This window comes from Squalius cephalus (genome assembly GCF_949319135.1).
Source record: "Squalius cephalus genome assembly, chromosome: 20".
NCBI classification, from domain to species: Eukaryota; Metazoa; Chordata; class Actinopteri; order Cypriniformes; family Leuciscidae; genus Squalius; species Squalius cephalus.
In genome coordinates this window covers 22,936,953-23,180,745 of record NC_137141.1, presented here as the reverse complement: position 1 = coordinate 23,180,745, position 243,793 = coordinate 22,936,953, and the positions used below count along the sequence as shown (strand labels likewise).

The 243,793-nt window shown below is 37.0% G+C and overlaps 2 protein-coding genes across 3 annotated transcripts; one reads left to right on the top strand and one right to left on the bottom strand.

Annotated features, from left to right (window-relative positions):
• Positions 1–461: 461 nt before the first annotated feature.
• mdga2a (MAM domain containing glycosylphosphatidylinositol anchor 2a) lies at positions 462–135,603 on the bottom strand. Of its 2 annotated transcripts, XM_079853313.1 has the most exons (17): positions 134,792–135,489; positions 99,723–99,862; positions 84,917–85,091; positions 78,258–78,454; positions 76,686–76,818; positions 74,337–74,606; positions 61,913–62,242; positions 56,528–56,821; positions 39,624–39,893; positions 32,926–33,074; positions 14,688–14,865; positions 9,023–9,043; positions 7,572–7,727; positions 5,131–5,295; positions 2,764–2,894; positions 2,457–2,559; positions 462–1,039 (listed from the first exon to the last, which is right to left on the bottom strand). In XM_079853313.1, the coding sequence occupies exons 1-17, from the start codon at positions 134,862–134,864 to the stop codon at positions 951–953; spliced, it is 2,874 nt and encodes a 957-aa protein (XP_079709439.1). In that variant the 5' UTR covers positions 134,865–135,489; the 3' UTR covers positions 462–950. The 2 variants fall into 2 exon arrangements, with proteins under 2 accessions (XP_079709439.1, XP_079709438.1); XM_079853312.1 differs by lacking the exon at positions 9,023–9,043 and having other exon boundaries at positions 7,572–7,778; positions 134,792–135,603.
• A 42,006-nt stretch (positions 135,604–177,609) lies between these two features.
• On the top strand, positions 177,610–181,895 carry LOC307148087 (uncharacterized protein). Its single transcript, XM_079853317.1, has 2 exons — positions 177,610–178,661; positions 181,817–181,895. The coding sequence occupies exon 1, from the start codon at positions 177,741–177,743 to the stop codon at positions 178,656–178,658; it is 918 nt and encodes a 305-aa protein (XP_079709443.1). The 5' UTR covers positions 177,610–177,740; the 3' UTR covers positions 178,659–178,661; positions 181,817–181,895.
• The last annotated feature ends 61,898 nt before the right edge of the window (positions 181,896–243,793 follow it).

Sequence of the window (243,793 nt, the reverse complement as noted above, 5' to 3'; positions counted from 1 at the left end):
CAGTTCTCTACTGCTGTTGTTTAGCAGAGTTGCACTGAAATGAAAGGTCAACTCAATGATTCTCAGTGAGAGACGGTGTTTGTTGTGTCAGCTGCGTGATTAGCTGTTAATATCGATTCAGATGAGTTTGGTAACATACCTAATATAACGAAACACATAGAGTAAGAATGAAACATATACAGCCCGGAATGGGCGTATCAGGACGCCAACTGTTCAGCTTGCTCTGTTAAAGCACAAAGGACAAGTACATGAACACCCCATCTGTCTGAAAACATACTTTACATAGAGATTGTACTCCCCTTTACGAAAACACACATTTGTGGAGCCCTGATGTTCACATCAAAACGATAACATCAGAGCACAGGGAGATACAAAAAGCGCGACTGTATTTGACATACCTCTATTTTCAGACATAAGAAACGAAAACATTTTAACTTTTTTTTTTTTTTTTTTTTTTTTTTAAACAATCATTCATTTTTGTTACCAACTCTGGTATCCTTGTTTTTTTCCTTCTCGGAAGCTTTCTTCTTGTGGTTCAGTATTACGTATTGTGACATAATGAGGTCTTTGATGACAGAATCAGACGTTCAACAAAGCAAAATGCATGTAGTGATAGAAATACATGTTACGTCTTTGTGCTTTGAAAGATTCCCCTATTAAGTCTCTCAAGCCGTCCTGCTGTAACCATCCACCTGTTCTTTTCTTTCTAACACTGACAACGGTAATGGGCTTTTTCCTCAAGATCTTGAGTGGACTCCAGTATAATACTCATGCCAATGTGTTAGCGAGCTTCAGATTCCCTCCCCGGCTTCCTTTTCATTCGCACTGATCTAAAACCTACGTTCCTTTTGTGTAGACGGGATGAATCTTTGGTTGTTGTCTTCAGGCAGTCCGAGTCAGCCGAAATCTCTATGAATGCCAAAGCTGGGTTCCACCTCCATGTGATGAGGTCACCTTCGGAGGCCAACCAAGACCAAAAGTAAAGTGAGACAGAGCTGCCATATATGCACTGCAGCGGAAGAAGCCAGGGATCTTATATCTGTGGGAATAAAGACAAGAACAAATGCAGTTATGGATGTGAACAAATATTCATTTCTCAGTGTTGTGTAAATAATTCAGAGATTAACAATTCTTCGGTCCTTTAGAACTTTAATGAGGTTTGTCTACGCTCTGTATATATTGAACATCTCTCTTTCAACCGTGCAATGCTTTAATGCAAAAGAGAATGGGAAAAAATATATTGTAAATGTTTGCTGAGTCATGAAAGAGACCTTCAAGCTGGTGGATTGTCTTGTCACAAGAAAAATGAAAGATAATACACTTCTTGTTAGCCTTGATCCTACAGAAAAGTTTCCTCCACAATTGTTTGTTCTTGTGACTTGTACTAATACTAAATAGGTATTTAGCAAAGGTTTAATTAAGCTGATCAAAAGTGACAGTAAATACATTTCTAATGTTGAAAAAATTATATTTCTTTAAACTTTTCTAAAAGTTTTCTTAAAAAAATGTTCTGAATTTCTGAATGCGATTTCTGAATTTCTGAAGGATCATGTGACACTGAAGACTGGAGTAATAGCTGCTGAAAAATCAGGAATAAATTACTTTTTAAAACACATCAAAATGTAAAAGGTATTTTAAATTGTAATAATATTCCACAATATCACTGTTTTGATCAAATAAATGCAGCCTTGGTGAGAATAAGAGAGTTCTTTCAAAAAAAATCTCCCTCCCTCAAAATATCTAGCCTGGCTAACGTCAGACCTCTTCTCATTGAGACGTGGTCTGGGAACCACATGTTAATTTTCTCGTATTTGAGGCGTGGTTTACGAATGCCCAGAGCCGTTTATTGGGCGATACGAATGTCTATCAAATGCGCCTGCACGTAGCTCATAGCCAATCGTTTCAATTATACCAGATGACGTATGTAGAGCGATAGAAATTCGACGAGGAAGAAGACGAAATAAACTTGCGTTCTAAACTACTCAGAACACTATCTAAGGCTGCATCGAAAGGTAACTTCGCGTCTGATGCCATGTTGGATTCATAGATATAAACAAACTACTTCGGTGTGTCGCATAGACGTCGTCATCGTCTTGCTGCTCCCTCCCCGTTCTGTGATTGGTTCCCTTTTTGAGGGGGAAATCTGGTCCATGGTATCCAGGCTGTCTAGCAGCGTGAATAAAATCGCGCTGCATGCAAGGCAGCATGGGGAAACCCAGGCTATAAAATATCCAAACTTTTGGATAAAATCCAAATTTGTAATTGCTAGTATACCAATATATAAACTAAAAATATAGCAATTAAATATGAATGAATTACATGCATTATTTCAATTAATTTGGGCTTCATTACAATAGCATGACATTAATTACAATTATTATTTTTCTTATTTCTTTTTATTTCATTGCAATAAACTCAAAAGCCATTTCTTAAAAACTATTTTCCACTATACTTACTACTACTGGGTGGGGGGTCTCGACACTCTCCTTCCTCTATGGCCACATCGTCTATAGCAATATCCCCCTCAATGCCAGAGCCACGTATACCCTCCAAAACCATCTAAATGAATGGGCAGAAAAAATATATATATTTTCACTCCGTACTGGCATTTCATTTCATTTTGAATGCAAAGTATATTAAATTATATAAATTATATAATTAGAAATTAGAAAAATATTATTCATGTAGTTTTTATCATATTATATGACATTATTTATTATTATATTTCTTGCGTGTTATTATGCAAGCAAAAAGAAGAGGCACCTGGAAAGAGGACGTTGGATTGATTTTAACTCTGGCTTGCCTCCAACGGTCTCCTTGGTTCCCACTCAGGGTCCACACAGATGTATCCTGACCTGTCTGGCTCTTCTGCCTCAAATACACGTTTAACGTTCCTTGAAAAAAAGGCATATGCACTTAGTGTCAATAGAAGTCATTCGATGCAATATGCCAGTTAACTACATAATGCCCTTGGAACCGTTCTTATGTATTACACAGCAACTGCAAGGTTCAGTGACCTTGAAGAGACATCGACTCATCTCCATCTCCAGAAGAAATCAATCATTAATCTGTTCAGAACACAATCACTGCTGTTGTTGTCTGTGTATACTGCACATATATATATATATATATATATATTTGGCACTATATATATAATTTCTACTACTCTAATTCTATGCTAATGAAAGGAAACGCTGGAAGAAAATCTGTATTGCTCTCTCAGATGTCTGGGATTTGGCCAAATGACAAGTTTCATTTCCTTGCAAATGAGGAGACAATGAGATTAGTGCCACAGAGATGTGATGCTATTAATGCTAAGATACACTTTCTGGAGAAAAACGGCATAGAAAAAGAGTGGAACATTAAAACAACACAAAAAAACTCTTGTTGCTATTTCGTTCTTCTTTAACAATGTAGTTTTTTTCCATCATTACAAAATTTTTTGAAAATGAGATGAGGACTCTAGTCATATTACTTCTCTAATAATATTTATTTTACGTGGAGCGGTCAGTGGCTGGCATTTTGAGATCACGTAACAAGCCGAATATTACTATAATTTATCTTTTACAATAGCATTATTAACTGAAAACATTTGGATTTGCATTATAGTCCATCCAAACCACTAGCTGTCAGTATAAGTCAAAGTGGAATATAGGCTAGTGCAACATACACAAAATGGATTGTACTTGCACCTTAAGACTTGGGTAGGTTTTTATATCAAAACAGCCATCTAACCATGTTGTCTGGGTTGCTTGCTGTGCAGCCAGACAGAAGATCTTGTTGGTCACATGGATTTTTAACCCCAGACGCCCGATGAGACCATGTGTCAAAAGCCAGGAAGAGAACACCCTGGTGAGTTGGAATTAGCTTCACACTTACTATTCGAAAAGCACACAGCTTTGTGAAGCAGAAAATTGCAGTTACAAGCTTGTCTGTGAGGCCATGGAGGTCATTGCTACCCCAGAAGTGCAACAGCATGTCCAGCTCAACTGCAGCAGCATAAAGTGAGCATGAAAAAAGGAACTATAGAAATGTATGTGTACCAAAGAGCACAAATTGAGTTATTGGTCTAAGTCATTTACAGCACTTACAGTCCACTAGAAACCTTTAATAGCAAGTTTTTCCATCCCAGAAAAGGCCAAAGAGTACACTGCAGAAAAGGCCAAAGAGTACACTGCAAATTTCTGACTAGCATGTTAACTTATATGGAAGCCCATTTCTGTCTGAGAGTAAAAAATAAAATATATAAAAATAAATCCGTTATTTACACTGTAAAAAGTGAATAGTAGGATCAACTTAAAAAAATTACTTCAATTGGTAACACCTAAAGAAATGAAGTTTTCTCAACTTAAATTGTCATGTTTTATCATGAAAAACGTGATAATTTAAGTTGAGAAAACTTAATTTCTTTAGGTATTACCAATTGAAGTAATTTTTTAAGTTGATCCAACTGTTCACTTTTTACAGTGTAGGAGACAAAGTGTAAAATAAGAAACAAGTTACGTGATGTATAAAATTCACAATAGGATATGAGAAATAAATGGGCAATTTTGACATATAAAGGCTATGAGATTTAAAGAATTATGAGAAATATATTTTTCTCAGGCCTGTTTCCACCTAAAGTAAAATAGTAATATAAATTCATATGTAAAAATCACATTTCTGAGAAATAAAATCTACTCCAATTCCATAAATTGAATATTCAATAAAGCTCATTGGATTTGAAAGCATCTTGTATATTCATTTATACATTAAACCTGTTCATACATAAAACATTTTAGAACCTGTCCATATTTTGACATTTTATACATATTTAACTGGAAAGTGGTCTTGAGACACTGAAAGTAAGAATGTTCCAGCCCATATCTGCCTGTCACTGACTGACCAGGGCTGTGTTTCCAAAAAAGCATTGTAAGCCTAAGAAGATCGTAAGAAGAAGAAACGCAGCCCTGATCATCAAGCACCCATTTGAACAGTAGATTTGTGATGTCAAACACACTGTAGTTGAAGAGGTTACAGCTCATCAACACTAATTAGAAGAAACAATTAAAATAAGTAATCTGCATACAAATCCCCTTTAGTTGATCACATCAGGAGTCCTTGCAATGTACTGTGCTAACAGTAACCCACCTATATGCTTTCCATACATGTGGTAGTAGAAGCTGAAGCAGTACGTTGGGTTGGGGGCCACATTCCCGTAGGGATTTTTAGGGGCAACATTGAAGGACGGGGTCAACAGTCGGGCCTTGTCTCCCTCCAGACGTGGTCGTGAGGTCTCAATGTACATGTAGAAACCTGTGCAAAGTCCACAAGTACATACAAATTAACTGATCATAGTAGCTCCCACACTACTGTTCAAAAGTTTGGGGTTGGTACGATTTTTTAGTTTTTTTGAAAGGAGTCTCTTATGTCTGTCTATCAAGGCTACTCAAAAATACAGTAAAAAACAGGGATGTTGTGAAATATTATTACAATTTAAAAGAACTGTTTTCTAATTGAATATATTATACAATGTGATTTATTCTGTGAATTTACAGCAGCCATTAATATAGTGTTCAGTGTCACATGATCCTTCAGAAATAAGTCTAATATGATTATTTGGTGCACAAGAAACATTTTTCATCACTATAAATGTTGATAACAGCTGTTTTGTTAAATTTTTTCTAGAAGCCGTGAAACATTTTTTCAGGATTCTTTGAAGAATAGAAAGTTCAAAAGAACAGCATTCGTTTGAAATAGAAAAAACATACTGATCCCAAACATTTAAATGGTAGTGTATACATATACATCAAATCAAGAAAATGATTTGAATTTGGCACAATAATTAAAATAGTTTAGCATCAAAATCACACAACAGTTCAAATCTGATATTGCACATGCTAAATTATCAGGATATAATTTGTCCAAGCGTTAATACACCTCCATTGAACTTAGCGCTGCCTCAGAATAATCAATAGGACCTCAGTGACTCCACAGAGCAGGACAAATGATTTTTCAATTCACATTTCTCATAGCCTTTTAAAAGAAAGATTTTTTTCCTTTCACATCAGGTCAGAGGGACTTAAAAAGCTATTGACCTGCGTTTTTCTCCCACTCAAGTCAAGCCCTTGAATATCCATTAATATATATATTAACAGAGCGCTGCAAGAATGAGTCCTAAAACCCAGAAACAACTTAGCATTTTAGCACTTCCGGTTCCATCGTCCTCAAGTCAATAGGTTTTCTGAAAGGGTTTTTGGTTAAATGCCTGGTCTGTGGTTAACACAATTTTTTCCCCTTTTTTATTACATAAAGTACATCAGTTTTTTTTAAAAGCTTTTATGTGTCTTGCAAAAGTCAGTTGCTATCAAGTGGCTAAATGGGACCAGATGTTGTCAGGGCCATTAAACATAATCACATTGAACAAGTAAACTACTCTCTAGTTTTATTTTACAGTCTTTTTGTGGTTATACTTGTGCTTCTGCAAACTATTATAACTCAAAATTTCTAACTTGCTCATTTTTTAGAGGTTGAAAGATTTGTCGGAAGCTTAACGGGATACTTCACCCTACGCTGTCAGAAAAAAAGGTACAAAAGTTGTCACTGGGACAGTACCCTTCAAAAGGGTTCTAATATGTACCATTTAGGTACTAATATGTACACTTTTGGTACCAATATGTACATTTGAGGGACTAATATGCACTCTTTAGGTACAAAGGTGTACCTTTTGAAAACAGCTTTCGTACTTTTTTTTCTGAGAGTGTAAAATGAAAATTCTGTCATCATATAATCACCCTCATGTCATTCCAAACCGGTAAGACTTTCATTCATATTCGTAACACAAATAAAGATATTTTTTAATAGAATCGGAGCCAGTTATGTACTCTCCATTGACAGCTACACATCTACCACTTCAAAAGCTTCATAAAGAGATCGTAAAACTAATGTTACAATGTAAAAGTAACCTAATTCCGTGGGAAAACCGAGGATTTGGCAACACTGAGGGTGATGCTAACTTCTAGGTTGTCCTACAAAAATTACGTCATCCCTGCAGCACTTAAAAACCCACTTCAGTATATAGATTAAATAAGCACCCTACCGTTATTTCTGAACTTATAACTTGCTATCTTCAGATTCCACTACTTTACCAAAGTAGACAAGCTGATTGCATTAGTGATGTGTTGACCCATGGAAATTATCCAATTGCACACCGGATCTGTCATGATCCGATGTCAAGTTTAATGACTGACACCATTTTTCTGAAAGTGCAGTTAATGGAACCCACTGAGCATCTTCCTCTAAACATCGCCCGACCAAAAGACGGCCTGTGCACTCCTTTAGCAACATGAGAAACTGAAAGTGCCTTTGGACGCTAATGCTATTAGCCTCTCTCTAAAAGTCACAAGCTTCATTTTGCTGATGATATAACCTTTTACTCAACATCCACTATGCCACTGATGAACAACAATTCATTTACTTATTTGTAAATATGAATCTTGAATTGTTTGACTTTGGTGAAGCTATAAATCCACATCTATCTATATTTAACTTACAGATTTGATTTACTGCTAAGTGGCACATGTGCGGTATACCTTGTTTAGAGCCACTGCGGTCACTGCTGGGTCCAGTGTTGGGTGTATATTTAGTGTCCCTGGTGGCAGCGCTATGTCTTGTCCAATCAAACTCTTCGGTTTTATCTTGGGTGAACATACAGATGGTGTCCTCTTCGAAGCCGCACTGAAACTTACCTATGATTGTTTGAAAAAAACAGTACAATGAAGAGTGTGCAGAAAGAGCATCTAAAAAGCTATCTCAGACAATTCAGTCATTCCAGAGTGATCACATATTTGTACATAAATACATTTATGGATCATTATTAGACAGTTGAAATGTACAATATCAATGTATAGAGAACATCTAAAACAAGCTCTTTTTAAGATCTGTACACATTTGTACAAATTTTCTTAAGACTGCTTTCATCATCATCATCATCATCATCATCATCATCATCATCAGAGTTCAAAATTTATGAACTAGTCAAAAACTGTTGATGTCACATTTAAATGTTTCACCCATTTACTGTCACAATATGTATGACCATTAGAAATTACACAGATAAAATTAAACCTTTAAAGGACAAATTTGATAAATACATTAACTGTGTTAAAAAATGTAATGGCATTAAACATTTTTAATTTTCACATGTTATAACAATAAAATCCATGAATTTAATATACAATAAACCATATAGGATCTGAAAACATTTGTATGTATATGCTTTCAAATTTGTATAATTTGCATATTACATACACTACCGTACAATAGTTTGAGGTCAGTAAGATTTGTTTTGAAAGAAATTAATAATTTTATTCATCAAGGATGCATTAAATTGATCAAAAGTGAGAGTAAAGTTATTTATAATGTTGCAAAAGATTTCTATTTAAAATAAATGTGGTTCTTTTGAACTTTCTATTCATCAAAAAATCCTGAAAAAATGTGTCACGGTTTCCACAAAAATATTAAGCAGCTGTTTTCAACATTGATGATAATAATAATAAAAAAATCTCAGGTACCATATCATCATGTAAGAATGATTTCTTAATAATGGCTGCTAAAAATGACCAGATAAAATAAATGCAGCCTTGGTGAGCATAAGAGATTTTTTCAAAAACATAAATAAAATTACTGACCTCAAACTTTAACAGTAGTGTATATGATAAGCAGATGCATGACTGAACATAATTATGACAACACTGCTAGATTACATTTTAAAATATAATTATTGAAAGAGAAAAGTTATTTTCAAAAACATATAAAAGATCTTACCAACCCTAAACTTTTGCACATTAGTGTACATAAAAAAAGTTGTTAATGTTATGTACATAAAAATGTTAATATTTTGATACATAAATGTCTATACCTATACTAATGAGATCATGTTGATCATTTACTCATGCTAAACTTCAAAAAGCAAAAGCTATACATATTTTTAAAAAGCTCTTATTCCCCCCTTTTTACTAATTCGAAAAAAAACCAAACTTACTCCAATGAGGATTCACCGGTGCTGTAAAAGAGAAAAAAGAAGAGGTTACACATGTGAAACCCTAGGCTTATAGTAGATAGTTTATTAATAAATCATTATAAACAACAGCAGGGGATTCAGAGAGGGGAGAATGCAGTTTGCCCTTGGAGAAAAGTGTTTAGAAAGTGCTTTGGGCATCATTACCATGTATCACACAGTTAGAGAGGGGAAATGAAATAGCGTTTTAGTGCAGGAGGGGGTGTTTGTGTGGGGAGAGGTCGCTATGGGGCTGTGCAATGCTCAGGTGAACCATAAAGACCTGTATCTCTCTTCATTCCATTCACAAGCAGCCTATCTGAGTGTGGCAGAAAGCCGTGTGCTTCCAGGCAGCCTCATTGAGGGCTAAGGTGCATTGTGGAAGAAAGGTTTCAGAGGGCATGTGTGGAAAAGATAGTGAGACTGAAACGATCCCTTTTTCAACCAACTAAATTCAGTGCCTTAATAGAATACAGAAAAACCCTGCGCAATCCTGTCAGAAAATGTGTATGGATCCTCAACACTAAGCTTTGAATATCTATGTTGGGAAAACAAAAATCGAAGGTCATCCATTCAAAAAATGTTTGAAAAGATAATATTGTCGAGGGCTCTAACTTTAGCAGAAGAATTTAAAGAAATACGGCAATATAAGTGTCTCAAATTGACATTCCAGCAGTAAAATGAGTACAGTGTGTCAGTCGCCTTCTGGGACGGAAAAGTGGCATCGGTTCTGGCATTTGATCAGGCTCCTATAATGAGAGAGATTAGCACAACAGCGTTCAAACATAGCAGATGTTCACAAGGGGTTGTCAGTGTAAATGTCTGCTTTGTGAACTGCAGGGGGAACAGCTCCACACGAAATTGATGATGCAAATGAAAAAGTAAAAAGTTGACAGGAGGGGGAAAGAAGGGGAATCAATTATCAAACGTCTGTTTACATACACAGGATTTACAAATGAATGAATGAGTGAATGATGGGAAGTGTCATGGGATTTGCAACCTCAATGGGAAAAGAGGATTTTTGTCAAGGAAGACAAAATGCCAGTGAGTCATTCCTTGAAACAGATGCCTTTTCTTTTTTGGTGCTTATTTTTTAAGTAAATTTATGTTATGGTTTGGTGCATTCTATCAGATATAGAATGTCTTCAAGTGTTAACAAACTGCTTTTGGCATCTCAAGTTTCTAAAAATTCATATGTTTGGACATTAAGAGAAAAAGGGAGAAAACAGGGGTGGAACATTTCAAACCCAATTGCTGGTGCTCTCCATGTTATCAAGGTTATTTCCTCGAATCATTAACACTTAACAGTCAATAATATAATTAGCCTATTATTACAAAAAATTGGATGGGAATGGCAATAAATGCTTTATCATGTAAAAGTATCTGGTGTTAATACTTTTTTATATTAACTTTTAACATACATGATTTTTTTTTTTAATAGAATAAAAGAATTAATACAATTACAGATAATACAATACTTTATCAATGGAATTGGAATAGGAATGGGAACAATGGAACATATAAATACAATAAATTAGAACTGATTTTGAATTTAAACCTGCAAACCTGTAAAACAATTTGTTATCGCTAAACAACTACATTACTTATAAAAAAAGCACAATCAATATGTCTGTCACATGTGAACTGATCAAATTCCATGTTAACTATTCAAGACTAGCTATTTTTTCCTACTGCAAAATCGTAATTTAGAAACTAATTATTCCATGAAGGTTACAGTTCCCTTCCTATAAAACTACCCAGCTGTTTCTAAATGGGGTAAGGAGGGGAGAGGCCTGCTTTAGTTAAACTAAACAGATGTTGCATATTTGGAAACACGTGCCGCATTAACACACTCTCTAAATTGATGGACTTCATGTTCTTTCCCTTTCCCTGTCTCTCTTCCTCCATCCCTGTAAAAGTACAATTAGAGCTATTGGAGCAGGAGGCGAAAGCAAAACGTCAACATCATTAAACACACAAGCAATTAGACCCAGTATATCTCCCACTCAGAGAGGATTCACAGCCGCCCTACTCAGAGGCAAGCTTTAAGGTGAAATCCTACCATATTCAGGCCTTTCATTTGAACAAAGCCATATAACAACATTAATGTGCAGAGCCGAGTAATAAATTGCAGTAATGCATTTCAGGCTATAGAGACAAGCCATGTTGTCTTATCATACAAACTAGGTTTTGTGATACCCATACAAAACCCGAAGGCATTTCAGAAACAATATGTTATCACTGAGTCCAAGTAATGCATCCCACACATAATCAAAGGCCTGCAAAAATTAATGAGTAGAATCATACATGCATCCTCATTAGCATATTTCATGTTCATTCATTTTGCTACAATGCTTGCATTGACTTACATTAGCATTTAAATTACCTGTAGTAGATCATTATTATTAATATTATCAGCAGTAAACAACTAAACAAAGAAATAATGCCATTTATGACAACCTAACACCATAGTAAAGTCGTAGTGAGGTGTACTAACTGTTTGACAATACAATTATAATAGCTTGTTAGCACTGTCCTCTCAGCCTGTTTGTGTTCTCTGAAAGGCTCATAAATAGCTGCCAATTGGTGGCTTTCCAAAGCAATCTACAGGCAGCAGCAAGTTTATGTGTTGAATAACTGCTTTATAGAATGACACCAAATGACACAGTCCATCAATTCTTCTTGGTAGCTTGTTAATTTGTCTGGCACTGTCCACGCACGAATGTGAACCGCAGCCATTAAAAGTCTCAACAAACACTGTGAGACCTTTGCCACAAGTTGCAATGGCTTGCCTTTTCCAATACTTTTCAATAAAAACCACCAAGTATGTGAAAAAAAAAATCACTGAAATGGCGGATTCTGCCTCATTCTCATACATTCTCAACATTCAGTGAAACAAGTAAAAAAAGAAACACATATATGATCCAAAAATAAAAAATTCTGTCATAATTTACTCACCCTCATGTCATCCCAAACCTGTACGAATTTTTTGGATGTTCATTTATACATCCAATTATTGAGCAATTATTATGCTTCGCTCGCTCAAAAGCCATAATATCTCTCGTGGACAAACTAAAATCGCGCACTCGCGCTTTCCTACTTCCTAGCTCATTTTCTCATGGGCGGAAAATATTCTCTGGGCGGGCAAAGCAGAGAAAGGGGAGGTAACATTTCTCCTTATAACGTCATAAGGAGGAGATTCAAGATCAGCCCGGTTGAGCTTCCATTTTCTCAAAGGCAGAGAAAGATAGCAAAAGCTCGATTTACACCGATTAAAATTTCTAGAAACTTGGGGACCATATACAGGCTAGGGGAAGTCATATTAATGTTAAAAAAACCTCAGAAAATGAAAATTTCATGTCATGGGACCTTTAATCTAGTTTGACTTATTCAACTGTTTTTTTTTTCATGCAATGAAAGTCAACAACATTGGATTCCAATGATGTTCATTGTATTGACAAAAACACTGAGACATTCTTCAGCTATCCCCTTTAACATTAAAAATGAACTGGACATGAACCGAAATAAAAATGTATACCTTGAATGCAATGTCACCTTCGATTTAAGCATCTTAATGCATAAATGCATAAATGTAAACATAAAGGTGCAGTTTTAGCAAACCAATAGAAGGTGCTATCCTCACAGAGAGCTTATTCAACCGTATACATGGCTTAAATTCCAGTGTATTGTGAAAGCTGGGATATGGATTTTGACTGGTGTGATTGTGTTATCACCTTCTCCAGGCTATTTGAGCCAATTAAAATGCATAATGTCACAGTGGCAAAAGCTGGACTCTTTGATGGAATTGCTCCTGGTGTGAAAGTCATCCCATCAATACAGATGGTCTTTTCCTATGAGCCCTGTGGCAAAATGACTTCAGGGGGAATGGAATAGCAGTGAGGGAGATGTTATGGAATGAGATGTTTTCAATTTTTTAGCACTGGTATTTCCATTACCTGATACAAAGACCGTGTTGAGCCATAGGGCTTCATATCACATGGGTAAGCTGCTGAATAAACTATGAGCAGAATAAATGAAATAATGACCGAATGGAAGATTAAATGATTTTTGGGGGAATTTTTTCCTCTGCTTTTGTAATTGCACCTGGTCTGTACAGATCTACCGGGGTCTTTTCTTGCTAATCCCTATTTTTAGAAGACATACAGAGAGTGAGGGGGAATTAACTCGATAGCACAGTGATGTTTAAAATAGTTTTGAATGGAATCAAGCATGTCACACCTCAGGACACGTCAACTTTTCACAGTATTTCATGTCCATTACCCATAAGGAAAGGCTTAAAATTATGACAGAGCCTTTAAAGAGTCTCTAATATCACACAACCTCGATAACAGAACACTGTGCACAGTTAATGAATGTGCCTGTGTGCATCCAGCCATTGGTGAGGTCATAAAGCTGCCACATTACGATTGGTTTTCTAGTAAAGAAGGGAAGGGGTTCAGGCACCAAGGAAGTAGGGTTTAGGTGACTTGACATACGTTACCTGTGTCCCGACTGGCCTCTTTAAGAAGCACAAAGCAAAACCATAAGATCAATCTATAGCTCTGGTTAATTTTGGAAAATAGTAGATAACAAGAAACAGTTGCAAAAAAAAAAAAATCATGTCAACAGATGAGTAATATAAATGCATTTTTCATGTACACAGCCAGCAGAGGTCTCTATTACATAGAAAAATAATAATTAAAATGTCCTCTGTTGGCTATTTGTTGGATTAGCAGATTTCTAAACAAGTATTAAAAACAGTTGAATCAACAATTACATTACTAAAGACGTAGCATTTGCACAATATTTGGAGCTGTTAAATCATCTGAACTTAAATGAAGGAAAAATGTAAATGTCTTTAAAAAGTGACCTTGACTTAAAGACAAGCAGTACACAGACAGTATCTGCTCATCAGTACACCATGATTCTTGGTTTATAATCTATGTTGCAAGAGCAGTTATATATTAGCAAAATCTGAGATCACAGGTCAAAGTTTAGCATTTTTCTAACTGAATAATAATAATTATGAATAGCAAAACTAAACTGAATGCATAATAATTTGAGAGAAAAGTGTATTCACTGAAAAATCTGATTTTCAATATGGTCTCTGTGGACTTTTTACTAGTGATGAACTAATATTTAACATTTCATTTTATGGCTGATACTGTAACAGATAAATGGTTTATATTAAAATTCTATAAAAAAATTTCAAGTTAAAAATACTAAAATCAGCTGTACATTTACAAACAGCTATAACACATTACATGAGAGGTAAGAAAAATAGGGGCACTTTAAATATTACAAATGAATTTAGGCATCACAACATAAAGCACAGCATGAAAAATGGTTATCCATTTTGAGATTTGCTAAAGACTGCCTTTAACTGTGTTTTTTAAAAGATTAACATTAAGTTAGGGTTAGATGATGGTAAAGAAAAAAAAAAACTCAAACTTTTACTGATGAACAATATGCTACAGTATCGTGCATCCCTATTTTTGACCCCACTGTATTTGGAGACTCTACTATACTTTCTCTAAACATACAGTATTTTAGAGAGTCAAGTTCACCATCATGCTATGGTGCTTTCATGTATTAAAATAATGAGAACAATAAAAACAAACATGACCATAATCAAACAAGTTTTTCTTACCACTGTAGTGAATGATCCTTTCTGTTGAATCTCCTTCTCCAAACCGCGTTATCGGTGTGAGGCGGACCTGATAGGCCTCAGGTTTAATGAGTTCGGTTAGGTTGTAGGTGAGAAGTTCTCCTTTCTGGATATTGTCTTCTGTTGGGATTTCCTGCTCCCACCATCTCTGATGCCCCGTCTGAGGTAAAGAGCATAATTACAGGTTCGTTATTCCAACACCTAATGATTAAGCATCAAGCCAGCACACGCATAAGTAATGATCCTCCAAAAGGTCCTTTTAATAACACAGAGTCTCTAGGGAACAAAAACCATACATCTTGATATGATGTCTCTGCACTATTAATTAAAAACATAATTTCAACATACTAATATTATAATATAACACCCTATGCATAATATTGAAAAGGGCTGATCACCTCTCTTTCTGTGTCCATTTTAATGTCTCTGTGTATTTTTCTCTCTCTCTATTTTTTAAGTTAAGAACTGACGTTTTTTAAGTTAAGAATCTTATTTAAAACTTCAAATGTAACTTTTCTGATTACAATGGCACCAGCCTGTGGCATTAATCAAAATACTTCCCGAGACAGCCCCACTTGTCTGATGCAAATCAGTACAAATTCTCTAAACAAACACCTACACACAGCAGAGGTGGCTTTTTCAAACAATGATGCTTTTCACTGAAGAACGAAAGCGCATGAGGTGACTATCACAAAAAGTTCCTGAATGGGCAAAAAATAAACACTATTGAGTTTTCAGTGAGATATGTGAGCCGGCTAATTGATTTTGACAAGGCATTTTAGCTCCCTGACCCTCTCAATTAACTTTTTACTGCAAGCTGAATTAGTGCAATATTAGAAGTCAATTCATTCCTTTAGCTCGGGCTTGAAGGAAAGCATAAATGGATTTCGTCTGATGCCTTTTTATCGTTGTTGTACTAGATGAGAGGACATATCTAATTAAAATCCAGAACCTATGAAACCTTCCTGGATCTCCTGAAGTGAACTGCCGGGCAGTAAACAAACCAAACATGAGAGTTCTAATCACAAACAGAGAATCTGAAAGTTGTGAAAGTGTTTGAGAAACTCTGGGCTTTCATTTGCCTAGTCTCATGTCAACTCAGCAACTCAAAGACCTCATACATCTTTCATTACAAATATGGATTAAATAAGGATTAAAAGTTACAATTTCCAGTGAGGGTAAACACAAAAGTTTGTTTTGGGGGTAAAGTACACAAATTGTGAGTGTCAATTAATGAAAAAATGTTTGCCTTATCCTTCAGGAATTTATTTGATTGTGAAAAGTGGACATTACATACAAGAATGGAGACAGTTTGTTGGAGTGGTATCAGTGGTAACATTATGATAATATTGTATAGACATTTTATAATTTTTTTTAATAATATGCATCACTAACTCATGCACAGCATATTAAAAAAAGTACAAATTCAAAAAGTAAATAGGTCCATTTTTATATCATACTGGCTTAAGTCCAGCACCAAAGGGAACTGCTGGGTGGGTATTTACTAGCAAAATCATTACTATGGGTTAGTAATTAACCTTTTGGCCATAGTGTGCAGTAACTGTGAACATTTGCAGACTTGAACTTTTTCCAGGTGACAACTATTAGGCAAGCTGTAGATGCACAACGACGGGAGAACACTGTTGTGCGGTGGCCGTTGATCTTGGCCGCAAGTATACGGTCTCAGAGCTTTGCTGACTGACAGCCGTACACAGACTCCCTCGGCAGTCAGCCTCATCACCACGGGTCTCGCTGGATTCAAATACAAGATGATTGGTTAAATCAGTGGGGCGAGAGAAAGGAGGGGAGGGTGGCAGCAATAGCCCTGAGAAGTTGCCAGTGTTCCCATCAGGGTCTCTCTCTCTCCTGGTAACGAGATTTCCATCGCCAAATCCAATTACTGTTTATTGCTTCTGTGAGATTTCTAATTCCATGCCTGCAGATCTTGTAGAGGGGAAAAGCATCGGTGAAGGCATATATAAGGAAAGATAGACCGTTCTTCCCCCAAAGCACCTTCCTTCTGCAATGCATCACACAACAACAGCTTATTTCAAAGTCTCTCCTTTTTAAAAAGAGAAAAAAATCAATACATTCATAAGTGATATCATCACAGACAGCTTTCAGCAGCATTTGATCTTATCTATGCAAAGCCGCTAAACCCAAAACCCAATTAAACCCCACTGAAGAGAATCATAGAAGATCGTTTTCATATCCTAAAAAAATGACTCCTAACCTTCTCCAAAAAAACAACAACAAACAAACAAAGTCAAGATTTTTTTTTTTTTACACAAGCACAAAACACTTGACATGGAGCATCCTTCAACACCACATTTGGGTGGATTTCATTAAAGAAATGAAACGCATCTGCTTTTTCTATGTGGTTCGGTGTGCACAGCTCCAGGGACCTTCTGTTTCTTCCAACACAGCACTCAAATCTTAACACATCCTTGAGCAAGACACTCTAAACCTTGTTGTGGATGTGAGAGGCCAATATTGAAGCACACAGCCCTCACACTGAAGGAGAGTGTGAAGAGCACAGGGACAAAGAGCACACATATGCTGACAAAACAACCTTGCAGAACCAACCAGCTCTGACGAAATACTTACAATTTGGTGCCGCTGATATAATACCCAACTTAAGTCTGTGGAATGTGAAAATAATCTATTGTGATTCAAGAAAGTGACCTTGGCTGACTGTATACATGAGACAAATTATAGTTCTTGCCACTTGTGTCAATGTGCAAATAACTGAAAGTAAGTTCAGCTTTTCTTTTTTTTTTTTTTTTTTAAATGACAAAATAAACAACAACAACAACAACAGAAAGCTCAGACAACTCATAAACTACCATTCAAAAGTTTGGGGGCAGTTTAAAAGAAAATAAATGAATACGTTTCTTCTTGAAAAGTATTAGCACATTTACAATATTTTTACTGTATTTTTGATCTATTAAATGCAACCTTAGTGTGCATGAGACTTAAAAACATAAAAAACTTACAGAGCCCAAACTTTTGAACTGTATACTGTATAACAAAGTCCCTTTTAAGGAAAGCCTGTTCACTCGGCGGCCATATTTGCAACGCCTCCGGTAGCTATTTCGGGCATCTAAGAACAAGTCCTATCTATTTGAATGGGGTAATCCTGAAATCTCAAAAACTGCTTGCCAAACTCACAATTAAATAACATATTTCAAATCTGCAACAAAATTTGACATGAACTTATGCTCAAATAGAGTTAAAAATGCTTATTTTTCAGGCTAGACCAGCCAAACGCGCATGTGCAGTCCTATGCGCGAGTCTCAGGTTTCTATGGGAACCGGAGCTTCTATCGGCAGCTGCAGTGATGCAATGTCTTTACCAATCAGCGATTGCCTCTTTTACTTAGGCTGGACGCATTCCGCCATATTGTGCATTGCAGTTTCTCCCATTCATAAGTTATAGGAGTGAACCGTCTTTCTATATTTATAGTCTTTGGTATAAAATAGAGACTCAATATTTCACATCTTCTGAAGTTATATTAAAGCTTTATGTGATGAAAAGACCAACATTAAAATAATTAATTGCTGATAATCTTTTCTTCTGCAGCAGCTAACCTTATTTTTAAATGCACACCTACAGAACTGGCAAAACGGCACAGCATTTGATACTTCTCTTCAGGCTGGTAATCTATTTTGTGAGGATACACATCGCGACAGGGTTCATCGCAACACTACTCTGAGACTCGTGGCAAAGCTGCCAACAGCAGAAGGAAAACGCGAACTTTCACAATCAGCAGAGGCTTGACGCCAAAGGCTTTCTCTGGGGTCACTCGTGAGACAAGCATTATTATATTTTTATAATGTAATTTTCATCTGCTTCTCATTATCATAGCTTAAGAATTCCAAATTCAGTTTCCCTCCTGGTTTCTCAGTGAACCATCTGTGCCCTAAACCGTATATATTTTCCCATTTTCTGTAAATCTCGGGTTTGTTGCAGTTTGGTAAAGAATTTTGATTACTAATCAAACCAAGCACAGTTCCGACACTCGCATTTGAGCATACAGCACACTTTAAGGCATTTTTGGCTATTCTGCATTACATACAAACCTGACATTTCCCTTCCTCTGAACATGACCTTTATTCAAATACCATCATCAGAGAGATGAATACACAGGCCTCTTCTTTTGGTCAGAGAAACATCCTCAAAACGCGAGGTAAATTAAATAATAATAATAATAATAATAATAATACACACACACACATCAGTGTTAACCATTCAAGAGGAACTGCCCCAGTAATCCAGTGGTGAACATAGGGAAAAACTAACTCCACTTAGAATATCAGCACTGAAATTCATACTGTAGTCAGACTGAATGAAAATATACATGATCTTCTACAGCACTGCTACTTCAGCACTCACCATTCGCTTTTCTTATGAATAAAAGAAAAAAGGTCAAATAATCTCTCTGGTACTGGAACTGGCTGGTTACACAAGAAGGTGTGTGCTCGCTAAATAACAACTGTCTTTGCGATTCAAGTACGGTATAACACAGAGTAAAAGCATCCCCATTCACCTACTCTCACCGAAAGTACTTTTGCCTCATTTTGTTCCACCTTTTTTGTTCTGCATTGTAATATATGTTGCCGGTCGGAGGTAAAATGGCTTGTTGCTATGGCAACTGGGCTCACTTCTCATTCATGACATCGTTCAGCAAATCTTGTTGTATAAAGACGAGCAGAGAAGGAGTTGGGGATGAAGGGAGGATGGGGTGAATTGATATGAAAAGAACAAGACATTCTGCCCTTATGCAAATTCTAACCTAAACACCTTTTGTGCACTGAGATACATCAACTCCACATGGGAGAAAGGAAATTATATTTTGTGTAAATAAGAACCTCATTAGTATTTGATCGAAGATATCTAAGAAAAAAGAGCTGATTTGCAATTCAAAACAAGGCAATTAAAGCAAATTATGATGATTTCTTTTTTCACCGCATACTTGGGGGCAACCTAAGGAAAGTTAATAAAAGAACTCTTTGCAAGTGTTAATATACTAAGTTTATCAAATTAAATTATTTGGATAGCCAGCTTAATTATGAACAAGGTCAAAGGTGAAGATGTGCTGATCTCAATACAGAAGGTTTTGCGAATTAAACCAAAACTTTCCTCAAAGCAGATTCATCTGGATGTTCCAAAGGTGAAGCAGTGCTGATCTATGAACATCTCAAAACCTTAATGCATATTTAAGTACTTCCCCCCTGCAGCACTAAAACCTCTGCTTATAGCTACAGTATGCATAAGTTACATGTACGGCAAATGCTAAACATAGAAATGTCATTTATTTTATGTATCCATTGGGAAGCATGCTATGGCACGCTAAAGCATTGTCTACTATCTTTATTGTGAGTTATGAGCAGAATAGGATCACTAAACATAGACTAAGCCGTCTACAAATGCGGTCGAGACCTGACCCATCATTGATGCCATGTGTATTTAATGTCTGTTTGTGTCCGCTGCATTTCTAATGCAGTTTAGAACCAAAAATCCCCTTTTGATATTTGCTTCAGTTTCCTTCTTTTTTAACTGCAGAGACTAAAAAAAAAATGGACATTTACTAGAGCTCAAACTCAAAAAAAGTGTGAGATATTAGAATCTGGAATAACAATATGCACATACACGCTTACCTGTGCATGCAAAATATGAATCGCTTTCATTAGTGTAACCACTCCAGCGTGCCCCCGGTAATAAGACTTCACACAAGACTTATTTTGTCATAATACACACTAATGGCAACGAGCTTCACTTGTAAATAAGGTTTTATGCTAGCATTAGCCCACACGTAGGCCCAAGGACATTGTACCTTTAGATGCTTCATCTGGTGTGAAGTAAATTGCATATTTCCAGAGAACGGCCATGTGTCGATGTCGTGCAAGTCTTTGAATTAGCCCACAGGCCAGTTTGTTGACTGCAGAGTGCTGTTTGCTACCATCACAAATCCTCTGCTGCAGTGGAGATTAATATATTCTTGTTGTGGTACTGTAAATGTGGAACTGTATCCTAGCACACTGTCCTTCTGCACAAACAATTCATAGACTGAAAAGGTGGCCTATATTCATTTACGTCACAGATTGAAAGAGAAACACATCAGCAATTGTGTGCTTCTCAGTGTGAAACAGTGTGCATGAAGAGTGCAGAAGAGTGTCCTTGAATCTTTACTGTGGGTGGAAGCCTTGATATTGTATTAGCATGCAAGGGGTGTACTGTATGTGTGTGTTTGTGTATCTATATCAGCGGTGTTCTCTCTAAGGAGGCCAAATATAACGAATATAACCAAAATATAACAAATATTACCAAATATGTGACTGAATAATGTATAAACCGCTCATTTTTCGGAAGTAACACAGTTTAAATGCGTCACCCGTGGGCAAGTTTTCAAAAGGCTGCAACATCCCTTTCGACTTCTTTGAGATCACATTGAGATACCAAAGCATTAATTTGAGGTGGGAATGGTGAGACACTTGATAGTCACTTGAGATCTGCGACTGGTTGATTACCCTGTCAGTGCGATAATTCCCACCATCATGTCCCAAATCAACCAAACTGGAGGAAATGGACAAACTAATAACTTAGTAAACAACTCGCCACTTGTATGTCACTGACTTTTACTATTTAAAACACCACTGTGTTTTAAGACAATACTAGTTAAAAGTTTTAGGTCAGTAAGATTTTTTAAATGTTTTGGTTACACTTTTTTAGGATAGTCCACTTTAAACATTCTATGTAACTTTGCATCTGCATGTCAACTACCTGTCTGCTTAATATCTGCTAACACTTTATTTTGATAGTCCACCAACATACATTCTACTGACTATAAGTAACTCTGCAAGTACTTTGTACAAAAACTTTGTCATTCAAAATAACCCTAACCCTAAACTGTTTAGGGTTAGGGTTATTTGAATACAATGCTAAACCTAACCTAATGAGAGTTAGTAGCAGCAAATTAATGAGAGTTAGTTGATATGTAGTTGCAAAGTTACTTATAGTTAGAAGAATGTCTAAAATGGGATATCAAAATAAAGTGTAACCATGTTTTAAAAAAAGGTATTTAATGCTCACCAAGGCTGCATATATTTGATTATGAAAATACAGTAAAAACAGTAGTAATGTGAAATATTATTACAATTTAAACCAACTAATGACCAAAATAACAGATTTTAAAATGTAATTTATCCCTGTGATGCTTTACTGTCACTTTTTATCAATTTAATGCATCTTTGCTGAAAAAAACGTAATAATCCAAAAACATGTTCATAACTCAAACTTTTAAAAAGTAGTAAATTCTACACTCACCTAAAGGATTATTAGGAACACCATACTAATACTGTGTTTGACCCCCTTTCACCTTCAGAACTGCCTTAATTCTACGTGGCATTGATTCAACAAGGTGCTGAAAGCATTCTTTAGAAATGTTGGCCCATATTGATAGGATAGCATCTTGCAGTTGATGGAGATTTGTGGGATGCACATCCAGGGCACGAAGCTCCCGTTCCACCACATCCCAAAGATGCTCTATTGGGTTGAGATCTGGTGACTGTGGGGGCCATTTTAGTACAGTAAACTCATTGTCATGTTCAAGAAACCAATTTGAAATGATTCGAGCTTTGTGACATGGTGCATTATCCTGCTGGAAGTAGCCATCAGAGGATGGGTACATGGTGGTCATAAAGGGATGGACATGGTCAGAAACAATGCTCAGGTAGGCCGTGGCATTTAAACGATGCCCAATTGGCACTAAGGGGCCTAAAGTGTGCCAAGAAAACATCCCCCACACCATTACACCACCACCACCAGCCTGCACAGTGGTAACAAGGCATGATGGATCCATGTTCTCATTCTGTTTACGCCAAATTCTGACTCTACCATCTGAATGTCTCAACAGAAATCGAGACTCATCAGACCAGGCAACATTTTTCCAGTCTTCAACTGTCCAATTTTGGTGAGCTCATGCAAATTGTAGCCTCTTTTTCCTATTTGTAGTGGAGATGAGTGGTACTCGGTGGGGTCTTCTGCTGTTGTAGCCCATCCGCCTCAAGGTTGTGCGTGTTGTGGCTTCACAAATGCTTTGCTGCATACCTCGGTTGTAACGAGTGGTTATTTCAGTCAAAGTTGCTCTTCTATCAGCTTGAATCAGTCGGCCCATTCTCCTCTGACCTCTAGCATCAACAAGGCATTTTCGCCCACAGGACTGCCGCATACTGGATGTTTTTCCCTTTTCACACCATTCTTTGTAAACCCTAGAAATGGTTGTGCGTGAAAATCCCAGTAACTGAGCAGATTGTGAAATACTCAGACCGGCCCGTCTGGCACCAACAACCATGCCACGCTCAAAATAGCTTAAATCACCTTTCTTTCCCATTCTGACATTCAGTTTGGAGTTCAGGAGATTGTCTTGACCAGGACCACACCCCTAAATGCATTGAAGCAACTGCCATGTGATTGGTTGATTAGATAATTGCATTAATGAGAAATTGAACAGGTGTTCCTAATAATCCTTTAGGTGAATGTATAAAATAGCGTGTTCATATAAACATAAAAAAATAGTATAGTATTTATTGCTTGTTGGTAGCGCAACTTACTGTAAAAAGTGTTCCATTAACCTTTAACCAAAGCATGTAAACACTGGATGGCGCATGAAAAATAAAAAAAATAAAAAAATAAAATCAAGAAAAGAGACCTCCTGAAATTGAAGCCTCCTTATCAAGACAAGTGCATGCTACTGATCTATATGTGTATGAGAACAAATGAGACAAACGTTAAGTAATCAGAGGGGGAATTACGAGGGTGAACAGTATGGGATTTCAAACCAGAGGGGAAAAGAGGAAGTTATGAGGGGGAAGAGATCTGATAAGTGCGCCCTGCTGAGTTGACTACTGCGAAAGCACTATGTGAGTGTGCAGAAGGGATGAAAGGCGGAGGGCGGCCCCGACTCTGAGATTACATATAATTCCAGAGATTCCAGATAAAATGCTTTTCAGTTTTGTCAGCAAAATGCATCAGGCACTAGTTCACCGGATGATTTTATAAAAGTATGCACATAAAGCAGTCAATACCCCACTAAATATATATATTTTAAAGCATCACAGAGTGTTTACACTTGTTGTGAAGTTATCCTGTAAGACAGGGATTCCCATACTTTGTTGTCAGACAAAGCCCTTTCACCTAAAATATTTACTTTAAGTAACTTGAGTTTTTAAGTTATCATTGCAATAATTTAGCAAAAGATTAGACATGTTTACTTTTTCATCAACTCACAACTCCCTGTAGTTCCCTCACAAATTCCAGTTTGGGAAACCCTGCTTTAAGTAGTTGGTTGTCTCTGCACATTAAAATGGGAATAGGAGTACCCAGCAGACTTGACCTTTAAATTTGTATTTTGTACTTAGTTTACTTAAAAACTAAAGCAGCACAGGCATATTCACCATTTTAAAGTTAGAGTGAGCAAGTAATGTGGAACAAAATCCCATAAGCAGCCCGAGGTAAAAGGCTTCATCTCAGCACTACATGAAAAGTATGATCAATAGAGAGATTTTTACAATGCTGTTGAAACATTGCAGAAATATGATGACACACTTACAGAATGAATGCAATTCAAACACTCTACAAGAAGTTCTTGGGGGCAAAACGGAAGGCCGAGGGTCAATTCCCATCCCAAAGGTTCTTCATGGCTTCATTTGGCATCGATTTGATAATTATGATATTTATTTCCTTGTGATAAGCAAACAGGTACAGTTTCAAATGAGGAAACAAACTCTGTGAAACCTTGAATATGAAATGGAATATTTCCTGAAATGAAAGCTTTAGCATAAGTTCTGCCAGGAAGACTTAATTACTACGTCACTTATTACCTTCACATCTATCCAATCATGTCCTAATATTTGCTGTATAAAAGATTGGTACTTACACATGTTTGAGTTCGCAGATGCTGACGCAACAATAACCTGTCCTGTCCATACCTCCCGGGGGGGTCGGCTGCGCCCCTGCCTTCGTCTTCAGGCAGGAAATGCAGATCCGCTACCCTCGGATTATGCACTACGGACGGGGCCAACGCTAAAGAACTTTATAAATAATTGCTTGCTGGGCTCTCAATAAATTAATGCTTTGTTATATCTAATACATCTCCCGAGTCTTTCTGGTAGAACTGGATTTCTGGGCTGCAGGAACAAATAAACAATAACAGAGGCTTTGGAAATGAGAAACAATATGAGTATTTTCCACACCAAGCATCTTGTATACCTCACACTTTTAGGAGCCAATTTTGGTTTATGTCTTTGGAATTCGAAGGAATTATATTTCTATAATGTGGATTTGGAAGCTTTATGTGCAAATGCCTTTACCACGCCTGGAGAACTAAATGTTGGACTGCAGCAGTAAAATAGGCTTCCATTTCTCCTCTAGCCTGGGAGCAAAAGATAGTGCTAAAAACAATATCATTAAAGACACTTAATTCCCATTAAAGTAAACTCTGAAATCCCTTTAATTAAAGATGAATCGTTATACAACTTTTCTACAAAGTGCTATATAACTTCCTCTAAACATAAAGTTGAGGCAACTTGCAGCACTACAGAGATGGAACCTATATGTCATCTAAGTAAGGATGACTTTTACAACAGAGTGTTAAGTGCCATAAGCACAGAAAAAATGTTAAGAGGGCTCGTTAAACTTGAAGTACGTAGGCTGTATAGTGAAAAATGAGGTCATAGAACATTAGGGCTGTTCATAACTATGGCTGTATGCTGCCCTTTATTGCTGCTGTGAGACCAGTGCTCTAGTGGCTTTAATAATCCTTGAAGACCATGTTTAAGATGGGAAGCTTGCCGCATATTAGAACAATGGAGTTTTTATACAGGATATGCAAATCTCCATAGGGTTGTCCGTCACTTAGATCTAAAGATATTCCTCATGTAGTTTTAGCACACATAAAACCTCACGAACATGTAGCTAAGTACAAAAACAAAGGTAGATTTCACGTGGCATTTTCGCTCTTAACTTCATGAAACATGCATAGACCATGCAAAAAGGCCCATCATTATTTACAGCAGATTCTCACAAAAAAAAAAAAAAAAAAAGAGTAAAAACTCACCGTAATCTCTTAGATCTAGATCTATAATCTCATGTGTCTTAGATCTAAAGAAATTCCTCATAGAGTTATAACAATAAAACAACAAACTGGAAACACTTGTTTGAAGAGGTTTTAAATGCTTGACTAAACAAAAAAACTACCTTGGTTCTAAATGCTGTAACTTTTGATTACTTTATGCTATCACCACAACAATTTGGTTCCAGATACAGCTCACATGTAGGGAAATTCACCAAAATAGAATTGTCCTCCTACTGTACTTTATTTCCTTCCTGAGTTATTGCATGCAAAATAAGAAAGATATGTAAAATTTCCCTTAAGGGGAGACCCCCTAGGTGAATAGGAAAAAAAACTAATAGATATCAGCATGAAACTTCCCCAGTTGATTACTGACATTAAGACAAATATCTTTTGTATTACAAGTTTTTAGAATATTTATGTTTAGATATGCAAACTAGGTAGTATCTCATTAAAGGGTTAGTTCACCCAAAAATGAAAATTCTGTCAGTAATTACTCACCCTCATGTTGTTCCAACCATGTAAGTCTTTCGTTCATCTTCGGAACACAAATTAAGATATTTTTGATGAAATCTGACGGCTGCATCACTCCTCCATAGGCTTTCAGAGGGACCGAAACTCGCCGGCCCAGAATAGTTATTAAAAACATTGTTAAAATAGTCCAAGTGACTACAGTGGCTCTACATTACGTTTATCATGTGACGACAATACTTTTTGTGCGGAAAAACAACAAAAATAACGACTTTATCCAACTATTAGTGTTCTTCAATGTGGGCCTCTGACGAGAGTTCATGGGAGCGCCACGACGCATGCGCGAGAACTGAGATTACGGCCTTCTTCTTCTATTGTTGGCTGCTCAGTCCTTAGGAGTATTACCGCCATTTACTGTACAAGATCATAGATATCATATAATAATATGATATCTATGTACAAGTTGACGTCCCGACATTGCCGGAAGCGCAAAACGGTCTGTTTATAAGCAGAGGAAGACGCACGTTGTAGAACGAAGAAGAAGAAGAAGAAGAAGGCCGTAATCTCAGTTCTCGCGCATGCGTCGTGGCGCTCCCGTGAACTCTCGCCAGAGGCCCACATTGAAGAACACTAATAGTTGGATAAAGTCGTTATTTTTGTTGTTTTTCCGCACAAAACGTATTGTCGTCGCATGATAAACATAATGTAGAGCCACTGTAGTCACTTGGACTATTTTAACGATGTTTTTAATAACTTTTCTGGGCCGGCGAGTTTCGGTCCCTCTGAAAGCCTATGGAGGAGTGATGCAGCCGTCAGATTTCATCAAAAATATCTTAATTTGTGTTCCAAAGATGAACGAAAGACTTACATGGTTGGAACAACATGAGGGTGAGTAATTACTGACAGAATTTTCATTTTTGGGTGAACTAACCCTTTAAATATGTGCTAATTTGCAGAAGAGAAATCTGAACATTGGATAAAGCCAGATTCAAAATTCTTGTTTGTTTACATATTAGAGTCAAAGGTTTTTACAGAAGGGATTTTGGATATCTCTTTTTATCACTCCATTAATCAGAAAAAAACTGTCAACAGCCATAAAAAAATCAATTTTCGGCCTGTTTTAAGGTATAAAACGTTGTATAAATCAGAATCTGAATGATATATGAACAAACCCCTCTGTAAAAACCTTAAGAATATACTGTAGATACCGTTACGAAAAAGAAGTTTATTCAAGTGTTCTATTAGTATACTTCTTTTAAACTAAAAATAAGAAAGTATACTTTCAGTCTACATTTTATATACTACTCAAAAATATACTTTATTTACTTCTCAGAAATATACTTAAAATTACACTTAAGTGTACTTGACTTATACTGAGAGAAAAGTCCAAGTATATTTGGCCTATACTTCAAGTCAATCTTTGGATCGAGATATACTTAAAAGTATAGTATTCAAAGTATACTTGGCTTGTAGTTGTGTAAACTCTTTTGATCAAGTAGCCTATTAAATATACTTTTTTTTTTTTTTACATAGTTTTTCACATACAGTCTTATGAAACTTACATTGTTTGAATATATTGATTAGAATATTGATATAAAACAGGTCTAATAATGTAACAAATTCTTATGTTTCTAATGTGATTTTCTCAACTTTTTTGTTTAAAATGTACTGGTGTTCGTTTATTTATGCAACTTACCGACATTCAAGTGTTGATTAAAAAAGCATTCATGAAGCTAATAGAGTGTTTTTAAAATTAAAGTACAGTTAAAGGTATTTTCAAGTATGAAAAATAATATACATTTGAACATAGTAGTATACTGCAAGTGGAAAAATATAAATGTAAATATAATATTATGTTCACTTAAAGAAAACTTACAAGTATACTTGCAGTAAAACTACTAACCTAGTAGTTTACTGAGAGTACACTTCAGTGTGTACTTTCATAAACTAAAAAATGTACTACTTGTATTAAAATAGTAAACTAAGTAGTTTACTACTCTTTATAGTACACTTAAACGTATATACTAAAAGAGGGCCAATTTAGTCCCAAGCAGTATTGAAATAATACACTTACAAATTTACTACAAGTACACATTGATATTAGTATACTTACTACATAAAGTAGCCTATACTTAAAAATATACTTGAACATTACTTAAGTATACTTCATAAAATTAACTTGAATTATACTTCTTTTTCCTAAGGGTAGGAATACAACTGTTTGAGTTTGGTAAGTGCTGCTGAAGCGGAGATTTCTGGCTCAGAGTATGAGAAAAAAACAGTTTTGAGAAAACGGCCTTTAAAATTTACATCAGCCAATGAGATTTCGCTTTTAGAGTTAAATGCCACATTGTACTTTCACGATGCTGATAAAAAAGGAAATTACCATATTTGGAAGTCTGAAAGAAGACATGTTATTGAAGACAAATAGCCCAAAATCTCAAAATTGACCAGTGAAAAAAAAACAAAAAACGATGTTTTTGCATGCCGTGTCTCCCCTTAAGCACACTTTTTTTTTGTCTTTTATCAGCAGTTTCTCAGCACGAGAATATTCAAATGTAATGAATTTTTGTAATAAATGTAATGAATTTTTTTTCAAAAAATGTTCTCTAAAAGTTTTTTTTTAATCAAACTATACCTACCTTTTGACTCCTGTGCAATAGTTTTGGAGTTATGAGTCTTTACTTTTATATATATGTCACATTTTAAAAAATACCTTCAGGGCTTGAAGGGTTAAACAGAACCACTGATTTGATTCTTATTGAATCTCTTTCATTGGGTATACATGTTTCTCCACTATAATTTTAAACAGAATGAACAATATAACAAGCAATCAGTCTGAAAGCCTGTTATAGACCAGGCGTTGTGTTAAAAAAACATTGTTGGAGGTTCCACTATTCAACATTTTTTACTAGAAATTACATAAAAAAAGAGTTATTCAAAATCATCGTATTTATTGCTCTGTGCATGTTCACAGCCTCAAAGAGTGTTAATATAGTACATGAAGGCTATAAAAAGCAACGGTAAGCAATCTCATTCCTAAGGGATCTATAAACACGCCAGCCCCCTGCAGTGAAATTGCCAGTCCCAGGGTTAGGCACTGAAGCGGTGCCTAATATGCTTGGCTGGCAGTGTCTCCGTTAGCTAGCGCGCACTCCAAACCCTCTCGTTTAGGATTGTCAGGCTAAGACTTCCCATGCCCGTTGCGTCCTGGAAATGTCACCAGCCAAAGCGGGCGAAGAGCCCACAGAGCGTTGCGAGGCACTCGCGTCGACAGGTGACCAGGCGAGACAACATGATGGATGAGCACGTAGGGGAAAAGCGGCATGTTAAACAGAACAAATAAACTGCAGAACAACAGTTGGTGAACAAAAAAGCATGAGCAGAGGCCGTGTAGAGGGAGAATATAAGAAATTAACAGGGAGGCCAGACTCCTCCATCATGATCAGAACAGATGAGTCAATCATCACCCACTGCAGGCACAAAACACAGCTCCACACCCACACGTGCACACAGACACACACACTAAAGTACTGAACGGATGCCCCCGCAATCACTTCACACAGCTAACCTCTGTTCGCTGGGGTCCCATCCTTGATTTCTCCTGTAAAGCTTATCTTATTACAGCAGCTTCATCCCACCGGACACAGCTGTTAATTAGTTTTCTGCCCCTTCTCTTGTTTTCAGAGTCACTCTTTTTCTCTTTGCAATGCCAGGTGCGCTTTCAGTTGGGAAGTCATCAAAGATAGTACAAGGTGTCCTCTCTATAGTGGAAATGACATGCATGCTGTTATTTCTCTTTTAGAGTTAATGAAATAAATGCTTTCTGCTGATAAAGGTAAATATGAAATGCGACAGATGCTGGGAAATAAATCTAATCTGAATTCAAATGGATAGAGTCTTTCCTTTTCAAGCCTGTAATGTGCATCTTTTGAAAAGGTTTTTGCGACATGCTTTAAATTATTTATTAGAAAATCTAATGCTAACAGCTACATTACATGGGCCATTATGAGAGGCATGGATTTGATTATTTTCTGATTCTTCAGTCCATCCACTAGATCATTACACTCCAGAGGACACATGCAGATGGGGTGGCATGCTGCTTTTACAACCACTTTAAACACCATTTTGCAGATTATTTTATAATTATACATGTAGCCATTATGACCTCATATAAATTGAGAGATTTATACTTTTAAAAAGTAATTTGTCACACTGTAGGACCCTTATAGCTAGTGAAGACGACAAAAATGATTTAATAAAATTTTAAGAAATAGTGACCAGTTACAGGAACACAATACCATTCAAAAGTTAGGGGTCAGTTAGATTTTTTTTGACAGAAAGTAATATTTAGGAAGGATGCATTAAATTAATTAAAAGTGACAAAAAAGTTCACTTACATCTCTTTAACATTTATAAAATTAAAAAGGTTTATTTCTATTTATCAATTTTCTTTCTATTTATCAAAGAATCTTATAGATGCTACAAAAGTATTCTGAACGATGCTTCTGAACGATGCTGAAAATTCAGCTTTGCCATCACAGGAATAAATTACATTTTAAAACATATTAAAATAGAAAACAGTTATTTAAAAATATATAAAATATTTCACAATATTACTGTATTTACTGTATAAATGCAAATAAATGCAGTCTTGGTGAGCATAAGAGACTTCTTACAAAAATATTTAAAAAAAAATCTTACTAATCCCAAACTTTTGAAATTGTTCTACATTTAAATAAATACAATTTTAGAGAGTATAGTTCAACCAAAAAGTATGAACTGTATGAACGTAATAGTTCTTCAAACATTTCTATTTTTGTGTTCCTAGAACAAAAAAACAAGCAAAAATCAAACAAACAAAACAAAGGTATACTGGGATACGAGTAAATGATTACCAAACATTAATTTTTGGTTCACTATCCCTTTAACCCATGATGTTATTAAAAAGAGCATCTCATCTCTTCCATCAATTGCATGGAAACCAATATTGCTCATGAGCAAACACAAAATTCATCTCAAGCTCAACAGTCCCTTGAGCATAAAAGTAGAGCGCTAAGACTAGTAAACATTACTAATAATGCAATCCCAAAACACAAGCAATGCAGAGACCTTGATGGAAACTGCAAAAAGCCTGAGAGAATGAGAGGGAGAGAGAAACAAAATGAAAAGGAAGGAAAGGACACGGGCAAAAACAACAACAATATGGCATGGCAAGACGCGTTACGTGTACTTTGCATTGACTTTGAGCACCAGTAGGCAGCCACAAGCAAAGGCGAATCTGACAAGGAATAAATCACCCCACATGATGTCATTATAAATGGCCGTGGACGCTGCCATTCCAGCTGAGCAGAGGAAGTGTGAAGGAGAGGGTGACAGAACAGTGTGATGATGACTCGTAATTGACAACCGCACTGCTCTGCGTGACCACACGCGCAGAGGCAGAACAGTACAGCGCTAAAGCTCTTAGACAAATATTAGCCCTACTCAATAAACAGAACGCATCTGCTTCACTGAAGTGAACTTCGTCAACAGTAGCCATAAACGTCTCCCGTGAATCTTAATAATGTTCCTTGATTTATCCTATATGCGTAGGATGTTGACAACTAAACTTGGTCTAATTCAGTATTACTTTAGCTCTGCCTTCATACAGTAAGCAATCGTGCACACCATTCTGCACACAGGCCAAATGCACCATTAGCATGGATGCTACATAAAGACAGTAGAGTCTATAAACAATTATATATTGCCATGAGCACAGCCTTTCTCTCACAGTCTTTTTCATAGACCAGAAGTTGCATTTAATTTGCATTGACTGGATTTTAAAAATAGAACTAAGCATTCTGGGAAACAGAACATAAACTTTTATTTAAAAAATATCTTGTAATGACATGATGGTCTTTTTTTTTTGTTCTATCTAATAATGTATTCAAGAAATACAACTAAAGACCTTAAAAAAGCAATTAATACATATAATGAGTCAGATAAAATGAGCATGATTTTAATTTATTTACAAATTACTTTAATCATTAACTCATTTAACTTTTAACGTAATTAAAACAGTTTCGCTATACTTATTAGTACTGAAAAAATTCTGCAAAATAAAATTCCTGTGGTGTGACCAATATGCAGGAAATGATATCATAAAGAGGACCCCTGCAGATCTTAAATTAGCTTTATTCGCTTAAATTATCAGATAATTTGACCACACAACTTTATGAAAATGTTTATATATATATATATAAACTTTGTACCATTAAAAATATTTTTTTTCTGAAAACAATAATTAAAATGTGTACACTCAGATATTAAAGATGTAAGAAAAATACATTATAAATATATAATTTAATGAATATACAAGAATTACTTTTTACTTGATGGTTACACCACATGACATTTTTAGAGTCTTTTAAAAAAATGTTTTAAATGGCATACCAAATGAAATCAACATAAATACAAAGAGTACATTTCTAAGAACTTGGCACATGTTTTAAATTTAAAATTGTGGACTTTTTTCATTGTGGACATGTATTCACCCTTTCACATTTTCCACATATCTGAATACCAAAACATACCACTGATAAAATAATCTTTAAGTAAGTGTTCAGACACACTTACCTGCTTGATACCAAGTCGATAAGCCATAATGCGGTCGACCGCATTGGGATTCATTTGAGTCCACTGAAGTTTGAAGCCGTAGACACGAGGTTTGTTCTGCCACAGAGCGCTGTAGGTGTCATAGTAGAACTCGGGTGCAAAGGCTTTACCTGAAAATAGACATTGGCTTATTACTGTAAATTCACAGCCACATTTCAAGGCCAAAACCAAGACTGAACAATTATTTGTTTTGTCCTAATAGAAAATTCATAAATAAACTTTTAATATTGAAGAAAAAATTTAGACAGATGTGAAGATTTCCATGGATTGTGTTGGCTTTAAATTGCAGATACAAAAGTGGCAGATTCCACATTCCCTCTGATACATTATCACAAAAATTCTCGATTTAGGATGTGTCAGATAAATCATTTGAAGTAAACCACAGGGATTTGTTTTATAAGGTAGGTCTGTCTTAAAGAAGTAATGTTTTTACACCAGTGATGCTTTTTTTCTAAGCCATGTTTATAAAAGCTACTTAAATGCCCTAATTGAACTAAGGCCTAATCCTGGCTTAGTCTAAGTCTTGTCTGTGAAACTGGGCTATAGTCTGCTGTTTAGATCGGCAGGTCAAATGTCTGGCGCACTGAAGTGATGCTAGAGGATATTGTGAATGCATTTATAAACCATTGCTGGTGGAAAATTAGTAAAAAAAAAAAAAAAAAAAAGGAGGAACGTTCTCCATCAAAGGTTCAACGGAGACAGACACAAAGCAAAGTCATTAGGAGAGCTCACCTCTCTATCTGCTGAAAGCTGACAAGCAATGAAAAAATATGAAAATGCGAAAGAAAAAACAGTTTTGCATCAAGGACTGTCTGTTTCTTGCCTAACTAAAAAACACTTGCAGAATCAAAGTAAAAAAGAATAAATATATTATTTGCAGACAACAAATGCTTTAAGCTCATGAAATGAAAAGAAACTCTATGTTATGTCTAAAATAGCTGTTTTTACAGTACGTTGACTGCACAATTAGATAAACAAAACAAACAAAAACATTATTGTGGTTATGTGAATGAATCCAGGAAAATTATATTATTACGATAATTGGCTTTCATATTGTCACTTTACTAAAACCAAAAGAAATTACAAAAATTAATTAAAATAGTTTTAGAAAGCAGAATAAAACAGTAAAAATATGTTCCACAGTTCCACAGCTTCTTCTTTTTGTCAGACTGTCCGGAAGTTCACCTTTCTGCAGATACATTTTGAATGTCCAAGTCGGTAGAAACATCTTGGAGGGTTACATTGAGAAGAGCGAGAATGGAAAATTTGCTGATGTCTGCAGGTCAGGAATAACGGCTGTCACCAGCACTTATTTTATCCCCAGCTTATTAAGAGGGAAAAATCTAGAGCCAATGCTAATAGGTCCATCGAGTTTACTCTGCTTAAGGCTTAGGGATAAATTTGACTCCTCTGGGAATCAATGCTTGAGTGAAGGTGGAGTGAAAAAGCAGGAGCATCATACACACATGGCTCTTAAATCAGCCTAAGATGGAGAAAGATACATGTAGTACTGCATGGATCAGCTGTCACTTAGCAGAGAGGCAAAAGAAACACAGCGGCTCCTGCAGCCAAGGTTTCTAAGGGTGTATTCACACCAGGAAAGTCCGATAGTTCACTTGCTTTGGTCCGGACCAAATAGGATGTTGATTTTTTTTGTTTGGTACGGTTCGCTTTCACACTGCTCTTTTTGCAAGTGAACCAAAATGTGTAAACAAAACCACACGTGTGCTAAGGTCGTCCATTCATTGGACAGGAATTCTCAAGCAGGGAAAAGCAGGAAGTGCACAAACAGGCTCAGCATGGAGATATTTCGTAATGTAATATTTGTTATTTTACTGATTTGGTGTTATTCTCTACAAACGCAATATGAAGAAACTATATGGTATAGATAAAAGCCCCCCCGCACCGACAACTGATTGCTTGGGTCCTTACATGCGCTTCGTGAGGCACACTAGCTGGCACACACACGCAAGGTCTCTCGCTCCCTCTCTCTCTGCCGTGCGCGCACTCTGGCTCGCTCGCTCGCTCGCTTTAGACACCATTATGCCAAAATGTCCGTTTTGTTAAGTATCCTCATAAGAGCAGTCAAATAAAAAGACGCAGTTTTCTGCAGTTGGGTCGGTTCATGTTCACACCGTAAACGAACCGTACCAGAGTTCGTTTGGAACCGTACCGAGACCACCTCTTCAGCTGGGTCTCGGTTCGGTTGTTTGATCCGCACCCGAGTTCGATTGCTGTATTCACACCTGCCCAAAAGGTCCGCACCAAGGGGGGAAACGAACTAGAGTTCGATTCAATCGAACCAAACGAGGCAGGTGTGAATACACCCTAAGAGTGCGTCCACTGTGCTCTACAATGGAAATGTACAAATGCTTTAAAGTGCAAACCTTTGATCCATTAGTTTCAGGGTTGGATCAATACCACAATTCTCAATTAACCTTGTCTCAAGGTACATCAGTTTCTAAATGGATACTAAACCAATATCTTATGCAACAAATAAACAGCCACGGACAGCAGAAGAAATTAAATTCGTCTAGAAATTAGTTTGATAATTTGACATCAATAACTCAATAATTAAATCTGCTATTAAATGCTCATACTACTGCAAACCTCACATAAGCACATAAGTACTTTATATTTGACTCCCCAGTAGTGTGCAGCCATCAACCAGTGGGGAGTACTTACTAACCCATCAACCACAGGCACCCTGAAGCAAACCACCTAAGATTTTTGAGCCAAGTGAACTTTGAATGCAGTTTCCAAAAAAGAAGAAGCAAAAGAAAAAAACATTTTTTTATTATATATATATATATATATATATATATATATATATATATATATATATATATATATATATATATATATATATATATATATATAAAAATAATGTCACACAATTGACATATCATTTGTGTTAAACTAACAAGTTCAGTTGCATTTTAGCTTGGAAAAACGAAATTGTTAAAGAAATTCTGTATTTTTTTCTGTAATTTCTATATTTCTGTAATTCTTTAACACCAAAAGTGAAATGAATCATCTGCAAATCATGTATTTTATTCACACATAAAGAGCGAAACAAATACGCATCAGCCAATGCAAATTCACCCAGTGAGATTAAATCCATAAAGTGTATTCAATTTATTATATAGAATTTTTTTTATTATAAATTATTTTAACATAATTCATTCATTTCTGCATTAACACATATTTTGTCTTATCTTAAAAAGGAACTGTATGCGTTAATGCATTAACTACTATGAAAATGTTAAATAAATCAGAAATTAATACGATTATTTGAATCTCTTGACAGTCCTTGTTTTTATTTAATGTATGTGCAGTCTGTAGTACCAGATACAGAATTGATTAGGCCTAGTTCACGTTTCGAGTCTATCGACTTCGGGTTCGAGTCGTTCGTTCATCACGTGACAGCCACATAAGCTGAGCTATGCAATTGGTACCGGATACAGAATTGATTAGTTCATCTCTCGAGTCTTCGGGTTCGAGTCGTTTGGTTTTATGTTTTGGTTTGGTTTTATTTATGCATGTTGTTATTAGGCTATATATAGGTATCTTTATCAAAGTGATTTTCTATGGGGTTAGGATTGTATATATATATATATATATATATATATATATATATATATATATATATATATATATATATATATATACATAGACATCCAAATAAATAGATTGAGATTCACAAACAAATGCAAAGTGATTCACAAAAAATGATCAAATTCACAAATAAATAGATTAAGATCCACAAATTAATGTAAGAGTTTCACAAAAATGTATAAAACTCACAAATAAATAAAATGAGATTTGCAAATAAATAAAAAAATTAAACAAATGTGTTTTATGTCACAAACACAACTCCGCCTGGCATTTATTTGTGAACCGCTTTTTTGTACATTTGTAAATCGCTGCACACATTTGTGAATCTCTTCTTGTGCATTTGTAAATCCCCTCACGCATCTGTGGATTTTGAAACACTTCTAGCGTCGACGTGCAGACAAATCCACAAATAAGTGAACTCCACCCACTGTTAACTCAAGCCAATCAGATAACGGCTACATTGAGCTGACCAATCGTAGCACGTTCTCGCTACAACCGATCACGTTTGGTTTTACAATCAGGGTGGTCTTGCCCTGAAATAACTTTGCTTGTTCATCTGCATTGGCTCAATTAGAAAGTGTAAAGCTTAGGCCCATAAAATTGCTGCAGTAAAAGTTTCAATTTCAAGTCAAGACACATTTTCAAGTCAAAACAGAAAAAAAACCCCCAGAGTATTAGTCACAATGATGTTGTGAAGAAATGTTGGTAGTGCAAACATATGCAGAAATAAAGACAAAAGAATACTCGCAGCAATAAACTGTACCTACCTGTAGTTCAAATGGTTCATGTAATTGAAAAATTCCCATTCGGTGTGGAAAGGCCTTTAGGTTGGGATTTGAACCCAGGTCAACTCATGTGCTAAACAAAAACTGTACAACTGCACTAACACAATTCATACTTACATTACAACCTTCTTGTTAAAGCCTTTCTTTCCTTAGTCGTGTCTTATTTCGCCTTGGGCACAAGTGAGCCAGTACAACACTGGTGCCCTTTCAGAAAAAAGGTGCATGATGGTCCTGCAGGGCCTTCTCTCAACTTTCTGAACTTTCTGCTGTATTAATTGGTAACCCCTGTTGGGTTTGCATTTTGCACTGAAATTAATGCTGAGACTGAGAAAAGTCAAGCTTTCTTATCTTTGAACAGTTGTGCACATTGCTCTGACAAAGTGAAATGTCAACTTGATGCATTGGCCATTTGTTCAAGTGTCACACAAAACCCTGTGGCCATGTGACATTGGCTGTTGTTCTGTGCCTTCGCCTTCATTTGCTTGAATCCATCATGTTCGCTTCGTGATACAACATTACAAGGGTGTTTAGCCTCCAATAAAACAGACTCAACGTGGAATTGGGATTGGCTTGGGCTCTTTTAACGCTTAGACATACAGTATAAAAACCCATTTGATGACAACGATAAATGAGAGCTTCAAGCTCGTGCAGTATGTTCCAGCATCATAGAGAGCAGAGGCTCATCATAGATGCATGGTTTGTGCAAAATAATGGCCTTCAGCATGTCCTACAGAAGTGCACAGAGGAGAGAGAGAACGAGAGATGCGGATACAAGGAGAGTGGATATGAGTGATATAATCCTCTTTTATGCCTGCTGAACAGAGCAGGAAATTGTCAATGCAAATTAAATGATTAGGGGTGAACATCTCCAAGAATAACCTATGCATCAGAAAGCAGGTAGCTCATCTCTCTCCCTCTCTCTCTCTCTCTCTCTCTCTCCCACATCCTCCTCTGGTCCAGGATGCCTCATCAACCAGCTGGGATTTCAGCCATGAATATTCAACAGCAGGGAGGGCAAAAACACGAGCTAGCAGTTCCCATTTCTAAACACAAGCGTCTGGTGCAGTAGCAGGCATGAGATCAGGCTACTTATGTGGTGGCACGAAATCAAAGAGAAACTGCTCCACCATTTGCACCAAATGTTCCAGGTGACATGGTGGACTGGATTTATTGGTGCCAAAACAGATATACGGCCAGTCCAAGATATGGGGTTTTGAATCTCGAAGGAAAAGCAAGAGCGGGTTTTACATCGCTAGTGAAGCGCTATTGCTAGCAATATATCTGCACAGTTTAATTTATTCTGTTGTTAAGTGCTTGTAGTTGAGATTTGCATTTTATTAATGACTGCATATAAAGTGTTAAGTACTGTACTGTATATAAGAAAATATTTCCAGGACAAAACCAACATCTGCTTAATGGACAGTTAAAAAAATAACAGGGTACTTCAGTAGTTTCTTCATAATTAAATGTGATTGTACTGTAGCACAAAAATCTGCCAATCAGGAACAGTTTTGGATTAGGCACCAAAGTATCGTAAAATGGTGATTCTCGACAGGTTTTTCTTAAGGAGATAGATTTGAGATTGCATGGTGACATAACAAAGAAACAAAATGTAGCGTACAATTAAGAAACAAGGACATTAGCAAAAGTGCTGTTGCTTGCGCCCAATACCACAGCCATGCTAATATTCAGCCCAATATTGAGTGTGACATTTCATTTCTACAGCATTTCAATAAACAAAAGATGTGTCCCTATTTACACACTGTACTTGTGCACTCTTCCATTCTGTAGTATAAATAGTGCAAGCAGTGTGTTCACACTTCAAATTACAACACGCAACGGTATAGTACATAATGAATAGTATAAGTGCTTAGTGTCTTGAACATTATATGAGACACAAGAAAGAAGTTAATATTGAATAACTTACATTTCAAACATAATATTGCCAGTTACCAGATATAATATTACAAGTTATTTTGTCTTGTTTTGACCCACCAATAAAAAAGGTCACAAACAAAGCCAAAGAAGAACCGCTGCGAGTTTCTAAGCAACACATAGTACTGGAGATTTCCTTCCTGAATGAATAATTTAAGTTGTTCATAAAGGTAGTTGCTTGTTGCCAGCTACTGGCGTAACAATGTAACCAGTGGAAAGAGTCACTGATTAATCCTTACCCTATGTGCTATCTTCCTAACTATACATAATTATATTGCAAATGCATCCATTTAAATTGCACATGTATTTCAATTGTCTTACCTGTGACAAGGAAAGTACATCGGCCAGCACCTGCTTCGTTGGTGATGTCACAAGTGTACGCGCCGTAGCCCTCACGGTTGAGTGACTTTACGTGGTATTCCGTCTCGTCCCGAGTATCGAACTTGCCCGTTGTTAGCAGTCTGGTGCCCAGTTTCCATTCGTATGTCAGTACTCTTGAGGGGTGGGCACGCAAGACCCTGCAGCTCAGTGAGAACGGCCGGCCTAGACCCTGCCTGATCTCCGTATACACCGGCTCCACCGCAGGAGGATCTGGAAAAGGACGCACGTTCATATCAGACAAAAAGAACGTATTTGCACTGGTGCCTACTAAGTCAATAAAACCAATACAATTCCCTGCTGAAAAATCCAGCATAAGGTATGATTTGCATGCTGGTCACCAGCATAGGAAGCAGGAGAGCTGGTGCACAGCTCAGTTTTGCTCCAGCATGACTATGCTGGTCCACCAGCTAGACCAGCACTATACCAGGTCTAACCAGCATAAACCAGCCTGGACAAACATGGAATTCATGCTGGATTTTTCAGCAGGGTTGGAGAACTAAGTACAGAATAAACATACTGTGACTGATAAAATAAAGATTCATTCACAAAATCAAAATCGCCTGTGAGTGACAGGAAATGCGAAAGTTACTTGAGAATGTCACAACAGCAGCTATACAGACATCACAGATGGATCTGTAAGTTTTATAATCACTGCGAAGCAGCAAAACAGCAGAAAAAAGGGGGGGGGGGGGGGATGCTGACTCACCCACTCATAAGAGGGTGACCTGTCATGAATCAGTGATTCATGGTGTTGCGAGCCAATGCGCGCACATACACCATGATGCACACCATCAGAGAGCACAGCCCCGGGAGAGCATCATCAAACATAACATTATGTCCTTAGAAGGGCGCTGGCATCTGCACAGAGTTTGCACTTTTTATAGTCTGATTTGGAGAAGCTTCCTGTTACTGTAGTGCACAGCACTTCTATTAATGTCCGCTGAGAGTCATGCGTTCTTACAGAGAGGGCTTGATGCACAGAATTCACACACCACATTCCTCTCTTACTCTTTTATTTCATATACAGTACACCACCGCTATGTAAGCTACAATATGTATTCATAATTTGTACATTATCAGTGGCCCAAAGTCCCAAACAGGCATTAGGACACTATAAAAATGAATGAATTTCATTGCACTATATGCCAAAATATCAAACACTATATATCTATATATATAATTTCAAGTTATTGGCTTAAGGATGATTTGAAAAGAAATGTTGATACAGTAAAATATGGATATTGAATATTTTCACAAAAAGAGGATGACTGAAAATGTCCTTCATAATAGTTACTAAGACCCTGCAATAACATCTTCCCAAAGAAATAGGCTTTGCCTTTTTTTCTTGAAATTTTATCATCTGTTTGGTTATCTAGTAGGCCTTCAGTAGATAAATGGAACAGTATAGGCAATACAGGGATGCAGTCCAGTAATTCAGACTATTCATACTTTACAATGTACCCCTACATCTCAAATCCACAGTGGCAATCATTTGAGGCATGCTCATCTCAGTCCCATTTCCCAAACTCACATAGAACAGCACATATTTTCTCCTGTCAAAAAGTGCTGGAAATAAAAAAGGAAAGCAAACTTACTGTACCAGACATGCTGAATGGAATGAAGGCTGGATGCTTCTAAATTCTTAAAGATCTAAAAGGATAAGCTTAAATGACTGACATTAATTTAGTAGGCAAATACTGTTTGCCTATGCGTGTATTTCAGAAAACTAGTCTTAATTATTTTACTCTTTTTATTTTATTATTCTTTACTTTACTTATTAGTAAAATGCAAAAACTGTAATAATAAAGAATAACTGTGTCCAGGCTGGCCCTGTACATAAATGGAGACATGTATTGTAAATCGACTTTTATATACATGTAATATTCTACTATATGTTATACACTATGTTTACATTAATCAAACTACTCTATATCATAAACAAACAGTGGTTAAAATGTCAGGTTACGACTGTAACCATGGTTCCATAAAAAGGAGAACGAGACCCTGCGTCTTGGATCGACGCCATGGGGAATGCCATCAGCTTGACTGGTGTCTAAAGCACATATAAACACACTCCAATTTCGTTGGCTGGCAACTGTCACACTTATATGAAGACGAGGAGAAGAACGGCAGTTCAAATTACAGCAAAACTTTAATAACTCTAAAAACCAAAGAGATCCACGCAACAGTGTGCACTTAAACACAATCAACACTAGACAATGAACACAGAGAAATACACTTAAATACACAAGATAATGAACTCAAATGAAAACAGGTGTGCACTAATTAATAACGTAATGAATAACCATGACAACAAATGGCGAGCAGGAACACAGGACACAAAGAGAAGCAAACGAAACCAAGTCTTTGAAAACGAAACCAAAACAGACTAAACATGACATTACTCCCCCTTTCGGAAGGCGGCTACTGGCGCAATAAATGATAAATGTTCAAATTGAGTTCAGGAGAGTGGAGGAGCAGAAGACCTCAATGGTGGAGCAGAAGACTACCAAAGCAGGACTGACGACCCCCATAGAGGAGCGGAAGACCACCACAGCAGAGTAGACAAGACTGAAGGTCCCCACGGTGGAACCGATGGTGGGAGGAGCCAGGGTGGAGTTGGCGTTTCAATGGCCAACAGTGGAACCCAGAGAACTGAAGACCCAGGCACAGCTGAGGAGATGGAGAGATCAGACGTCACCATAGGTTCAGGAGCCCATGGCGGAACCGCAGTGAAGAACTACTTCAAGAACCAACAGTGGTTGGGGAGGGAGGTAAATGAAGTAGGGGAAAGTAATTGCCCTACATACTCCATTCACCCTGCATAAACCCTAAGGGGGTACCTCCTAAGCAACCATCCGCAGGGGAGCATACAATTTTACTTTAAACCCTAACATAGGGGAAATACAGCTCAACCATGGGAAACAAAATACTTCAGGGTATTAGAAGGGAGAAAGAGATATGTTAGACATAATCAACCTCAGCACACAGCCACTGACTTATGCCACCCTCACTTAGGGGGGCATGTGAAGGAGACAGGATGTCTTCAGACATGTGTCCATCCTCCTATTTAAACTGAAGTATCTTTGCCAAAAATGTGCCGGCGCACATACAATCGAGCACTGCTCAGCATGCATATGAAACAGGCGACTGAAACAGCGGTTTCAAATTCATGTTAAAATTCCATGTTAAAAGAGCCATGACGATAATGTAGGGTCCAGACATCAAGGAACTCTACAATCTATAAATCCAGCCCTGGACCTAAGGAGCATACTGAACCACAGCATTGCTCTGGACTAGAAAAGTTAGCGGAACACACTCATTTACATTTACATTTATTCATTTAGCAGACGTTTTTATCCAAAGCGACTTACAAATGAGAACAATAGAAGCAGTTAAACTAACAATAGGACAACAATATGCAAGTGCTATGACCCTTCCCAGTTTAATCTAATGCAGTATCTGTATTTATTTTTAATTTTTTAAAGATAATATAGAATAGAAAATAAAGTGTTAGTATTAATGAATCAAGTGTTGCCGAAAAAGATGCGTCTTCAGTCGTTTCTTGAAAATGGACACGGACTCAGTCACTCTGGTTGAGTTGGGCAGGTCATTTCACCTGCATGGAACAAACCAGGAAAAGGTCAGAGAAAGAGATTTAGTGCCTCTTTGAGATGGCACCACAAGACAGTGTTCACTTGCAGAGAGCAAGTTTCTGGATGGCACATAAGTCTGAAGTAATGAGTTTAGGTAAAAGGGAGCCAGTGGTTGTTCTGTAGGCAAAAGTCAGTGACTTGAATTTGATGCGAGCAGCAACTGGCAACCAGTGCAATTTTGTGAGGAGAGGAGTGACGTGTGCTCTCTTCGGCTCTTTAAAGACCACTCTAGCTGCAGAATTTTGGATCAGTTGCAGAGGTTTGATAGTGCAAGCTGGAAGACCTGCCAGGAGAGCATTACAATAGTTGAGTCTGGATAGAACAAGTGCTTGGACAAGGAGTTGTGTAGCATGCTCTGATAGGAAGGGCCTGATCCTCCTGATGTTGTATAAGGCAAATCTGCAGGACCGGGCAGTTCTAGCAATGTGGTCTGCAAAGTTCAATTGATCATCAATCACAACTCCAAGGTTCCTGGCTGACCTTGATGGAGTTATGGATGACGAACCTAGCTGAATGGAGAAATTGTGGTGTAGTGTTGGGTTGGCCGAGACTACAAGCAACTCTGTCTTCGCAAGGTTTAGTTGAAGGAGTTGGTCCTTCATCCAGCCAGAAATGTCTGTCAGGCAGGCTGAGATGCGAGCAGCTACCGTCGGATCATCAGGCTGGAATGAGAGGTAGAGTTGTGTGTCATCAGCGTAGCAGTGATAGGAAAAGTCATGTTTATGAATCACAGATCCTAGTGATGTCATGTAGATGGAGAAGAGAAGTGGTCCGAACGTACTCTGTTAAAATACTAGACCAGTCGTTCTCAACCTTTTTTGGGCCAGCGCCCCCTATCCATTATCCAAGTCCCTTACCGCCCCCTTTATTGAATGTATGCTGATTATAATTCTGTTTTAATAATAATAATAATAATGTGTATTATTCACATCATTATTTTCTTCTTATTATTATCATTACTATTATTATTATTAATAAATCCTTAACTTTTTGTATTTAAAATGTGCAACATTTATGTAATGAGCGAGTACAAACTAAACTAAAATTTTCTAAACTGTTTTTGTCTTATCCTGAATCACTAAGGTACACCTATAATAAGTGTTTATATTGGGACTATTTTAAGGGCCGCGCCGCTTTCTCCTTGTTTCCACAAGCGATTGCGCTCCCGTAGCGTCTGTCGTTGCTATGCAACCATGAACTGCGCTCTCCATGACATGATGACGAGGAAGCTTCAGCAAAGGATTAATTAATTTCTAGCCCTTGCTTTAGCTTTACTACTAGATATATTTATGGAGATGAGAAATAAAAACCCGCCCTATGATCAGCTGTTCGGCCAAGCTTTCGATGTTGTTGTTACGGAAAGGCCGAAGCTGATCAGTTGGTTTTTGTCACATGACCTGCTGTGTGCTTGCGGCATTCTGAAAAGTTGAGATGTTTTCAACCGACCGCGTCGCTTCTATTATGAGCGCGCTTGCCGAGCGCCTACATTTGAAATAACGAATTTGCACGCACATAAAACGCGATATCTAAACAGCCCCTGACTGGGTCAGTTTTGTTTTTATGATAGTGTATTTGCCCGTGCAAAAGTGGACAAATCTTTTTTTTAAATGCACTGTGATTTTGAACTGATAAGTGACTAAATGTCACAGAGGCTATTATGTATGGAAGACTAGGAATGCAGGATTTGTTGTAACACCTTATAAACCAAAAGAATACGGAATAATGTAAATTAATAAATCATTTTAAAATTGACCAATGAGTAGACATTTAAAATTGTTGTGCAAGTCTTGTTTTATGTTAAATGTTTGATTATTCATGTTAAATGTAAACATTTTAAATAAAATAGAACAATAAATTAATAAACCGTAGGCCTATATTAAAATAAATAGACTCATGAGACTGTTTATTCACATGTTTAAAACATAGTTTAATAAAGCCAATATTTAAAAGCATTTTGGCAGTTTTTTTTTCCTTTATCCATTTGAAAATCTTGTTAAAATATGTTATTATAAACTCGTAAGGGCAACAAATGAACTTCCGACTCTCTCCCATGCCACGCAAAGTAGGTGTAAGATGGGCTGTCATTGGACAGTAAAAACGACCATAGGCTATACGGTCATCAAAGCGGTAATGTTTGCACTTAGGTTTTATTAAGCATTTAGGAGAGTATTGCAAGAAGCTGCTTACATTAACCTTACTTTCTAAAAACAAAAAAATACAATCATGATTTTTCATGAAAAATGATGTTAGAATTGTAGGCCTAAAATACCTTGGTATCAGCTTGTTTTCATCAATGGTATAATTAATACAATTATAATTAATTTGGTTTGTCATGATTAATTTGTGTTCATAATCAGTAAAAAAAAAATATTATTGTATTATTAATTATTTTTAACTATCTTGAAACTATCCAAGCAGCGTTTTGCACTCAGATGTGACGGCAGAATTAATACATTACCAAAATGTAATTACAGAATATATTTAAATTATCCATCAAATTGTCATTTTCTCCTTACAGTCTTGCGAGTTAATAATAATGCCTGACCAGTAAATTACTTGGTGAACAAAGAAAACCATTTTGGCATTAGGCAATGGCATTAGTTAATGCCTAAAAATGTAAAAGTTTACCGTATAAATAGAATTTAGTTTAATTAATTTTAAAATTCATCGTCGGAGTGAATGGGAACATGATTTATTGAAAATATTTGAAAATATATAAGTGGTTCTTAAGTCAATACTTTTTTAATGGATTGTCAACTTTCCATTCTTCCGCTGCGTGATTCTAGTCAGCTCTGGATTGTTGTCAGCGCAAACACATTTTTGAGCATGTGAATGCTGATTCTTGTCAGCGCTGGAAAAAATAATAGAGTCGTTGCAATAAGAAACGATACATAGCTTACATGTCGCATTAAACTGGCAGATTTTAGAATGTTGTAGGCAATTATTTTGCAAGTAATTACATTTTTTAAATTACATTTAATCTTGTCTTGCCTGGATCTTTGGTGTAAACTCGTGAACGCCCCTCATGAACACCTGAACGCCCCCCTTTAAAAAATCTTGCTTCCAACGCCCCCCATTGTTCTCTGAACACCCCCGTTGAGAACCACTATACTAGACTCTCATCATTCTATCGAGAATCAGGCGAGAACAGAGTCTGCTGCCATGAATGTATCGCTATGAGTGTCCACTATCCCTCGAGTGATAATCAAGGAAGAACAAAGCTTCGTACCAGTCTCTTTCAGCTAGTCTCGTGAATGTATCATAATGAGCACATGCAGCTTCCTCGAGGAGTCGAACATGCTCCGCCAGCAGTGCTAGCCTTACACACGCATTCAAAGTCTCCTGAAGACAAAAAGGTTGATGACGATTCAGTTTTCTCTTTATCTATAGTGGTCACAGTAAAAAAAAAAAAAAAATTATATAAAATGAAACAACTAAAAAAGGTCCACGCATTGTGAGTTGAAATAAACTTTTAAAAAAAGTAATTTTTTCAGGTATGAGAGAAAGAAAGAAAAAGAAATCGGATGACTGGAGTTGTTTTATGAAATGACAAGAACAGGCTTTAGCAATCATGCCAGAGAAAAGCTTTCTAAAATCAGTGGTTTGTTCACTTTGTTTCCCCATTCCAAATGACAAACATGTGGAGGCCCCACACTGTGAGTGGATTACATTCTGTGCAATACAATATCTCTTACAGCTGAGGTCAACAGTTCAGCTTCCACAACGACTTTATTCAGGCAATGATGCGAGCCCAAGCCTACCACATTTTGTCATTCTGAATTTCACGGCTGAGTTTCCCAAACTGAACCAATTCCTGCTGACATGTTGCCAATGGATGAGGGTTTGATAGACTAGTCATGGCGGTTATCCCACACTCGCGCTGTCAGACAGGTGACGGCGAGCAACAGTGTGCATTTGCAAATCGATTTTCAGCAATACGGGAAGAACAGGAAAAGACGTTTGCTGAAATGGAATCAATTGTGTATGCAAGTGGAAAGAAAAAACAGATAAACGATTTACTGAAACATTGCAACAGGAGGTGAAGAACAGTCCCAAATTGCCAAATTGCAAATAAATGTACTGTACAGTACATTGCACAATATGGTATAGCACACTGCTGTGTACACATTTTAATAACAGCTGTGTATCATATTGACTCTCTGCTAGTAAGCTGTAATTGTGTAAATGATTTATGTGTTTCTCAACAATATACTGTATAGCTGCAACATGTCTGAAGTCTACATGAAATGAGTAAAACAGGATTTTGAATACATTTTTATGGAGTTTATTCATTATAAATGGATTAGATTAGAGGGGGTTATATTAATTTAATAATTAATATTAGTATAATTATAATAGCACTATCAGTAATCTAATAAAAAACATAGGGTAAAAAAAACAACAACAAAAAAAAAAAAATCCGCAGAAAGGGAAAGTAGTTTCAGAGTAAGTCATTCAATATATGATTATAAATTAATCAAAATACCTTTTCTTCAGAATACCATCCACTGATTAATCATTTACAATAAGACAAGAAATGTGCATTAAGAAAGCAAATAGGACCAATTTAGATTTCATGTTCAAACAAACATGATTTTAAGAATGGATTGCTTTATTTATATGATGCTGCCTCATTATATGAATTAAATGGGAATAGAACACGTGAATCAATGACAAAATTATACAATCATACAGTTTATGAGGTCATTTCTTAAACCATTCTCTGAACTTAAGACCAAATACAAAGCAGTTATAAAATTCCTGCCTAGCACAACAGCCTTATGAGACTTCATGTTAAAACTTTTGAATCAGTTGTGTTGACTTCTGCATCATTATTAAGGGTCTTAATTGCACACAGAAGACAACACTTTACAGTGAAGACGTTATGACTGTTTAGCTGCACGAAACATTTGTTTCTGACCTATGCAGGAAATTGTTATGCAACATGCAATTACATGACATTACATGACAACAGGCTTGTGTATAGATGAGAGTGTTAAAACCTATTAATTAACAAGTCCCCAGGGAACCCTCTTTACAAATTTGTGTCCAATATTAACTAAAGCAATAATGCAGTTTTTTGTTCTATTTTGGTGAATTTCTTAGGGGACTAAAAGCTGGGTTTGATGCATGAATGGTGATCGTACTTTCAATTGCACTCAGGACTTTTGCATGAGCATACCCTCTTTTTCATAAATTAATACTATTGGGAATAAATTAGTTCTCTGCTAATTAGGCTGGCAGCCAGTTTTGAATGCCATGCTAAGCGAACATCGAGCATGGAACGCTGGCACTGTGTCATCCGAGGAGAGAAATATTCCTCTATTCTCCAGCGCTTATCCCAGTTCCACACCACTAATCAGGATGCCAATTTTATCCCCTCATAACGAGGATCCACACTGCTCTTATATTCCACATCAGAATCCTTATTTGCATATGAGCCGTCCCAGTGTTTTGTCACTTTGAAAAAGTAACTGTCATCCAAAACACTCTCTTGTAGCAGCTTCTTAAAGCAGCTTCTTAAAGCATACATCAGTTCTACTTAGACCTCGTCCAAGTTGCAATTACTTATCGCTGGGCCCAGATGGAATCTGTGGGCTTTTATTGCATTTTCTGCACTTATTTTAGGAAAACTCATCTAAATGGATTTAAACGTGGTAAAATGTTGAGAGTACTACTTTTATTTGTAGCAGAAAATGTAATCAAATTAGCCAAACCGTTGAATAAATAAACATGCAGTGTTAGGCAAGCTACTCAAAATGCAGCACTACATGTTACACTACTAATGAATGAATGAATGAGGCATTTATATAGCGCTTTCATATGTACTTCTGTACATATGAAAGCATATGATTCTGTACACGCTTACGTTGCTGTGAAGAAGAATCCTCTAGAGAACTTTTTTCTACCCTGCTGCTTTGAGAATCAGAAGAGGACAAGTTGGGTTGTTACTGTCAGGGTTTAACTGCAATTATCCCTTCATTAAAATATATTAGATCATTAATAATCAGTCAGCCTTGCCACATTTAGATGCAATTAAAACTTACTTCACTCCAAGGTGTTGGGAGTCCAAGCTGCACGGCAGTCATATTCACCACGTCTGCTTAACTAACATGACGATATGTGAATCCATCATCAAAATCTGATCTCAAAGGCAGAAATAACAGTCACACCAAAATAAAATAAATAAAATTAATATCCCTCCCTTATTTTACAAATAGAAGCTTTAGCAACTGCAAGCCAGGCCTTTTACGAGACCGAGAAAACTTGTAGCTTTAAAGAAATGTCACGTCCTAATGAGAGAGGCTCAGCTGCCGGTGCAAAACACTCCTGAGAAAATGACAATATGAGCTCAATTGACACCCTCCCTATTTCTCCCTCCCTTTCTGTTATCGTTGCTCCCATCAAACGCATTGGGAGCAACGACAAAAGTGCCAATTGACCTTTACAATCCGTAGCTGTTTGCCTCCTGCAAAAATCGTAAGTGACGAGGTTCCGATTCTGGTCACAGTCATTGGTTTTGTGGCAATCATCGTCCGTCTTGCATGAATCGGTGTGTGCTTAATTATGGATGGGTAGTTTTTTTGCCGGTACATGCTCTGAAAATGAATTCAATTAACCCCTTGACTGGTGAACATTGGCGATGTTGTGTGGAATGTGGAGCTTCCGTGTCAACTCTTGACAAGTGACAGGAGATAATTGAGTTAAAGTGCATTAAAAATACTCCAGTTATACTGACATTTGGCCTGGACACTAGATATTTGCCTCACTATTTGAAATGTCACACCTCTGCTTCCAGTTATTTTCTGTGGCCATTATTTATTTCTGGACCGAACACTGAATTGCGCATAATTGCATCAGACACAAAGAGATTGTACAAAGGGACAGCCGTATTACAGCATACCTTGACACAATGGCAGTGGACAGAGAAAGTTCCCATAGTGGAACTGGAAATGTGGTCATTTTATTGAGAGAGACAATAAAAAAGAGGGAAGAGCGTTATTGGGGAAAGAGGGCAGGATTGAGAACATTACAGGCCAGTTACTATTTGGGCCAAAAAACAAACAAGCAAAAAAATTAAATAAAATGGGCTGCTCAAATAAACCGAAAAGTTCTGATAGTTCAAGATTAACTTAATAAAAAAAATTAAAAAAATAAACTATCATAATTGCAACTTTATATCCCACAATTGCAGCTTTATATCTCCCAATGTTACTTTATATCTCACAATATGATTTGTATCTGGCAATTGCGACTATTTAATGTGCTGACTTAATTTCTCATAATTCCAACTTCATATATCATATATATATATATATATATATATATATATATATATATATATAGTCATATATAGGCTACACACACACACACACACACACACATACATACATACACACACACACACACATATATATATATATATATATATATATATATATATATACACACACACACACACAATATTACAGATAAGCGGACATCTGTTGCTTTTCAGATGTCCTCAGGCGGTTCATTTTCAACCTAGTATTCCATCAGAGAAAAAGTTCAAGGTCAGTGGCAGTCAGCCCGAGCGCTGGAGCGAGTCGCGAGTTGTGGTTTTTTAGGAGCAATTAAACTGAATGCTAACAGAAGGCTGAGAACTATGTATGCGGAAAGGATGATGCTGGGGTCATCTTGGTTATCATTGGAGACACAAGCAGAGATTTCTATAGGGATCAAACTCATCCTTCATGATGAAAAGATAATGCAAAGTTATATTGCAGCTTTGTGAGTGGTTGAATGGTTGTCACTAAAATAAAGAAATGTAACCAGTCACATGACATAGATCTGTTAAGCTATTCACAAGCACTTCATTTCACAGTGAATAGTCCCATTTCAAAAGATAAATGTGTAAGTCCACGTAAAAGGGGCATGATTGACTTAATGGAAACCAGAATGACAGAATAAGTACAGATAGCTGAGATAAAAAAAGGTCTTTCCAAAGAAATTTAGCAGAGGGCACATTAAACTTGAAACATGGGTTATGAAAACTAGATTAAGACCTTTACACATCACATTCTGTACAACTGTACATTCTTTACTGTCCTTCAAATTCTTGTTTATACATGTATTTGTATGCCTATCTATCTAACTATATAACTGAAATCAATCAATAAATGAATAAATAATGGGAAAAATATATAAAATAAATAAATAAATGGCACTTGCACCATATTAAATGTAGTGTTCATCATCTAGAGATAAGCTTTGGGTGAAAATATGAAAATAAATAAATAAATAAATGAATTAGTGTGAAAAAAGTGTAAATATTAATATATAATCCGTTAATACTATACATACTATTCCTTTTGAACTACATATGTAATTTATCAAAGTATTTTCTTGTCTCCTCCACCATGATGACAAATGAAATAGGTCTATGCAAGTCAGATCTCAAACCAAAGTATGTCCAGATGGATGTATACTGTCCAGAAATGAGCTTCTACTGTTTAGCTTTTAATTTTGTCCAGAAATGATATTATCCTGATTAAATGCCAGGGAAAATAGGGGAAAATCCAAGGGGTAACTTAACAGATGGCACTCAGGCATTAACCTCTGCACTATTTGTTCTGTGACGAGAGGGCAGAGTTTCATTTTATTACCAATATAACAGAGTAATGCAGATTTGAAGCGCTTTGACAGAACGAAATCCAGGGCAATCTCTCTGATGGACAACCAACCCCCTTCTCGCTTACTCACACAAACATACTCGCTCTCTCTGTACTATCTCCATACTTTCTCTTGCCCTGTCATAATTCCGCCTCTTTCTTTTCCTCCCTCACTCTTTCAGCATCTGTCTTCATGCCTCTTTTATCCCACCTTTCCTCTCTCTCTCTCTCTCTCTCTCTCTCTCTCTCTCTCTCTGTCTGTCTCCACCCCCGCAGTTCTAGCACTTGCTGCAAGACCCGTTCAGCTGTCACAGATATAAGCAGACATTATCCACTGGCATACATTTGTGCCTTGGACTTCTGCAAGTAATGACTGCAGCATTAGGATTACCTCTGGACCCCCCCTCGACTATTCAACTGCAATCATTCTGTCTGTGATGGAGGGGGAGGAAGCAGCCTTTATCACACAGGGAGAGTTGACATAAGTTAGAGCGGTGGAGAATGAGTCATCAAATACAGTTACTCGTTCTGAGCGGCTAATGCTTATGCTAGCTGCGCTTCTGCTGAGCAGGAAATGATGGCTTCGTTAAAGAGCTTGTATCTGTCATTAGAATACTTCCACATGCAATACGTGCAGCTAACAGGGAGACATGTAACATATATGGCTGCTTCAAATGGAGATTTGAAGGGACAGTATACTCAAACTAAAATTCTGTTTGATTGCTCACTTTCATGTCGTTCCAAACGCGTTTGACTTTGTTTCCTCGTGGTACACAAAAGGAGAAATGCTAAAAAAAAAGTACTGGTCATTTTTTTCAACATAATGTCAATGTCAATCTCAATATAGCACCATTAATCCCAACCGAGGTTGTCCAATGTGCTGCACATACTGTAATACAATACAGTAGTCCAATCTAGAAGTAATAAAAGCATGAATTAATTGTTCAAAATTTTTTCTTGACAGAATAGGATAGAATAGAATAATTACAACAAATGGGGAGCTTTAAAGTCCCCGTGAAACCGGAAGTTGCAAACGACTTTTCTCCAGTGTTGTGATGTATTTCCAAGTGAAACGGAATATTGAACAGAGGGCAGGGTTTTACTTCAGCGCTCCTCCTCTCAATCTCTCCTCATAGTAGACTAACGGTTTGAGGGGAGTGGTTAAGCGTTTTCAACCCAAGCCGTCAAACTGACGTCATCAGAAAAGGAACGCCATTCCAGACCGGAAGAAACTTTTCAGATTTTGATAAAAGATTACCACGGCAAACAATTTTTTTCTGTGTATTAACTTGCACTGATTAATTGTTCACCACAAGACTAGTAATATGCTTTAACAAAGTAAATAGGGTCAATTTTGATTTCATGTCGACTTTAAAGGTTCAACAAGGATGCAAATGCACCATGAAAGTGGACCATACAACTTGTGTGCTATATTCCAAATCTTTTGATTCATACAATGGCTTTGTGTGAGAAAGACTGAAATATTCTCCTCCAGCGAGCTGTTGATGAAAACCGCTGTGATCAAATTTTTGAATCAATGAGCTGAAACCAGATCAGTCTGATTTGTAAATGAATCATTCAGACTGGTTTGTAAACAACTGCAATCTGACTCAAAAGAACATTTAATTCACGAATTAGACATTATTACATCTCTCACGAAGACATTGAGGGAAGCTAGGGGGACGTCAAGATATTTAATGAATAATGACTTAAATTTTGGGTATGTTCCTCACTTAAAACCATTGAATGACTTCAGAATACCCTGGAATACAGCGCACAAGACGTATAGACCACTTTTATGCAACATAGGGTATGTTTACAAAACAACAATTTGGCACCAAACGAGCCAAATCTTTTTCCTTTGCAATTTTTGCATACAGAACGCAACGTTGTCAAAATGATCGCGAAAATGACTAAAAACGCTGCATTGTGCATGCCAGGCCAGCAGTTGGAAAGTCACTTTGTAAAGAAACACTACACACCGAAAGACTGAACAAGTAATATGAATGCATGACGTCACCGTTTTCATAAATTCACGTTTTTGTAGTTTACTCTGAGATGATAATGGTAACATTTTCAAAAACGTACACTTTGAAACCATTATCAGGCTCCCAAAATGACGTTGTCGTGTAAATGAACGGCCAAAACGCATACATTTTTTTCCAGTTATAGTTGAAAACAGTGTTGTGTAAATGGCCCCATAGGCTCATTGGAAAAACGTGCCTCTACCAAAACATTCCTATACATACAATACATTGCATTTTTTTCTAGATGAAAGAGGATTACAAACAATTTCCCATGATAACAAATTATTGATTAATAATGACTTATTTCCACACAGTACCTTGCAAAATATTGTTATGACTTCAAAACACATTTACCACAGAGCAGGGGTGGGCAACTAAGATCCACTTTATTGCATTGTTAAGCTCCAACCCTATAAAATACACCTGAACAAGCTAATCGAGGTCTTCAGGTCCTACAAGAAAGCTACATGCAGGTGAGTCTGGTCAGGGTTCGAGCTAAACTCTGCAGGGATGTGGATCGCAAGGGCCAGAGTTTCCCAGCCCAGCCATTGTCATTATTTGTAAACTAATACAGTTTGACATTTGCATTACATAACCAGCTCCATACGCATTTCTTTTCTGATGTAGTAAACTTTGGTAGTTCACTTGGTACAGCATTCACGGTCCTGTGAAACACACAATAAAACTCAAAGCTCAAAGACTGGTGGAAGCACAATAAAATGGCATGGCTGTTTCAACAAATGCGTTTTTATTTGAAGTTTGTTTTGGGGTAGGTTATTTTTTTTGCTTTTGTGTCCTTTTTAAATCTTAAAAACTCAAATCCCCATTCATTTTAAATGCTTTCAGTAATTCCTCAAAATATCTCTGTTTATGTTCACAGAAAAATGAAATGCAAATGATGATAGGATGTATGGATGAACTGTAAGCAAATTTCTAAAGGACAAAATTCTGCTGTCTGCATTAAAACAGAAACATAAAAATTTAACCGGCAAGCAAAAGCTAAGATTATAAAAGGCATCCGTGACTGTACTTCACTGGAGAGTAGACCTAAAAAGCAGGTGACAAGTGACAAGCAGTTCCCTCACCAAGAAAATGAATCGATTTCAAACAAGCTCTCATTTTATGTAGAAAATAATAATAATAATCCTAGAGCAAAGTATGATGGATTTAAGCAAATTTCACAAGACACTACAACACTTACCAGATCTTGTGTTCATTAGTTTTCACTAAGCCAGTGCAATATGCAAAGGTCAGGATTATTTGATTCAACTAAATAGGGCATAATGATCACACATGCTGAATTGATAGTAGGGTGTAACAAAAGACAAAGCTCGGGCAGAGCGGGCAATTACAGAGAAACAAAATAAAAAGCAGTGAATCGTGACTAACAAACAAAATCACTGACTCAGATCACAACAGGAAACACACAAAGGCTATTTCAGACCAATCTGGCCCTCTAGACAAAAAGAGAGTCTGAAGACATTAAAGAAGTAAAACGCTGACACAAGATAGTATTGTGAAGTGTTATTTAAATTTTTTGTGGATCTATACAGTTTTAGCAATTATATCTTAGAGTGCTGAGCGCTTTTCAGCCGGCGCTACATTGTGTTCCTTCATGCGCACGTTTTAAATGAAATCTTCTAGCACAATGCATTGTTAATTAAGGTATACATAGAGGTCATTTAAACTTTTTTTTTCAATTCAAACACTATGAAACATGTTTAAATGCATGCATAGTCCTATAATTTTCCACAAAGCAGAACTGTCATACTGTACATGTACGAACGGTAGTTAAGTGTATGAGAACAATATACTGAGCAAGGCCAATTGGACCACATACAATCTGCCTTGGGAGGAGCTGAGATTGAATATGATTGTTGTTTCTAACACATGTCATTTAGGGTGCAAGTTATTATCAAGATGGATATATAATAGATCTTCCTGACATCGTTACAAATGCCAGATACTTAATTAAAATCTCTTCAGATACTTTAAGTGAAGTGTATATTTGTAATCCACCATACATCCTACTTGCATTATGGCTGTAATTAGATATTCCATGACATTGTGAGCTGTAGGGGAGAATAAGAGAACGTAGCCACAGCCAGAACATGTTTTTCACCTTCCCCATAGATGAAATGATGGTTAACACTTACATCTGACCCTCTCGTGTGCCTGTCTCCGAGTCAAACCGAGTCAAAGTCCTCTTCAGCAATTCATGCTATGCTATGCTGTGATAATATGGAATGCATTACATTGCATTAACCTCTGCACCTGCGCTAATTGAATCTGCGAGCCTTAATGAGACACAGAGAAAAGATCGGCAATGTGCATCGCTCACCAAGGTTGTCTGTAATTACAATTAATGATGCCCCTATACTTTTTCATTTATTTCTCCAGAAAACTAATGGTTTGCCAATCAACCACGACAAAAACGTATGTTCTAGCCTGAATGTAAGTTAATTAGGTCCAGCTAAAGTGCATGAGCAACAAGCAAGCCCAGTACTTACACAGCACTATGAGCTCCACGATGGCCTCTCTGGGTTTGACGTTGAAACCGTTGTACTGGCTGGTTTGGCAGCGGTACGTTCCGGTCATCTCACGGGAGACGTTGACGATGCGCAGAACTCCATCGTAACTTTCGGTTTGCATGTTGCCATCTGGCATGGGTGCCTCCTTATCAGCACGGGACCAAAGGATGATGGGTTTGGGTTTGCCGGAGACCAGGCACTGCAGCTCTACTGTGTCGCCCTCCTGAGTGGCCAAAGGTGACTTTCCTCGTGGGACGGTCAGGTTGGGTGGAACTAAAAGAGAGTAGATGATGATCAAAATGTACATATTACATATTTTACTCCACAGTCCTTGGAGGAATGTTCTGGGTACAAGTCGACAGCATTTATTGTATAATGATAATAACCAGAAAAAATACATCTACACCAGTAAAGTTTGTATACTATACTACTACAAAATTGTGACATAAGTATCATTTTTTCAATGATTTTGAAAGTGTTTTATACTCAAAAATGCTGTTTTCAATTTTAATCTACTTTACAATGTAATTTATTCCTGTGATGGCAAAGTTGTATTTTCAGCAGCCATTACTCTAGTATTCAGTGTGACCTGAATAATTTTTTTCTTTTTGTGCATTTAAAAAAAAATAAATCACCAATTTTGTAGTGGGACTACTGCTCTAGGTGAATAAACATCTTGTCACAGACATAATATCTGTATCGGTTTTGCCAGTACATCAATAGAGACATCTTGTCACCCACCAGGTGTCAGGTAACTACGTTTCTTGCTGGTTTTCGCCGTCAGACATCATAAACGTATGCAGACGACAGGAAGGAGACAAGTTTATGCACTTCTGCTGATTCCAGACAACAGTCTGGCAAACTACCCGCTCAGCTCCATGTAAACAAGGATGTTGTCACCTTCCTTCTTGGTATTCTAGCAGGACATTGTGTGAAGGTTACTAGGTTTACAGGCCTTATCGCTGTTGTGTTGTCATGACGACAAAAGACAGAATATCATTTTACACACTTTTCTATCACTATAGTCTCATGTTAACACATATAATATGCGTTTTGTGTGGCTATGCTATTTTTTTGCCTATAAACAGTACATATTTTAATGTTTATTGCCAAGTTTCATTTACTTAAATTGTAAGTGTTCTTTCTTTAACTAAGGGATAAAACAACCTTATTTGCTGTTGTAATGGACATAGAAATGTCACAAATGCTGTCGACTGACCCTACTTTGTATTCGACCCATACCATTCCTTCAAATGTTTCCAGTTATACTCAGGATGTCTAGGTGCAAGGGAATCTTAGTTTTCCACATCAAATCCTCAATGACTGAACAATTTGTCCAGAATACTTTCTGCCAACTTTTTTGATTGAGTCCAGACCTTAGAAACAGCAGGGTCAGGTTGTAATGACATGATCTGTGAAACAGGACAACTGAAGATGTCTACAGTTCAACAATGCCACAGACACACAGCTTCCTCTGATAAGAGCCACTCGGGTGCTGCATAGGCCCCTTCCATTAAACACACTGTAAATCTTGACTTTACTATGTTCAAAGTATCTGCGGCCGGTTTCACAAAGCTATTTTAGTCCGGTCTATAGAGTTAGACAAGTCTAAAATGTGCTCATAGACTAATCTAATGCATGTTAGACTGTTTCACAAAAATAAAGACTGACTTAATTTAGACCAAAAAAATTAGACACCTTAGGCCGGTGACACACTGGATGCGTGGCGTGAGCGTGGCGTTTCTGTTGCGTGGCGGCTGCGTCGCGTTTTCCATGTCTTTGCACACCAGAAACGTGTCTGACGCGGCGCTGCTGCTGCGAGGTGACATGATAAGCCTCATTGGTGATATATTTGACATACGGGGAGAGAGTTGTGGAAGGCCTATACTTCATGTTAAACATAAATATATAGCAGCAAAGACAACGTCGGCAGTGTTGACGGCAAAATAGGCTACAGAATATTTCGTTCTGTATTGACAGGTGCAGTATTTGAAAATCGATCATATTTTTTTTAATTACATTTATATTTGCATTTATGTCAAAACCTAGACACTTTCAAACATCAAAATTACATTTATTAATATGTATTCGTGTCAAAATGACATATAAACATCTTTTCCTATTCTATTTTGCCTGGAAACGCTTCCAACACACTTCACTGGATAAAAATGATGTTATTTAAGCCAGCGCAAATACCTGTGTTTACATCCTGTTTTCGGTTGAAGTCCAAAGTAGTCGATTGTCGAGTTCACGCGCATAGGTTTAGTTACCTATGATCACGCGCGTGAACTCGGCAATCGACTACTTTGGACTTCAACCGAAAACAGGATGTAAACACAGGTATTTGCACTGGCTTAAATAACATCATTTTTATACATATTTTTCACATCTACTGCAGTCAGATTCACTCGTGTTCACTCTGAAGGAATCACTCACATGACCTGTGCACTTGTAATGACACATCAAGGATGTAAAGAGGCTAAAAGCAGGTTTAAAACTTGCCCCATTGAAGTCAACAGGGTGCAAATTTTAAAAAGAGGATAACACGGTGTAGGCAACACCCTTTTTTTTGTCGTTGTTCTCTGTATTGACAGCACTCCAAATTGACAAAAAAATGAGCTCAATGTTAAAATTGACCAGAGTTCTCCTTTAAGTGCTTTGTGCAACGGTCTGATTTAGATGTCTATCTGAAGTCTGACTATCTACTATATCTAAGCCATAGTCAAAGTCTATCTTTGTGAAACCGGCCCCCTGGACATGAATTGTCCAAGTCTCGATAGCCCACTTCACAAGCACCATTAATAAAAGAGCTGCATGAAAACAAGGGTCCTTGTTGGGTAGTGAGCATATCACTTGATTGTGTTCTTCTGGGATTCTCTTAAAAAGTGGGAACAAACTTTTTTTTAAGTCCTATTTTAATATAATACAAAAAACGGGAGGTCATAATGAAAGCTATCATGCACGTATGAGATGTGCGGTATGAAAGAAGATGACAAAGACAGATAAATACTGTACAGTGGAAAATAAGAACTTTTTTCCTCTGGATAAAAAATAGAAATCTACTTTTCTCTCCTCCAGAAGGTGAGTGGGAAAGACTGATTTATATAAAGGGATGGTAATGAGTATAGCATGAAAAAAGAGGAGAACAATGCTGAATGTATTTCCGATTGCGACTGCAGGGGGCCTGGTGGGAGAGAGATCTTGCGTCTGCAGGTTGATTAAGCATGACTTCTTTTGCAGACCCAGGGCAAACAAACAAACAAACAAACAAACAAACATAGGATATTTTGCATAATGAAATGAGTCAGAAAATAAATCACATTATCCATTCTTTCAACATTAAAAGCCTAAAACAGCATTATCTATGTTTTGTGACAGAAAAAAAATCTTTTAGATCTACATTTGTATCATTAAAATGTCATCAGTGGGGGAGGCTGAGATTATTTTGTTTTATTGAAGCTATAAAGCCGTAATGTGCCGAAACAGTCGGTAAAACAATAATAAATGTAATCACCATAAAAATGTTTTAATAATAAATAATTTTAAAGTTTTTTTTTTAATTTCAAAGAGTGATGGAATCCTACCATTAACCCCATTTCCACTGCAATTGTTTCTCATTTACTCAGTAATGCATGCATGATTTCTAATTAATTCATTTTTATAATGAATAAATCCATGTTCCTGTAAGTGCCAAGCTGCTTAAAACATGTTACGGTTTCATCTGCTGAAATTTAAAGACTGAGGTTCTCAGCAAATCTCTTTGAATCCTCATGGCAGTGATATTTAACAGATTCAGATGTATGACCTTCATACATACAAACAAACAAATAAATATCGGCAAATATTGAAAACAAAAAGACATTAATGCATGAGGTCAGTGGTGTTTTGGATTCCATCCTGGGGTGGGCATTTGGATATGTGTGGCAGGCAATGTGTATATACATATTATGTATATATTTATATAAATCTAACATATATATAGACTTTCACGTTTCATGAGAAACTATTGAAAAGTTTCTCGTATGGAAACTTATTTCTTCGTTAGGGCAGTACGTCATATTTCAAGGCCTTACGGCCGCTTTAATGGATTTAACTCAGAGAGGTGTTTAATTCGGATTTAACTGGCGCAGTAGGAGGCTCAGTGTGCATTGTCCTATATGGTTCATAAAAAAACATTGGTACAGTAAAAATGAAAAAAAAAAAAGGGATTTCTTTAGGGCAGTATTTGGGTCAATGACATGACGTGCATATTTTGTGTCCAAGTGCATTATTTTCTTTTAAAATAATTTGATAAATTCATGACATATGTCACTTAATTCTATAAAATCTATTTATATTGAATTCATTTTTAGTACATTCTAATAATACATATTATTTTATGTTTTATTACCTTAAACCCCCAAAATGTCAGGTGGTGCAACTGTCCAAACAAGTTCTGTCTGAAAATGGTGTCTTAATAATATATATATATATATATATATATATATATATATATATATATATATATATATATATATATATGAAACTAAATAGTATGGCATCATTTTAGCTTTGAAACCTTTCATATAAACACTTTTTCCATGTCATGTGGTACAACTACAGTATGCTGTATATACATACAACTATTTGGTTGTACCACCTGACAATTCTTTTTTTCATTTAAACACTTTGAAATGTTATTTAACATCTGAAACTTGTTTAAACACATTGTTCATGACTCAAAAATATGCATCACATCAGTTTTGAAAAGATTTGTTAAAACACATTTTTTGAAGATTTAATTGTCAATGACCCATTTATATTGTGTCATATACAACTTAAATGATCAATTAAAAAATATTGGTACAGTAAAATGTACAAAAATGTTGGATTGTCGGATTTAACGCACCCTTACAGGTGGCGGAGAAATACAGATTTTCTTCATTCAATTCTAACAGCGCTTATTGTGAGCAGAGCCATAGACATAAAATACTTTAGATAGTGTTTTGTTATATTAAGGGGAGGCTCACGCTTCATTAAATGACAAATTAATAAGTAGCTGAATTCAGCCTTGTACTAGACAAACTGCTCTTACGAAATTTGAGCACTTTTTATCAGCCCAATGCACACAGCCGAACTGCGGCATAGTAAAATAGCAGCGACGCAAAGGAAATAGGTTATAGTAGGCTATACTGTATATAAACTGGAAATATTAATGTGTACGCACGCAAAAAAATCCAATGCATATGAAATTGTTTCTTGTGAGCACGCAAAAAGTTGCTTGTGTGAAAGTCTGTATATTTTACATTTTTTGCAAAGGTCCCTTTAGAGGCTCTGTAAAAACGAGCTACCCTCTCTTGTTTGTAAAGAATAAGAATAGCTCACCAGTGGTGGAAGAGATGTTGACGTCTATGCTGATCTCTGGTATCCCTCCGTTCTTTAGTGAGGCCACACAGGTGTAAGTGCCAAAGTCAGTAAACTTGAGGTCGATGATGTCCAGGTTTGTGGTTCCTGGGGCAACGTCTGGGTCAGTCTGGGTAATGACCATCCGCTCTGAGCTACGCAGTGGACGGCCGTTTTTAAGCCAACTGAACATCAGCTCCTCGGGCGGCGTAGCCTCCACCTGACAGGATATCTTCACCTCTCTGCCGATCTGGATGTTGTCATCATTATGATAGGGGTCTGGTGTGATCCAGAACCGGCCCTTCTTCAGAGCTGTGTGGACAGAATGAAATGCAACCGATTTAATAACAACAATAATGTTAATGTGGATATTTCTTCAACTTTGGCCAATTTTCGCCCTTTAATTGCTAGAAAATACAATCAAGACACACTCTAACTAGTTTATTCCACAGGAATTTTTTTTTTCACTAAGTTATTTAGGACTGTCATGATTCCTCGATTCAATTTCATTTACATTTTTATTGTATTTTATTTTGTTTAACTGAACAGAGGTCCAAAATGGAAACATTAGCACGGTATACCAAATACATAAAAGTGAAGCAACTCTAGTTACAGATAAGTATTCCTGATACATAGAATAGAGGAGTTCCAGACAGATCACAGTGGTAACATCAGATGAGTATATTAAGAGTTACAAATATGTAATGAAGTATAAGACCCAGTATATATTTATCACATTCCAAAGTAATCTAATACAGGCTTCCATATTTTCCTAAATATTTCTGGCTTGTCGTTATTGATAAATCGTAACTTCTCAATATGAATAATGTTCACCAGCTCACTTTGCAGCACATCGAATGTTGGAACAATATCCAGTTTCCACCTCTGAAGAATCAGTCTTTTTGCAAGAATCATAAATAAAGAAATACCCTGTTTTTCAAATTTACTGAAATAAGGTACTGAAATCACCCCAAAAATGGCAATCATCGGATCTGGAGCTATCTCTTTTTTATACACTTTTGAAAGTAGGTCGAAAATATCAATCCAGTACTTGTGAAGGTTGCAACATGTCCATAGTGAATGTAGAAGTGTACCTTCTGCAACCTTGCATTTATTACATACCGGTGATACTTCAGGGAAAATCTTATGCAATTTAGTTTTACACATGTATACTCTATGTAAAGATTTGAATTGGATTAAGTTGTGTCTAGTATTAATCGAGCAATCATGTATGTTTTGTAGGCATTCCTCCCATTTTGCATCCTCAATGGCGTAACCTAAATCCTCCTCCCATGCTTTCCTAATTGTAGTTGTGTCGCTATCCAGCAGATCAATTAATATATTATAGAAATATGACACCGCTTTGGAGTTTCCGGCTTTAAATCTGTTTATTTTCTCTAATTTGCCGTCCTTTTTAAATTGTTCAAAGTCGGGGAAATACTTTCTGACATAGTCTTTAATTTGCAGATATCTAAAAAAGTGAGAATTTGGTAGCTCATACTTTGATTGGAGCTCTTTAAATGACAGAAATTGCTCATTCATATAAAGTGAGCCAATGCAGCCTATTCCTTTCCGTTTCCAGAGTGAAAAAACCATATCATTAAGAGCGGGAATGAAGGAGTGATTCTTGCATATAGGGCTATCAGTGCTCAATTTTTGATCGCAATTTTACCTGTGCAAATTAACCAGCAAAATACCGGAAGTGGGGCATTCCACAGATTTGAATCCATGAAGTGCATTATTAGACCTTTATCACTGCACAATATATTAAAATCATACAAAAATCATAGTATAGTGCTACTGAAATCACAAAGGATGCGATTCAATGAATTAAATATATTGTGTATTTAACAGTGAAGGGCTGGGTTTCCCGAAACCTCCTTAACGCTACGTCGTTCTTAAGTTACACCTTAAGCTGTACCTTATCGTTAATACGTATTTCCCAAAACGTTCTTAGTTAAGTATATCTTCTGTAAGTCATACGTTCGGAAGGTTGGTCTGGACCACGCTTAGCTTTACCTTATCACTGTTGCAGCTGTTGCAAAAATCCCTGGCCAAATTAGTACCTACTGTTTTTTGACAAACAGGTCATGTGGTTATTTAATTGCCGTCTGAATCCACATCTCTGAGTTTACGAGAAGAGATTCAAAACCCACTGTTTAAATCCTTTTTGATCACTGCCGAGCATCGTACGTAAGATGTACACTTTTATTAATGAAATGAAAAGTATTTACAAGAACAATATTTCATCGCAGCTCCACCTCAGTGAACAAAAATGGGAAAGAGGTGATCTTCAAATCCAAAATTTGAAATGGTTATTATGGCAGCAATATATGACACAATTTAAAAATATGTAGGCTAGGCTATTATTGTTACGTCAACGGGTTGATGAAGAAGACGAAGGTAGGCAGAGATACAAAAATAGCAAAGGTTTTATTCCAACAAGTAAATATCCGAACATACGGAACAGTGTGTATGAACACAAACAATAACCGGCAAAGACATGGGTGAGAAGGGGAACTAAATACAGAGAAGATAATGACAAGACAACAGGTGAAGGAGATGATGCGTGAACACAGGTACTGATGATGATGACGATATGCAGGTGAAGGTGATGATGACGGAGGATTCTGGGAAGTGTAGTGCTGAGAAGACAGACGAAGACAGACGGTGAATGTGACAATTATAGGCTATTATAGTTTGGGTTATTTTTTATAATATCCCATAAGTCCTAATAAATGGAATTTCAGCTATTTCTAAAGTGCTTTTTTATAAAGAACACCGCTTTCTCACATTAACAGCCCCTGCACGAGAGAATAATTGATTCTCGAGCCATCGATATCAACCAATTCAGCACCATCACCACGGACAGCACCGGGTAACGTCGCACGTAAGAAGGTATATCTTAAGCAACTTCCTAAGGTATGGTTCGGGGAACACACCTAGAAATGGTATACCTTCAGTTAAGTTATACCTTAAGAGTCTTCGTAGCGCGCTAAGAGACAACGTTATCGGGAAACCCAGCCCTGTTCAATAAAACCATAATTGCTTCTAAAACTTTATTTGAATTATTATTGCCTCATTTTTATATAATATATATATATATATATATATTTGAAGTCATTTTTGAGGCTATTATTCACTTAGGTCTTTTTTATAACCAAAAAAAAAAAAAAAAAAAAAATCTGATTACTAGATTAATCGTCTAAATAATCGACCGATTAATCGATTGCCAAAATTTCCGTTAGTAACAGACCAAAAGTCATTTATCATTAAAATGTCCACCACAGTATAATTTCCATCATATTTCCAGAAATATATTTTGTTTTTTCGAGTTCATTGGTGGAAATGACATTGATGCAAATGACATTTGGAACATTTTGGACTCTTTTGCCTTGCTAAGGATAATTTAATTACTAACATTTTACATAAGCTAAACACAAACAATATTTTCACACTTTTGGCATAATTTACACAATGACAGCTTGATTGTAACTAAACTTTTATTATTATTTTAATTTATTATTATTATATTTCTAATTAAAATATATTTAAAACACCAAATACGTTTTAGTATTATGTAAAATAATACAATTTTAATATTATTGTGACATTATTATTGATATTTGTATCGCTTTAATCATATTTACCTCAATTTTCTTCACACTTTAAATGTCTCATATTTCATCTCAAGCATGCTCTGCATTGCCATTGTCATCTATAATAAGAATGAAGAATATGAATTTTTCTTAAAATAAAAGAAGCAAAAATCAATGAGTATAGTAAAATATTTAGTTTTTTTAATCATTTAAACATTTTTATATTAAATATTTAGTTCATATAGTTCTTATATGATAATATGATGATATTCTTTTATTTATTTTAATTCTTGGTATGTAAAAGTACCTGGGGTTGAAGAAACACCCATTAATAAAGGCACTTTCCTTTTTATAAAATATAGGTTTGCTCAAGAAGCAGTAACACACTGCACATTTTCTTATCATAAAGTCTCTTAATCTCTTCATACAAGATTTGTACTGCATGGTTAATGATGCATTAAATGCAGTGCGTCAGTTTACATAGCTAAAAGGTCTTTCCTTAATGTAATTTCAAAACAGTTTAATATACTTTTCCACAATTCATCCACACCACTGCTTTTGAAGTCATTATCACTGTGACAAGCCAGTGACATAAACATGACAAAACACAAAATGTTAATAAAATACCCATAAGCTATTTTTAAGGAATGGAGGTGAGAGACTACCATCTTAGCCAGTGAATACGGCACAAATAAAGCTGGATCTTAAAATACATCATCCCACTATCACCCCGAATAAGGTGAGAAATAAACAGAGGGCCCCTTAGTACACACACACACAAAAACGTGAAATTATAAGGGATCGTCAAGGAGTCGCGCACTTTCTCTGTTCGGAGGAGAACAGACGTTTCCTTCCACAGAACCTCAGTCCTTTGACACTGACATTGAGAAGAACTCTGACTCAACCACACTGACATCTACAGAGTTGGAAATGATGTAAGAACGGCGTGACATGACACACACTTTCCACACTACTCCACACATGCTAATGACTTAATCTTTGCAAGGCTGGATTGAGAGATCTTGCACACTGTGAACTCACATTCAGAAATAACTCCAACTCAAAGCCACACCAGACTGAACAGCAGCTATTTTAGGATCTTTATGAGTTAAAACCACACAGTAAATAAGCCGAAACCGCATCCCGCCATTCTCAAGAAAAATGATCTTTTGTAAAGTCGCAAAGTCAACATGAAATCAAATATATATATATATTTAGGCCTATATATAACATTTTGAAATAGTCTCTTATGCTCACCAAGGAAGGCTGCATTTATTTGATCAAAAACTCACCGACCCAAACTTATATATCAATAAACCTCTCTTCATCTGTCACAGAGACCAATGTTCACAATTTGATCAGTTCCCGATGGATAAAATCAAGTCCTGCCCTAAATATTTTCTTGTTCTTTTGGGAAATGTCACATTACACAAGTAAATGGGTTGTGAATGCAGTTTTTCTAAAGTCACGTTGACTTCAACAAAACACAACTGCATATTTATGAGATTTTGGAGGTTTCTTTTTTGTTTTACTTTTCATTAGCGCTCACTGCTCTCTTTTCAACAGGAGTAAAGGGGTCAGAGACACCCAAGCAAATGTCTCCCAATGGGATCCCAAGTCTCAAGCTAGCCATGAGCCAAAGCAAAACACCACAAACTCATTTCCCAGTCATTTTTGAGAATGCTGTGCATCTGGCCCTAATTATTAATCAGTGACTGAATTATTTAAAAACAGCTTTTAGGAAATCTTATTAACCAATTGCATTAATTCTGCACGTTTTACAATCTGTTACAATCTGGACTGCTAAGAGAGGATGTTTCAAGGTGGACTAAGGCAGAGACTCTGAATATTATGAGATAGATGACAAAGAAGAGCTGTAACTTTGCAGGGTTGCTTTATGCGAGGTTCGGCTCGGCTGGCCTTTCCTTACTGGTCAATTTGCGACTTAATCAATAGCTGAATATTGTGGTGAGATAGCTGTGCGCTGTTTGGTGAGCCCATAAAACGTGCAGGGTGTTAATGCTTTCGAGTCCAGTTCTGTCATTATCAAAAAGCACTGCAGGTAAGCAATTACCAAGAGACAAGCTGCTTAATCTTTCCAGGACATTTAAAGTCAGGTTGCAACACGTTGAGCGTTTGACGATGATTTCTTACAGTAATCCGCTGTAATAACATCTCTTGAAATTTCAAAAACGCTTAAAATGGAAATCCAACTTTTTGCTTCAACTTTTAATGAGCTTTCCAACAGAAGAATATATCAAGGAGCTCCTAAGAGACAACATAATGGTTTCTCTCCACCATTTGCACCTGTGTTTTGTAAATGTTTTATGAAACGTCTGGGAAAGAATTAAGACATCACCTCGAATTACTGCTAAGCTTTTTTTGCATTCCAAAAAACACAATAATGATGTTCAAATACGATTCCTTTCTGGCATCAAACATATGCAGAAGATATTGATGGATGCATTTCAAATGATTTTGTTCTAGATGAGTCTTTTCTTTGTGATATTATAATGAGCTAGTTATTTCCTCAGCTCAGCACCCACCACAGATCATTGTCAACACACTTGTTGCATTATATGAAAATCAATAATCCTTTTGACTAGCCCTGCATAGTCGTGCAATCAGAGTGAATACAGTGAATGGTTGAGAAAAGTCTTTTACTGATGAATATGTGGTGCCACACACAAGCACTTTTCTTTACTTATATCATCTTATGCAACCATGGGAATTTAAAACAGATCTTTAAAGTGTTTTTCTTCATGGCCACATTTGCACTAGTCAATTGCACCTTTTTAGACAGCAAAACTGGAGTTTCAGACTTACTCTGCAATGCTGAATATTGCAGGAAGGGTTTGTCATTTGTAAATGGAACATTGTTATTTGGCACATAATAATCAGTGAATTTAAATTAATGTCTTTCATAATCAAAAATAAACCGATTATCATTGCACCTGCAAAAAACTCAGAAACATGGATGGCTATGCCAGAATGTTCTATAAAAATATATTCATATTGTACTGTATAATAAGTATTACTCTCTCTCTCTCTCTCTCTCTCTCTCTCTCTCTCTCTCTCTCTATATATATATATATATATATAGGCTATAGTAACAAAAAAAAAACATTTTTTTAATTAAATTTTTTTTTTAATATATATATATATATATATATATATATATATATATATATATATTTTACAATTTACATTATATATATATTTTTTATATTTTTAATATATTATATTATATTATAAAAAATAAATATTTGGCTGTGTACACTTTTAACTGCAGACATGCACTTCTTGATAAAAAAAATCAGGAAAAATTATTTATTCATCAAAAGAGAATGAGGATCAGAACAAATGTATGTAGAATGCACCTGTTTAAAGGACATTTTGCATGAAAATCTTTTCTGTGCAAGCAAATAGTGTATAAAAAGTATACAAAAATATAGAAATAATAGTGAATGATAACCACCGTCTCACATTCCCTTATACAACAGGCAGTAGTACAATCAACATAAACCCCACCAACAAGATGTGAGCGCTCACATTAGAGGAGAAGAAATGGTTGAATACAAATCTGTTATTAGCTGTAGTAAATCACCACTGCAGCAGTCTGCTAATAGTCACCACCTCATCAAAAGCAACTGAATTCTCTATTATCCATTTTATTTAGCGGAAAAATAAGTCAAGTAGTGCAATGTACGAGGGGATCATCGTGAGCCCAGCTAATTTGAAAACAGCTTTACAGGCAAAAGCTGCATTCAGTCATTACATCCAGTGGAATCTCATCAATGTGCCCTCACATTCACAATACTGACACATTGCATTGCTAGAGACAACGCAAAAGTTCGCACAGCAATTCTGCTGAGAAAACAGTTGATGTGAATGACCATCAAAGTGATTCAGAACACAATTTCCATATCAGAAATATGACCAATTTCTGCAGCCAGGGAAAAGGGGATGGGAGGACCGATCTTTGCATGCCTGTTTTGATTGCTTGGTGGAAAGTGGCCCAAACAGGAGATGATATCTTCTCTGTAAATAAATAAAAAGATGAGTTTCTATGGCAGTGTGCAGGCTCAGCAATACCCTCCCTTCCATCCCCTTAGCTAATAAATATCTTATAAAGAACGTTGGGTTATTTTGCAGTTATCTGCAGAGCAGACCCTGCAACGTCTGGCATAATCTGCTGAAGAGTACTGACAAGGCTCAGTATTTGAGTGATAACTAGGATGGGTGGGGAGTGTTTTATTGATGATGCTGCCAGCGGGTGGTGGAACAGAGCTGTCAGAAAAGGCCTTACTCAGGGATGGCTATCTGGTCACTCCCACCTGGGTGCCACTGAATGACGGCCCATTACACCTCTCATCAGACCAATCTGCCCCCAAGTAATCCCTGCACTGTGTTTGCTAGGAGCCGAGCAAGATTACAGAAGACTTTGCGTTCTTTCTTTTTTTTGTGTTGAACTAAAAATGAAAATTCTGTCATCATTTACTCACCCTCATGTCGGTCCAAAACCATTTTTATTCTTACATGCAATTACAATTCAGCTTCAAAAGCATCATGTATAGAGACAGGAATTGTAAGGCATTTAACGATTCCAATTCCTTTTAAAAATGTTCTTGAATTTGAGGAAGATTCACACACACACACACACACGCACGCACGCACGCACGCACACACACACACACACACACACACACACACACACACACACACACACACACACACACACACACACACACACACACACACACACACACACACACACACACACACACACACACACACACACACACACACACACACTTAATTTGCTCAGGAAACAGTATTTGCATCATTTTGATTTTAATTAAATAATCATATTTTATTGAAATTCCAAAGAATCCACATAAATCTGTTAATTGTAAAAACAACTAAGTTTATTCAATTCATTTGGCTAGCAGTGGAACAAACAATTCGTTAACATGTACTAGATTGGCTTAGTTTAATTTATGTTAAATCTGTGTAAATGGATGGACATTTTATATCCAATTAAATCTTAAATATTATGACAAAATAATGGAGGGTATTTGCTTAATCCAATATACTGCTCTATATCTTCTCCTCACAAAACAAAGTAAAATAGAGCCACCTCTATTCTACCTTCATCCATCCTCAAGAGTTCAGCTTCCTCCCCAATAAAGTGATTGGAGAAACAGTTCACCTCATACACCACCCCATCTGGCTACACATGCTCTTTTTCCCATTGCAGGAGAAAAGGTCATATTTCAAATGGCCAGTACAGCTGCTATCATAGAGCTTTGTACAAGCAGCCAGCAGAGTGTGTTGGGATTACCCAACTTCCAAACCCTCCCATGTAATATCGTTTTCTCTCCAATCCCTTGCTTATTTTGCCCAACAAATGAGATTCCGCCATCTGTGCAGCAAAGAAGCTGCGCAGCTCAAGCTTGTAACGTCCCCTCTGACGATCTTATATTATAAAACCTTCCTCAATCTATGGAGCTAAAGAATGGGCCTATCATTGCTATTTTCTGCCCAATAATGTTGTTTCCATCCATAAGAAAAAGCATTTAAAACCTAAATGGCCAACACGTCTAGGACAAAAAAGAAGCATTGGCCACAAGTGAGCCATAAAGACGTGGCAATGATATTACAACATTCATGGTTTCATGTGATGTAGTGGAAAATGAGTAGCTCTCCACTGAAGGTGGTTAATACATGAAGAAAAACACAAAAGTAAGGTGAACGGAATTGTGGGAAGTTCATTTTGTTGTTGTGAGAGTCAATTAATACATTGAAAATACTTTTAAAGTGTTATAAAAGCTCTGGATCATTAGGTATGCAAACTGTTTCTGCAACATTGATTATAGGAAAGCAACCAGGACCAGAAACTGAGCCACCAGAGGAACAGTATGTCTAATGAAAAAACATAATGGGATAATAGGATCAAAATCTAATGAAAACGAATGTTAAAATAATAGCATTTTAATATTACATTGAATGAATAATGCAAAAAGTGTCTCAGAGGGTTATGTATGGCAATAAATAACTGGCTTCTAATGTGGAATTTATTTATGGGATAATGTACAGTCAGCTGGTCATTAACGCAAAATAAAAGACCTACTTCGACCTGGTGCCCTGATCACCAAGTCTGGGTTTTTAAGCAATATCACACGAGCAGCACAATTGCAATTGCTATATTACTTTTATACAATTATTTTATAAACAATAAGTTAATCTGAGTCATATTTTAGACTATTTTGCTATTTACTGCTATTTGCTTCAACAACACAGTGGCAGAATCGTTGCATACCTCTAATCATGTTTTTCGTTCTTGAGTGACAGTACATTATCTTGCTTATTCCAAATAAATAGAAAAAATAAATGGAGAATGATTATTGAACTGAGTTGAATCATTTTATTACCGTATTTGAGTCAAAAGAGTGCTAAGTAAAACATTAAAATCGATATCACAGCAATTACCCTCTACTAAACCACACTCATCTGACCAAGGACATTTAAAAAGGTTTCTGGATATCAGATCAGAAGAAAAAAAAATCCTCAAAAAAACGATACTCAGAATGATACTGATACTAGTCAGTAATGATACTAACCACAAACTAAACTGTTCTTTGTTGTGAGGAGAGCTTGGAGAATTACACATGGCAGATTTCTTTCTTTGGTATGATCCTCTTCCCCTTTGCTGTCTACCTCACCAAGATGATCCTCCTCACTGGCAAGACATCTGACTCCCATCATACTCTCCAGCCTCACACACAAACCCAGCTCGCTGGAAATGCGTAATCTCACTGTGCTCCCCAGACCCGGTGAGTTGACAGACAGTAAGGGATTCACATTTAAACCTGGACCTCCAGATGTGTAAACAGCTTTTTGTGCACACAGGGGATCAGCCTTGAGAAGGAGTAACTGTGAAGTAAGCTATAAAAGCTGCTCCAAACCGGGGATAGTAAAGCTTCTTCAGAGAGAGTCCCACACACACATGCCTGAAAAAGCAACTCCTTTTCTCCATTTCACTCTGCTCTTTTGGCTAGATGTAATACGTCAAAGTCATGGATATTCATTACACTAGGTAATGACGCTGGCTGGAAGAGCACCTATTTATAAGACATTTCAAGCAAGGCTGAGTCTTGAAAGTTTCAACAAATACTTTTCTAATAACGCTTACCGTAAGCAGAAGCAAAATCTTCGTCCTTTCGCATCAGCTTCGAACCACAACTTGATTGTTTTTCGATGCATACTGTTAGTCATTATTCATAATTGTACTGCATTCATAAGATATTTATTACCCCCATGTATTGTCATTCTGCCTTCATGATAATCATTAAGTAATTCATTATGCACTGATAAATGGTAATGGGTATAGTGGAAAATGCTGACAGCAAACTTGAGAGGCTTGTAAAACTTATTGGTGGAGGCAATTTACACTGAGTGTAAAGGAAATTAGATGTTATTTACACCCTAGTGTAAATACTAACAAATACTAACTTTTTGCATCTTGTCAGTATCTTATATATACATAGCCTGGGTTTCCCCATGCTGCCTTGCACACAGCGCGATTTTATTCACGCTGCTAGACAGCCTGGATACCATGGACCAGATTTTCCCCTCAAAAAGGGAACCAATCACAGAACGGGGAGGGAGCAGCAAGACGATGACGACGTCTATGCGACACACCGAAGCAGTTTGTTTATATCTATGGATCCAACAGGGCATCAGACACGAAGTTACCTTTCGATGCAGCCTTATATAGTGTTCTGAGTAGTTTAGAACGCAAGTTTATTTCGTCTTCTTCCTCGTCGAATTTCTGTCGCTCTACATACGTCATCTGGTATAATTGAAACGATTGGCTATGAGCTACGTGCAGGCACATTTGATAGACATTCGTAGCGCCCAATAAACGGCTCTGGGCATTCGTAAACCACGCCTCAAATACGAGAAAATGAACATATGGTTCCCAGACCACGTCTCAATGAGAAGAGGTCTGACGTTAGCCAGGCTAATACAGTACATACACGTTCAGAAGTCTCTTATGCTCACCAAGACTGCATTTTTGAATCAAACATACAGTAAAAATAGTAATTTTGTGAAATGTTATTTGAATTTAAAATAACTGCTTTCTATTTTAAAATATTTTACATTTAATTTATTGAATTTTCATCATCATTACTCCAGTCCAGTGTCACATGATCCTTCAGAAATCATTCTAATAATGCTGATTTGGGGTAAAATTCCTTATTATTATCAGAGTTGAAAACAGCTGCTTAATATTTTTTGTGGAAAAAAATATTTTAATTCACTAATAATTCATTCTAACTACCAGGTTGTTCTACATAAGGGAGCAATTCAAATTCTAATTTTATACATATAAATTAAGGCATATAAAACATTTGGCTTCACAAATATCATGTTTCTAAGGGTCAGACATGGTTTGATTTGGTTCTAAATATTCAAATAGAAATTAGATCTGAATTTTAACTTTAACTTTAAAATATACTGATAATTCCTGATGAGAGCAGAGGGATCTGAAAATGCCGCAAGCCTAATGCAAACTCAGGTCATCCACGCAAACATACTAATACACAATCTCGGCACTCCAGGCCACTTCTCCAACATCAAAGTCACATATTTGATAGTTTTGTCTAGTTCTACTAGACTCTTGGGGTGCACTGTGTGGCCAGTGCTATATACACCTGCTGCAAATAAACAATTTCCAGAAACTATGACACATCAAGCACAAACAAACTAAACCAGCTCGGCCTCAAGGCCTCTCTTCTCACCTCTGACGACAATGTTGGTGGATTTCTTTGCAGGATTACCCACGTTGTTACTGGCTACACAGCTGTAAACACCAGCTTCATCCGTGCTGATGGCAGGTATAGTGAGGGTTCCACCGTTGAGAACGCTCTTCTTTGGAAGCTCTTCGCCATTCCGGACCCACGCCAGGGTCGGGTTGGGCTCGCCTCCAGAGATGATGCATACCAGAGTCACTGTCTGCCCAGGGTTGGCCACAATGGGGTCTTCCACAAGCAGCTTAATAGAGGGAGAGGCTAAAACAAAAACAGAACTGGTTAATCTTATCAGCTTCACATGGAAGACCTATTTTCTTACTTAAGGGAATACTCGCACTTGCATCACGTTTCACAACATGCTGACGTTTACATAAGCGAATGCACGTATGACAGCTGTCCGGAAGCGATGGTTTATAGTTTTAAAATGTTAACAGTATTTTACTCACATATGCACATTATTTCGCTTCAGAAGACATTTTATGGATTACGTTCATGTTCGTTTTGCATGGTTTTTGCAGCATACATTTTGGGGCACTTGCATTATATGGACTCACAGAGATGGACAGTGTTGCCAACTATTTTCAAAGGAAAGTAGCTAAAGCCTGCCCAAAAAGTCGCTAAATGTCGCTAGATGACGTCATGCGTCAATTAGCATATTCACTTGTGTTCTAACTGCCTAGTGCGTTTTCTCTCCTAATCCGTGCTCACATACTATATTTTAATATAATATGATATAATATAATATAATATAATATATTGTAATATAATATTAGTCGAATGTCCAATAAAGCTGTTCTCATTTCCTATATATTTTTTTGTCAGACAATAGAACGAGTATGATATAGTGAATGACAATTTTTTTTTATATGTGTAAAATTATCTGAATTGAGAGAGTTTGGTGAAACTAAATTCTTAAAATATAAGTCCATTCACGCCTGTCGGCAGCCGTGTGCTCAACAGAATGTGCTACTGCTCCTCTCAGCCATTCACTGAACAGGGTAGACACAGAGAGAGGTGTGATGGCAGGGAGAAAGCAAGACCTCGCACTCGCTGGCAACATTTGGAAAGTTACTGAGGTTTGTCCAAAAAGACACTAGATTTTTCGCTAGGAGATTTTTTTAAATAAAAAAAAAGTGGCTAAAGGGGTCTGGCAACACTGGAGATGGATTATTTTTCAAAAAAATATTTGTTTGTGTTCATCTAAAGAAAAAAAGTCTAATAATATATATCAGGAATGGCATGAGGGTGAGTAAATGATAAGAGAATATTCATTTTTGGGTGGAGTATCCTTTTAAATCCAGGGGCGTTGGAGCTTCAAAAAAAAATGAGGAAGAAGAAACATAAAACTTACTAGCTTGACTCATGAATATTAATTAAGTGACGTTATAAGATTTTAAAGGAATCAAAAACAGTTTATATGCTTGTTTAGAAGCAATACCAGGTGCACAGCCAACTTCAAGTGAGTAATTACAGCAAATACACAAAGTTCACGTACTGTCACCTCTTGATGACAATTATGGTGGTTTACCTAATTACGCTAATGGGTTTATACTTAAAAAAAGTGGTATTTACAATTATCACCCAAAGAGATTGGTTTACTTGGGCCCATAATGCACCAGGTGACCACATCCAATCTATATAATCAAGGCCTTGTCCCAAAAGCACACTGGCAAGCTGTGATGTAAGGGCTTTCAAGTTGGCAAAGCTATCAGTCAATCCCCGGGATTGTGCCATGATCATCATCATCAGGCAATGTGTTGCCAGAAATGCGCTGAGAGATGGAAAAGAAGTGAGAAAGAAGGATAGTGCAAGAAAATGAGCAGGGTGGTGGGGTGGGAGAGGAAGATAGAGAAACAGAGATGGCCGGAGGAAAAGGTCCTTCGACTTTAATGGATTCCGTAAAGGTTAGGTCTTCGCCGCAGTAGCATGTGAAGCCCACCGAGACAGATAAGGAGCACAGGAACCCGCAGGGCCATTTCCTTAAGAATATAGTTTTGCCATAGACTGAATTAACTGCAAGGCCAGTGGTGAAAACATTAGCCTAGGGCGGGTTCTTCAGCCATCAACTGACGAAGGAGGAGAAAAGTAGCAGCAGACCTCTAAATGTAACAGGCGTAACATACTCAATAACACATGCAGCACTCACAGCTCGCTGATTATCAGACCACACAGCACTTGTGGTGACAAGAGCCTTAGGGCACTTCCTTTGGAGAGTTGCTTATGTGGTGCTGCTCGCATGTACTTTCTTACTCGTTGGACGGCTCAAATATAGCAGAAGGAGACTAAAATAACAGACAATGCTGTGCACAAGGAGGAGGTATCTTTGGCATCTCTCACCGGTTTTGTTGGTGAGCCGGAATAGCACACTCTTGTCGGGGATGCCACAGACATTGCGGACAGAGGCAGTGCATGTGTAGTTAGCGTAGTCCTGAGGACGCAGGTTCTTTAACTTCAGGATCTTGGTCTCACCCTGCAAGCCAAGAAGATGATCTTGTATAAATCAGGATCTCAACGGGTTTTGCTTCAGGACACAGATTTTACATTAGACATCAAGAGGTGATTCAACAAAGTACCAAAAAGTTGAATATTTAAATATTATACTAATATGAATAATTGGTGTTGTTTTTCTTTTGATAGCTAATATTTTTTATTCAGGATTTACATATATTTTAGCTCTATGGAGTATTTTTGCTTATATTTTGTTATGTTCAAGTCAGCATTAGAGTGATTGGTGCTCTCTTTGGTGAAGTTGCTTCCATTTCAGTGAGTATATACAACTTGTTTTGATGTATACAACTCTACACAACTCTATACAACCTTTTTAGTTTGCGTAAAACAATGCTAAATACAAATAATTAAATGCAACTAACCATATAATGGTGCTAATAAATAAACTGACCTTTTAGAAGGGAGGAGGAGATTTGTTGTTGATCACATAAAAAAAAATCATCTGTCATTTTGGTAGAAGCAGCCAAATAAGTTAACATGAACAAAACAGGGTTTTCATCACTTAATGTCCAATGTAAAATCTGTGTTCAGAAGCAAAACCAGTTTATTATGGCAACTGTGCACTTACAGCGGTTCATAAATAATGGCACTGTTTGATACCAAAACCTTCTGAAGATTCTTGGCTTTTGATCTGCTTTCTAACCTGAGATATTGACAGAAAACTGCAGTGCATCAGCTTCATAGTCATAGTTCTGAAGGGGTTGAAAGATAAAGAAGGCTCTATTGAAAATAACATGTAGTATCTCCTCTAAGTGCACAGACTAATGTTGCATGAATGATTCTCTGTGGGGAATAAGAAGAGCGAAACAGGTCCAGAAATACCCTGCATCTTATGACTAATTACCAAGACAGATCCACTCTGGGCCAATCACTGTGCCATATCGGATATGGCAAAGCTGTGTTTTGAAAGCACTTTTTTTTAACTGTCATTTCTGATGTGCATCCTTCTGGACCAGATAACACTCACAATGTCAAACTGATGCTCTCTCTTTGTCTCTCTTGATAGCTGCGACAACTTTGATGCAAGAGCAATGAAATTCATCACATGTTTTCAACCTTTCATAAAGTTATCTTATATTAAAGTGATCTAGTATTAAATGTCACCATTGATGCACACTATATAATCTATTTTTTATATTACAAACAAATAAATATGATTCCATTTAACTGAAGTGCAGTGCGAATATCATATATTTTGCATCGACCAAGTGGTTGGGAGGGAGCATGAAGAATCATTTTCACACATGAATTGGCACCTCTGAGTCCATTGGGATGTGCTGGAGTAGACTTTACAGAAAGCTTGACTCTTGCATGGACAATACAAGATTTTGACCAAAAATGGATGCACCTCTTGATTGACACCACAAGATTTATTTCCATCAATTTATCCCAATGTCTTACCTGTGTGAAGAAAGGCTCATAGATCTCCACACCCTTGTCCGAACCTTGGGACAGGAACTCCCTCCCTCGTCTCCAGCTGTACCGCACCGGAGGGTTTGAATTGGCAGCACACCGCAGGAACACTGTCCTCTCATAGTAGAACTGCTCCTTTGCCTCGCCTATACTCTGATGGACCGTCACGATGGGGTCATCTAAATCTGAAATGTAAACAGATGGGTTGGTCACGCTCATGCTGATCTAGCATTGCTCAAATCACCCTGAAAACCGCCAGGAGACTTCTGTAGAGATAGTGGAATACAGAAATAGCCATCTAGAACTCTAGCTAGGTATATTTCTGAAAAAGGCTTCAGTATGCAGACATGTAGGACAGAAGTATGGAAATGACAGAATGTAAATAAACAGAAAACTAGGTTACAGGTAAACAAAAACATCCATTTTAGCTTTATTTACACCCTACATTTTACATTAATATTCATGTCCCAATTCTAAAAAGGAAGCTCAATTCAAATGCATATGTCACAGTGGAACAGTTGTGTGCCACTACTAGCATTAAGTTGTTGCTAAATATACCTCAATAATGTAGAATAATTCAAACATTACACAGTGATATATGTGATTTTTCCCTGTTTCTTTCTTTGCTTCGAGATTGAAGGCACAATTTGCTGAATTGCTTAATGAGCCAAAAACGACCTAAATTAAGAAAGAAGCCCATAAAAGAATTGAAATTTACTGGAGCGCAAATCATACAGTAGCCTATTATGGTCCAATATAGACATAAATTGCTTTGCACATTTTTAATACTTAACTCATTAAACACCAGTTAAAATGATTGAGATCCAATGCAGTCAGGTAACACTTTACAATAAAGGTCAAGGAATATATGTTAACATTAGTTAATGCAATACCTAACATATAACAATGAACAGTACATTATCAACCAACATTAATAATGTGTGTTAAATTCTACATATAATAATACATTAACATTTCAAGTTATATAAATTAACAATACTTAATGTATACATTTAAATGATAAACATATTATTAATAAATTAATATCAATCTGCATTAATAAATGCTGTACAATTGTTGTTTATTGTTTGTTTATGCATTAACAATTGATACCAAATTGAATCAAAGTAAAGTGTTACCTGAAATCTCTGTATGGGTATATAAAGATCCAAACACTATTCACCTCTCCACAAACCATTCAAGCATTAACAACAAACATAATGTCTAAAATGATGGACCACTTCGGGGGCCTTTATTTTGGCATCTGAATTGTGAGTATTTTTACAACTGTAATTTTTTTCAAGAGCCACAATAATTACAGTGCTTGAGTGAGGAGCCATGTGCTTTTAGACTGCCCTCAAAGCAATGCAATTTTAGAGAACTCTCAGCAATCAGTAAGCTGTGCCTTTCAACATCTTTCTTTCTCCTGCTTTAAAACATTAATCAACCTGTCCGATAACAATTTGACAGACAGCATTGGTACGACTCATTTCCTGCGTGTCAGGTTATATTTTTAATACTGAACCACAAATTAATTCATTGAACGTCAATGGGGTCCAGGAAAACAAACAAACAAAAAAAAAAAAACACTATTATATGGACAAAAGCATATTTTAAGTTTCACAAAACAAAAAATGACATACAGGTTTGGAATAAAATGAGGGTGAGTAAATGATCACAGAGTTGTCATTTGTGGGTGAACTATCTCTGTCATTTGAGGAAAAAAAATGGATCACTGGATTCAAGGTTTCAGTAGACCACTCTGGAACAAATATAAACTTGAATGTAATCAATATCGCTATTGCCTATCTTGACCGCTTTAAACTAATGACTAGTGAGTGCTGCCACGCTTAGAGACAACACGGGCACTCCAAATCGAAGTACTCAGTTGTTTATCGGCAGTGTGTTGGCTGTTCTTTATCAATGACATGTATCTAGGCTTTGATCACTGCATCAGGAGTAGCATGTCTCTGATCGATAAAAGCAAGTGCCCACCAGCGAATAGTCCACCATGAAGCTGGAATAAAAATGACAAGCTGAGGCCTGTTCTCTAATTCAAGGGTAATGACTTGCTCCTCATTGTCTCCCCACGGCAATGCTGCCTGTCATCGTCCATCGCTCCTTCTATTCATCTCTCTGTGCTACCGTAAATCACTTTACAACATCTATGGCTCCTCCGTGTCTGTAGGGAACAGAGGCAACACACAACTCCTTTTTTGACAGGTTGTGATAGCTTTTGATGGTTCCGATAGCAGAGGAGTAAACCTTTGAAACTTGGAAAAATTCAGGAGCTAGCTTACTGACAATGATGTCTCTTTGAAGAATAATCCTCATTTTCATTTCACTCATTCATTAAAACTCTCATTTTATGCATTTCGTCACATATTCAAAGCCATGCATTTGATTTCAACAAAGTCTACGGTTGCCAAAACTTCAATGAGAAGTGCCTTTAAGTCGATAATGAGGCCATGTTGCATCTCTAAGAAAATAAAAGTGTTCACAGACTCAGAATGATGACGTGTATGAGTGCAAAACTCTTTGAAAGAGACATAGATGAGATATGCTCTTATGATGAGTCACATAAAAAAACTCCCTGTCTGGCTTTTGATGGCTAAGAAATGTGCTAGACACGAAATACAAGAAATAACACATGCTCCATTAGAGCCCTGATAATGTAAGTTCGACCATATCAGAAGTACTGTAATTCATTTCAAACATAAAGCCGTAATGAAACATCTGAAGAGGTAAAGGTTTCCATATATCATACGATACACATTAATATTGGCACCTGAACATATTTTTTGCTGTTTTCTAGTTTTGCATGCATGTTTTTCTTCAGTTGTTAATATAAAATATAAAATGTAGCTAGACTTAAAATGGTTCCTTATACTGTAACATACCACAATATATTATAAACAGTATATACTGTACTATCGCTTAAAAGTTTGGGGTCAGTAAGATTTTTTAAATGTTTTTGAATATATGCTCTTATGCAACAAAGGACACATGTATTTGTTTAGAAATACAGTTAAACAGTAATTTTATATAATATTATTACAATTTAAATGACTGAACAGTAGTGTATATTTATTAACTTTGGAACAGTAGTGTATCTTTATATAAATATATCATATAAATATTATATTATATATTATTTTACATACTATAATATATGTATTATACATATAATAGTATATTAATTATTATAATATTTCAAAAATATAAATATATCATATATAAAACAGTGGAAGATAAAAAGTGACAGCACCAAAAGTCAAAATATTAAAAATAAAATGTAAAAAAATCTGGTTAAATTTCACATATAAAGCAAAGCTATTGCAGATGACTAGCATAACTAACTACAGATAGTGATGGAAATAAACTTAGATTATAGCAATAAAGTAACATGTATTTATTAGTAGTACTGTATTGTTTCCTTAAGCACTTCCTTGTGTCACTGTCCAGTCATTATTTGTTATTGTGTCTGTATCATTAAATGAAACCATAAGTGGATAAGCTATTTAGCATTTACTTTTATTCAAAGTGACCTACTGTAAACTTATTTTAGGAACATTCATTGCTCAAGGGTACAAAGGTTGTGGCTAATGGCTAGCTCCTTAAGAGGCTGAGATTTAGTCACTATAACACCCTGTTTTGTTAGTGAATATTGTGCCAAAGAAAGCATGTAAAATATGCTTGGAATTTGTACAACCGTCTCACTTCGAGCTGCATAAAGCAACTAGTGAGAGACACATTAACGCTTAGAAAACGTTCTGGCCCATTATAAACAATGCTGGAAGGTCATTTGGCCATGATAAATTATTTAGATTACTGTGCCTAACGATTTTTTTTTTTTTTTTTCTTCAGAGAAATGGTTTTGAATAATGGGCACTCATAATAGCTAAACAAGCAAGGGATAAAAAAAAAAAAAAAAAACTTTTTTTTTCTGGTTTTTTTCATAATCATGAAAAAAGGAGACAGAAGTACAAATTTGAAAACAAGTGTTCTATTAACAATCTTAATGGTATATGATTAGAAATTAGAAGTCGACCGATAGTGGATTTTACCGATACCGATATTTAGGTTTGACCGTACATGCTGATAATCGATTATTCAACCGATATTATTTTTTAATGGATACTGGGATTAAAAACAAACAACAAACTCCAAGTAAAACAGTGCTGAACTGAAATGTGCTAAATGAAATAAATATATAAATATGAATATATTAAAATGAGAAGTTCTACAGAACGAACTCTACAGAAAATAATTTAAACATTAAAATGTTACAGGACAAATGTGTGTTTCTTTAGCTATAACCTAGAAACATAGCCTATGTAAATTTCATGGGTAACACTTTGCAAGTTCCATTTGTTAACAAGGATGTATTAGCTAGCTTTCATGAACTATATGCATTATGCAATATACGTTTTTACTGCATGTAATAATATTTGAGCAATACAATTGTACCTTGATCATTCATGTTAGTTCATAGTACATTAACTTAGGTAATAACAGATAAAACTCAATTTAAAATGTATTAGTAAATGTTAAAAATGAACAAACTAACAATACTTCTACAACATTTATTAACCTTAGTTAATGCTAAAATTGTAATCTTATTGTAAAGTGTTACCATTTCATATGAATCATGCTTAAAGATGGCCATATTTAAATATCTGCAAAGGCCAAAGCATTAAAATTACATAAATGTAGACCTATATTACATGTATAGTCTCTCACTTTATTTGCTTCTATTTTAGAACACTTGATGACTATCTAATCAAAATAACAATATGTATTGTAGTGATAAAAACAATAACTGAAATCGAATGCGTTTGTAATTTGTTCATGTTTCTGTCGGCTACATGATGTTGAGAAAGCAATCACGTCACTAGGTTTAAATATTAAACTTCGCCGGCTAATGAATGCATAAAAGTGACCAGCTGGATATAAGATAATGCAAATAGATGGTAACAATTGCGACATAAAACATTTGTGTCAGGTTTGCGTGTGTTTTTTTCACATTGTTTTAACCGCTTGAGGTAGCCACTACTAATGATCATCGTGCTGCGCGCAGCCTCACGCGTTAACTTAAACTATGGAGTTAATATTGTGCCATAATTAAACAAACAAATCCAGCATTTTGCAAACAAACTCGATCTGCTTTGCAAAGGAAAACTCGACTCGCAAACAAACAGAAAGCAATTTGCAAGTACAAAGGTCAATTTGAGCGAAAATGCATTGGAGTAACAAATATGTATTTTGTTTTACAAATATAAATAAATGAGCCTAGATAATATTTCACAAATAAATACAAACCATCCTAAAAATTACATGTAACCTTTGAACAAATACCAAATCTAGTGCATACAAATTCATATCTGTCTGTTATGATTGTGAGACACTTGGCTTTTTATGAGATCTCTCAGCTCGATTTTCTCACAAATGTGTCCAGGCAGATTTTCTCACAAATGCAGTTGAGCAACTTCCTCTTCTAAAACAGTAGATGGCGCTAAACTAGGGGATTAATTTAGCGCTAGTCTCCCGGGAGATTTGAAACTTGCCTTTGCCTACAGCTGAGGAAAATGACCGGTGAACAGCGCTAAATTAATCCCCTAGTTTAGCGCCATCTACTGTTTTAGAAGAGGAAGTTGCTCAACTGCATTTGTGAGAAAATCGAGCCGAGAGATCTCATAAAAAGCCAAGTGTAACAGACAGATATGCATTTGTATGCACTAGATTTGGAATTTGTTCAAAGGTTACATGCAATTTGTAGGATGGTTTGTATATTTATTTGTGAAATATTATCTAGGCTCATTTATTTATATTTGCAAAACAATGCATATGTGTTACTCCACTGCATTTTCGCTCAAATTGACCTTTGTACTTGCACACTGCTTTCTGTTTGTTTGCGAGTCGAGTTTTCCTTTGCAAAGCAGATCGAGTTTGTTTGCGAGTCGAGTTTTCCTTTGCAAAGCAGATCGAGTTTGTTTGCGAGTCGAGTTTTCCTTTGCAAAGCAGATCGAGTTTGTTTGCAAAATGCTGGATTTGTTTGTTTAATTATGGCACAATATTAACTCCATAGTAAACAACTCAGCCAGTGATAGTTTTTATTTGTCCTCTAGAGGCTGCTCTCGCTCTGTATAATGCCAGCAGTCACGCAACCCGGAAAAACTATCGGTGTGGATTTTTGCCGATAACGATAGTTCCACCAATCAACTATCGGTACCGATATATCGGCAAAACCAATGAATCGGTCGACCTCTATTAAAAATGCTCAATTAAAAATCCTTAATTGTAATATAAATAAATATATGATTTGATATAGCATATGTTTAAATGCTACAATCAGAAGGACAACACTTTTTCCTTTTCTATTAGTTTATAAAATTTGAGGTGACAATATACAGTCAACAGTGAACCCAGAGGTGCAGCAAACACTTTTGCTTATACAGTAAGTATCTTTCCAACTGCTTACATGTATGTGATTTGTAACTTAAGGATTTAAGTGAAGAGCTGAATCAAGGTATCCATCTGAAAATCTGAAGAGAGATGCAGACACAGTCAGCAAAGGCTAATACCAAGCTATGACTTGCAAGAGTGTGTGGTTTTCTGCCAACGGGCGGATGAGCTTGTTAACTCACAGTAAACATCCACTCGGATGGATTTGATGGCGGGAGTGCCGAGTCCGTTCTCAGCCTTACAGTAATAACGACCGCCCTGGTGCCTCTGGATGCGGGTTATGCGCAGTGTCTCGTTGAATACGCTGGAGTCCTGGAAGCGGTCAGTAGCACTGCCTGCTGTCTTCGTCCATCGTATCTGACGTGAAACAAAGAGAGAGAGAGAAACAAAAATAACATCAGCTTAAAAAGAGAATCATAAGCTAGAGGTTTAAACTAGTCAAAGTTCACATCTCCTTGTCTGTCTCTGATGAAGCACTTTGGTTCATATATATTTAAACATGGTAAATAATGATATAAAAAAAGGCAAAATTATTGTTGAGTTAAAAAGTTAACATTGAACAGTGTTCTTTTAGTATTTTTTTTATTCACATTCTATTATGGTATTTAATAATATTTTTATTTTTATTTCAATTTTAATTTTAATTTGATATATTTAACGTTATCTATTTAAATTTAACTTAAACTTAAACAATCCAGTTAGTTGTTTTATCTAACTAATTTACTATTTTCAACTAATTTAACTTATTTCCAATTTTCATTTAAGTTAAAGTTTTTCATCTTATATTTATATTTTATTTTATTACAGAGAATTTTATTCTAGATAAGTGCCTTTTTTGCAAGACTTTATTTTATTTTTTATTTAAATTTGGCCAATGGCATAAATTCTTCATAAAGTGTGTGCCTAAAAACTGCAGCACACAAATCGAGAAGGCTCTGTCTGCGTCCCTGCAGATTACACCTACTACAAGTTACGTCTCCCCCAAAGAAACAAGACTAAAACAATCTTTTGAAGTAAATTATTTTATATTTTATGATTGAAATGTTTGTAAGAGGAGCTTATATTGCTTTTAAATCTTATTAAGTATGAAATAACAGCTGGTAGTAAAACATAAAATAAATGATACTATCAAATTATAACAGACTCATGTTAATTATAGTTAAAAACCTACCCTCCACACCTAAACCTACCCCTTCCATAAGGATAAAAGTGACGAGAAAAGTGACTTTTTTTTTTTTTATTCAAGAAATATATGCAAATATATACAGTTATAACAGTTCAAAAACCACTTATATGTAAAGTCAGATATCTATCTAAAGTATTAATAAATAGTTATGAAGAGGACAAATAAAAGACAAGGGATAAAGAGAGAAAATGTTTTAAGTACCATACATTTTCTATAGGGAAACAATAGTAGCAAGAGATAGATAATCAGAAGAAGAAGAGGGAGGACAAAAACAATCAATATATGAGAGAAAGCTGGTTAAATCTGACCTTCAGTGCCATTACAAAGGAATTGTTCATATTGTTTTGGGAATCTATCAAAATTTTTTCATTGGTAGATAAACTAAAAATGTTTAAGCTGTGAGTCTATCAAAAAATGTGAGAGAGTATGCGAACCCATCGATTTCTGTTTATGGATGAAAAAATTGCCAAACAAAATAAAAAAAAGTTGAAAATATATTCTTTAGGTTTGTTGGAGTCAGTGTAATAACAAATAATATCTTTCAAATTAAAAGATTGTGCATATTTCAGCATTTTATTGAAATATTTTATTGAAATAAAGTATATGTTAGGCCAAAACTTCTGAACCAATTTGCAAGAATTGAATAAATGTCATTATCATAAATATATGATAAATTCATAAATAACAAAAATTAATAAATTCAGCTTCGTGACCACAAAACGTACAAGTACTAGGAATATCAACATATTTGGACACCGTTGAATTAACAGGGTATATCTTATGAAATATTTTAAAGTGAACTTCTTTGGTCTTGTTAGGAATAAAATAATTATGAGGCAATAACCATGCTCTTCTCCAGTTGATTTTGCGAATTAAGGCAGCCCAATGGGATCTACCACTAGGGCAAATTTGGTCTCTTTTCTGAATCATCTGGCGGATATAATGATAATACCGTCCAATAACAAAGCAGACTCCTTTGTATCTTTCTGGTTGTATAATATATGGCTCTTAACCAGTTGCACTAGACCTGTAGGCATAGCTTTAAGCATGGCATTATATTCTATAAAAGGAATATGGAAGTCATGGACAGTCATGAAGTGTTCATTAGACATGATGTTATCAGAATTGTCAAATAAAGAAAGGATATCAATTAAACCTATATTAAACCAATTGGAAAAAAAGAGAGATTTGTTCCTAACAGTTATATTCATATTATTCCACATAGGAGTTTTGTGTGGTGAGAAATTGTGAATGTAACACAATTTCCATGCAAGAAGACCCTGCTGATGAAAATTAGAAAGTTTAACCGGGAGTTTATTATACATATAATTACATTTTAAGATAAAAGGGAGGTCTCCGATGCTATTAAAGATATAAAAAGGAGTAAAAAAAAAAAAAAAAACATATAGAATTTGGAGTCATTAAACATCTTCTAATCTAATTTATTTTAAACACATTTATAGTGTTATGAAAATTTAGCACTTTCAGTCCCCCATCACTTCTACAGTTTGAAGCGAGGAAAGTGAAGTAGAAGAAGAGCAGTACTAGTGAGGACATCAGCGATTTCAGAGGGAGGGGCTCTGATAACATCCCGAATGGCATTGTAGGGGGCGTAACTTGAGGTAGGGGGCGTGGTTTGTAGTTCTGCGAGACACAGTCGGACATACTTGGGCAAATCAAGCGGAGCAGAATTCACGTCCCACTGCAGCATTCACTGGTAACAGCCAGGTAATGATAGTTTTTACCCTCTGCTTCGGCATTGTTTGTCACTGCTGTCAAATTAGACTACTATAAAATATCTACATAGAGACAGCATAACTAGGCAATAGCCCTACATTAAGCTTAACAACAAGCAAGTTTGGCGTTGGTGTAAAAAAATCTGTTGTGCCGGGTCAAAAATGCCACCAAAATGAATAAAAATGCCACCAAAATTCAAGATATGAATTTTCCCCACATGAGATTTGATCTTTTTTGTTTTTATATTATGATATATTTAAGCAATATCACACGAACTGCATGTTTTTCTCGAATATCAGCACGATTGCAAATGTAAGATTCCACTTAATACAATAGTTTAATAAACAATAAGTTGATATTAATTTAAAATCATTGTTTTGTCCATTTTGACTGTTTCTTGCTCTATTTCATGAATGAAAATAGTTCAGAACAAAGCAGAAGAGTTGCTTCCCCCTGCAACATACAGAGTGGTGGTCTGTTCCATCATTTCACTGTGTAATGAGTTTAATGAAAAATAGCAACTAAATGACTTAAATGACTTTAGAACATTTCTAACTGTGATGCTACTGTTTATGTTTAAGTTTTGACTTGGAAATGAGCAAATACTCTGCCACAGATCTGATCTCCAGATCAATACATGGCATAAGCTGTATTTGGACGGTAATTATTTCTCAGCAGGATGTCTGTAAGACAAAACCTGTATGTCATGAATTTGTATGCCAATTAATTCACAGAGGACAAAGAAAGGAGTTCTGTCATCTGACTGCCTGTAAGTTTATTTGATGTGGTCTGTCTTGGTATATACGAAAGGTTATAAATCAAACTTTATTTATATAAGTGGCCCATCTCTAACATGATTTTCTCTAATACAAGTCCCCATTTTTCAAAATAGCCTTTTTTGCTTTCCATATCACACAGTGTCAAATAGTATGGCTGTGAAACATAGATATTTTTTTTTCTATCGATTCATTCTTGTAAACTCGTCAATTCAAAATTGATTTAAAATATAACACGAAGCTGAAGCGTGTCTGCAAACAGCAGGAAATTCAGCCCAGTACACCAAGATTTTTGATTCGGAAAGCAGTTAAATCACTGTCTACCAAAGGTAAATGTTGAAATTATATCATGTTCGCTAATGGAATACATTTACAGCCTGAATAGGACTACAGACTATCAAAAAAGGAAATATATTAAATACATAAATGCCAATTTTTAAAACAACGTGACCCTAGTCTATTATTGTCTTACTTAATTGCCTCATTAAAATGTAATATGGCAAACATTTTTCATGGTAAACAAACAAACAAATATTTTGTACATCTCAAATTGCAATTAGCTTACATTTTTGACATCAACACCCACACACAAATATAGTATAACCCAGATGAAAGCATGGAGAGATGAGGGAAAGAACGCAGCACATGGAGCTCACCCGGGCATAGAGGAGAGAGAGAGATAGAGAGAGAGATTCTGTAGCTCCCTCTGTGTACACTCTATCTGCCAACCAGCCAGACAAGTGGAGCAAATTGGCCATTCAGGCCTGGCTTGGCCTTACCGAGTCCTGAGTGAGACTTACTGTGTAGATGACCTACATTACAACAGAACCCCCCTTTATCATCCCTGCTGCTCAAGAACCTCAGAGGCGGGAGCAACTCAGCTTGAGTCCAGCAACAAAGATCAAAGCTCCGCCTTCCTCTTGCAAGTAGCAACTTCTCCTTCACCCCAACTATTAGCCCCGCTCTTACTAATTGAAAGCATTTTCAGCTCTGCAATTTTAAAAGACTATGCACTGCTACGCCTACACTCTTAAAAATGAAGGTTCCAAAAGGGGGGTTTCACAGTGATGCCATAGGAGAATCATTTTGGGTTCACCAAACAGCTCTTAAAAAACGTTTTAATTATCTATAGAACCTGTTTCATACATAAAGAAACTTTTTTTGCTGTGGAAAGGTTCTACAAAGACCCTTGGGTGCCAATAAAGAATCTTCATTTTTAAGAGCGTGGTCCTCGGTTTTCCTTTCACGAAGGTCTATGAAGAAAAAAAAAACAGCGGTTTGAAGCCCAACAGAGTCGTAACCTTTGGAAGTGGCAGAATGAAATCCATTTCATGCTTTGCTGAGGATGGAGGGTGGGCAGATTTGTTTACACACGTATTGGATGTTGGTCGGGAATAACGGCGTATTGGAACTCGTGGGGCTTAGATACGCCGGCTTTCTTTGTGAGCTCAGACAGGAAATAAGGCAGCTAAAGAAAAGTGCTTAGCCCTGTACGTCTGCATGTATTGAGGTGGGCTATAGCTGACAGCGCACAAATAGGAATTTCTACTTTCAGAGGGGACAAAGTGAAACTGAATAATTCTTCATGCATTATGTGGCAGCAATTCAGTACAACACGTAAGAAAAGATGACCCAGGCAAATCCTTAAGACTTATTGTACTTTAACTTCCTTCATTTAATGTATAAATTCGCAACTTTGGGAATGAATGAAATAAAAAAGTAGGACATAAATCAAAAACCTCTGTTTTATTATTTGTTTCAGTGTTAGTAGAGAGCATGACTCAAGCGATATGTTGGGGTAGAGAGTGAAAACAATTTGACAGCAGCCCACTGTCTTCACAACCAAAGTGTCTCCATAAATAGTCATACAACAGTGGAAATGACAGTCCTCCAGAACCCATGCCATGTAATAGAAAGGAAAATATTGTTTCAGAGTAAAGGAAGGAAAGGACATTTTCAAATTACAGTTATTGTAACTCAGGATTTCACTTTAAAGGTCTAGTTCACCTCTGAAATATCTGTCCTCAATAACTAATGTCCCTCCTAATGTCGTTCCAAACCTGTATGACTCTCTGTATTCTGTTGTTTTGTCCATACAAGGAAAGTCAATGGGGTCCAATATATTTGTTTTGGATTCATTTTATCCAATATATGAAAAAAAAAATGTTTTAACACAAAAAATATATACAGTCGTGCTCAGAATTAATCATACCCCTGGTAAATATGATCAAAAATGGCTGTAAAAATAAATCTGCATCGTTTATCCTTTTGATCTTTCATTCAAAAAATTGCCAATATCCTAACCTTTCATTGAAGTAAAAGAATTGAAAGTGGGGGGGAAATCACATTATAAAATAAATGTTTTTCTCCAAAACACGTTGGCCACAATTATTCATACCCTTTTATTAAATGCCTTTTTGCAATCTCCTTTTGCTAAGATAACTGCTCTGAGTCTTCTCCTATAATGCGGTCTTTGGTGTTTTATGCCCCCAACGGCGCCTTCCAGGCAGCGAGGGGATGGGTAGGTTTAAGGTTGAGGGTAGGGTTAGCTGCCTCTAAGGAGCCATTGGGGGCTTAAAACACCATCGAGCCTATAATGCCTGATGAGTTTACACCTGACAAGAGATCAGAGACCATTCCTCCATACAGAATCTCTCCAGATCCTTCAGATTCCCAGATCCATGTTGGTGCTTCTTCTCTTCAGTTCAGCCCACTCATCAGGTCAGGGAACTGGGACGGTCATGGCAGAAGCTTCATTTTGTGCTCCCTAACACATTTTTGTGTTGATTTTGATGTTTGTTTTGGATCGTTGTCCTGATGGAAGATCCAACCACGGCCCATTATAAGATTTCTAGCAGAAGGCGTCAGGTTTTGATTTTTTATCTGTTGATATTTGATAGAATCCACGATGCCATGTATCTGAATAAGAAGTCCAGGACCTCCAGCAGAAAAATATGCCCACAACATTAAAGATCCAATGGTATATTAAATTGTACACATGGGGTACTTTTTATCCTTGTGTGCACCAAACCCATCTAGCGTGTTTGCTGGCAAAAAGCTCTTTTTTTAGTTTCATCTGACCACAGAACCCTGTGCCGTTTGAAGTTCCAGTCGTGTCTGACAACTGAATATGCTGGAGTTTGTTTTTGGAGGAGCGAGGAGCATTTTTCTTGAAAACCTCCCAAACAACATGTGGGGATGTAGGGGTTGTTTGATTTTTTTTAAATAGGCTTTCTGACCCCAAGACTCAACTAATCTCTGCAATTCTCCATCTGTGCTTATTGAAGAGTCTTTGGCCACTCAAACTTTCATCCTCACCGTCCATTAGGACGATATAGACACACGTCCTCTTCCAGGCAGATTCGTAACATCTTTAGTTAATTAGAACTTCTTAATTATTGTACTGATGGTGGAAATGGGGATTTTCAATTCTTTAGCTATTTTCTTACAGCCACTCTCTATTTTGTGATGCTCAACAATCTTTTGCTGCACATCAGAACTATATTCTTTGGTTTTACTCATTGTGAGGGATGATTCAGGGAATTTGGCCTTTGTGTTTCCTCATAGTGAAACACGAAGTCATAGCTGGACAATTTCATGTTCCTAGTCACCCTGGTGTGCTAAAAAAAGGTAAATATTAATGGGATTATACTTCAGAGATATTTTATTCATAAAAGATTCTAGGGGTATGAATAATTGTGGCCAACGTGTTTTGGAGAAAAACATTTATTTCATAATGTGATTAATTCTGAGCACGACTGTATATTTTGAAGAATATTTTTAATTTTATCCATAAACTGAAATTCAATGGGGTCCAAGTTTTCAAGTGTAAACTTAATCCATGCAACTCCAATCTTCTGAAGTGATCCAGTTACTTTATGATGAAAACTTATATTTAAGTGGATATTCACTAGCAAATCAAATCAAAGATCAACAATATCGTGAGACATCAATAACAAAAAAAACTCATGTATGGAGCTCTTTCATGCTGCCTTTATGGAGCTTGAAACTGATGGACAATGACTTTAACATTCATCAAATATCTTATTTTTAGTTCCGCAAAAGAAAGAAAAACGGCATAAGGGTGAGTAAATGATGACAGAATTTTCATTTATGGGTGAACTATCCCTATAAAGGATTTGGTAATGTCATAAAATAGGTGTATATGTGACCCTGGATCACAAAACCAGTCATAAGTCGCACGTCACGAGTATATTTGAGGCAATAGCCAACAATACATTGTATGGGTCAAAATTATCGGGGGGTTTTTTATGCCAAAAATCATTAGGATGTTAAGTAAAGATCATGTTCCATGAAGATACTACCGTAAATATATAAAACATTTATTTTTGTAAGTGAATGCACCCTCAGCATTCCAGATTTTCAAATAGTTGTATATCGGCCAAATATTTATATCATAGCAAACCATGCATCAATGGAAAGCTTATTTATTCAGCTTTCAGATGATGTATAAATCTCAATGTAAAAAAATTGACCCATGTGACTGGTTTTGTGGTCCAGGGTCACATATAAAAAACAAAATAGTAACTATGAAAAATGAAGGTACTCTTTTTTTTATTTTTTTTATTTTTTAAGCACAAACATTTTTCGTTCATCCTCATAAATTTGTCAAGTCTGAGATTTCTTCCCCTGCCAGCATTAAGTGGATCAGTGCCACGGAGCGCCTGAGCCAGAACGCTGATGGGAGTTCTGTGACGACGGGCCCAGTGTCAAATGCAGACAGAATGCGCCCATAAAAAGAGCTATATATAGCCTCCAGCCCCCTCGGTCTATCATAAAGCAGCCCTGGGTGTATCTTTCTCTGGCCCACTCACTGTCTGTGGGATCTATGGGAACTGGTTCAGTAATGGAAGAGCTGAAACAAAGAGTTGATGAAACCTTAGACAGGAATGTTTTGAGGGTTTACATTAATTACCGATCAATATGCTTTGCTGCATGGTAAGAAATACATCTAAGATGACCCTGTTGCTAATTTTGAAGAGAAAAATTCTGGAATAGAGCCATAAATAAAACTGTGGTAATTAGGACACAAAGCGAGTGTGTCTGGTCACAATTCGCAGTGCTAGACGACGGACAAGACCAGTATAAATATATTTTTTGTCATATATCTAGTTGTGTGTCATTTTGACTCATATTTGGTCAATTCACTGGTTGGTCCTGCTTCAAAGTTGAAATAAAATATAAAATAAAAAACTAAATACAATAATATAAAATAAAACAAAACAAAAAAGTACTGTCCATTATTTGTATTGCGAAATATCCATGTAACAATACACAAATGCAGCTTTAAATTTAAACAAGTTGACAAGACATGATATCTTGTGAAACGTCTTGGGAAACAATCAAATTTAAAAAATCTGCCAGAATATGCTGCTGGGAATAATTCTGAATGGACGTCAACAGAGAAAGACGTTTATGGCCAGATGGTGTAGTTACGGCATTAAACAGCAGGGGCTAAAGAGCTCCTGCTGAACTTGAACTATTGGTAGCATATGTACAGACCCTTTCCAAAAAAATTTTATATCATGGAAAAGTTTATTTATTTCCATAATTCCATTCAAAATGTTAAACTTCCATAGATTATAGATTCAGGGCCCACAACTTAAACGATTTCAAGTATTTAGTTGTTTATTTGTACATAATTTGGGCTTCCAGCTCATAAAACCCACGAAAACAGGATTTAAAAAAAAAATAGAATATTACATGAAATCACACAGTAATTACACAGTGATACCATGGTCATTGAACCAGGTTTTGGTTCTTTTGGCAGTGTGGGCAGGTGCAAATCCTGCTGGAAAATGAAGGAAGCATGAAGTGCTCTGAAAATATCCTGGTAGATGGACCAAAGTCCTCTTTTCTGATGAGAGCAAATTTTGCATCTCATTTGGAAACCAAGGTCCCAGAGTCTGGAGGAAGAATAGAGAGGCACACAATCCAAGAAGTCCAGTGTGAAGTTTCCACAGTCTGTGTTGGTTTGGGGAGCCATGTCATCGGCTGGTGTTGGTCCACTGTGCTGTCCACTCAACGCAGCCGTCTACCAGGACATTTTCAGAGCACTTCATGCTTCCTTCATTTTCCAGCAGGATTTGCACCTGCCCACACTGCCAAAAGAACCAAAACCTGGTTCAATGACCATGGTATCACTGTGTAATTACTGTGTGATTTCATGTAATATTCAAATTTTTTGAAATCCTGTTTTCGTGGGTTTTATGAGCTGGAAGCCCAAATTATGTACAAATAAACAACTAAATACTTGAAATCGTTTAAGTTGTGGGCCCTGATTCTATAATCTATGGAAGTTTAACGTTTTGAATGGAATTATGGAAATAAATAAACTTTTCCATGATATAAAAATTTTTTGGAAAGGGTTTGTACTGTATATATTGTTTGACTGGGCTTGACTGGGACAATTATAAAAAAGTAAAAATTAAAAATTTGTGATATTAAAATTTAGTTTCTAACAATTACACATGGTGGTCTTAGACACTTCTTCCATTTCATAACAAAACTGTATGATTTTTTGATTGTACTGTCTCACAGAACTGAGCTGTGCTAGTACCCAGTTTAAATTTTAGATAATAAATGTTCCTGTAGTACATTTATGACAGCCTAATGCATTACATGATAGGATGGTCCAGAAAGTCATATTTCATGTTTACTGTCATTAACGGCCCAAAAGCAGAGATGGCAAGACTGCTTTAAAGTGGAAAAAAGTATATAATTCATTAAAAATCTTTCCTTATTTACACTTGAAGGGTTGGGGTCGGAATCCCTTGCCTCTTCAAATTTACATTCACATTTTTAATCAATAATAATCAATAAACAAGTATATGCATGTTATCCTAATCATTTCTATATTCATTTAATGAATCATACATATATATTTCTGTGAGTGTTTAACCATTCTCTTGTAGGTGCATTCCAAAGTATGTCCTTGGGTTGTGTTCACAGCCAGGGGCCTTTGAGGTTAACTCTCTTGAGATTCAGAGAGTGATTTAAAGGACTCAGTACCCCGGTGTTGTGTATTCCCCTTTCTTAGTCGACCTGCATAAGTTAAAGGTCAACCTATACGTAGAATAACATGATGTTTGTTAAGTATATTTCCTCATGTGCATTTCTCCAGAGAGTAAAAAGGATGACGGTCTTTCCTGATTCCCTAAGGAGTGAAATGTGTTATCAGTTTGTTATGGTGAGCTGCTTTTTAGATAATGAACACAGGCCTTCCTTAGCCTTGACGAGGACTGTTGTTCGTTAGTGTTGTGTGTGTGCGTTTGGCATTCTTTGCAGGTGCTGGACTCTGTGATGTGCGATTTATGGATTCAAAGATACCACTCTCAGGACCGGGGAGGTCACTGTGGACGTACATCTCGGAGTTGGGAGACAACAGTCCTGATTAACGACGATATGCCCATTTATCTATCTGTTGCTGATTATTGTTAGACGTAATGATCTCTTGACCAATCAGAAGTGAATGTTTATGGAATGCATGTCCTTGGAAAATGTATAATTGGTGTACGATTTTGTGTAAGGTAGAGTTAGCTTGCGACCTCCTCGTGAGACTTTGACGCTGGCTCTACCAATTTAACTGCAAACTATTCTTCAGTAAATTTTACTTATTTGATTGAACTTCACGACTCCTGGTCTTCTTTCATCATATCTGGTCCTGGGTCTGAAAACTGTACCCCCCTTACACACTCAAGGTAAGGGAGTCAGCAAAAGTCGGAGATGAGATGAGAAGTGGCACAAGTTCATTTATTCAAAATGAGGCTGCCAGCAAAAATCTTCCTATCTTTCTACAATGAAGACTGGGAGGCAAATGCAGCATAGAACATTCAAAATGCATTAGGGTTTTCACAGCCAAAAAAAAAAAAACGTCCTCTGCATGAACCAACACAACTCAAAACGTACTTGCATAAACAATTAAAATAACAAACTGCCTGAATTTTAGTCATCAAACATGTAATTTATAAGCATAAATTGATCCATAAATTGTATTTTGGTTGAATTTGATAGTGTTTATGTTTTATGTAGGACACAAAACCTACAAACCAAACGCAACAGTCGGGTTCCGGAAGTATAAATACCATTCATTTTCTCCATAAGAGAATTGATTTTTAATAATAAATGATAAACCTTTAAAGACAAACCTACTGTGAGGTTGTTAATATATGGTATATTGAAGCCATCAACATGCATCATTTCTGCCTTATTTAAAAAAAAAAAGAAATAATCATGTGATAAATTCCTGGTGATAAACTACATTACCCATGATGCCCAATCAAGACAAGCAAAAAGAACCGCCCACTCCCATATTTATATTTCTCCATCATTTTCAATTAGATTAATTACAGCTGTTAAGTACACAGTCGTGTACCTTCGTCTTTTTGTCTGATTTTCAAATACTTTTTTGCTTCAAATCAGTTTACAATGTTGAGATTCACCTCATAGCTGGTTGGTGTGGTTCACAGCTTATGACTCTTTAACAAAGACTTCTACACCATAACTAGACCCAATAATGAGAATTTTACAAGCAGCATATATTTATCACTAATATCTCACTAAATGTTTTACCAGTGCCCAATTTTGTTTTACAGCTATTTACGACTAACTCGAGAGAGAAAAACTAAAAAACTAAAAACGTCTCCAGAAGTGAAATGGCCGATTTCAATTCACAATACTTCCAGGGAGTCCTACGGCATCGATCATCTGACATTAAGATGAATGGGAATGTTACCAGATAGATTTCTTCAGGTAATATAGACCTTCTTGCTCCCCTCCAGGTCTGGGGCACATGGGGTGGCAGCTTCCTCCAGTGGCTCTGCGTCCCAGGGCCGCATTGTGCATGCAAACCGCCGGAGGAGAGATGCACTTAGCACTTAACGGCAGCGGTGACGAGGCACCATTACCTTCAGGTGTACCTCATCCCGCACTGCCCACCCTATTCATCTCTTGTGCCTCTGCTCCGGTCAGGAACCTGGCTGCAGGGCAGCGAACAAAATGGACAGCGCGGCTCTGATGTGAGGAAAAGAACGTCACAGGACCACTAAAGAATGCAAACTCCTTACAGAAAGTGTGTAGAATGCAAAATGAAGGCTTACCTCAAAACTATGACACCACAGCGCCAGGAGGATTTTTTTAGCAAACATTTAGATTTTACGACTCTTCCTAGCTTTCTGAGGTCTGACAGTGCTCCTCAGGGAATCACTCAGCTCTTCTGCAGTCGTGCAGATTCAGTGATTTCCCTCGTGGCCGTCTCTTCCCCTGCACTAACTCAGTGAGACTGTTCTTCCTCTCCACTGAAAATGCAGCACTGAGACCAAGATGAGAGGCGTAGAGTGCTGCCTATCTAAAACAGCACACAGGCTATGGGACTGATAAGCCCTCTGCAAGATATGGCGAGGAGTGGGGCGTTGAGAGAATTAAGACCACTTGAGTGAGGGTGAAATGGAGAGTACTGCAGCAAGTCCAGGAGCGTAACAGATGAATGATACATACAGGGAGTGCATGAAGTAGAAACACAGAATGTTGTTATCATCCTGTGATAATCAAAATGTTATATTATTCAGGATTATATTGCGTCCTCTTGAGCTAAGAAGCATAACATTGATTTAGGATGCACAGTAGCAACGAATATAGCAGAATTCCTACCTATTTTGTCACTAGCTCATATCTGAGAAACATATAGGGTAGAGGAGAGTAGAGGAGAATGGTATTCCTACAATTAAACATTTCAGGATGAGAAGAAAGCGACTGTAACATAGGACGGTAGGAAATATGACTTAAAAATTCTGCCCCACATAAGTGGTAAGCTGCGTCATGACAAAGAGTAAGTTGAATCATTGCGGAATACTTGAATAATTTACATCTCAAATCAAAATATGAATATAAATGAGAAAAAGCAGTTTTCTAAAACACAATCCGATTTCCAAGTCCTATTTTCCTGCAAATTATTCACATTTTCAGAATATTTTGGTAATAGCATTTGTAATATTATTTCCTGCATATGGATACAAAGCTTCACACTTTACCCCTAAGATACCATTTTGGAATTTCTTCATATATAATTAAACTAAATTGAATTAATCTAAACTAATTTAAACAATTTTATACACATGCAATTCATTAACTTGTGTTAGAAAAATATATTTTGACAACATATATTATCTTTGTACTTTGCATCTTCGACATGCAAAAAAAATTCTTAAAATTTCTCATGTGCATCTCTGGCAGGATGTTGTATGTGATGGACTTGCATGTGAAAAACGGTGCACAGTTTTCTATATTTAGGAGGCGGCACATCTTACCCCGCTCACTTCATTTTGTGCCAGTCATCACACTATAATAAATATACTAGTTCACTGAGTATCAAATTCTACTATATTGTATTTTTCAACACCACAGAATGTTTTGTAACTCAAATTTAGTTTCCATTTCCAACCATTTTCATCTATGTAGCACACTTTATGAAGCTATTTTTTCTTATTTAGATTTATGAGGTACCCTTTTAATTCCACTTCCTTGACTCTATTTTAATTCAGAATAAGATAGAATACTTGCAATTTGATTCCAAACGTGAAGATTTATAATCGGTGCATCCGAAATCACATACTGTCTGAGTAGGTACTACATCTGAATTTGAACTTACATCATGACTGCTACAAAAGTACATTCTATATGGTATGAATGTGGGCAGTATGAATGAAATTCAAATGTACCACATCCACCATGTTGTTACTGTCACATGACGTGACCTGTCAGCGTCAGTTGCGTCGCTTCACTTTCATTCATAAATCATCTCATGGCCTCATGGGATAGTAAAGTCCATCACATGTACACTGTCACCTGATGGAGTTTTGGTTCCTTGCCACAGTCGCCTTTGGCTTTTGGCTTGCTTAGTTGGGGACACTTAATATTCAACAGTATTATTGATCTGCCTGCTTTGACACCATTATATGATTATACCATAATATGACGATGACATCACTGTTTCTCCAGAACGGCCTAATATATAAATTAAACTTCAGAATCTCTGCTGAAGTAGTAGGTCACCTGGGTACTTTTCATTTACTTTATGTATTCAGACATACTACTCTGTTGGCGTACTGTTTTCTCGCATACTAGTTGGGAAGTATTCGGTTTCGGACACAGCGAATGAAATTTTCAAATTCTAATCTTGTGCAAATATCCCATCTCACCCACTAGAAGTCCTGCGATGATCATGCTGATGATGGAAAAACAACAAAGGTCAGTAAACACAGAGAGCCTCACCTGTGGCCGTGGATGCCCAGACACCAGACAGGTCAACTCCAAAGTCTCCCCCTCCCGGATGGTGTACACCCTCTCTGTGTAGCGTTCCTCCTCAATGTTGCATGCGTGACCGGAGTGGATGATCCGAACGTTTGGGGGAGCTGCATTAGGGAAGAAATGAAAAAGTGATATAGTTCAGTTTGCCGGATCATTTGAGGTTGCATCATCAACCAGCCACACTGCAGAAATCTGTCATGGAGGGAAATAAAATCCCTGCCACATGAGACTGATGCTTTCAGCCAAATCAAATTCAAGGTGAGGCACTGCAATCATTCACCTCACTGTAATTTGCACTACACCAGTTGCTCTGTATGTAGAAAAATATTGGACTTGCATTTTCAAGCAATTTCACAGACAAAAATACCCTCATCTAAGCATTACCTTATAGTACATCTCGAAGATGCGTAGGCGACTGATGAAGAAAAGTGCCTGTATTATTGATTTCCCCTCTAAGCAGGAGAACGGAGCTCGCTGCACTGCAGTGTGGTTGCTTGATGATGTTTCCTCCACTAATATCCACTTACCAATCACTTCAAGGTTGCTATTTTTTTAACACAAACTCACATATTCTAATTGATGCCAATTCAGGTCTTCCATTGTTAACTGCATTATTGTAAAGATTCATTACAGTGATATAGGAAAAAGTACCACAGTATCTCTAAGCTTAAAATAATAATTGAAAGCCACTTCAATTCTTATAAAAATGCATTTTTAAACGAGTAAGCAAGCATCAGTTTTACGGAGTAACAAAATGAAAAGTACCAACGCAAGTAACGTAGTGAAGGAAAGGGGGCAACAAAGACAATCTCAATCACAACAAGGAGATAAAGGGGCGGGAAACATGTAAAAAGACTGACGACCATAAATAATAAAAATGACACAAGGACGTTATTGAAACTCTAACTTTACTTAGCTGATTATTGTTGATTTGTTTGTTTGTCATAAATTTAGTAAGCGACTTTTAATGATTTAAATGAATTAAACGATTTAATGAAATTATAAATTAAATGTATGTTAATGTTTTAAGAACATATAGCCTCAATGTAGTTAGCTACTTTTTGTTACTAGCTTATATGGATCGATACAGTTTCAAAGAAGTTCCCCAACACTGGTGAGCACTGTTATTATGACTCTATGGTTTTGTTATATTTCTGTTGTTTTGGGAGTGTCTGAGTGTGTCTGTCAAGGAACGTCTTCTGATTTGTTCCTGCGGGCCTGATTGGTGCACAGTACTTTAAAAAGCACACCATCACACACTCGACACACTCTGGAGTCATCTTGTGTTCAGAGCAGGGAGAGTTTGATTGCATAGAGCAGAGTTTGTGTCGAGATTTTAAAATAAGTTTAAGTTTAAAATGTTTTGTTTGTTATTTTGGCCCAGTCAGCTCCTGAATCTAGAGTCCCAATTTAAGACAATAAATTCATCATTGTTGGTCCAAACTCACTGCATTCCAGAGTCTTTCATGTTGCACCCTTTTTTTCCCTTGACGGGGCGTAACAAGCACACAGAAGTTATCAGGACTGACACCACCTGGAATGAAGACATCTCAGAGATCTAATAGTGCTCACCAGGCTACTGCAAAGAGTTTAGGAAATGACAGGAAACTGTGCCAGAATGCATTGTGTTGCAAGGTCTCCTTCTGGATGCCAGATGAAACAAAAGGGGGGAGAAAAAAAAAACACATACAAAAAAGCATTCTCTTCCAGTGTGCCAGCTGCCTGCTCTGCATCGTCCTAGTTTTAGTCCTTACCATCTATTTTTAGAAAGTCAGTGTCTATCTCACAACCCACCATATGACTGTGCTAATGTCCTTCCATATGACGTCAAGAATTCAGGAAGCAGACATCACTGAACAGGCCTCAAAGGGACTCGCAGAAGGTGGTCTTTGGATTATTATTGATTAAAGAGGCAGCATCGAGTGCTTTCTGACGTCTGCACTACGACATCTGGATGCTCCCTGCAGACTGGAGACCGCTCATATATGCAGAGGTGGATTATCTTATCTATATGAGTTACGCGATAACGTCATGAGGGAATTATTTGACATAAGCATTACAAACAGATATTCATCTCAGGCATCTCAACATGCCAGGGCATATCACTGTTTGCTAATCTTTCAAGTGTCAACACAAATGCAGTCATATTTTCACACCAGACCAATGTCCTAACCATAGACTGTAAAAAATAGGTCCTAACATGTGTTTAGTACACCCTACTTGAGTCATCTTAGAAATTATTTTTTAACATAGATTGCACTGTGCTATTTCCAGCTAAATGAATAAAAATAAGTATGTCAACATATTCTAGACTTGTGATGGTCTGGAATATTTCAAACCAAAATGGCCACTTGGTTACTAGTTACTGTACAGTAACTATACCCTCATGTAATGATTCGATGCATAACACGATACTAAACTCACCATATAATATTATTGCGATACTCCAAGACATACGGTAAAAGGTTAACAAATTTTTTTACTGTTGATTAAAATGCTAAATTTGTTATTACATTGGGGGTGGAAATGAATAGGCTTGGACTTGATGCTAGTAAACCAATGCACAGGACAATAGTGACACTAGAATACAAATATTCATGATTCTGAAAATACAGAATTATTTTAGACCAATATGCTTGCTCTCTGTCACTGACTATATATATTTAAAATAATGTAGGCCACTTTTTACTGGTAACATAAGACATTTGGCATTATCAGGACCCATAAATATTCCCCCATTGCATTATAATACATTTTATTCAACGTTATATAGTTTAATGTAGTACGGACACTAAAACTCTTTAAACTTTTCATTTTGAGTGAACTATACACAATATAGTCAGTTTGTCACTATTCAAGATACATATTGTGGCACTTTTGTATTGCGATATATTGTGACACAATATATTTTTTACACCCCTAGTTACATCCTCAGATCTTAAGCATTCAAGAGTCGACAATATGACAACATTTCTATAAATAGAGGAAACATTAAATAAATATATTTTTTCTGTCTATTTTGGGACAGGGTGAATAGGTTTTTCTTTATGAATCCTGTCAAGCATGAAAAAACAACAAATTCTAAATGTTAGATAAGAGTAGAACTTGGCAAGTTGGCTCCTCTGAAGACCTAAATTATGTCACTTCCTCCCTCCATATCTCATAAGTGTTGTGGAAGAGGGAAGTCAAAACTCACATACACGTATTAAATTATTTAATTAACCATATCAATTTAATAAACTATTTAATTAGCGTCAAAAATCATTTCAATGATCAATGATCATTTCAGCTCTATACAGTCTGTGAAGTCTGTCCAGGACCATGGTGCTACATAAGACAAACACTGGACGCAGGACTACTAAACTAAACTGTAGGCTATATAATTAAATTATATTAAATAGACTAAACAAAAGAGTTAAATAAGAGCTAAAAAAGGAACTAATAATAAGAACTAAAATATGAATTGAACATTTATACGCACACAAAGTGTGTGCATACCTGAGTAGACAGTGCAAACAGCATGAGACAGTACAAATTTGGCATAGAACAGGGCATGGTAATAAATAGACAAAACAGTTGTAGGGAGTTTTTGATTGTGCAAATGTACAAAGTTTATGTTCAAAGATTGATCAAGTTCATGTGAATGTATGTGTGTGAGTGTAGTTGTCAGGTCAGTCACATGGAGTTGAGGAGTCTGATGGCTTGGGGGAAGAAACTGTCACACAATCTGACCATGAGTGCCTGAATCTTTCTGTACCTAGGTTTTATATAAATATAAGTGATCTAGTATGAATGAATGGAATAGATATACAGCACAGTATACAGTATTTTATCATTTATCATTTAATTGTGTTAATACAATTAAAATATATTTTAAATGTCTATGACTCTGAAATGCATTAATGAATATAACGTAAATTATATAATAAAATATAAAAATACTGTAATTAATTGAATTAATATAATATAAAAATTTATAGAAATATTTCTGCTTCTTCAAATCTGTCATGGAATGAATCCCCTAACAGAATATTTTAGCCCAACCCTCATGACATTTTAGTCATTAATCAATTAGCATTTCTTAATTCTGTCCAATGGATTTCCTCTGCTGGAACTGAAAAGCCCCGTAGATCAGATCATGTTTCCATAGCATCCATATGCACAACAAATCAACACTCCAATCTCTTGTCATCACATTACATGTCAGGTATAGCACCGTCTAGAGAATGTGAGTACATATTCTATGAAATAAATAAGGCTGAACTCTCAGTTTAATTTCCTGGAGTGTTATTAGTATCTCCGAAAGCAGCCGATGGGCCGCATGTTGGAGTTTCCTGCCCAGATCAATCAAACCGGCGGCTGTGTGATTGCCTCATCCACTCTGGAGGGTGATTCAAGTTTGGCTCTGTATCGCAGTCAAACCTGCGTGGGAAATTGAAGCGCTTTTGGATGTCCTTCCAATCAAACAAGCTTTGATTTCAATGGTAATATCTGCCTGCTTCCCCACCCAAAATTGTTCATGTGCCTGCAGTCCCATTGAGAGGAACAAGGATTTATGATGACTGTCTGATACAATTAAGAAAAGCTTTAGTTTAAAAGTGATCGATTCATGTTAATTTCTAATTCATCCAGAAAACCAGTGAGTACAACAAGGACAAGTCACTTATATAATACATAAAATGGGTATCAATAAACTGAATCGGTGGAGTCTCCAATAAATAACAGTTAACATGGATACACATAGGAGGTTTCAGTGGACTGGGTGGGCAATATACACAAAATATTCATGATATAGCCTATTTGCAATTATTTTTTGCATTATTAATGTGCTTTTTCTTTGGCCCTAAGTTTAATAAAGAGTGTTTCATCAGAATAATCACTAATTTACTTTAAAGGTTGTTTGCTTGAAATGATTAGGGGAAAAAAATCAATCCCTTCCAGAGCAAACTGAATAAAAAACATATTGAGAGCTATATCAAATATTGTAGAAAGGCTAAAAAAAAGATGTCAAGACCAGCCCTGCTGTGTAGTATGATGAAAATTGCTAGTTACATTTGCGTTCTGATCACGTTACAAAAGTGAACATCTCACATGGTATTACAGAACACATTCAAATTTAGAGTCATAGTTATGGGAATAAACACTCTAATGAACACTGATGGAAAGCCATTCTCAGTTGCCGCTACCAACAATAATGGAAACAGACATAAAAGCATAAAGCTGTCGGAGAGACTTTTTTATTCCTGTGCAGCAGACACATTTGTTAATAATTTGAGAAGTCTGGCATTGGATTCTGGATGAAAAAGAACACAAAACGCTACACGGATACAATGAACATAAAGGACATATTTTCATCTTTCAGGTAAAGTAACTATTCTGTCAAATTATTACATTCACATAAGTTTTTTTTTTAAAAGAAAGTAATGTATGTTAAAATAAATAGATTTTTAGCTTAGCTTAACAGCACATATTCTCAATGTTTGTTTAACAAATAAAATTAATTCTCAGTCATTAAAAAAGAAATGTATTTAATAAAGACCAATTAACCAGAAAGTACTTAGTAGCAGTCTATTAAACCTTTAACAAATTAATGTATTTAACAAATTAATGTTTTTTTTTAGAGTAAATATATTATAAATGTAATATGTATTATGATGGATGGATTGATAGTCAAGAATTAATATAATATAATATAATATAATATAATATAATATAATATAATATAATATAATATAATATAATATAATATAATATAATATAATATAATAGCATTGGCATTTGCAAAACTGTATGTGTTGACCGCTAATGCTCATGTAAAAAAAAAAAAAAGTGTTTAAATGTCAAAAATGTCAGTGGGGTGCAGCAACAGAGCATAACCCCTCTGTTTGCAAACATTAATCCTTTTTTACAGAACAGATTCCTTTTGCTCAATCACTCTAATCAGACACAGGCAGAGGAGGATAATAGCCCTATTGGGTGGAGCGAGCTATTGGGCGGAGTGAGCTTATCACTTTGATACACATGCTATGACAACTGCGGTTGCCCGAGCCCCTTTGCTGTCCAGCTGTGAGGATTAACCCCCAGCCAACCTGGCAACCCACTTGTTCATACAATGCATAGCATTCTACAGCCTGAGGGGATGTGAGACACACGGAAGAGGACAAACCCGCTGTGCATTTGTCAATATAAAGTGCATACAGTGTATAACCTGAGTTAACTCCTCTACAGCAGGGTTGCATTGAAGAAAATTAGCGTCCAGGTCTTGGGTGTGTCGTTTGATGATGCGTTCATTTTGATGACTAATAATGGAAGAGAGGGGCAGCACTGGATGGCAAACCCGGCGGGCCGAGGGCTGATGGAATTTCCTTCCTCCTTCATTTGCAGAGGAGCTCGATTGAATAAGCACTGCAAAACGAGTCATTACTTTTCATTAGCCTGGCACTAATTCTGTAAAGGCCCATATACACATTCACATCTGAATTGACAGTGCTATTTCAAATATCCGATTATTTCTAATGGTTAATATTAATCATGCTGGGAACATGGCTAATTGTGGAGGAGCTCAGAGGCACCACCCAAGGCCTTGAAGCTCAATTGACAATGAGTGCACAAAGTGTCTTCTATCATTATAAAGGGCTGCATTTTGAGTACTTATATTTCCAAGAGGAGGAACAAAAACAACCGATATAACTTCTAGCCAAGGATGAATCGTGACAAAGGAAAATGTTTTCGTGCTATCCGTACGCCAGTGTTTCTTCAACTTTATGAAACGCAAGTACACAAGTAAATTCCTACCGACAGCACAGCTGCAGTCTTCTGTTCAGTTCAACTCACACTGAACTCAACACATGCTTGGTAATTCACTTCAAAACTCATGATGGCTAAAACAATTATGAGCATGTCTTGTCTGAATGCAATGTGTCAAAATGCAGACACTTTCAAAAGAGTGGATTAATTCATTTTATTATCAAATGTTGATAAATCATCACAAACCACGCAAAGTTAAGCTATTTAACAATTTTTTTCTAAATTATATACAACATCTAGCACTGGTATGTAAGAATTGACTGAGTGTCAAATAACATTAATCACTTTTTAAAATTCAAGTATACGATTTAAAGATTAGTTACAACATATTGTATTATCAATCATTTTAATATGCTGATCAGGGCTGTGTTTAAGTCCAATTTTGTATGCCCTTCCCTAACTTCACTCCATCTCATTCACTCGGCTGTACGCCATTGCTTACGTTGCACGAGTGCCCACTACTGGCAGAACCCTTAAAATGTGTTAAAATGGAACGCACTAAGTCCTTGATCCCTTGGAATATATGCAATGGAGATGATTTATTATTTACATTTTTTTCCCCCTCATGAATTTGTTATACACACCATTCTATAGGCTGGTATGTATGTTTGGGCTGTTAAAAAAATCAATATAAACAAATATTAAATATAAATATATTAATATATACAGAACTGAAGTGTACATGTTGAGTATACTCGCTTCCTCGTTCAAAATCGAGGGATCAAGGGTCTGTCCAAATATACTTCCCTCCTCCACTTGACAAAATTGAACACACTTCAAAATGGCGGTGGGGGTTCCCCCGAGGGTATGTATATGTATGTATAAAAGATTTAAAAGCAGCCATGGTGCTTTGTGGAAACCATGATACATTTTTTTCAGAATTCTTTGATGAATATAACAGTATTTATTTAAAAAAGAAATCTTTTGTAACACTATGAAAGTCTTTACTGTCACTTTTGATCAATTTAATGCGTCGTTGCTGAATCAAACTATTCATTTTCTACAAAAAACAAAACTTACTAACCCCAAACTTTTAAACGGTAGTGTATATCAAAACAGGATTAATTATTTAACAGAATGAATTAATTAACAGAATTAATTTGAATTATTCAGGTTTCTATAATTTCAATTTTTTTTTCCCTATTTTATGAGGCATGAGACTTACAGAACATTTCACAGGCTCTCACATATTTTAGCGGGTCACTGTTGTTGCCACATTATCATTGCCGAGATATTTTCTTTAATAAGAGGGATTTTGACACTATAACATGCACAGTTAAACAAAGATGATGTCAATAATACAAAATGCCTAGCTATGCTTTTTAGAAGAACAGCTTTGTCCTTTTTTTGTGCTCATTTACCACCGCATCAGCTCTGAGTCAACTGCTAGGATCATAATAGGTCACTCTTTCTATTCCGCAAGCATCCGAGCTGATACGAGTATGCTTTTTTTTTTTTTTAAACCTTACTAGTCACCTTTGACCTTTTGATCCATAAGGCCTCATTAATCATAGTGAATCTGATTAAAATAAACTCCACCATCCTGGTCATATGCTTTAACTTAATTTCAACTTTATTTGAAAAGTTTTTTTTAGCATGAGGGCCAGCTTTGCTGAGTCTGAGGACAAGCTCAGTTGACGTCGGTCTGCTTTGTGGCTTTCAGCTGACAAGTCTGGTTTGTTTGGCTTTTGAAATAGTAATGAATTATATCTAGATTCACGTCAGCGTAGTGGGTGACCTTTCAGGCTAGAATCGGCAAACTGTGCATGCAGCTTCTGCATATTCTAACAAGTATTGCTCACACATTTTTGATTTTTCGCATTCTTTGATCTATTGGTCTGGAACGAAAAAGATGTCTTAATGATAAATGAGATTTTACATTTTCTGTTTAAAGCTGTCAAACTTGTGACGTAGCCCCAGGCTACCTGTGCTGAAGTATGTTCTCATCTTTCTGTCCTTTCTTAAGAACAGAACAGTTTTTTTTCTCATCTACTACATTATACAAAGACATGCATTTGGTTTCATCTTCATATTATGAAGTAGATGAGACTAAACGTCTACAACACAACAAAATGCCAAGACGACTACAGATATGTATCCCTATATCGTAGCTCTTTCATCATTCTTTTTTAAGTTGTACATTAATTCAAAGTGATTAAAGCCGACCTCAAATGGATGCTCATTTCGTTTAAAGTCTATCTCACAGCAATGATTCTGATGCAAAGCTTGTTGTTGTGATTCTAATTACATCACCAGTGTACTTGCCAACGATAAAACCTTTTGGGACATACATTCTATTTCAAATTTGTTTTCATCATCTCATAGTGAACCAGCCATCAGTTCAGGCAGTCTTATTCTAGTCTAAATTCATACTATATTATTAGCCATACTAAAATAATTTCTCTGTGTAATTAGGACAGGCAATATTGCTGGCCTGCTTTTAAGGTGAACATGACAATGCACCCAAATATCCAAAGTAAAAAGAGTGTGTGAAGGAGACACAAACCATGACTCATCGACATTTTATGAAAACCAGTGCCATTTCCAGTTTGAGATGAAGTACATTTTTGTAGGATTTTAAACATTTCATTACATTTCACATAAATTGTTTAAAAAAAAATTGTTTTAAACTCACTCGAAGACGTCACTTGTTTCATTACTGAATGAATCAGCATCTTGAACAAATCTCTTGAATGAATGATTCAATGACAAATACATGTTTAACAGTCACTTGCTGCCACCTAATGGTGTAATGATTTAATTGATACATTATTTATTTGAAGCGTCAAGTTACATTCAAACAGTGATTTACTCTATTTTGACCGCTACTGCAGACATCAGCGTTTATTTCCCAACTATAAACCTTTATCTCAGCACTTCTGTGATAATTTGATTTATTGTAACAGAAATAATGGTACTGTGTGGTTGAAAAAACTCATTTTCATTTATATACATGACTGTGTTCTCTGGATCAACACAAACGCAGATCTGAGTGTTCTCTATCATCGTATTTATCAAAGGTTTAATAGACACCTGAATCGTTGTCGTTTAGGAATAAGATTGTGTGGGTGTTTGAATCGAGCTTGCAATCTTTTAATGATTAATCTTGCAGCTCTAATATATATAATGTATGCAGGTATAAATATATATCAAGTTAAAAAGTTATTGATTTTTTTTATGTTTTTTGTAAAATGTCTCAACACAATTGGCACCAGTTTTGAAGAGCAACTCAAAACAATCTGTGACCGTCACAATACAACTCAAATCAGATTAACATTATTTGTTTGTGCACACACTGAAGTGTGGGGTCGATGTGAGATATACTGTATATAAAAGCAAAATTATCTCTGATCAGCTCTGCATGTCTCTCTCAGTCAAAGCTAGTTTTGCAGAGCGCAGTGCATATCTGCGAGATCCATATTTCAATCACGTCTCAGGTTCCACGCCTCCAATCTGAACGTTCCACTTTACCAATATAGTACTTCTGGGCAATAACAAGTACGCCTCCAAATGCTAAACAACCGGCACAATTTCCTCCTGCTGCACTGAGACAAATGCATTGATTTATCATCACCACTATCAAAGCTACCTCAAAACACAGGGAGTCTGGGCCTGTTTGAACACAACACCTGATCATGAGGGGGACAGTAATGAAATTTGGAAAAGCTGCTTACGGCTTACGGAGAAGCTAATCCGTTGATGCAGCATGCTGTCCACATGAAAAGTGATGATTAGATTATGGTTTGCATTCAATGCTGTAGAGAGCAAATATGGTGCAAAAATATGTCATCCAAGAAATAATGGCTTGATGTAATTATATTGCTTCATATATGCATAAACCCCAACCTTCCACTTCTGGTGGGACGCCATATGCTCTTGTCACAGCAATTGCTATTGTTGTCATTGCTGTTTGTGGTATCAGCATTATTTGGCATTGTTGATGTGCAGAAAAAGTGAAACTAAAACTCAAATATAAAAAAGGAAAAATGCATAATAAATATTTTAAAATACATTAGTATATAACTAATAATATAATATAATATAATATAATATAATATAATATAATATAATATAATATAATATAATATAATATCTGCTGGAGTTAGTTTGCTGGTTAACTGATTGAAGCTAAACATAAGCACATAAGTATATATAATTAGCTTAACATTTACAGCATTGATCAGAGACTCCAGCAGATATCCTCATATAACCTATAAATGTTACATAAAATGTTTGTGATCTACAATTTGTTGACATATTACAAGCTGAAATCGATGTTGGAATAAAACCATAGCGGTTTACACACTTGAACGGATTTTGTTAAACTTTGTAGGGCACTTTGAAAGTCTGCCTAAGGGGTAAAAATGGTTTATTGGTGGGAATATGATTCAGTAGAGACAGATAATATGCATGTCCTTGAAATCTGACTTCATTGCACTTTGCCTGATGTCAGTCCTGCCCAAACACCTGGCTCTGGATCCTCCAAGCAGTCTTAAATCGGACTTAAAAGCTCTGGCTGCACAGGCAGATGGTGTGGGTGGTCCACTGAGGGCTATAGACTCAGATAAGCCCAGGGTGAATTTATTTCCCTGGCCAAATTTTTTATTTTTTTTGCTTTTTCTTTCTTTACTCTCTCTCTATCTCACACACACACACACACACACACACACACACACACACACACACACACACACACACACACACACACACACACACACACTGTAAAATACTGTATGTTGTCAGGTAACCTAAAAAACTGCACTTTATGTGGAAACATCTAAATTAAGTTTATTCAAGTCAAAATTGAATTTAATGGGACAGAATCATCAACCTAAACCCATTAGTTTATACGCAAGCATTTTTCAATGTTCAGATCAGGAAGGAATAAATCCTTAATATAACAATTTTCCATTTCTTGAAGAGACAACCATCATGAAATTGCAAATTGTCAGAGCTCCAACTTCAAGGTCCTTTTTTTACTGTGACACAAGGCCGTTCAAGTCATTTATTCATTAAGTGTGACAGTGGGTATTCTTTAAGGATGCTATGATTTTAGCTATAAACCTATTATGGTTTGACATTGAATGATATAGTAAGACAGTGTTTTGCATGACCTTCATTTATGCTTTGTATTAAAAGATAACTTTTTAAATACTTCCACTTAGAACAAAAGCACTGTCCTTTACAATGCATTTCTGAATATTTAAAAATTAAAGCTTAGAACTGGCTATTTTTTAATAGTACAGTACTTGATGTAGTTTTTAATTTTGTTACTGTCAAACTTATTATTGTTGATGTGTTTGTATTTGTTTTTAACAACAGTAAAAGGTGAAAATATCACCTTTACCAATTTGTCACAACGTTACCATAAATCTTAATTAGCATCTGTTTGAGCACAAGCATAAGGACACCGTTTGATTAATATCCTATAATATTCCTGTAGTCAAGATAAATTGTGCTGTTGCAAGATGCTCATCAGTCCCTTGCAGATCTGTGAAAAGACCCTGTCATCTACAAACGCACACCACCCAATAGAATTTAAATGTAATTAAATCCAATCTACAAACTGCAGTCCAATTCAAACATAAATAGTCAAATGCAGACAACTCTCTAAGCTCACTTTCATGAAATTGAGCATTTAAGATGCTGCTCACAGACTTTGTCAGACTCATAATCTTTCGTCTTTTGTCGAATGCCTCAGTTTTTCTGAACACATTCGATTTGATTCAAGCAGACATGCCGAGAATTAAGAGTCTTAGACATGCAAAACTATATTAATATTGAAAATCAAATAAAAATCAAATAAAATGTGTCTTCCACTGAAAGTGACAGTGGACAGCAGCAGTCCATCTTGCAGCCTCTGCCTTTAACTATGATCAGCTCCAGTGGTCCTGGCTTACAAAGATCATCAGTCTCCTGAGATCTCTCATATTGCAGGAAGATGGCAGCGCATACAGAAGCCATCTGCCCCGAAATCCAGATGATGCACAGTAAGTAGAGATGACAATGTCATTCTTGCACAATTGCCATTTTTATGCCTTTCATTACTTTGCACATTTTGCATGTAAATCTTAAGTTAGACACACAACGCTCCATAAGCTGCCAGTGCTGTGCAATTACGACTGTGTGTGTGTGTGTGTGTGTGTGTGTGTGTGTGTGTGTGTGTGTTTGTGTGAGTGTGTAACACAGTCTTAAGCCAGCAAATCACACATGGCACGGCGGTTACATAACAAACCCAGACTATTTTAAGCACTTCAAATAATAGAGGAAAGGTAATTCTGTGGTCTTCATTTTTCTATGTGAATGAGCACATAAAGGGGATGCTTAAAGAGTGCTGTAATCTTGTTTTGATATGACATACAGAACATATAGAAAAACCAAAACCTTAAAAAAAAAATTACAAAAAATAGTAGTAAACGTTTTGCAAAGAAAAAAACATCAGCTCTCCTTGCAAACAAAAGAAGATGATGTAAATAGTTAAACAGTCTCATTTGAGCACCATAATGCATTTTTCAGCTATTTCTAGAGTTAATAATGTGACTGTGTTAAATGTTGGAACCAAAAAAAAAAAAAATGAAATCAACATACAAAAAATGCAAAACATAACCCCCCCCCAAAAAAACCCCTGATATTCTCAATCCATAAAAGCACTAGGATCATCTTCACACTCGCAAACATATATACAGAAGGCATTTTCTGATAATTCTTAAAAAAAAAAAAAAAAATCTCTAAACACTTGAAAGCACACCGCAAAATTACACCATTCATCTTCCGTGGCAAAAAGGCCACTGGAGGAGAGGAAATGAGGAGAAATGCAAACATGAGAATAAACCCGTCAGGTGGAAAACATACTTTGGTTCTGTTATTAATTAAAAGCTTCATGTGCATTTCTTAGGCGCCCACCCCATTTATCTCACTCCAATTTAAAACATGAACATGCATTCATGAATCTGTTTGAAAGTTTAAATGGTGCGTGGCCTTCCACAAGCCAATGGCACAAGTTTGCAGTGTTGACAGCTTCTTAAACGGTTTCAAAAAGTGATCTAATTCCAGACAAGAGGTACACACACACAAATATATTTGAATATGTGGTTTACGGTGACTCTCCATAGGCGTAATAGATTTTATAGGGTACAAATTGTATATCCTAACCCTTACACTAACCCTACCCCTAAACCTACCCATCACAGAAAACGTTTGGCATTTAAAAAAACAAAAAAAAAAAACACTGTTTGGTATGTTTTTAATCCATTTGGTTTACGAGGACAAAGGAAGTTTATAAAAGTTTTTTATTACATTTTTTAACCCCCAAAATGTTTTTCAAAAATGTAAGCTAAAAATATTATTTACTATTCTCTCTCTCTCTTATGCTCATCAGGACTGAATGTATTTGATTAAAAACAATAAAAACAGTAATATTGTGAAATATTTATGTTATCTATCTTAATATATTTTAAAATGCCAATTTTTTCCTGTGGTGATAGCAAAGCTGAATTTTCAGCAGCCATTGCTTCAGTCTTCAGTGTCACATGATCCTTCAGAGCTCATTCTATGTTGCTTTGGTGCTCAAGAAACATCGTATTATCAATTTTGAAAACAGTGTTGTTCTGCTTAATATTTGTGAAAATTGTGATACAATTTTTTCAGGATTCTTTGATGAATGCAAAGTTCACATGAACAGTGTTTATTTGAAATTATAATCTTTTGTAACATTATAAATGTTTTTACTGTCACTTTTGAATTTAATGCCTCCTGCCACTTGTCAATTTTGAATAAAGGATCAATTTCTTAAACAAAATCTTACTGACCAATTTATATTTATGACCCTAAACCTGTAAATATAAAAACTAAACAAAACACAAAGCAATTTTATATTTTCTTTAAGACATTATTTTGTATGCTGTCTTCATTGTTAATATACCCCCAAATTATATATAATTATAAACTACATGTGGGGACCTTTGATTCTATACTATATCTTTATGTAATTCATTATTATGATTTTTATTTTATTTTATTTTTTTATGAAAACTTACAAATTATCACCTTGGAACAAAGTCAAATCTCTTACAGTCAAATCCTATGGAATTCTGCCAACACACGGTATGAAACCAAACCGGCATTTGGTCAGTGATTATTTACACATGAGCCCACTATGTTTGAACAGGTAATATTAGTCAGCTTAGCCATAGATAAGTCATGGATACATATTTATTCCTTTAAAACTATACTAGCTGTACTTTCAAGACCATATTTGTAAGGTGTAGTAGTTTTCAATTAACGTTGACCTGGAATAGGTCATGAGCTGCCAGAAGTAGCACACACGATTAAAGACTGAATCTGGTATTTACAGGACAGAGGGGTAAACCCTTGATTTTCTCCCTCCAAGGACATATAGTCGTTCTCTAGCAATTCAATTTACACAAATTGAAGTCATTCTCTTTTTTTATTTTTAAATTTGCCCTCCAGAGTAATGAAGCAGATAAAATGGAAAGGCAGAAAGCATGAGTCTGTAGATGGGGAATGCCATTACATTGTTGTCCGCTGCCATTCTGTCCTAGAACTGCACCTAAGTACTTTCATTAGAGCGATACTTAATGTAATAGTGCCATAAACTACTCAAAAGTTAAAAGTGTCAATTAGAGCACCTCTAGAACAGCTCCTCATGCCAAATTGGCCATGATGAGAGTAAGTGGAAGCCTCCAAAGAAAGTGTTTTATTCACAGTGGCGTCTCAAGTTACTCTATTCGCTGCAGTCACAGCATTTAGTGATGGGCCAAAGAAATGTACTGTTGCTTTCTTTTAAAGTGTCCCATTTGTCCACCCCCAAATTTCTTACTTAAAGGGGTGCTATAATGCCCCTTGTTACAATATGTAAAATGAGTCTCTGATGTCCCCAGAGTGTGTATGTGAAGTTTTAGCTCAAAATAACCCACAGATAATTTTTTTGCAGCATGTTAAAATTGTCCCTTTTTGTACGGTGGCCCAGTAGTGCACAACACAACGAAATTTAAAAAGCAAACATAAGTTCACAACACAACGAAATTAAGCCACAACACAATGAAATTAATCCACAACACAACGGAAATGAGCCACAACACAACGGAAAATGTACAACAAAAATGGAAATAAGTCACAACACAACGGAAAATGTACAACACCACAAAATAAAGCCGCAACACAACGGAAATGCTCCCGACCACTAGAGGGCTCTCGGAGCGCGATAAAGTTAGTTTTCCTTGCTATTGTTCTATAGAGTCGGCAGTCTTAATTTATCAACACCACGATTAGTTTTTACAGTATGCAACCATTGTATATCGACATAAAATATACTTCAAAATCACAGCTGCGTATTTATACTGGAGAATGCTTTGATGCACTACCACAGCGCATCCCTAAGGGAACGTCTGGCAATTCCACCAAGTGGTTAAACGTATAATTTATAATATAATTTGATAAATAAAAATAAAACTATTTGGTGAATTGCATAATTACAGGAAGGTAATGGCACAATTTCACCTGTAATAAGTCAGTCTGGTCACTAGGATCCTACCACAAACTTTGGGATATGAAAAAAAAAAAAAAAACCTTTAGGTGAATTACAGTAGGCCTAATGTTTTTCTAACAAACAAATTGTGTACTGTGCATATAGGGAGCTATTGGCACAATTTCACCTGTTGTAAGTCAGTCTGGTTAATAGGAACTAACCTTTGAAACATGATAAAAGAAAAAAAACTTTTATTATATTACAGAAATTTCCTAAAAAAATTATTGTTTACTGTAATGAAGGGAGGTATTGGAAAAAAATCAGCTGTAGTAAGTCAGTCTACTACCAATACAATCAAGCTTTGGATTTGGAACATGTCTGTTTTTGAATGTTAAAAGTAATTTTAATTAATACAAATTATATGTTTTAACAACTTGAAAGAATAGGCGGACATTCCCTCGCATTTCCGTTGTGTTTCGGCTTTATTTCGTTGTGTTGTGGCTTATTTCCATTGTGTTGTGGCTCATTTCCGTTGTGTTGTACATTTTCCGTTGTGTTGTGGCTCATTTCCGTTTTGTTGTGTTGTGAACTTATGTTTGCTTTTTAAATTTCGCTGTGTTGTGCACTACTGGGCCACCGTATTTTTGAGGGTCAGTAAAAACGTGTTGTTTCGTGTGTCCCTTTAAATGCAAATGAGCTGCTGCTCCCAGCACAGAGGGCGGAGCTTCAAGAGCTTGTGTGTGTGTGTGTGTGTGTGTGTGTGTGTGTGTTTGTGTGTGTGTGTGTGTGTGTGTGTGTGTGTGTGTGTGTGTGTGTGTGTGTGTGTGTGTGTGTGTGTGTGTGTGTGTTAGCAGCTCCAATTACCTCATGCAGACAAGCACTAAAATGTCAGAAACTGTTCTGCCTTTTATGTTTAAACTGGAGTCTGACAATCAATGATGGAGACTCAAGAAGAAGTGGCAACATGTAGAATGCAACAAGACATTTCTGAATGGTTAGTTGAAGAATTTATGTTGCTGATGTGGAGTTAACTATCTTCAATTTGCATATTCGGTCATGATAATCAATAAAATTGCTCTATGGGAACTGTTGTAAGATGCCTACAGAGTGACATGCTATTGCATTTGTGTTATGTACTGGTCTGGATTGCAAAAAATGTGAAAAGACGGATGCGACAGCTTGAGCAGTCTCACAGATGTGCTTTACTACAACAACTCTTCCTCTTCTCAACACTGTTTGCGTGTTCCCGGGGGCGGGGTTTATTGTAAAATATCTCCCTTTGCTTTGAACTTTGAGCTTTGTAACTTTGCAGATGTTGTTTATGCTCAAAAAACATTACACACTAACTGAAGTTAGAAAAGTGAAATCATAATCAACCACCCCTTTAAGTTAATTTTTCATCTCTGTTTTTTGTATTTATTTAAAATTAGACAATTATGATATTATTTTAATCTTATATCTGTTATTTAACAGTTGAGATAGTTCATAATGCTGATCTAACCAGCAGAAGACACTAGTCGGGTTTAAATCCCAGTTGTTGTAACACTGCGTTACAATGTGCCCCTAACTATGCTATTCTGATATGAATTCTATTGAGAAACCATGAGAAAAAAGGTGAATAAAGACTGAGTCAATGTTCAGAAATGATTCATTATTATCATGTTTTAAACTATGCTGTATAGCTGTGTTTTGCTGTTTGTTGTCAAACTCAAAAATTACTTTATTTTTAATTATTAAAAAATGCCTTTGTTTTATATGAAAAAGGTTAATAATTGTATTTTATTGACAACATATTTCAGTTTATCTTGGATAATTTTTTGATTAGATCAGATAACGTTTGAAGCTATCATATCTGGTCATGTTACAATGTGCCCCTCACGTGTTACAACATGCTAAGTTGTCACATTTCACTTACACTATTTCGGGGTAAATCAAGAAAAAAGTATAAACTGTTTTAATGAAACAAAACCACATAATTGTACAAGAAATTAATGTGGGGATAAATAAATACTCTGAACCCTAAGTGAATTTACACAAACTGAGAAAGTCAAAAAGTGTTAGGTTGTGCCCCGCTCTCCCCTAGTTGTGAGTGATTTACTGAAAAGCAAGTGGGCACTAGTCATATTCGAATTACTGCTTAATGACATTTGCTTGCCCGATCGACTGCTGATACAGCATGTTGGCAGAGCATTTGATTTAGTTGTATACTGCACTCTAGATAGGAAGAGGTAAAGTTACAGTCAATCAAGCGTATGTTAGCAAAACAAGATGGAACCATATAGCTCAGACAACTTAATTTTTAATTGAATATCAGTTGCACCTGTCATTCATTTCATTGATTGGTTTGTTTGTGTATTTAAGCTCTGTGTTTCCTTCAGTTCATATTTTTTTTCTCGTCTAATATACACAGTTGTTCTGTTCCTGATTTCTAGTTGAGAGTGTTTTGTTTTGAGGTTTTGTTAAATAAAATCATAACTGCTGCGTATAGATCCATTTCTCATCTTTAGTTTTAACCAAAGCTGACAATAAGTGCCAATAATATAAATATAAAAAACAACTGTAATTCTATGGCCCTAGTCCTGAGACATAACACAGGTATGGCAGTAAAAAACAGAGGAGAACACGATGGGAAGGAAGAGAAAGAGAAAGAAAAGGAAAAGAACATTCTTTAGAGAGCAGGCCTTTAGGCGGTCTTCACTACCAATTTATTTGTCTAGTAATTATGCTGTGCTATCTGTTTTTGTTTTCTTGTTTATTTCTTTGGTTGTCAGGAGAACTCTTTGTCAGGCTATGTCAGTGTTATCCTAAAAAGGATTCACAGTGGGGGGAGAACTGGGAGGTAAATTGAAACAACACCATGAGAGTCTTGCATTAGAAAGCAGTAATTTCGGCATCTGTAAATGAAGTGTTTAAAGTGTAATTGTGTTTGGTTCACCAAAGTGTGCTCCTATTGCACAGCCTTTAGTTTTTTTGTATCGTGTTCAACCATCAAAAGCACATTTTGTATTTTCAAGAATCTCATTTAAAACTGGGAAGAACTTTAAAGCAATAACGTTACGTGCACACTCCTAATGTAAACCGGTTGGAACTGAGGGTCAACATAATTGTGCCCAGTTCATTAATTAAAATTTGCTTTAAATCGTATGCTATCTTCTCTGACCATCTGATCTCAACCCATTCAGGCTGTTCGTGAAACTAAGCAGAGAAAAGAGAACACAGCGGTGCTGAAAATGGCAAGGGCGACTCATTGAAATACAGCACTTTGCTCTCCTTTTCATATGCTAATTCCCTGCAAAGGGCAGAGATGATGAGGGCAGTGTTTAAGAATAATGATGGAGAACATTTGCCCTCTTTGGACCACAACCAATCTGACGCCCTTCTGCTATTTTCATCACATGTACATTGTCTTAAAATGTCATCTCCAGCACATTAACGACGCAGGGTAATTTGCTTTGCTTGGGAACTCATCACATGGTCACAGTGAGCAAAGGCAGACAATGAAAAAGTGAGCTTCACCTTTGAGAGTAGTTACTTTGGAGCAGAAGCAGGTCATGATTTTTTTTTTTTCATATTTCACTTTCTTTAGCTAAACCTGTTGAACTGTTTTGAAGAGTGCAAGTGCTTTACCATACCAGCAACATCTCCTGATGCTATGATGCTACAGTATGATGTTCTTAACATACAGAATCCACTCCATTCATGACTATATCAAAAACTTTTTTTATATTATGCTAATTCTATATTATACAGATACATCGTTAAAATATGGGTATTTTAGTTTCGGCCAAGTCTTACTCTTTCTAAATATATTTATTAATGTTTATTAATGTCTTTATTAAAAATAGTGATGCCCAAACCAAGAATATCTTCTAATACTTTATCTTTTTGCTTGAACATTTTTGAAATTCAGAAGAATTTAAGTGAACTGATTTATTTAAACATGTACATTTTGCATTTAAAAAAGTTTGTTGGAATTTCTCACCTTAAATGCAGGTCAAAAACTTTATTTCAGTTATTTATAAATAATAAGTACCCTTAATGTCCCTCCACTTAAAGTGTCTCGGGAACAGGACTAAGGACTTTCCATTTTTATTCTATTCTACTTGCATTTTGAATCTTGTTCATTCCTCATCAATATGTTCCAGGCATAGTTGCAATGTAAGGTGCTCCACAGAGCTCATCTTAATGCCTGATTGGCAATTTTTTTCCAGATAGGAGTGACACCTGTAATCTTTGTGAGCAGTGCTCTTAGCATAGACCAGGCATTTCCTTGAGACCTGACTTAAAGGGTTAGTTCACACAAAAATGAAAATTATTCACCCTCAAGCCATCCTAGGTGTATATGACTTTCTTCTTTCAGCTCACAATCGGAGTTATATTAAAAAAATATCCTGGATCTTCCAAGCTTTATAATGAACTTAGATTTTGAAGCCCCCCAAAAAACCCTGCATCCATCCATCATAAAAGTAATACACACGGCTCCAGGGGGGTAATAAATGCGTTTTTGTAAGAAAAATATCCTTATTTATAACTTTATTAACTATTATCACTGGCTTCCGGTAACGGCTGTACACAATTCTAGTTCCGACCGAAAAGTCAACTCTGACCTGACGTATGATGTACTGTAGGTTGAAGGAGTAGCTTAAAGGGATAGTTCACCCAAAAATGAAAATTCTGTCATCATTTACTCTCCCTCAAGTTGTTCCAAACCTGTATGATTTCCTTTCTTCTGCTAAACACAAAAGAAGATATTTTAAAGAAGGTTGGTAATTAAACAGTTGCTGGTCCCCATTGACATCCATAGTATTTTTTTTTTCTACTATGGAAGTCAATGGGGTCCATCAGTCGTTTGGTTACCGACTTTCTTCAAAATATCTTCTTTTGTGTTCAGCAGAAGAAAGAAAGTCATACAGGTTTGGAACAACTTGAGGGAGAGTAAATGATGACAGAATTTTCATTTTTGGGTGAACTATCCCTTTAAGCTTAGGTGAGAGTAGACGCATCTCGCCGTTCAAACAAATAAAGCGGGGCAACAAACTCAAGCTCCTCAGACATTTCTCTTTAAAAATGTGACTTCTAATTCAAGACAGGTGTTTTTTTTTGCTCTATCCTCTGCGCTTCTGCGTTCATCAATACATCATGCATCGGGTCAGAGTTCACTCTTCGGCCGGAACTGCCATTCGTCTTAAATGGAAACATGTTTAAATGGAAAACCCATCAATCTGTAATTTTTTAGATTCAATTAATGTAAATGTAAATGTTAAATACCAAAAAAAAAAAAAAAAGTAAAATATTTTGTTGGATAAATACATATAATGCCCAAAGTCCTCAATCAAGTTTGTTTTTTTGGTACTTTGTAGAAAATGTTCGGGCAACTCTGATTCCCAACCAGGGATACAAGCAAATTCCACAGGGAAACATTTAGGGTACGTTTACACGACAACTATGTACTAAAAACGTTTTTCATGTACAGACGACGTTGTCAAAGCGATCCCCACAGATCCGCGAAAACGATTAAAAACACTGTATTATGCTGCCAGGCCAGTAGTTGGCGAAATCACTTTGTAAATAAAAAACTACATGCCCATCGACTGCACACGTAATATGCATGCACATGGTGTCACCATTTTCAGAAATTAGCATTTTCTTTTAGTTTACACCGAGAAAATAACAGTATCGTTTTCAAAAACATGCACATGATTGAACCCTGTTTTCAAAAGATTGTGTTTTCAGGCCCCCAAACAACATTTTTTGCAACATTTAGCAACATTTTATGGACTTTATGGTTTCACCATAAAAAGTCTTCTCACACTGTGCTTAACCCGGGTTCTCGTCGTTCTAAACCTAGCTTTTAACCTCTGGTAATGGAACGTGTCACACTTGTAATTCAGAAGCGGCGGTAGCACCGCTTTTTTCCCGGTGTTATGAAATCGTTCTCTGGAGCTCCACTTTTTGACAATTGACAATTCTTCCCTTTATAGTTCAGAAAGTCTACTCAGAATAAACGTGATAGTACAGTCAGTAAAAGTATAATATGTAATGATAATATGTGCCATGCCATGTCTTTATGTTAAACATATTGTGTGTGGTGTTCCACCAAACACTGACACCGCAAATATGCAAATAAGAATGTTAACCTTGGGTTTATGAATAACAAGTGTGAAATGGCAGCATATGAATACCAGGAAAATTATGAGCAGTGTGAAACATGTGTTAACTATTTCAAGTATTAAAGACCCTAAAGTGAATCATCGTAAAAATGGAAATTTTAATAATATTAATGACAATACTGAATGAGGGCTGTGGGGTCCATAAGAACAAAAAGTTGGGAACACTGATCTAGACTGCAGATTAGTGTTAATATTGGCAGACTGCACTCCAAGACAACTGATCTTAAAATCAGTGGAGGTCAGCAAAAAGTCCTTGTAACGAAGAAAATCAGCTAATGTTTCACATTTATTTCTACTTGCGTGGCAGTGGTTCTGTTTTCCAAATGATAACAAATATGCTATACTGTGTCTTATTCTTATATTATTTATTATTGTACAGATCTCAGTTTTTTATGGCAGCAATTTAAGAACATTGCTGCCATAAAAAACTGAGATCTGTACAATAATAAATAATATAAATAATAATAAAATAAAGTATAGCATATTTGTTATCATTTGGAAAACAGAACCACTTATACTGTAGCAATCATCTAAGATCTAGGTAGTTCATCTCAGTTCACTACAGTTCACCATGAAGATACATCTTGAAGCACATTCATAATTCATAATCTTGGATCATTCACTTTGATCTCACAGAAAACCCAATTATTATTCTAAAGGAAACAATATGATCATAAAGATAACAGAGTGGCAAAAAAACCTTTGTGGAGGAATAATTTATGAGGTGCATCACAAACACAAATCTGCGTGTACACAATCAAAGTTACAGTATGTGCTGATGCAGGCACACAGGCTGTTTTTCATCATAGAGCATAAATTCACACTCCAAAGACCAGCTGAGGAACAACTGCAGTAAATAACCGCAATGGCTGCCTGACCAAATAGAATGGTATATATTAAGTAATAAAAAAAAAACCTCAGAACAGAAAGAGGGTTATTTGTTGTTTTTATAATGTTTATTTATTTTGTTTGTGTTCTGACCTCTATTCGAAATTAAGGCAACAACTGATATTTCTCTTTTAAGTGTTTCAGTTTGCTGTTTTTGTTTTTTTATCATTTATATTTACGTCCTACGTTTTAAATATATTTTCGTTAAATTTCTTCTTTTTTTTAAAAAAAGATAAGGTTGTTAGTTATATTATAGATTATTTATTTTGTTTGCATTCTGATCTCAGAAAAGTTCATGCAGTGTGGGCCTAAAAAAAAGTACAAACCTAAAAAAGTACTTGATTTGTAATGTTCTTAAGTATTAAAAGTAAAAAGTACTGATCGATGAACGTTTATTTTGTAATATTAAACTGGCCCCCAGACAGAGCCTGGTTTCTCCCTAGGTTTTTTCTCTCCATTCTGTCACCATTCAAACGCGCATAGACTATAAATGTAATACGCAAGTGCATGGCTTCACCGTTTTTACAGATTCGCGTTTTTGAAGTTTACACAGAGAGGTCGGTAACGGAACGGTATCGTTTTCAAAAACTCATTTTCATAAACTTGCACTTCAAAGTTTGCATTCTCAGCCCACCAAAAAGGCGTTGTCATGTAAATAAACAGCCAGAATGATTTTTAAACGGAAAGGAATCAAAGCTGAACTTCTTAATAACTTTCTACTAGAGATGAAAACAATCTTTGTTGCATTAATTTCCTGTTATCACTGTAAAGCTGCTTTGAAAACAATCTGTATTGTAAAAAGCGCTATGTAAATAAAGGTCACTTGACTTGTATACTTTTAAATGTATAATTTTATACTATATTTTATATAATCCTACTGCTAAAAATACATGGGAGATGGGGTGGGGGTGTTGTTGGGTCTGACATCATTATGAAGAATTATTATGAACTGTCAAGTAGCCAACACTAGTCAATAAGAAGATTAGTGGATGCAGATACTGTACATATATGTATTGATCTGCAAATAACTGTTTTATTTTATAACCAAAATTTGTCATACACAATCAAAACAATATTAAAATATCAATTTAGGTTTCTGATACTTCATGTGTGCAAATGTAGACTTGGAAATTAAGCTTTTTCCCCGAAGTCATTTAATTCACGGTACCGGACACCAGTTATTTTGCCAAGAGATCTCTTATTTGTTTTTTATATGTGTCAAGACATAGGAAAGAAAGACAATTTTCTGGAGAGATGGACTTCATTCCAGCTTTCTCTGTTCAAAATGCGTGTCGACAAACAATATAAAAATAGATGTCACATAGAACAAAATGCATAACATTTTAAGAAGAATGCCATGAAAACTTAATAGTTTTATATCATCTGAAACTGCTACGGCAGTGGGAAAGATGCATGGGCATTAATTTGCATTATTTTATAGTTTTATTTAGTTTTGACCTAAAACCTACCCCGTTGAGATGGTGATACACAAATGTGGACATGTCCGCATTCAAGTGTTACAGTGGCCTTAAACAGCTCGCCCTTTTACAGCAGATTTAGTTCACAAACAAATGACAGCAGTGACCAAAATATGATTTTCATTTACCATAACAAATCCTAAAATTAGGAGGTACCATCAGACACGTTCGCGCTCAAGCTCTGAGGATCTCCAGCTCTTGGCTCATTTTGAATCAGACTTATGAATTCAGTGAATTGTTAACTGGAGACTTGCTCTGACTGGATCATTTGAAGCGAGTTGTTGACTCGAGAACAGATGCAATCGGATCAGTCCAATTCGTGAATGAATCATTCGGTGCACTTCCCAAACCGATTTAACATGGTTCAATGAAAAGAATCAGTTTGTTCACGAATCAGACATTGCGTCTTGGAGAGGGTGACAATTTCTTCAGTTCAAAATAACGAGGAACAACATGTTTTTAGGAAATGTAGTGAAGTAAAAGTAAAAGTTTCTCAAAATAAAAATACTCCGGTAAAGTACAGATACTTGAAAAATGGACTTAAGTACAGCAGTGAAGTAAAAATACTTGTTACTGTCCACCACAAAAGAACAGTAAGGAATGGGTTCCAGTTATATTTCCACTTAATCTTGGTTTGGTACGGCACAATTACAAACTGTTCCCGGCCCGGAATTTAATAATACAATTAAAAGAAATATCTGATCATCCTTCATAACGCAGTCATTTACATCTTATATCATCTGTAAACTCTTGCATTACCAAGGCAACAACTAACGCATTTGTATTACATTCCAAAGCATTCTGTTATCAGCTCCACAGTGGAAAATGAAACCATATCTGTACCGGCTAAGTCGGATCGGCACGCAATGAACCAGTTAAGTAATGAGAATGGTTTAGTCCGACGGTGAAAAAGCAACTTTTGTTACAAATGATTGAAGCTGAGTGATCTAGTACTATAAAACACTAAATATTTTAATGAATTGGTTTTCGGGGAAAATATATTAAATAGAAAAATAAAACAAAATGAAGCATTTCACTTTTGTAACTCACTGTATTTTCATAACTCTGACAGCATTGCTTCATAGAGCCTTGCTCATGTCGGTAAGCTGATTAGATATTTGATCATGACCAGATCTGTCCAATCCCAAATATACAGATTACTTTTGATCTCACTAAGATGCTAAGAGAAGTATTATTGTCTGGCATAATCATATTTTGTGCTTCCATCATCATTTTGCTTAAAATCAAGAGAAAGAGGAAACTATTACAGCCTCTGTTTGACTCTGTCATGTGTACAGTAACATCTTTTTCTAAATTTGTTTACAATGATCATTTTGTTGGCTTGATTGGTTTCTTTATAATGTCCTTGAGATTTCACCCAATTACAGAGAATGAATTATAGATTCCTGCATAAAATCTTCCACTGGGATACAATAAAAGTGTTTTCTGCAACACTCCTAGTGCTTATGTAAAAACAATGCCTACATAAAAGAAAAGGCAGAAATATATTAGCATGAGACAGACAGGATGCAACGACTTCTTCGTAAATCTGTGAGCATGGCCTTAAGTTAACCAGCTTTCAGCTTGTGAAATTTTAATTAAGGAGAGCATCCTCACACAAGTCATGGTAACTCTCAGGATAACCTGCAGCACAGGCCTACCAGACTTTCACATCTAACGACTAGCCTCCTCCCAACAAAGATAAACGATAAACAATTCATATCCTCTCTGAATTGAGAGATATTTTTTTATCTGTCGTCCATGACCTGAAATGTGGATATCAGTTTTCCGAGACAGTTTCGAAATGTCTTCACGTTTTCAAAGAAAGTGAAACCTTCTCGGAAATCAACTCAAACAGAGCGGTGAACCACAAAATGAAGCCTGCCCGCTTTGCTTGCAGTAATGTGCACTACTTTATACTCATTAGCACTCATTAACACTTATTAACACTCATTCTCACAAAATCTACAGCTAATGGCTTGATAAACGTAAGCGGAGTGCCTGCGCTAATAGAAAAACTCAAAGGGTCGATGCATAAAAATTTACGGATTTTCGCGTTGACAAATGTCGCTTACATCTGCCCTGAAGGTTCACTGATGCAGTTGCAAAACTCACTTCTTTCCATGAATGTTTAATAAGTTTAAACTACAAGCTATTTTCATTTAACGTGAAACACAAAAGTCTATAAGAATGTTTGTTATAAAAAATAGAGAGCAAATATCATTCCAAATCAATAAAGCACCATGGACAGGTATAGCTCCCAATCCTTTTACACTCTTTTCATTTCCCTTGATTGAAATTAAAAAAAAGAAATAAATACCTTACAAGGAGCATTTATTTCAGTTCAAACCTCAAAGCCTGTGCCAAAGGGGAACACAGATGTGCAGAGATGTTTTTATTTATTTATTTATTTTGCACAGGGCTCAGCAGGAAATGGTTCTGTAATAATGCTTCCCCAGAGACCTTCACTGAAGCATTAACAATGTGAAGTCCAAGGTCTTGCTGAGGTTATTTTGTGCTGTTCCATTGGTTGTTGGAACATTCTTTGAGTCCACACACACAGGTTTGATCAAGGCACACTCACTGTTCATGCATAGTTCAGCAAAGCTCTTGTCAGGAAACATCTACACTTGACATTTTTGAAGAAAATATGAGTGGTGCTTGCCTGTGCAAATCTTGCCCTCTCAGTGCCAGTGTGTTGTGAGTGGTTTAAAGGGTGTTGCTCTGCAGTTGCTAAGGTGTTCTGGGTGTTCAAAGTTTTTCTTTAAAGGATTCTTTTTTTCTTAAAGTTTTTTTTTGTTTTTGTGCCAGTTTTATCAGTTGCCAGGCAAAAAAAATCGAATTACTTGGTGAAGTAACAGCATAACTCCTCTCATAATTTGAGGCATTTTAAATGTATTTATTTAATTAATTAATTATATTTCTATTTCAATGGAGGAATAAGCATTTTTAGGTTGTGTTCACACTTGTAGTTCGGTTCGCTTCGCTTGTTTGGTCCAGATAAAAAAACAAAAAAAAAACAAAAAAAAAAACTTTTAGTCCTGGTCCGCTTAGCGTTCAGATTGGCGTTCTTATCACCGAACCTAAAGGCATAGGGATACGTTCACAACCTGATTTTTTGGGCTTTTGTGACCTATTGGCTATTTTGAGACGGAACTTACCGCACATCCAAAACAATGGTGTGTGCTGGGATAAACGCGCTCAATGCATGTGCATGCATATGAGGGTATTTTGCCCACATGAGAACTCGTGAAAAGCATATAAAATGTGTAAAAGAGTCAAAACAGCGGCAGGAATCCCTCCGCCACACACACACACAAATGATCTGCTGTGAGGAGATGCCTGTACCGAACTGTGATGGGCAACATCGTGACTATGACGAAAAAAACAGGTATGCGTGAGCATTCTGTCCTTTTTAGGGTCGCATCTTCCTGTTTTTGGTTCTTTTACAGTACGTCATGTTATTCGAACCGTACCAGAGTTCGTTGTCTTATCATGTCTTAAGACGCCTGTCTGAAACCAGTTTCCTTAGGAGGTACTAAATCTAAATAATTCGGTTCTAAATCATTTGGCTTGATGTTATGATGTCTTAGAATGACTAACTAAATAAATAAACTGGGTAATAAGGTAGCTTTTGGACATAGCCCACATTTTTTAAATAAATAAATAAACTGGGCAGTAAGGTAGCTTCTGGACATAGCTCACATTTTGGATGTCTTCCCAATCTAACCCATCTGGTTTTCATCAGCTCGATAGTAGAGTGCTCCATGACCTCAATCAGATGTGTCAAATAAGGGATTCATACAAAATATGCAGTGCTGGGCATATCAGATACCGTTAGAGAGTAGATTTTGACTTTACTTTGCAGTAAGACATTGTAACCTCAAACATTAGTTTCTGTCAATCACCATCTGCTAGAGGCTATTCGGTTCAGAACAGCTTTACAAATCAGTAAGAATGGAGCGACTACCAAAGTCTATAAATATAATAAATATAGGATTGGAGATGTGAAAAGCACATCTTGAATATTGTGCATTAGTAGTTGTCATGTATTATATTAGCAGTAAAAAGGTCATTATTTGAGACTGGTATGAATATGCTATAACTGTGTAGTTATTAGTTACTCATGCAATGTACAGGATGCCATCAGTCGTAAATTTACTGTCCAAAGTGTTCTTAAGGGAATACACAGTTCTTGTGACTGATGTCTTTTGTTTTTATGGTTCTGTATGGCACTTTGAGAGTCACTACTCTAGCCTTTCTGCTTTCAGGACTTTAGCTCACACTCAAGAGAGGGAGGCAACATCCATTGATTATTTTTTCCCCATGTTACTGTACTTCCAGCCATTAAATATTCATTAACATATGCATTTTACCAAATCTTAGCAATGTATTGCTATTATTAGTCTTTGCCTTTTCGGCCCAGTATTATTCTTGGCCACTATAACTCGCCCTATATGAGCAACAATGATTTCTTTCAAAACGGCAGTGGGTTGCAGTAATGCATTGCATGGTTAATCATCCACCTGTAATGTGAAAAAAAGTACAAACCCACAGGAGCAGAAAGCCTACAATACACTAACACAAAAAAGGTATTACAAAGGAGGAAAAAACTGTGGTCCTCAGTATGAAAGCTTTAAGCCTGATAAAACCTTACAAAATTAGCAAGACAGCTAAGCATATGCGAAGCTTTTGCTGTGTCACATCTTTAGAAAACTATTAGAAGAATAGTGTATATTACAAGATTTGTTCAAGATGGTACTACACAAAAGTGTTGTAATATTTATATGGGCCCCCAGTGAAACTGGCAAATCTTTATAAACGAGTGCCAGTGGATGTGTGGTTCTCAAATGTTTTTCAAAAACAAGTAGTCAAAGCCAGAAGCATCCTGCCTATTCAAACAAGCCGGTAGATATTTTTGAGCCATGCATTTTGAATGCAAAATCCAACATAAATTATTCGCATCTTTAATTAAGTTACACGACACGATTATTATTGCAAGTAGAAATAGCATCAAAATGCTGTGGTGAAAAAACGCTCAGCAGAAAGTGTGCCAGTCAAATCAATTCACACCTTCTGCAGATCAATTGCTTTCAACAGAAAATTCTGTCAACATCTAACCATCCACATGCCACTCAAAACTCCTGAGATATCTTTCCTTATGGAACACAAGGAGCTGTTATTATTTAAATCTCAAAACTGCTTTCCATTCAACAGAATTCATTGTTAAATTCAGTTGTGATTTTGCTGGTGTTTATAAAAAAAAAAGATTATATGACTAAATTATGTTGGGTTTGAACTCCTTTGAACGTACGTACATACATCACATAAATATACTGAAATATTCTGTATAATTTTTATTTATATATAGATAACATTCAAACTTTTTTCCCGCAAGACTTACATTGATCAAAAGTGACAGTAAAGACATTTACACTGATAAAACAATTTCCATTTTAAACAAATGCTATATTCTTTTGAACTTCTGATTCATCAAAAAATCCTGAAAAATATTATCATGGTTTTTCTAAATAACAAATAATAATAATAATAATATTCATCCTTTCTGAAGGATCATGAGTTAATGAAGACTGTGATGGCTGCTGAAAATTCAGCTTTGCTATCACAGGAATACATTATATTTTACAATATATTTAAAGAAAAAAGTTATTATAAATTGTAAAAAAATATTTCACAGTATTACTGTTTTTACTGGATATTTGATCTTGAAATTTTACCGACCCCAAGCTCTCCCAACCCCCATTTCTGTTTAGCAGTTGTGTTAAGTTTGTTGTACATTGCCCGAGTCTTTCAAAGTTTACAGAACATGGCACACTAAATGTGCTACACAAACCAGGAGTGGAGGGTTGATAAATAATGCAGAGAAATGTGTAAAGAAGGTTGTTGTATTCCACATTAACAGTAATGCTTAACAACCGTAATGTGCATTGTGCATCCCAAGGTTACTCGGCTGATGATTGCCATGGTGTAGAAAAGCATGTAGAAGGACTGGAGTAATTGACCGTCTTTGCACAATAAGACCCATCGCATAAAGATCTACATTGTGGCCTGCAACATATGCTACTGTGCAACTCAACATCATTCACAAGTTCAACTGTTCCCCTTCAGAAATTGCACTTGGAAATGTAAGAGAATTTTGAATATTGTATAACTATTTCTATACCTTTTTAATGTCTGCTTGTAAGAGGTGTGAATTATTTACAGTAGAAGCCAGATGAACTGAGAATGGCCCTTTCACAGTGGTCAGTCCAATCTGGAGGAAACTGTCACAGGCAATTGGCTAACTCTGTTTAACAATGTCATAATGTATATGAATGCTATTTTCATTCCACCTCCCACCCCCCCTAAACCTCCCCCTCCCCGGCCACCTCAAATATACTTCCAGCTTGCAAAGTCCAATATTACACAACAGGAGACTGTCAGTTTGTGTGACCATATGGTACATTTTAGATGTGGAAAAATGCAGCCATCAAATTTTAATTAAACTATTAAAGTATGTACTATTTCTAAAGTAAAAGCAGTGCTTGACCTCTCTTTCTGAAGGGTCCAGTTTGAACCAATGTACAATGAAACTAAAGCAGTCTGTTGTGGCCAGATAAGCAGAATGCATTTGATTATTCAGTGTTAGTAAAATATAAGCAATTCTTCTATGGACAGATGGGATGTTGAAGCTAAAAAATACTTAAATATTAGCAGCTCGGATTAACACTGGAAAAGCAGAGAATGGACGCATTTAGCTGAAGTGTGTGATACTATCAGCTGACCACGACTGACTGTGACAGAGTTGAGCCTGAAATTAATGGAGAGGCTGCATATGAAATATGAAACAGAGAGCCATCACACAGGGTAAATAACATAAATATCAGAAAAATATCCATATTTATCCAATCAAAACATGCTGACATTAGATCCAACATTGGACCAACAGTTGTACTGAATTACATGAACTAAAAGCTTATCGACCTCTTAGATGTCTTACTATCGGAGCCCTCTTTTTCATTTCGGCCTAAGTGGCCTGTTGGGATGCTGTAATATAGTACATTAGTCTTGCTGTACAATAAAACATTTATTAGTCTTTCCAGTTAGCATCTTCATCAAAGTTGATTGCGGTGTAATTCTTACTGACTTCGAAAAATAAGACGAGTTCAGGTATTTTTATATTTGCATCTCTGTTCACCAAAACGTAACATCGCCAACAGCCTTCTTAATATTTTCTCTATTTGATTATAAAATCAGTGCAAGTAGATTAAAGCTAACCTGAAAGTCCACACTCTTCAAATTACTTTGTTTTGTTAAACATATCCTTTGATCAGGCAAATGCAACAAGGGAAAAAAAAGAAATGTGAACGCCAAGACATTAATTGATTAGGAGAGTGATATGAGTTAAGCATATTTGAAGTTGAAAAGAACAGGAAAAACATGTTGTCACTAAGAGGCAGTGTGCAAAGAAGGTCTGTTAACTTTTTTTTGCAAATCCTTAAATGTGTTAGAAAAGACAAAATACAAAAGACCTAACTGTTGTTCCTCGCTTAAAAGGTATATGACCACTCCAGACTCATATGCTCAACTTGAACGACAACTACCACCTTACGAAGTAAAGTGAGCCTCGTAAAATGCATCAGAGACTCACTGGAAATGATATACGCAGATAAAAATTCCATGAAATCAAGGCACCTCTATCCACATTACCAGCACGGAAGAATGGGTAAATTGCTGCCAAACATCAAAAGTATGTATTTTTTCTTCACAAAAACAGTACATACTTTTAGGGCATATAAGAAGGCGAATTGGGACACAGCGTTCCTGTCACTCCGATTCAAATTCCAATTTAACTTCCAATTCAAATACCAACTCTTGAACTTAAAGGGAGCAAATTCTTTCATTGTGGTGAACGTGTTAATCCAAAACATTTAATGATCAATATGTAGGGGTGGAGGTACAGTATGTAGAATGATTGCTGTTTGAATCTGAGAAATCTGCAAGTGCAGGATCCATGCTGACCAACTTAGTATTTATCAATTCAATGTTCAAAAACCCATCATGATTCACCATGCAGCATCCATGGAGTAAACTAAGAGGGCATGAACCAGCATCCAACTCCTAAAAATGAAGTACAACCCACAACATGTTGACTGCAGTTAAAAATTTACACAGGTCATTACACAGGAATCATTTGTTTGTTCATATGCCACTTATAAATAGAAAGCAAGCCAACACACTGTGAAAAATGAACATAATCACACCATTTGACCACTGAATGTCGACTACTGGAAATATCACAGATCCCAGATTATCACATCTAGCGAACGTGCCATATTTAATATGACATCAGTCTAATCTGTATAAGGAAAATGAAAATAATAGCCTGAGGTTATCACCAACTGTCTACTCTAGGGTCATCATGGATCCCACAATATAAATAAATGGATAAATGTACATTTTAAATTCTAAAAAATAATGGACCACGTGTCCACTGTGCTTGACTTAAGGTGCTCACAACCAACCTGTAGCAAAAATGTTGCACTGATTCTTGCCCTTATTTTCTTTTTTTTTTTTTACCAATCCAAACAGTCTTCCATTAAGTAACAGTAAATCTGCCCTTGTAATCCATGTGACGTCAGCTAAAATCGGTCTCCCAGCCGACGCTTTATAGGTATAGCCCTCATCCCATTATGACCAACCCCTTGTAATATTCTGCAGGCAGAAGGATGCTGAACCATTTCTATGTAGGTTTCTATGACTGAACGGTTGACACGAGCAGCCTAACCTACATAAAATTCTGTCAAAGGAAATTTAACAACCTTACATCATATGCTACTGCAAATCACACATCACAACAAATGTGCTTTCATGGCTATTCAACATAGCTATTTAGCTATTGAGCTTAGAGGACAAAATTCATCAAATATTCATCAAGTATTTGAACTATACACATGCTATAGAGAAAGCACATATATGTTTAGAATTGTTTTTGATTCAAAACCTTAGATACAGTCACTGTAAAAATGTTAGATAAATAAATGTGAAAATACTGCACTAAAAACCTGTTAATTTGTTAAATGTAAGTTATCTTAATGTATACAGTAAAACTAATATTATGTTGATATAATAAATGATAGTATATTATATTATAAATTGTGATATAATTTTTCTATAAAATATTATTAAAAATGTGATGTTGAAATGAAGTACAGTGTGAATTACCTTAAAATTTACATAACAAATATATTTAACAAGGTAATATGTGATACACATTTACATTTAATTATTAAAATGATGTTGTTTATTAATAGAAAGTATGAGTAGTATGAGTATAAAAGTACCATAAAGTAAAATATTGATTACATTCATTAATTGCTTCTAATTTTTGGAAAAGAGATTGGGAACCATCACATTTACAGATTTATTTCAAAAGTTTCCTCTTATTTTTATCGGTTATACACATTGAATCTACAGTGTTTTTTTTACTGCATTTTATATTATTCAGTTTATGTTTACTGCTTTGTTTTGTGTAATGTGTAATTCCGAAAGTGTTCTGTATTGGGTAAACTATGCTCTGTCTTTATGTATTAATTTGTTGGTAAAGCCACTTTGATTATCTCTAAGTCATTATGGGTCGTTCCACTGTACAACCTGTGTCATTAGCAAATTATATAAGCCAGTTCAGTAACATACAGGTTTTAATAGCTCAAATAAGTATATCAACATATATTTAACGACATATATGTATAGATCTGACAGATTGAATTATAAAAGTCACCAAATTGCGCACAGTGTAGCCCTTGTGACAACTTCCCCATGTGGAAAATAGCCGTCAGTCTGCCCATATACCTAAATACTTTGCAGCAACGTTTACCACAGTGATGGTCACAGATCTTTATGCGTTGATCAAGCAATGCATCTCCTAGTAATAAAGATATTTCAAAACATCCTATCAATAACGGTAATCATGCATGGCAACGTAGCCTATTTCATGCATAAACCCAATACGAGGCAGACTGGGGCCACAGGCTAGCCCACAGTGCACCTGTAACGCAGGAACTGTCAATTGACATGTGAGCTAGGGCCTACATCACACGGGATATCATTGAGAATGAACATCCACATCTACCATCTACCTCGCAAGGTCACGACAGTTCTGTAAAGGCTATTGTACGTAGCCGCTACGTCTGTTTGTCTTACCGTATATTCCCTGGCAAAAAACGCCTTCAAATAGTGCGGCCAATAACCACAGGAGAGCAAAGATAATATCCATCTTTACGTTAGTCTGAACATATCCAGCTCCTCAGGCGGCGAACAGTTGAAGGCAGTACGTGCAGTCCAAATCTCCCACCTCGCGTGACCGTATCATCAAGAAACAGCTGAAGTAGTGTCAGTCCGAGATGTCTCACAAGTCATTTCTTGCCAATTCAATGCAGATGTTCTCACCAAATTGGTCTAGGCGGAGATATAAATCTGTGACAGATAAGGAGGACGAGCATCAAACCTTCAGAGCGGGTCTCCTCCTCACACCTTCGCCGGCATTAAGCACCGACGCGGCTGGCGAAAGTAAATGACAGCGCCATGGGAAACACGCGCGCTATTAATCGGTTACGCGCACTGGCATCCACCTCATCGACGTTCCCAAAAGATAATACTGCGGAATTTAATGCGAAAGATAACCAATAATCGACGAGACCGCCTCTCTCATCCCTTCGTGCGTTCAGGATGCCGGTGAGGCAGAAAGGCACGCCGAAAAAAAGCTGCTCCTTGATGCTGATGGGAGCGCTACTATAGTAACACTATGATTCTTCGTCTCCAGCGTATAAACAGATGAATCCGCTATTTCATTAGAGCTGTGTGGGCCAGCTTTACTTCTCGGAAGTCTTTGGTCCCGGCTTGAAAAAAAAGGAGAAACAATGACACACACATGTGTCAGGTTAGGTTGCCTATATTCAGGATAAACCGTAATTTAGACTGGATGAAATGTGAAGGGTGGTCGGGCACGCTGCGCCATACGTACTGCGCTGGAACGCCGGAGCCCAGCTGGCTGACTACGTCAAAGAGCGCGTGAGTGAGTGAGTGAGTGAGCGCGCTCGGATCTCATTTGTATGAGAAGCACTCTCGCGCTGAGAACGTTCGCAGCAGAGCAACGTGAACTTCATTATAAATTAAAGGCCGCTAGTCTAAATGGTATACATGCTTTCTGACGTTTGTTCGTTCGTTTGCCTTTTTTCTCTCATTGAAACGGAAGATGATATCTGCTATTAATTTCGCCTCTCACCTCCTCCCTTGTCGACTTTATAACTATCAAATGAATGATTTTTCCTTCCATTATCAACATATCGACCGCAACAATGCCAGTAGATGCGAGGCTACATTCTGTTAAACACTTCACCATTAAATGCAGGCGATGTTAATATGCTCGAATATATATTCAAGCTAATACAATCTGTTACTAAAACGAACTGATGATGATGATGACACAGGTGGTTCAAGAGAAGGTCACATGATGACTCACTTGCAACCGTAAACAATGATCAGACACTAAAATAAAACATTAACCAAACTAAAATACCACAAAATACTCAAATGTACAAAATGTTATGATTTTAATAGACTGAGAATGGACATTTTACTGTAACATTTTACTGTAACATTATGTTGGCCAGTTAATAATTAATTCACACTTTTTACAACTAAACAATTTACCACAATGTTTTTGTAATAAGTATACATATTGCCTTATTTAAACACATTTTCAAACAAATTTTAAATATAAATGTGTAAAAACCTTGTCATGTTTCACTAAACTTTTATGATGGTCATTCAGTGTTTAATAGGTACTTACTAACTGTTATTCAACACTTTACCAGAAGTGGGCCAGTGTGGCCAGTGTTCCAGGGGCCTTGAACTGAAAAGCAAACTTCTGAAAATGTAAATATACAGTACAGATGAACAGCGAATGTGTGCAAGTAATATAATAAAAGCTAAACAATACATTGTGCCCCAGGGTCTCGTGTGACTGTAATCCTTGATCACAGTAGCTCCTGTTCATGCATCACCCTGATTGAATATCGTGAGCTTAGAATTATAAGGTTCTATCTCTGTTTAGGGTAGTTCCGAGATATTGAGCATCAAAGTTTTTACATCCCAGCTGGCACAACTGAGATGGAACCTTTTTATTTTATTAATAACTACTAACAAAATATTTTTTTTTACAAAAATAACACCACACAGGCATTAATAAACACCTAATGGATCAGATTATGTCAAAAACTCAATTTCGACCAAAAGTGGAGATAGAACCTTATAATTCTTAAAGTTCACAATATGTCTTAACTTAATTGTAAAAATCTAGTAATCTGTACTATTCACATTCTGTGCTTTGTTTACTAAGAAAACCCAGGTTAAGATTAATTGATTGGTTTGAGTGTGGTTTTTGAGGCGGGGAAAATCTTAATGGACTTTTCACTCATTTCCTCCACTTCTGCAGTTATTTTTCTCTGTTTGCATTCACTCATTTCCCAAAGTCATCTTGAATGTTGAAATTTATACAAATTTGAGAGAACATCACATAAGCTGACTTCATAAATTGATGTTGATTTTCCTAAAATGTTTTTAGTCACCATTATGGTGATTAGTGATCCCTTTGGTTGGGCACTTGGAACTTCATTTATACTATTGTAATTCTCTTCCCATTGATGCAGCGATTGCAACAAGAAATCACTTATTCCATTTCAGGTTTCAAAGGAAGATATATATATATATATATATATATATATATATATATATATATATATATATATATATATATCCTATTTCGTGTAAGTGAACTATACTAACTAAGCATTTGTCAGTACCACATACTATTCCTATTTCACTTTACTTGTTTTTTTTAAGGCAATCGGTTTGCATGCTTTTTTTAAGTAAGTCCAACTAATTAGATTTTACAGTGTACATTATGAACATTACATCTGTATTATCGATATGAATATTTCATATTTATATGAAATATGCAATCAAATGATCAATCGAGTGCTATGGATTACAGAATCTTAATAATACTGTAAACTTTGTCAGGGCTTTACAGCCATATAGGATTAGTTGGTCAACAAATTGTGTACTGAACATATACTGCCATCTTCTGGAATAAGAAAAAATAAAGTTACATGAAAATACATGGTGACATGCAAAACAGCTCAAATTGATTACATTTTCTATAAAAATAATATTATTCTTATTAATTCACTACTTAACATTCAAATATTGTAGCTGAATATAATTAGTGTGATTATGGATTTAAGAACTACACAAATTAGAAATTACATAAAATGTTGTTGGTGGTCATCTAGACTTATCTGAAACATGTAATCATTTAACATATAAGTGATTGCAAATGCTGTTTAAACTGTATTATGTGAAAACACCATATAGCAATAGCATTGAAGAACATGAATAGGCCAAAATATTTTTATGATATTTTTGGGTTACTTGACAGTCTTTATTTAATTGTCATTAAATGGAAAAGAGTGGCCAGGAAGTTCTTCAACAACCCATGGAAGAAAGTAAGTTGTACATATGATGTACAAAGATGAAAACTGAGTAAATGATGACAACATTTTATTTTTTTAGATCATTTTAAGAGAATAACTATTTGATTTATGTTTTCTGTTTTCACAATACCCAACCTTTCTTTTGTGTTGCTCACTTTAAAAAATAAAAACATTTATTCCAATTTCCTGTTCATTCCCCATTTTCCATTTCAGTGTAACTGGCTACCTCACTAATGACACTTACAAGGTAACAGGGAAATGTTGACAGGAAACAGGCTCTCAATTTTTCATGTCCTTAAAAGCAAAATGCACTTAAAAATTGGTGCAAATTGTATAAAAGGACAAGATTTTGTTTTTCCAATCTATCTTTTATTACAGCTATTTGATTAACGCTTTTATTGTTAGATTTGTGGCAAATTCAATGTTATGGCAGTGGCACTGGGTGTGAAATTTGTTTTTGAAAGTCTTTTATTCTCACTAACGCTGCAATAATTTGATCAAAAATACAGTAAAAACTGTGAAATATTACAATTTAAAATAACCGTATATATATATATATATATATATATATATATAAATGTTATTTATTCCTGTGATGGCAAAGTTGAATTAACTCCAGTCTTCAGTGTCACATGATCCTTCAGAAATCTTTATAATATGCTGATTTGGTGCTCAAGAAGTGTTTCTTATTATTCATGTCAGTTGTACTGCTTAATATTTTTGTGAAAATCATGATATATAATTTTCAGGATTCAAATAAATAGAAAGTTCAAAAGAACATTTATTTGAAATTGAAATCTTCTGTAACATTACATTAACATTACATTACAAATGTCTTTACTGTCAATTTTAATCAATTAAATAAATCCATCTGAACAGTAGTGGTTGGACAGTCTATACATATTTATACTACCAAGGTTCTTTTTTTCCTTTTTTTTTTTGTCAGGTTAATTGCTGGGCTTCAGCTAAAGCTAGATACTTTACAAAGCTACACAACAGACATGACAGCTGCATGTGTGGTGTAGTCACCCATGTTATTGTTTAATTAGGGTGTGTTAGAAATGTGTGTGTCAGAGAGTTGAGGCAAATTAGCGCTGGGTTAAAATTAGCCATCGCAGTGGTGAGCTGAGATTGACGAGACAGCCGCTCCCCAGAAACCTCAGAGCTGTCCAGGTCATTATGCAGCATCACTAACTCCATCCATCCAACAACGGCAAGCTCACATAACTGCCTGTTAATGGTGAACAGTTCTGTGAGCTGTGAAGCTGAGGAACCTTGACATGAGGGAGTGGATGCGAACATATTTCTGATACAGATTATTTTATATTTTAATGAGGTTCACTCGTTATAAGCATCCACATACAACAACTATCCGCTCTTCAACCTCTTTTAATTAACACTCAGTTCTTGCTTCTGAAAGGATACACGCTGAGTTGATGTATACAACATAGGTGATAAGACCTTGATGTACATTATAAGAACATTGCCCCTTTCATGAATAGTTCTCGGTATTATTTTTGCTTTTCAGACTCACTTGGATCAATTTGATAAGCTACATCAAATGTAAATGTAGACTAGAGTATTCACAAAGAATTCCATTTAAACGTATTTTGTGTGTACACATCTTTAACAAGGTGACCTGGGAGGTAGATTAATTGAGTATGAAATTTAAACGCTGACATTTCTGTGATATATTCAGCTAAGTATTTTCAGAATTTTAACATATTGAACATGTTCATAGATGTACACTGAGAACAGTGTTGGTTAAGTTACTCTAAGAAAAGTAATTAATTACTAGCTACTAATTACATCTTCAACAGTGTAATTAGATTACTGTACTAATTATTCTCTATAAGAAGCATTGCATATACTTATTACTCATTACTTTATAAAACCCATTTCAGCCTCGACCAGTTGAATACAAGGATAGACATGAAACTGCTTTCAATAAATAACAGGCATACAATTGCAGAAATTATTCTTGAACTGACTTTATTAAAAGGGAGAAGGTTACATTGAAAACATACATTAGATAGTCAATAGTCTATACAGTATTGTAATGCAATTACATCAGAAGAAACTGCAATTAAATAATAGAAAAAATAAGAGTAATCCCTTACTTTACTTTTTCAAGGGAAAAGTAATTAAATTACAGTAATTAATTAGTAATGCATTACAATAATCCAGCATGGGATTTTGTTATTGTATTATTGTAAACTACATTAAAAGTTTGGGGGTCAGTAAGATTTAAAAAAAAATATATATAATAATAATAATTAGTAGCTGGATTCAGCAAGGATGCATTAAATTGATTAAAAGTGACCACAAAGATCACTAATGTATCAAAAGATTCTATTTCAAATAAATGCTGTTCTTTAAACTTTCTATTGATCAAAGAATCCCGGTTTCTACAAATATATTAAGCATTACAACTGTTTTCATCATTGATGATAATGATAAGAAATGTTTATTGAGCACCAAATCAGCATATTAGAATGATTTCTGAAGGATCATATGACAATGAAGACTGGAGTAATAATGCTGAAAATTAAGCTTTTTTTTTCTGAAAATTAATATTTTGAGAATATATTAAAATAGTGAAAAGTTATGTTTAAATTGCAATAATATTTGACAATATTACTGTTTTTACTGTATTTAAAAAAAAAAAAAAAAAAAAAAAGTCTCTGTGAACATGAGAGACTTGACATGGGAAATATCATGGTTATTTATTGAAACCTAATGAGATCAGAGAAACCTTCAAATCTATAATCAGATTGGACTGTGAGCCAAATATCCTTAACCAATTTCTCTGAGCTCCTGACAGAGACTTCATCAAGTCTACTATTGATTTTTTGATTTGCACACAACATTTAAGTGGTGAAAAGTGTTATGCTTGTGTAATGGAGCAAAGCTGGGTCATCAGTTACAGTACATTGGATGTCATTCTTAGACACGTCTTCCTTAGAAATTAAACATCTCTACAGTATTAAACATCGTTCTCCTATTATGTGGCTATAGTTTAAGTCGTTCACAGAAGAAAAAAGCACCAGTGCTCTAACTCACAAGCTTTCCAGGGTTTGAGAGATCGAGTGCTTGTCTGAGCAAGTCTGTCAGTTACTGTACATCTGTCACTTAAGATACATCTTCCTTGAAATGCAAATGGATCTCCAGGCCAGTGGGATGACAGCCCTGCATCTTGGCTCACTAAGGTGTGTCCCTCATTATCTGGGTTGTGAAAAAATAGAAATCTTTTTAAACGTCTTCAAGAAACCAACCACTCGAATGATTACATTATCACCCAAGTCCTCTTTCACTCTTTCTACAGTATACAACACGTGTGTGAAATTGGTTTGATATTTTTATAATAGAAGGTATAATGTTATCATGAAATGAATTATGAATTTGAACTGCATTAATAATTAATTGATAAAGATGAAGATCAACTGAATGGACTATTAAAAAGAGTAGATACATAAGTTAATATCAAATAAATGATTATCATTTTTGTATAGACTATTCAACACAGTTGGGAGTCACATTTTCTTATATATAATCATTGTGATTCCATTTTATTTTTCCCTACACAAATCAAAAGTAGTTGCAGTACTGAAACCCATATTTGTAGTGATCTTGTAGTAAATATTTGTCAATCAGTCCAAGGTGTTCAGCTCTCTAATCAAATTATTTCTCCACACTTTGTCTCACCTCACATACATCTGTCATAATAGCCTCATTATTTATTTACAGTGTGAAAATAACTCTGGATGTTTAAGCTCTAAATTATTTCTCATACATAGCTTTAAAATAAAGACTTCAGTTGTAGACTAATGGCTAAATATCTGACCTGATAACTGTGAGGCTAGGATAGATATACACTGATGTGCTAAAACATTATGACCACCTGCCTAATATGCTGTTGGTCCTTTGCGTGCTGGCAGAACAGTGCCGATCCACTGAGGCATGGACTCTACAAGACCCCTAAAGCAGCAGACATTAGCAGTAGATCCTTCAAGTCATGTAGGTTACGAGGAGGAGCGCTGTGGATCAAACTAGTTGATCCCTGATGATGCTCTGGGAAATTTGAAGGCCAGAGCAACACCTTCAAACCATTTCTGAACAATGTGTGCAGTGTGGAAGGGTTCATTATCCTGCTGAAAGAGACCACTTCCACCAGGGAACACAATTTTCTTGAAGGCTGTATCTGGTCAGCAACATTGTTTAGGTAGGTGGCATATGTCAAATTTACGTCCACATGAATGGCCAGCCCCAGGGTTTCCCAGCAGAACATTGCCCAGAGCATCACACTTTCTCCACTGGCTTGTCATAATCCCAGAGTGCATCCTGGTGCTACACTTCCCCAGGTAAATGGCACACACGTACACGGCTGTCAGTGTCCACATGATATAAAAGAAAACGGGATTCATCGGACCAGGCAACCTTGTTCCATTGCTCCAAGGTCCCTTTCTGACGCTAGCATGCCCACGCGCTTTCGACGATGGATGGGATGCAGTAGTGTGCGATGCACTGTATGTTTTGACACATTCCACCCATCACATCATTAAAATTTTGTGTGACTTGTGCCACAGTAGACCTTCTGTTGGTTCAGACCAGACGGGATAGCCTTCGTGGCACCGCTGAGCCCTGAGCACCTATCACCCTGTCGTTGGTAAATTCTCACCACTGCTGAATGGTAGCGACCCACGAGCTTTGCCGTTTCAGAGGTACTCTGATCCCGTCCCTTGCCAACAATTTGGCCCTTGTCAAAGTCGTTCAGATCTTTATTCCTGCCCATTTCTCCTGCATTCAACACATTGTTTACGAGAACTGATTGTTTGCTTATCTACCCAGACTTTAATATATAGCCTTGTTAGGAGATGATCAATGATATTCACTTTACCTGTGACTGGTCATAATGTTTTGGCTCATCAGTGTATATACATAGATGCCTCATTAGTGGCTGTTTCAATGGGCACTTTACCTTAGCTGTCGGCCATACTGGAACAGACCAAAAAACACTCAAGAGCAAGTTGAATATGTCTGCAACAGTATTTATGCATGTATAATAGGCTTCAGCACATGAAAGACAAAACGAAGGTGTTAGCTAACACAACCTAGTTGTGTTATAGTTTAAAACACTGTAGTATTGAGTTTATAATACTAACCAACACATTCTCACCTGTGAAAGGTTATCCCATTTCTTCGGGAATTTAAATCTCAGCAATTTTTACAACCAGAGGCTGTGCAATGTTATGACATCTTGGAAAACTCTGAATTTTATTGTGACGACAGCATGTGAAATGTTGACAGTTCCAAGATGGCGGACGAGTCAACGTGTATGGAGTGGTCGAATGTGGCACCGTATACAAATTTATACACATCAAAATCAAAATGATCAGACATGAAGGCAACAATGACACCACACCTGCCACAATTTTGACAAGGGAGCCTGCCTTACTGCCACACTCTAAAGCAAGCTTGTCCCCAAGCAAAATGCAGGAAAGGAAGTGTGGTAAGATACCTCACACTAAATGAACCAGCTGACATCTGAAAAGATGAGATATTACTTCTAAGCAACTGACTTCCAAGGACTGTGCAAGCCAAAGGAGGTGCGGTGACATCCAGTCGATATCTGCTGAATGTGTGTGGCATAATCCAGCTGGGTGAATCACAAATACATCAGACACCCATGACTAAATCCCACGGGGTTGTCATTCCTCTAATGGAATGAGCCCAGGGCCACTGGGGGCTGCAAATTGTTAGATCCCACACCAGTCATTTCCATCATCCAATAAAATGAAATGGGCGCCTGAGTCTAAACTGAGTCTTATTTCAGTCTGTGTAAAGGTATAAAGCATATACTGGGTAAAGGCAATGCAACCTTCATTCCTCCTCTGATGAGGAAAGGTCCAAGGGAGTACAGCTGTAGGACAAAGCACGGTCCCACTTTATATTAGGTGTATTTAACTATGTACATAAAATATATATATATATATTTATGTGCAATGTACTTACTGTGTTCATGTTGTATTCAGGGTTACACATTTTCCATTTCAAAATTCCATACTTTTCCAAATTCAAATGTCCAACCCTCTGTGTAGATGTTATAGACCACATTTAACATAAATGGTTCATACAGCATGATTTTCAGCATTAAATTTGGTATATAGTACAGTCATCTGTAAATAATCTTATCTTCTCAATTTTGTTTGTTGGTTTTCTTTAAGTGATAACATCCACTTACATGAAGAAACCTAAACACTTTATAACCTGCATACTGTATATTCACCTCTGACACGTCTGTTTGATGCTGTAATCATGGTTTGATGTTTAATGATCACCAAACAGCAAAGTACAGTAGGATTTAAATGATCGTTTGCTCCTTACTTAGTGAAGTTCAAAAGAGATTTGCCAAAGTCTTAGGCAATGATGAAAGTGATGAAAATGTGTGCCTGTCAAAAAATGACAGTAAAAACATTTATAATGTTACAAATGGTCTCTGTTCTTGTTAACAAATGTTGTTCTTTTAAACTTTATGGCCCGGTTTCACATAGATTAAGCCAGGATCAGGCCTTAGTTCAATTAGGATATTTAAAGTAGCTTATTTAGTAGCAGGATATATTTAATAGCTTTTATAAATGTGCCTTAGAAAAAACATTACTGGTGTGAATCTTAAAAACAAAACAATGACACTGACATATTTTAAGGTATGTCAAAGCAAGTTTCTTTCGGTTAAAACAGCTCAAACATGAGAAACTGTGAAACCGGCCATATATTCATCAAACAAACCTGAAAAAAATCATCACGGTTTCTCTACAAAAAATATTAAGCATCACTAATGTTTTCATCAATGATAACAATAGGAAATGTTGTGCCGAATCAGCATGTTAGAACAATTTCTGAAAGATCATGTGACACTGAATACCGAAGTAATGGCTGCTGAAAATTCAGCTTTATCATTGTAGGAAAAATTTACATTTTTAAATATATTACAATAGAAAACGTATTTTAAAGTGTAATAATATTTCCCAATATTGCTGTTTTTACTGTATTTTTGATCAAATAAATACAGCCTTGATGGATTTTGTTTATAAATCATAAAATATCATATTTGAAATATACTGTAGATCTACTGATACTTAATAACTACATATTAATTCAAGATCCTAATATATTTTAAAGCTACATTGTGTGATATTTTCCCCCATCTAGCGGTGAAATTGTATATGACTACCCAGTGAATATTTGTTTCTGTTCCTCTCAATTCCAAGGGCGTTTTAACTCCTACGGTGGCCGTATTATTCCAAGATTAACATGGCTTCCAGTTATCGACTTCGTCCATGACAATAATAAACAATACGCCTAAAATGAATAAAACTACAGGACAGATGTCAGGAGGTAAACGTCACCCTTGGAATCGGCTATCCCAGCATAATCAGATTAGGCTAACGTTACAATGTGTACAAAGTAAGTTAAAAGCAATTAAAAATAACTAAAATTTACCTTGTCCTTTTTTTTTATATAGCTTAAAAAATTGCGCCTTTAAAACTATTCATCACCTGTGATCCGTCGCAGCCATAGACTGTAAAAAAATGATTTTTTATGCAGCACAGATTTATGTTACAAGGTAAACAATACTTTTTCACCATTGACGCGAGGATGAAGTTATACTAGAGGTCGTTCTGGCATTATGCACAACCATGCTATGGTTAGACAAGCAACTATAAAACTTCGAATTTACACAAATGAATTACAACAGGCTGAATTACCTGTCGAGAAGAAAGCAGGCAACCTCGGCGTCCGTTTTAAAATCTTTTCTCCTCATGAGCTCTTTCCATCTGGGAAAAGTTACTCCAATATTGACTATGGTCTTGCTGATTTGTCTGTCGCGTTGACATTTTAATTCTCTCTTTCAAGTGTGAGCACGCACGCACACACACACACACACACACACACACCACACTATCTTTCAAATCTGCCGGCACTCGCGAGCTCTCGAGTAATCTCCCCCTCGCATTCGTCACGGTGTCACTGAGTGAAAAACGCAAAAGGCGAAGCTTGAATTTACAGGTATGTCCCTCTTTGGCTAATGTAGTTTCAAGATGGAGGGGCAACATGGCGACCGGCATTCGAACCCCTCACCCGTATGTACTTTCAATGGCAGATTATAAACTTAAGAGAATACTTTATTACTTGAAAGAAGTAAATATACATTAATGAGCACATATATTTTTGAAAGAACTAAGTGTTTTTGCTAAGAATCAACTAAAAAAGTTACACAGTGTAGCTTTAAGGTTACATTATTCTAAACTTCAATTTCTTTCCAGCAGAGTGCACCATTGTATCACAAATATTATAAAAGAATATATTGAACAGAAGGTTTAGCTTGTCAAAAAAAGACTATTTAAAGTCTATAAGACCTTGTGGGGATCAAAGACAAACACATTGATGAAACTTATCATCTTAATAAACCTACGTTTTACAATTTTAGATTTAGAGTCAGATCCTCAAAAAGGCAGCTTGAAATTGTCACCTGTAAGATATCCATGGCCTTCAGCAAAGACAACATTCTTCTAGTTGGGGACAATATTATTGACTTGAATGCACAATGATAACTGAACTAAGCTGGATGATGACATCACGTTTCTCCAGTGCTGCTGTATAGATGAATTTAACTCATTCCATAATTGATTAACTTAATACAGTTATTGAACCGATTTCAGCTGAACAATGACTGTATATTGTCTTTTTAGAGCTGCTTTACAGCAGAATGGAATTCTGTTTGCATCAGTGAATTGTTATTTTCCTGGTTATCACTGTAAAGCTAATTTGAAACTACTGTATTAATATATAACTTCTGTATTGATGTCATTTTCTGATCTGTATGTTAAAAGCGATATAAATAAAGGTGACTTGACTTGGTTTACTTTACAGTATAAAACACTGTAATGTTGGTCATCAAGACAAGAACATTAAAAGTATTTCAGTCAAGGAAAGGTCTGATGGAGACACTGATAACCTTTCTTTCAAATAGTAATTACATCTTAGTGACGTTTTAAAAGAACCAATCTATGCTATAAATGTCTCTTTTCAAGACATTTATACACTGCCATTCAAACGTTTGGGGTGGGTAAGATTTTTTTAAATTATTATTGTCTGTTCTTTAACCAAATTCCTGTGATAGTAAAGCTATCTTTAAGATAATTTTCAGGATCATTACTCCAGTCTTCAGTCTCACGTGATCCTTCAGAAATCATTCTAATAAGCTAATTTGCTACTCAAAAAACATTTTTTTATTATTGTCAATGTTGAAAACAGTTGATCTGCTCAATATTTATTTATTTTGTAAACAGTGATTCTTCAAGGTTTGTTAGGTTCAAAAGAAAAGCATTTATTTGAAACAAATGTTTTGAAATATTATAAATGTCTCTATTGTCACTTTTGATCAATTTGGTGTTACTCATGGTAAATCAAGAAAACAAGAGATTCAAACTAGGGATGCATCAATACCATTTTTTCAGAACTGATCCGATCCCAAAAATTGTGAGTATCGACCGATATCGATCCGATACTGATCCAATACCAGCGCAGTTTAAATCAAGTAGAATTTCTATAACTCTGTGTGTTGAACTGTGTGTGTTAAACACAATATACTAAATACAGACAACTTCATTATAAAGAAAAACAACAACAACAAAAAAAATATATATATATATGATCATAATCTATGTCAAAAATGATATTAATAACTAGATAAGTGGATAATTCAGCAGTAAAAGTTACTTTTTTATATATAATTGTATAAAATTTGAACATTTAGTGAAAAAAACATTATTCAGTGGGGAACAAATAAGAGACAATAAGTGTAGCACTAAATCTGGTAAAATGTTACACAGTGCTCTTTGTATTGTTGTAAAGTACAGTCATGAAAAACAAGTAGGCTATTATAAAATTAAGACATATTTTTTACATATATAAAAAATTCACAGACAACATATGTTCACATTCATGGCACAATTCAAACGGGACCAGAAAATAATTATTTTCTCCCATTCACTTGCATTGACGGTTTTTCAACTTTGAGGTCCAGCGGGGTTTTACGGAAGGGGCGGGACTTACCAGCTCTATACAGTGCGGCACAAAGCGCTTATGCGCATCCCGTACGCAGAATGATGCTCTTGAAGCAACATGGAGTCACAGCGCGCAGCGCTTCGAGTCCGCATTTAAAAGTTCAAAGCACAAAGGAAAGATATATTGATGCGTAGTGTATTATTCACTATCTATCTATCCAATAATCCTTTCTGGATTTTGACCCAGTGACTTGATGTTGTACACCTAAAAGTATATTCATATGAATATTTCTGTGTCTTTAGATTGGATATTCTGTCCTCTCTTGAAGACTGAACAATCTAGTGACAAACACAACTCCCAATACAGCCAATAGGCCTACTTGGGTGCCATGTGCCTACATTAAGTGTGTGTGTGTGTGTATACATACATATATGTCTACTGTATATAAATAGAGTATATCTTTTTATTCATATCTACATTTTATTTTAATTTTAATTATTTCGTCATGTGCTTTTGTCATTTTGTTATATTTCTTATTTTATTTCAGTTTTAGTAATTTTACAACTTCAACTTATTTCCAAAGGCAGAACTGTTTTTTGCACGTTCTCAAGCTGCCTCTGGGTGGCAGTGTTTGTCAACAGAAAACTCTCACTGAGCCTATCAGAAAGTGATGTGTCTGTAGGCCCATGTGTATCAGTACAATGTGCATGTAAGAAGGAGGATGTCTTTCCTCATGGGAGGATTTTGTAATCAGTGGTCAACTATTTAAACAATAATAATTTGTTACACTTATATAGCAATTTTCTCAGCACTCAAAGCGCTTTGCATGGAAGGGGGAATCTCCTCAACCACCACCAATGTGCAGCATCCAGCTGGATGATGCGACGGCAGCCATAGTGCGCCAGAACACCCATCACACACCAGCTTATTGGTGTAGAGGGCGAGTGATGAAGCCAATCAGTATATATGGGGATGATGATGGACAGAAGCCAATGGGCAAATTTTGGCGTAGATGCAGGGCTTAAATGCTAACTCTTTTTTTTCAAAGGACATCCTGGGATTTTTAATGACCACAGAGAGTCAGGACCTCGATTTAACGTCTCATCTGAAGGACGGGGCTTTTTTGACAGTATACTGTCCCCATTACTATACTGGGGCGTTAGAACCATAAGCAGCAACCTTTTCCCAGGAGGACTCCCATCCATATAGGCCTACTGAGTCTGACCAGGCTCAACCCTGCTTAGCTTCAGTGGGCAACCAGTCTTTGTACTGTGGTTTGTACCCACAGGGCTACAATGGTTCAGTTTTTATTATTGCTTTTCTTTGTATTGCAGCTACTGTTTGTCCTCTCAGCTGAAGTAGTAGAGGGCTGAATTTTATTCCACAGATTTCTGAAAAAGGGAACCGAAAAGCCAGTTTGAGAACATGTAGTCAGCGCAGCTCATTATATAGGCTATACTCCGCAGACAAACATGTAAACACACAAACAAACTTAGGAATTTTAAAATGAGTTGAAGAAAGAGATTACCACTTCACACATCTCTCTGCCCCTTTCTTTCTTTTTTCTTTCTTGTGTAGGTTAATGAAAGACTTCTGTCTTGGTTCAATGTTTCATAAAACACTGTCTCCTACAGGGAACATCTCTCTCTAAAGAATGAACTCGCCAGTAAAAAATGCTCATTAGCGCTAAAGAAAAAATCCATTCTTTCAAACCACCAAAACTGAAACTCCAGATGTTATGTAAATTAGCCAAACACGTCTTTTTTTAGGAGCCATAATAGAGGCATAAAGATCTGTCTGAGATTATTTGTGACAACACACACTCACACGCTTTACACCTCAATACAGTGAATTCTCCTGGTGAATGATTCATTCACAAAAAAAACAAAAAACACTCCGTTGCAAGAATGCCACCTGAGCATTTCTAGAGGCAATTAGGGAAAAAATTCAGTGTTAAAACTGGCTATTGTCATAACGTTAGGAAGTGAGGCTGACCTGTAACTCATTAGCAGAACGGATCCTGTCATAGAGTGAAACACTACCACCGAATGCTGCGAGACTTAATATCCGCTTTCCTCTCACCCCCACATGCAATCTTCCAAACACAACATTTAAATGACATTTTAAGGGCGAAAACCTACAAAGCTACTCTATTGACTCACTGTCTTAAATATCCTTACTTAGGCCAACTTTGTTTTACAAATTGCTTTAAGATTTAAAGTTCACATAAAATCCAGATGGACATTTATATTGGTGTGAACAGGACTTTGCCCTCCTAATGCATGTTCATGGTCTTATTATGTGATTTATTGATGCATATTGGACAAAATACATTTATCAAAACGCTCTGAAACAATTTTTTGACTGTTATTTGTTTTAATGTCTCTCCTCCGAACTTGAAATAGTTAGCCTTACCCTAACCCCAGGTAAACGGAATCCCTGGATATATTGCTTCCCGGTTCACATTGCTCATAATTTACCCGGGGGTAACAATTAATCCTGGGTATTCATCATAAGCTGCCATTACACACTACATTCCTAAACCCTGGGTTAAGATTCTTATTTGCATATTTGCGGTGTCATTGTCAAACGCAACACTCAACCTGTTTACATAAAGGCTCTGGCAGTGCACATCCTCATATTATATAGCCAATTTCTGATTGTTTATTGCCGACAAATTTAACCTGAATGGACTTTTCGGACTATAAAGTTAAGAATGTAATGGCCTCTTCTTTACTCTAACAGTCTCTTCTTTATTCTAATTGTCTATTCTTTACTCTAATTGTCGTGTTTTCTGTCACCATTTTACATTTTTCCCTCAAACGCTGAAATAAATGTTTATACAATGCGCAGTGTTTCCGTGCATGTGAATATAAGACATGCGGTTGGCAGTTAATGCTAATATTAATATTAAGGCTTTAACATTCTAATAATACTAATTTTCAGTTCGAAACATTGTTTCACACTGTACACATGTGGCACCACAAAAGTGGTCCTATCCCTGCACTGGAGAAACTTTTCATAACTCTGCGTAAAAAGCAGTGCTAACCCCTCTTCTAAATTACTGTGAAACATTCCTTTACCCGGGGATAAAATGTGGTTTATATTGACGAGACCCCGGGGTTAAGCACAGCACTATTGAGTCTTATGGAGTGAATTTTCCCCAATTCAATTAATTCCTGATGGATATTAAAGTCCCATCCTACTTTATTTTCTCATTTAATTTGTGAACATTGTTTCATTTTGACTTCAAAAGTTTTACTTACTAATACCTCTCTCTCTCTCTCTCTGTGTGTGTGTGTGTGTGTGTGTGTGTGTGTGTGTGTGTGTGTGTGTGTGTGTGTTTGAGAGAGAATGTGAGAGAGAGAAAAAAAGAGAAAGAGAGAGGCTGACAGACAGAAAGATAGATACAGAAAGACAGATAAAAGCAGTGATCTGGATCAAAGGATATAAGGAGGAGAAATGGTCATCTGGGACAGACAGAAACACAAGTGTGTAGCAGTAGCTACAGCAATAGGATTCATTTAGGCAACAATAGGAGGCCTGAACTTCACACCATAAACATGAATTCCTAGATGCTGCATTAGCAACTGCTCTTAACTACTGTCATAATTCTGCAAAGGTATTGACTGGAAAGGTCAAGATCTGCCGTAAACAGAAGAATTTACAGATGCAGCCTGCAATTACATTTACAGCTTGTGACATAAACAGGCTGATTTTCACAAAATTTGGTTCATAAATGTCAGACAATTCAGCTTATTGCAGATAACATAAAATCAGTGGCGGTTCTACATTGAATTACACCCTGGGCGAGACCCCCTTCAAGCGCCTCACCCACCCACCCATATAATTTTTGGCAGATCATGTTTTGCTTGTTTTAAGCAAAAACTAAATTTTTATTTATTTCCCCAGAAAACAAGACTTCATATATTATGTCATTTTACTACTTTAGTAAAATAACGTTATGCATCTTTATTTAAGAAATGTTTGATATTTGGACTGGAAACAAGACAAAAATACTAAGTAAGAAAAGCATTTTTTGCAGTGTAATAACTGAACTTGTCACAGTTTTGTTGCAAAGCACAATATTATGGTGAAATTAGATCTCGTGTTTGAGTTAAAACCGAATTATTGTTAAGCATAGCAAGAATCATAGCAAAAAGGCTAACAAATAAGAGTTATACCCACCCATGGTAATCATACAGAGAAAACATAGTTGCATACCTTTATCTTTCGCTCGTTTCTAAATTGGGCACCTGATGGCTTTGACCTTTCTTGTCCATCTCTTATTTGGCACTCATCGACAATCAACAGATTTCCCCTGATCCCCCCCCCATACCAACTGTCACTCACGACGAGTCACGACCAGAAGTCAAGACTAAACCAATTCACCTTGGTGGTGGTGACCAAGTAATCGTTTTTACCTATTTTTATTAGCCATTCAGACAATTCAGAAAAACAAAAATGTGCAGGAAATATAGAGGCCTGTATTTATAATATTATGAATGAAATGTGCGTTATTTGGAAGAAAGTCGAGGTGTGACTGACTTAGATAACTATATGGATCCCCCGTTTCCTCAGGCTTCCTTTACGATCGCACACGGAGGCTTTTAAGTCTGCGTTGCAATCTCTCCTGAAGCTGAAGAATGGTGTATCAACCTCCTACTAATTTCAAAGCACCATGCTAATACAGCTAGTTAAACAATAGTGACAGTGGCGGGGTAGGCTGTAACACACACACACACACACACACACACACACCCATATGAATGTGCACGTACAGACATGCACACACAAACGCACACTTGTGCATGCACAAACACACAAAATATGCACATACACTCCCCATACTCACACATATTTTATTGTTGCAGCCATTCATTTAAAATAAAAATGTTGTTAATAAAAACCCTTAGTTTTTGTGCATTTTGTCTAGGCTACCTGTTACAACTTACCCCAGTATGTGTTACAACCTACCCCAGTAGTGTGGTTTTTTTTTTTTTTTCATATTAAATCATACTACCATCCCAAAGTTTGGGGCCAGTAAGATTTTTTAAATATTTTTGAAAGAATATGCTCACCAAGGCTGCATTTATTTGATAAAAAATACAGTAAATAAATACAGTAATATAGTGAGATATTATTACAATACATAACTGTTTTCTATATTTTTATCGTTTTAATAATTAAAGTCCCCATGAAATCGAAATGTACGTTTTTTGGCTTTGTTTTATCTATAAGATAGAGTGCTCCAAAACAATGTCAAAATTAGCATTTAGAAGATATTAGCGTTCGAAACTTACTGTCTCCCACTTTCGCCAATATTTATCAATGATTTTGATGACATCACTCTGCACTTCAGTTTACCATCAGATTTTCTGTCCAGTCAAATGCTCTCTAAAATCAAGAGTCCACTGTCCCCTACACTATAAATAGAAGCTGCTGCTGAAATCAGTCACTTGTTCACACAATTACTATTTGGTGAATGGCACATAATGCACTATATAGGGGATAGGGAATGATTCAGACAGAGTATATGCTTTCCATTGGGCGAATGAAGTCTGGTTTTGTGTTAGTGTCATGCGCGAGTCGGCACACAGACCACAACATGTCTGGGACCTATTTGAATTCTACACAGAATGCCATATTTTAAAGCAATATGGAGGAGATTAGGAGGAGAAACGGTAAGGCATTAGAATAACAGCACTGAGGAGTGGGCTAGAAGAGATAACACCGGTGCCATTCCTGCGCGTTTCAGGCACTTCAGTTTAGGGGTGGGTGTGCGATATGGCAAAAATATCATATCACGATTTTTTTTCAGGAAGATCAAGTTTCACCATTTTATCACGATTATTTTTCCATGTATGTTTTACTATTTCGCAAGTGACCGAGCATTACAGCCAACTAATGTCCCTATTTTAAAAGCAAAGCCTTAAAAGGTAAAAAAAATATCAAATAAAAAAGAATGGCTAAGTGCCGAAGATGAAAATCTTTGTTATTATTTTCTTTGTTATTAAAAGATAAGAACAAAGATACACATTACATATACACAACATATAATATAGCTACAAATGAAATAAACATGCTTTATTATTATTTTCCGCTACAGGTGTGTTTAACAGAAGCAATCAAGAAAGAAATTAAATGAACAAATATAAAAATAAAACAATACATAGACTTCACTGTATAAATTATACATTGATAGCCTACTTATTAAACCTAGGCTACTATTAAAGTTCTCAGAGCAGTGAGTGATTTTCTCTTTGTTGTTTTAACATTGAAGGTTGTTCTAAGCCTGCTCGCGTGCTGTAGTTTCAAAGTGTAGCCTATAGGCTACAACGTCATTGAACATGTTGTTGCTGTTCTTGTTGCATTTTCACGGATTTAACCAGCAGATGTCCTCAGCATGCTATGTTTTGAGTGAAGTTAGTGTAATCGATCTAATAATCTAACTGAATTTAGCTGACGGAATAAAAACATAAAACATAAAAACACCACATAGTCTATATCCTATCACCGCAACTTCAAAGGAAGCAAGACATGTTGTCGAAACGAGCGCTGGATATTTGAGGTAATACTTCTCACCGTTTATTCAGAGGGTATGAACGATTGTTCCCTTTCGAGGGAACTCGCGATGCGTCAACGACGCTTTGGGAACGCCTCCGCGTGATTACGTCTGAAGCACGTATGTCAACTAGTCCAATAGGAAGAATGAGCGTCACGGGCGGGTGACGTCATGACCAGGAAAGGATAAAAGCACATCCGGTGCAACCAGCGTTAGCTTTTCTGCCTCAGCAAAGCGCTATATGTCAAAACTGTCTGTATATTTACTGTTTGTTTGTCACTATATATATATATCACTATGGCGAAACAACTATTCAAGCAGTGTGTTCCTCCCTGCCCTCGTTTCCTTACGGGTGGGGATACACACGAGCTTTGTGTAGTTTGTTTGGGAGCGGAGCATGCTATGTCAGCCTTCGAGGGGGCTGACTGTCAACATTGTGAGCTTCTCCCGCTCCGCATGCTCCGCTCCCGCCTGTCCATGTTTGACGAGAGTGGGCAGGCTCGCGAACCTCAGGGTGCTGGACCCGCCGCTGCCGAGGCAGCCCGGAGAAAGCAGACCTGGGGTTCGCAAATGGATCTCTCGGCGGGGTTGGAGACGGGCTCCGCCTTATCTCCTCCCTTACCCGGGGGATCCAGTGCTCTCTTCCCGGTGTCAGAAGCCCGCCCCGCGGTTTCTTTTGCCCAGGAAGAGAGCCCCATGCTTCAGTGCTCTAGCTCCGAGGAGGTAGATGTGCTGAGCATGGCCAGTGACACAAACACACGAGAAGAGAATACGCCATCTTCTTCTCCCGCACATAATGAGCTTGTAGAGGTGATTACACGCGCTGTTGAGAAATTACATATTGAATGGCCATCTGAAAATAAAGACACTCGCCCTAAAAGCAAACTTGACGAGCGTTTTTTATTGTCTAGTGTTTCATCTCCCTCACGGGCACTTCCATTTTTTCCCGATCTGCATAGTGAGATAAGTAGATCGTGGAATAAACCATATTCGTCACGTCTCTTCAGTCCTCAAGTGCACACATATTCTGATATAAGGGGACTGAAGGAATATGGTTATGGGTCGATGCCGCCGGCAGAACAGACGCTCGCGAGCTATCTGTCTCCCGCGTCAGCATCGTCCCTGAAATCACCCGTGTTGCCCACTAAACCGCTAAAAAATACATCTGCATTAGTGGGCAAAGCTTATACAGCAGCTGGTCAAGCTGGAGCCTGCCTGCACACCATGGCAGTGCTTCAGGCTTATCAGGCGGATTTATTAGGGGATATTGACAAGAGTGAGGGGGTCAGTCCCGACGATATTCAAGAGCTTCGTCGGGCAACAGATCTTTCTCTCAGAGCTACGAAGGAGACCGATCGTGCTATTGGGCGGTCTATGGCAGCCCTTGTAGCTACTGAGAGACATTTATGGCTTAATCTAGCTGAGATTAAAGACAAAGATCGTGCTTTTTTATTAGATGCACCACTCTCTCCATCTGGTCTTTTTGGCGATGCGGTCAATACGGTTGTTGAACGTTTTTAAGAAACAAAGAAGCAATCTGAGGCATTTAAAAAATTCATCCCTCGTAAAGTCAAAGCCCCTGAGGAACTAGCACTTCAAAATTTACTCGTGCACAGCAAAAGGAGAGTGTCGCGTCTCGGGCTCCCCCTTTAAAACCTTGGGGACCGAGCCGTCATTCTCAGCCGAAGTCTTCTATGTCTAAGCCGGATCTGAGGACCGTTCTTATGGCTAAGAAGGCTTCGGCTCAAAAGAGGTCCTGACGCCCTCAGTGTCAGACCATTGAGGACAGCCCCTGCCGGGGTGGAACGGTGTTCACCTCTTTTTACGGTGCCCGTTCCATTTCGGGGTCCTCAGGAAGCCGTTCTGCCAACCCTGCCACCCTTGGTGCTTCAGGGTGCAGCGGTTTCCAGCGAGTTTCTGACCCAGCGTCAACTCGACGTTGCGTCAGACTCGCGCCCTCTGAGGTGGGTTCAAAGACAGTCACTTCGGTTGTTTCCTGCCAGTATGCTTCAGGTCACCGAAGTAGCTGTTCCTTTAATACCAGAGGCCAGTCTCGAGAGACTGGTACCCTTAGTAAATTTTCTGACAGAGTGGAAGAATCTGACGAATATATCTCCTTGGGTCCTGCAAACAATAGAGAAAGGTTACCGAATTCAGTTTGGTTCTCCTCCGCCTCGCTTCAACGGGGTGCTACCCACGTTAGTACACCCCGAGCAGGCTCTGGTAATGGAGCAAGAAGTAGAATCTCTTTTAGCGAAAGGAGCTATAGAGCAGGTGTACTCGCCCGACAGAGAATCGGGGTTTTACAGCCGATACTTCATTGTTCCGAAAAAGGATGGGGGGTTGCTTCCCATTTTAGATCTTCGTCTGTTGAATCGTGCAGTCATGAAACTCAAGTTCAAGATGCTCACACTCAAACAGATCGTGACTCAAATCAGATCCGAGGACTGGTTTGTCACGATAGATTTAAAGGACGCTTACTTCCATGTCTCCATCCTCCCTCAACACAGGAAGTTCCTGAGGTTTTCTTTCGGGGGCAAAGAATACCAATATCGGGTGCTTCCATTTGGCCTGGCTCTATCACCCCGCAAGTTCACGAAGTGCGTAGATGCAGCTCTGGCCCCGCTCAGGCTGCAGGGCATACGCATTCTGAACTACATCGACGACTGGCTTATTCTGGCGGAATCAGAGCAGTTAGCGGTTCGGCATCGAGATGTCGTCCTCGCTCACATGAAGAAATTGGGGTTGAGACTCAATACCAAGAAGAGTGTGCTATCTCCACTACAGAGAACCACTTTCCTTGATGTGGTATGGGATTCAGTCACGATGCGGGCCACATTATCGCCCGTTCGTGTAGCTGCTATCCTCGTAGCCACGAAAGAGTTGAGGCTAGGCCAGTCACGCACTGTGAGACAGTTCGAGAGACTGTTGGGTCTCTTGGCAGCAGCGTCCAATGTGATCCCCTTTGGCCTGCTGTACATGAGACCTTTGCAGTGGTGGCTCAGGACCAGAGGGTTCTCCCCGAGGGGAAACCCACTTCGTATGATCAAGATCACGCGGCGGTGTCTCCGCGCCTTGGTTATATGGAGGAAACATTGGTTCCTGTCCCAGGGTCCGGTGTTGGGAGCTCTTTGCCATCGAGTTGCGATCTCGACAGATGCTTCCCTCACCAGCTGGGGAGCGGTAATGGAAGGCCGCTCAGCTCAGGGTCTGTGGAGGGGTCATCATCTTTCGTGGCACATAAATTGCCTGGAGATGATGGCTGTCTTCAATGCGTTGAAACATTTCCTTCCAGACCTGAGGGGCCATCATGTGCTTGTCCGCACAGACAACACATCGGTGGTCTCTTATATAAATCGTCAGGGGGGTCTGCGCTGGCACACCAGATCCTCCTGTGGTCTCTGGGCAAATTACACTCTCTGAGGGCAGTGTATATACCAGGGGCTCAGAATATAGGAGCAGACTCCCTGTCGAGGCAGGGGCTGAGGCCAGGGGATTGGAGACTCCACCCCGAGGCGGTGGAGCTCATATGGGACTTTTACGGCCGTGCAGAAGTGGATCTTTTTGCGTCTCAGCATACGACGCATTGTCCACTTTGGTTTTCCCTCACTCAGCCAGCCCCCCTGGGGCTGGACGCTATGGTACAGACATGGCCGAGGCTGCGTCTGTATACTTTTCCCCCTGTTGCTCTGCTCCCAGGAGTTCTGGAGAGAGTCCGCCAGGACGGAATAAGTCTACTGCTTGTAGCGCCACGTTGGCCGAGCCGGTTTTGGTTTGCGGATCTAATTCATCTCCTCAACGGCCCTCCCTTGGAGATCCCGATCAGGAGAGACCTTCTGTCTCAGGCAGGGGGCACTATATTTCACCCCCGGCCAGACGTTTGGAAACTATGGGTTTGGCCTCTGAGGGGGCCCAACTTATAGAGAGTGGTCTCTCAACCGAGGTTGTTGAGACCATTCTTAGCTCCAGAGCTCCAGCTACGAGGAAATTATACGCACTTAAGTGGAGAGTCTTCACTTCTTGGTGTTACCAGCATCAGTGGGATCCAGTTAACTGTTCAGTGAACACAGTACTTGAATTTCTCCAAGATCGTTTTGCATCAGGTTTATGTCCATCTACCTTAAAAGTCTACGTGGCGGCCATCGCAGCTTTCCACGCCCCGGTGGGTGGTACGTCATTGGGTCGAGACCCCCTGGTCATTCGTTTCCTTCGTGGCACCTTGAGGCTGAGGCCTGCATCTCGCACTAGGGTTCCGGCCTGGGACCTGGCTATTGTTCTAGAAGGTCTTTCAGGGGCGCCCTTTGAGCCCCTAGAGTTAGTTTCAGAGAAATTTCTGACATTTAAGACCATATTTCTTCTAGCGATCTCGTCCCTAAAAAGAGTCGGAGACCTTCAGGCCCTTTCGGTTTCTCCCACTTGCCTTGAGTTTGCACCCGGGATGGTCAAGGCATTCTTATACCCTAAACAGGGATATGTCCCTAAGGTGCCAACCAATATTCCTAGGCCTATTGTGCTGCAGGCTTTCTGTCCTCCTCCTTTTACATCTTCGGACCAGGAAAGACTGAATCTTTTGTGTCCAGTGCGAGCACTCGACACTTATGTCCACAGGGCTTCCCCGTGGAGGAAATCTGATCAGTTATTCGTCTGCTTTGGGTCACCTAAGAAAGGTCCTCCGGCCTCTAAGCAAACAATTAGTAAGTGGATAGTTGAGGCTATTTCTCTTGCCTATGAGTCTTCTGGCCAGCCATGCACTTTGGTGGTCAGAGCTCATTCTACTAGGGGTATGGCGGCTTCTAAAGCCTTATTATCTGGGGCTTCTCTTCAGGAGGTTTGTGATGCGGCAGGTTGGTCTTCTCCGCTCACATTCGTGAGGTTTTATAGCCTGGACCTGGATGCTGCCCCAGGTTCTCAGGTGCTTGGTACTTAAGTTGCTGACAGTTTTGATACAGGCAATTGTAAGTCTGGCGTGTTGGGTATTCTCGTTCCCAAAGCGTCGTTGACGCATCGCGAGTTCCCTCGAAAGGGAACGTCTCAGGTTATGACTGTAACCCTAGTTCCCTGAGAAGGGAACGAGACGATGCGTCGCCCGGCCATACTTCCTGCATCCCTGTTATCGACTTTGCTTCGGCTCTAGAAGCTAACGCTGGTTGCACCGGATGTGCTTTTATCCTTTCCTGGTCATGACGTCACCCGCCCGTGACGCTCATTCTTCCTATTGGACTAGTTGACATACGTGCTTCAGACGTAATCACGCGGAGGCGTTCCCAAAGCGTCGTTGACGCATCGTCTCGTTCCCTTCTCAGGGAACTAGGGTTACAGTCGTAACCTGAGACGTTTTCCATATACATTTTCTTGAAATGGGTGCTTGACTTGTTAAACAGTGGTGGATTTTTCTGGACCTCAGCAATTAACTTCTCCTCAATGTCGTCTGCCATTTTTAATGCACGAGCCCTTAAATTATAATGGATTTTGATTGGCAGTCAGTGATTTATCGTTCAACAGGTGGAAGAAAATCGTTCCGAAATTGATCCCAACGATATCGTTTCTCTATATCGTTATTGTTATCTAGCTGTGGTGTGAACTCTGCTATTCTTTAATATTGAGAACGATTTTTAGAACTATATCTTTATCTTTATCGTCATCATCATTGGTGTAAACGGGCCTTTAGTGTCTTAAGGACTTTTTCACAGGTGAAACATTAAAATAGCCTAATTGGGGAAAAAAACACACATTTAAATCCTTTCCAATAAAGATATGTAAAGATAAGATATATAGACATACACATGACGATACTCTCTGTGTGATAGAAATATCTCGAAATATCTTGAGATGGGATTTGTCTAGAGAAATCAGCAGAAAAGGGAGATTAAATTCTTTGAAAAGCTTGACAGTTTGACAAGGGTCAATGATCAGAAGAATGACCAGAGGAGATAATAAGTGACCAACAAAGACAGTGAAATTAATGATGTCTAAATGATTGATGGCCCAGTCACAGTGTGAAGTAATGATGATATTTTGCATAAATACTTAACAGGAATTTAAACAATAGATATGAACAAATATAATGGGTTTTGACCACACACCAGCAACAAAAACGGTTGCTTCTGGTAACAAGGATACTAAAAACATCCATCTGCTATTTATTTAGGACGTCCTTTAACAGAGAATGTCCGCTCCCTCTGCACATTTCTCTGCAATGGTCCATTGAAATTCCAATGATCAGATTGATCATTAGTGTGAATGATGACCTTACTAATTACAACTCATTTGCCGCTAGACAGTCAAACATTAGACAATTGTTCTCAATTGCACCAGCCGTTTTAACAAATAGGCCGAAAAAAAGCTAAACATTTGACAAGAATAAATGTGTCTCGAATACTTGTGGCCATTTCAAATGCAAGACAAATGCAAATGTGAGGAAAAAATCATTTTCAAAGAAATATTGCTGCAAGAAATATATGCAGAAAGTTACAGATAACTTTTTTTGCATAAAATAAATATTACTTCAAGACAGAAAGGCTTTAAATCACAAAAATGGTCCAAATACAACACATCTTTGTATTATGAAATCAAATACAACTTTTTCCCAGAAACATACAAGCAAAGTTTCAATGCTAAATGGCTTTATGATGTCTACTCCTACGCTTGACAGCACTTATTTTCCAGCATGAGTCTGGTGTACTGATCTGACACCCGAACACCTACTACTTCACAAAGGTTACCTCGCTGTACCGTGTTAAACTCGAAAATCTACGTGGCATTGAGAGCTTGATTTGAGATTTGTAGTATCACTCAGTAAAGCTGAAGGACATCTGCGGAATCAGGCATTGGGAGTCTCAGGCCTCAAAGAGTGAATATGATTCCAAGCATCAGGTTTCACAAAAAAAAAAAAAAAACAGGTTTGTTTAAGAGTTGACAAGTTCTTGAGAGGTCACAATGACCTTTCTTAGGAGAGATTCATGAAAGGGAGTCGAGGAAATGAGAAAAAAAAAAAGTCCTTAAAAATGGGACATGCCAACAGTGCTCTAATGGAACTCATTCAGTCCTCTTCAAGGGCCAACAGAGCCATAGATGTTAAATCACTGTACACACACTTTTATTGACGCTTTTTTAGTGAAACCTGCCCTTCATGAAAAGAGACCAAATATGGTTCTGTATGACTTGGAGAGAAGGCAGAGATTGAGTTGGATCTTATGAAGTGGCTGAGAAAACATAGGATGACTTGTGAGGAGAGAAATAAAGGAGATGCCTCCAGGCCCTCTTTATCCTCATCATGATGCTTTGTGAATTGTTTGCGTCTGTGTATCCAAGGCCTATGGGTAGTTTGTGTTCAGACTGCCCTTGCTCTTTCAGTGATTTTTGTGCTATAAAACCTCTGTGACACACACACACACAAACAAACACACACTCTCTGGGGCTCATGTGGTTGCCAAGGTTACCAATATCAGGCTGAGAGTCAGGAATACATGAATACAAGACACCTTTTACTCTTCCCATAATCCACCATAACACTGAGATAAAGAGTGAGTGTTTTTTCTCTCTCTGCTGTTAGCCAGCTGCATGTAGAACATGAGCAGTTGGCCTTACTGTGTTTTTATTGATTTACTCCACATTATCACATGCCTTTAGGCTACTCAATTCTGATTTGTCAATTGTGGCATTGAGAGGTAAAATATTTTTGTATAATGATTACTGAACTATACATTTAACTGTGGTCCATGACAAGATAAAGGTTATATGTTCCTGCATCTTGTATCACTTAATGGTCTTTTCATACTAATGCATACTAATATCATATTTGGGAGTCCATTGCATCAAAACGTCTGTGTTTTCTGTGCTAAACTTTAAATCAATATTTCAATATCACGTCCATGTTGTGTGTGGCGTTATGTATGGTAAGTATTGAGTGTGAACCATGTGACTGTGGTGTCTTTCTGCCCCTGAAAAGCCAAGCTGTGAGGAATCTCATAACTTTAAGAAACCAAGACCTGAATTCCAACAAAACATTCACCTTCAATAATGCATAATGAGTTTTAGACCAGGAAGGCATGGAACTGCAGAAACTAAAAATAAGCTGATAATAAGCTGACTCTGACTCGGCAAAAGTTAAGAAAAGACTAAAAGTTGGAGTAAGTGACAATTAAGCGTGGGGCTGAGGCTGTATGTTTTTCCAAAATGTTCTTTTTCATGGACGTTCTGTTTTCAAGGCTTTCTATTTATGTTGTGCATCCTGTCACAGTGAAGCTCTGAGGTGTAAAAGGCCTGCGTAAAAAATGTTGTTTTAATAGGCATTCAGCAGTCTGTGAAGTCATGGACTTTGAGTTGTGAGGACAAATGGATTTAAATAAAAATCCCATTCTTTTAGTAACCAAGATTTTCTTTTTTTTCTGTGGGCTAGGCTGTGGTCACTTGGCCTGTACTTGGTCCAGATTCCGCTCTTTATGATCTCTGTGCATTGTCACTTATTTGCAAGATTATTCTGGACTTTAACAACTACAATCAGACCAGGAATGACCAGGATGAATGAAACAATTACTGTAGTGAAAGAAGCTTTTTTTTTTCAAACAGTTGTTCCATGATGAAAAAAAAAGTAGTGTGTATAATCACTCTCGCTTTTTCACACAAACACACACACACACAGCTTGCTTCACAGCTGGGTTCATTCCCTTGGGAGATGGCCATGCTCTGAGGGAATTGCAGAGAGAAAGTTAATGCTATTCTGTCTGCTGCCTCAAAATACCATTGTGCACTTAATGTGGTTTCAGGAGTAAAGCTATAGTAACTGGTTTAGGATCTTTATATAAATTAATTCCTGGAAGAGAAAAAAAAAAAAGAAAAAAAAAAGACTAGGGCCTACCTCTACAAATCCATTTATTCCTTTCCTATTTCTTTAAAGTACTTTCTTTTTCCATTTCTGTTTAAAATGTATTACTACACACAAGGGAAAGTGTGTAAAGGCAATAGTTTAAAACCATTAATGGAAACCTTGTAACGTACAACCAATTAGGGCGGCAGAAATGGGGTCAGATTTTACTGTGTGAGGAATTAGGTGCTGTGTGTTGAATTGGGAACAGCACGCCATGGTGGTTGATCATTGTGATCCTGTCGGTCTGGTGTGTTGGAAGGAGAGATGGGATGTGAGATGTCACTCTGCAGTGCGCTGTTGACTTCCTCACTGGAGGAGGGAAGTATAGAGAAGATGTAAGCAACATCTGGCCCTGATGATGTCTTATTGCAGATAGTTCCATCCTTTGCCCTGCCGTTGGTCTGTGAAGTTGTTGAGAAGGTAGGACTGAGAAAGGCATGGGCAGGTCGTTTCTGTAGGTGGAGAGACAGTGGCTTCTGGAATTCTCTTTTCTTTTATTTGATTTGCCCTCTGTTTCTCTCTCCTCCGAAAGCACTCAACGACCTCTTTCTCCAGAGCCGCCACAGCATCTTTCGCAAATTCCTCCACTGAATTTTATTTCAACAGTCTCTCTAAGATAGACTTCATGGTTAAAATGACTTTCGAGTCTTTAAAATCCTTCTCCAGTTTTAAAACAATGTTTTTAAGGGAAAGTACTTCCGCATGAAGCTGTTCACAATCACATTGATGTAAAACCCGTTAATCCTTAAAATCAGCAGATGTTTAAAAAGGAGCAGCATTATCCAATTGAGTCGTCATCTTTTAATGCTTTTTTCAACACAGCCTTTTCAATCTCAAACATTCCCCGTATGGGCCACCATATGTAACGTTCAGCCAATTAGGTTGAGATTACAAAAGTTAAAATGGGGTCAGATTTTACTGTGTGAGGAATTGGGTGTTAAAAGAATTTGACAAAACTGAGGTTAAAGTGGATAAGAACGGTGTATTTACAATCTTCACAAGATACTTTAAGTGTATATACAGACCGAAAGAAGCTTCACTAAACTTTGCACATATCATCACCTCTAGACCATGCTGAAAAAAGTTATCAAAAGAATTTTGATCAATTAAGCAGTTTAGGAGAGACAATTTTGATGTGTGCTATGGCCCAATATATCTATATCTTGTGTGAACAAAGTTAAATATCTTGTGTGGCCAAACTTCTCAAAACTTTGTACATATGGAGAACATGTCATTTTTAACAATCATGAATTTATGATGCTCGGGAGGCTAACGCCAAATTCTAAACTAGTAACAGCCATTTAAACTAAAGTTGAAGGCTGTGATAATGTTGCCCACTAGAGGCAGCCACAGGATAATGAATTTATTAAGCCTAATCGTTTTCTCTAAGTTGACATCCCTTTGAATGGAACCCACAATGCTAGATATTTTCGAATAATAAACAACAACAAAAAAGATTCTATACAAAAGTTAACTATTAATTGTGTTTTTCTGTAACTGTGATTACAGGCATTACTCGCAAGAACAGTTGATTGACTTTACCAGTCCATATATTTTCTGCAATCTCTGCTGTATGCACAAGACCATTTTAGAATTGAACACTGACTGACAAATGTATGAGTTGAAGGTGTGATAGGTGATCTGGGAAATGCTAACTTTAGCCTGCTAGCATTGAGAGCATAAGATCCCACCCTCCCGGCAAATCGCCGTCCAAAGCCACGCCTCCAAAACACATGAAAGAGCACACACCAGAAGCGAAACGTTATTGGACTACATCATGTGTCAGTGAGAAAACGTACAGTGAAAGGAGAAACAGAAGCACTTGCTTGCACACACAATTGTTAAATGACTCCAGTTCAGAGGATGACCCGTAAGGGAAAGAATGCACTGTATTTCAGCTGCCTTCATTCATATGTGATTTGAATCACAGTCGAATCTCACTGAATTATCTGCATAGGGCAAAGACAGCAGTACAAAAAAAAACTGTAGGCCTACTGTCAAACCAGAAGGAAAGTTAGGTTGTTAAATTCTCGCTCTGTCTGCTTCGTACTTGAAACGCACTGATGACGGATGATTTCTGCGTGAACAGGCTGCACAGTAATATGCAAACACACGTTGCCTGACAGGGAACACATCGTGGTATCATTTTATTCGGACTGAAATGATTAAACAACCATTTTATGGTCCTACTCCACAGATGAAATATTTATAAAAAACAAACAAAAACGCTTGACATAGTGATTGATATCATGATATGAGTCTTTCAAGCAGCATAACAAAAAAAATTCTGTAGAGATTCACTGTTGCACCTTTAATTGGCAAGGTAAGTTATATCAAAGGAGTAGCCTATACACCAAAATGAATTCAATTCTCAGGACAGACATTGGCCACGTATACACTGCTTTAACTTTTATACTTCCAAAGTGAGTCACAACTGTATTGAAATTATTACGTTTCCTGCTTTGATATCGCAAAGCGTTGGTGTCTTTAATGTTTTTGGTGTTTTAAACAACCGGAAGCACGTTGTTGTTGTTTGCCCATTTTCGTAAACTGCCATTGACAGAGGCGCTGTGTTTTGTTTTTGATCATTAAACCGCTGCTTTTGCTTGCTGAGAGAAATTCGGTGGAGAGGGACAGGCACTCAGGCAGCATGCTGTTAAAATGTGAGTGCGAATCAAGACACTTACCTCTTTCATTGTGATCTGCTTGCAGCACACTGAAGAAGTGAAACGCACATCACACACGCACTGTTGATGGCGTCATTAACAACCAGCTGTTCTGTTCGGTTGTGAACACGATGTAGATTTACCAGGATGCGTTGGCGTTGTTGCTCCGCAAAACAAAATACTCAGACAAAATCAAAGCAGATTCTGAAGTCATGAATGATTCAACCCAACCGCCGTCATTCCTGAATGAATCAGGTTTTGAACGTATGGTCAGGTGCGAATGCCCTTCCCATGGATCTCGAACACGAGATGATGAAAGAGAACGCTGATTCATTAAAAGATAGATGTAATGAAACAAGGTGTTAATTTTAACTTTGAGCTCCACTTTTCAAGGCTCAGCTGACCAGCAATGCATCGCATTGGTAAAGCTGATGCTTCACTTAATAGAGACCAATGTCATTGATTCAATGCATTGACCAGCGCTGACGCCATTCATGCTAAATACCCTTAAACGTTAAAAGGATGATACGACAAATATTTCGCTTTCCTTGGACATGACAACCTTTTCACGAATATATATATGACTTGACCTCAAAGACAGACGCAGGTAATCGCACGCGCTCAGTCTGTTAAAGGCTTGTTGAGTGCAAATCCACAAAGCCTCAGTACAAATCACCATGATAAACACAGTCTTGTTATCATTAACTCATTTAACATTCAATACACATGCACAAAGTTCAAAACTAGAAGGGTATAGCTTATGAAAAAGAAAACTGCTTGCTGTGGTTACTTGCATTCCTCTGCGGTTGGCTTGTCAGTATCGCGGTACTACATTATTGCGGTTATCGTAACAGCCCTAATTACAAACAGGTGCGTTGGATCAGGGTTGTATCTGAACACTGCAGGTCCCCGGGTGTATGTGGTCATGGTTCCAAAGCAGCTTTATGGAAGTAGAAAAATATCCAAATTCAGAACTGGCAAGTGGCTTAAATATATTTACCTTTTCTATGACCACTGAGGGTTTATTGATTTATGGAAAGGACTGAGTAGGAATGACAATAAGATAGTAGATCACCCCTAACCCTCTATCTGATTATTTTCAGGCTTTTGGGAAAAAGGGACCAAACCATTGATCTAACACTAGATGGATGCGGTATGCAGTAACACCTCTTGAAGTCCTCATACTCACACAGGTAATAAGTGAGGACAGCTGCCAAGGGAGTTTCGTGAGGAGACTAATCCAACTCTAGTGCAGGGGAGTCCTCTTCACATCACCTTTATGAATGAGAAGAAAGGTGAACGAATGGTATGGTTATATAATGTATGTATATTGTTCTCTTTAGTTGCTGCTTTCTACTTAGACATGACTCATTGTCTATGATGAGGCTAGACAGTGGTGTCAGTTTAGACAGAGATGAGATGTTAGGTGAAGTGTGAATGAGTGAAGCATAGACATATACAGAGATCTGGAAGTAGATGTGACCATGCGTATGACTTCTACATGTCTGAATAAATATGACCGTGAGAGGTTCATACAGGAGCATGACGGGTCTCATCCTTGATTAATTCATGAGCTATTTCACCTGCTGTGGGGAGCTGTCCTTAAATGATTTACCTTTCCTGCAGCGGTTGGTATTTCAAATGTGACATTTCAGATGGCCGTAGATTTTTAGACTAATCTATTCATTTCTTTTTGCTGTAGGCCATTCCCGATCTCATCGGAAAAAGGTTTAGCATCAATTACTGTAAATCCTGACCATTAAACACAAAGAAAATTATGAGACCTTGCTCAGTGTCACAGACTGGGCAGATATGTCAAAGGCTTTTTAAACAAGACGTGTTGTTGCGTTAAACAGCTAGACAGAGCACAGCGGGACTTAACAGAAGGCATGTTTTAGGCGTGTTAACTCTCAGACAATATTGCTTACATAAACACTTGTAAACACAACCTGATGTCGTAAACATGACTTCCCAACTCATAAATACAAGCTTCTCAGTAGGACTCTTGCTGTGTTCACGCCATGTCGTAATAACCGTAATTTCGAGATGACAACATGTGATATACTACTCTGAGCTGTTCAATTATGCATTTCTGTGGCAACAATATCAACGCCCAAATGAATTTGCAGTGGTCAGGTGGTGCAGCAGTCACGTGGTACAAGTAGAAGCTCTCAGAAAAATCCAAGTTTACAAGTTATAATTACGAGCTCTAAGAGAAGTTGAAATCTCATTATACAGTAATTTTGACATGGTGTGAACGCACCATATTTTTGATTGGCCTTTGGACTATTTTTGTTACACAGACCCTGATACATAAACATCACTCGCACATAGAGATCGGAGATGGCACTGCGCGCACACAGAAACATGCAGGAGCACAGATACTTATCAACGCTGCAATTTTGAATCGCTACATTTATATGACACATTACTGTTTTTAAAGTAATTAAACTCACAGCTTCATTTTTAGTAGAGATACACTGCACAGGCCCAGGTAATTCAGACACGCATCTCTCTCTCTCTCTCTCTCTCTCTCTCTCTCTCTCTCTCTCTCTCTCTCTCTCTCTCTCTCTCTCTCTGCATGCTGGGAGTTTGTGGATGGAGCGTGAGTGTGTGTTGGAGTGAGCTCTACGGTGTGAGTGAGTTTTCTATTATCTTTTATCTATCTCTTGTGGTTTTTTTGTTAGGTAAATAGAGGAAAGTTTGTAGGTGTTTGTGAGGAGCGTCGTCGGTCAGTGTGTACTGATCGCTATGGCGGCGTCTCAGCACACGAGCGTGGAAAGTTTAACTGGCGGCATGGCGTTAAGGTAGTACCCGCAGAGCATTGTTCAGTTGAGGACTGTGTCCTCGCTGTTGCTGCTGTTGTTGGTCATGATTGCATTCTATCTGCATCAAGAATGAATAGCGCAATAGTGATGTTTTTGAACAATGTTGACAAAGTGAATGAAGTTGTAGAAACCGGGATTGTTGTGAATGATTCCCTTACTCCAGTTATGCCCTTGCTTAGTACAACCAGCGAAAAGAGTAATATTGTCAAATGTCTCGCCGTTTATTAAAAATGAAGTGATTGAAAGGGAATTGTCCAGACACGGAAAGTGTGTGTCAAAAATTAAGAAAATCTCACTCGGTTGCAAATCGCCACAGTTGAAACATGTTGTATCATTTAGGAGGCAGGTGCACATGATCTTAAATAACCAGAATGAAGAGCTTAATTTAGCCATGAAGTTTAAGATTGAGGATTTTCATTATGTTATTTTTGCTACCTCGGATCCGATTAAGTGTTTTGGTTGTGGACAAGTGGGTCACGTGATACGCGTGTGCCCTGAGAAGTGTGCAGATCAGAATCACAATACAGGCGAAACGCTTAGTAATACAGATCATCCACAAACGAGTGATACAGTATCTTGTGTTGACAAAAATGGAATTGACGATCGTGAAAGTAATAAAAATGAGAGTGTGGCCACAAATGAAAATGTGCATGAAGGTGGTGTTTCTGAGGTCAGTGTGAGCAGGCCATATTAGAAGATGCTTTGGATGTTGACATGACAGAAGATCAGAGTATTTTTAAAACACCGACATTAAAAAGGAAAACTAAGACCAAAGGAAAAGGAAAAAGGGCTAGTAAAAAAGCTACTGGAACAACTGTTGGTGATGCAAGGGAGGTAGACTCAGAGTCGAGTAATGTTGAGGAGTCTGCTGTGGATAGTGATTGTGAATCATCAGACTCTGTGAGCTCAGCTTCACAGAAGCGATCTGTCCGCAGCGCTTACACATCGGACAAAATTAGAAAGTTTCTTCAGACAATGAAAGGCATGAAAGGTGTAAATGTAGAGGATTACTTCCCAGATTGTGAGTTGTTTATAGATTCAACCAGGGCTTTAGTGAAGGAGGGTGGAGCTTTCACTGAACAAGAAGTCTTTAGGCTGAAGAAAATTGTCCAGAAGTTAAAACTAAATTTATTGAACGATGAATTCGAATCAGTCTAGCTTCTTTTCTTACTTTTTTTTAAGTGTTTGTTACTGGTGTGCTCATTACCTTTTTATGAGTAGGATACAATTGGGCACACTTAATTTAAATGGTGCACGAGACAGCAAGAAAAGAGCAATGCTTTATGAACTGATAAACAAAAGAAAATCGATGTAATGTTGGTCCAGGAAACTCATAGTGATGTTTTTAATGAGAATGAATGGCTAATGGAATGGGATGGGTCAATTATTTTCAGCCACAAAAATCAATGTAGTGGTGGCTTATCTGTACTTTTTAAGAAAAACTTTAAACCAATTTCATATGAGATAGAACATGTTTTTGAGGGACATCTAATGAAAATAAGCAAAACAGCAAAATTTGAAAAATTTGTTTGTTTTTATAAATGTGTATTCTATTGTTGGTCCTGAAAGGGTTGTTCTTTTTGATTAAATTAAGTAATATTTTGTCAAACTGTAAAGAGGAAGAGTTCATATTTGTTGGAGGGGATTTTAATTGTACGGCAAATGATGGAATGGATAGGAACCATAAAGAGCCACATCTAGCTTCTCAACATGCTATAAGAAAGCTTATAGAAGAACATGATTTGTGTGATATATGGATAACTTTATATAAAGAACAAAGGCAGTACACATGGGCGCAAACAAGAGAAAATTATATTTCTATGGCTAGATTTGATAGGTTCTATTGTTTTAAATACCATTTTAATGTTATTAAGAAATCTGAGATTTTGCCTAGTGGGTTTTCTGATCAAAGTCTAGTAATCTATAGTGTCTTCATTACTAATATAAATTCTAAGAGTGCCTATTGGCACTTTAATACTTCTTTGCTACAAGACAATTTTTTAAGGATGTTTTTATTTGTTTTTGGAAACAGTTCAGTTCCAGGAAAAAATTTTTTTTCTTCCCTACAACAATGGTGGGATCATGGGAAAAAAGAGATACAGCAACTGTGTCGTCAGTACACTCTCAACGTGTCCAAGGACATTTCCCAATCAATGAAAACCTTAGAGATTGAAATAGTGGAACTTCAAAATTTGGTGGAGTCCACAGGAAATCGAGGACATATTGAGCTCCTCAAAGTTAAAAAAAGGACTCTGGATAACCTGTTAGGCATCAGAGCACAGGGAGCTTTGATCTGCTCACGTTTTCAGAGTGCAGTAGAGATGGATGGCGCAACTAAATTCTTCTTCGGTTTGGAAAAAAAGAATGGTCAAAGCAGACTTATACATTCTTTATACTCATTGGAGGGTATTTAAACGGTGGAGCCGAAGGAAATTATAAAAAGAGCTGTATTATTTTATTCTGAGCTTTATAAAAGTGAACATACAGAGGAAGATGAGCTGGCCAGCTCTTTTTATATGGGTTTGCCTAAAAAGTTCCAGATGAGACAATTCTTGGCTTTCAGCATCTGAACTGCATGTTGCTCTGCGGAGCATGGATTGCGGTAAGGCCCCAGGAATTGATGGTCTACCAATTGAGTTTTATAAAACGTTTTGGTCAGTGCTGGGGGGTGATTTGCTGTCTGTGTTCAATGATAGTCTGGCTGGAGGGTTGCTACCTTTGAGCTGTAGGATGGCAGTCATTACCCTGTTACCCAATAAAGGTGATTTAAAAGAAATAAAGAACTGGCTCCCTGTTTCACTTTTGTGCTCTGATTTAAAGCTCCTTTCTAAAGCTTTGGCCATTAGGTTGAGGGAGGTAGTTGGGCAGGTTATTCATCGTGATCAAACTTACTGTGTGCCTAACAGGTCTATTTTTGATAATGTTTATCTAATTCGGGATATTTTGGACGTCTCTAGGCTATTGGACACAGACACTGGTCTCATTTCTCTAGATCAGGAAAAGGCATTTGACCGGGTTGAACACAGCTATCTCTTACGCACGCTAGAGGAGTTCAGGTTCAGCTCTGGTTTTATCGCCATGATTAGGGTATTGTAACAGGATGTTGAGAGTGTACTGAAAATTAATGGTGGTCTTAGTGCTCCTTTTAAAATTAACAGGGGTATTAGACAAGGTTGTGCACTTTCAGGAACGTTGTATGCTCTTGCCATTGAACCTTTATTGGTTAAGATCAGAGAAAGCATTGAAGGTTTGACCATACCTTGCTCTGGAGCCAATTTTAAGTTGTCTGCATATGCAGATGATATTATTGTTTTGGTTAAAGGGCAAAATGATGTTGATCTTCTTAAAGACATTTTTGACAAATTTGTTTATCAAATTTGTCAAATTTGTCTCTGCCAAAATTAATTGGTCCAAAAGTGAAGCCATAGTAAGTGGTAAATGGTCCAATGGTCTTCCTAAACTACCAGGTGGTTTGTCCTGGAAAAGAGATGGGTTCAAATATTTAGGAGTATATGTTGGCAACGATTCAATGTTAGACAAAAATTGGGAGGGAGTTTTAGAAAACTTAAAGGGGCGATTGGAAAAATGGAAATGGCTTTTGCCAAAAATGTCTTTTAGAGGGAGGGTTATAATAATTAATAACCTGGTGGCTTCAGTTTTGTGGCATCGTTTGGTCTGCATCGATCCTTCAAATGGACTTTTGAGTAAAATTCAAGCCAGTGTGGTGGACTTTTTTTGGAGCACTTTTCATTGGATACCACAGAGCATACTTTTTCTACCCAGAGATGGAGGAGGACAAGGACTTATCCATTTGCCCAGCAGGGGGGCAGCCTTTCGACTTCCTCGTTGTACTGGCTTTAGGAGGAACCTCTTGTACATGGAGCTCGGCTTGATGTTACTTGTGAAGTTACACCTGGACTGCTTCATTGTTTAATTACCACTAAGACATTAAAACTGCATCATTTGTTGGATGTAGCTGGTTCTGGTTTAAATAATGCTCAGTCCATGGCCGCATATCTAGGTGTGAAAAAATTCTGGACATTTTTAAACAGAAACTCACAGAGGAAGAAAATAATCTGTTAATTGATTTTTATAATGGGAAACTGGTTCCTAATAATACAGATCCCTTTCCAAGTATTTATCTTAGTCCCAATCTCAAAGGACTGTCTGGACCTTTTCTGAATCTGAGGGGGCTAGAAGAGTTAAGTTTGCAGGATGTTCAGAGTAAAGTTTTGTATAAATGTCTTGTAAAAGTTTTAAATAAAGCAAATTTAAAAGAACGCAGTGATACAGTGTGGAGAGAGAAATTGGGAATAGATGATGAAAATAAACCTGTTTGGAGAGTTTTATACAAACCACCAATTGAAAAATATTCAATGGAGAGTTTTACACGGCGCAGTTGTTGTAAATGCATTTGTGAGCTTAATTAATCCCAATGTATCAAGTGATTGTCCTTTGTGTAAAATGAGGGAGACAATTTTTCATTGTTTTTTTTAGAATGTTTAAGAATGTATGATATGTTTTGTTTTTTTGATGTTCTTTTCATGAATTTTGGGGAGATTTTTTTTCTTCTAAGATTTGGATTCTTGGACCCAAATATAGTGTGGCGCAAAGAATAAAAAGTCAATTGTTGAATTTTTTAATTGGGCAAGCCAAACTTGCTGTTTACATAACCAGGAAAAACAAAATAGAAGGTAGAGTAACCAACATGTGGTTATTGTATTTAAAAATATGGTAAAAGCAAGGGTTATGTTTGATTTCAAGTTCTATAAACTGATGAATGATTTAGAAAGTTTTATGCACAAATGGTGTTTTAATGGAGCTATTTGTACGGTTGAAGAAGAAATGTTGATTTTTACTACCATGTTACAATAAGTCTTGATTTTTGTACCTCTTTTTTGTTTTTTTGGATAATGTGATTGGATGTTTTGCTGACGTTGTAGTGATATAAATAAAGTGTGTTGAAAACTCAAACTCTCTCTCTCTCTCTCTCTCTCTCTCTCTCTCTCTCTCAATAATTAATTGAAATAAATGCTATAATTCATTCATTCAAATGAATATAATCTTACTGCACTGCTAAATCTCTGTGTCTGATTTAAAGCGGGCAGAATGCTTGAACTAACGAGTGGTAACTGACAAAAACAACCATCATTTTTACCTAAATTTTTTTCAATTATTGTGCTGCAAACATCAGTAACAGCTTTAGCTTGTCAATGCTGGCAAATGACCATGGTATTTGTGGAATAATCCACGGCTAGCTGTGCATTAAACGATTAGAATTTTTTCCTCCGCGCCATGCACTAGAATCGTTTAACACACAGCTAGCCGTGGATTATCCCTTACTTATCCTGTGCCCAAATTCATCCAGTTGGCCCATTTTTTAAAACTGACATTGATCTGCTGTGCTGTCAAAACTTTTAAGCTTGTTTACACAGCATCTTAAAACTGTGCCACTCATGTTGCGGAATGGTAAAAAACTGCAAGATGCACCATAATGGCCTAAAGGCATCCAAATAGTGTTTGCATAGACCAACAATTGAAAAATAGTACACGTCTTGTGTGAACATTCCCTCACGTCTCTAGACTAAACTACGGTGTTATGCCCATTAATGTCTTATAATGTTACATACAATATTAAGTAATAAAACAATAGACTGAGAAATTATTTCTTGTTTTTATAGTTAGATTAGATTTTTAAAGAGAACCGTTTGGTGTGCTAGCTTAGCAAACAGTTAGTCAAGTAGCTTGTTTGCTTCACCTACTGTATATACCTTAAACAAATGTTAAACAGAATTTATCAGCAAAACTAGATATTTTTGCTAGAAACTAGATATTTATCCACAAATTAAGAATTTGAACAATGCATTGATTTGTTCCATTTTAGTTGAATCGTGGCCATGTTGTACTAATTTGTTCTCCCGTTTTAGTTAAATTGTGGCCACAATATAGCTTTGGAACACATTAGTATGACATGGCCATGATTTAACTTATTTAAGGGAACAAATTTATAAAACGTGGCCAGTGGCCATGAATGAATATGTTGTGGTAATTAATTCATAATTTAAGGGCTCCGTTTAAAAAAAAACAAAAAAAACACAGGCTAGGCTTCTAATCTCAGAGAATTCACTTCTGGTAATGGGGTATATTTTTGTGTTTATATATCATGTTTATTTTGAGTGAGAAAACAATGCACACTAATTCAAATTCAGAAAGCAATAATTCAACAACAAATACCGTAGCCTATTAAGTCACACTTTTTCTATGAATAAAAGGTGAGCCAGTAGCCACAGACATCTGATAATCATCAGAACTTCTCTTTTCACATGCTTTTCATGTTCAGCAGCTCCGCAAGCAGAGAAATAGGCTGTATTTTCATCATTCTATTCAAAACTGAAATTAACAGATTTGAGTCTGAGATACTACACTCTCTCTCAGCCATTCGCTCTGTAAATTCTCCAAAAGTTGTTAATTTGACAATGTCTCTCATTAGCACTCTGTGATCAGGCTTTCAGAAAAGAAAGTCAAAGATAATAGGATACATATTAGGCTACGGACAGCGCAGAACATCTGATAGTTGAGATGGTGTGGAAGCGTTAATTAAGTTCTGTGATGAATTTTTTGCTCTCCTTCTGTTACGGATGTGCAGTCCTCCATCCTGCAGCTATGCAGAGGCTTAGATCACACCTGGATTATGAAAGTAAATTTGTCATATGTTGTAAATAGACTATTTAGTTGTTCTTTTTGGAAGTGTGTAAATGCTTACAGTTGTTCCATTTGCTAAAAAAAATAACAGTCCTTTGCTGTTTGGAATGGATGTTACTATATTGCATAAATCATCCTGATTTACTTAAAACATTATGGCTAAAATTAGCGCTCAATTGTGTTCACGTTTGGCGTGTTGACATTAACTTTTAGCTCATATAGTATTTATGCTCATCTTAACTGTTTATACAGCAAATGTGAAGAGTTCAGGTTGCATTAAATAAATCCCTTTATCCACTCTCCAGTGCTCTCTGTGATGTCAGGTTTTACTTAAGTACGTGAAATATAGAATCTGCCTTTGAACTTCATGCCTTTTATAGTATGAGTGGCTTTATCTGCATGCCAAACAGCACTGCATGATTACACTTGAAATGTATGTGGTTTTACATCATTTGCATAAGATGACTGATGTTATTTCTTCTTGCTAAACTTTATACACTGTGTCATCTTTATTTTTGTCGCAAGGGCTCAGTTCTCCAGTTGAGTAAATCCAGCGGGTGTCTTGAGAAGGGTTGTCGAGGAATGTTTTATTGTTGCTTTCAACAATCAGTGGTTCTGCGCTGAATGTCAGCGTGGCTGAAAATCACTTTCTTGGAAGTGCCTGGACTGTGTGCGAAAGACTATATATGCCATGACAAATTTCGAGATTTTATCAATTTGTTATTTTGATCCTCCAATATCCTGTTTCTCAAAAAGCCATTTTGAACGCACAGATCTCATGTACAAAGAGCCCTGATGGTAATGTCTTCCAACAGCCTCATTTCCCCCTGGTATCATGTGGAATAAAGAAATCATGAAAGCAAGGTTCTAACCCTAACCTAACCCTAACATTAAAGGATCAGCCCTCTTCATGTTCAAAGTTGTTCATGATTTTTTCATAAAACTTTTAGAGTACAGAGATGAAAGAACATTTTTTTCCTTCTTTTTTTACAGATCTCCAGTGAATAACGAGCAGGTGTCATATATTATCAGAAATGGCAAGAGAATGACCCTTGTGGTACATTATGCTCCTCTGTTTTATGGGTTAAATCTGATTGATTCAGGTCATGGGCATTCCTGAAATAGGTTTAATAAAGTGACTTGAAAGACACTTTCCACTATTCTCTCTAGAAGTATACTATGACAATATGGGGGTGGGGGTCACAACAGCTTTTGTAAGGTTTATTTAAGAAAGTCTGAAAAGGTTGATGTAGCAAATCAAGTGGCAAGAGGATGACGTGGAAATCATTTTTCTGTCCTTCTGAATTTCTTTCTCTTCATCTCTTCCAATTGTGGTAAAACCTTAAGGGCAATAATGTACAGTGCTCTGATTTATCCCTTTTATGACCCAAGCCATTAAAAATATATGGACTGAAAAGGCTGCAGGAGTCAAAGCCATAGTGTCAGACAGTCAGACTAAGTATCATGCTGAAGCTATATAAAAATTCTATGTGAACTGATATTTAACCCAGGCTTTATACTGTCTGAGGTTCCCAACAATGATTTCTCTAGATTATATCTCCAGAAATTTGATTTGAGAAATGTAATGGTTGAAATGGTTGAAGGCGTTGTTGTGTTTGGAGCTCCGTCGAATTAATTCAGAAACCTTGTTTTTCTTCTTTACACTCTTTTACAAACGAACTTTTTCATTTTTATAGCGTGTGAACATATCTGGAATACTATTCTCCTTAAAAAACAATCGGATTGCTCTGATATCGCTAACTTACATATATCCAACCTTTCGAACTTCCGCTACTAGCCTTAGCCCGCTAGCATTACACGCGTGGTCGCGCCTATCGATCGACTTATTTACACCCGTATCACTGAAAGCTATAATTCGCCATTATAGCACATCTGCTATAATGGCGAATATAACGGATGTGTGTCTAACGTTACCTTTGAGTGCAGGTGAGGACACCTTCGAGCTGCATTCTGTGCAGTTAGAGCTGGAATCCGTGGAGAAGCAGATCCGCGACCTACTAGAGAGACAGGCCGAGCTACGAGATCGACGTTTCGCGCTTGAAACATCACGCGCCGATGCTCACAGGTCAGTGGTTAGTAACCTTTTGACTCCGACCTCGTCTACTCCATGTGTTTCTCTGCCCAGGATGCGATCATCCCTGGTTTCATTCACTCCGGCACCGACACAACAACATGGACCCTGGGTGATTCCACAGCGGAAGACGCGGGCCAGGACCAGAGCTAGGACCTCTCCGCCCCTCCCGGCCTTCGAGATCTCCACCCGGAACCGCTTCTCCCCTCTACGCGAGACGGAACGCGACGCTGTGATCATCGGCAGTTCCATCGTCCGGCATGTCCGTGCTACCATAGGTAAAGGTAAGGTTCGCACTCACTGCTTTCCTGGTGCTCGTGTTCTCGATGTCGCTGCACAGGTTCCCGGGATTCTGAACGGTGACGAGCCCGTCGGAGCTGTCGTGCTGCACGCGGGAACGAACGACATCAGGCTACGGCAGTCGGAGGTTCTGAAGAAGGACTACAGGAGCCTGATCGAGACGGTACGCAGTACATCGCCTGAAACAACGATCATCGTGTCTGGACCGCTTCCCACCTACCGACTAGGACACGAAAGGTTCAGTAGATTATTTGCTCTAAATGAATGGTTAATGTCATGGTGTAATGAACAGAGACTGCTCTTTGTAAATAATTGGAATCTTTTCTGGGAGCGACCTAGGCTCTTCCGTGCTGATGGCCTGCACCCCAGCAGAATCGGAGCGGCTCTTCTGTCGGACAACATCTCCAAGACGCTACACACCATATGACTAGTAAGTCAAAGTCCAAATCACACTCTTTGCTGTCCAAACTTAATTGATATAAGTACCAATGTAGAACATTATATTGAAACTGTGTCTATTCCTCGTTTAGTGAGATCAAATAATAAATCTACTGCAGGATCTAAGAAAAATCTAATTGTGATTAAACCAGAAAATCTCAATATTAGTGAACAAAAACAATTTATAAAGCTAGGTCTTTTAAACATCAGATCGCTTACACCTAAGGCGGTTATTGTAAATGAAATGGTCACAGATAATAGTTTCGATGTACTTTGCCTTACTGAAACCTGGCTTAAACCAAATGATTATTTCGGTCTTAATGAGTCTACTCCTCCTGGATACTGTTACAAGCATGAGCCCCGTCTGATTGGTCGTGGCGGTGGTGTTGCTATAATCTATAAAGATATTCTAACTGTTACTCAGAAAACAGGTCACAGGTTTAATTCGTTTGAAGTACTTGTGCTAAATGTTACTCTCTTAGATGTAAGAAAGAAATCCATATTATCTCTAGCCTTGGCTACTGTATATAGACCGCCAGGGCCTTACGCTGATTTCCTAAAAGAGTTTGCAGACTTTCTCTCAGATCTTTTGGTCAATGTCGATAAAGCATTAATTGTTGGAGATTTTAACATACACGTAGATAATTCAAATGATGCTTTAGGGGCTGTGTTTACAGATTTATTAAACTCCTTTGGGGTCAAGCAAAACGTAACTGGTCCCACTCATCGTCTTAATCATACGCTAGATTTAATTATATCACATGGAGCCGATCCAACCGATATAGATATTATACCGCAAAGTGATGAAGTCACTGACCATTACATGGTCACTTGCATACTACATACCGCTGAAATTTGTCATGTTGCGCCGCGTTATCGACCAGGCAGAACAATCCTTCCAACAACTATAGATCATTTCTCAAATAGCTTACCTGATCTGTCTCAGCTGCTCAGTGAACCCAAACAAACAGATGAACTAGAGGAAATGACTAGCACTATGAGCACCATTTTCTCTTGTACATTAGACATCGTTGCACCAATTAGATTAAAAAAGGTTAGAGAGAAAACTAAAGCACCATGGTACAACAGTGTTACGCATGTTCTAAAGAGAGAAACTCGTAATTTAGAGCGTAAATGGAAACAAACTAATTTAGAGGTCTTTAGAATCGCATGGAAAGACAGTATGTCACGTTATAAAAAGGCCCTAAAAGCAGCCAGGGCTGAGCATCTCCGCAAACTAATAGAAAACAACCAAAATAATCCTAGGTTTTTATTTAACACCGTCGCTAGACTAACAAATAAACAGACGTTACCGGAGCAAAATATTCCGTCACAGTGTAGTAGTAATGATTTTATGAATTTCTTCACTGAGAAAATAGAAAGCATCAGAAACACAATTGTAAATGTACAATCTTTAATGGTGTCTTATGATTCAGCCTCAATTATCACCCCGCAAGAACAATTACAGCGCTTTGCAACTATAGGACAGGAAGAGTTAAATAAACTTATCATTGCATCTAAACCAACAACGTGTTTATTAGATCCAATACCAACTAAACTACTGAAACAAGTGTTACCTGTAGTGGAAGAGCCTCTTCTCAATATTATTAACTCGTCTTTATCCTTAGGTCATGTTCCAAGAATATTCAAGTTGGCAGTTATAAAACCTCTTATTAAGAAACCACAATTAGATCATAATAACCTAGCAAATTACAGACCCATTTCAAATCTTCCATTTATGTCTAAAATACTAGAAAAAGTTGTGTCCGCTCAACTGTGCTCTTTCTTGCAAGAAAATGATATCTATGAAAAGTTTCAGTCTGGATTCAGGCCGCACCATAGCACAGAAACTGCGCTCGTTAAAATCACAAATGATTTACTTTTAGCTTCTGACCAAGGCTGTATCTCAATACTAGTTTTACTTGATCTTAGTGCTGCGTTCGATACTATAGATCACACAATACTCTTAGACCGACTACAAAACTACACTGGTGTTCAGGGACAGGCATTAAGCTGGTTCAGATCATACTTATCAGACCGTTACCATTTTGTCTGCGTAAATGGGGAAAAATCGAAGATAACGTCAGTAAACTACGGTGTACCGCAAGGATCTGTGTTAGGCCCTCTGCTATTCTCAATATATATGCTGCCACTTGGTAATATTATAAGAAAACATGGAATTAATTTCCACTGTTATGCTGATGACACTCAATTATATATTTCATCACGACCAGATGAAAACGCTAAATTATCTAAATTAACAGAGTGTGTTAAAGATATAAAATACTGGATGACATGTAATTTTCTGCTATTAAATTCAGATAAAACGGAGGTATTACTTATTAGTCCAAAAAACTGCCCACAAAACCTCTTACAATACAACTTTAATTTAGAAGGGTGTCCTGTTACTTTATCCTCTACAGTAAAAGACCTGGGTGTTATATTAGACCGCAACTTGTCTTTTGAAAATCATATTTCATATGTTACAAGAACAGCCTTTTTCCACCTTAGAAACATTGCTAAGCTACGTAACATGCTATCTGTTTCTGATGCAGAAAAGTTAGTTCATGCATTCATGACCTCGAGACTAGATTACTGTAATGCTTTATTAGCTGGTTGTCCTGCATCCTCAATAAACAAGCTACAGTTAGTCCAAAATGCCGCCGCTAGAGTTCTTACTAGATCAAGAAAATACGATCATATAACACCAATTCTGTCGTCTCTACATTGGTTACCTATAAAGTTCCGTATCAATTACAAAGTATTGCTACTGACCTATAAAGCCCTAAATGGTTTAGCTCCCGTGTATTTAACGGAACTTCTATCGCCCTACAATCCATCGCGCTCTTTAAGATCACTAAATTCGAGGCTTCTGGTCATTCCTAGGATATCTAAGTCCACTAAAGGAGGGAGAGCGTTTTCACATTTAGCTCCTAAACTGTGGAATGGCCTTCCTGATATTGTTCGAGGCTCAGACTCGCTGTCCCAGTTTAAAACTAGATTAAAGACGCATCTCTTCAGCCAGGCATTCACATAATACTTACATTTTATACTACAGTTGAATCAGATTGAATGCATTAATATTGCGAACAGCAGCTACGCTAATTATTTCCCATATGCTTTTCTGTTGTTATCTCGGGACGCTAGTCCCGAGGTAAATACAGATCGTCAGCTCCAGTTTGTATCCAGCCTCTCATGGAAACTACAGATTCTCCAACACCTGTGCAGAGACGACTCGGCGCCTGTGAAGAGACGACTCGACGCTGGCGATGTTTATGCCCTAAATCAATACATGATTAACTAACTGTATTTCTCTATGTACATTTCTGAAATGCACTTTCTGTAAAGCTGCTTTGAAACAATATGTATTGTGAAAAGCGCTATACAAATAAATTTGAATTGAATTGAATTGAATTGAAATGAACATTTAGTGTTCGTTCACACAGAACGCCTTTTTGCTTTACAAAACGTGAGACGTGGGCAATGGAATGGGGAAAAAAATGCAAGGTCTTGAGACGCGTTTTGTTGAACTGATTTTTAAATGCGTTTTTAGAATGCCATGTCATGAGCGAGACACTGCAAAAAACACAAGACGCGAGCGCAATGGTTATACACGTCTGTCTAGAGCGTGCTTACATAAAAAAAACAATCAAAAAGTAGTGCATTGGAATGGAAAAATGCATTCTGTGTGAACATGAGTGGATGTGAAATCAAAATTGACCTATTTATTTGATATTCCAGAGAAAACCGGTGGTCTTTTGCTATACAAAACAGTTTTCCTTTTCCATTGAAGTCACTTAGGACATTCAGGCTTTATAATAATGTGGCAAATAGCTTTTTAGGTACTGTTTTAGCTAATTTGGTATAGCTAAAGATTTTTAATATTGCCATTAGTCACATTTGTAAGGTCAAAGGTGCATTGCAGTGATGCAGGATCCCACAATCCAAAGAACCAGAGCCCAAGTATTATGCTTTGCAGACTCTGTCTGTCAAACTGAATTGAATGAATATTGATCTGCGAACTGGTCCAACAGCTCAGAAATCATAAATGTTGATGATATTTCACTAGAGAACATTAAGTCAAGTCACCTTTCATTTATATAGCGCTTTTAACAATATAGATGGTTTCAAAGCAGCTTTACAGTGATAATAGGAAATTAAAGTAACAGAGATTGGTTTGGCTTTACAGCAGCTCTAGAGTAAAGTTATTGTCCAGCTAAAATTAGTTTTTGATTTATTCACTTACGTTGCAAAGATCATTAGTTATTAACTTACTCGCTTACACAACACCATTTTAACTAAAAACAGAAAACTTTGAACGTGTTCTGGCCGTTCATTTGCACGACAACTTTGTTTGGTGGCTCGAGAATGCAATCTTTGACATAGGTTCCAAGGTGCAAGTTTTAATTAAAAAAAAAAAACGTTATCATCTCCTTGTTAACTTCAAAAACTTGAATCTGTGAAAAAGGTGATGGTGTGCACATTATGTGTTTAGTCTATAGGTATGCTCGTTTGAATATATATGTGCACAAGGGAAGGATGCCTTCACAGGGGAGAGGCTAGTTCAGGACTGCGTTGTAGTAATGTCTAGGCACAGGTCCTTCATCAGATCTGTATATGGCTTGGATCCGGCGGACTACGGTAAACCTCGGGATAAACAGAGAGAATAATATTAGCGTAGACGCCATTCCATGATGTAACGAGTACATCAGGTGTTATGGGAAGTGATCCCTGACCTAATCTATGCAGCCTAACATTGAATTATAGAAGTTGATAATGTGGTATGCTAGGTTAATGAGATGTGTTTTTAGTCTAGATTTAAACTGACAATGTGTCTGCTTCCCGGACAATGTTAGATAAACTGTTCCAAAGTTTAGATGCTAAATAGGAAAAGGATCTACCGCCAGCAGTCGATTTTGATATTCTTGGTATTATCAACTGGCCAGAATTTTGAGATCGCAATAGATGTTAAGGACTATAATGCGTTAAGAGCTCACTCAAGTACTGGGGAGCTAAACCATTTAGTGCTTTGTAAGTAATCAGCAATATTTAAAAATGTATACAATATTTAATAGGGAGCCAAAAAAATCTAGACGCACCCTAGCGGCAGCAACATTTATTTTGCAGCCAGGGTAGTCTAGTAACTCTCCGTTGACATTCGGAGCTGTAAAAACCTAAATTGGGTCAGGCCAATCACATCATGTATAGAGTAGGCGGGGCGGGCTTAACATAACGACAGAGTTGCGACGGTTCCCTGCTACGTTACTTGAAAACAAAGAAGAGTTGCTGCTTCTGGCGAACAGTCTTTCAAATCGGCTTTGGCCGCGACTCTAGAGGACTTGGAGTTAAGTTTTTCTTTGAGAAAAGAGCAAAGAACGCCACTTATTCTTAAAAAAGGAAGATGTGTTTGTAGTTTTGCCGGCCAGATTCAAAAGTTTAATCTATCAACTAACGTAAGCTCCGCTGTTGGGAAAACGCTCTGGTTGGTTGAAGCGCTGTCCTATTGCGTGCAGAGGCAATTTGAAAGACAGCCGTTTATCCCGCCCCTCGGATTGAGCCGTGTCTATGGTGAGTTGCCAGACCTAACACCTTGATGTAGGGTTAGGGTTAGGGTTAGGGTTAGGGAGCCAATGCAGTGTTGACAGAACCGGGCTAATATGGTCATACTTTCTTGTTCTGGTAAGAACTCGAGCTGCTGCGTTTTGGACCAGCTGTAGTTTGTTTATTATGCGTGCAGGGCAACCACCCATAATAGCATTACAATAATCTAGCCTTGATGTCATAAACGCATGAACTAACTGTTCCGCATTTGTCATTGAGAGCATATGTCGAAATTTAGATATATTTTTAAGATGGAAGAATGCGATTTTACAGATACTAGAAATGTGACTTTCAAATGAAAGTTTTGTATCAAAGAGTACACCCAGTTCCTAACTGACGACGAAGACTTGACAGAGCAGCCATTAGCAAACCTTGAAATGGTTGAAGTGCAGCATTCTGCTCATTTCAGTGCATTTCAAAATTAAATTGTACAGAGCCAACTTTTTGTAGACCTTTTAAACCAATTGTCACAGTTTTGCTATTAAAATCAGCATTTAAAGGAACACTCCACCGTTTTTTCATATTAAACTATGTTATTCCCTTAACTAAGACGATGATACATACCTCTCTCATCTCAGTGCGTACACTCAATCGCTCTGGCGCGCGGCGACACTTTGATAGCACTTAGCTTAGCCCAGTTCTGTTGGGTGCGGACTGGATCGATTCAATTCCTAGAGTTTCTGAAACAAATCTTTGGGGTGCGGACTGGTGGGGAAGTGAACCCTAGGTTACCCCGTGAGTCAGTCCTAGAGATTTCCGGGTCTATTGGAGACGTCCAATAGATTTCTTAGGCGCACCGAATGAACACCACAGACACAGTGTAATAATCACCATGGGAAAATCTCAGAGTAAAACTGGGAGCTGTGAAAAATATGATACACCGGTGTTTTGCCAGATGAGAAAGTTGTATGGGAACAAGTGTTTGCGAGCAACTGTGAAAAATATGATACACTGGTGTTTTGCCAGATGAGAAGTTTTATCTATGTATCATCTTTTTAATCTTTTAATTCCTTTTATAACTGTTTTAATTTTTCTTGTTTTTAGTTTGTGATTATTTTAATTCCTTTCTGTGTAAATGTAAGCACTTTGAATTACCATAATATATGAAATGTGCTTTTTGTGAAATGTGAAAATTGCCTTGCCTTGCCTTAAAATCATATGTTTGAGTGTGAAATAGTGTCTAAATGGCACTTTAGAGTAGTGTAGTAACACTAAATCCTGTTTGTTAATTTCTTTGGCAGTAGATATTTTGTTTCCTGTTGGTGCTTCAATAAGAGTGTAATAATTTTCCTTCCCATTTTAAATTATTGGCAGGTTTTTTAATTTCCTGGTTTAGGCTATTGTGCAGTAAAAAGCAAACTCAAGGTCTGAGGGGAGTCTGTTCGTTTTGGGAGATAACCAAACATATTGAAGGCCAGCGGCTCAGGTAAATAATTTGTTTGAAGTAATTCGCTTGTCATCTTTTGTTTTCCTGAGTTGCAGATGAGGCAGTCTATCAGTGAAAGGTTCACTTGAATGACAAGTGCTGGAATCACACTGTAGACCTACATCAATTTACATGTGCAAAATAATTGTTCTATTAGATGAAAATGGTTTGCAATTATTGGTTGCTGTGAGTAATAAATCGAGTCTGGTAGTAGTAGATGTATAAAACTTTTTTTTTTAATTAACATTATTAGTTTAGGTTAATATTCATTAAATGTCTAAGGAAAGAAAAGGTGTTTATTTTACAGTATGCGGTGTGATAGATCATCAAGTTTTGTTAATTTTTTCAATTACTTTTTGGCTTCATCGATCCATTTTGCATGATGCTGCGGTCAAATTAATTTAAATTCAAATATTAGTAATTCAAATATTTAATACAGTCTCTCAATTATGAGCTGATAAAGCTGCATGCATAAGCAATATGATTTGCAATATACTTCTAAAATGTGCCTAAAACTTTTTTCACAGTACTCTGTGTATGTACTCTACCATTAAAATTTTTGGATCAGTAAGATTTTTTTTTAAATGTTTTTTTTTTTTTTTTTATTATTTTTTTTTTATGTCTCTTTGCTCACCATGGCTGCACTTCCAGTATTTGATTAAAAATACAGAAAAACAGTTATATTGTGTCAATTGTTTTCTATTTTAATATAGGCCTATTTTAAATGTTAAAAAAGTTGTCCTTTATTGGAATATAAATTAATATTTTGGGGGGGATTATTTGAATTGAAAGTTCAAAAGTAGCATTTACATCAAATATTTACTGTCACTTTTGATCGATTTAATTCATCATTTCCAAATAAAAGTATACATTTCCTTAAAATAAAATCTTACTGACCCCAAACATTTAAAAGATAGAACAGATACATAGACCGATGACTTAAATAATATGTCATATTAATATATTCCCGGTAAGAAAAAAGTGCACAGACAAAACATACACACTGCTCTTTATTATATAAATCTCAGTTTGCCAACTATGAAAATTTATTTTCTACTCTTCTCTCCATTGTTATATTTCCCCATATTCTTGACTGATTCTAAAGACATGAGAAAAGGGATTTTGTGAGATTTACATTAACCAATAGAGCAGCATAAAAAAAACACATTAAGTGTGGCCTGCTGCAGTCTCTCTGCATTACAGCAGCCCTGCTGTTCCTCTCTGGGGCTTTCTCACTAGATGCTGTTTGTTAGAAAGCCAATTTGTCACCTCAGCTATGCTGTGAGCATCATTAGCAGAGGTCGACAGCTCTCTTACTCGCCTGGTTTCATGGTTGAATTCTCCTTTTCCACATCACTCTCTCTCTCTCTCTCTCTCTCTCTCTCTCTCTCTCTCTCTCTCTCTCTCTCTCTCTCTCTCATATTTAGGACTCGGGATAAAATCATGCTTTGGTAGAGCCACTGGTGATGAATGATCAGGCTTGGAAGAAAGATAGCAGTATGCAAGACAGGGATAGGTTACAGAGAGAGGTTATTATAATTCCAAAGGACGATATGACTTGGGTAGGTGGTTTCTTGGTTGTGGAGTGAAAATGTTTAGCTCAGAGATATTGTGGAAATCCAGTATAATGCAATGCAAAGCACTGTCAGCTGAAAATGACGTTCTAGATTTAAAACTTTTTGAAATCTGTTTAATGCAGTGAATGTATCTATTCACATCACCATTCTGTGGGTTGGGTTTTCAGGCCAGCTGAGAAGATATGCTCCAAATCTTGATTCCTAATCTAATGTGTACTGTATGTTTGCAGTGCATTGTAAGAGAAGAATCCCAAGAGAGGGACCCGTTAATGAAATAAAGATTTTTAAACCAGTAAATTTAGCCATGAGGAGCTGCAAGGGAATGAGTTCTGCTCCTTTTCATTATGTTTTTCTCATTATGTTCTTCTGTAAAATGTTGTCAGATTTGAGTTTGTTAAAATGAAGAAAAAACAAAAAAAAAATGTTTAAAGTAATGGGGCAAATTCAGTGAACTGCTGCACCACTGTTGCAGCACAGAATGTTGTGCAAAATATATTTTTATTTAATAATTGTCTCTTTTATGGAAGTAAAATAATGTCAAATGTTTTTGAAATAAAAAAGCCTGTTGAATTGCACTACTTGAAAAAAAATAGGCATTGCATTAACCATGCTTGCATTTTAATGCATTGTATTTTTAGGGCTTGTATTTTTATGGGCTGAATATTTAGCTGAAAGCTGTGAATATTTCAATTAAAAACATTTCAAACACATTTTCATTATTAAAAATTCAATAATCCATATTCACCTTTCATATTTCACTTCCAAAATATTCAAACTGTTTAAAAATACAACCTATAATATTCAACAGGCAATTTTTGGTCCATTTTATTTCGCTTTGCAAATTCGCTTCCACAAATTCAGTGGTTCAAATTCGACAGTAAATTCAACATTGACATCCAGGAACTGCAGGAAAAGCAGTAGATTGCCGAGCATACTCTCCATCTGCTGTTAGTCAACCTCACCAGCAGGGGGTGCAAAAGCGCGTGTTGTTGACGAAGACCAGCAACAGTTAGAACAAGCCATTCATTCATAAAACTCATTTACAGCAATGTAAGTGTATTTGTGATTATTATGACTGTTTCATGTTAAATTCAGTATCTTCACAGTTACTTTTCCTGTGTAGCCTACATGCATCTTTCTCTACCGTGAACGAGATTATAATGTTATTCCCCGATGTGGATATACAGATCTAATGTTACATTTTTGAGGTTGACATATTTCTCTTGGTTGTTTAGTTGTCTTAACTTTATATTGTGGCGATGTGCTGCATGCAGGCTATTAGGGTTTCCCTCAATACTTCAGGATTCCCCTGCTGGACATATAAAACGCTTAATGGACTAATTACAGTGATATAAAGGACCAAACTCACAGGCAAGCAGATGGACTCAGAATAACGCGCAAAGCTTAATGCTGAGCGTTTCCCAGTGATAGACTGGCAAAGTTGGCTTGACGTACATTCGCACATTTACGGACCGTCTCTAAAGTGCCTATAGGACTTTGGTATACACGTTTCTAACTTTGATAGCATTTGAATAGAACGACTTACAGTCATAAAACCAATTGTAAAGTGTTCATTTAGTGTCAGGCATAATGCGCACCCTTTGGATTTTTGATATTTATTCAAATAAATTTAATTTTGCTATTTAAGTTAGAAACGTGTTTGCCAATGTTGTATGCAACTTTAGAGACGATCCCTAAATGTGCGAATGTCCAATGTCAAGCCAATTTTACATTTAGTCATTTAGCAGACGCTTTTATCCAAAGCGAATTACAGTTAAACTAACAATAGGAGGACAACAATATGCAAGTGCTATGACTCTTCCCAGTTTACGCTAATATGCAATACACGTAGGCATACTATATATTTATACCATGTTCTGGGTGAATACTCGATTCTGATTGGCTGGAGGGTGTAAGTTAAAAAGTGATAATGTACACTTAGGAAATGGCGTCCCGTCAATTTGCCTGATGACAGTTCTAAATGATTGCGCTGGCTCAAACTCACTGATCAACTGCTTTCTGCTTGGTTGCTGTGGCTAAGTTGCTTGGCAACGCCTGTATACAGGAGATATTAAATAGTGCGCTCGACTTAATAAATAAAAACCCTCACGATTTTTACTCTAAAACACATTAAAGTATTATTAATTGATTAAATATTTCTTTCTTTCGTAAGTGACCATGGTATAAGCGGGATAATGCCCTTCGAAGTGTCCATTAACAGAAATTAATTAAACTCCGCTACCCGTCGGACGGTTCACGCCTCCGCGTCGTCCATTAATTTCTGTTAATGGACACCTCATCGGGCATTATCCCTTACATATATATATATAGAGAGAGAGAGAGAGAGAGAGAGAGAGAGAGAGAGAGAGAGAGAGAGAGAGAGAGAGAGAGTAGAATAGAAGAGAAAGTGTTATTGATCAAGTGTTGATTTTATGCCAGTAGCCTATATCACGAAACGCTCAGCATGAAATTTTGCGCGTTAAGTTCTGAGTCCATCTGCTTGCCTGTATAGTTAGCCTACAGCCTACATCCCCAATAAAGTGCGAGTTTGGTCTTTCATATCACTCTAGGCTACGTTCACACTGCAGGGCTTAATGCTCAATTCCGATTTTTTGAAAAAATTCGATTTTTTTGCAAGGCCGTTCACATTTCCAATTAAATGCGACCTTTTGTGATCTCCTGTGTGAACGTGAAATGACCCAGAAGTGACCCGCATGCGCAGAAGAGTACTCAACGGTCAACGACGTCACTTGTTGTTTGCGGAAGTAGCTAAACTTTAACCAGAGCCCGTCTCTGCTTTAACTAACTGTGATTCTCTCACTCACACACACACGAGCGCACGCAGCGACCGTTACACAAGAGCCAGACAGCAGCCGCTGACCTATCTAATATCAGATTCAGCACAAATAAGTTAACATAACGTATATATAATGGCCGTGGGCTTTTTTTTTTTTTTTTAATTAACGGGCTCGTCGAGGTCGACCCGTTCGGCAGATTTACCTCAGCTCGACGAATATGCAGTCCGTTTTCAAACCGACGACTACTTCAATGCAGAATTATGACATTTCTCGCGTATCAATGACGTGCGGGTCGGATACATGCGACCTGGCCGTTCAGACTGAAGTCGCATTTCAAAAGATCGGATATGTATCGGATTTGGGACCACATACCCAAGTGGCCTGGGTCGCATTTGAAAAGATCGGATCTGTGTCGTTCAGACTGTCATGAAAAGATCAGATACAGGTCGCATAGGGGCAAAAAAAACGGAATTGGGTCGTTTCAGCCTGCAGTGTGAACGTAGCTAGTAGTCCATTAAGCGTTTTGTCCCGACGGAAGGGGAATCCTTGAGTATGAGGTATTGAGGGAAACCGATAATCCCGTTCATAGAGAAAGCTTATAACATGTAGGCTACACAGGGAAACAATGAAGTTATTGAATGAAACATAAACACAGCTTTTGTGTGTTTATCATCTTTTTCGCATATATACTGACACAGATAATCATTTTAATTTTATTTTTTTATTTTTTATTTAACCTTTATTTAACCAGATGATCTCATTGAGATTTAAAACCTCTTTTGCAAGAGAGACCTGGCCAAAATGGCAGCATACTAACAACGCATAGTTACAAATATGATCACCAAGCATACGTACAACAACAAGAAACATTTAAACAAGATCCTCAAGATAAACAAACCACATCAACATCAGACTACTTAAAAATACAATTTTACCTACCATAGGTGTAAAACGATTTAGGTATTTTAAAAACAGTGACAACAATTTATGGCATCTATTTCCAACACTTTCATGCGATGTTTAAATTCACCAAATGATTTGAAACTTGTTCTAACTGTTGCTGGTCTTCGTCAACAACACACGCTTTTGCACCACCTGCTGGTGAGGTTGACTAACAGCAGATGGAGAGTATGCTCGGCAATCTACTGCTTTTCCTGCAGTTCCTGGATGTCAATGTTGAATTTACTGTCGAATTTGAACCACTGAATTTGTGGAAGCGAATTTGCAAAGCGAAATAAAATGGACCGAAAATTGCCTGTTGAATATTATAGGTTGTATTTTTAAACAGTTTGAATATTTTGGAAGTGAAATATGAAAGGTGAATATGGATTATTGAATTTTTAATAATGAAAATGTGTTTGAAATGTTTTTAAAGTCCGCGTGAACCGGAAGTTGCAAACGACTTTTCTCCAGTGTTGTGACGTATTTCCCAGTGAAACGGAATATAGAGGGAAGGGTTTTACTCTAGCGCTCCTCCTCTCCATCTCTGCTCATAACAGACTAACGGTTTGAGGGGAGTGGTTAAGCGTTGCCCAAACCAATTCCTCAAACCTACGTCATCAGAGAAGGTCCTCCAATGCAGAGGGGAGGGGCATTTTCAGATTTTGATTAAAGGGTTAGTTCGCCCATTTAAGACATGAAGTTGTATGCAATCCTTACCAGCACTATAGTGCATACACACTGACCCACTCTGTGGTCACCTCCCTGGTCAGAGTTCTGGCCGCTCAAAGTTTTTCAAGAAAGTATTCCCGGTTAGTTTCCGGGGCCTCAAAACTGTGCGTTTTTACGTGAAAAAATTATATGCGTTTCAAAGCTTGATTAATTTACATCACAAAAAACACTCCGGGCAAAATTCATACCTCAGTTTTAATCGGCACTATTTTCTTTCCATTTCTATCAATCCGCGCTGCTGTCAACGTCAACAGTGTGCACGTTCCGATCAGCTGTTCCATAGTGTTTACACAATCGAATGACAACGACTTAAAAAGTACAAAATTAACAATGGTGCGAACTTGTAAATTCCCAGGTTGTGACCACAAGAAAGTGCCGGGATCACCGTTCAGATTCCATCGTTTTCCTGTTTCGGATATAGCTATGAGACAGCTTTGGCTGGTTGCCATCGGCTACTCTGCGGGAGCTAAAATATCCAGAATAAAGGATTTTCGTGTGTGCAGTGCTCACTTCAGCGAAGACGATTACATCCCCAACCAAGGAGGAAAAAGAAAAAAACAGATTTTAAAGAGTTTTGCTGTACCAGTATCACAGGTAAGCTCTATTTACTAACTTTATAATCCCATGTCTAAACTGTACGGTAAACAAGCTGATGTTTAGACTCCAGTGGAAATCACGTGAAAAGAGGTCTAATATAAAAACAGTTTATAGGGATATAGGTACAATTTTGCGGGTAAGCTCTATTTACTAACTTTATGATCCCATGTAAACTGTACGGTAAACAATCTGATGTTTAGACTCCAGTGGAAACCACGTGAAAAGAGGTCTAATATTAAAACAGTATATAGGGATATAACGATGGAATCTGAACGGTGATCCCGGCACATCGGAACGTGTGCACTGTTGACGTTGACAGCAGCGCGGATTGATAGAAATGGAAAGAAAATAGTGCCGATTAAAACTGAGGTATGAATTTTGCCCGGAGTGTTTTTTGTGATGTAAATTAATCAAGCTTTGAAATGCATATAATTTTTTCACGTAAAAACGCACAGTTTTGAGGCCCCGGAAACTAACCGGGAATACTTTCTTGAAAAACTTCAAGCGGCCAGAACTCTGACCAGGGAGGTGACCACAGAGTGGGTCAGTGTGTATGCACTATAGTGCTGGTAAGGATTGCATACAACTTCATGTCTTAAATGGGCGAACTAACCCTTTAAAGATTACGAAGCCAAAAAAATTTTTTGTGTGGATTGACTTGCATGGATGAATTGTTCACCACAAAACGATCAATTTAGGCAAACAAAGTAAATATGGTCAATTTCGATTTCATGTGGACTTTAATTGAAATATTCACAGCTTAAATATTCAACCATGTTGAATTTCAGCCCATAAAAATGCAAGCCCTAAAAATACAATGCATTAAAATGCAAGCATGCCTATTTTTTTCAAGTAGTGCAATTCAACAGGCTTTTTTATTTCAAAAACATTTGACATTATTTTACTTCCATACTCTTTCAGCACAAACACTGAATGTTTTAGTCCTATAAAACAAATAAGTCCAATAAAACCTAGCCAACACATTCCCATTCAGTTTTTTATTCCTCTGGCTAGTTCATTGAGAACACCTCATAAAGCTTCTGGAAACCTTATTCTCAACTCAGGCTAAGGACTGCAGTCAAGTTACAGCTTGCCTCACAATCAACTTGGTAGAAACAATTTTGCTTCTCTCTTCTTCTTCTTCTTCTTCTTCTTCTTCTTCTTCTTCTTCTCTCTCTGTCATTCTTTTTGCATTCTGTCTTTTGGTCTTGGTTCACTCTGTCCTTCAGTGCTGGAGTTTATAGTGAAGGGTAGAAGAACAGAAGCTGAAATTGCATCAAGCTTGAGGTAAATACAATGAGACAGAGCATCTTCTTCTTTCACATCACTGGCTGCTTACAAAACAGTTAGAATTATCAATCCTGACAGAATGTGTGTTTCCTAATTTCACATTTTCATGTAGGTCTAACAGGTAAATATATAGAAATTGAATAAGTTCTGTATCTGTGCTATTAATAGGCTACACTGTACAGTTTTCACTGCATAAATTATAAATTGAATATAGTAGATTAATCCTTATTAAAACTGCAAAAGTTATTCAGTCTAGAGCAGTGAGCGAAATTTCTCAATTTTAAAAGCAGTGGTCTGTTAAACTGTACAATTGAACAGACAGTGGACAACCTGGTCTAATACCTCTTAAATCTCTCAAGTTTAAGAAACTGTCTACAAAACCAAAGACCTTTAACACATTTGAAAATATAATTATGGTCAACACAGTCAAAAGCTTTCTCTTGATCCAAAGAGACCAAACCAACATTCAAATTAAAAACTTTGCACATATCCATATCCTATGCTCACTCACAGAATCAGACACTACTGCTATTTATTTAGTACATTTCCCATTATGAATTATAATACCATTTGGTTTGTTGGTCCACTGGGTCGGATTGCGTTCACACCTCAAGCGAACCGCCCCAGAGTTAATTTGCAATCGGGCCGAGACCACCTCATTCAGGCGGTGTCGATTGTTTTGGTGTGGATTCGAGTGCGATTGCCGTGTTCATATATGCCTCCAGGTTCCGAAACAAACCCTCAGGTGTGAAAGCACCCTAAATATAAATTGTCCATAATAGACCTCTTGGGAACACGACATGATTGATCCCAGCTGTGTACAATCAATTCAAAATCATTTTTTAATCAATTTGACAAACATTTTGAGAATATTTTGTATTCAGTTGTAAGAAATGCATCAGAATTGGCAATTGGTGAAACATTCATGCATTTAAGGGTTAAAAAGGTAGATCAACCATTGGCAATAATGATAAAAAAGCATATTGGCAGGGAGTAGGCAAAACACCATCTCTTAAACATTTACAAAAAAAAAAAAATATTGTGGGATTGAATGAGTGCACTCAATAACATGCAATATGGTTTCGGACACCACTACAAATGGCTTTCCCCTTAAATAGTGCCCCATTTAAGTGTATAGGGGGCTTCGAACACAGCCTAGGCCAACTAAGGAAGACAGGAAATAAACACAGGAACTGGGAACACAAAAACTAAACCAAAACAGAACATAAACCTGACAGCACACATATGCATGATCTAGGATATAGGGCATATTTTAATGTTTTTTATTTTTTGCATTAAAATAATTTAAATTAAACACATTAAATTAAATTAAAATAAATTATAGGCTAATTGTTTTTTTCAATAACATTATTTCCACTTCGAGCTTTCAACTTCGCATGTAGTCAAGTCTTCATTCTGTTCGATCTGGTGCTCTGAGGTTTGACCAGTGAGAAGCAAGAGAGCAAAACAAGTAAAAATAAAAGATTGTTGATTTGTAATGTGTGTTCTCTCCCAGGAGAACCAAGTTGTTTTCTTGCAGTCTTAGCAGGAAGTATTACAGTTGGACAACAACAATAAAGGAGCAAATGCTTCCCATTAAAGGGACAGTTTAACAAAAACAATAACAGTCTGTTACCTTTGACTCACCTTCATGTCATTACAAACCTATATGCCTTTCTTCCTTCCATGCAACACAAAAGGAGATATTGAGCAGAATGTCCAAGCTTCTTTTTCCATGCAGTGAAAGTGAATGATGACCAATGCTCTCCCTAGACAAAAGCAGCTTGTACAGGAAAATATTTTTTCCACTAAGAAAAGCCAGAATTGGCTTAAATTTCCCCTGCAACATGGCATTATTAGACATTTTAAAACAATGTTGAGGGTACAGGAATAGCCTTGTCTTAAAACACAATTTACTGACATTTATAGTGGAATTATTTACACACGTTCTTTCATTAAAGTTTTTAAAAAACGCGCAATACTGTACGCTGTTCTACTCTCTTAATCAATTTGATCTCCACCTCTATCGGTGCTTAGGCCTACTGCTGATCCATCTTTTTAATCAATTTGCACTTGTAAAGTAATTTGATACTGTTAAGCTTCAACAAACTGTGCATTTTATATTGAGTCATGCCACAGCAGGTTATAAAATGATACCTGACCTGACCTTTTGACTGCTCCTAATTCATATCGACTTGTACGCTGCATCATGATGGGAGTTTAAATGGCAGCAGCTAGGATTAAAGATATTTGAAACTTCAATACCAGAATGTTCATATGAAGAAGAGCCAAGAGGATGTGATGTCACTGGTATGAAGAGAGCTGACACCCTAATAATAGGAGCTGGGACTTCGATAATAATGTCTTTAGGAGGCTCTCACACACAGCATAATCCTCCTTTGATTGATGGAGGAAGGCCAGTGTGCTCATTGATCAAAACTCCCTCATGTTCCGCTTGGCCTGAAAATTAGTCAACACAGGAACAAGAGAGAGAGAACTAACTAAATAAGATGATGAAAATTTGATTTTCTCGTTCTTCATGTCTCCAAGCATATTTTTTGCTCTTTATCTCTTTAGTTCTCTTTTTCTCTCTCTTTTTTGAGCAGCTCTCATGCTGAACGCAACCCTGAAAGTCTCTTCAGTTGCAGTTTTTCTTACAAATCATAAGCCACTGCATGCAGGTTAAAAGATGCATCTGCTTTTCTTTAGCCATCAGCTCTTATCAGCGGTCGAGTAGAGCAAGACGACATGAATGAGTAATAGTACTTACTCTTGAAACCTGATCAGTGCAAGATTGAATAGTAAGAGCACAGTGGCATGTGGAGAACTTCTGAAATAACTAGTGTTCGTTCCTTCATTGATTCAATTATTTTAATCTAATATAAATTCAGTTGATTTAATTCAGTTTATTAATTAATTAATTTATTTATTTATTAATGAATGTTTTTTTTATTTTAGTTATTTTATAAATTCAGTTAAATTTGATGTTTTACGCTTTTTCTAGAGTCAAAGGCGCATGGCATTTACCTATAAACAAGCAACTGTTACTATAGTATTTATTTTAGTAACATAGTAGCCTCGAGTTTTTTCACGTTGTATAACTGCGCAGCGCTTCTGTGTTGTACGTCACACGCATCACACACATGACCAGCGTCGGCCAATAGTGAGCCTACGTGTGACGTACAACACAGATGCGCTGCACAGTTATACTACGTGAAAAGACTCGAGGCCCAGAGAGAAGGAAATGAATAGTGGAATAAAGTCGTTATTTTTGTTTTGTTTTTGCGCACAAAAAGTATTCTCGTCGCTTTATAAACTTAAGATTGAGCCACCGTAGTCACTTGGACTATATTAACGATGTCTTTAATACATTTTCTGGGCCAGCAAGTTATAATGCCTTAGAAGCCTATGGAGGAGTGATCCAGCTCTCAGATTTAATCAAAAATATCTTAATTTGTGTTTCGAAGATAAACGAAAGTCTTATGGGGTTGGAACAACATGAAGGTGAGTAATTACTGACAGAATTTTCATTTTTGGGTGAACTAACCCTTTAAAGCTACATAAAACTATTTTCAAACTTTCACCTTCAAACATAGCTCAACAATAATACAAAAAAATGTGTAGCTCCTGGCTTTAGTTTGCATATTATATGCATACTATTAGTCATTTAACTAAGTAGCTATACTATAATTGACTCATTTTCCGGAATGCATTATTCAACATTTATATAAGAAACATCAGTGTTAATGTGTTTCATTTATCACACGCAGTTTGTCAGCACTTGCCAGTCTATTCACTATTCATACAGCATAAGATGTCAACAACGGTGAACAACATTGCTTTTTTAGGGGTTCAAGTGCGTAGCGCTGAAACCCTATTGTTATTGTTAATTTTCCCATGATCTAGCATTCTCCATCTAAAACTGATCAGGCAGACTGAACCGTAACCCCGGATTTCAACCAAATGCGGAACGGCTGCGGGTCGGCTCCGCTGCGTGTCGGCTCCGTGCTCCGCCGTCCTTCAATACCCACCAGGTCCGGATTTGCAGTTGGTGGAAATTAGGGGTTAGTAATTTAGACTTGAAACTTTGAGGGCTGGTAGTACTCACACCGCCCACAACGTTACCAAAGGCGCGCCCCGAATGGCCCGATGGCTCATTACTCCTAAACCATTAGGCATAGCCTCACGTGTCTTATATCATTGGAATCCCTGGCTCAAGGCGGATAAAATACATGCCTAGGATTTGCTTGTCACCCTGGGAAAATTTTCGGGTATTTTTTTCCAAAAACCTACTTTTGCTAAAACGGCTATAACTTGTGAACGGAAAGAGATATTTTCGCTAAACTCGGGACACATGTTTATGAGCTCAATCTGAGGTCACATGAAAAATGGCGACGATTAGCCACTTGGTGGCGCTATAACAGGGAAAGAAATCATGAAAATGGCTATAACCGCACCCAACCGTTAGTCTGATAAAAATTGGCATGCAGTGTCTTTGTCCAGGGTGCCATGATAGTCTATGAGAACATTGGCGTATCTCAAAAAACTCAGTATGCGTCATCAGCACAATTCCCTGAAGGAGCCTGAGATGTTTTAAGCCAGCGTTTTTCACGGGAGTGACCTCCTTAGACTCCTGAATCCTTGCCGAGTCCAACGATACCAAACATGCCAGGTTTCGCCTTATGGTTTGTGTAAAAGTGTCATTTAGCGCTTAAAAAACTTGCAATTATCTTCGAAACCGTTAGTCCGATCGAGACAAAACCACCACAGGAAATTTGAAAACATAGGTCAATAGCTAAACAATAATGGCCAAATGTCAAAATTATGATAGGAACTGACAAAAAAATCCAATCAATGTCTCCCATGGATAATTTTTATACTTTCATAAATATGTGTCTTAACTTAACAAATTTGACACACATATGTCGGGGCACACTTTGAGGACACCTAATAAAAGTGGTGGAGGTCAAGCAAGACATGGTGCTATAACTGTCAAAAAAAAGCTTTAAAAAACATATTTTTCCTTAGTAAATTGCCTGTATTGGCTGCAAATGGTCTTTTCCATCTATGATCTAAGTTTATTTGTTCACTACTCTTCCTGGGGTCCCAACAAGTAAAAAATACAAAACTACATTTAATCAACAACAATAAAAAGTCAAGTCAATGAAACATTCTAACCCAACATTCATTCCAAATATCAAAATAAAGAATTTACTATATATTGTGCCATTAAATGTTCCTTTAAATATTTTTTTAAAACTGTGCACTGTTTAAAATATAAGTGCATTTTTATTATATTAGTCCTTATATTACAGTTTAAAGTGAGTCGTGTCGCTCTGTTCTGGACTAATTGTAATTTTTCAATTAGTTAAATGTTATGTCTTTACTTGATGCACTCGACCACACCACTGGGCAATAATCTAAGCAAGGACCATTGTTTGCACAATTTTAGAAATACAGTGTTGTGGTAAAAAGTTTACACATCTCTTAATAACTGACAAACCTCTTCCCATACCTGTTACCATATTTTCTATCTGTTTTGACCACTTCAGCCTACTGTCTAATATGACTCCAAGAAGTCTTATTTCCTCTACCTGTTCAATAGGCACACTCTTTACAGACAAATTTAACTTTTGATGCAATTTGATGCGAACACAATGCTTTTGGTTTTTATCAAGTTTAGAACCAACTTACTGTTCCGTACCTACTTTATGACCAATTGTATTTTCTCACTGCTTAATTGATGTTGCAGGTAAATATAATGTTTTATCATCTGCATACATGACTGTCCATGCACACTTTAAAACAAGAGGAAGATCATTGGTCTTAAACAACTTCCTTGAGGCACACCACATTGCAACTCTTTCTCATCTGAATAACTTTGTTATTATACCATTATAAAATACACATTGTCCCATTAGACAGTTAACTTTTAACCAATGTACAGTATGAGAAGAAATTTGTATCATTTCAGTTTATCCAGCAATAATTTATGATCCACATCAAAAGCTGAGCTTAAATCTAACAATACTGCTCCTACTAAGTTATTGTCATCAATCTGTGCTCTCTCAATATGCATGCTGAAAATTAGAGAGCAAATTATTCTCCTTAAAGAATAATTGAATTTGCTCACAAACTATCATTTTCAATACTTTGCCAAGAACTGGTAGCAAACTTATTGGTCAACTATAATGACCATTAAAACCCAGTGCTGCATTTTTCTGTAGATGAATAACGTCCTGGTTGCGTATGCAACCCACGGAGGACGTAGTTGACGTTGACTGAATGGGATCACGCTAGGGAGCTTGTTTTCTTCGAGTACTATTGAAAGAGCCAATCCAAATTGGCGTGCGTGATTCGCATCACTCACTCACTCACTCACTCACTCAACGTTCCCTTTCAGTCGAGAACGTCAGACGTAGTCGCCACTAGAGCTGCCACCTTCCAGTGCCTGGACGAAAGGCTCCTGACCCCCCGCAACTCTGAGGCGGAGAAGGGCAAGGCTTAGGCCAGGAAAGTCAACTGCTGTTCCACAGGACAACTGGGAAAGCGTACCCTGTCAAGGAAGGAAGGGACGCTGCGGAAACCACATCCTGCCCAAAGGGAGGTAATGTGGAGAATACACATATGGACTGGGCGGAAAACCGGGCAGTACAACATATGGAATGTCACTGGGATGACTCCAGCCTATAACAGGGGGGAGGATCAACCGACAGTGACGGCAGAGGGGACTCTGCCGAGGAAAGACACAGGCTCGATGCAGGGAGCCGTACCGTGGAAGAATACACATATGGGATCGCCGTAGGGATCACAACATATGGACCCAGCCTAACACAGGCTCCACCAGTGCATACGAGTGATAGGCCTGGCTTCGGACGTTCCGCCACGTCCGTTGCCGAAGGGTATGGAGGAACTCAACAGGGTTCGGTTTAAGAGGGAACTCAACTGGAGCAAGAATTGTGCACGTATCCAGTCCATAGGAGGGGAATGGTGCAGCAAGCTGACACTTCGAACCGTGCTTACAGTGAAACTGGCTTCATGTGAAGGGAGCCAACGGGAAGCAACGGTTCGACACATAGGCTAGTTCTCTAGTGAACGTGTATAGGTGTCGCCCAGCCCCTAACTCTATTTAACATCTGTTCAGCCAGACACTCTGTGTCAACGCCTAGGAGGGAGCAATACCCTCGCTTAGGAGGAGCTCACCGCTGTAAACTCCACCCACTGGCCCAAAGACGGTGTCCAGTGTCGTGGTCGAAGGGAATTCAGCATGTAAGTCTTTTCGGGCGCTTCTGGAAAAATCACTTTAATTTATTAAACAATTGATCTCTAATTTTAATTCTGACGCCATGAATAATTTGATCTGACTCCAAATTTAAGTGACTCTTTGTTTTTTTACAGATTTTCTCTCTTAACAGCTGATCAAAAGATGAATTGTGATGTAATTTAGATCTTTTATTATTCTTGACATTCCATACTTTCAGTTATTAATTCATTATGGACCCAATGCCGCATAGAGATCACGTCGGCCGGATCGTGTTTCTCACGGACACAAACTTGCTAATTCTGATTTTAGTCAGAGGATGTAAGGTTTGCTAATACCTCTAAAGTCGGTTTGCCTACTGCTCACTCGAACAAAAAAGTGTAGTTTATTTTAGCCATTTCCATACAACTTGCTAAATCAGTGATAGACAGAAATCAAAAGGTCTTCAGATGACGTGCCTACTGCTCCGTTCATACATGCGCCTTTAGTTTGACCTACCTTAACTAAGATTTGCGGTAGCATCAGCCTCCTTAATTTACTAAAATAATGATTTCAGAATAATTCAGAATAAATCAAGATGTAACATTTATTTTGCCAGGCAGGGTTAAGCATCAATTAAAAGGATTAAACAGAATACACAATACATAACTGATCAGCATAAAATACAAACATAATTCAAAATACAATATCAAAAATAGTTTAAAAGAGTCAGCATACCTGGCAATAGAGACAGTGTGGGAAGTTCTGTTTGCAGATGCTTCCTTGAGTGGTTTGCCAATTCCCTTTAAATACCCAAGTGGAACAAAAGAACAATAAACATCGAGCACCCAAATATTTATTCAGCTTTCGGTGGACCCTTTCTTGTGCCCCAAGTGGTCACGCCTGAGTTTGGGGGATAAAGACGGAAAGATGGTTATCAACATAAAACAGCTGGAGACAGTAGGTTTGTGTGTTTTGCATGACTGAATGAGACCTGTAGGGGAGAAGATAGTGTGCAGAGTCAGGGAACGATCGCATCCAGAAACGCACGGGTGGAATAACATCTTGAAAAAGACGCAAACGCACCCATGTTCCTCTTTCAGGAAATGAGACCCATCACCAGTGCCGGAGCACACAGGGGAATAACCACGGCAACACTGAACAGTGAACTGAGACAGTGAAGCACTCATTTTTCCGCCCTCTAACCAGCCGTCAACAAACACAGAAATTTGATGCTGTTAAAACAGCAGCTGAGAGCTCAAAAGCTCGCGACCACCGCTGCATTGCACTGTAGAAATCACCAGCACTGGGAGAGCACCACCACCGGGGGCGGAGTGTGTGATGCGAATCACGCACGCCAATTTGCATTGGCTCGTTCAATAGTACTCGAAGAAGACAGGCTCCCTAGCGTGATCCCATTCATTCAACGTCGACTATGTCCGACGTTCTCGACTGAAAGGGAACCTTTGCATCTTTCCAAGCTAAAGGAAAAATCCTTTTTTCAATACTGATATTAAAGATGTGGCAAACTGGTTCTACCAAACAACATTTCTTCTCTTAATTTATCAACTTTTTTATGAAAAAATCATTAAAATAATTTCCAATTTCATATGGTTTAAAAATAGTTCAAAATGATTCACCTGTATCAATAAAAGAAGGAATTTGACTTGATTTCCTGTCTATTATTTCATTGAGTGTACTCAATGATTGAGTGTACTCTTTTTCCTATTAATTTTAGTTACTTGATTTCTTAATTTGCAATAGACGTCCCAATCCTTCTTGTTCCCAGTTCTGTTTGCCACATCTGTTCTGTTTGCCACATTGTCCCTTTGCCACATCTCTCTCAAACATAATGTTTTTCAACTCATTAACAATCCATGGTGCCCTAACATTCTTCACTGTACATTTCTTCATAGGTGCATGTTTGTCCACCTAAGGGTACAATAATCTTTCAAATGCTGACCATGCATTATCATGATGAACTTCCTTATAAACATCAATCCAACATACATTATTTACGTCTGTAAAAATTGATTCTTGACTGAATCTCTTATATGATCTTTTATAAATTACTTTTGGTTTCCTAAGTTTTCTAAGCGTTTACATACTTTTAAGCATGTGCTTAAAAGCCTTAAACCGCTTGAACCCCGATATGCTGCTTGCAGCTTTAATTTATTATTATTATTTGTATAAATCCAGTGATTGTTTTCCATAAAGAAACAGCAGGTGCAAATGTTTCGAGTTGCAGAGTCATTGAAATGGTCCATTAGAGGTTTTTTTGTTAACAAAAAATCAGACTCCACTATTATTTACTTAATCGATGTAGCAGCCAAGCTCAAAAGCCAAAGTCTACGTGAAAGGCATGTTTCATTGATCATGACTCTTTTGATGCACTGCAGGGGGGTAAGCCAGAAAATATTCTAATAGGGTAAAAATCTATTTTTAAGAATAAAGAACTATTAGTCAACCAATGCGGAATTATGTTACTACAAAAGTGCACCATTCAAAGAGTGATGGCTCACAAATGTTTTTGCAAAGAAAACGTGTTCACAAAGATCAATAGAAATGCACTTTGCACTTGTTGTAAAGAGTAATTAACACTAGGATGCTTGTATCAGATGCCCCAGGTCACTGGTACTGTATCATTGGGGACTGTTTTAGTCTAAATTATGTAAAGTGAGGTGTGAAATTAAAATCTTGCAATGGCAAGCTCCTCTCCTTCACTTCCCTGTTCCCCTTTCCCTATACTTCTCTTCCATTTCCCCCGTTTCACCTCACACGCAGCCCAGCATAAACTGATTATTGGAAAACTCAATAGCTTTGTGGGCTATAATTATCTTTTCATTACAGAGGTGTTGTTTTATTCACCGTGAGCTCCACAAACAGACAGCAGGATGAGCTCATGAAAATTCATCAGCTTGTTAACTTGCAGAGCACATGCAGAGGTTTTAAAAACGTTATTATTCTAGTCAGGCTTCCAAATGAAAAAGCCAGACCAAGTTGCTAAGACCTGGATGAGAGGCTTCAAGTCTTTGGGTGAGAAATGTTGCAGACTCAGACATGCGGAGTTGGATAGCAGCGTAACTCATTCGTGTCAGGGGGTTAAGTGTCTTGTGTGTTAATGCAGCTTATGAATTGCAAAAGTGTAAAGGGTCATGTCCAAGGGCAAAAATTAGTGTGGGGTTTTCGTTTGATCTTTGGCACAAGGAAAAGCGAGAGATTTAAGAAGCATGTATTTTCTGTTGGGTTTTGAACTTCTGTACATTAAGATGAGGAAATCACAGGTCTGTATGGCACGAGAGACTCCCCCCAACACTGCGAGTTTTCATTGTCTCCCTAATCAAACACACCTGATTCAAGTCATCAGCTCATTAACCCATGTGATAATGAGCTGATGCAGCCCGGTCTCACCCCAAAACGTCATGTACTGACGGGTCTTGACCATACGGCAACATACGACGAAAAGGGTACCCCTAAAACGTCCATATGAGACGAAGACATAAGCGCACCAGCAGCGCCTCCTAGCGGTACCCTAACGCATACCTAAACCTACCCATAACCCGAATCGTCACATATGGACGTTTTAGGGGTACCCTTTTCGTCGTATGTTGCCGTATGGTCAAGACCCGTCAGTATGTGACGTTTTGGGGTGAGACTGTGTTAGCTGATGAGTTGAATCAGGTGTGTTTGATTAGGGAGACAAAGAAAACGTGCAGTGTTGGGGGTACTCCAGGACAGGTTTGGGAACCACTGGGTTAAAACAATTCATTTGTTCACGTTTTTATTTAAATTAATGTAAATCATTCTCATATTCTCTGATAATTAACTTTACCCGTGGCACAGTTTTTCATAATGTAGACTGTGATTTTCAGAAAAAAAAACAGTTGCTTGCTTTTGTACAACAGTTCAACAAACAAGATAAAAATATTGAGTAACTTAGATTTTAGACACAACAGTGCTAGTTACTTTGTCTGTTTTTGTTCCACCAGTGTAGTTCCACAGCAGAACCATTGTGCAATTCTAAGCAACACACAATTGTTGAATCTGACTGAATCTCAATTGTTGATTGAATTGTTTCAGTGAATAATTTAATGACACACTCAAAAAGACATTAGCTGTATTCAAAATCGCACACTGTCCAGTAGGTTCTACATTTGGTTTGCAACGACTTTTAAAAATTATGTTCTATATAGTCAGAATATGGGTAGTATGAATGCAATTCGGACATACTACATCCCCTATGTTGTCAGTCACGTGACCAACAAGTGTCATTTGCGACACTTTATTGCCATTCACAACAGCTCTCCTGTGGCTTCATGCGATAGTAAAGTGTCCAAAAATACACACTCCAGAATCTCGATGGAAGTAGTAGGTCATCCGGGTACTTTTCCCCTATACTGTTCTTAGAATATATGAATTCGAACATTATAGTCTTTTGGTGTACTGTTTTTGCTTACTATATGGAAGTAGGCATATTCAGATCCAGTGATTCACTTGATGCAATCCTGTATGAATCAGTGTTTTAAACAAATTGGTTTAATGAGCGATTTGCTAACTCACTTATACAGTCACTAATTACCCTTTGCTGGTGTAATGTTGTAATCTACAGATACTGAAAAAATCCTAAGCACAAATACACAGACTGAAAGTCTGAGTGAAAGGTCCCTGTTGAATTATTCTATGAGATCATATATAAGAGTCGAGAACCAGAATAAACTGAATATTAGTTTATTATAGAAAATATATTATAATAAATTATAGTAAATATAGGAAAAATTCTCCAATAGCGGACAACTTCAGTAAAAAGTGACATCACTCCCCCCTAATACGTCTAAAAAAGTCCCACTGAAAAATCTTTTCACCAATTGATCGCACAGTGAGCAAATAAGGAAGATAATTAGTGTAAAAGCACAGCTCTGCATGTGGAATTGAATGAACATCTCTTGGTGCTGCATGAAGACAGTCTGATCTTTATCTATTGAACCACCACAAATTTGCCAACATCAGCTCTCACAGGGAAGCATGAATTGCTATTAAAACGTGATTCTGTGGGCTTTCCTCACCTGTAATATTCCTGACACAGCAGTAACAACAGAAAACCTTCTCAAAAACGTTCTGGAAAGGTTCTCTCGAAGTCTCGAGCAAACATTTTTCCGGTAACAGTAATAGAATGTTTATTTAAAGTTACCAGGCCTTTAATTAAGTTTTCAAAATATTAGCACAAAAATGTTATTTATACATTTTTAATGGAAATTTTTTCCTGAAATGTTTTTGTTGGACGTTCGTTTAATGTTTTTTTAAATATTGCTACTTGTTTCAGAATGATCAGAGAACATTCAAAAGTGACATCCGCGTAATGTTTGCAAAATGATCAAATGAAAAAATCATATAACCCCCCCCCCCCCCCCCCCCAAACTGAAATTACTTTTTCATAACTTAATGGGAACGTTGGCAAATGTGGAGATTTTAAGATGTTTTTTCCACAGACTTTGTTACTACACATGAAAGTTTACTTTCACATTGTTTACAGGTTTCTGTTAGCCTATTATTTTGGCTTCACATTGATTTGCTACCAAAAAGGGAAATCAGAAAGAAATTTTGAGAGGCAGTTGTTCAATCTGTTACCCCACTTCCATTTTTAATCCGTTAATGTGACAGACCAACAGAGGAGGGTGAGATTTCCAAAACAACAATCGCTATAGGTGTGACATCCCCTACCGTTATCCAGTCATCTGGTGAGAAGCGCATTAGATTAATGCAATCTAATGTGATTACCTAATGCACTATTTGTTTATGTAATGAACCAATGTTTTAATTAAATGCTAATTCATACATCTAGGGATTTACAGAGTGAAAATTATGATATTAATATTCATAATATAGCTGTTATGAGAGATTTGTAGAATTCTTAGCATCGTTAAACAACAAAATAAATACAGTTTTTTATACCATAAGAAAAAAGTCTGCAGAAAAACTGACATACTGGTAATTTTCTGCCAGGACATTGTCCGTTAAGTTTATGGATTTATTTCTTTTAACCCTAAAACACAATGTAATGCAATGTGTAATTCAAAATATGTAAAACACCTGTGAAAAATCAATACGAAAATTATTTTATAATTGATATTGATTAATATTGAATCAATATTAACTTAATATTGATTCATTTAATGCAGTACATTGATCCTTCTTTTAATGGACTTTTCTTATTGAACAGTTAAAAACAAAAACAGTATTTTTGCAATACATGTGGTACAGAAATTACACCTTTAAGTTAAAGTGTTTATATTTTACATAAGAAACCTACATGTAAATCTTTCCAATTATACAAACTTATTCCAGTTTTATTTATTGTTATACATCCTATTAAAACACCTGCAACCTCAGATAAGAAAACTAGAATTTAGTAAAATACCTGTCTGGTATCTTAAATGTATATTTCCCCAATATGAACAGACTTTTTAAACTTAACTTCACCTAATTCCAGCAGTCTGAGATGAAATATTGAAAAGGAACAAGCTCTTCATTTCATTAATAGGCTGAATCAGCCAAGATAAACCTAAATGCTCTTTTCTCTATATGGTCCCAGTCCTCTTCAAGCCTCTTCTCTCAATTCAGCTGTAGATTGAGGAGCATTACCAAAAATTCTTCATATTCATTATTACTTTTTTTATTATGATTGATCAACCATGACATTCTGTGGTCAAATATATTTTGCTCCACTTTTTCTGGATTTACTTGATATGATCGTTTTGTGTCTGATTGTACAATATCTCTCTCAATGAAAAAAGTTATCCTGTTTAGCTTGTTTAGCTTGTTCAGGTGTGTTTGACAAGAGTTGGTGCTAAACTCTGCCAGACAGTTGCCCTTCAGGCCTAGAGTTATAGCCCTGATCTACAGTATATAAAAAAAAAGATCTAGCATCTAGAATCCTTTGTGACTTGCATACAAAACAATCCATACTTCAGAGCCTACTCAAAAAGACTCCTCTTTTTTAAACTATCTGTTCAAACCTTATATGAAATCAAATGTAATAGCCTCATGGTAACAATGGATAATTTTAAATGTGCACACATTAATTATTCATGCTGTTTGCAGTATTGTATAACTTGCTAAACAACCACCTGCCCATTTTCTTTGATATAGTGTTCCTGATGCAATGATTTGTTTTATGCTGTCAGATATTATTTACATAGAGTGTAAGCTAATAAAAATGCTGTTTGATGATTTAGTTCTTAAAAATGCCACAGTAAAAAGTAATGGTTGAGAAGTTCAAAGCAACAATATGCATTATGGCTTTATAATTATAAATATAAAATGAACACTGCAGTATATTAAAGAAGCAAAACATAGGCTTGAATATTAACGACATTTGGTTGCTTTGTCGCTAAAAAACGCTGTTTGTGAATGCCCCTTTAGTAAATGTGACTCAAACTGCCCAGTATGTGATAAATTGCTCACACTCTTCTAACATATGATAAATGGCACTGAAGCAGAGCTGAACATGGTTTGTATGCATAAATCCTGCAGTCTTTTCCAAGAATATACTGTACTATTTTTTTAGTGTAATCTGCTCATTTGTACCGCTATATAGAAGGGATTGCATGTCTTTGTGAAGAACGGCAGTTGTACTGTGCATTTCCTCTCAAGCTTTTGTTTACAGATGAGCATAATCATCTCTTATTGAAATTTATTTGTGCGTAAAAACCACAAAGGTGTTGTGTGTCTATTGTCTCTTGTATGGATGAGCTTGACTGAAATTAAATGTGTTGCCATTATGAACCTTAACTTTGGAAGTGTTTCAGAAGAAACGCTGGAAAAGAGCATTTCAAATGCAGCTCAGAATCGACTGCTGGTCTGCAGGCAGGAGACCCTGGAGAGCAGAGACGCTTCTCGCTCGCATCAGCACCTCTAATTTCCCTCTGTCCGCATTAACTAGTTCTCAGACTGACACCTTATCCCCTCATACATTGCCCTTGCTGAGACCCGAGAAGCAAGGAGGATCTTGACAGAGTTGAGTTCCTTTCTTATTGATGGGCTTGCTGAGATCTGGAATTGCCTTTGGTGTACTGTGTGTGTGTGTGTGTGTGTGTGTGTGTGTGTGTGTGTGTGTGTGTGTGTGTGTGTGTGTGTGTCATTTATATGTCTTCAATCAAGCATAACTTCAGAAATCTCCAGAGAATAGATTCTCTTCTACCTCCTTTGGGGAAGTTTATATAAAGAAAAAAGGAAAATGGTGGAAAATTGATAGAGGAGGGGGAAAGAGTGCACACACACACACACACACACACACACACACACACACACACACACACACACGAGTAGACCCTTGGGGTCCTACTGCTTGTAGACCTCCTGATGCTGGTTTTCACTGCTGCTGTGTCAGATATGATAAATGTTAAGGCGAGCTTGTGGTGGCATATAAAATCTGACTTATTTTAAGAAAAAAATACAGCAAGTTCATTTTTAGTATTTTTACACTGACTGCATTGTTGCAACAGTATTGACTATGTTTGTGCGCATATTAGACTTCTTATTGACACTTTAGGTTTAGTCTCTGTGCTTGAATCACCAAGTACAACACACATGCTTAGGGTTACTTAAGCAATATACACTTTCCTATAAGTTGATTTTTCTATAAGAAAATGGAATTTGTTTTTATTATTATTTGGTTTGGAATGCTTTATACAGTTAAAAGGTTTGTAGTCGGTAGGGTTTTGTAATGTTTGTAATGTTCACCAAGGCTGCATTTATTTAGTAAAAAATACAGTAAAACAGCAATATTGTGAAATATTATTACAATTTAAAATAACTGTTTTCTATTTTACAGTTTTTTTTCGATTGCTAAACGACAGTGGGCACAACTGGAGTCACATGTGCAAAACTCTAACTACAGTCTGCACAGCAGCAGTTCATGTGCACCAAACTCTAGTTCGTTTTTCATTGCTTGAACACAGTTTTCAAAACTCTACACACTTATCCCATGACTTTAACCACAACCTGCACAACACTGTGGATTTACAGCACTTTGTTCAAATGCTAACACACTGCTGTCAAAACTGTGAACCACACATTCAAAACAGAATAGATTTCAGCCTTGTGCCTTTCAAACACTGCTGACTGCAATTTCAGCTGAAAGGCTAAGCAGGTGTCTTGTTTTAGACTTGTTAGTGAACACACACACATATATAGATATAGGTATAGATATAGATATAGGTAGAGCTCAGAAAGACTAATTTTGGAAATGGAACAAGGAAGATGGGTTTTGATGGGAACTGATGTTGATGAAAACCTGTGGCCTGATGCTAGTGAGAGGCAGGATTAGCCCCTCAATTATTTGTTCGAATTACAGTATGTACTTTTAGTTTCTACCTTTTTTTTCTCATTACTGTAATTCCGTAAATTACTACAGACTATTGAAGCAAACTGCTAATTTTCATTTACCTTACAGTAAAGAATTATGTTCTAAGAATTTAAATAAATCATGTGAAAGAATGTCACTCTTTTCTTTGAAGAAAATATTACTTTGTATGAAGTCACTGAAATTGTTCAAACTGTAAAGATGAAAAGTTTGTATTTTCTGTATTGGTGTTTGATGCGAGTGTTTTTCCTCTCAGTGTGTTCTGAGTGACAGTGTGTGTTATCTCAGTGAGGGTTGTGCTAGTGTTTGGCTGCACTGAGCCTGTTTTGAGCCGTGTGTTTAGAGTTGTGTTGCTTGGAGTGAGTTTTGCAGGTGATGTGAACTGTTGAGCTCAGGTGACTGTTGGTAGTGCAGACTGTAGTTAGAGTTTTGCACATGTAGCTCCAGTTGTGCTCACTGTCGTTTAGCAATCGAAAAAAACTGTAATATAATTTAAAAATGTGATTTATTCCTGTGATGGCTGTCACGGTCACCAGCTCTGTCACCAGTGACCATATCTGCACTACATTCCCCATAATCCTTCCTGTCACTCACCTGCACTGCATCTCCCTCATCTACATTTCAGCTACTTAAGCACACACCTTGCACCAGTTCAGGGTCCGGTCTCATTCATAGACATTGTTTGGACTACCTACCCGACTGCGATTTATCGCCAACGTTATACTCCAGCGATTATTCTCCTACGTCATTCCTCTCCAGCATCTCATTCCCTTTGTGTTTCCTGGTCCTTTGTGTGTGTGTTCTCACCTACCATCCCATCCAGCGAGGTGTGTGCTTCCACCTGCCATTCTGCATCTGCCATCCACGATTTCCTGCACCTGCAAGACAAAAGACTTCCCATTATCATCCATCTCAAGTCAACGATATTTTTCATTGTCCGATTCACTCACCTGTTTCCAACCATTACGCTTTGTGCTGCAAAAATAAAAAACCTGTCATTGTATTTCCTGTTTCCGAGTCTGTATTCTGTAACAATGGCAAAGCTGAATTTTCAGCACCCATTACTCCAGTCTTCAGTCACATGATTCTCTGAAAATCATTCTGATATGCTGATTTGGTGCTCAAGAAACATTTCTTATGATCAATGTTGAAAAGTTATGCTGCATACTTTTTTTTTTGTGGAAACTCATACATTTGTTTTACGCAGGATTCTTTGAGATCAGAAATAATATCCAGAATCTAGAAGCAAAGTGGTTTTAAAATGCATTTCAGCTTCTCAAAAAATATTTTTCAACATTCACTGAAGGCACCCTCACGCTGGATCCTGCCCCTTTGTGGGAATTAAGATGAAAAGTAGAAACAGAAGGAAAAGAAATTGATTGCGAAGGGATTTCTGTCTCATGCCTGGAGGATCTCGAGCCTGGAAAGGGAGCATGAGGGTTATTTGGAGCGGTATCTGCTGCTGAACTATACTCAGCGGCTGCTGTTGCTGGCCGATATGAGAGTCTGGAGCGGGCCAGAGCCATATAGAGAGAGTAGCTGGAGATGAAGTCTGAGGAGAGATGGAGGAAGCTGTCAGTTTTGATGGAGGAGAGAGTGGTCTTCTTGAACACAGCTTGTACGAGCGCTGGAGCTGACGTCCTGGGTGCTTGGGCGGTGGATCACAATCCATTGTGGAACGACCTGGTCTAGGTCGAGGAGGAAAAGCAGGCGTTTCTCTGGGACGCTGGAGAGTTCGTCATCTGACAGGAATAGCCGAAGTTCCGGGAGGTCAGACATGTTTCGGTAATAGAAACGTCCGGATGCTGCCAAAACAGCTGATTCCAGAGCCAGGTGAGCGGCTGCTTATATGCTCCGGCAGTTAATTGAAAGATTAGAAGGGTTCACTCCTCCTGAAATTACGGTTAGGAACTTATAACGACTTTCTTACAGAAAATATAGATTAAAAAAAAAATTATAATCAAAGCAAATGATTTCGCAGAAAACACATTCACATATCTAAAATTATTCAGTTAAATCGAGTCACACCTTCTGCAAACACTTTAAAATTTTGCCATCAACCCTCATGGTAGTTTAAACTTGTACAACCTTTTTCTTGTTCTTACCATTGACAGTGCCATGAGCTGCTGGAAGTACTATAGTACCCCTACACAATACTGTTTTAAAAATGAGTAGTATCATATCCAACAGCATCACTAACCTTACTGAAGCTCTCTGAGGACAGTACTTGTTAACTTATCCTATTCAGTGGGATTGTGTGAATGCTGGTGCAACTCTTTCCACATAAGAACAAACTGAAATGACATGAAAGAGGGAAACACACTTAGAGGCACGTTCCCAAGTCCCATGGGTTTTGAAAAGGAGTGGCAAGAGAGAGTGAAGTACTAGAGATGAAGAGATAGTGGTGAGTTTGGAATGCAGGAATTGTGGGAATTCAGCTAAAGGGATAGTTCACACGAAAATGAAAATTCTGTCACCATTTACTCACCTTACTGTTGATTCAAATCTGTATGAGTTTCTTTCTTCTGTTGAACACAAAAGAAGATATGTTGGTACAATGTTGGTAGCCAGACAGTTGACTTCCATAGCAGGAAAAAAAATACTATGGAAGTCAATGGCTATACCGTCAACTGTCTGATTACCAACATTCTTCAAAATATCTTCTTTTGTGTTCAACAGAAGATATTGTTGTTGTTGTTGTTGTTTTTGTTTTTGTTTGTTTGTTTTTTGCTCTGATGATTGATTCTAACACTTTGCAAACTATACTTTTGTCATATGCATGAGTTGGAGAAGCCTCCATGCTGGCTATCTCATCATGTACCACTGCATGTGAGGATTAGAGAACCACAGCTGTGCCGGGCAGTGCTGGCATCACATTCCAGGAAAGTGCTGAATAACTAAGTGCCCTTCCAAATTCTAAGAACAAAGTTTAACAAAGTTAAAAGACAAGAGAGGGATAAGAGATAGTAAATATGGGAATTGATTGGAAAGGAGAGAGAAAGAGGGGAGAATGCAATGAAATGAGAATCAACTGGACTTGGCTAATCGTTATGGCATTTAAACTTAAATGTACAAATATGTACAATAAGTTCAACCTTTTTTCCAATAAGATTTCATTCTAGCCCTTTGTGTTAAGAAGCTGTGGTTCATCTGAAGAAGAGTGGACCCTTGTGCAGATTAATATTGGCATGTTCAGCAAATTGTTATTTTTACACTGTAAGTTTGCATGTCTACAGAATGTACTTTTTCAACGTAATACTTTATCAGTAGTTTTTCCATTCATATCAGTACATACTATGAAATGATGTGACTTCAGATTATGACAGTGCGATTAAGTGAATGAAGAAAGAAATGGTAAAAATTGTGGCTGATGTTACTTCCAGAACATCCATTATCATGTAAATTGATAAAGTGACAGTAAAGTCTTTTACATTGTTATAAAAGATTTCTATTTCTATTCATCAAAGTGTCTTAAATGTGTCATGGTTTCCACAAAAATATTAAGCAGCACAACTGTTTTCAGCATTAATAATATATGTTTCTTAAACAGCAAATCACCATATTAGAATGATTTTTGAAGGATCATGTGACACTGAAGACTGAAGATGGAATCAGAGAAATAAATTACATTTTAAAGATGCATTTTAAATTGCAATAATATTTAAAAAATATTAATATTTTTGATCAAATGAATGCAACCTTGGTGAGCATTAGATACTTATTTCAAAAACATTTTTAAAAATACCAACCCCAAATACCCCAAATAGTAGTGTACATGCAGAATGTACTACAGCAATACCAAGAATGGAGTGCTTGTATGCTTTTAGGAACAAATCCAATGTAGTGCTAAAGTTTGAATCGGGCACAAACTCTAATAAAGAATGTTTTTGTCTACTTAACTTTGGGTTTGTTAACTTTGGGTTTAAATGAGGTAAAATCTTTTATGTAATGTTTCAGTTAAAGTAGTTAAAATAAATTTATTTGTGAGGTAAAAAGATACATTTCTAGCATATACTTAACTATCTCCAAATAAAAGCCTACATAACATAATTGGAGCCTTATTGACCTGTTTCTATCCAGGCCTGTAATTTAGCTTGATCTGGGAGTTGAGCTGCTGTCATGGTTGAGGAAAGAGGATTTTACAAGGGAACATCCATCGAAATGAAAGCACCTCTTGTGTTGATTACTGAATTAAAAGATGCTGTGGGATTTGCTTGTCAGTTCTGCTGTAAAATATTACATAATTACAGGCAAACAAAGAACAGTCTCATTTCATACTATATTTTGATGTGTTTTTCTGGTGTGTTCAGTGATATTTTATTTTGTGCCTAAATCTGTGCCATTTATTTAATGTATCTCCTAAAAATACGTCCAATTACATTTAGGAATTTTTAGAATTGCACCAGTGCCAAGGCAGAGAGAACAGATACATTTTAGGCACATGATGAGTTGAATGTAATACTCACATGTCACATGAGAACTTGTCAGTAATCCTGTCAGGGCAGGCAAAGGGGTGGAACAGGAGATAATGCCTTTTCTCTTTCTCATTTCCCTGGTTGTTTATACTAAAACATTTATTTGCGACTGTCTGAAAATGGACAGTGTGTGCTACATTGGCTCTATATATCTTGTCAGACATAAACCCCCCTAAAATCTTTATCCTTTGATGAATTACTCAAGCGTATGTATGTTTAATGCATGCATATTCTTACATTGCATAGCCCCTTCCTTATATATAACAGTAAAATGGTAATTACTTTTACTATGAGGATGAAAACTACTTTTTTTTATATTTACATTTAGATTCAAGTGACAAAAACTTAAGTAAGTGAGCATCTGCTGAGCTTTACTTTCTAAGTTCTGCTTCAGCTCTAATCCTCACTAAATCTGCACAGATCCATCATTACCATATGCAAAAAGAAAGTGCTAGCAGGAAAACTGAACTTGATCTTGATGCATTATTAAGTTGAATACAGTTCATTTTCATTCAGCAAACTTTCGTTGCTCACTTAGATCTCTGAGATCCCAAGACCAGCTGCCCCTTGAACTTACTCGGTCACGCTTAAAAGGCAAAGGAGATCGAGCTTTCTCAGTTGCTGCCCCAAAGTTGTGGAATGGTTTACCAATGTCTATCAGATCGTATACCTCTTTAAACATGTTTTAAAACCCGTATTTGCTTAATGAGGCCTTTGCTACTTTGTAAGGACTATTGGTTTGGATTAGATGCATTTATATTATTTGATCTCTTTCTCTTGTTTTATTTTATTATTTATTTCTTTGTTTTTTATTGTGTTTTATTTAATTTGTTTGAAATTGTACAACACTTTGGTACTCTCTGTGTTTTTTAAGGTTCTTTATAAATACATTTTGATTGATTTGATTTGATTGATTGGTCTGCAGCCAGACTTTTGATCATCAGGATCTTTTGACATGGATCATGAAAACAAGAGAGCAATTCTTACTGTAAATTGCTTCGATATGGCTTGCCACATTTAATGCTAAAATATTGTTTTGGTTTTCTTCTCATATGTCATCTGAAGTAAAAAAAAAAAAAATAATTCTAATGATTTGCTTCAAATATTTGAATGTTTAAAAATGTGTACAAAACGGTTGCCTTCACAATTTGTTTCTCTTATTTGGCTGTGAAAAATAAAAATGCTCTACTGAGCATATAGCAAAATATTCACTGAGTTCATTTTGGACAGCTGCCTTTGGTTGCCTAAAGTTCAGCCTGTCAAAATCCAGAGATCTTTATTTATGAAAATAATACATATGTTCATGTCCGGCCACACACAAATGTCTGACAACACAAATGTCAGAGATGTCAAAGCATACAAAAGATGTTGGGAAAAGGGCATGAGTCCTTTTCACAAGGAAGCAGAACACAATGAAACTTAAGATTACATTTTGATGGAATTGATGTTCAGCTGATATATGCTATGTTAACTTAATTCAGGGAATTCACAACACAACCTTGAAACAGGTTTTTAGCATGTCTATATTATTTATGCCTACTTTGGCATAACTTGTTATAATTAATTATAAATATTTGGACCATTTAAAGGGGTCATGAATAGATAAATCAACTGTTCCTTGAGCTTTTGATATATAAAAGGTCATCATAATATAAGAATATCCAGTTTCGGAGCTGAAAACTTCCTTGTTAGTCAAATAAAAGCTTTTATTGACAGCTGGCTCATCAAACGAGGGATCTGCGAATTGGCCTACCTGTGACATCAGTGAGAAGCGAAACGCCGCCTCAACAGAAGAAGACCAACGCCTAATTCTGTAGCCTCGCCACCGATACGCGCATGACATGTAATAGGTAAATAACATAGGCCTACGTGGCGCTAAACTGGATCGAGCTACCAAGCAATAAAAATGCCTCTGAAGATTACAAAATATTGTGCAGTGCCTGGTTGTGGAAGAACACAGTCGCTGCATAAGCTTCCTTCGGTTTCCAATTTTAGGAATGCGTGGTTGAACTTTATTTTGAATGAAGTTCCAGCTCACGTGGGTAAGACATTGTGCATTTGTTCGCTTCATTTTACAGCGGATTCTTTTGTAAACAAGAATTTGCAGACAGAATGAGATTAAAAAACGATGCTGTGCCTTCTGTATTGGATCCGACAGGAATGGTGCAACACACTTATGGAATTGAAAAAAAAACAATTATATGTGCTAGTATTGCATTGTTACAGATCGTTTGATAGCTACTGATTATTCAAACATGTATGGGCGAATCATTCCGGTTGCTTTTTTTCCACATTGGAAGTTTTCAAAACAATTCCCCACGTGATCTGATGGGGGAGTCGAACCTCATTATAATATGCAAAACTGTTATCCAATCAAAGCAGTGGGTGTTTACTTCCAAGTCTTCAATGTGGCACGCCCATAAAAATTATGATGTTTTTGAATGTAAAAACCACGTGAACATCATAAGCGAAAATCAGTTTGTCCAGCGAACACTCAGTATTGATCGTCTATCAACTCTCAGAAAGGATTTTTTCGTGGCCACAGAAAAATAACTCTTTCTTATCATATAGCTGTGATCGAATCATTAAAGTGATGTTTTATTTAACTAAATCAAGAACACATAACCAATCTAAACAAACACGTTTAATGAAGCTATTGAAAAGAGTAATTTAACCATCTGAAAGAACAATCAGTTTCTTAGTTTAAAACACCTGGTTAAAGGGATTTACCGCTTATACTAAACCTCTGTTTAGTTAGTTGATTGTACGATACTTAGCAGTTGAACGAGCATCCGGATGCAGTCCCAGGAGAAAGTCTGTATGTTTCTGTGATTTGATGGTGTTGAAGTTGCAATCTATTTATTCCGCATTGAATGAAGAAATGATGATAAACTTCCGGTATTAGTTTGACTCTATTACTGTTGGGAGAGTTCTCTCTCCCAAGTGGAAGATTAAAACATAGCTGGGCCACAACCTCGCAGTCAGACTGGGTGTTCCCAGTCCTTACTACATGAACAGCAACCTGAAGACGCACAGAAGAGGCAGGACGAGAGTGTGGGTGCTGTTTCACTTCTGTGGATGGTCAATCCTCCCAGGGGTCAGTGAGCCAATGACAACTTAAGCTTTCGGAGGGAAAGTTTACGACCCCATCATTCTCACCAGAACAGGTTATTTAACCATCCAAATGATTTTCTAAACGGATTTATTAAGTTGAAATAGTTGCCAAGTTCCCCTTTAACTAGTGGTTCTATCAAAGCATGCATAAAATGGTATACAAAAGACACTACAAGACAGTAATAATCATACACACAATGTCCTGGAGATATGCATGTTCATCCATAGAAGGTTTCAATTTTTTTTCCCCCAAAGAGTACATTTTTTTAACTATGTATTAAACAAGTTCTCCTTTTCAACATCCCAGACATTACAATTTTTCATTGACCCTCTTACCATTGTTACACTTTAGTAACAATATGTGCCGTGCTGACTCTTCACACCCTGCCAGGCTATGCTAAAACAAGTCTGGCCAGTGTGTATGTGCTTGTTTGTGTGTACCCTGTAGATCTAAACATGTTTCTGTTACCCCGCTGTGCTGCTAATATCTCAACTGATTCTAAGCATCCAGGACTCGGCATGAGGTGGAGAAAATGTCCATACCATGCAGAGAGGAAGCCTGTTTGATCTCCATATTCTCCATCCTCTGGAATTCAGTCCATCAACATGAGAAACATTAGATATGTTGGGTTCAGTTCAGACATGCATTGAGGAAAACCTTTAAGGTTCCATGTGAAAAGTAATGCACAGTTTTTCATCTAGGAAAGACACAGACTATATTATTAGCTGCCAAACTGATTCATGTTCAAGATCTGGGCCTCTGGAATGTCACACAGGGTCTCGACCTTGACTTATGCAGTGTTTAAAAGAAACCGGGTTTCTAGACATTGTGTTTTGTATTAAATGCCTTTTTTTTTTTTTTTTTTTTTTTTTTTAAGAAAAAGCACCACAGAAATGTATATAACAGATCACATAATAAGTTTAAAAGCAAATGACAGCAGTATTGATGAAAAGACATTTCACAAAATCTAGTAAATGGTTTCCAACCACAATCTAGCTTGTTACCCTGACTGATGTTTATAGCATTTATCTTCTAGAAACATTGACTGGACAAATAATACAATTATGGATAATTGTAAAGAGGTTGTGCTGGCACACAATTTGATTTAATGGGAAAATGAGAACAATCTGTAAGATCTAGATGGTACAGGGTGAGTTTGAAACTAATGGAAACTGAAATCTATATGGAAAAAAACTGCCTGCTAAGCTATTCCAAGACAAAAATAATGAGAAAGTTAACCTTTGTCTTGCTGAAATAGAAACTAACAAGTCTGACCAGAGTCACCATTAATATGTTGCTATTGCATCAATTATTGTAACGTGCTCCAAGAACCAAGTTAGAGTCAGGATCTAGATGCAGATAAAAATTATGTTAAATGGCTCAAAACAGTAATTCATGGCTTGAGCGTAGAACACATGACAGAGCGTACAGCTTCACCATAACAATGAATCGTTCACATGAACATTAGAACAAACTAATATTCAGACAATAATCCGTACAGGTAAGAATGACCACCATGGTTAAATAACAGAACTATTAGATAACACGAGACACCTGAGTCTAATTAGCAAAAACTACATAGACCATGAACAGAACTAGCCTGGGTTTCCCCATGCTGCCTTGCGCGCGGCGCGATTTAATTCACGCTGCTATTCAGCCTGGACACCATGGACCAGATTTTCCCCTCAAAAAGGGAACCAATCACAGAGCGGGGAGGGAGCAGCAAGACGATGATGACGTCTATGTGACACACCGAAGTAGTTTATTTATATCTATGAATCCAACATGGCATCAGACGCGAAGTTACCTTTCGATGCAGCCTTAGATAGTGTTCTGAGTAGTTTAGAACGCAAATTTATTTCGTCTTCTTCCTTGTCGAATTTCTATCGCTTTACATATGTCATCTGGTATAATTGAAACGATTGGCTATGAGCTACGTACAGGCGCATTTGATAGACATTCGTAGCGCCCAATAAACGTTTCTGGGCATTCGTAAACCACGCTTCAATGAGAAGAGGTCTGACGTTAGCCAGGCTAGAACAGAACTACTGTTCTGAGGAACATGAACTCAAAGGACAATTTTCACAATAAAAGACATGACAAAGCACAGGTTCCTTACAGTTATGAATTAATACTTTGGCATTGGGTTATATGTTTACTCATTAAATAATATTTCACAAGCAAAAACCTAAAAACTTGGGTTTTGTCACGGACACACCCTCGTCAGCACAAGTTCCAGACACATTCACTCCACCCACTCGCTCACTATCCCCGTATTTCTAATTGTCATCACCTGCCCTCATCACCTGTACTCACTCATCACCTGTACTCACTCATCACCATCATCTCCAGCACTCTTAAGACCCACGCTCACTTCAGTTCACTGTCTGGTCTCGTCAAGACCTCACCGAGATACCTGACTCCTCATGATCTACTTACCTGCTCAGCTATCTCCAATCCTCGTTCCTGTTCCCATCTGGTCCTGGTCTCATCCTGTGTCTCGTCTCGTCAATCTGGTTCCCCGTCTCGTTCATCATCCACCACGCAATACAGATAAGACCATCAGTGAACTTCACGAATCCTACACTACTACTTCCAGTTTATCATCTGCCTTATCCACTACGTGCTCTTAATAAAGTCTATTGTGCATTACCTGTCTGTGTCCTGCGCTTCCCTGACAGGTTTATAGCATTACCATTCAATTAATTCTGGAAAGTAACACACTTCACGGCTTATTTTAACCAAGTTTTGACAGGAAGTGAAAAAGCATTTCCGAAGCCGATGAAACACTGACCTCCATCCTGATGCTTGGTTAGCTTAATTAAAATGATTTAAAGCAAGACAATTTCATTTTGTCACAACTTAAATTCCATTACATTCAATCCAATTAAATAGGAGTTGAATAAATGTTGCGACTACTTGAATAATTTGTGTTGGCAACTGAAACTTGACAAATTTCTTGATCCCAGTATGCTTTTAATGGGACACAAATGAGAGAGAAAATGTCAGAATTAAGTGACATTTTAAGGAGACTTGTTATTGTTTAATTGTGATATTTGAAGGATATCTAGAAGATTTCTTTTGTTGTTGTGTTGGAATTCTTGTTACCATTGTGCTGAAGAGTAGAGCTTGTGCTTTGGTTGTGCACATTGAGCTGTAACCATGTTTTAGTTTGTTTTTCCTTCTCCCTTACATTTAGTAAAAAATAAAATTATATTTAGCATGCGAACCTGCGCTACACTGGTTATTTTCTGTTATAAGATTAATGGAATAAATGAGTTAATTACTTTCAGGATAAATTCACAGAATAAGTCAAATGAAACTGATGTGATCTCATCGATTTAAGATAAAAAAAAAAATGAAAATCGAATGAAAACACAATAGAACATATATTTTTTTAAATGTCTCTGAGGACCCCACTGCCTTTCACTGTAAAAAAATCTAAAAAAAATCTTGTGACCTATCCTTTTAAATTAAACTTGTTTGGTGTAACTTCCAGAAGCCAGAAAACCAGACGGGAACAGAATATTGCCATTTCTGTGTGCCTTATGCATCAGATGGTCAGTGAACATGTTGTGGGTGGTTTTTGGACATGCTGTTTGAAGGCTGAGACTATCATTGTACCATTGTGAATGGTCTTCAACCAGCCTCAGGTCTGTGTAATTGTACAAATGTCTCGGTGCTCTGTGAGTCTTAAGATTCTCAGAGAGGTTGAGTCATGGCAGTCGGACTGCTTGGTTTGTCAATCATCCATAACTCATTCCTACAGCAACCTGGAGACATGATCCGCCTCTGCACCGAGACAATTTTTCATCACACCGTCAGAAAGATTGGTGGCATAACGGAGGTGGTGGAAATAGACCAACATAAGTTTTGATGACTCGTTACAAGTTTGTGCCACAAATCACAGAAAGTGTCCATACAACTGTGTCATTTTTGTGCTAAGAGACTACTCTCTCTCTCTGCCTGTTCATCTATTTTTAGGTGGATAAATTCTCTTGAGAGAATATTCTGCAGAATATTGATTATAATCAGAGGTATAACGAGTAAAATGAAAACATGAACATGCTTGAGTAAAAGATACCTAATGACTCAACTAAAAGTTTCAAGTCACCAAATCCAATACCACTTGAGTAAAAGTCTTGGTATCTGTTTTAAAAGTACTTAAGTAATTTATTTGTACTGAATGTAGGCTCAAAATGCACTAGTGCTCATCTAAGAGACACACCTGTGAAAATAAGAAATATGTTGATTTGTAAGGAGAAAAATCACGTTTATTTTCTAAACTCAATATAAAACTGAACACCTCTGAACAAACACTTAAGTCTCAGTTAAGCTCAAATACTCAAAAAGGCCATAAGTAAACCAACATCGTTCTAAAAGGTCTATTCAATATAACGGATAAATATAATAATGTTAATTAAAAATAACTAGTCAAAGTCTACTGTACATACACTGGACGTGTTGGTTTCGGCCTCATCGCCAGCTACAGTAATAACCTCATCTCATAAATCAAACATCTGCTATTCAGCAACTACCTGCTAATGCTAATGACAAGTTTGAGTGAGTAAGGTCAAAACGCAGAAGATATATGCCCTGTAGATGGCGATATCACTTCTATGTAGCAGAAATAAACTGCTGCAGAAAAAGTTAGGTGCCATGCAAAATGTAACGAATAATTGCATGACTCATCACAAATGTATTGGAGTAAAAAGTACATATACTTATTAAAAAAATGTAGTCAAGTACAGAGTAAAAGTTGCTAAAATCTTTGATATTCAGTAAAACTACAAAAAAGACAAAAATATACTTAAGTACAGTAACTAATTGCATTTACTCAAATACTTTACACCACTGACTATAATAAAATATTCTCTCTCACTTACATGTTCAGTGTAAGCAGAAAGTTATGACTTGGGTCACTGTGGTCATTATTTCATACTTTGTGGAGCTTTCCCCATTCTCAGATTTCTGTAAGACATTTGATGGTTTTGCAGGGATTGACCTGTGCAGTGAACAGGGACGGTCCCTTCTTCATGTTGTCATTGCAGACAAATGGAGGTCACTTGTGGCAGATTCATTCTCTCTTTGTCTGAATGTGTGCACACGTGACAGATAACCTCAGAGTACGTGACACAATGCATTGCCATCCACAGAAATCCTCTAACTTGCAGATAACTGCAGAGCACCTACATTTTATAGTGATTTGTCCTTCCCATTATTTTTAAATACACTACTTCTGGAGGAACAACAGAGTACAGAATATTTATTTTTCAAGAAATGGTCAGTGAAATGAGGAGACAGCTTAAAGGTACAATATGTAAGATTTTTGTAATAAAATATCCAAAAATCACTTGCACAGTGTGATATTTTTCCTGCAGTTGTGTACTTACAATATCCCAAAAGTTCCCAAAGATTTTTAATTTCAGAGAAATTCCGATTTTTAAATAATGGCTTGTCCCTGGTCATTGTTGCCTGTCAATGACGTATTATCCGCGTTATCCCTGGTTTCCGCTTGTACTGCCATAGTAACTATGGCGACAGACGTGGACAACTGTGTTACGTCTAGCGGCACGCTCACGCTGTTGTTGTTTCATTCAAACATTATGGACCATGGCAAGCAGACTTTGGGGCAAAAGGAGAACTAAAATGAGGATCAATATCGGCGTGGCGTTTTCGAAATGCCGAGAGCTCCACGTCCGCAACTAGCTTTGACTTGACAGAGACGCCGCTCTTCCATGTACTTTATTAGACAGGTGAACAAATGTACATAAAACAAATCAATGTTATATAGCTCAACAACATGATGAAATGTTAGAATATGATCAGTATGTTATTCTAATGTTGATCTATAGCTTACTGCTAGTCTCATACAGCCAACAAACTAACACATAGAATAACATTATAACTTTCAACACACTCAAATGCAGTTTAGTGGGATAGTGTAACGTTAGACCAAGTGATACAGCACTGCGTTACCTCACAAGTTTAATTCGTCAAATAAACTGACCTGTGTGAGTAGTAATTCAGCACTTGCATTCGGTAGAATGAAATGTCCTTATTCCTTTATATCCATGGGACTTGCTTGTGGCGCTGATATCTGTCTCTTATTAGCAATCGTGACCTGCTTCATAGTCATGTTAAAGGAGAACTCCGGTCAATTTTAACATTGAGCTAATTTTTTTGTACATTTGGAGTGCTGTCAATACAGAGAACAACGACAAAAATCGGTGTTGCCTACACAGAGTTATTCTATTTTTAAAATTTGCACCCTGTTGACTTCAATGGGGCAAGTACTAAACCTGCTTTTAGCCTCTTAACATCCTTGATGTGTCATTACAAGTGCACAGAAAATGTGAGTGATTCCTTCTGAGTGAACACGAGTGAGTCTGACTGCAGTAGATGTGAAAGAAATGTATAAAAATGATGTTATTTAAGCCAGCGCAAATACCTTTGTTTACATCCTGTTTTTCGGTTGAAGTCCAAAGTAGTCGATTGCAGAGTTCACACGCATAGGTTTAATACCTATGATCACGCGCGTGAACTCGGCAATCGACTACTTTGGACTTCAACCGAAAAACAGGATGTAAACAAAGGTATTTGCGCTGGCTTAAATAACATCATTTTTATACATATCTTTCACATCTACTGCAGTCAGACTCACTCGTGTTCACTCAGAAGGAATCACTCACATTTTCTGTGCACTTGTAATGACACATCAAGGATGTTAAGAGGCTAAAAGCAGGTTTAGTACTTGCCCCATTGAAGTCAACAGGGTGCAAATTTTAAAAATAGAATAACTCGGTGTAGGCAACACCGATTTTTGTCGTTGTTCTCTGTACTGACAGCACTCCAAATGTACAAAAAAATGAGCTCAATGTTAAAATTGAGTTCTCCTTTAAAAAACATGAATGTTTTCACTCATCCATAAACATTATTAGGTCCAACGGCATGACGACAAGTTCCATAATTCCGCTTATGCATCATTAACCTGCGCCTTTGTTATTGTAAGAGGTTAGCGACCCCTAGCGGTGAATTTTTTTTTACATATTGTAGCTTTAACCTTGAGAAAATGTTCTGTAGGTTGCTGACTTTAGGGATCAAACTAAATTTTATATGAGCTTAGTTTAGCCTAAATTAAGCTGTTACTCAGCAGGGGCTGGCTAGTTTGGGACCAAATGTTGGTATATTTTTGTTCTATTTTAATATACATTTTTATATATTTCGAGTACCATCAGCCTGACCATCAAACTGTGTCTGTACGCAACCATCGTCCTGCCTACTGTCACCTATGGAAGGTCACAGTGGCCGTCACCCGTAAGGCTGACGTATTTCATCAGCGGTGTCTACGACGTACCCTTGGAATTAGCTATCTAGACCATTTCACCAACGTGGAAGTCCTCCAACGGAGTAAAATGCGCAGACTGAGCATCACCATCGCCTAACGGAGACTACGATTGGCCGGCCATGTTCTGCGAATGGACCGGCACCGGATTACGAGGCGCGCCATGTATTGGAAACCGCTAGATGGCAAGCTTGGATGTGGACGTGGACGACCAACTGGAGGTCCACGTTCAAAGATGACTTGAAGCGACTCGGCATCAGCTGGGTGGAAGCCGAGGACCATGCGTCTGATCGTGCGCAGTTGAGAGCTCTCGTAGCCTTATATGCTAGACAGCATAGGCAGGACTAAGTAAGGTATTCCTATGATGACACAGCTGAATTTTCAGCAGCCATTATTACTCCAGTCTTCAGAGCCACATGATCCTTCAGAAATCATTCTAATGCTGTTTTGATGCTCAGGAAACATTTCCCCTTATTACCCCTAGAAAAAAAAGCAAAAAATGAATGGCAGCATCACATGTCTGACTCACTGAGTGCTAAATCAAGCTTTATTCTTCACACTTTTGTGATTCAAATCATGAATGCTCAGATAATTGTCAGATTCTTCCTCACAGTCCTCAAGGTTAAAGCAATGAACACCACCCTGAAAAACTTGACCTCATTTGAAAGGAATCTGTCATCCATTCCTCATCATCATCTTGGTGCATTTTACATTCATTGAAATTAGAGGGAGACAGGTCTGTATTAAAGTCATATAAGTTGTACCCTTTAGACAACTGCTGTGATTTCCCTCCATTTCCTTCATGAAATGTTATTCAGTGAGAGAGTCTGCTGATGTTCTACTGCGGTATTTTCTATTCCTCTCTCTGCCACAGCAGGGATATAGATGGGTAGAAGCCGACTGTTTTCACTTTGAGTCTGCCTGTTTTAGCTAGGAGGCACAGATAAAAAAGAAGATGATTTAAAGCTCAGAAGAATTTCCTAGAAGTCTGAAACTTGGGCAGAACCACCGTTTTTGTGTTTCTTTCAGACAGCATTAAAGGGGCATTACTGGAGTTGTACGGTATACTGGTACTAAAAAGTACCATGATAGTATAAAATGTTTTCCATGCTAATGTTTATAACTGATCCAAATGACAATGTGCTGTTCAGCACTTTTCAGCAGTTCAGGCAGAGTGTTGTGAAGCATAAACATGAATGCGCTGATGCATGAGATCATTTTTAAAAAACGGTTTGATTCCGTATTTTTTTATTTAATCAAGAATCCATTTGCATACTTTGTATGGCAGAATTTAACTATTAGGCTACTGAAACTTAGCAAGTATTTTTGTAAAACAAAAAATATCAGACAACAGCAGTGTCACACAATTAAGTGGGGGTGTTTTATAATTTTTTTTTAAATAATAATTGTTTTATTATTTAGAATTGTAATATTATTTTAGTAAAGAAAATAAGATTTTGATAAATTAAAAATACATCTGATTAAACAATATGTGTGTTTATGCAGTTTGAGAAACATGTTAAAATCTACCTAAAATTAATTGACAAACATGTAACGGTGAGTTACTCAAATTTGAAATGTTCACATTGGACGCCAGACAGTTTAAATAAACTGACAAACAATTTTATTCTCCGATTACGGAAAACACAGAAAACCACAACAAGAGTCTTGCTGATTTCATTAAGTCCATTGATATAATTTTTCACCAACAAAAAAAATATTTAAATAACTCTGTGTCCAGCAGTAAGCTCTCAGAAATTAGCAAATATATAAATCAGTTCGTTACAACTGAAATACCGGCGCGGTTGCGCACAGACTGAGAAAGTTCAAAATTAGACCAAAGGAAACGACAACAAAAATAATCCCAAAACAGTTCAAAATAAGTACATTTATTAAAAAAAATTAAAAAAAAGAAATTAAATCAAATAATATTTTTAGTAACAGATAGAGGGGATAATAATCGTTTCTGATGAAAGAGTGGGGTCGTTTGATGTTTTGCAGGAAGAGAGAGAAGTATTTAGAGTTAGGAACTTTTGAGAGCGCGGGGAAGACTAAATTCTCCTTGTACCTTTCGAGGATCATACGTCGGGAAAGTGTCACATAAGGGACTAACACTCACACTCACAGGGTAAAACTTGCGATTCTGCAGTTTCTCAAGTTTACCCTAGGCGGCGTCCAGGTTCCAGTTCGATCAGTCACTCAATCATCGCATGCGCGTCCATACGCCAGTATTCCACAATGTAGACGTTCAGGCTTTGTCGACATGAACAATAATCCAACACAGAGCACTTCACGACACGCTGAAACAACGGCCTCGTTTTCCCTAAGACTTTTCCAGACGCGGATTCAACTTCCCGACCAGACTCTCCTTCCACTTCTCTACTTCCTCTTCCTCTTTTCTTTTCGACCTGTCACCCAAAACCACACCTCTTTTTCTCTTTTTGTTACCATTTTTATTTTCCGTTCGCACAAATTCTAATGACTATAATGAAATTGTGTAGATTTTTTTGTGTGTTATTTAATATGATTATTAATTAAATATTTGTTCCTTTTGACTTAATTTGTAGCGGTTCGCTACATCCTCCCCCCAAAAGTTGGAAAGTCAACCCATGGTTGTTCTACTCTTAGAATCCTAAGAATTCTTCTTCATCCGAAGAGTCCTGAAAAATTTCCAGAATGTTTTGGTTTCCTTGTCTTTCCACCTCTTTAGCTGTTAGGATAACAAGGTTTCAGGTTACAAACATGAATATTTCTCATATCTTCGCCAGAGCTTTCCAGGACAACTTGATAATTTATCGGCCCCAGTCGACGTACGATCCGGTACGGACCTTTCCATTTCTTACCCAACTTAGCAGTGAATTGATGTGGGGCACTTGACTTGGGAAAACTTCTTACCCACACTTGGTCTTGAAACTGGTAAGTCACTGTTTTTATTATAGTTTCTTAATTGTCTGAAACGGGCTTTTTTTGAACTAGCTTCTGCCTTTTCTTGAAGTTGATGGAGTCTATCCTTAAAACAGGGATTGCTGACTGAAGAATTCGGTCCATAGGACTCTGGAGCTTCCTGCCTACTTGAAGTTCGGCTGGTGTTAGTCCCGTAGTTTCCTGTACTGCAGTGTTCAACGCAAATCTGAACTCAGGAAGGTACGTATACCACTTTTTATGATTATCTTCAACATATGATGCAATCATACACTTCAAGGTACGATTAACACGCTCAGTCATGTTGGTTTGGGGATGATATGCTGTAGTAAATTTTGGCATGACTTTCCATTGCTCACACAATTCCTGAAAAAGGGCCGAAACAAATTGGGAACCACGACCCGATAGAATGTATGTTGGAACTCCCCATCTTGTGAGAACTTCTGTTCTGAGTATACGGGTAATGGTGGAAGCTGTTGCGGTTCTCATGGGGAAAATCTCAACCCACTGTGTATAGTAGTCTACCACGACCATTATGTATTCATGTTGTTGTGAACTGCGTGGGAACGGGCCCATAAGGTCTACTCCCAGTAGCTCATTTGGTCTGTTCACAATAGTCTGTTGTATTTTCCCTGAAGGTTTTTTGTTGTCACTTTTCAGGACTTGGCACTTCTCACAGCATTTAACAAAGTCTTTTACTTCGGACCACATCTTAAGCCAGAATGCAACATCATGAAGCCTTTTGTAGGTCTTGAAGATGCCCAGATGTCCACATAGGGGGTTCTCATGATAAGCCTGTAACATGAGCGATTTTAGCGAAGAAGGAATATAAATCCGGAAATTTGTATAAATTTATAAATTTGTCTTCCAGCACTGTATATTTTTTCTAACATGACAGGATCTCCTTCTGCCAAAGCACAGAACACTTTTTCAATCTCAGGGTCTTGGTGTTGTTCTGCCCACACAATATCAGCAGTAAAAGGGAGATCCCCTCCTTTTTTCTTTGTAGAGAACAAATTGCACCTAACTGTCAAAGGTATTCGAGAGAGAGCATCTGGAACAACATTGAGCTTGCCTCTTCTGAACTCTACAATGAAATCAAATTTCTGCAATCTTAAAGCCCACCTCAGTAGACGACTTATGGATTTATTAGAAGTCAGAGCCCACTGCAAGGCAGAATGATCGATGACTATTGTGAATACTTTTGGTTCTAGATAGTACTGCCATTTCTCTAAGGCCCATACTACCGCAAGGCACTCCTTTTCGGTTGCGGAATAGTTTACTTCAGCCTTGGTCAATGTCCTACTGGCATATGCTATAACTTGCTCAGAGTCTGCTCCTGCTCCAAGACCAGTTTCACTTGCGTCTGTATACACGGTGAATGGAAGATCTGGTTTGGGGTGTCCTAAAACTGGGGAAGAAGTCAGATATGCTTTTAATTGATCAAACGCCTGCTGACACTCACCAGATAAAATACTCTCCTTTTTTTCAAGTTATTCAACGGTTCAGCAATTTTTGAGAAGCCAGGAACGAACCTGTGGTACCATCCAGACATTCCTAAAAATCTTTGAACCTCCTTGAGATTCTTCGGTACAGGATACTGCTGAATGGAGCGTACCTTCTGGATATGCTGCAATACCGTTGGTATTGACAATGTGTCCCAAAAATTTTATCTTTTCCAGACAGAGTGTGCTTTTCTTCAAGTTGATGGCTAGTCCTGCTTGTTGGAGTTTGTCAAATACCATCTGAAGATCCAAAAAATGAATAAATAAACCCAAGAATAAATGATTATATCATTTTGTAGCGGTTCGCTACAAAACCCAACAAAATATTTTGTATTTAATTGACAACTTTAGTTTAATTTCATCATTTGCTAAGACTGTCTGTTGCCTAAGGAATTAATTTAATATCGATACCAAGGTACCGGAGGCTGGTATAAAGCCAAAAGTATCAATGCAACCTCAGATACAATTTTTGATTCCTGATCCATCATATCACAGTATTTTCAGTATAGACTCTTCAATATTGGACTTCAATATTAAGCAAGACTGTTCTAGCAGATGGTAAATCTGCTTTATCAGCTCCAGTTTGTGTTGTTATTATGCAGGATTAGGTGTTCTGCAATGCAAAAGAGATTCTATGTTGAGATTGTGGGCATATGATCCACTTAGCACTGATTGCTGTTTTCTTTAGGTGCTTTCCCAACATCTGGGCTCTATGGTGGAAGGATGCAAATGAGTATCTGCAGTATACACAACGGATCAGACTCACCAAAGCATTGAAATGTTCCTCCAAAGGGAGAGTGGAGTGTATCAGAGGTAGATGCTCTCGCATGCACATGGACTTGATAGCTGTCTCTTGTCATTAAGGTGATAGTTTGAGCATCTCCTCTGTTCTCAGAAGTATTCACAGATCCAGAAAAAGAGCTTTATCAGCTCTTTATGTCACACTTAAGTGCATTACAAAGCCAGGTACATTTACATTTACAAACGGACGATTGAAAGAAGCAACACTCAACAAGCAATTCTCTTTTGCTCTTTGCAAAAGATAAATTGCGCTCAGTTACAGTCAAGATACCATCATTACCTCTGGCTTTTTAAACTCCTGTATATCTTCTCCTAGCATATAAAATAGTACATCAGCAAAGTGATTTACTCTGGAAGTTCAAGTTCAAGTTCACTTTATTTATATAGCACATTTACAACAGCCACTAGGCTGACCAAAGTGCTTTACAGAACAACCAGATACAGAACAAATAGTAAGAAAGTAATACCTGCATAACAAAACATAAAACACAAATAAAAGCAGCAAAGCTAAGAGCAACCTTAAAACCGGAGTAGCAAAACAGTATCAGACTCAAATATAAAATAGTAAAAAAGAAGTGGAAAAGCAGTATCAGACTCAAATATAGAATAGAAAAAAATGTACTCTGGAACAGGGAAATCACAATATAAAAAAGGGACAAATTGCTTCTCTCATCAATCCAGACAGGCACCTCTCAATGCAGGGTTAGCCTAACCATAGAAACTCATCAGTAATTTCCCACAGCATGCCTATATGCCGCTCTGGTATGAGTTCTGTTACGTCCAACTCAAGTCCATAACCTTCAGCATGAGTTACCATCTACAAAATGACACGGTTGGAACCAGGGGTGCAAAATACTTGACTTTTTGATTGGGACACTTTTTTCCAGTCATCTCAATGGCAAAAAAGTTTCCCAATCAACCTGAATTCACCCTATGTACCATTCGGGGTCAGTAAGCTTTTTTATTTATTTAAAGAAATGAATGCTTTTATTCAGCAAGAATGTATTAAATTGAACAAAAGTGACAGTAAAGACATTTATAATGTTAAAATAATTATATTTCAAATAAATGTTTTTCTTTTGAACTTTCTATTCCTCAAAGAATCCTGAAAACAATGAATCACAGTTTCCACAAAAATATTACCTTGTTAGCTTGCACTCTTCCAACCCTCGCCTCTTTTTGGAAAAAACCCAAGAAATGGCATACCCAAACTTAAATAGACACAGTTCATGAAGCATTGGCACTACACGCATAAGTGTGTTCTCGTTTGAAAGTAGATTAAATAAATTAGGTAAATAAATGAATTATTGTCATTAAGATTTTTTTTTTTTAAATGTATTGTGAAGGTATTAAAAATGTATTTGTATGAAATTTCTTTATGAAAAACAAAATATGAAACTGGCCTGGTTGCAGCAAATGAAATGCAGATAAAGCCACAGGCCTGATCATGCTTTATTTCAAATATGAAGATGATAACTCTAAAACTGAGTTTTATGAAATTTTTGTAAGACCATGTCATGTGATTTTATTTAGAGAAAACTCTAAAATACTAACTGATGTTTATTCACATCTTCCAAGCATCCATTCAGTCCATTGTCCATTGTGCAAACTGCCCCACAATGTAATTTTTTTATCTCAACTTTTCACAAATGTTTTGTCAAATCAGCTTAGGTTAATTGTTGTTCAACAAATAATTTTTTTACAGTGCATTTAGTTTCATTCTCTCCTGCACACATTAACACCTCTCTGGCCGGGAAATGCCTCTAATTATTCTTCTTTTGTCTTTATAATTATTATTATTTATTATTAACAGTTTTAATCCCCCATTTCTTTGAAATGAGGATGAAACCAAATACTTACATTTAAAAGTGTAATTTGTTAACAAGTTAAGCAAACCTAATTTTAACATTGATAATAATAATAAGTGTTTCTTGAGCAGCAAATCAGCATAGGTTGTCAGCAGATTCATGTTCTATTTCTGTTGGTTATTTTCCCTGTTTGCCTGCCAGTTTGAGTTCTCATTAGTCTCCTTAGTTACTGATTGATTAGTTATTCTGTTCAACTGTGTCCTGATTAGTTCCCTTTGTTTTCCTCTTGTATTTATAACCTGAGTTTCAGGGGCTGTTTACACAACACCGTTTTCAACTAAAAACGTAAAACTTTTTATGTTCGTTTACACGACAATGGCGTTTTGGGTGCCTGAAAACCGGGTTTCAAAGTGCAAATTTTTGAAAATGGTATTTTGTGTAAACAACAAAAACGCGAATCTCTGAAGAAGATGACGCCATGCACATGCGTATTACGTGTTCAATCTATAGTTTTTCATCGCCATCTAATGGCCTGGCAGCAGAATATAGCGTTTTTAGACGTTTTCGTGGATTCGTGCATGTGAATAGGGATCGTTTTGACAGTGTCTGAACGCAGAAAACTCAAAGGAAAAACTTATCCATTTTAAGCATATCGTTGTAAACGTACCCTCAGTCTGTTCCTTTGTCCGTTCTTGTCAATGTAAAGTGGTAATGTATCCTGAGTTTTCCTGTTGGATTTATTTATTAAAGACTGTTTACTCCTAGAATCTCTATTGTTGTGTGTTTAATTCATTACAGCCACCAGACTGTGACACACAGGAATAAATTACATATTAAAATCTAATAGTCAATTCAAATTATAACAATATTTACAATATTACTGCTTTAATCAAATAAATACATAAAATAAATGCATTTTTGATTAAATAAACGCAGCCTTTGTGAGCATAAGAGAACAGTATGTGTAGTTTTTTTCAACCAAATATGTATTTATGTCATCTTCATGTTGTTCCAAACCTGTTTGTCTTTCTTCTGTGGAACACAAAAGAATATCTTTTAAAAAATATGTCAGTATGGTCCAGTATTGTTCAAGACATTGAGAAAATGTATTTGTTTTGCACAGCTGTTTGCTTTGAAATATACAAGTACAATTAAATGTAGAAGCTGTCAAAAAATGTCGAACATACTTTGACATTTAACTGAATATAACTGTCTGTCTTCCATTCTATACAATATTCCAGTACTTTGTACTGGGTAAAAAAGTAGGTCATATTTTTTTTAGTGCTTACCTTCATTCTGATTTCACACATAACTGTTCAAAGGTTCTGTTTGACCTTATTCTAGCATCAGTATGAAGATAAAAACTCCACTTAATCAATCTCTACAACTATAATTAATTGATTATTAAATTATGTCCCGGTTGACATTATGAGTGAATCGACTCATACTCTCTTAGAATTCACTGCATGCTTTTGCTGAAATGCAAAAATCTGCCTTTCAGTTCTATGAAAAACATGCACAGTTTAATGAGATTGATAGGAATGATAGTGCAATCTCCTGGGTTTAATATAGAAATTGGAGTCCGCCGTTCATCAAAATTCGACCACTTACTCTCTGTCTTAGAGAACATGGAGTAAGTTTATTCATAGACCAATTACACAAGCCCTCAGAGGAAACTAAGAAACAGATGCAGGGGTGCCGGGTGTGTAAAATGCAGCAAAAAGGGAGTTTCTTCAACTTTGGGCACTTTCGGCCCTTTGGGTTTGAAATATATATATATATAAAAAATGAATACACTTTCATTAGTTTAGGTTAATTAATTTGTCCACTAATAACCAACTAACCTCCAAACTAACATTAACATCCACTATCACATCCAACATCCACCAGATATACTGTACCTCTATCACAGGACATATTATTTCTGTCTTCCTAAACTTTCGCAAATGTCATTTCCACCATATCACCCTTCAAATTTGTTTACTCTTCATTTTGATTGAGTAGTATTTTGTAATATTTTCAGATTTTCAGGTAAGTGAATGTCTATGTAATGAGGGGGGGGGACATGCAAATAAATGTGCCTGCAGTTGTTGAAACAAATTTGGTAATAGTGCTAATGTTGCACATATGTGCTATATTTATTGAGATTCCATTCGTATTTAAACACCTGTCAACCACTCAATCTCTCACACCTGCTTTCTAGCTAAACAGCTCACTATCAATGGCATACATCAAATACCTGCTCTAATATTACACAGATGATTCTTGTAATCACCCAAATGTAATTTCCTGCTATAACTGCAGCTTGTCTGTAACAGTACAGAGAAACCATCTGTCTGAGCGTAAGCAGAGGAGTGTGTAACTGTCAGGCACAAAGGATTTAGATCTTTCTCTGAGTAAGAACAATGATGTAGCTGAACGCCTCTGCTCTTCTGAACACAAACCCCTAAAAGGGCTGCAGTGAACTGAAATGTGAATCGGATCAGATATTTTTAGTCTTAAGTGCACACAGCATGAAGAATCTGTCTGTCTGTCTGTCTTTTTCTATCTATCTGATATAAAAGCTGACTGTCTGATATCTAAACGGATGACTAAGTTTAGAACTGAAACAGTTTATATTATACAATTTGAGCTTTACACAAAAAACAATTTTTACTCGTTTCAATTTTGTGTCAAATTTCCATGAAGCTGAATGAAGTAATCTTTATGGAGGGGGGATTGGGGGCACCTATTCTGTTTGTAACATTGGAATTCATATGGAAAATATGGGAAACATTTATGCATAAACATCAAAGTGTTTCCCATTTAATTAATGCATTCACTCTCTGTAAAAATAAACAGTGTCATTCTACCTATTTAATTAACAAACATTATCAAAACTATTTGATGAAGTGTTGTGTAATTAAATGCAATTTTTGGAAGATATTTATTCAGGCTGGTTAAAGCTGGTTTTCATGATGAATTTCAGATTCACCACATCATTGAACTTCATGAGCAGTGTCATCACTCTACTGCAAAGCTATTACAAGAGGACAAGAGGAAAGATATATTACGGTCAGACAGTCAGTTGAACTGAAATACAGTACAGTAAATGTATAGATGTTTATATACTGTAGGATGCAAGATAATGAACCTTGCCCTTGGAGAGTTACTCGCCATATTTTATGGACACAAACACACATGCACACGCTGTGGTAATTAGATTTTTTTTCTTCTCACATTCACAGTGAAGAGTTTGATGAGGAAATGGCCGTGGTACTTGATGAAGTGTTGCTGTGGAGTAGGCCAGCACCTTCACTTTCACAATGAAGCTGTGATTTACTTACCATGCCCAGCGTGCTGTTAATGGCTGCAAAGGACATAGTCAAATGTCATTATGTCTCCCTCCTTCTTTCTCTCTCTCGCTCTTTCATTTTCAACCTTCAGAAAAGTTTCTTCATCATCTAATAAGAATTCATGTACTTTCTCTTTTCTTACTTTTTTTCATGCTCATGGTATTTTGTAAAAAAAAGTAAGAGTGTAAAAAGAAGGCCTCTGGTATTTAGATATAAATATCTTCACTTCATATTACTGCATTGATTATTAAACTGAGCTCTATATTCTCATGGATCAAACGGCGCTTTAAAAGGAGGCTGTTTCACTGGCATAAGAAACATGAATTGATTTTATTCCTACAGAATATTTTATAACTTTAACTTCAAGAAACATGTCTTTATCTTAAAAATATTTTTAATTAAAAGTGCAGTATTTTTGTGATAAAGTATCTCAATATGTATGTACAAAATCTCTCTATGTACTATATATTCTAGACTATACAGTTATTTCCAGTCCTCAAATCTGATTGGACAAGTGACATTGCAACAGTTCTGATAAATTAGTCCAAAAGCACTGAGATATGTCACTCCGTTTGTGCCAATAGGTAGTGATAATCAGACGGAACGATTCATTGACACACTCATAAAGATAGAGTGAGTAAGTGAGTCACTGAATCATTCACTCTCGTTCATTCAAACACACTGATTGAAATGAAAGCTTTAGCGTAAGTTCTGCCAGGAAGACTCAATCAGCGCATCATGTATTACCTCACTTCTAACCAATCATGTGCTAACACTCGCAGTATAAAAGATTGGTACTTACATTTGTCTGAGTTTGCAGATGCTGACGCTGCCAATTACCTCCATCCTCCCCAACCACCACCAGGATGGTCCCTTCCTTTACCTCCAGGGGGTCGGCTGCGCCCCTGCCTTCGTCTTCAGGCAGGATATGCAGCTTCCGCTACCTTCGCATTGCGCGCTAAGGACGGAGCCTACGCCAAAGAACTTTATACATTTATGCTTGCTGGGTTGTTAATAAATATACGCTTGTTATATCAATTTATCTCCCGAGTCTTTCTGGTAGAACTAAACACATACAGTGTTGCTCAGAGATGCAACAGTTATTCCTGCTGTGGGTTTGTATAAAACAATTTTCATTTCATTTTCTTCACACTAACAACTTTTGCAATATAAATGAATATTAATATTTAGAATTGCTTTCCAGATGCACTTTTAAAGACCCCCTCAACCATAAAAGTTTATATTAGTTCATACAACTAAACTTTGAAAGTAGTCTTCCACAGTCAGTGAGGAATAGAACAAAATGAAATCATTAAATAGTCATTCCTTGGTGCATGTAAGAGAGGGATGAAGGTTCAATAATTCAGACCTTTATTCAATGGACATTGAAAAAAAAACTCATTAGATTAACCTTCTCACCTCTCTTTTTGTCACTGCTCAGTGTTCCCAATAATTCCCACTTATTTGACCCTGTTACAGATTTTGTAGGACAAAGTTTACAGATCTAACAGCTGAAAAGTCGTTCCCTTTCTGCCCTGTACAGTACAGTATGTACAGTATGTCAACCTATTGCTTGGGACAGCACACTCTTATACAAAAAAATCAATAGACTATAGTATTTTATCCCTCTCTAGGGAGACCGCTCTTGCAATTAATGTACTACTATATCCAATGCACTTGGATATAAACCATTGGATAATCAACAAGCCATCAAATCGAGGTTAGCTTTGGTTTTCTTTATTAAAGAGGACACCTGTCAGAGTGACACATATTGTCTACACACTGCAGGACTACAGTAGAAAAGGCACATGCTATTACAAATTAATTATTAGAGTATAATTAGTGGCTCATGTCAAACAGACCAGCAAAACGTTGGGTGTGTATATCTAGGTATGGTAATGGCGTTAAATGTTAATTGTTCTGCCCACGGAATAAATTACACGTTAACCTTGCTAAATCCCACATGTCAGTGCCGGAGAGGCTTAGAGAAGCATTTTTTGTAATTTGACAATGCATGTTTACATCCAGAATCATTATGCAACATTTAGCTTATTAGAATCGAGATTGTACAGAAAGCAGCTTTTGAGGCGCTGATACACAGTCATTTGTGTGAAGGTGTCAGTCTTGTCATGGAATCAGTTATGCAAAGTGCTGCAAAAGTCACTGAATTTGCGGAAATAAATGAACGGTGGTAGAAGTTTGTGTGAAAAACAGACGAAGCAGATGGCTTGAAGCTCCTCACAGTCTTTTTCATTTTACTGACAGTCTGACACGCCATAATCGATTTTTGCTGGCACAGCTCTCTCTCACACACACACACACACACACACACACACACACACACACACATTTTTACAGCTGCTTTATAAGGAGATTCTTCATTCAGTGTAGTTTGGCATGCGGGCCAAGAAAAAGCATTTCTGACTATCAGCACAAGTAGCATTGCTTGGAGCTCTGCGTTTAGATTTATAGTTGTAGTATTAAATATATTCCCAAAGTTTAAATATAGTACAAAAAAAGTTTAAGGAGATTTCAGAGTTTGTTGTGAGGCACAGAAGATTGTGGCCTATGACTCACCCATGGGACTTATGACTGTGAGACTATTTTCGTAGAGTCCAAGACACTAAGAAAGTCTCCTTTCTTGCTAAATATCAGGTATTCTGAAGCTCAGACTCTGTGGACATAAATTCTGTATGAGATCATGAATGCCTCAGTGCATCCTCGGACAGCACTAAAACACATTTTTACAGCTTCAACAGCAAATGAGCCCTCGTTTTCTCAACAGTTTCTTTCTTTCTGGCACATAAAGATGGAACATGTCCACACTTTCCGCTACCAAGAAAATAATTAGACTCCATATAATGAGGACTTTACTTTGTTTCCCTTCCCTGGACCATGTGTTCCATAGTCTCAAAATTAATTAATTTACAAAATCTGATTCACAAATGCACAAACAAATTCATATTCACAAAAAAGTTGATGTATTTGCAATTCACAAATTCATAACCTAATTATTATTCACAAAATACAAATTGATCATGCACATCAAATTTACATAAAAAAATATATTATTCAGTTCATAAATATACAAATATGTTTGCACATTTCTGAATGTTTCTACATGTACAAATTGATTGATGCATCTGCATTTGCAAATCATTCTGTGTGTGGATTGCAGATGTGAGTTTTCAAGAAGCATAACTTTACATAACTTAGGATTTGCAAATACAGCAGTCAAGTTGTCCAGAAAGTTTCAGAAATGTGCAAACATACTTGTGCATTTATGAATTGCGCTTTGCACTTGGGAATCTTGTTTTGTGAATGGAAATTTGGTTGTGTGTTTGCAAATCGTATTTTGTTAATATTACAGTTTTTCTCGATTGCTTAAAGGCTTTGAACTAAAATGTCAAAACCATAACACCATTTATCAAAAAACACACCCATTTCCCTAAACTTTAAACACTATTCCCTGTCAGATTTGTTGAACTGTCACTGCAAAACTTTACATTTTCTTTAAAAACTTTAAATGTTCTTTAAAAAAACTTTAAAAACATCTGTGGCATGATATTAGCACAAAAACAGATGCAAATGAAGGTTCGGTGGAACTCTTCATACGGATAACTCAAGTTTCTTGCCCTTCTCAGCTCTTTGTTTACTAAACCTACACAGCATGCCCACAGTTCCGCTGCATCTAATGGATTAGCGAACAGGTGTGACCATGTGTGGGAAGGATTGAAGCGTTCATTTGCGTCAAGCCTGCCGTCAAAGTCAGCCAGCTGAGCCAAAAACGTCGTTGTGATTTTGTGCTTTCAGAAGAAGATCAGGCACGGGAAGGTCATTTAGAGGTACTTTGCTGTCATCGAGAAGCTCTGTTGAGTAATATGGTAATAAACCCAATGATAATAATTTTATAACATAGGCTATTTATCTCCCTGCAATATTTATTCCTAAAGGACTATCAATAGTTGCACTTGCATACAGTATATCACTGTAGAACATCAGTTCCAGTCAAGTGTGTTTCACTTAATGTTCTTACGAAATGAAATGCATTCAGCGTTCCACCTTATGAATAATTCATTTTTATAATGGATTGTTCAAGTATGCAAATCAATATCATGTCAGATGATGAAACCTTCTTTCTTAGCCATGAACATTGAGAAATTTACATGTGACAGTAATTACCGCAAGCTGTCTCATTTCCCACCAGTACACTAAAATTGTTTTAATTAGGATGTGCTGATTTTAGGCACTTGTTCATCAATAGGTTCTAATTATGTGTTCTGTATTAATGACCTGGAAACATAGACTGTCACAGTCAAGAACACTATGTATAGTATACAGTATGGAGTTGATTTATTATGAAATAGTTCACCCAGAAAGGAAAATCCTGTCATCATTTACTCACCCTCATTCCCTAAACCTGTATGACCTTTTGTCCTTCATGCACTGTATAATTTTTTATCATTATGTTGCAATAACACTTTTGATGCCATTCATTTAATTTTTCACAATTTCTGTCATTTCATTATTAAATTATTACATTCAACGTGTTTTTTTACAGTGTGAAACTTTGGCGCTTTTAAGCTTAAAAAATAATACAGAATGTGTCATTTGTTCATGAAGTGTTCTTTTCAGTGAATCATTTATGCAGTTCAGTCCCAGAATTATTTAATTCACAAATAACACAGATCAGTTTTCAAGCTCAACTCACTGACTTGTTGATCCATTAGTGTGTTTTTTTGGAGGTAGAAAACTCTAGCATAGATTGTGTTGGTGCTTAGAGGCTCGAGCACCAATGGAAATGGCCAAGCCCCTATGGAAAAACGCAAGATATTCTTCATTAATTATATCTAAAAAAAATTGAGATTGGGGAACCTGTTCGATTGGGTGATCTCACTTCAGGTTGTACATACACACAATTCTACCGTTATATTTAGCATTAGCCACAACATAACAACCTGACACAAAAAGCTTGTGATTTCTGTTTATTTGCACAATTATAAATGGCAATTTAAGTAATTAACTCCAATTAACTCTCATCAGGTATATCAGCGAGAGAGCGACTCAAGACAACACTCACGGAAAGAATGTGTGTTTTAGTTTGATTGGTAATCAAAGGCGGAGAGGCTGAACAAATTCAAAACATAAATTTCCTTGGAGCCTATAATAGTTGCAATTTACTTTTCGCAGTACAACTTATGTAAACGCTCTGGATAAATTATTTGTTATTAAAGTATTAAAGTTTGTATGTTTGCAAACCACTGTTAATTTTAACAGAAAAAGCAAGCATACTTTATGTGGGATTTGGCATGGCAGAAAGCACAGAAAGAGCTTCCCCTTTATTATCACTCTTAGGGCGCTTTCACACTAGCACTTTTGGTACCAGGGTTCGAATGACGTCAGCGTTCGGTTCGTTTGGATGATGTGAACGCTGTCTTCCGAACTCGGGTGCGCACGCGCGAACCGTACTCGAGTCCGATTAAAAAGGTGCTCTGGGGTACGGTTCATGTGAACTCGGGTATGGTTCGCTGCTGATGTGAACGCAATCGAACCAAACCGCGGAAGTGAACCGCTATTGATGACGTATAATGTGTCTTCGGTGGACAGCCCGCTGTCTTTGAAACGTTTTCAGAATTTTTGCGGCAGACAGACGCAAATGTGTTTCTGTATGTCTATGTTGAAAACAAGGTTAAAAAAAAGAAGAACAAAATTCGTGAGCTTAGAATTATAAGGTTCTATCTCCGTTTAGGGTAGTTCCGAGATATTGAGCATCAAAGTTTTTACATCCCAGCTGGCACAACTGAGATGGAACCTTTTTATTTTATTAATAACTGCTAACAAAATATTTTTTTACAAAAATAACACCACACAGGCATTAATAAACACCTAATGGATCAGATTATGTCAAAAACTCAATTTCGACCAAAAGTGGAGATAGAACCTTATAATTCTAAGCTCACGAAATGTCAACCGAGCAAGTCTATCCATTTGGGCGCCTTTTCATACGCGGTTACCAAGCAACACCATTACGCCAGCTGCAGCCTGATGACGCAAGCGTACCGCGGTTCAGATAGAAATAATATAATGTGAACGCAGTCCATCGGGGGCGGGGTTAGGGGGAGCAATCGAACTCGGGTTCGGAACAGGCAATCGAACCAAGTGTGAAAGCGCCCTGTTCATCGGTACCTTAGAAAGTTCTGTTATAATAAATGAAGCTGACTGCACAAAGAATCTCATATGTACATAATGTCTACACTTTTTTATAACGAGAATTTGCAAGCGTGCAGAACTCAGAATCCACTCACTGCTCAAAATGCCAGCGTGTTTGTTCAGTGCTAACTTAAACACCTCTGATTGGCCATTGTGTTCAAGAAATCAACAGATAGGTTAGTGATTGGCTACATTGCTCAGTGATGCAAAACATGTTGTAAAAAGAAACCTTTTACGCTCTTTAGAGTGCAAACACATATCCACTGGATCGTTTGCCAAATCTGTTTTGCCAATATGCTATTATGACAGACACAACACACTTTAGTGTGAGTTTGCTTGTGTATAAATTCGAATCTTGTGTGTACCCATACTTGTGTGTGCGCGCATATCTGTGTGTTTTTGAGATAAAGGATTGGAGTTGACAACCCTGAGGTGCTGGACAGCACCCTGATCCTCTTCATCAGACTTCCTGTCAGCAGAGAAGATGACTCTATCATTGACAGTACAGAAGTGTGTGCGTGTGTGTGTGTAAGAGAGAGGTAGAGCATAGAAAAAAAGAAGGAAAAACAGAGGAAATGAGGAAAAATATAAATAAATAAAAGAGTGAACACACTGTATAAATATTATCAGACAAGTGGAAGGAAAACCACCATGGGGCAGATTCTTGATTCTGAAGAGGATTAAAGACTGCTTTTGCGACACACACTTACGTAACCGCCTCACACTTGCACACACACGCACACACACATACACACACACACACACACACGCACACACACACACATGCATACAGTCTACCAAAGCCTCAAGTATGAGATCAAACCTCATTAATCCCACTCTGACATTGTGATCAAAGATCACTGTTAAAACTATTCCATTCTCTTTGTATGCTGTGTATTCCTGAGGCTGCTAGCATGAGTCTAAAGAACACATTTATCGTGTATTGCGCTCACACAATGACACACAGCCCCACTAAGGCCAAAGAGAGAGGGGCAATAAGGAAAAAGAGAGTCAAAGAACTTTAGAGATTTTGTATAATACTACATCCATGTACTACTTTGCTTGATATTGTTAGTCAGAAGTATTAGCAAGAGGGGGCGTTTTCATTCTAGATAGTATTGACTGGACAATTTGAATATGTCAGTGAGTGTAGGATGAATCAGAAATATTTTTGAGCGAGATTGTACATTTTAAGCCACTGATGTTGGTGTCCAATACAGTGGAAAAATAATTTTAATGACTCGGTGTGTGATGTTACATCAATTCACCGTGAGTGGTGACCTTTGACCCTTAACCATAATTCTATACTACAGTCCTCTTTATAGTTGTTTTATTTATGGCAACATAAATTCAACATGGCTGACAAATCCACCAGTGCATCATTTACTATTATCTTCCACTGCAGAGGAAAGATGGACAGCTCTCTCAAAAATACATATACTTACACACACACACTCACACACACACACACACACACACACACACACACACACATATATATATATATATATATATATATATAGTTTTTACCCACTGCTTACACACAAAATCTTTTCATGTCGCACGATTTTTGAAACCTCTCACTCAAAGTGCAAAACTACATGCCAAATCTTCAAAACCATAAGCTATTTCTCAGCCTTTGACACAGTTTTCAATTGCATTAAACACTTTTTGCAAAACACTACACACAATTCTCTAACTAAAACACAAAGATCTATCAGGAAGTGACTTGCTTTCCTTTTCCAAACACAACCAATCAAAATGCTACACTTATTCACCAGGTCACACAGACACACTCCTCACATGTGCAAACACTAATTGCTTAACTGATCACTAACCAATCACTGCTTTACTGTAGTATAGGCCTAAATAGGTCAAAGGTCAGATGATCTGTTTTGAACAATGGATTCCTGGGACCCCCCACCCCACACACAAACACACACACACACAATTGTGTTATTTACTGTATTCTAAAGAATATACTTTTGGTTTACAGTACATATGTTTATCGTTTTGTTGTATGCTACTGTAAACAACAATAAAGTTA

Coding starts and splice junctions, on each gene's coding strand:
- mdga2a (XM_079853312.1), bottom strand. CDS start 134,864: ATGGATATTATCTTTGCTCTCCTGTGGTTATTGGCCGCACTATTTGAA. Junction 33,075..39,623: donor ATGTACTTTCCTTGTCACAG/GTAAGACAATTG, acceptor GTCTATTTTCAG/GTAAAGCCTTTGCACCCGAG. Junction 14,866..32,925: donor ATCGACTTGGTATCAAGCAG/GTAAGTGTGTCT, acceptor TCTTTACCTCAG/ACGGGGCATCAGAGATGGTG.
- LOC307148087 (XM_079853317.1), top strand. CDS start 177,741: ATGGCGAATATAACGGATGTGTGTCTAACGTTACCTTTGAGTGCAGGT.